General features: G+C 36.7%; 1 protein-coding gene across 1 annotated transcript; it reads left to right on the forward strand.

Moving 5' to 3' along the window:
* The first annotated feature begins 13020 nt into the window (after positions 1-13020).
* Positions 13021-162856, forward strand: LOC129260703 (guanylate cyclase soluble subunit alpha-2-like). The gene is made up of 9 exons (XM_064114581.1): positions 13021-13275; positions 86348-86421; positions 94326-94450; positions 101590-101762; positions 104736-105293; positions 129351-129836; positions 138351-138494; positions 146963-147117; positions 154559-162856. Exons 1-9 carry the CDS (start codon positions 13021-13023, stop codon positions 154737-154739), a joined length of 2151 nt encoding a protein of 716 aa, XP_063970651.1. The 3' UTR covers positions 154740-162856.
* The last annotated feature ends 52282 nt before the right edge of the window (positions 162857-215138 follow it).

Genomic DNA, 215138 nt, shown 5'->3' on the forward strand with positions numbered 1-215138 from the left:
TTAGTGGAAGTTACTTCATTTTGTGAATCAAAGGCAAACATCCCTTTTCGAGGTTAAACACGCACACCGATCTCGTATATAGGTCTAGAGGTTACGCATAAAATCTCGTTTAAGAGTGTTTACATTCACTTTTCTAGTAGAGTCCAAATATTGTTACTTAATTCGATTGGACTGTTCTGACTTGCTTTTCTTTTATTCTTATTAGTTAGACTACTAATGACATTTTCATTTCTTTGTTTAAAGGATCTAATGATTGTGTCGGGTTGTAAAATTGCCGAACTCAAACTTTTGTTAGAACCAAGTTTAACCATCCTACTTATAACGAAACGTAGGACTGGATCTTTAGTAAAAAAAAAAATCCTGATTACGAAATGCGGGACCCGTCCTTTGCTTAAAAAAGCAACCATCAGATCTAATAACGAGTATAACGGAGCTTTCGTAAAAGCCTTCCTTATTACGAAATGTTGTACCGGATCTTTCGTTCCGTTATAACGGAACGCTGTAACGGTCCTTTCATAAAAATATCCTTATAACCGAAATGCTGAACCGGATCTTTCGTTAAAAAATCAACCTCTTTATATAAAAAAGTTTGACTCGACCTTTTGTATGAATAACAACCAATTTATAAAGAAACGCTGTAACGTACCTTTCGTAAAAAAACCCTCCTTATAAATATAGGACAAGGCCTATCTTATAAAAACAAAAACAAACATCAAAACAACTTCCTTGTAACAAAATAATGTACCACACCTTTCGCAACAAATCAACTACTTTATAAAGAAAAGTTGGAACAGACCTTTCGTAAATATGGGAACAACCACCTTATAACGAAACGTTGTACCGGACCTTTCGTGAAAAAAACCCCAGCAACTTGTTATTACGAAATTAAAACTAAAAGATGGGTCTTTTCACATAATGTTGTACATAGGCAATGACACCTCTAGGCTCTACTATGCAAGTTCTAATCATGTTAATTGCCTGTACGTTAGTTGAGTTCGAAGCAGCATTATTATCAAGACATTACTGAATAATCAATGCATTTTTTCCCCTAAAGAATTAAGTGACTGGAAACAATTCCATTAGGCATTATTACTCGATGATTCAAGCTGATCCGTGATTAGTAACGTAATAAATGCTCTACGAGACGAACATTAAAGCAATGCTTTCACTCACACTGTCGATATTTCAGTTATATTTGCCGTTTAATGCACATTGCTTTTGTGCTACCGATTCGAAGATTTTTTTCACACTTTCAAATAGCCTTTACGCAATTGCGATTTTACACGTGAATATCAAGCTGATGATGAAATTATGTACTCTTAAAACAAATCAGTCAATTGACTAGACCAGTAGTCAGCTGGGTGCAACTGATATGTCTAGTCACATTTCCTACATATATTCTAGTAAAGAATAACGTAATAAAGTCAAATACGACTAGAAAATAGTCAAATATGATTAGAATAACAGTTGCACCCAGCAGACCCTACTCACTAGTCATTTTTGACTGATTTGTTTTAGAGTAGGGCCATGTACGTTCATGATCAACATTAGGGGTTATAAACTTTTTATCCACTTAAAAAATTATATAATCGTTTAGAAAGTTTAACAGTTAAATGTTGACTTTGTTTTATATGTAAAACGGGATCATGGTCCTTCAATTGAAAGCAGCTAACAATTGAATAATTTCTTGGTACTTACTCTTGATGGACAAGTTTAAAGTCAACAAAAAATTTATTTATAATGGCCATTATAGTATGAACAGTAATAATTAGTAGCTGTAATGAAAATATGATGATTATGATGTGATGTTCGAACGAGCCTTATAACCTTTCGGGTGTTGAATGTTAATGGACATGATTGTTCGAAAGATCATTTGATCAGTTGATTTGAGTGCATCATTATGTCACCTGTAATTATCTATATAGAGAAGGAGCACCGGCCTATCTGAGAGGGTGGGGGCATAGCGCTCCTTTCCCTTGACGAAATTTTCATTATTTTTTTGTATTCCTCGTCGGAGAGTTTTTGACGAAAAGCTGTTTTTTAGTATGGCCAGTGGCGTAACTACGGGGGGGGGGGGGGATGGGGGGCACGTGCCCCCCCAATCGGCTGACAAAAAAAAAAAAAAAAAAAAAAAAAAAAAACGGGGTAAAGGAGAAAAAGAGGGAGAAAGGAAGAGAAACTAAATGGGAAAAAAGACATTATTGTTCATTATAATGAAAACCTCCCGTTTTCAAGTCAATATACACCAAACTGCCAAAAATATATTTCCTCGCACTTCGAGTTATTATTGTTTTATGTACAATAGTATGCTTCTTTTTCATGACTACTTAAAGTGATTGCCCCATTTTAAGGTCTTAATATAAAACATTTCCTGTCCGTGCTTACGTTCGCAGTAGTGGATTGGTGAAATAATGTCTGCTCTTCATGAATTCCTAGAATCAGTCCTTAAAATGTCCCTTTTTCTAATCTGAATATCAAAAATTTTCAGCTCGCGCTTCGCGCTCGCATCATTTGGTTAGTTAACTACGTATTGTCTTCGTGAATTCCTACAAACAAGCCTTAAAATGCCCCTCTTCAGGTCTGAATTTCCTAAATTTTCAGCTCAGGCTTCGCGCTCGCAAGATTTGATTAGTGAGATGGGTATGTTAATCATGATTACAAGTTCTTTATGAGCATGTTTAGATGGAATTCTAACAAAATCAGCAAGCGCTTATTGGCACTCGCATTAGATGACTATGGTGAGATGTGTATACTCTTAATGGATTCCTAAAATCTTCCTGTTTTGGGGTCAATATTTACAAAAATTTCAGCTCGCGCTTCGCGCTCGCATTATGTAGCGAGACAGGTACGTATCATGATTACAAAAGATAGATTATAATGTCCCTTTTTATGTCTGAATATCAAAATTTTTAGCTCGCGCTTCGCGCTCGCATTATTTGACCAGTGAGAGACATATCCGTTTAATGGCACTGTCCTTAAAATGTCTATTAGGTCAGTATACCTGGCTCACTTAGTGACTCAATTTTTTTGCTGGTGCCCCCCCCCCCCCCAATGCCGTGACCCACGGTACGCCACTGAGTATGGCCGTTGACTATGACATACCCATAGTTTTCAGAGAATCCTGCCCCTCCTGAAGATCACAGTCGATGTTTTACAGGTACGCCACGGAGCGGGGGGGGGGGGGACTGTTTGGTTTGACAAATGAACTTGTGTTCGCTCACAATACTCAGGCCATCAGGTCAAGAAAAACATTGTCTTAGCTAGTCCTCGAGGGGACGGTAAAACTAATTTGGCTGGATAGCTCTTTGAAATCATCGTCACCTTAAGTATGCAAACATTTTGGACTGGTGGCAGAGCTTGCAGCACATGGTCATAAGACCGTCCAAACAGCTCACGCAGGATAAACGAGCGCAGGTATAGGAAGTAAACATTGATTCACGGAAACCAATCTTCGAACTAAGTTTGGACAAAAAAAAACGCCCCGCCAGAATTAAAGGGTATCGAAAGACTGGAATTGGACTATGATGCCATAACACGGCATGCAATATAAATAAGATAAGATGAGAGATTTGGCTTGTCTGTCGTTTGCCAAACGGTATTTATACCAGTGTTTGCACGCTAAGAATAAGGTTCTTACAGAGCAGACATGGGGGGGGGAGAACCTGTATTCGATGATATTTTAAGAAAACGAATTGGAAAGACAGAAGAGTATCTTGGTCGATTCGTTTCGTAGGGATGGGAAGAAAGAGATAAAAAGGGTAGCGTAGAATAACAAATTAGCAATAAAAAGAGAAAGAGAAAAGAGAATGAGGTAGAAAGAGAGAGAGAGATTAAGGAAGAGGGAGAGGGGGAGACCAGGAAAAAGAAATGACAGAAGAGAGAGTTAGAGAGGGAGAACGGGGGGAGAGAGGGAAGAGAGGGGGCGTGAAATATAGAAAGATGCAAAGTAAAATCAAACAAAGGAAGAACAAAAAGAAAACTCAATCATGAAGTAATCATGATGTTCTGGTAATGAGATATGTTCCTTTTCAAGAGAAACAAACGAGATTTTGATTGCATCGGGACTGCTGCCTGTTGTCTCAAGAACCCACTTACGGTATTGCTCAATTTGTTTGAGACCAGCCTTTTCTATCCACATCATTGTGAGACAAATCTTCATATCATGCCCAGTGAGGTTACAGTCACACCAACGAAAAAAAATCCAAACCGATTGATGGTATGCCTATCGAAATAACGTATTAGTTTTGGTTGGTCTGGTGTCACCTTGGTCGGTGTGGCTGTCATGGTTTAGAATGAAAACACGGTGAAACATACTCTCACGGTCGATGTTATCATGACAGGAGAGAGACATGACCTCAACTTCATTTAAATAAATATAATGGAATAAAGAAGAAATACAATACGTTTTAGTCCTATCGATAATCTATAACGTTATCAATATCATTTTTGGATAATGAATTTATCATATAGTTTAGTGTTTTCCGTAAATATTTACTTATTTTCTGTTGTATTATCATATTGCACACATTTTATATTATTTTGTTTTAATTTGTATGGTTAGCATATTAGTATTCTGTTTAACGGTTTCCAAGTTGTTAATTGAGCTGAGTGGATATGAAATAAACCAAACTTGGACTTGAACTTATAGTTAAATATCTCTTTAAAAGTTGTAATAATACAGGGTTTACAGTAATAAAGAAATTTGCATAGTGGAAAGAACACAGTGCCAAGGGAATTGGAGCATTTAGACAATGTGACTCACACTTTCTCCGATGACACACTGTGAAGACTTATACTATAACATTGTACACAGTGTGAAAACACGTTCGCACTGTAGAATGTAGTGTGAATCAGATGTGCACACAGTCCACTATGTGAACACACTGTGGGCAATCACACTGTAGGGTGTCCACTATGTGAAATTATCCTCCCAATGTGTGATTTTTAACATTTCTACAGTTGGAATTACATCACATTTTCAATTTGTCCATTATATAAATACACTGTGTATACACCCAATGTATAAGTTTCAACTGCTGGATAGAACACATTATATGAGTGTGTATTTAAAGTGTGGAATAGAGTGTGAAATCACATTCGCACTGTTCAATTGGAGTATTCAAACAGTGTAAATCACAATTGCACATAATTCACTGTGTGAACATACTGTGAACACGCTCACTCTACAGTCTAAAAGTGTCCACAGTTTGAAATTTTCAGTGTGAATCTCATTACCCATGCATGGATAGTACATTATCTGAATACACTGTGTTCACTCCTTCTTGAGGTGTCCTTGGTGTGAAAATTGAATGGAAGCAGTGTGATCACATACGCGTAGTTCGTGACCAATGTGAACAAGCCGTAAACACTTGCACTGTATACACTTCGTGAAATCATTCTCGCATTTTACAGGGTGAATCACATTTTCCGTTATATGCATAGACTTTGTACAATCCTGCACTCACTATAGAGGTGTTCACAGTTTTGGGTTGTCCTCACACCATTAAATTTGGAGCATTTTCACAGGCTGAATCGCATTTCCACAATATCCATTGTGTGAATACTGTACTGTAGATGTTTTAACAGCTGGGTAGAACACACTTATAGTGTGTCTACAGTGTAGAACACAGTGTCAAGTCACATTTGCACTGTTAAATTTGAGCATTTCAGCAGTGTGAATCACATTTTCACACTGTGACCATTTACACTGAAGAGTGTACAGTGTGAAAAAGCACCTTCATATTGATAAACTTGAGCATTTAACATGTTTCAGAATTGTGAACCACAGTTTCACGTAATATCCACACATTGTATAGTTGCCCACTGTGTGAAATTATTCTCTCACAGCCACGGTTACATTTTGAACATATCTACCGACTACCGGGTAAGTGAAAAAAAAACTTGACACCTCACAAATCCCCAATTTAAGAAAAGAAATATGTTGTGAAAGCATAATCATTATATATGGATGGAAAGAATATTTTCCCCTAAATTATTTGATACCATATGTTTGTGGTATGTCTTCACGCTTGGATAATCAGGAGGTATTCTTTACTGTGATGTAAATTATGATTTGGGAAAAAAGTAAGGCATAACTGCAATGAATGAACTCCAGATGCCAATGATGTGATAATCCTACACGAGTCAGTAAACATCTTTGAAAATCCCTTGTCAATGAAATTAGCTTGAAAATTAACACTAAATAATGTTTCGTAAATAATTATAAAGTAAATTACTGAAAAGGTGTTTTGAAATCCATTATATTGCAACCCTTGTAGGATTATGACATCACCGACATCTGGATTCATTCATTGCAGTCATGTCTTTATTTGGCGCAAATCAAAATTTACATCACTGCAAAGAATATCTCCTGATCATCCAAGCATTAACACATACCACATAAATATGGTATCAAATTAATTGGGAGAACATATTCTTTCAGGCCATATAGAATAATTTTGTGTTCATGACATATTTTTTCCTTGAATCGGGGATTGGTGAGGTATCCATTTTTTTTTACTTACACGGTATAATGTGAATCACACAGTCAAATATGTGAACACACTGTTAACACAATATGGGACACCGTCCCCCCCCCCCGCCGAGTTATTGAACACGAAAATATGTTAATTTAGTAATAGAGATATCGCAAGTTGTATTTTGGCCTAATATTGATTTTATTTGTGTTTTCCCCATTTTTTAAATCCCTATCGTTATCAATTTTATTACTTTATATTTCATGCATGTTAAAAAAATGAATGTTACATCAGCAACGGGCATCAGCACAAACAGACAGACAAGATGTGTTATGTATTTTACGTTATAGTTTTGTTTGTTCTTCATTTCCCCATCTTTCACTTTCCCTTTTAACAGTAGCATTGGTTTTCTTCGCCTTTTCAAAAGTTTTCATTGACATCTCTTGGGGTTTGATTTACATTGTATTGTTTATTCGATTAATCAATTTTATTTGATTTTCATACCCACCTTGTTATAATGTATAAACTCTGCTTTGTCTGGGATCACCAAATCGTCATTGTGTTAGCTTTGCTTGATGTAGATTAATTTATGTGGACACCTAGATGATTAATAAAACGAATTAGCCTTGAATCGTATATCTTAATCTTGAATGTCAGTGAAGGAATTCCAAATAACAAATTCTGACTTTTTTTACCACGTAACAAATTGGATTTATATTCAATTTCTACATCCTTAAAAAATTTATATTGCTCAACTTCATTTCTGAGATAATTTTAATCAGTATCCTTGTCAAATTACACACCGACTGGTCCAATGAATGCTTTGAAAGATAAAAATGGGCAATGACGCCCTCTTGTGGCCAAAGAGTTGGATGGCCAGTGAAGTCAAGGATATTAATCTTACATCCAATCAAATTACCGACCATTGCTGTTTGTAATTCTTGTGAATCCTTACTTTCACCCTCGATGGACTACCAATATTCGTCTTTGTATTATCCATTTTTATAATAGAGTCTGGCAAAACATGAAATTGGAACAAGATTCCCAATATAAGCAATAAAAAGCAACAAGCGCTCATAACTACTCGAGTTCTGAGCTACTATAAGTAGTTCAGTTTGATAAGTGTTAATGCAAAAGTTGTCTTCAAGTTAAAATGAATACTATCTGCCTATATAAATGCCAATATTGTAGTTTAGTAATCAGCCACTGCAACTATCAGTCAAAGATGATTACTACTCTGTTTTAGTGGACTTGTAGCTTTTGTTAGTGTAAAGTAAGGTCATCATCCTATTTGGTGGAAAATAACCTTTTTATTGGCGAATACAGGTTGATTCCACTTCACAATAGGAGCAATTATTGGGGCTGGATATTTTTCTTTATCAGGGAGGTATAAAGGAAAAATAAAATAGCCTTCAAGTGAACGTTATGATTCATTAGCGTTCGAAACGAAGTCAATTCGATTTCCATATTCAAAGCGAGAGAAGTTATTTCTGGAGTGCACACTTCGGTTCGTGTACGGATGAACACAACAGACAATAATACATAACTGCGAGGGATTAATAAACATGATGATGAGAAAAGCCGTTTGTGTTAGATACAAACTGGCTGTATTATGACAAGCGATGAAGAGAACGAATTAACAATGAAATGACGTCAAGAAGTTAAATGAAAGTTGAAGCGTAGACCCCCATCTATCATCTGATTTTGCTGAATAAAGAATGGATTCAGCTAGCAGTTATTCAATCCATTCACATTGTACGCGATGAAAATTGATAGAAATTATCTTGTTGAGAACAGCTAAAATTCATAAAATCCCACGAGGCAATGATAATTCCAAATGCCCTCGTTGTGTCACATCCCGGTACGATCATGTCGTCTTAATGACATCCGTTATCCATTCCTTTTGCATGAATTCTCCTTTTCAAACAGAAAATAACCTTTCAGCCCAAAAGATATTTTGTTGAGAGCATTTCACCTTTATAGAGAAGGAACTGTAAGAAATATGTTTTCTATCATTATCGATGAAGCTAAAAAGTCAAGATGTGTTGATGTTTTTGTAATTAAAGTGAAGACATGGCACGATGAATATCGGGGAAGAGGGGGGGGGGGGGTAGTAGTTGAAAAAATATCATTACTTTATTGCTTGTTCTGCAAAATAGCTTTATCTACTGGGAACGCTAATGAAAATGTTTGTCACTTTATTCTCCAGAGGACACCTTTTTACAAAATTGATGATCATAAATAGGTATTTGCTGTAATGACATACTGATTTAAGACATAAAGTGTTGAGTGAGAACTTGGTAAAATTGAAAAAAAAAAATTTGAACAAGAAATTTGGAAATTTGTCACACTGAGTCACTGGAACTACATCTTACAGCCCATCAGATCTATAGCAAGTGTTTCACGCTCATGAAAGTTATGTAATATTTATCTAAATTATTTACTGATGTCAATCTCAATGTCGCGCAGGTTTATATTAGAATTGAATTACAGAATCTCAGTGTCAAGTACAATTACAACGAAATATTACTTCACATATTAATTTCAATACCTTCGGCATTGAAACTAATATACTAGGAATATACTAATTTGAGTAAAGCCAACAATAAGCATCAAAGCATGTCATTATGAAAGTTAAAAGATAAACAAAATATCTGTATGTCATCATTAAACTTAATTCTACTTGTAGATAAGTTCAGTGACGAATTTCTTTTACGGATGTCTTTTGTGTGAAACCCCTAATGTCTTTTACTAATCAAATTAGTTGAACATGATGAATATCTGGTGTTTTTTTTTGTAAATAACATAATTTTGTTTCAATATGGATTACATAAAAAGTCACATCAACAAGTAAAAACCTCACGATCATAATATAGCATTACGACAAGCGTGATGAGAGATCCGCCGGGATGTTGAGTAAACTTAAAAAACGTATTTCATTAAACTGTTGAAAAGTGTCCAGACTTTGAACCACAGGGTCCGGGTTCAGATCCCATCGCATCACTCGCGTCCTTTCACGAGGCATTTATCTACATTCGCCACTCTCCATACAGGTGTATAGTAAATGGTAGCCTACCCGGTATATAGGAAGAAATTCCTTGAATGCCCGAGAAGTAGATCAATAATGGTAATGATTATTAATATCATATTTGCTTATATAGCGCTTAATACTTACTTTATCAGAAGTCTCAAAGTCTTCTTCAGTAATTCGGCATAATTATCCTGGCCTTAGCAGAGCAGCTGTTACGCGCACTGCCTTTCAAGGAATAAATTCCTACCAGGTACCCACTCACCTCACCTGGGTTGAGAGCAGAACAATGTGGGTAAATTTCTTGCAGAAGGAACACACGCCATGGCTTGAATCGAACCCACGTCCCTCAGAAATAAAGACGAGAGTCATAACGATTCCGTTCGCATAATGTCATCTTACAAGGTTTTATAGCACCAAGAACAATGTTACTTTTAGAAGTATGGATATAAGCTCTCTGTCCTCATTCACACGGCTTGTATATATAAAACTTTATACCACAGTCACATCAGCGAAATAGACTACAAGCGAATAATGTTATGTCGCTGGAGATATTGTAATGGGATCGGTCGATATAGAGTAGGTTTCGACGGTATGACTGTAACACAATATTGCGGTCACATCTTTAAATCTCTGTAGCTTCAGATCACGCGGACAAAAGTGTATAGACTTCCTTAGGTTACTATTTTCTATAACAATTTTGAAACAAGTGTTACTTCATTAATCTAAGAGCACACATTTTACTCATATCTTATGACTCCATATATTAACATGATTGCTATTTGACACGCTTTAGGTTGTGAGAAGCAACCTGGGTTTTAGAAGTTTCTCATGAATATGGAATATCATAGGGTGATACATGTAGAATACATTTGAAGTGAGAAAATATGCTCTATTGTATATTACGGTGAGTGCTTGGTTGTTCAACATAATGCGGTCACAATGGGTTGGGGCAGGCGCGCGCGGGGGTGGGGTTCCAAGAAGAATGAAACAATTATCAATGGATTTTGGAACGAGCAAGGTGTGCTGCTTTGATAGTACATATGTTGTCTTTCCTTATAATACTTGAACCCCCCCCAGGGAGAAATTTCCATAAGAAACAACACCCGGACCGAATTGGTCTATACATTTTCCATCGAAGAAAACAAAACCCGAGGTCATCTTAAGATCTCCTTGCTTTCCCTGACGAGAAAACACCATGGCGCCGCCCTTAAAATACATTGAATACCTTAATGTAAACTTGTTCAATTTAGGGGTGATCCCGCACGTTGTTATGGTTGTAAACAGTGCACCTGGGAGAATGTGAAAGGTGCCTGGTGCGAGGGGAAGATCACTCGATAAGGTTGATTGTTTCGACCAAGATGCCCCTTTTCAATTAAGCGTCCGGTTTCCATGCGGCATTGTTCTTTGCTTTAGTTCTCGTGTCAACATACCCGACTGTAACACTGCATGGTACCTGGGACAAAACGATCATGTTGTTCGCGACGAGGGGCTTTATACGGATGATAATGTTCTTAAAGAAATCCATGGAATGAATAGGAGTGGCGTGGATTAAGGTTTATGACGATGGATGATATTATCGTGAATGTTCTAGACATCCATCTTTTTCATGTGGGATTACAGGCCTATATAGATTTGCATGGTATCCTCATTCCCACTCATAAACGCGCGTAAGCGCACAAAATAATCACCCATAGGAATATTCACAAAGCGGTAAATCTATTGTTATGTATTTTTATGAAATACGATCAATATAGTGAATACGAAACTATAAAAGTAATGTCTTTCTTCGAGTACATATGTATGGCTTTCAATAATGAATGGTGCTGAAAATAGAGTTTTATAGTTGTCAACTTTTTGTGCATTTTAAAAGACGACGTCCAAAATAGTTGAAATATATCAAAAGTAAGCATTTTCGTCAAAATATGAGTGTTTGTTGAGATTACGCCCATCTGTAATCCGAAACATGACAAGCTACACCTATAGTTTATTTTGAGAAGTGCATACTACATGTATTACCGAATATTGCAGAATCATTCGATATTGATTACTTTATAAGAATTAGTATGGGCGAGGTTTTTCTTGAAAATTCACATCATGCGAGCGACATCCAAGGCCCTCTAAATGGTTTTTTTTTTATTGGGGGTGCTGATATGGAAAAAAATATTAGACAAAGCCAAACAAAAAATCGAAGGTGATTTCGGTCGGGAGAAAAGATTTTCACTAAAAAATAAGGTGATTTGGTCAAATTACTACTTTTGAGCATACCAACCTGATTTCCAGGGGGTACTGCCAATTGTGTATAAGAACACACGCAGCAGCCCCCATACAAATATTGGGGGATACTCCCCCGATTCCCAGAGCTATGGCGACACCATTCATATTTTAAATTACTATATTCACAGTTAACCACAACGGTATAATCGCAATCACGTTTACTTTCTTTCGTCAATAATAATGTTTACGAATGCCAGAAATTTGACTTCCAATAACGAAAAAAATCTGAGGAATGATTTAACATAATGTCATATTGCGGACGTCATATTGAGACGGCAAGAGGACGTGATATAAGAAGTAGTGCTGATAAAAGAAAAAGAAAACAACTTTGCAAAAGTCAATTTCTGATTGAAATCCTCGAGAAGATTTTGTGTTTAAGAATGACGTCTGCACCAGGCCCCCCCCCCCTACACCAAAAATATTAAATGGCACCATTATCCGCAGAGTATATTAAAGGGACGACCCTATTTATAGTGCACCACAGGTGGGCAATGTTTATTAATAAAACCATTGTTGGCTACTGAGCTATTTGCAGTAAAATGACGACGAAAAGATTAACAGGTCTAGATGCCACACATAATTAAAAATTCAAGCAACAATGGTATTTTTAATGAAATCATCAGTGAATGTGTATTTCCATAGCAGATCATGTGAAATGTCAACGATTAACAAGTACGTCACATAGATTGGAAAATATATAATCAGAGGCAGAACAGAGTAGGAAGGGGCAAGATGATAGAATCATGAAGACACAGAGAGGAAGATAGAGTTGTAGAAACGGAGAGAAAGTGGAAAAGAAGAAAACAGAGGGAGAGAGAAGAGAGAAAGAGAAAGGGGTAGGAGCGAGAAGCTTGCGTTACACTCGAACTGCCTTCTCGTCAATGGTATACGGGGTGAGCTGTATTCGTGATAAAATTGCACGTTGTGCGGCGGAGTCCTGTATTGACCGGCAAGTTGATGTGTGTATGTTCACCAATTGAATTACACGCATATTGGAGAAAAGCATATCAGGCCTGCCGCCGCTTGCTACGTACATACGAGTCTATGTGTGGTACTACACGCGAGCACTGCTGTTTAAACCCTCGCTTTGTCACTGCTACAACTTGTGAATAGAAACACACCACTGCTTGGATACTGGACAACAATTCTTGAGCAGTTTTATCAATTTTTTTATTGTAAGTCACCTGTTTGGGTGTTGTCGGTGATTTTTGTTTTGCCGACCCAAGGGCTTTTACAGCCATGGCCTGTCCGATGGGGTTTTCATCGCCGCCACCGCCGCCGAGCGCGGCTCGCGACCACGACTCGTCGCCCACAGGGAAATCGTCGAGTTCCAGTCATTCTCCTACATCGCCTGAGCCATCTCCTCATCGATCGGGGTCGACGACGTCCTGTTCGGCGATGGTAGAAGAAAGTGAATGTAACGGAGCAGGGGCAAGAAGAAAGCTTGATTTGAAGGGTTTGTGCCAAGGTCTGGCCTCCATAGTCTTCCCATCGGTAAGTACCTAGTCATACACACAAACATGCGTAGAGAGTCTACCTTGAAGAAAAAAATGTCAACAAATTTAACTTTTTAAATGTTCCAATATGATATTATGATATTGCCTTTTACATTTTTATATTATTTAATATTACATACCATATATTTTTCATGAAATATCACAAACTATACATATTCATAAATCATTTAAATAATTATTGTTTTAGTGACTTTATCAATTTAATCTTAGTTTCAGTGATTGGGTTAAATGTACCTTTAGAGATATATGATTATTATACCAACACTTCACCGTTCTGGTAAAATCAAGTACTTCATGATACCGTTTTCATTCGCTATTTTCATAGTTCTTTGCCAATGTACAGGAATTTGCAATTGTATATTAGTGTGTAATATGTAGTTCTGTTTTTGATCGCCTAAATAAGTGTGCAGTTCAGGGTGCGTGTGTGTAGAGAGGTATGTGCGCGTGTGGGGTTGAGGGTGTATGATGTGCTTAAATTCATTTTAGATTGAAATTTGAAGTAATATTACTTCGATGTAAATATCTATTTTATTTCGTAAGAAAGAAATTACATCTTGAATGAAAACTACACCCATTCCCCCTTTAAAAGATAAGTAAAAGAATACCATCTCACGATGGTGGATTTCGTGATATTATTCATTTGTTGTTCGGTTAGCAATTCTGCATAATAAACCACCACTACGCAGAGGCATGTTGGTCTTCGCTAGTTTGTTTATCTCCGTTAGATCTGAACTGAGCCTGCTGCCACGAGAACACCACCACTTTGATAAAATGCCTCACTCTCGAAATGAACTTTAATATAAATTGCCTCGAATCGGTAATGGCAAACGGCAACGATGGGTTCGGTTGATACAGCCTCCTAATTCACTTGAAATAGATGAATTCTAAACTCGCCGGTGTGAGCTGTATACCTCAAAAACCACTGGTAGTGTTGGCGAGTGCAGTTCATAAATATGCCTGTGTTTTTTAACACACGTTTGCTGTGGGCGATTTATTCCGCCTGTACATCGGGTTATATACAATGAATGGTGGAGTCAACCTGCATGCACTTGTCTGTAATGTCGCGCACGTATTATTTACGTGTGCTGCCTGGCTTATTAGGAAATCAACATAATAGTGGTGATTTGATGAGCACAACCAGAATTCATGTCATTTTGGAAGGTCCAGTAGTATATCAGTTTTTAATAGGCCAACAATTAATGCATTAATACCAACAAGAGAATGCATCCTAAAACTTAACTGTCACAAGGACATATTAAGGAACTTTATCTAATAATTGGATTCCTCTAATAAATTTATGCCACTAAAAATAATACGAGTTCTCTTTATATTAAGAAAAGCTGTCTGTAACCCCCCGAAACAAAAACAAAAGACGAGTGACATGTTCAAAAACCCTGAAGCATATACAATTATACATAATAAGATGGGCGTATGTGCACAGCAAGTCCAAACTTTATTAACAAAAGGGTTTTCGTTTATAATTATATTTAGGCTCATCAGACAGCAAGCATAAAACCTGCATAACATGTGTCTATTCATTACCTATTCATAACACTAAACTTTAAAAAGGGGAATGAAAGACACATTCACAAGATGAGTGTTGCCTAAAACATTCTTCGTGGGATGCATGCCTGGCTCTGTTATTCACAAAATCTTAATTTGATTCATCATTGGGAAATAGTCTTATTTAAAAAAAGAAAGTTATACTTGATCATAAGCACTGGCATTATTAAGCAACTAGTGTTTATTGTAGAAAATAATTTTGACAGGAAAGCAATATATTGTCTCCCATTACAATTTTAGAATAGGGATGTCTTTCTCTTGACAATGAACATATAGTGGCTTGAGTTTGGGGGAGAGGGTTGGGATATGATTATTTACACTAAAAATATTATATCTATTACCACCTCAACGACTTAACGATAAATTCTACTCAAAACAATTTATTCCGAAGCTTATGAATCCCCATATTCTTTTCTACATTCGTTTTGGGGTTTACATGTAAGAGAACGACCTTTTAGTATGTTAGAGAGAGAGAGAGGGGGGGGGGGGTGTCCCGGGGCTCATTGCAGGAAAAAGTTGCAGACGAATGCAACTCATAAAATCAAACACAAGTCCATAATGCACGCATTTGATTGGATGAAAATCAAATTCCGATCGATTTTTGTAGTCGCATTTTGATTCCAAGTCTTCGTGCAACCGACCCCCTGGTGATGCTAACATTTGATTCGATGCGCAGTGGTCTGATATCATCTTCATGGCGATGTCCCTAAGGTATACCTACACCTGTCCCGGTGTCTGTATCTCGCAGCCCAGATCCTGCACATTATGGCATTGCTACAACAGTGTTCATCACTAATGCATGCACAAAATGATTTAGGGTTATTAGTATGAATACAAATGCGTTTGCCCGATATTGCAACGAATTATTTATAATTGTATCTACACTGTCAAAAAATAATCAAAGTAATCGATGACTCTATTAGCATGAATATATAAAAGTATATTCATGATATATGAATTATGAATAGCATGATCTTCCGCCAGTTAATACGTTCAGGTGTCACAGCCCTTTCACCCATGCAGACTCAGTATTGATATATTCAAAAAGCATTCTCGTAAACTCTAGAATTCGTGATTAAGGAAGATATATTTTTTTTCATGTCAACCTTTCAATTCTGGGAACAACCCCTATGAGGTATCCTTAATTCGAGTATTAAGATATTTTGCCAGTTCAAATGTCTACCAGTGTCATTTTATATGGAGTCGTTTGACTGTATCCCCTTGCATACGGTACATTTCTTTCATGAAGTCTATATACCTTATACATGTATGACCTCGACAGTAAATAACCCCAACAAGATCAAATAAACGTGCACTAGAAGTGGAGAGAAAGAGAGTAAGACAGAGAGAGAGAGAGGGGGGGGGGGAATATTCGACGTTTGTCTCCAGTCCAGCTTGCAGTAAACCTACTTTCTCCATTCTTTAAATTAGGGAGATAGATAGACAGAATCGTCCTAATCTCTTCCTTCCAATTGCCAGAGTAAATAGAAGCTCGGCCCAAGACCGTGGAAAGTACTGCACGGTCCAATTACAGTAATAAGAGAAGAGAGAGAGAGTGGGGGGGGGGGGGGGGGGTGACTGCGAAAATAACATATCCCTTGTTTTTATGCCATTCCACATTTTAAGATCATATATGCTTGTACGGATGTCGTCCGTAAACAAACAAGTCTATCAAGTTATCATCTTTTGACCTCGTATTTTAAGGTGGGGCTGAGAAACGAAGCAGGTTTGGGTTGAAGAGAGTGAAAGTTGTATTATCTGGCAATGGGCTCTCCGTATCACACACTTAAGGTATTTTTTTTTTAGGATAGAGGCCTAGAGTATTTAATGTCTTTCCAATATCTGCAATGCTTCCACCATTGGAAGTTTTCTGTTTTGATGGTTGGCCTTCAAGCGATAAAAGCGCGCGCTTTGAATGGCGCGAAAAATCAGTACCATGTACGGAGGTATCGAGTAATACGGATAGGTCGTCAGGGGAGGTGTTTCTTTTTGTTGAGAGGGGTTGATGCATGTGCGCTCTAACTGGTCCCTTAAGTATTCGTATGTATTACATTACGTCCTTATTACCTTCCCGAGTCAGATTCTCACTACCATGCTTGGTATATATGGCGGATTTTCATATTTGCCTGCCTAAGATCAAACCGATCTTAAAATATAAAAGTCTAATAATGAAGCCAACTGTGGGATTCTGTCATAGCGACCACACAAGCTAGAATGATTCCCAATGATATCCCGATATCTTTTCCCGAATTCGATTACGATTGGAATGTTTTAAACCCACATGGAAATGTATCGGAAAACAGTTTGACTGAATCAGTTATTTTATAATTCCATTGTCTGTTAAAAACATAATTTTTGGCTCCAAAATATGGACCAGTAATAAACATTTTGTTTTGCATTACATCATTTGAAGGGGTCTGTCATGATATCTTAGATGTATAAATATTGGAAATTGTGAATTCTACAGTTTCTCTTATCACAGAATCTAATGATCAACGAGTCTCCCTCTTACTCAAGGGAATAAAGGAATGGTTATTCATGCCATCTTTATAAAATATCTACCGAGAGAGGATAATTTTAGAAACAGTGCACACAATAAGGAAGCATTAAGCCATTAAGTTGTGTTTTTTCTCTCTCTTGATTTATCGAGCGAATGCATGAAGGTTATTCTTAAAAGCATCATACCTTTGACAACCTTTGGCAAATGATTGTTGTTTGTTAGAATTTGTTGTTTTCGATTTCCAGTTAAACGTAGTGAACGATATGTGCGGTATGATAGACGTCACAGTTATTTTTTCTTTGGAATAAGTATTTCCTTTACTGCAGGAAAACTACCATGATCCGAGAACGGGAGATAGACATGATCTTTGGATGTATCGTGATATATTGACGAGTTAAAAGTTTTTTAATCACGGTATATGAAATAATGATTTCACATGTTAAAAGTAATTTCAAAAGAATGCAATCAGAAACTCAGTCATCACCCTCACCACCAGCTCCGCCGCCAACATCACCATCACCACAATCGTCGTCACCACTCTTCCAAAACAACTACTAACCTGACCGTGACGATCTCAATCATCGCAACCACTGCCATTATCACCACCACCGAACATCTACCACCCCCCCCCCAAAAAAAAAAAACTGGCACTATTAACACAGCTCACACCATGCATGCACCACAAGCATACGACTACCTTGGCCAATACCCATTCAACATCAGCATTTGGTTCCTATTACCGCTACATCGACCACCTCAATCATCTTTTTAAAGCACCATCTTTAGCTTCATCGCCACCACCGCCATTTCATTCACCATAGCCACCACCACTATCGCCATGCCATTGCTACCATTTCCATCACCTTAACCACCAATACTCTACCAACACAAAATACTATCAAAACTTAAACGTATATTGATGCTGCTGCTGCTACAAATACTACTTCTTTTAATACTATAACGACTAATACTTCTGCAACAACTATTACTAATACTACTACCACAACTACTGCAACGACGACTACTATTACTTCAATTACTACTACTGTTACTACTCTGTTACTACTACTACTACTTCTACTACTACTACTACTACTACTACTACTACTACTATTACTACTACTACTACAACTACTACTACTACTACTACTACTACTACTACTTCTACTACTACTACTTCTACTTCTTCTACTACTACGACTATTCCTAATACTACTCCTACGACTAATACCTCTACCACTCCTACGACTATGACTTCTACTACTACTACTACTACTGCTAGTAGAAGTAGTAGTAATACTACTACTTCTACTACTACTACTACTACTACTACTACTACTACTACTACTACTACTATTACTACTACTACTTATTTTACCACTCTTGCCTCTATTACTACAATACTACTATCAGTGTCACCTTATCTACCCTTCGATTAATAATAATTCCGCTTTTATATAGCGCTTAATACATTAGAACGATGTCTCTTTGAGCGCTTTACATATAGGCCTACCTGTATATTGATCCAACTTTAACCTGCCATATTTCTAACCATGATAAATGGCGTTACAGACTTAATTGGTTTACTCATTCTATTTAGTTCTTTAATCTCCACTTCGAACTAACATTTATATTTACCTGTCACAGACTAAATGTTCACACTTTCACACATCGGGTAGAAAGCCATCATCGACCTTCACTCCTCTCACTTAGAAGCGTGTTGATAATGATTTGTGACAGTCGAACAAATCTCCTGTCACATTGAAATTTTGTTAATTACTGGCATTCAAAATAGGATGTTATTGGTTTGTGTACTATTCATTATAAATGTAATTGATGTCGACAATGTGATTCCTCATTTCCAATTCAATTTAAGTTGATTAAATTGAGCCTGCTAGTCATCATCCGTGATACAAATAGCGTTTCCAAAAAAAAACTGTTTCCTTCCTCTGCAAATTTTTATACTAAAAATAGTTTATTTTGACCATAATTCTGTTAATATCTTTAGCAGTTGGTGAACAGAAACATTCATTAAAAAAAATTATTGCAAGATATTTGTCTTGTTAACAGAAAATTGTTCATCAGTTGTATTTCATCAACGCTATACAGCCACACTAACGAAGCTTACTACAAACTGATCGATTATATGCCATTGAAAATAATGTTATAGCTTTGATTGGTCTGGGGTCTATTTTTGTTGGTGTGACATAGAGAAACAAGGAGGGGGAACAAAATAAAAGAAATGACAAGCAAATTCGTAATCCATTTATTCTACTTCACATTCTTCTTAGAGTTTCCCTTTTATGGGGGAAAATACCTCTATTTTTGGGAGGGGTAAGGGGTATGATATATTGTTAGTATAAATGCGTAAGAGTTTGGAAGGGTTTTACGTCGATGCACCAACAATACATATTTAATCGTAAATTCCTAATTAATAATGTTGAGTTTTAATTCGAGTTATACACCGACTGTAACTTAGCGATCTCAAGATCTGCTCTTTAAATTCAATAAATCACAATATCAAGTCCATGACATTTGAGAATTTGAAATACAGGTATTTTATTCATTCCTCAAATGTCGACATGACTGTTTCTTTCGGAGAGTATTATATTTTCTATTTTTAGCCGGAGCATTCAATTATATTTTCAGATACATAGCCTGTCTTTGACTGTGGTTATTGAATCTGGGTGATTCGAGCTTTTATCAGTTATATTCCTTGGGCTGCAATTTTCATTATGAAACAAGCAAAATGGTATCATACTCAAGTAATCTTTAACTACATCATTCGTGCAAGGATTTCAATTAACCATGCCCTGTTTCCGCTCACATATATTCGCTGTAATGGTGCTGGCAAATTCTAGCTAGGGCGTATGATATAGGTTATTGTAATCATTTACGAAATCATAGAAACGTTTCGTGTAATAAGCTTACCAGGAAATTAAAAGTTCATCTAATACCAGATCGTAGTGATGACGAAAACGTAATATCAGCAATACCAGAGCTACACGAATATAGTATGGATATATTGAATTCTATATCTGTTTTGTATTTAGAGCACTTATTTCGAAAAAAGGTCATTTTTAGTCTTAATTATTACAAGACGAATCAACAAGATAAAGTGATTTAAAAAAAAGTGATGCACTCTAGCTAATATAATTATATAAGTGTCAAATCCGGCAATTAATACACTTAAGTCAAAATGAGAATCTGGAAGTTAAGAAAGAGATAGATAGAAAACATCAATGTAGATTCGACGTTTTCGAAATACTCCGTAATATTTTTTTAAAGAAGTGATTTAGTGATTAAATTTCTTGCTAGATATATCATATTCATTTAAATGTATATCCACATCATGATATAATGAGGATCACTTCAGGGCCCTGGGAACGATTATTTTACTGGGGGTGCTGATGTAAATTTGACAAGCAACAAAAATGAAAGATAAACAAGTTTCACTCCTTAATGAAGGTTTTTTTTCCGTCCCGAGAAATTTGACAAGCCCCCCCTAAAAAAAGGGCTTCTGTACAAAATGTAGGACTTTTTTTTTTTTACATTTCTCCATTTTGTCACACCTTCCTGTATTCCTGGGATGCTATGAGTGAAGCACCCAAAGGCAAATTTTAGGGATGCTTCAGCACCCCCAGCTTCCCAAGGCCATTGATCACTTTAATTCATTTTGGGGGTCTTGGTATTGTTTAGCTGGTAGATTAAAAGGAACTATACATAGTTCCTGACTGGTTGTATATCTCTGTTGATTTTGTTTCTTGATGTCGGATGTAATTGAGTTTAGTTTGATTTATTATATTCATTTAGTTCAGTTTATGTTCTTATTCATTCATTTAAAATGTTAAAGATGTTGATTAACCTGATTGAACTCCATCCTCTCATTGCAACACGCTTTATTCAAATGATAAAAGTACTATACAACCGATAAGCAATGCACATGGTTTTAAGAGCTTTTTAATATTTAAGATATATTCAAACTTATGGCCTGGGCTGTAGCCGGATACAGCTCATCGGAAATAGTAATTCACAAAAATGGGTCTTTCTTAAAAGAGGAGGGATAAATTCAAATGTATAGATATTTGTCGTAATAATCTAATATTTTGTGCAAATGCATGTATGAATAAAGGGGAAAATTTATCATTTGAAACAAATAACACATTACTTGTTTCTTCATGTGGAGGGTGTGTCCTTTGTTTTGCCTGTTGCTCCCCCCATCACCTTCCCCTCTCCATATCTGTATCTCGCTCTCTCTCTTTATATTTCTCATGACGCCGTTGACTTGTATAGAGCGCACACCGCAGCTATGGCGACAAGTGTACCCCCCATCTTCAGTTTGGGAGTGGATCGGTTAAGCTTTCAGCAAGTATCGAATTAACCTTTCCCCATTTATTTTCCCCCATTTGCTCTACACTAAAGAACCCCCCCCCCCAGTTTCTCGTGTTTATTCGTTCCATGTAGTTGTCCATGAAGCACCGTAACGTATCATTCACATAGAGACACCATGACATAATATTTGTAAGTTTTCCTCAATTTGTTGTAATAGGTGCCCTCAACTTGACAATGCCGCAAACAAAATGGTCATTTGCTCATGATTTATTGCGCGATTAATTTTTTTTCTTTGATGGCGAGATCCTGCGCCCGTTGTGGACGTAAAGTTAATTGATTCTTGGGTGAAAGTGTTCGAGCTAATAGCTTATTCTGGGCACGCCTGCTCATTGATTTACTCGTGTTCGGATGTGGACTGGAGTTATGGCGTATAGATTGTGTTCCTCGGTGCCTCTAGTCGTTCCTCCTACTCACAAACATGAACAAAATACTGCTGGGACAAAAATGTCACATTATTCTAATATAGTCTACCTAGTTCTGTCCCCTCATATTTTGCGCGGTAAATTCCGTCTGCCGTTCAGTCACATTACAGGAAAGAGCATGTTAGCTAGAGAATGCAGCTTGGTCATAGATTATTATGGTTATTGAAAACGCATTGAAACCTTCTGTCAAGCAATTGTGTGAATGGCTCATTTTACTTTGAATTTACATAAAGGTAATTAACGAATCTGATCATTTTGACTATTGGGGGAAAAACTGTATCGTAGAGGAAAAAAGTTTGAGGGGGCAGAGTTTTAATCCGGTCCACTATTTTGTTTTTATCATTCGTGAGCCAGCGTCCAAGGTGACGTAAAATTGATGGCCTTTTTAAAACAAGAGATTGATCTTTTAATTAAAAATTAATCAAATTTACCTAGCTTTTGACGTATAGTTTATGAATTATATTCAATAATTTTTAAATAGATAAGCTAAAATCATATACCTGTAGATGTAGGCAATATAACCTACCTGGGATCGTTATAGTAGAGACCTGTCTCTACACAAAAGGTTTTTTTCCCCAGGGCATTGAGAATAGGTAACAATTTTCATTCAAGAGCATATACGATTGCAAGAGAGGGAAAGAAGCGACCGAGCGGATTGTCCTTCACTTGATGTTACAGAATTCTCAATTCCCTGTATTTTTGTTGAAACACGAAAGACAACTTTACGCTTGGAACTCTATTTTTCACGTTTTAGACTTAGTAATCAGATGAGAGGCGCGAAATAGACACTATCCAAAGCAAATAAGCAGGTTAGCTGACAGGGTTAAACCTTATTTCTGAATTTTGAACGTTTTGAGTTTACCACCTCGAGTCATATCCAAGGTTGACTTATCGATTCTTAGTGCACTTTAACACACCGGTGCCACAGTAATCGCTTAACTTGCCTTTGAAATATTTGACCTATTATTCTGCCCAATGAACACGTTTTCCTATCAAGAACCTTGAAGATTTGTTACGCTTGAATGCACATTCTTAGTCGGAGGTCACGTGACACCAACCGGATTTATCACTGTGCTGGAATGAGAGGCCCTATCGCAAAACAATCAGGAAAAAAACCTTTCCTTTCGGACTTCCCTTACACGAGAGCCATATGCAAATCATTTGTTTAATTATCGAATATCAAAATCTAATATCAAGACGAGACTTCTCCTCTCCTACTGTTAATGTTAACATTCATGAAGAAAACACGACCCGGGAAACACGATTAATAAATGCTAAGATTGGCTTGATATGATCAGCGACTCGCCCCCTGTCCCTCTCCCCCCTGCCTCGAGTCATGTCGTGACTCTGTATAGCTGGAGGCTAAATATAGCAGCATTGCACGACACAACCATGGATGACATGCCTTGCCTTTGAGAATGAAAACATGCTGCTTCTGCCGCTGGAATCATAATAATGGGCAGAAATAATGAAAACCAGTCTTGGGCCGTGACCTTTAATTTCGGAGTCACAAAAGAGAAGTCAAAATGAAAGGAATGAGCTCAAAATTTGATACACGAGGGAGGGGAGGAAAGTCCTTACTGCCCGCTAATGGCTCGAGATTGACGAAACACGGGGTAACTAATCATTGTTACCGTATGATGTTTAGCCTAATTTCAAGGTGCACTGCACCTGAATGAAATTAACCTTATTGTCTTCGAATTTGAGAATATCTGAACTAATGAGTACGCAGACCGTCTAATCAAGTCCCTGAAATCCCATTCATAAAATCTGATTCCAAGGTTATGCTAAGAGAATTGTCGAAAACAAAAACGTGAATTTTTCATTGCTGTTCAGAGTTAACTCCAGATATAATCATGGCATGGTTCCGGACGATGTTTTCTTCCTATCGTTTTAGTTTCACTTGTCAACATGTTTCTCAATCATTATATTGTCTTGATACGTATCCTAATAAGGATATACAACATGTCGCCATCTGGAGGATTGCATCTGGGGCGTTGTGGCTCGGTGGATTAGTCTTCTGACTTTGAAACAGAGGGTTCGAATCCCAGCCATGGCGTTATTTCCTTCTACAAGAAATTTATCCACATTGTGCTGCACTCAACCCATGTGAGATGAATGGGTACCCGGCAGGATTACTTCCTTGAATGCATGAGCGCTGAAAGGCAGCTCGAGCTAAAGCCGGGGTATTATTAATAATAACATCGCGCCTCGGAATAGAATATTTCTAGATAGATGGCGCTATGTAAATGCCTTTGATTATTATTATTATTATTCTGAACTCTGGCTAAAAGTTGTGGATTAACTGTGAATAGCCAACTGTGATCCAAATCCTCTTAATATTACAGGTTTAAATTGTCAGCTCACATTAGCAAATGCTGTATTAGAATAAAAATTGAAGTGCTTTTCTTCATCAATAACCATGAAGATAAAGCACAATATATATAAGAAACATACTATGTAAACATTCTGTTACTTTCGGCTTCCCATATTCTGCACAGAGGTCGACAATGGCCAAAATGGATTTCGAAAAAATTTCAACTCATTTTGTATGGGTAGCCAAAAGGGGCAGATCTCTGTTCACGATGTTATCGTCAAATATGTCTTCTTGAACGTTTTTATACAATCTTATGTAGGATATGTACAGGAATAGAGCATCGAAGACAATTTATGTATCACGAACTTCAGAAATGTTGCTAGAACAATCAGTAATCATCGTCATTTTGACGGGGATAACTTTCTTAAAGAAACCTCTCAAGCGTACAATAGCAACATACTATTATCCAGCATGATCCAGCAATTGATGCTGTTGCTTTTTGCTTTTGGGAATCGTGATATGAAATACTAGAATGGACGAAAAAGAGCGGGGAAATAGAGATGATAAATTACTTAAACAGATGTGAATGGAAATAGAATGCGATTCTGTGGGAGGGAAAGGATAAAGAGCTTTCTAATGGAAGCGATAAATGTTTTTACCTCGATGATGATGTAGATGGAATTTTATTTGATGAACCCAGGTGTGTCGTTTAGGTGAGGTATTATCGTGAGTGTCATCAGGACTTTCATTCCTTTACATAAATCATCCCTGTCTTCCAAAAATAAGCGCCATTAAAAATGGCGACGGTGGGCCGTGTCGTCACACTGTCGCCTATAACTCAAGCGTGGAAATCGCATTCTATAAATACTTGGTTTTATTGCAGACCTTTAATTTGAGGCTTGACCATTTTAGGAATGCATGTTATCCACAAATACAGTGCGTCTCGAAAAATGGTTATTCTCTCTTTTTTTTCTTTTAAATCGGTCTGAATTCATATTTCTAAGTGTTAAAATAGTGTTTTTAGTTGAAAGAAGTTGAGGATGCCCTAATGCATATTTGTTTGAAAACACACACACAAAATGATTAATCATGCATGCTTGAGTGAATATGTACAAGTTTTGATGGGAGGGTCAAAAATAGATTAGCACCAAAATGAAAAAAAAATGCACTACGTTGAAATTTCCACATCCAACAATAGTTCTTTTTAGCGATTAAAAAATAATCGAAATTGAAATGTTATACTCAAATATGACCATCTATAGAATATATTTGTAGTCAATCCTCATTCTGTTTGGCACAATAAAAGCAACTGTTGGAAAAAGAAGCGTTTTTCCACTATATCTTTAGAAAAAAGCCAAATGTTGTCAAACCAATTTCCTCATGCATGGTTATCTTGGAGGACCACCTTATGTCATAAGCTTTTACATTGGATGAGTGGTCACTGGAAGATTTGGTGTGCCCTTTCGTATTTACAGAGACAAGTTATGCCTCAGTGAACACAGATGACCTGTGATAAACATTGCTCCTTCTATCGCCGGATAAGTTTAATTGGCAATACATGAGCTAACATCCCTGAAAGACCTGTTTTTAGATGGGGCAACAAGAGCTATGAACTGACACAAATTTAAACAGTTTTATTGTGAAACATCGCATAGAGGAATGTCCTTAAATATTCCGTACAATAAGAAATGAAATTTTAAACTGACATAGCGTAATAAAAGTTATGATATGTTACTTTCTTATGTGATTGGTGGCTGGTTGAAATGGACCAAATTTTCAGATGGATGTGTGAAGAGTGAATAAAAGAATACAAAAAACCTGAGACATGATATTATAAAGTTGATATTGTGTTATATTTGTGGAAATATTTGACGTGTGTGTTACTGGAGAGGGTGTCTTTTGGCGTATATGTGTGTCTGTGTGAATGTGTGTACTATTATTGAACTCAAATCTTTTATCTTTTATCTTTTATTAATTCAGAAGCTGTTCCTTAAGATGTTCTTGCCGGGCTACATTGATAATCTTTGATGCATACTGGCCTGGGTGTACAAGTAGTAGGACACCCGCACATACACCCTCACCCTCACACACACCCTCCCTCATCCACATACACAACCTCGCACACCCACACATATATATGTAGTTATATATACACACACACACATATATATATTGTGTGAAAGAAATGGATGAAGAGAACAATGGTAGGCGTAGCTTAAATCAAGGTTCCCCAGAGCTATCTACCCTTTTTTTTGGGAAAAATTGGTGATGCCGAAAAAATGTCTCCGCCGGGAATCGAACCCGGGCCCCCAGCTTTGAACGCCGGTGCCCTAACCACTATACCACAGAGACGGGTTAGTGGCTAGGGCGACCCCGATCCAATTGACCGTCAGATAGACTGATTTTCGACACCATACCAATTATAATTTCCTTTGTCGGGTGTAGGTGGGTTTTGAACAATGACAAGCCGCCATGCCTCAGCTGGATCAAAGCTATTGCTTTGATACAGTACACGTATGGGAGAAAGTATACAAATGTGTGAAGTTATACATGTACTACAGCTATGGCAACTCTTTTATATTTAAATATTGTGTGAAAGAAATGGATGAAGAGAACAATGGTAGGCGTAGCTTAAATCAAGGTTCCCCAGAGCTATCTACCCTTTTTATATATATATATGTGCGCGCGTGTGTGTGTGTGTATATAACTACATATATATATGTATATATATATACATGATCATCATTATTATTGTTGTTGTTATTTCTTCTCTTTCTTCTTCTTTTCTATTTCTTTTTTCTCCTCTTATTTTCGTCATCATAATTATAATGACTGCTATATATTTTTAACACCATGCTTATAGATAATTAAAGTTATGCAATAATTACCTTTGCATGATTTCGTATGGTATGGGAATTACAAAACAATTTGAAATTTCTGTAATGATTTGTCTCATTTTGCATTTTGCAAGTGGATCTTAAAATTCTAATATTTTAAGTGGTAAGATGGTGCTATTACTCAAGACAGTGAATCCGTGGGAACTGCTTACTAGAGAAGGTATCAGATCATCTAAAAGGCACTTAAAAGGAACCCATGTGCAGTCCTTTCTTTTTGAATTAATATGCTGCATGTATATTAATAAGGCCGGCATCCTACCTTTTGAAATATCACTTCTTAAAGTGAATTCGACAGCTCAGGGTTTTGTTTTAATGCTGAAAATTCAAATTGGCTTCCTCTCTGTTGTCATGCTGTTGGTAGATTTATTTTACCCAATCTAGACTGTAATTATATATGTTGCCTGGATACCTCTTAAGGAGTGCCTTTGCGCCAATCGTACATAAGAACCACTTACTGGCTCCTTTCCTCCGGGCACCCTTTTCTTCCGCAGTATACGTGTTTTCATTCAGGATTTATTTACATACACTTTAAGGAAATCAAACGGCCCCCAATTCATTTGTCAGGGATACCGTTTCGTCTAATGCTAGTTTGGATGCCGAGGGATGCTGTGTAGGTGCTTGAGAAGATTACCGGACGCATATAGATTTGCTGCAACCTTTCTGTTATATTCGTATAAGCATGGATTTATAGTACCACCATTCATTAAATGTTAAATATTCTTGTTTATTGTAGTAATTTGAATTAGATCGTTAAAGCAGAATTAGTATCTTGGTAGTATAATTTTCCTTAATGAAGGCTATTCGAACACTCATTTTATGGATTTAGGTATTGAATAATTTGCAATTAAGATTGCATTCTGTCCATTACATGCACGGGAAGTGGTTATAGTGTAGACATAGGCCTAGTGTAGTGATCATAAGTATTGCCCGTTTATATCAAAGTTCGATCGCATTTCCACAATTAAAATAGGAAATATCAAATTCGAAAATAAAAACGGGTTATATTCATATTCGTCCAACATGAATACAGGCTGCGTATTCAAAATTAACTCTGCATTTCGTTGACTCGCACGCACTTTTCACATGCATCTTTGTGAAGAATTATATTATGTTGAAATCGTGGAATTATATATCGTTTTGCGGAAAGACTGTAACTCTGTAAAGGATATAGGTGCTATCTTCTATTTTGGGGGATGTTCAGTATTTAAAATGAATCCAGACTTATAGAAATGTATACGTCATCGTGGTCAACTTCTTTTTCTAGGCTATTGTTTGAGACATCTTATCATGTTCCATCTTCAGAGATTATGGAATGATGGACTAGTATGTGACACTTAGCGGAATGAGAATATCATTTACGACATAATTCCATGCATTCCCAGTGGAATAAGGTCGTACATGTACGCACGCACCCAACTCTCAACGCGCACACTCACTTGTGACATGGAATCTAGAAGGGCTTTTCATGAAATTTGATTTTTACTGACTAGCTTGCTTTCAACCAATCAGATGCAAGGATTAGCAGTGGCTTATAACAACAGTCAGTGAAAATCACTGACTCTTTGTTTCATGCAACGCTCCCCCGAATAGAGAGATACTTGCACACCAAGTATAACTCCATTATTTATGTGTTCTATTTGATCGTTCTGCAATCTCCGAAAACTGGGGCAGTAGAACAAAGCTCAAGGTAATTTTACAGTCACACCAACGAAACCGATCCTAACCCAACCGATATTATGTCATTAACTTAATGCTCGGTATTCGATTAGGTTTAAAACAGTGTGACTGTGACAGAGTTCATAAAAAAAAACCTTACTGTACACTGAGTATACTTTGGCTTATGTGGCCACTTAGTAAAATGAAATCAGTAGAACCGTATGCATTTATTCATGTACAATATGTAGCTTGTTTTGATACTATAATTATTAGATGAATCGTTGACCCTGAAATTGTAGGACTCTTTAGTTTGGATGTTTATATTATTCAACATGCTATGGTTTCACGCAATTTATCTGATACTCATAGATCTTGCCTCGAATTGGGGCTGTCCATTATTCAAAGGGGTGTCTTATTTCGCAATTCCTTATGAAGAATTGATTTTAAAAATAAATGTTTTAACATTTAATGGGAAATATCTTTTTTTATATATCATTCGATTGAATTTATTTATAACCAATGCGTCGAGAAAACACCACATGGCCTCTTATTTCATAATGATGTAAGATTATGATTCTACATGTGTTTGGTTGATCCCATATTGGAGCATGTGACGTTGAATGGAAATTCCAACGTAGTGATGTATTTCAGTTATCAACATTTTGTTCGAGTTTGTGTGCCCATTTCTTCTTTGCTCTCCTTATGACATTTTATATTTCAGGAAATATGCTAGTTATTATGCCACAGCTATTTCATTCTAAATGATCTTTTCATACGACTGCAATGGAATTTCCAGATAATTATGCCCATTTCACAGAACAAAAATGTACAACTAAAACAGCTTATACCAATGACAGCTATGAACATTCAGTTCTTGATGGTTTCAACTGATTAAGTCAATGATTTTGTACTTATTGCCCTGTAACGTCAGTTTAATCAAGACTTTTATGACAACCATTTATAAAAAAATACAATCAATTTGATTTATTGTATCCCTTTGTACACTAGGTTCTTGGAGCAAAACGACGTACTTATATTTCCATATTAATTTTGAGTGTTTTTCTTTTTTATGGATTGCCAATAGCCATCAATTGATTTCTAACAAAAAAATGAGGCATTTTTATCTAATTTCCAGCATATTTGCCAAGAATCTTAAAATGATTCCAATTGAAATTAAGAAATCGGATCATTGTTATTCCAACGTACATCGAATTGCTTATTCAATATCAATCGGTTTCTTGAAACATATCTTTCTTCACGTGTGTAAGCCCAGGAATAAACAGATTTTGAACAAAAACAAATAGAGGATTAGGTGATGCGGACACTGGAAGGGAAAGCTTTCATGTGCGTTGGGGGCTAACGGCCTGGCTTATTTTTCCTCCGTATTATTTTTAGGGGATCCTGTTTCGGCAGGGGTGGCAATTGACCCAATTACAAAGTTAGTGGGCTTCGTTAGGGCAGGGTATTTCTAGGTAATGCGGCCACGGTGATCTTTAGTAATCGGTCCTTCCTCTTGTCTGCCAGGCTACCATTGATTCCTCAACGCGCACCTGCCACAAAACGTATCCACTTAATACATCTTTTTCTAACACTTAAAAGATGATATGAGCATGGAACGACGGGGCCTTTTAGGGACATTAATGATTTTATTGCATGAAAGAAAAAAGTGCAATATGACTGCAGGCACAAAAACTTTTTGTACACTTTCGATTTTCCGATAAGATGTAAAGCAAATGAGGAAGATAGCTCTTTTGAGTGGCAAAATAAATTAAACGATACGAAAATTAGGTTAATCATTTATTTTTAGAATAAAGTCTGTTTACATTCAAATATCTTTCCGTTGTTGGGTTTCTTAAAAATGATTTAAAAGAGAATCATTGCGATCAACATGCTATAAATTGAAAACATTTTTGTGGATTAGATAACTGTTATGGAAACTTTAGGTATTGTGAGGTTTACTCTCTGCCACATTTAATACGATTCATGTCTACTCGATGTTTGATTCAGAGGAACTTTTATGTTTTGAGAATGACGTAATGCCGAAATCTGTGTAAATCTTACTCAATAAAGTTGTGTAAATGTTTACTCACTAGATAGATTATCGCCCTAACGAACCCTTGATTGAACAGATATTATGTTCCGGTTTGATAACAAAATATTGGGCGAATCTTACTCAACTCAATTTCTAAATTTTATTTCAATCAAAATGGGGCACAACTTTCCCATTATTGTAACTACCATGGAAAGTTCTATTTTGATTGGCTGCTACTATAATGAAGAAAAAAAAATCTTTGTGAAACAGGTCCCAGGTCTAGGAACTAAGACTTACACATATATGGCAACTTTGTCATTTTGTAACTACCATAGAAGCCTTGACTGTGATTGGGTGTTGTGCCCTTTTACCATCGCAGTTACAAAAATTGTAATTCCTTATGAAACGTGGCCCTTGTCTTCTGATCGAATCTAAAAAATACTATTAGCAGTTTTTCTTGTGTTTATGAGTTTCTTGAAGATCTGGCGCCACCTGGCCGTTCAACTATCGTCCCTCATTGACATCGTGCAACCTTTCATCATGTTCATTATATCAACTGAATGACCAGTAAGTGCGCCCTCGCAGCGTTACATATCCCCAGAAAAGGAAACACTTCACGAGAAGTGCATTAGATTTGATTTCACCCACTTACATAATTTCTCTTATTTTCCAGCTCGTAAACGATGGCTCTAGTCTTCAGGATATATTCCGGAAACCTTGAAAAATTGAGAATGGCAGTAACAAGAGCCTGTTGATCAATGATGTTTACTTGGGGGACATTGAACTTTGCCATAAAAAATATCGGATGCAGTTTTATGTTTCGTCACCTGGGAGTTCCTTGTGAAGCTCAGGTTACTTCGAAAGATGATATTCTCCTCTTAAACAGTTTGAATAATTTGTTGAGACCCTTTGGGACATCCAGTTTTTCTTGTGTAAAAAATATATAAAAAACGTGTTTATATTATCACGTTGCCATTGTGAATACACAAGTAGAATAAAAATGTTTCTGTTTTATGTATTTAATCTATTCGACATTGTATTAGTTTATGAAATTCGTTCAACAATTCAGTTATTTCTACTTGCAGATTATACACTCGGCAAAAAAAGTTCTTGGACACTTATCAAAGTTAAAATATTCCATATAGATATTTGATTAAAGGCAAATTATTGTATGTCAACATGACCAGACAGTAGTCTGTTCACATGAAAATGTCATGTCATACTGGAAGAGGAATATTGTCTGGTCATGTCATACTGGAAGAGGAATATTGTCTGGTCATGTTGACATACAATAATTTGCCTTTTATCAAATATCTATATGGAATATTTTAACTTTTATAAGTGTCCAAGAACTTTTTTTGCCGAGTGTATATAGACCGAACAATTCTTGTGTATTCTTGTATGATGACGTAATATATTTATATCACCTTATATCACTTTATATTACCTTGGTCACTTGTTAAGAAATTGCGTTTAAAATATTGTATTTTCCAAACTAACATTCATCTTATTCATTCGATGAACTTATTTTCTTGTATAATTCGATGCTATTTTCACAACAGTGCTGAAATATGAAAGAAAACTGACTCAGTACTTACCCTTTGAAAATGAAATGTAAAGAATGAAATAAACAGTGGCCTAGCATACATAGATGTAGTAACGTATAAGTGAGGAGAATATAATTATTGACAAACGGTGGGATAATGGTAATTATTCATCTTTCCGTTCTTCAGCTTTTCTTTTTTTTCTTTTATTTAACATGAGTGATATTTTTTCCATATTTTTAAGTAGGTAATATTGAACATTGCTAAAACTTTAAACATACTAAAAACTTAGTTGGACAAAATCGGAACCCTCTTGCGTGGTGACAATTTTCCTCAGACCTTTACAGATGCAGTCAAAGCCAAATGGCAACAGATTTTGCTCTTTTTAAACAAACAAAACAACAAATAAATCGCAAAAATACGTTGACCCTACTCTGTACCCACTGAGTTTGGTTAAAGAATAAAAACAGGAAAGAAAAAAAAACATAGTCACCCTGAGAGCTCTATCGATAATGCAGTGGAGGCCCTTCCATCAATCTCGTCAAAATCCCTCAAATCCCGACGTGTATGTTGTCTTACAACCTGCTAGCCCAAATGTGATTGATTAACAGAGGTAGCCCGGCTCTGGATGTCAAAACCTCAAGGATCAACCAACTCCTCATGACCCCTCTACCTGCACTTTAATAAGATCATCAAAGACTTCTATACTCCACCACATCATCTGCAAGATGCTATCTACCTGTCAGGGAATTCTCACTCAGAAAGACACTCCTGCTTTATTTTTACCTGGCGCTTTACAAGATTCACCGCGTGTCGTCACTTAGTTGTTACATTAAGCAGATTGGTAGCAGCGTTCTCGAAAAAGATTGTTCCACTTCCCAAAGTTCATTTACTCCTTTACTTCTTGTGAAGATCTGGGTTGGTCGCTTAATATGTCCAATTGCTTTTGCGTAATATGCTCTTTTCTTAAGTGTTGAAGTGCAACGGACAATTTTAAATATCCTTCAGCCTCTGGTATTTAATATTTCTGAGCTGTCGAAAGAATACACTTGCATCTGACAGAATGAGAAATATGTTGGGGCTAGACACAATATTAGCATTTCTTGCACGATTGTGGACCTCGTCCAAAGTACTGTGTCCAAACTGGACTAGATCAAACATGGCTGTACCAATTATATTGCATAATCGACAATATACAATGTCAGAAAAATTTAAACTTAGTATACCATAAGGAATTGCCAAAATTGGAGCGATTTTGCGTTTTCGGATGACGTCACAGGAGAGGGAAACAATCGGAAACCTATGCATTTTTACATAAAACAATGGGTTTATCATGCATTGGTGCATAGGTTTCCCCCCCCCCCGACATGTCTTCCTTCGGGGAACACTCTGTACCTCCAGTAAGACTTTGTGGTATGGTGGAATGTATATGAGTTATTGTTGTTAATATCCATCTACAGGTATGTATGTATTGTATGTGAATGACAACATAGTCTGACCAAAATATTTGTAACCTTAATAACCTTTACCGGATAGGTGATCATTATTTTGAATCTTGGGCAAAGTTACTAATTGCCTGTATTGCTACTTCTACTACCTACTGCTGTAAAAAAAAAAAACAGTAGGTATAGCAAAATTGTTGTTATGATACTGCTAATACCTTTTATATTAATTCCACTGATGCTGCCAATACTTGTACATGTATATTATTTTACGATAACTTTTGTTTAAAATACCACGTTCTGCTGCTGCTACCGCCACCACCACCACCACTACTACTAATAATAATGATAATAATAACATTACTACTACTACTACTCCAACTACCAGCACTAGTGCTAATATCTCGATTATGTACTATGTCATCTTTACATGTCTCATGTTTTAATCTATTTTGCAACCAAATGGAGTTGAAATAGGCTCCTTTGTCCTAAGCCTCTGAGAGAGCACAGCGTGAAAGCTGTTTCATATTATGAGATTTGTTCGGGTATTTAATTCCGATTATTGCCCTGATGTAAACTGAAAACGCAGGTAATACTGCCGGAGTGTCATAAATCAAAAATTAGCATTCACAGGTCAAGGCTAATTTTCATCCGTAATTACTACGCCAATTTATGCACGCAGTATTTTGCATTTGTGAATCGCTTTCCGTTTGCACTCGCAATGGTATCAGAGACCTTGCCATAATAAAGAAGCTTTGTTGGATTCAATATTTACTCAATTCCAACTAGGTCTGAAATTAGCCCGATTATCATTCATTTCCCTGCCGCAGTATGTTAAAGAACGATGTCAATTGTTCTTGAATTATACACTAATCGGATCTCGTGATTCAGATTAGGCTTGGGCTTTAGTTTTTGCCTTTTTAAGCAAGTGGAGTAGCGATTCAGAAAGATTTTAATGGAGGAAACATGCCTATTAGTACAAGATGGAGATATCATCAAGCCAGGGCGATGAGAGGCGATTGAACATGACTTAAAAGGAAACTAGGTTGATTGTCAGAAATGGACTGATTCGCAGTAAAGACATGATGAACAAATAAACCTATATCAAAGCAAGGTTTCCTTTTTTCAGATAATTTTACACTATTATTCCATCTTTGCAGAGGCTTTTTCTGCATTGTCGCAGGATTAAAAGCACCAAACTTTATTTCTAGATTCGCCGCAGTAAAACTTGAACCAAGGTCATAATACTACTTGAGAGTTAAATTACTTTATGAAAGTAAAACATTAATGCCATACGTGCACTACTAATGTGTATACAGAGGAAATATGATATCAAAGTGGACAAGGGATAAATTTAAATTACTAATATAGGACTACTTGATGAGTTGTGTTTCATGTTCACTGAAATGTGTTAATTTTGTGCTTTTTAGATTATACTCATTCAGATTTTTCAAGTTTTTTTTCACAGGATGTTGTGGACGAACTAGGATTAGCCCATATGGGGTGAGATCAAATGGAAAGTGGACGAGGTTGGAGTTGGCCAATTCGGCGAATGAGGGTGGTATAAATTCTTATGCCATTATTAGAGGAATGTGAACTTTATTTAAACAAATTAAACAAATTTAAACAAACACTTAATTATTGACTGCTACGTTCTATTTTCAGAAAGGTCACACTTTATTCATTCAATAGGTTTCAATACCTTTTCGTTCGGAATGTACTTATAGGTGTGCATGCATAAACATGTATACACTTTTCTGTCTTTGGTGAACATGTCAATATTATCATATAATCTTATCTTCCAGATCACTTAAAGATGGCTGTCACGCGCTTTTAGAATGCTCACTATCCCTGCATACCACTAAAGCTTTATAATTATGCTCGCTGCATAGAAAATAGGATTAATTCGAATAACTAAAAGAGTACGTACATGTTTATACTGTGTGATTTTGCATTCCGACGCCCTCGTATGACCGCCACACGCTGTGAAGTGTTTTAACGAACTATTTCACAAATACGATTGTGATGGTAATCAAGAGGTTTAAGCGGCAAGAACAAAGGATCGCAGAAATTCACCCCATTCCCAGGCAGAAGGGAAAACTGCACATACACGCTAGCATACACACTCACACACTACTATAGTCACGCTCGCGCACACATTTCTTTTGAATCGGAGGCGACAAACGTAGATACACATAAGCCGATGCACTGAAGTAGAAGGAAGAAATAAGAGCATGGCAATCGGATTGCGACACTCCCTGGAGTGCTGAGTGATTTCAAGAGAGATTTTTATTAAACTGCCTTCTTCACAGCTATGCTTGCCTGTCATGTGATGCAGCGGAGTAGATTGCTGAATTATCAAGAATATGATAGATCTCTACAAGCCGCCACAAAAAAACACAAGTGTAGCTTGATCTGACATTAGAAAAGAAGACTATTTATAACAGGCATTTATGATCAACTGACTCCCACTTAGTTTCATAGCACTTAAATTACGGTATAAACAGACCATTATGTTCTGGAATAATTACCTCGCTTTCTGTAATTTAGGTTAATTATTGCATGATCATAACATGATATGAGACGAGGATGTCGTTACGGAGGTTAAGAATTAATAAAGACGGGGATGAATGGCACGGGAATAATGTTTCTCTAATGAATGGGAATGTTCATTGAAGTGCTACAAGATTGGCAATTAGATTCAATGATGATAGTGCCACGAAACATTATCCAAGGTTCATCGGGGAAGTCATCTTACTGTGTCATCTGACTATGTATGTCATCTGAAGTAGATATGAAACGAGTTTGGGGGGTAATCACCGAACGACTTCTGTAAGGAATCTAGAGCGAGACATGATAAGATCCGGTGAAGCTTTGAGGTTGTATAGGTGTTACTTATTAATTGGTAGATCTTTCACCGGGGCCGATGCAAACTTGCAATATTAGAAGCCGCAGTAGCACATAGGTGTATTGGGAGATCTGGTAAAGACATCGGGCGGTGATGATCGTACCGCCAGTTTTTTTGCTGTCTCTATCATCCAAACCCATAATCAGATACCGATCATACCATGGCTGTTTTACAATTAGACACCAACGTTGGGCGCCCAAGTGTGAGAGTAAGGCATGTGCTTGCCCAAAATATCTGCTTCGTAGGGTTCTATGACTCTTCGCCTGGTGAATTAAGGGGAAAACAGGAAAAAAAAAATGTTCTCATATGCCCATAGTTATAGCTTGGGTTATATTTTTTCTCATATTTTCTATCATCGTTTGGCAAGTGCTGTAGTTTCTGCACATAAATGATGTCAAATATACATATATTGTGAAATACAAATATCTAATTCAAACGAAATTGTGAAAATAATTAATAGGTTTTTCAGAAAGGAACGTTTGAAAAAATGTGTGATTAATGAGATAAGGAGCTGAAGAGAGAGATGGGTCTGATGTGGGGGATAAACAGGGAAAGAGAGATATAAGGTAAGGGAAAGACAGAGATAGAGGGGGTCCGGTGGTACGACAGAAAGACTAGAAGGAAGAGGGGGGGGGTGAAGGGGGAGGAGGTAGGGGACGAAATGCAAGGGGAGCTTCCACGCTGGACAAAATATTCTGTCTTCAAGGTGGATAAAATATCCTTCATTTCACTTCGTAAAAGTACGACACAGATCATGCGTGCTGTCACCCATGCACTAACTTTCCTTCCCAGTCTTTAGAAATGTAATCTGGTAAGAATCCGACACTTGAGCGGAAAAGAGACTTGTAAAGATAAAAATCAGAGCTGATAAGAATCTAGGAGTCGGAGGGAAAGGGGTGATGATGAGGGGGTGATAGAGGGGAGAGGAGCGTCACTCAGATAGGGGTCAGATGGCAGCGATGCGGTGGATAGTTCCAGACGAAAATAGAACTTTATCCCGATCGACAACAGCATGTAAGGAATTGGAATATTCAGAGGGAGCGTTTCATGAAAAGGTTTAACCATTGATATTCACTTGTTATGATTTGCTTTCAGCCTATCAGATGCAAGGATTTGTACTAGCTTAGAACAATAATCAATTAAAATCTTTGGCTTTTTATTTCATTAAATGCTTCCCAGAAGTAAATGTACAGTTGATGAACTTCGAATTTATATTGTGAATATAATGATGGAAATGACGTGTTTTTTTATTTTATAGAAGTATGTTATATTGATGTACCCTGTTGAAATATAAATTAATAAATGAATAAAAAAATGAATGAAAATAAATGAAGGAATAAATTTATTAATGACTAAATAAATACATAAAATATATCAACCTATGAAGCAGCTTTAACTTTTTTTGCTCCCCATGCTTTATAAAGCAAATAAGTTCCATCGGTGCAAGTAATGACACAGACTATCATTTCAAAGGCGACTTTCAATGTACAGTAGCTATCGTCACGAAGCTGAGCTAGGGAATGGAAGCGTCGACTTTCATATCGTCTATTGAATTATGTTTTGTATATTCCGCTAAGACAAAAGGATGATCATTTGCTTTAAATTCTACATCATAACCGATCTAACTGTAGAAAGACAGGGAAAAGCGAATTTCTCAAAGATAGTGACACCTAAATTGACACGACCTAACTCTAGAAATAACGTGACGAATTCATCCAAAATAATTACACCTAACTGACAAAATACGTATAAATTCAATGCATCTTAATGATCAGCTTTAGATTCCGAAATTGATTTAAAAAAAATTATTATCCAGTCATAAGGGTGACATAAACTAATTATTCTCGATGATCTTATTACCAAAATTCGTTTCTTTAAATGCATCGCTGTTCTCAATCTGCCGATTCTAATAGCATTATATCAGAACTACCAGATTTTTTCTCTCCTGTGATATTGTTTATCCCGCGCATCTGAAATGAGGAAATGCGTTCCCTTCCACCTGATAAAGTGCTTCCATCTTGTTTCAAAGTACTATATCCTAGGTATAAACAGCGCATTCTATATTCAGTCAAGTATGTTATATCCATTTCTGATTCACTCTCTGACGTCGTCACGTTTCATTTTCACCTGGATTTTAGACTCGTGCCCTATTTCAAATATTCGATGAGCTATGCTGCCTTTCAAAAAAATGATGATTTTAATAATACCGAGTCTCTTTGCCTGGTCTGGGATCTAAATTAAAATGAGTTACTAATCGATGTTAATTGTTATTACATGAAAGATTAAATCTCATGCACATTGCATTTTTATAATGAAGGAATTCTAACTTTGCTTTATTTTCTAACTTTGCTTTATTCAAGTCTCTCTATACATTTTTGTCTCACCTGCATAGCAGAGTGAGACTATAGGCGCCGCTTTTCCGACGGCGGCGGCGTCAACATCAAATCTTAACCGAAAGTTAAGTTTTTTAAATGACAGCATAACTTAAAAAGTATATAGACCTAGTTCATGAAACGTGAACATAGGGTTAATCAAGTATCATTGAATATCCTGTGCGAGTTTCAGGTCACATGATTAAGGTCAAAGTTCATTTAAGGTCAATGAACTTTGGTCAAGTTGGGGGTATTTGTTGAATTACCATCATTACTCTGAAATTGTATTGGTCTAGTTCATAAAACTTGGAAATAAGAGGAACCAAGTATCGCTGAACATCCTGTGCGAGTTTCAGGTCACATGACCAAGGTCAAAGGTCATTAAGGTCAATGAACTTTGGCCATGTTGGAGGTAATTATTACATTTCTGTCATAACTTTCAAAGTGTATGGATATAGTTTTTTTAATTCAGTGTGGACATAGGGATAATCAAGTATCACTGACAAGTCTTAGGTCACATGATCAAGGTCAAATATCATTTAGGGTCAATGAACGTACTATTGTATCATTATATAAATGGTGTTTTTTGTGAATAATTATTTTATAGTAGTTTTCAAAGTCAGCACTGCTGCTATATTGAATCGCGTAATGCAGGTGACACTGCCAAAGGCGCTCCACTTGTTGTGAATGTCTAGAGAAATTCTGCTGAAATGTTTTAACTATAGGCCTATCTTGCGTAGTTCTATATATATTATTTTTCACATTTTCTTTGTTTATGTTCAGATTATTCAAAGGAAGTATTACTTTCATTTTGTCGAAGACAAAAATGATGAAGAAAACATAAGGTTTTAAAGAACGGAACATGTTTCAAGTTTCAATATTCTATATTGTTGACGCACGTTAACAATTCGATATGATACAAACTCCTAGAGCCCAAACCTTTCTCACAGGCTATCCTGGCAATGTTATTATTACATTCCACCCCGAATTGTTTTTATAATAAATGTTACTTTACGAGAAAATCAATAGACCTGCTAGCAAATTTAATATGCATTGATGTCCTTTGACTTATCTGAGAACTGGTTTTCCAGACTTTCTGACCCAACCAGTGATAATTGTATAAACTGAAAAAAAATATTCGAAGTAGACTGAATGTCGAAAGGGTCGTGTGGTCTAGTGGTTAGAGCATTTGACTAATGATCGTAAGTTTGTGAGTTTGAATCCCGGCTCTGCCATAATTATACAAACGGAGAAAATATTCGAAGTCGACTGAATATTTAAAGGGTCACGTGGTTCTAGTGATTAGAACATAGGTCGTAAGGGTTTGAGTTCGAATCCCGGCTTTGTCATTGTCTCCACTTTGATAAAATACACCGAGAGTAATTTTTGTTGTCTATAAGATTAGCCACTATGTCTGACTAATTCATGCACAAATGTTTTCCTATGTAATTGGTTATATCCCAGCTTGGTGTTATACCTGCAAAATGCTGTCCTGTCGAGTTCCTTCGGGAGTTACCATAACAGACACAGAAATGTCTATAAATATCATTTAAACAGTTTAGTCTCCTCGACACCTTATGCTTTAGGTAGGTTAAGATATGGTATATGGTAAAGCAATAGAGGCAGGTCGTGGCACGAAGATTCTGCGTCTTAATTTGTGATGTGCATGTCATTGCTAGCCTGGATATACCTTCTTGCCATAACTTGCTAAGATATAAATGTCATTCTGATTTATACATGCCTTGGTTTTCAATCACGGAATCGCAATATACTGACGCATTTGATTCGTAAATCAACATCAAATGCGTGCAAAGAAACACGGATAGGATGCTAGATGGAGTCGTTAATATACAGATAGCTGTATGGTATAGGGCCTTCAATGTGTTTTCAAGCTTCGCGCGAGTATCATCTTTGGAAATTAGTTCTGACATTGACTCGAAAACTTCTCTTTTGAAACTCGGTGATTTCTCAAGTATTTCCATCTGAGAAGTCGGCGCCTGCGTTCTTACACTTCTACAGATATTGCTAATTGATCGTATTTTCAGCTGAGATATTGTGGGTTTCGGATGTCATCGTATATGATATTATATATCGTGTAATTAGTGACATGCTTTGTAGATTCGATGAAATCAAAGTCAAGGAGAATAACAGATGCGCGTTTCTTGTGTCATGTACAAATGTATACTACAATAACAAGGCTTGCTAGCAAAATGGCAATTAAAGTGTGATATGATAATGTTATAATTATTGTTGACATCTCTGTGATTGTATTAAGGGTATACCAATAATTTACCAGGTAACACTATTCCTTGCTGACTTTGCCTGATTTCAAAGGCACCATTATTTGAATATTATATATGTAACATTCTTAATTGAGTTTCGGGTATTGTACACTGCTGTGGAGAATGGAGACAAGACTGATCAGAACATATGAAGAAGTGTGATAGGCCCATAACTACAATTCAATAAAAGATATGCATCTTTGCATAGAGTTAGTTCATCTTTGAGCTTGCGAATCTGCATTATACATAACTTAACATTTTGATAATGCATTTTATTATCAATAATGATTCATTGTTATAATTCACGATTAATATCCCCATTATGATACCATAGTTTTGTCTAGTAAGGTTCATAAAACTTTTTTGTTACTCAAACCCCCGCCCCGACCACCCCCCCCCCCCCTCTCCATAAAAATAAACCAAGAAACATGTCGACATAAACGTCCTGCAATGATCCTTTTAGATTTCAACTCCTGAAACAATTTAGGTTTTATGATATGAATCATGTTACAGGAAAGAGGATTTTTGTGACAATCCATCCGTATGATTCTATTCGATTTAGAGTTATAAATAATTTTTGCCTTTGGGTACATGGAAAATCAATGAAGGCTTAGCTCATACATAACAAGGTGAAGAGGGGAGAAAAATAGAGAGGGAGAAAGAAAGAGAAAAAAATATGTGAAGAGGGGGAGAGAGAGAAAGGTGTGTGTGTTTTGCGCATGCGTTGTGACCGAGATCCATCCCAGGGTACACCGCTTTGCAGGGAAGAAGATTCAATGAGCAATCCTGGATGAAGCGTTTCGATAAGATTTAATTCCGAGATTGTTTGCAATATCCAATAAAAATTCCAATTATTACCGAAGATGCTTGAGATACCGCGATCTTTCTTTATTTTGATAGATCTCATGAAGGAATATAATACGACTGGTGATGACGTCACGCCGTTACATATTGGCGGGCTTTATAAGCCGGGCTAATTTACGGCTCGGGAAAAAAGGTCTTACCGTCTGTCAGTAAATAATTTGACACGGCATTGATAACAGAGATAGACTAGATTCCCAAATCGCTGTCAAAAGGCCGTTTATTGAAACATGTTTGTTTACAACAGTGGGTGAAGAAAACAAGAAACTCGAGAAAGACAAAAAATTTAATTAACCATGTAACGAGGTTGGATATTTCTTCGAGAAAAAACCTGGTATTTGCGTGATTGAATCTCGCCCTTATTGTGATTATAGACGGTATACATAACTACAAGCAAATTTGCACATATTATGACTGGTAAATATAATATTCACTATAAGAGGCAGAAGTATCATTTGTCGGTTTGCCACGCAATCTTTAAATCCCGATAAAAAGATTGTATACCAAATGCTTTATTTTGAATGATAGAAAGTAATCCTGGCGCACTATCCCATAATAACCTTTTCAGAATATCAAAGAAATTGAAAAAAATCCCTTTAAAAGAATGTAGAGGGAAATTCTGTATTCCTAAAATGGTACGCAAACGTCAGAAAACTTTCATTTACTACAGTCTAAAGGGAGTACAGACGATTATTGCCTGTCGATTAGATATAAATTCAAATTGAAGTATAATCATTTCTTGAATATTTTCATGGACAAGAAAATACTTGCACTTTTGTTTTATATAATGAACCAGTAGCGCCAAACAAACAAACAAAAATAAAACCACACTACTGTTTGAACGGTCAGAGAGAGGCTACTTTTTTGAAAGGATAGAGGAATGCCTTGGTTTTCTTTGTATGTAACATTATATGCGAAATGCAATCTTTATGAATGGCTATTATGATATGCATTATAAGAGACCATCGCAATCTAACTCATCACGTATTTAAATGAAGTCTGTCAAGTTTTCGAATTTTAAATGTACGTGATAAAGATAATAGACACTTTTTGATTTGACCTGTATTGAATATCATACAGATTTTTTTAGTCTAATGGGAATTAATTGATGATCATCCCGTCGAGGAAGACAAATCCATTTGCCACGTGCATCTCTAAATCAAAATGCATCTACGCATACGTGACGTCACGGTATGATGCGTAATTAGCGAATGATTGCTAATAAATTGTAATTATATTAGTTTATTTATGAGCGCTTAAGAGGGATGATATTTATGTACGAATGCTTGGCGACTTGTTCGTCTTGGATACTTATACACGTCTCGTGCATAAACAAATTCTACAATAGAGTATAGGTTCATATGTGCCTTTAAATACAGCCTCTTGGGTAAAGATGAAAGAGAGAGAGAGAGAGAGAGAGAGAGGGAGTAATAGAGAGATATAAATGGTAGTAGAAGTTAACAGTTTCATATCGACGGTGTTAAGCAGTGGCCATTTTCATAAAGACAAGACGAGTGGGAAGGACTAGCACGCACGACCTATATACTTCTGTCTAATCAACCTATATAAAATTGAATGTTAAAACCGAGTGGTGCTATTATACCACTCGCTATCTTGGTAGGATGTCGCTTTTTACCGAACCATTATTTCATACTCTACCTGTAAGTGAAAGGGGAAATGGAATGTATAGTAGGTTCCGTCTTCGAATGAATACAGTATTTTTTTATATCTGATGGATGGAAGTCAACGAATTCATTCAATGCTTTCGAGAAGTTAAATGAAATGGAAGAAAAGATAAAAATTATATGTGCCGAGCACCAATGTCGTATCGAGTTAGGTTAATGGTTCCTTTGTTATACATTTTATCATGGATGTGATTTGTGCCAGTGCGTAATGCTGCACTCTAAAAACACTGAGTAAAATGTTACCCAATATTCGGTAGAAAGGGAACATGCATGTTTGCTGGGTATTTTTTTCAACGCAACATTGCGTAAAATTTACAAAATATCTTTTTATCTAACCAACATGTATGTACCCATTTTACCCAATATTGGGTAAACCTTTTCTTAGAGTGTATATCGATCACACCGACCAAACATACCAATGATATGCCATTGGCAATAACGTAATAGCTTTGATCGTTCGGGGGAGCGTTCCATCAACATTTTAGTCTAAACAATTTGTCAGATCTGACAACTTTCCTAGATTTTGATTGGCTGAGAAGCACTGTTACTATGACAACTGTCGGATAAAATGGGACTTGTAGGATAAACGTCTGATAAAGTCCTTTCATGAAACGCTCCCCCGGAGGCGGTTTCGTTGGTTTGACTGTACCATTATTGAGTGGTAACACACACACACATATCCACTCACCCACACACACACTCACACACATACAAATGTTTTAGTGTAGGCCTATACAGGCGAAAGACAAAATGAGAATCATGTTTATTACAGTTGCCATGTTAAACTTGATTTAATACTGGTAATTGCGAATGTCGAAAGTAAGCCAAAAGCTCAGCTCATTAAATTTTCCAATTTACGTCGTGCACTTTAGACGTTGCTGTTTCAAATTTATGTATTCCTCCCTCTGTTTGCATGTGCACATGTCAATGAAAGCTAAACATCTTTGATACATGACTTTCTACCCGTCCACCCTGAACGGTCCTCGGTTGGTCGGTTATTAGGCATGTAATTCACTCCCCTTTCACTTTCGAATTCTGCGGTCCGTTTCGTAAAACTAAAACTTGTTATAATAAGAAATTTACACTTTTACAATTGCAACTCTTTTAGCAACTTGCCCCAGGTGCATTCAGTTAGCAAAGGTGGAAGGACTGTAGGGTCACTAACTCTATCCTTTTCCATTCGGGGACCAAAGACACAAAGGTTAACGATTCATCGCTTGTTTGAAAGAACAGTTTTGATTGGTTCCTGTTCAATGTACTGAGCAAAATGCGCATGCAACGATGATCTTGATAGGCCACTTCATTTAGCGATTAATCCCTAAACTTTGTGTTACGCTGCCCAGGTCAGGCGTTTTTGACACATTGATTGCTAATTACGTGATGGTCAAGATTGAATTCATTCACCACCCTTCTGATTTATGCGACCATTTGGTATGGTCAGTTGAGAGCTGGTTGTCGTAACCCCTAATTATTGGAAGTGGGTGTTGAAATTGAAGACGCCAGGCCACACGTAACCCCCATCAGGAGTGAACGCCTCGCGGGCCGGTCTCTGATTAATTAAACCAAAATTCCACACGATATTTCCATCGTCACTTTTGGCGGGAAGACACTCGAGAGATTCGGGCGTGTAAAAAGTGAGAGCTGATTATCCACTCTTAAGATTCAGCTTTACACCCGCCCGTTATCACCGTGGGAAATCAGGATGATAACACTTATGAATGGACGAGCATTAATTGCTACTCAATTCTCAATCAATGCCAAGTCCGAGTAGTTCATTTCTTTGGTCTTCACCCGATCATGATCATTGCAAAGAGAGCATGTGGATGTCTCTAATATATAAAAGTAAAATAAAATTTATACATAGTCATCCGGTAAACAGCTCGAGCGTTTTCCGAAGAACCGAAGAATCACAGAATTATGTCTTGTTTCACATTTTGCTCAAAAGCTCAACTGAAAAGTCAACAGATTATAAAAAGTGTCGCAGATTATTCTTTTTTGCAGCAAAATGTTTTAGAAGTGCTATTTTTCTTGCAAATGCATTCCTTATCAATGCGTCGATAACTTAAGTGCAAGTTTGACGAACTTTCGACGGCAATGTATAATGATGTATTTCGCCATTATTCTCTAAAAGTATAAGGGCATTGGTATAACATGCACACATTTTTTTATTGATAGATTTTATTTCTCATGATAAAAACAATACAAAATATGTACATCCAAACAATAAAAACATAATAATTGAATCAATAATATAGTGAATAGGTATATGAATTTGAAATGATAAAACTTATGTTGTAAGAGAAATATGGGAAAAACCAAAGAGCTGCAAGGAGCTTGAAAGGGGTTGTCCAAGTTACACAATACGATTGAGGAATACATATACATAAAATAAATACATTGACCCGGCTACTATTCAAACTCCTGTGATATTCGGTGTTATATTTATTTTGTCTGAGTACATGAAGTAAGCATAAGGGTTTGGGTTAAGAGTTTATTAATTTTTATAGTGTTGGGGTAATAATCATACGCCAAAGCAAAAGTCACAACATGCATGTAGACATTTTCTTCAACACAAATGGGGTCGTAACTTTCATCGTTTATTATACGCACACTAGAGGTATATTTACGTTAGGAGTCTTCATATACACTAGTGCACATGCGCTCACCTACCCTGCAAGACAAACATTATTTTGTACTGTTTATTTCTTCGGATCAATCAAACGAAGACTGCGGGTTGAAATAAAATAGAATGGTTTACCGCAAGCGACAGATGCAGTGAACTCTATTTTACTTGTACTAACAACAGTTGCCATTTTTATGGGAAAGTGTCGTAATGACCGGGGGGGGGGGGGGTGTGAGATATACGCCAGTCGGTTGAGTTTTCGTTAACATGTTTTAATGTTTGAAATATTTAGCATGGAAGTCGACCGACGTTTAATAGTCCAGAAGAATATCAACTCATAAGGGTTCAATAATCAAACTCAGAGTCATTTGATGCAGTTATGAAAATGGCGTTTTTGTATCATATCGGTTGTGGCTGGACAAGTTTTTGCATGACCATGTTTAATGAGTCGAGTATTGAGTTATGAAAAATTATCTGAATGATAATGTAAACTTGTGGAGGGAATACATGTATGATTATGTCACCACGGTCACGTGACACGATAGAGGAAGAAAGAGGGAGAGAGAGAGAGAGAGAGGAAGAGAGAGGAGGGGAGAGGAGGGGATAGTTATAAACATCGAATCAATTCATAAAGAACGAATGGCGACATCGAGGAGTGGGGGAATGTGTTGTTCAAGCCTGATTGAATACATCCATGATTCGATTTTCCGTCCATGGGTTAACATGATGTCCTTGAAGAGAAAATAAAAGGCTTGTTAAGATAATTTCAGTTTGAGTATGACGATGCACGGGCATGTAGTACACGGAGAACTTACGCGAATAACGTTAAAAAAAATTGCTAAGTCATGTTCATACATTATTCCATGTAGTTTTGGGGATTGAAAAAACAACATTCATCGGGTTTTGTTTAACATATGAATGAATGCATGATACGTCGAACTGTAAGAAATTTAGATCACTTCAAACAAATATTTTTATTTTTTCATGTCTGTGAAGCATGGGGGATCCTCAGATTTCATCAGCGGTAAAGATCTTCTACCACTTCCATGTAACTTTGCTTTAGATAGTTTCTCTTCAGGTGATTTTGATACCTAACAACATACAAATATTGAGAGATTTCGCGCGTTATTATCTATCAATACAAGATGAAGGTACCATTACCTCCTATTTTAGTATTTAAATGAGTGTTTAAAGTGACTCTTCACGTCCGACATTGCAACTTTGACTGATCTTCCCTCATCGAAATATGTCCGTACGTCAAACAGATGATGCGCCAAAGCACTGACCTTTCAAGTAGGTGGCGAACGTTTATTTGGACGAGTCGCTTCCGCGACGACTTACCTGCATAACCTGGGATAGATGAATTGTCTTTCACCTTCATTTATCAAATACAGAGCTCTTCCTAGATATTGTGATGTCGGTCCTATTAAAGTAGAGGAGGACTTTTGGTGTCGCCAGAGGAGGGGTGAGGTGGGCGTGCAGCCCCCTTTAAAAATCAAGTGTACATTTTGTGTAGATAATAAGTTTTGTAGGAACATGTTTCGTCATATGTTTAGAATTCAATGTTATTCTTTACAATGCTTTACCGCTGAGATTCCTAGGACCAAAATGTTGCATTTAGACCTTATGATAGGAAAGTTTTATTTGCTTGCTTCTAATAATAATCAAGTTGTGTATGATTTTATTTTTTCATTACGTTTGGTAACAACTATGTTTACAATGGGCCCTGATTAGCTTCGTCAGATATTCACTTCTTTGAATTAGCGTTGTAAGTCAACGTTCTCAGTGATAACCATTGGAATGGAAATGATGTGCGATACGAATTAATTCAAGAACATTATATCGAACGATATTTTACCTATAACCTCCATACAGAATGAAGTGAAAATTGAAAGTACAGTAGGCCTACATCAGTCTTTAATATAGAACATTCCATACGTTTATTCTTTCCTTTCAACTGACCCGCTCCGTCATTTTATTTCATTGTCAGCCATTGTCATTTGGGATGTGCAACGCAACTTTCTTGGCAAATTTAAATAACAAAATACTAAAATACGTATGCGCAAGGCAATGAGAAGCTAGCGCGTGACAATTTTTTGGGGGGCAAAATAACCGCGTAATAGAAACTATTCAGTATTATTCAATAACATTTCCAAAAAGAAAAAAAAAACATTATTCACATAAAGACAACAGTTATAATATAATGGAGGTGACATCGCTGAAAGTACAGCTTGTAACGAGTGTGCCGTAGAACTTATACATGATTATAGACAACAAAGACATGACACTAAAATGGACTGGGAGGAACAAAAATTCTTAACAAAGTAGAGTGCATACACTCCAAAACAAAATGAAGTGCTAATTTAGCACTTAACGTCCTTGTATAGTGACTGCACTTTAAGTGCTGATTTTCTAGTTCAAATTTGAATGACTAAATAAGCACCCAAAGTGCAGTTACTAGGAAGGGGACCAACACCAAAACACCGGGGCAAGTTATATTCAATAAGCCGAGTGAAACAGTAATACCTCAGTCACATTTCCCCTATAGCGGCCGTATGGCGAGTGGAAAACAGCCGTATTATTAGTTTTTATTAAAAACACCAATATGAAGCTGGTACCAAAAAAAATGTTAAAACGGCCGTTTTCGTCTCACCGTATGGCCGCCGTAGGTGAAATAATGACTACCTCGGTCACATTTGCTCTACGGCGGCCGTACGGCGAGTCGAAAACAGCCGTTTTACTCATTCTTATCAAACCACCTATATGTAGCTGGTACAAAAAAAATGTTAAAACGGCTGTTTTCGACTCGCCGTACGGCCACCGTAGAGCAAATGTGACCGAGATATTATACCTCGGTCACATTTGCTCTACGGCGGCCCTATTAGTTAATCGTCAACCGATCAACCCACTCTGAAACTAGGCAAATCCCTCAATCTAGGGGCCGGACGAATGAAGTTTAATGTTAAGCCTTGTCTTAAAACAATTTGAAAATAGTGCGTTTCTGATGCTATAAGATAACTGCGTCACAAACCTAATTATATCTGAATGCCAAATTTCCATTGTTGGTGTATATGTATTAGAGCAACAACAGTAAAAAAAAAATGCGATCGACGGAAAGCAACATCTCGAGCTGAGGGAGGCTCCATCCAATTTAAAGCCAAAGAAAATAATAATTCTACAGATAGTAAATAAATGATGAGCCAATCATACAGTAGAATGGCCACTGGAACTAACAAGTCTATCAAATTTTAATGAAGAATTCAAAGAATTCAACACGATAGTTGTTGACAAAGGACACACTTGACCAGACATAACGGTCATCGAGGGAAAACGGTGAATTCTACAAGTCCAATTGATCATGTTGATGGTATACAAAGACACATTTCGTTAAGTGAAGTCATCTATATTGTCGCTGCGTGCTAATGGATGTCCGATCGAATCTATGTTGAGTTCGCGATCCAACGAAGGCCATGTCTTACGGATTTTCGAAAGTGTTCAGGATAAAAATCGGCATACTCAATAAAACGAAGCGCCATATTATGCATACTGAATTGTCCACACTTTACAAGCTTTGCTTTTAGTGGACCGCCCTCATTTCCATTTATGTTCAATATTATACTGTTTTTTTGGTTTACGAAGTAAGGATGCTCGTCTGTAAAATTATACTTGATTCGTATTACTTTGTATTACTTTGTATTATGTTTTGAATGGAAATGGAATAAAGAATAGAATTAAATTGAATATTCAACCGAATCTCACCTTAAGAAAACTATTTATACATGTTAGTTTAGATACCTTCCTTCCCAAGGCCTATTCTATCCTGTGCAAACGTATTATATTACGATAGCTTCCCATTGATTGATATATTTTTATTTATGTTTGATGATAAATTATCAAGGATCACACTATTTACAAGAGATTGGCAGGATAAAAAAAAATCAAGACATAAAGAATAGATATCAAAAATAAAAACAGAAAAACGGGCAGAATATAATGTAAACATACTTATTAAGAGATAACGTCGAGACTGACAAAATATGATTTATTGAAAAAAGCAGCAAATCGAAATTGCCACTTTCTATTAATTGATGGTACAGCCCAATGCTGAATGAATATATTTGAGTTGTTGTTGTTGTCTCATCAAAAAATAATGTATGCGCCAATCAAAATTATGTTATATAAAAAAATGTTTCTACCTTATCATTTTTAGTGGATAATGCCCTATATATTAAGATTTGAGAAATAAAAAGCCGTTAATTGGATAGAAGAGATTTCGCAAGCGCATGTAAGCTTTGTTACGCTCAAAACACCCTAAAAGATAATGCCTCTTCGTTTTATACAGTGCGTATAAAAAAAACGGGACAGATTTTAAAAGTATATAATATTTTTGTTTCGAATTATGATCTCTATATTTTGGTGTCAATAGGTGCATTGAAGTCTTATCCTTCAAATGCCATTAAAAATAATTTAGTCTCGTTCATGCTTGAGCGAACACGGAATGTTTTTGTCTGGGGTTAAAAAGTATGCTTGCGCCAAAATGGCATAAAATGATAAATATAGGGTCGGACTTCGGCAGACTTCCTCTTAACTTTTCATTATCTTTGCCATAATTTTCGAATTATGCAGTTAAAATTCATTTCCAAATCTACTTATTTGCTTGAATTGTTCTTTTGTTGTTCCTTTTTAATATGTTCTCTTTTAGCTTTGAATATTCCTTTAGGCAAGAACAATTTTTAAAAACTGAAGTATGGGAGAGCATGTTCTTTTCTTCAAATCCTTTCATTGTGTGCTACAAAGGTTATGGTGCCTTTGAACAGTGGCATACTGATGGATGGGGGCTCGGGGTGCCCCCCCCCCAAAAAAAAAAATCATGACCAAGAAAAAAAGAGTGGAAAGGAAAATAACAGAAAACATAGACAGTGAAATATAATATCATTTTCTGAATTAAATAAATTGATATTTTAATTTAAAAAAGTAGAAATTTTTGCTTGCTCGCTTCACAACTTTTTAATACATTACCAGATCTGCCATATCATGCTCCTTCAAAATTGACTCAATACACCATTGTCATTGAAAGACATGAATCCTTTCCTGTTTGTCCTGTCAAGCACATAATTAAACTTGGTGAAGGATTCAATAACACCTTAAAATAGGATTCATGTCTTTTAAAGGTACCATAGCATAATTTGTTACACTTAATAAAAGGGATTTGCATAATCACAAATTCTCCCAATTAATAATGCAAATCTTCGTACTTGCGTTGACAAGAAGTCTTCTTTTCGTACTTATGAAGGAAATTCCAAGGTAAAAGAAGTTAAAATGAAAAACAAAATAATTCAGGTAAATAAATTTGTAACTGAAATTTGACAGAATAATTCGAACATTATGGCAAAGATAATATAAAGATGAAGAGGAAGTCTGCTGATTAGCCAAAAGTCTAATCATCAAATTTCTCATTTCTGCCATTTTGGCGCAAGCCTCTTTTTGAACCCCCGACAAAAACGTCCCGTGTTCGCTCAAGCAAGAACAAACTTAATTTCTTAAAATGGCATTTCAAATTTCAGAGCATCTATTAACATCAAAATATAGAAATAATGATATGGAACAAATTTTTTATAGACTTTTAAAAACTGTCCCGTTTTTTTTATACGCACTGTAAAGGAAAACTTTACTCTTAAATGTTAACTATGCGACTTTGCTCTTACTGGCGGTTTCTTTTCTATTAAACAGTGGTTAATTTATATTCGTATTGTTCATTCTTTGATATTTGAATTGTTTCTACTTTTATGTAATTTTCATTTTGCAAAAATAAATGATAATAATGATAATATGGAAATAGTGTTTTACAGGGGCATCCAAACGGATTCACTCACGCACTATCACGTTCGATGTCGGTGCTTTCAATTGTTCTCCAAACGAGTAAACTGCGAACGAATAAAAACCAGATAGTCTCTCTTGAAAGCTATGGATTGAGAAAAAAATACAAGGGAATCGAATTATTTCTGCTGTGAAACAAGATTGGGGCCCCTTTTCAATAGATATTGGGTAATTTCTGAATGCTACTAAAACGAGGAGTCTTATTATCTTAAAAGCATAATTTTGTCACAAAACATCGATCTGTCATCAATGGTGTTTTCGTGTTCATTCACTTGTGATATTAAAGTTTACTTCCTCAGTTAATTTGCGCACACTTGCTGAATAATATATATCAGGATACTACTCAGGAAATGAACAATAATGCAAATAGCACGAAATATTTCAGCTTGTTAGAGAAGTATAAAATGAATGTAAAGATACGTGCCATTCAACAATAAACATAAAATAATCGATAAAGTTTTTCCATGATAAACTCTAAAGGCTTTAGTGCCTTCATGGATCTTCCCCTGTATGTTTCCACTTGACTTGCCGATATTGGAGACGGTTATTAAAGGTAAATTAAATAACGGGAGGATCTACGCCATATTCTTCATACTTTTCTTCTCTCCATCCCATGAATGTATCACTCCCGTGATATTTCATAAACAAGGGTTTTGTGATGTATAGAAAAGGCAATAAGTTGGGCTTAGGCCAAGCCGTGCCAGTACGTGACTCTTCTTGCATATACGCGTGTGATGGTATGAGGGCTCTACGGCGGCATGGCAAGGTGCACTGGTCAACTTCGTACTCCTTTTTAATCTCATCTCAAAGTCACTGTACTATTTTGCAATGGATATCTTCACACGGGCACGGCATCTAATCATGCAAGTTCTGGTCCTGGCGAGGAGATACACCGATATGAAATAGTTCGACTACGTATAATAAAAAAGGTCAATCATTGCCGGTGCAATATGGCAGATTTTTGGTAGGGTTACAAGATGAAATTGGCAACGGCATGGGGGTGTTAGTTACTTTTCATAACGGCAATTTAACCGGACTTTTCATCACCTTGTAAATTCACTTTCCGCTAAACTCCTTTGGACCTTGTAAATGAAAGTTCCTGAGTAATTGTCAAAATATAAGTGAACAATAAATGTATATATCATTCAAAAATAGAAATTTTGTGATTCGTTTATTCATCGAATATATTGCATTGTCGAATTCATAGGCCGTACCTTTTAACAATGCTGAATTGACCTAGCTACTACATGATCTCCTAAATGTTGAAGAGCATATAGTTCATTCCATGAACCTTGAACTGCGCTATTTTTCGCAGCGCGTAATGGAATGCGCGTTCGCGTATACGACCCAAATTGATACCGTGTTTACACTTAATCGGCATTTGGTTCTGAACCAAATGCCGATGCAGAATCGGCATTTGGATTGCGTTTACACGTTGTTACAGCTCGCGGTTCAGAACCGCGAGCCGATGCAAAAACCTGAAATGATACGCATACCAACAATATACGTCATAATAAAGACAACGCTGGATCAGTGCGCTTACAGTAACGTCACAATGGTAAAGTAATTGAAATGCGCAAAATTGCCGATGCAGAATCGGCTTTCTGTTTACACGTAGTAAAAAAGCCGATTCTGCATCGGCTCGCGGTTCAGAACCTACTACTTTGGTGGTGCAAATTGCCGGTTCTGAACCGCGAGCCGATTCAAGTTGCTCGCGTTTACACGCTATGAAAAAGCCGATGCTGAATCGGCTCGCGGTTCAGAACCGCGAGCCGATTCAAATGCCGATTATTAAAGTGTAAACACGGTATAAGTTATCAGCCCTTTGGATGAAGTAAGGAACACCATTCCACATCATCTTATCTAACTTCGTTTAAAAAGCCAGTTTGTCTCGTAAAACCATTCTGTTTTAATTGTCATTTAACCAATTCACCATCTTGCTTCACTTTATAAATAATAAAATACACACTTATCCAATCATGCCAATACACACAAGGCATATCATGAATAAGTCAATAGTCAGCAATAACCAAAACCAAAACAACAACAAATAATACGACCTCTATTTCTCCTAATGGCTGCTACTACTACTGCTGCTGCATCTACAACTGATACTACTACTTTAACTACTATCGCCGCAACCACCATCAGATCCAGTATTACTAGGAATAAGTTACATTGTCACTTCTAATACTACTACAGCTATATTCGTTTTCCACTTCTAATCATATTACACTCCTCATCGTCATAATTATACTACTTAGACAAAAACAAGAACAACTACCACTACTAATAAAGCTGATTGTGCTTTACAAATACCTTCACTTCCGAAACTTTTCTTGAATTTCAAATATAATTGTTATACGTGGATAAGTCTCTTGCCTAATGATATCAGATGATTTGCAATCTTTGAGGGTAAACATTTACCATCCACTTTAAAAGATCATAGCGAATCACACTTCGTTTGGCAAAGAAAGAAAATCTAAAAATAAATCACGAAGTTTATATAGTCTCTTCGTCATTACCACTCGAAACCAATTAAATAAATTAATACTAGTCTGCATAGGCGATGTACAATACGTAATTCTGTCGTTTTTTCCTTGTACTTCTTCATCTTCTCCTGCATAATCATCTTCTTTTTCTTCTTTATCTTCATTTCTACCTTTTTTTTTTCATTCCTGTTTACCTCCATTTTCATCGTCGTCATTTGCATCTAATAATGAAGGATATACGGGTGAACTGGAAATTTTCATATCATGATCATCATAATCATAAATGTAATCATCACATCATCATCATTGTCATCGTCATCATTGTCATCATCATCAACATCACAACCATTATCATGATGATCATCGTCTCCTTATTTCTTCAAGTTTCCTTTTTTTTTTCTTTTCCTTCTGTTTTTTTATCACTGTTATCGCCTTTATTCTCATCCTTACATTATCACAATCTTAAACTATACATATCATGCATATTTATTGTGCTTTCCTTCTTCTTCCACCCCCTTCTTTTAGTTTCCCCAAAATACTTGAAAACCAATTAATTAAGATTTAGTTACAATATTTACAGAGAACAGAAATTAGTGTAATGAACAAGCCCAATTAAATCTATTTTAACCGACAGTTGGTCGGTTCATATGCAAACATGCCCATTTTCTCTGAGTAGTGAACTTTTTTTTCTTGTCTGTAGGTACTGGGTACTATAATACTTTTTAGAGTAAACCTAGTGTGAATGTCAGTTGCAAGGTAACCAGTCCCACAGTCAACACAGCTGTTTGTTAAGCATTTTTATGCATTCCTCTAAAGTCCATCAAAGTTCGAATAACATCCGAGTCTAACGAGTTGCTTATTATGTCTATTTCGTTCTGGCCTTTGTTCATTCCAACACAAGTTGAACTGCAGAACTTGTGCTTTTCGATCTGCAAAAACTATTCCCAGGCATGTGACGTCAAATGGTCTTTGAGGCTATCAAAGAAAAGAAAATCTAAAAGGGGACATTTCCGAGACTTATCCGCATTGCACAAGTCTTTATTCATAACCTTTTACAATGCCTGCGTAAAAATGGTCTCGGGATCTGCCCCACCTCGATCATTGGCCAAATGCGGATGAACAGAAACACAACGGAAATAACATGAATGAATACAAGAAGAAGAGAGAAGCAATTTATTTTTGGGATATCTTTTTATTGAACTATTTCTACCACAATATCTATGCTTCATCCTTCCTAAAAATCCTTGCACCTTACATCACTGACATGACTGAGGTCAACTTTGATGCCCAAAACCACACACCGAAAAAAAAACCTTTCCGAAAAAAAAAATATCTAGTGGGCATGGTTGGGGCCTAGATATAGTTGCATTTTTGCAGAGGAGCCATTCGCGAATAACATCGATGATCGATTTTTGAAGAATATTCAATTTACTTATTTAATTGCTATATTGAAAAGAACTCGTCATGAGAACTTTACAATTGCAATAGTCATTTTATATTATGTTTAAAATTTTACTAATTATCTTTTTGAACGGAAAAAGGGGTACCGTCATTTTATTAGGCTTAAGTTATGGACCCACACTCTACCCCTTTCGAGTTTGTAAAACGTTCTCACAAACTACTCAGCGTCTGGTTGCCTTACCCTCTCACGGGCTAAGTATTATCCCTTAACGGCTAGTATCCCTTCCTCTTTGCACTGCACGTGATACTTGTGTTTCCAAATAATATTCTCCATGTTCTCTTAGGAGTTCTGACCCGAATTGACTTCCTCTTTCCTTCTTTCAGCTATGTAAAGGCCGATTTTCTCATTTGCATTGTTTTAATTAAACTCGGTTATTGAGAAGAAAGTAGGAAAGGAGGTTCTATTTTGGAGCTTACGCATTCATTCTGTCCTAGCTGACTTTTTTTATTCCTCTTTTACGGTTCAGCTTTTTTCCCCGAACGTAAAACGATCCCTGACTAGGCTAATGTGTCGCGTATTGACGCTGTTACACAATACGTTGACTTTATTAAGTCGACTTGAAAATCAATTGAACGGGGGAAGAGGAGGAGAAACGGCACCCCTTACATTGGTCCGCTCCTATCGATTTGCCTACATCGATTGCCGCCCGATTTCAGATGCGGCTCGGATCAAGTTCGCATCACTTTGGGACAAGCTCATACGGATTCGATGCAGAATGGTAGCGATCTAACCATTCATAGGCAATTTGCACAATTTCATGTGCCACAATTTCACCCCAAAACACCTTGGCTCGTATTCTGATAGCAGGTTTAACTTAAACGCAGGTTCAAAGTTGTGGTTTAAGTATGGATAGCCAATTGTTACATAAATCACTAACAGTAGAGATATCATACTTCAGCTCACTTGGCTCTCAAATCATTCATGATTGTTTAGGAAGTATAAATAGATGATTGTCTTCACCATCGATGAATCAGGAAAGAGCACAGTAAACACAAGAAACATACAACTTAATAAAATTTTTGATACTTTTGGCTTCCCATACTTAAACTACAACTTTAAACCTGAGTTTAAGTTAAACCTGACTTCAGAATACGGACCATTGTTTTCATGTTCATTGAAGGTGCCTTACGAAACACCACACTAAGTTTATAGTCTCGCACTGTCTCTTCTGCATGAGGGGAACCGATTTTCGGCCCTGACGCATTTTTTTTTTCTTGAAAGGCAATACTGTCCATCCACTGACTGCTTTTATAGCTGCCTTTCCCTCTTGCCAAATGTCTCGGGTCTTGTCTCAGGTTGCCTCTCGTTTTGGCTTAATTCCGGGCCAGACTTGAGTATATTATCGCAGGTCAGTTAATTACGCGTAGCCGTTCCTTGGGCCTTATGAATGACGTCATTTGGGAATTGCTGCTCTTCAGTTGCTGACGGTATACTAGGCAAAGAGCTCGGAGGCTAGAGACAGTTCTTCTTTGAACCGAGCCAAACCCGTTACCTACTATGCCTTTGACTGATATAAAATCTATGTCTATAGAATAGATTCAGTGTCCACTACATGGTGTTAGTTTCACTAAAGAGAACAACTTCAGATACGCGGATGATTAGTTTTTTGTGACGAATATAAGAATTCCTAACCGCGGGCTTCTACATGTAAAGCCCCCCCCCCCTTGTCAGCAAATACCCCAGAGGTGACCAAATTGACTGGAAAATGTCGAATTCCTTCACGTAAAGAATAAAAGAACATACAAATCGACCTGACGGACCTCTTTACTGAAATATCAATCTCTCCCATACTCTGTCCCTCTCTCTCCTCTCTCCACCCTGCTGAGTCGAAAATGGCATTTTCTTTGACGTCAAAAACATCTCATTCAAAATCCAATTTGGCGGGGTGAGTCGCAGATATGGGTTACTTGCGATATGGCCTGGCTGAAAAAAAATTGCGTAATCCTGTTTTAGTAGACAGCACTCCTTTGCCTAATCGGACTGGAAAGAGGAAAGTAAAACGGGAGAGGGCAAGGAGAAAGTAGAATACGAGAGTACGAGCGATTCCTACATGAACATAATAATAGCATGCGTATAAATGAATAAGAAAACAAACAGTTTTATAGTAATGTAAAGTATAACTATTATAATTATGTGTATGTGAAAGAGGGAAAAGAGAGAGTGAAACAGAGAGGGAGAGGATGGGAGATTTATCAAATCGTAATCTGAAAGGAAATGTATTGTTGGAAAGTGCAATTACGGTAAAACAACTAAAAAAAATCCTAGTACTTTTTATGTTCAAGACTGATAGTGAAACCAAACGTAGATTTAATATTTTACCACAACTATTTTCTTGGTAAAACTAAACAATTCGTAAAAATATGGCGAAATTCATGATTTCATGGAAGAAACGAAAGAGAGAAAACGAGAGAGAGGGAGAGAAGAGAGAAAGATACTGAGATGCAGATGTCGGTGTTCTTTAAAGCTGTCGTATTAACCCGCAGATATAAGCGCATTTTCAGATTTCCATATCATTTAGGCGCAAAGTGAAGTGGTAATAGACCCATGAGGCGATAAAACCAAGTAATACCCGAACTTTTAGCATTTAAAATCCTCGGGACTTATCTTTAAATGATATTTATATGGGAGAGCAGTGTGCGTACTTCAACCATTATATTATATTGTCTATTGTCTTTAAAGTGGTAGTAGGATATTAAAGTATATTTTTGTGTAACCTTAACATTGAAGAGATGTTAATCTGTATGTGGCAGCAAGCCATGGTAGCCACCGATGATTCTACTGGTTATCATAAGCTCCTAGTCAAACAACGGTTTAAAAAAAAAATCATAATTTCTCAAAAACTCTTGTTTTAAAATCGTTTTTAAAGGATAGTGTCTTGAATGAATGATTTTTTTGTTAGATATATTGTCTCAATTTAGAAAGCTTTTTAAAAAAGCTTTGAAAATTCGAACGACAAAAACGTATTATATTTTGTACTATCCTCATTTTATGTGGCAAATTTATTAAACCAGCCGAACAGCGGTCTTAACATATCGACAAAGCTTTTACCTTTGCACGTTTAAAGTCGGGAAAACATTCCAAAAAGATTAATAACATTATTTTACAAGTCTTCATTCACTACGAGTAGTCATATACTCTCTCTAGAATAAGCAAAATGTCACTCGGTTTTCACTCCCTTTGGTAATGACGCCAATGATAACCCAATTCGGAGTGAATTAAGAGTGATATACTAATCTTCACCCCGAAATGACTTTATAGTTAATTACTTTCTTTATTCGCACAACAAGTGAAAGTGTCTCTTTATCTATTAAATATTTCATTCGTTCCTAAGAAGAGTGATTCATTCACCATTTGAGGGAGTAGAAACGGAGATCAGTGATCTTTCGCCAGTCAAGACAAAGTATTATTATTCACTTTCTTGTCATAAATGACATTCTTTATGAAGCCATATCAACGCGTACGCAATTACTTTGTGAATTGGTGACCTTTATTAGATATTCTGAGCTTCGTGTTTCCATATCCACATTGGCAAACTTTGTAATTGTAAAAGTTATTTCTCATTATAAAGCAATAAAGCGAAATTTAAATATCAATTGCTCTAGGGGTTTATTTAACACCTTGATACCTTTTGGTCTTCTGAAGATTAATAGAGGCGACAGGTTGTTTAAGCTTCGTGTTTCCATGTTCACAGTGGCAAACTTTGTAATTGTAAAAGTTATTTCTCATTATAAAGCAATAAAGTGAAATTTAAATATTATCAATTGCTCTAGGAACTTATTTAATACTTTTTTTGAAACATTTTGGTCTTCTAAAGATTAATAGAGGGTACAGGTTGTTTAAGTTACTTCCTGTCTTGATTTTTCCAAAACGTCAAGTTTTTGATGAATTGGAATTGTTTTAAAAACATTTACATAGTCCCTTGTTAATGCGCGGTGACAACGGGAAATGAAATTACGCGAGGAACAATAAGAAAAATAAACTTCCGAAAAAATTTCGAATGAGCATTTAAATTGTTAGTATTAAAACAAGATTATTTATCATCTCTCGAAGGTGTAAGATGTGAAATGTGTCGAAAAAGCTATTATCGCTGGAAATGAATTTGAATCCTATGAGGCTTTGTGGGTTTAATATAACTTGTTTTCCAAGGGATGAGACTGCTATTAAATCTTGCATTGTTAGATATCGAATTCCCCCTTCAATAATCAAATCAAATATCACATAAGCATAACCTCCGCAAAAACTTGTAATGATATACAGGTGTCTGAAGCTAAAGTGATCTTTTCTTGAAAAATAAAGTTTGGTTGCACACGGTGTGCGAATACTTTCAGAACAAAAATAATGAATTGAATAGTTTCCTGAAATATGTTTTGCAAAGCCAGCAAGTTCCAAATTCATGAAATAAATTCTAAACTATGCATTTAGAAGTTCCGTCATTTTCTCCATATATTAGTTTTCCCGGTTACTTTTAGATTGACTTAGTACTCAGTAAAATAATTGGCTCGATGTCAGTTCTGTTTCGGTTAATTGGATACTAATTAAAACTATTGATAATTAAGCGTTGTTGGCAGATTTATTTTGATACTAGTTCACCACGATGTAAATATGCTTCAATATTGAAGTGGTGCTACTCCCATTACCCTCCTTACAGCGTGATGGAGAAGCAGGCTTGTGTATTTAGCATTCAGCTAAATTTGGTCGAGGCCTATGAGAGAAGCAGGGCAATGAACCAAGATTGTTTGGTCTGTCTTCAGCTTTGTACACAATCTATCTACCGTTACAGTTTCACTCTTGTTGTTTGGCACTTGTACGTGGAAGAAGAGGATCGGGGAATTCTGACGGAAAAGAAAGAACTAGAAATGTTTTGTTGTTCTTCTTGTAACATGCTACGGATGGGAGATTGTTGATAGACCTATCACTTGCGCGGGGGTGCTTGAGAAAGAGAATTGCCAGGGCGAGTAATTGAAGAGGCAGTTTGAAGAGCGGCGTCTGACATGAATATTTATTAACAAACTCAAGCCAAGAGCATTTCGAGTGCATCAAGAGTTTCCCCTCTCCAGAAAGAGTTGTCAATTCCATCTCGTTAGTCACAGAACGCCTCCCTCACCACTCGTTTCGAACGATGATGACCAAGCGAAGGGGCGACCACTGCCACACCTTTAACCTGTTTGTGTTCTCTTAGTTCTATTGCGTGTTAAACGTGTTTCTTTTATTGCTTTGTAACACTTACCAGGGAGACGTGGGGTGGCTGAAGCCATTAAAGCGGTCGTGCTCTGGCATGTCTTTTCTCATTTCTTCTTCAAACAGGTAACAGGAAACGGACGTGTTGTTCTCGATTGAAATCGGAAGCTTGAACCCTTCGTGGTTGGAGGCAGATCTTTATTGAGTGGACCTTTATGCCTTACCATGTCATAGAGCCACTCACCAACCTGCCACAATGTGTCAGAACTCAGACATCACGTTAAGAACTATTAAAAAAAAACCACTTACTTATACAAATCACCCTACTCACCATCTTAGCAAAATGTTGATTATGTAATACCGACAACGTGGAACACACCAAATTCATAGAATTATGATTGTTTTGTGGCACAAAGAAAAAACAGCATCCTCAAAACATTATTGTACAAATTCAGATCATACTAGTCCCTACAAAATGATGATAGTCATGTCTGCAGAAAACTGTATTCTTTGAGGAGTCTAGCATCAGAAACTAGCGAGACATTAAAGCTAAATAGAATAAAAGGTATTTCTATATATTTTGGGGGGAATGACACGTAAGGATAAGGTATACATACACGTCTAATTGCATGAATGCTGATAAATAGTGACGTACTATGTTACTTCAGCACTCTGGTAGTTTGAAATAAATTTAGACTCGTAGATTTGCAGGAAAAAATAAAAGGTGCTCTTAGAAAAAAACATTTTGATATTACTAAACAGAGACATTACTTCAATTTACATACATACATAAGACAAAAACCAAGAGCTGACAGGAGACAAAAAATGCTTTTACAAAGTTAGAAAGGAGGGGGCGGGGGTAGATAGATAGAGAGATGGGATAGATGTTGTATTGGGTTAGGTTGAAGAATAAGATGATGTTTGTTAGGAGCGAAGTTTGAAGAGCCCCACAAGGGGTCTTTAAATATTTATCAAGGGGGAGGGGTGGGGATGGTGTAGGTGGCATAAATAATAAATGATAAATAGTGGTGACAAAAAATAATAAACAATAACGATAATAATATGCGTCGTTTAAATGGCGCTTAGTAATATGTTTCCAAGCGATGCATACCTTTGATGATGATGATGATTATGATGATGATGGTGACGATGATGATGATGATAACGACGATAACTACCAAATTGTGATGATGTACTGTATACAATACACTGAAAGACAGATAGAGAGAGAGAAAAAAGGGCCAATAATGACATAATAGAGACATTGATTTTCCTTGTTTTCCTCTACACACGTCTGTGATTTGGCGGAGTTTTAATACCTATAGACATCACATGAGAGTGTGAAATGAATAAGACTTACGGTTGCTTTTGACTTAACTAGAAAAGCGTTTGGAAGATATTGATACAAAATGAGTTTTCTCTGCCCGTGGCGTTGGCATGGCGACTTAAACCCAAGGCAAGTGGTTTAATACCCGAATCATGGTCAACGTCACTAGACTTGAGGTACACTACTCCCAATCCATGCCTAACACCAAGACCCTCACATCCTTTGCATTCCTCGAAGGATTCCTTCTGTTCTTTCCAGTCGGCTTGTTTCCAATTAGACGGCAAGAATCCCTTTGATTTATTAACGCTTTCATCGGTTCATTTATTTGTTCAACGCATCGAGGACGACGGGTCCATAATAATGGCAGGGGAAATGAAGCGAATTGTTTAATTGATCGGCCTGGATATCATTACAAATAGTATCATATGCCTTTGACTCTTTCAGGACGTGTAAATTATTGATATGATTTAGAGGTGTTGACATTTTATAGAAAGCTTAGTGCATATGCTACCTCTAGATTCGGGGTTCGAAATCCCTTTAGTGACCCAACCACTCAACCATTATACATAACATTAGTAGCTTTCAGATTGGAAGTTTCCTGCAGGGAACTCTTTACTCAGATGGTCCTAGACCCGTAACACTTCCAAAGAGAAAGTCAAAGTCTAAGTTTCTATAGAGGTAATAATTTCTTGGGAAATTATCCACAATAGTACGGTTTATCAAATGTGGCAATGGATGCGGCTGGTGGTATTACTTATTACTACGAATGGGAGGTTTAGAATCAATGGTAACTTCATGAAATCTTTGATCCTGTTTGGACAATGAACCTATTACTTTTGTGGAAATGGTGGCGGGTCTATGCAGGTCTATGCTACGTTACACGTTATATACAACAGGGCCCATTTACCGCACAGCGCGATCAATATCTTGCATTCGTCTCCATTGATATCCAATGATATATATTGTATTTTCTTGACAATTCCTTCTATACATTTTTTTGTCCTAATCAGTTTACTCCATGTATTTCACAATAACCCCATCAATGTCAGTATCCCTTCCTAGGGGGACCTCTATTTGCAATTCTCGCATAAGGTCATGCCACGAGGCCACTTCGTGTCCTGCCCGAACGAAGGGCATGACGACACACGATCGAACGGCCTCTGATTGAAATACCCGGCAGGGGTTCCTCGCGAGCACCCTGTGACCGCCCCGCTCACAGAATGCTCCAGTGACGCAGGCTAATGCAACGGATAGCAATGCGTCTTGCTGGGACGAAGAGTGAAACAGCATGGTAGGTCGCTGTCCCCCTTTCTTCATCTTCACATTACTGGGATTCTCTACATTCGAATGTCCCTTGGAAGTGTTTACAGGAGATGTTCGCTCCCACTTTGTCCCCTCTACTACCACCGCCACCGCTATCCATACCTTCCAGACACACCAAGTTTCTTCTATCATCGTCTGTTCTAGATCAAGGGTGTAGAGTTCGCCCATCAGATATCTGAGAAGTGAGAAGTTTATCGAAAGACATACTCGTTATACGTTGGTCTAGGTTCCCAACAGGAGTCGTCGATAATGAAGACGGTGCTCACAAATTCGGGTCACTACTCTGATCAGCTCGAATATGAAGACCTTTCAAAATGCAATATGAAGTTACAGTATTATACCATCATGTCAGCATAATCAAATATATACATAAACAAATAGAAGACAGTATTAGAGGCCATTTTTATATAAAGTTAGAACAATGGTTACTTGCCATTTTTGCGGCTACCAAGGTAGCAGGGCTTAGCAGCCAATCCCAATCATTTTTACCATCCCCGTTCAAAGAACACAGTGTCACACAGCGTGATCACACAGTGGACTATGTGAAAATATTATTCACACTGTTAAAATGGTCAAATTTAACAGTGTGAAAAGCATTTCACACTGTGGCTACCTCTATGATGTGGATGTTCACAGGTGAGTTGTCATAGTACACTCTGTGAATATGTGATTCACAGTCTGTTGAAACGTTTAAATTCAACAGTGTGACGGTTATTTCACATTGTGTTCCACATTGCGAACACACTGTGAACACTGTGTTCTTTCTAGTTGGGATAATGGTTAGGGTATCTGTTAACTCTGTATGAAAAGTACCTCCGGGTAAATAAGTATAAGAAAAGCCAGATGCATTACAAATTGAAGTTTGATATAAAGAAATGATGAACATAGTGAATATGCAGTTGTATTATTAAACATTCAACACAATAATCAGTCAATCAATACTAGTGTATAGTACTCTACACATGTAGGTCAAGTTTTTTTGCTAGAGCAAGTTGTTGCACTATGCCGAATGTCAACGACAATGACATTTTTTCATTCGTATCTTGAATCATTCGATGCGCGCCCTGGGACATATCAAAACACAGTAATCATAACACGACAACTCGAGCTAAATCTTCTGGACTAGCTCGAAGGCATTCGTAAACATTCTCCGCATTACGACCAACAAGGAAACGTGAATACCTTACTCGGGTATGCTCAGCTAAGTTTAAATGTAAACGTTGAACTCTCAGGCTCGAATAAGCCCGATGTCAAACTTTAGTATAGGTTGTCAAACCGTAAAACAATACAGATTGATGTTTATGCAAATTGTTTTAGGGCCGTTATCCGGTTCAGGATTTTCTTTTTGTTCCGTTTCATGACGATTTATTCGTTATGGTCCTTACCGTAAGAATGTATCCAGTGGAAACCGCGATTGGCTGCCGTGTCCTGTTTCCTCGGTGGTTGCATTTACCCGAAATGGAAAAGTTCTTCTTTTTTTTCAATACTTTTGTTGTAAATTGACCCTAGAATGAAATAATGACAAAATATGATATCTCGTCTTTCATTAAGAGTCACAACGATGGTAACTTGCCGTGGTAACGTGGCTCATTAATAGCCAGTCACAATCAAGATTTCTTTCCATGGTAGTTACTGAAACGATAAAATCATAATAATTGTGAGTCTTTAATGGAACGAACGCCAGACATTAAAGAAGGGGGAAGGGGACGCTGCCCCAGGCCATCTCTCTTTTATATTTTTTATATGCCATGGTTAGACAAGGGGTAGACATGAATATATAACAGCTGAAACAAAGTATCCTTGTGCTCTTTGGATCCTATAATCCTATAGAAGCCAGCTTTATGTGGATTATGTGCAAGCATTCGTGAAGGAACGCCACAGTACAGGAATATTTCGTCACCACTATCAGTCTTTGACCAGACAAAATGCGACCTGATTTTGATGCGCAACCCCTTCTCATTCACTGCCTAAACGTTACCCGTTACCATATATTGATAAAGCTCATTTTATTCTTGAAAGGTCTGGCATTTATAACTTAAAGTTTTGATAAAACCTACCAAAATGTGAAAAACGTTTCTTGTGCTGGTTTTGTGTTACGGATGTTTAAAATTCCTTGATAGATGTTATCATTAAATTAATTCGAAGAGGAAACTAAAACATTATATAGACATTTAAGTTAGTGTACTAATGAGACGATTTCTTAGATTGCAATATCATATGGAAAATAATTGTTTTTTAATGAAACTCCAAGAAGGCAGAATTGCATTAAACATTTACAATAAATCACAAAATAACAATCCAGATCAAACGCCAAGCTTAATGTTACGAGACCCAGCACTGGCCGTTCGGACTAATGGGAGATGTTCTGAATTATCTTTCTGAAATATATGACACAGTTACAAAGGCCAAACCGACACAAGACGATCAAAGCTATTGTGTTATCGCCATCGGCGTACCATCGATCGGTTTGGAGTCGGTTCCGTTGTGTGACTGTACCATAACTACGTGCGCATCCATATGTTGTAATTCAGAGCGCAGTGTGGACGTTTGACGACATGTGTATTAACCTTCGAGTGTCATCCTCGATAAAAGGAGTCCTCAAAATGGCATGATATCTTCTTCATATTAAAACAGAAAAATGGAAAATTCCATTCTAGAATTGCTGGGAGAATGCAACAGCAATTACTTACCCTCATTTGATTACGGAAATTTTGTGAGGAAAAGTTACAAAACATGCAACTAAATATAGACTTCGAAACACGTGACATTGAAAGTGTGATGATATTCTCTCAGTCTGAAATATGCAGAATGTGCTCATGAGAAAGACTGATCTTATATAAACGTTCTGTGAAATAAGGAGGAGAAGAAATTTTGTTATCGGTTCAGACAAAATTCCACCTTTCATGTGCACGATATGATATGACTGAGAGGCGTCTTGCCAATTTTTTTCCTTCTGATGATCATCATTTTCTAATTGACCTGTATATGGTAGTGATATCTAAGTTGCATTAATGTGTGGTTTATTCCCATTGTCTTAATGAAACATTAGGTCATATTATTAGGCATTTGATAAAAAAATTAATTTGCTATTATATGAGCATTATTGATTTACGCTGCATATACGAATCATTCATCGGATCTTCAAATAAAATATTGGGCAACTAAGAACAAATACCAGTCTTTTTCAAAGTGCTGAAGACAGAATCAACCATTCAAATTCAAAATAAATCTGTTCTATTCAACTATTCCAAATGATATTGTTACACAATTTGTATCAAAATGTTCCTGAACATGTTTTTTTTTCATGATCTTTTTTTCATATCAAAGTGAGAGCTCACAGTCGAAGATAACATAAAGGGTTGGTATAAAGCAAACTTTCGTAAGACATATTTTCTTCGCTTTGCGTCAAGTAACGTAGTCATGAGTCCTTAATTAAAGTCGGTCAGAATAATAATAGTTGTTTTTATTTGTCCGTCACGAAAATAAATGAATGTGCTTGTAAATAAAAAACAATATCGGTTTTAAATCTCTTTCGTGGAAACGGGATTAATTGCTTACTAAAGGACATTGAAGTACTGCCTTGTTCGAACTTCACCTCCCAGGTATCGTGGATATATGAAGTCATGTTTCTACATTTAAAACGCTTTTATCCTATAACTATATATAATTTCATTTATTGATAATTATGGATCTTATTTATAACATGGAAATGTTTAATAAATCACCAGTCAATAATAATATCATCCAAATTTAATTCGTTTGTTTCCATGGTTATGTGGCCCAAGGTCCCGTCCCGCAAAGGTTAGCGGTCAATTGTTGGTGTTCACGATTGATTTTACATTGTAGTCAATGCAATCAATCGTTAAGAAAAAAATGTTCTACGATCATTTCTAAGCTTCATGTTCGGCTCCAGATCACGCTTCGACATTAAGGTGTAATTTACACGATAGACTGTTAGGTGGCCTTTTAATTTAGTTTATCTTACCAAGACTCCTTATCGACGGGAGACTGTTTCGCATTCCATCATTAGCAACGTGATAACCCTTAAACACCGACCGAATGATATCAATTATTCGTCACCAAGTAAAGTTATTTCCAAGCACCAAACTCCGCGATTGTTGTGAACTGGAAAGAGACAAGTAGGTCATACACGAGGATGTCATATCAAGAGTGTTTGTTATCACTCTTCGAAAGACAAGACATTAACGATAGGTAATGAGTGTTTAGGTATGGGTTATAACTTGTGAGGTTAAAGAAGAATTGAACCCTTGGAAATCAAAGTAACAAATAATGGATGTTTGGGAAAAATTGAACAAATGATAAGAAAGTTGAGATCACTAATGATGTGCACACCCTCTATTTGGCAATGCGACCAATACACGTGATTTCACACTTATACAACTCCTTTTGTATTTTTCTACATATTTCAATTGAAATGTAACTTTTATGAAGTCTGTCCTCAGATTGGTGGTGTCTTTTTTAATTTGTATTAGAGAATTAATATATCATAGACAAAGAGTTTGTATTATCATTAAAATGAGCAAAGAAAAATGATGTTTTGTGATATATTTTCATTATACAATTAAACAAGTTTTTCAGTGCATGACTTCATATATCCTCGTTGCATTTCATAGGAGGATCTCCAAAGTATTAGTGATTTCGGCATTCGAATGATCATATGGTTTGTTCAATTCTTCCCTTACTTTCATTTTATGTACTTCGATTCTCCTGTTTTCATAAAAGCTGCCTTGTTCCAGAAATTTCATTCTACTTTTAAGATAAATTCCATTCGTGGTAATGATCTCAAAATGAGTTCGAACAGAATCCAATGCAATTACCACCAAAGTATTTGTATGCATAAATAAAAAAATTATGTGCCACATTTCATTTTCCTTTTAAGATAAATTCCATTTGTGGTAATGATCTCAAAATGAGTTCGAACAGAATCCAATGAAATTACCACCAAAGTATTTGTATTCATAAATAAAAAATTGTGTGCCAAATAGCTCTGGAAGAAAATGCGTGATTGTTATGAAATGAGCAAAATAAGCTCGGAATTCCATCAAATGTCGGGTATTTTTCGAAGCAATACTAATACACTGCCCCACATATGCTTTTCTGTGTTAATGATAATCAGAATTTTCGATTTTGAGCTAAGATTTCATGATTTTATGACGATATGTTTACATTAATGTACCAGATCTAGATGTATGGTAATATTTTGACAATGTAAAAGCCTTTCTCATTATTGCTAGCTGCAACTACAGTCTTTTAACTTTAAGTAGTGCCTTTGACATGCCATAAAATTACACTTCCAGTGTCTTGACATATTTTCTTCAGTTTATCATTCAATAGATTTTAAGTCTCACCTTTCTATTTATTTCCTCACCTTTTTGTCAAATTTGTTTTTCATCCCACTTTCTATTTTGGCAAGCCCTATTCCCACACGTCGTTCTTGTTCAGCAAATTCTCAAGTATTATATAAATCGGAAAAAGAGACAAACAAAATCTATATTCCATCACGGACAAACCTTATTGCTGTCGGTAATTTAGGTCTTTTACTTATCAGGATTAACTCAGCAACAGACTGAAGGATTGTAAGAACGTTGTATAAGAACGAGAAAAACTTAGCAACAGACTAAAGGGTAGTATGAACATTGCCTAAGAAGGGGTAAAAGATGAAGAAGCGCCTGCAACATTTGTCGTTTTTATGTCATACTGCGTCGCCATAAGGAGGACTGACATGGCACGGAATAGTGATAAAAATAAGGCGACGGGAGAGCTTTTTTGTCACATGTTAAACTGTTCAAAGAATGTCATACAATAACGACTACCCAAGTCTTCAACCATATAAGGGTATCATTCGCATGTGGCCCTTTTGTTTTAGACCCTCCTTTTTTATTCTTTTTTTGTCGCAATATGGTTTACATAGAATGGCCCTACTCCACCTATTATGTTTGCATGACATCTTTCGTCATGGGGTGTTGGAAGTTCATCTGCAGCTGGAGTTTACAAATGTAAATGATTCATTATTCAAATAACTTCATTTTTTTTAAATGTTTATTTCTAAGAAAGTTTGATATTTTGTTTTGGTCTAGTATGTGTACATGATGTCAAAGGATATAGGTGTGAAAACTAACATGGACAACAGCTTTTGCAACTCTGTAATTTAGAAATGTTCTGATTATGGGAATAGACAACGATACGCACACACACACACACACGCACACATGTATTCGGTATATTGTTAGTTGAGGTTTCCTAATTCGATATATATATATATATATATGTGTGTGTGTGTGTGTGTGTGTGTGTGTGGGGGGGGTGATCTAAATAATTATGTTTCGATCGATTCGCACTATGGAAGGGATGATGAGGGATCGCTCACTGAGGCATTATCACTAAAGCATGTTCACACTTTAAGGAGTATATGACGTTTATTAAATGTGTTCCTATTCAGAGAGGTCATCATGGTCATGGAATCTCACGGCGTGTTATTTCAAAAGATTTATGAATATCTCGATAAAGTTTCTGGAGCCTGCACAGTCCATTAAAGATATGAGCATATACCTTCCCCCGTTAGCAAGCCGGTTATTTATTATTCAAACTTTACGGTAACGAGGAGTGTCGAATTCCGTTCTCAAACCAGGAAAGGCAGATATAGCTTGCCTTGCCGCCTAACCTATGAGTTTATCCCCCTCCATATTCTATCCTTTTTGCATTCCATTGCTTGTATAGCCAGAGTTGGTAGTATAATGATGCTCTTCCCAGTGAGGATTATAAATCATAGCGAAGGTATTCCAGGGATTTTCTTCCGCCAATTGTACTCGCGATACTCGGATTATTGCCAGCACTTAACAACCTAATGCCCAGCGTAGACTCCTAGTCCAAGGTATTCGTTTTATCCGGGGTGTAAACTATCATTCATCCTTGGTCTCTAATGATGCAGTCACACCAGCGAAATTGTCTCTGCACCTATCAAAGCTGTTCGAATGGCATGCCTTTGGTCGATAAGGAGTCTGTTTCGTGTGTGTGTCTGTAGCACAAAGGGATTGTTCTTTGACTACTATGCAGTGAGGTACATCCAATGTGACGAAGGATACAGGACTGAGGTCATGAGTGGCATCTTTCGAGTTTGTCCACTTCAAAAAAGGAGCTAAATTCGAAAAAAGGCACTTTCACCTACAGACGAATGGGTGGGCTCGTTTCCATTTGGCAAACGAATACGGTTTATATAGGGATGTGTAGATATAATGAACATATATCTACAATCCGTACATTAGCTGAAGTCGTTTTAAGGCTAAAGACATCACCAAATGCTTCTTTGGCATATTTGCAGTGCGTATACGTGTGTTCTAGTGCGGATGTGTATGTATGGTGGATGCGTGTGTCTGTATAACGTATTCTGAAGGAAAAGTATTTTTTCGCTGATTGAAGCCTAAGTAGCTTTTCTCTATTTCTTTCTTTCTTTTCTTTCTTTCTTTCTTTCTTTCTTTCTTTTTTTTTGTTTTTTTCTTTCGGTCTGATTTCGAATTCATTGCAATATTGCAGAATTTAAATTCGACCTTTATTTGAAGAGAAAAATGTGAAAAAACAACATTCGTCCTGAAATAATTGGGCATTCAGTGCGGAGTTCAAAGTACTGTATTTTTTGTTGGAACCACAACAATGCCATTTGCGATAGCTCATACCTTTTTGTGCTGACTCGTCAAAATTATGTTATGACCCGACAATGACCCTTGATAGTCGGCATCTACTATAGATATATCTAGTATACTTTGCTGCTCCGTGATTTCGTTTGACAACATTGCTCTCAGCCAATGAAATAACGCATTCCACAACCTTATCACCGTATATAGCTTAAAACCCATTATACAACTCCCAAAAATGTTCTGTAATCTAATTGGTCCAGATCGGATCACATGATATTCAGCGAATCGCACTATTGCATCCAAAATGCACTATCCTGAACTCTTACATGTACGTCATACTTAAAGTACTATCCTGCACTCTGAAATCAGAGTGCAGGATAGTGCGAGGTCTGGAATTATATAGATATATCTAGAATTTATATCAAATATAGCATTCGGGGCAACTCAGTAACATGGGGAAGGGGGGGGGGGTTGTATAAAACAAACAATGCACGCACTCTTGTGCATAGAGGACCTAAATAATGAACTCTGTGCTCGACTCGCCAAATGGATATACATGTACCGCACTCAGTCCTGCAGACCTCGATGCGGTATATCCATTGGCTCTTCTCGCACATCGTTCATTATTTGGCCCTGCATGCACGCGCTTACGTGCATTATTTGTATATTATTAAACTTATATGTATAAATAGGCTCCTGATACGGTTACGTCTAGATGTGTGAACGCATGAGATGATGACTTATGTTGTTCTTGATTTAGAATATAAAAATATGAAGACCGCCATTATCCAATGGGATGCAGCCAATCAGTAGCTTACTACATTACCTTTTAACGTGTTATCGATTTTTTTAAAGGTAAAATGACCCCAATACGTTCACATCTCCTGTAGATATAATATATGCATGTGATGATGGCCCGGTGTTGTCTCTTGAATCATAATATGAATATTATGAAAATCGCCATTAGGCAATCGGATGCAGCCTATTAGTAGCTTATTACAGTACATTGTAACGTGTTATCGATCTAATATTTAGGAAAATGACCCCGATACGTTCACATCTGCTGTAGATATATATATGCATGAGATGATGGCCCGGTGTTGTCTCTTGATCATAATATGAATAGTATGAAAATCGCCATTGGCCAATGGGATCCAGCCTATTAGTAGCTTATTACAGTTATCGAACTGATATTTAGGGAAAGTGACCCTGATACGTTCACATCTTCTGTAGATGTATATATACGTGTGACGATTTCCTGGTGTTGTCTCTTTGGTCATAATATGTATATATAACAAAAGTTACCATTAGCCAATCGGATGCTGCCTATCAGTAGCTTATTGCAGTAGCTTCTAACGTGTTATTTACCTAATATTCATTGAATTGGATCCTGATATGTTTACATCTACCGTAGATGTATGTACGCATGTAATGATATCTCTTGAATCATTACCAATATTGCTAATAAAAAATTGGATGCAGTCTATCTGTACCTTATAACAGCGATTGGCTTTTAAAACTTTTATGCCAATGAAAGGGGTTTTGGTAGCCTGCTCAGAAGCTTTCGGTCTGTGTGTGTGAACAAAGTATTGCATATATGGATTTAGTGCGTTCACATCTACTTGAGATGTGTGGAAACGAACTTTTAAATTGTACGGCAGGTCTTATGACCAATCAAATATTGTTATTTCAGTAGCTTGCAACAGTAGCCCTTCATTTAGTTTTGAAACTCTTGTTTGTACGGACCTGATACGTTCACATCTACCGGAGATACGCTAGTGATAATATAATGTTGTTTATTTGCATTAAGCAGGGAAATATTGTTTATATCCGATCAACTGCCACATTTCAGTAACTATTTACAGAGGCTTTTAATTGGTATTGAAATTATTGTTTGTACGGACCTGACAGGTTCAGAACTACTGGAGATGTATGCAACATTGGAGATATCAAACAAAAATTCAGTATTCACTAGCTTATAAAAGTACATTTCAAATTGTAATTTAAATGAATACTGATAAGGGGCTCGCTCTATTCATATTTTCTTAAGACACTCTTACAAATACGACAAGCGTGGTTCTTCAGCCATTAATGCAACTTTCAACATGATCAGTCACTTGTTATCCATAGGAAAATTCAAATTCCTCTACGGTGCCACAATTTTAAGTGTAGCCTGAACAGAAGACCTTGATGCGTTGACATCTGCAGGAGATATATGCATGTGCAATGATAGCAAGTGCTGTATCCTGAGCCATTAATACCGCTTTTGACTGATCAGGCAATTTAGTAGAACTCCCCAAACTGATTAACTGAATCTGCTGGGAGTCCCAGGCATCTCTAATCTTAAGAACTCGCAATCATTTATGGCCGAGGATCAGTCGTGTCTTGAGGCTAAATTTGATAGCATCTTACTGTCTCTTTTTGAATATATAATGACCCCTATTCATTGACCGCGCGGTAAGATGCGTCTCGGAGCGAATCCTTGACTTGATTCTTATCCTGATCTTCAAGGTGACGCTGAACAAGGATAAATCTTAGAGACAGATTGGGGGGATAGAAGAAAACGAAAAATTAGCACTTAATTTAACTAAGGTTTGAGGAAGAAATTGAACATATTCATGTTTAGAAGAATATGATTATGACGATATCCGGCTTGTTGCTTCACGCTTCAATGACAGTCATTACAATCGTTATAGCTTAATTGACGTATTCATGGTATCGCTTTATGAAATTTAATTTGAAATTCGTGTTCACTTTGAAACCGCTATTAGAACAACACTTAGTCTACCGGATATCAGATGAAAGAGGTAAGGTCGGGATAGGTCAAGAAAGAGGGGAAAAAATTGTTAAAGGGCTCACAGGAGTCCCAGGAAGTTGTTCGTCTAAAATGCATCCGACTTGTCTTGTTTCGTAATCATGTTGAGTATGTCAGCTCATCTTTCTTAATAACATTGTTACTAAACATTACATTGAAATCGGGTTCAGTTGTGAGATTATTCTTGCCCAATGCCAATGCTGGTTAGACTAAAGCGACTCTTAACCACGAACTGATTATTTCCTTGTTTTAAGTGTATTTGAAAAGAGCACGTTATTAGCTTGAAGGTGATGCATATGTAAACAAAGCAGTAGTTTTATGGAGAAAACCCTTTTAAATAAAACTTTGATTTTTATTAAGTCCATTCCTTTTGTATCTATTTAAATTTAAGAATTAAATAGTAATTTTATTTTCTCTCCTGTAAAGTAAATGCGGTTTGATTCATCCTTGGATATTTGAAATTTGCATGATTGTGACTCACGTTGAATCAATCAACAGATCTATACAATTAGAAAAAAAAAATCAAGTGTGTTACATTAACTCTCGCAACTCTACAGTATATATGGATTTATGACTTAAAGCGAAACCCATAACTTTCTGATTTAGATATGCAATGATTGTGGAATTTCGATATTTTCTTTATTTAAATAAGTAATTGTTTGGGCAAACCTCGCCGTCAAGCAAGCTATGAAATTCAGATGTGCTCAGAACAGGAGATTTAAAAAAATCTACTAAGGTTTTGCAAGCAACTTGCCATCAATTGCAAGCTCATTCTGGTTCCCAAAATCGATCACAACGTCATATGATTAATTGCATTTGATTGCTGACCTGCATCTTGCAAGAAAGAAAATGAAAACTAATTTGGTAATGTTAAGATTGATCTACCAACGCAAAATTGAAAATAAAACAGACATTTACAATTGATTGCAAACTTTATTTTACAACATTCACTAATGAGGCGTTGTAAGAAACTTGCAGAAATTGCAAGTCAATTTTGGTTCTCAAAATAAATCATTTATTGCATATTCGCACGTGGTTGGTGATCGACTTCTTTGCAACAAGCGGTAAAAATCAATTAGCTATAGTTACAATTGATATATCACTAGTAATCTAGAAGCAACTAGTTGTAATCGATTGCAAATATTATCTTACAACGCCCACTAAGAGAGAGAGGACGAGGTAACCTTGAGAAAACCTATATGTACCTGCAGCCCATGACAGGTTACATATCGAATTGATTTGGAAAACTGATGGACAGATGTTAGAAAGTAAGTCGCTCGTTATTGCACCGATCACTCCTGGACCCTAAGACAGATTCCGTCCGGGGAAACCCGCGTAAAGCATTCATCCATCAAATCTATACAGGGCTCTAGGAAAAAAAAGACTCGGTTGAGAGAGGAGGTACGGTATGAAGGGAGGATTAGGTGATGAGAGAAGAGATGAGATTGTATGGCATTTGCTCCGTCAAAAGACCCTAACCTTGAGATTATTCTCAACCTTGAGATGACTTCAGACCACTTTGAACCATATTTTTAAAGAAAACGTTATTCTAACACTAAGGCCTGTATTCTGAACTCGGGTTTAATGTAAACTCTGTTGTAAAGTTGTGATTTTAACTAAGGAGAACCATATATTACACAAATCTTAAATATTGCACGTTATCAGGTGGAATATTATCAGGTCATTATACACTCAAATAATTCATAACTGTATGGTAAAAATAATGTTCTTTATCATGAAAGCATGGAAAACATATGAGCATATAATGTAAACAACATTTTGACATCTAGTACATAGTCAGACCATGGCCTAAGTTATACTTAACTTCAAAATTCAGGCCAATATCTGCCAAGTGTAGTGTCACCACCATGAATACTGATTTAATTTCTAAAAGAAGCAGTCCGAAACGGATCATCCTGATGAATATTCCAGGTTCATTTGAATAGGTGATTTTAAGAAATGAAATCAAATCGTACCCTCATTTTTAGGACATAACCATCATAACAAGGCTTTGAAGAACCCCATATTGCAATTATTGCATTACATTTGGGTCATTGAACATTTTATTTACAAGTGATCTACATATTTAGGTGCATATCTTCCTCTGTAATATTTGAGCTAGGTGCCATTCTTACAGTTGCATTGTTGCGGATCTACCCAAAGGGGCATTTGCTTCACCCAACATACCCTTTAAGCGAAGGCTCAATTTATACTGATTCGAATCTTGAATCATTATGATCCACTCTCAAGTGCCATAGCCACTAGACCTCGATTATTCTACGTCATTAATTTTCTTACTTTTCTTCTCAAAAGTTTTTATCTCGCATTCAAATTCTTGGTTTATTCCTTGTTTGAGCTTTGAAACATTGTTCCTCGGGATAGTTTAAATGTCAAGTACATTCTTCTAGAATACCTTATCTCCTTAACTGAAGAACCAATCCTGGACAAACATCGAAATGATGCAGTATGCAAACTGATATTTTGTTTTGGTAATGTATCATACATTTACGGACTCGACAGATAATATAATCGACTTGATCACAACAGGTTTGGGAGATGTTTAAAAACACTTGCGAATAATATGGCCAGGGGGCGGGGCGGGGAAAGGTAGGTGAGAGAGAATTGCCGACTGAAACGATGCATGAAGATGTCACGTGGCTTGCTTTTAAGTGTTCCAACAAACATTGTAGATGGGATGGAAGCCAGACTCCATTTCGAATTTCACACGTATTCCAGTTTCAGCCAAGGTCAGGGTAAGGTAAGGGGGAAACGGGAAGGTTTCAAAACAGAAAAGGGCAATGCTGGAAAAAGCAGAAATAAAAAACGGAGAAGGAAATCAAGATACATGTAGAAATATTGAGTACGGAAAAGGGCTATGATCATTTTCTTTTTCTTTTTATCTTTTGTCTGTCTTTCTCGCTTCCACTTCTTATTTTCTAGTTCTGTCTCCCCACATTCCTCGTATATTATGACCCGATTACTAGGTCTAAGAAGCCGGTCAACAGTCGCGGCACATAAGATCTAGTACTGTTGACTCGGGTTCTTCCCTCGGGCGGTCCCTCCCGAAAAGCAACATTAGTTTCGGCAAGTGCCGGTTTTCCTAACACGGCTGCAAGACATGCTCTCCTCGACAAACTTGGGAGGCTGTTTGCCATTACATTAACAGAGCAGCGAAGAGGCCGCTCTGTGTAAATACAACTCTTTGCCGTGTTCTAGAACTCCGGAGTTTCCCATTCAACGATATAACAGCAGAAGTGGAGAAAACTAGATTGATGTGCTGTTACGAAGGACCTCTTCTCATATCGTGAATAAAAGAAAAAACTTCTCGATATCTGAGAAAAAGTAAAGAAGTAAAAAAAAACAGTAAAGAAAAGTCTACGTGGCAAAACTTACTGCTGATCTTCGACTCTCATCTTACATTAAAGCTAGACTTAGTTTGGGTGTAAAATTGACTATGACGTAGTAGGTAAGATAATCATCTAGATGCACACATATGTCATTTCCCATTCTATTCTCTCAACATATCCAAAACACAAAAGAACGTGCGAGCGTGATTCTACAAAACCGAAGAAAAAGAGACATGATTTCAAACCACTTTTTTTTTCTTAGAATCTAAAAGCTTTATGTTGTTTACGTCTGGGATTTGTCAGAAATGGGCCAAGAGGAATAACGTACTCGGCCTCATGGCAAGAGGAGCAACTTTCAGCATCATCAGCAATGGTTTACACGAAAAGGAATCGAGTAACCGATCGAGTAATCGGGTCTTATGCAGCCTTCACACCGACGAGAGGCTGACTCCAACCGACCGGAAGTATGTCATTGGGCATCACTTAATATATTTTGATCGGACAGGAGTCAGTTTCGTTTGTGTGTGACTTAGCATGAAGGTGTCGTGTTGAGGCGATCATCGAACGGGTGGGATTGATCCGACATGGCACCACAATCCTCGAGCAGTTAGGGCACATATCTTTTCATTCTTCATTCCCGTATTAGAAATTGGTACTTGGTAGGAATATTAAAAGCGTTTTTGTTAGCAATAATTGACCAACGCTTTTGGTTACCGTATGAAGAATATAGTCGGTATTGGAGCTATAGTGCTTGGGTATCACATGAAAATCGAGTACGCGAATTGGTACTCTAGGAATAGACAAGAAATCTGTTATTTTTTATCTAAAAACAAAATATTTTTCACACATTGCATTGCAGTGTACTCAGTTTCACTTTTCATTTTTTTAAATCAGCGTCTGTTTTGGCAGATTCATAAGTTGCATTATTGCACTGCATACTTGATACTTGACCTATTTTTGGAGAAGGCCATGAGTGTACGACGCATATTATTTCCCCGAGCAAACATGACATTGAATCATGTTTGGAGAATTAAGGAGGCTTTATCCAATTTGTATTTTCAGGTGATTGCAAATTGAACCTGAATCGAAATAAACAAACAGCTTGTGAATGAGAAGCCAAGACATGATACCACATGCAAGCAACATTATTAATATTCTTCACTGGGCGAGACATAAACAGCGGGGCTATGACTTCTTTCTTGGGCAGTTCATGTACTTCTTTCCTTGCCTGTCTCTTATAGGCAAAATAATAGATATGATGCCGGTCTTTGGCATGCACACGTTATTGCTTCGTAAGCAAGCTATATTGGAAGATTTTGACCTTTTCGTTAGAACGAAGCCAGGAAAGTAATAACAGAAAGGGCGAGCAGGCGTGACGTTGAGGAATACTAAGTTTCGGTGTGTGTTTTTTTTTTTTTTTGGCTGCTTCTTTTTTGACACCGCGCGTTGTGAACTCATTTTCGACACTGTTGTACTATAGGAGTTGATGGTATTATTGCACGGTGTCGCCGCTTTGCAAGACTGCTGTTCGTGAACACGCGGCTTTCTAGGTCGTCATGTTGGGATCATCATTACACAAATTGACTTTGTCATTTCCAGACGGTACGATGGGACCAGGGGATGAACACCGCTATTCAGTTATTGTTGTTTTCGTTTCACACTGTCGTTTCTTAAAGGGAAAGTTACCTTTTAGTGTTATTCGAATAAGCCATGTTTTGCAGGACTGAATGAGTGAACAATACAGATACGTTAATATCTGCGAATGATGGTGAAGCAATGTTATGACATTTTATTCATAAATAATACAAGATGAAAACATGTATTATTTAACCTCATTAAGTTCCTGAGGTTATTGGTATAAAGTAATACCTTAGTCACATTTGCTCTACGGCGGCCGTACGGCGAGTAAAAAACAGCCGTTTTATTAATTCTAATTCAAACCCCCTATATGTAGTTGGTATAGAAAATGTTAAAACGGCTGTTTTCAACTCGCCGTAGAGCAAATGTGACCAAGGTATAAGAACAGAGGTGGCTGGTGATATTTGTATGTATTGGACAAATATGGGAGCGTTTTGACTTCAACTGTTTTTCAAGTCATTCAGTACCTTCATTATCTAGTAACCCCAATCCACCCACGAATACAAAACTTGACATAAATCACATTAGATACTTTCAAATGCATCGGATACTAATAAGTTAGTCGTAGCAATCGAGAATACAATCAATTTAGGAATCAATATGGACTTTCTGTATTCCCCTTAATCCGTTTTTAATGGAAACCCGTCGATCATCTTCAAATCCTAGTTTATGATCCATATTTGACAGCAAAATAAACTATTTCCGAAACCGTGTAAGAATGTGAGTTAACAAAATTAGTATCGAGAAAACAAAAATGAAATTTGTTTATTCTTTGAGGAAAGATTGTTGTTTTTTCTAGCTGCCAAAGAGCAAAACTCCTTACATGTGGTACAGTAATATATTGGTGGATAATCTTCTTTTAGTGAGGTGATTGTGTGAGACCCCTTAGTTATTGGGGACTTAATTTTCAGATAAAAATGCCATAAATCCCCAAATAAATTAAAGAGTTTCAACTTGTTTTCAGTTTACTGTAAAAAATAACGATGGAATTTCTTGCAGCAAGTAACCGAAATTTTACTTTATTCATTGTTGTCATTTTTTTTTCTGGCAACATGCTGCATGTCCTTTCCACTATAAAATCTTTAAATAGCTTTGCAGTATCTTCATTCCTGTTGGAAAAACATTGTAGGTTTTCAGTTTACTGTACAAATTAACAATGGAAGGTTTTGCAGCAAGTAACCAAAAATTTACTTCAATCGTTTTAGTCATTTTTTTTCCTGGCAACCTGCTGCATGTCCTTTCCACCGTAAGATGTTTAAATAGCTTTGAAGCATCTTCATTCCTGTTGAAAACACATTGTACGTTGTAGTGATACTAATGAAATGTAGTGATACTAGAAATACTAATGCTAAGCATTAGCTACAATAATTACTCCAAAAAATACAATTACAAAAATAGTAACGATTTTTTTTTCAGTATTACAACAAAGACACCCATGATCTGTCATTTCGTCCATAGAAAAAGAATATGAATAAAGATCCATCGATATGTTGACAAAATTCTGTTACACATCAAAATGAAAACGCAACGATAAATTCTTCAAATAGACATACACCGTGTGCCTTATAATCACTCAGTATCCACAACGCATCCATTTGTTTCCGAAATGCCGACGTAACCCAGCCCATTGTATTTGCATGATTTCGAAATGCAAATACACTCCCGCAAATTGCTGCAAATGAATTCCATTGATCATATTACAACAGTGGCTTTTCTCGAAATGACACAGGATTTTGTCAGAACGATTTGTTAACAGATACAAAGACCGTTGGGGATATTGATGCGTGTTTCTGAGCTAGCAGAATAAATTGCGTGTTTTGCGTAAGTTTGGCAGAGCCTTGGTAATGGTACAATTTTCATTCATGGAAGCCGTACGATGCCGTTGGTTCATGAAATATTCAGTGACTTATCACAAGCTTATTACCTAGGGAACTCTGGCCACCTTGCACTCTTCCTCTGTATTCCGCTTTATATCCCAAACGAACAGAAGGGGGGGGGGTGGTATTCTTTGACAATCACATATATCTTGCATTAAATTCATCATATGTTTACTCGATTGTGTGTATATGGAACATTCATCCAGAAATTGCATTTGTTTTCATAAAAATTTGTTTGTTCTATCCGTACTTGTCTTGAATTCCTTTAATGCTGCTAAATTTATATGCAGAGATATCTTGTTTCTAAAGGGAACACCGTAAACGCATGTCTATTGCTTAAAATGATATAAATACTGGGTAAATGTTGCTATAAAATTTACTCATAAAACATGCGTCCAATTTAACATTGCAAAGAAACAGAAATGTTCATTTTTTAACACTATATTGAGTCAACGTTTTGGTTTGAATTTTGCCTGTTTCTATATAGAGTCCACTATTCACTTTCATACAACAGAGTACCTGAAAATAACATTATATTTCCAAGCTGACCTATTTGTTTAAAATGTGGTTTCTGAACATGTTTTTGTTCAAAGTTTCATGAAGATTGATTTCAAAATATTGAATTTCATTGCATTGCCATATTTTCAATTTTATCACTGTCTACTTAAGATATGAACCTGTTCTCTTATCTTATGGCTGTAATTAATAATAACACGGTCACGGTAACTGTCAATTTCTTGGCATAATACCACAACCATATTGATTTCAGTCTCAAATGCATTGATTACCACACACCAAATTGTTCACCTTAAAAAAGTGTCCCCAAATAATCTGATCCGCTATTATACAATATCATCTGCATTTTGTCAGATTGATTATACAAACATTTCCAATTACCATATATTACTCAACGTTCAGATGAAATTCTTTGGATAAATCATAACAACATAGTACATAGTACAGAACCCTGTGGAACATCCACCACGTCGATCATCTCTTAACATGTGGTGACGCAAATTACAATCCTTCCATTTGGCTTGTGAGCACATGTGGCAAGATATCATTTTTATCGTTATTGCTCTATGATTCACATTTGACGTAGAATTCTAAATGAGTTTAGACTTCAAGCTATTCCTTCACTGAGAATAGTAAAAAGGCAAAATGTTGTTGAAAATGTGTCAATCGCTGACCCTCGTTAGTTTCACGAAGACGTAAGTCTGACTTAAAGAAAGACTCAAAGTGCTAACGGTTCTTGTCAGACTCCAGTCTTCGTGAAACAGCCCCTGGTCTCCCATAGAGATGCGGTATGCGATATATTAAATGACACAACCAGCTGTGACCTGCCTCTACACCCCTATCCTGCTTCATCTCGTTAACTGTGTGAATACTCTGTCTCTCCCTAGTTATGGGAATATTTGCTTCTTTTAATGTGGGTTAACAGCATTCATACTCATTGGGTTTACAAGCAGTCGGTCAATTATACTCCTCTGATAGTCTTCTCATATAGTCTACTGTCTAATCTGTAACTAAAATATATTATCAGTGGTAATTTATGCATGTTTCGAATGTTGAACCGTCGATTTTTTAAACTTAACCTTAAGCTTTAAGAATGTTTTTTTTTATTATAGCTTCCTGAAATTGTCCAGTGTACCATGACTTGGTTTATTATGTACAATATGCATGTTATGTCTGTGTCGTTTCAAGATAACAGAGCTCGTATTGTTAGAGCAAGGAGATATCTCCTTGGTTAGAGACAAAATTCCACTCACCATGGCACCATGTTTTTGGTTATTCTATGATTGCGGTGCGTGTAATATCTATATATTGCATTATTTAACTAGATTCAGAAGCCAACACCGTAGGGAGTGTCGTTTTGGAATGAGAGTTCGTTTTCCTGATAAACATTGGGTATTCCTATAATCTGAGGCACGGCGAACACAAGAGTGATGTCAAAAACTAGGTGTTATTTAATAATAGAGACATTTATTCAGCCACCATGCCGATCTCGCTTTTTGTGATGCAATTCAAACCTCCCAACTCTTACCTCAGGATATCGAATCACCCCGCTGTCATGCTTCATCTCTTTCAATACCAGTAAACTGGGGATATCCCGGAGCGTTCTTGTAACATTATACACCTCTCCATTAAATCTGTGAAAAAAAGAATGAGTAGCGGCATTAATGTACAGAAAATCTCTCAAGAGTAAAACCGCATTACCTAATCGTCAAGATAATCTCCAGGGGAGTATTTCATGAAGGAGATGGTCAGTGATTCTCGCTGACCAATTTGTTATGAGCCAATCAGATCCAAGGATTTCAGTAGCTTATAAGAGTTGTCGATGGTTTGTTCCACGAAATACTCCCCTGGGCTGATGTGAGAATGTCATGAATACTGTAGCGGTCACTCGAATGCAATCCTTCGAGAGATGTAGGTGTGTTTTTAATGATTGGTGGTTGAAAAACCACTAATACCAATTGATATAAAACGTGTGGTTTGGCTTTGATGCGGTAACACTATTCGACTATTAACACCATTGTCTGGGCCGATGATGTAATAGTTATCAAGTATCCGTATCGCGTAGGTTCTGGAAGACCATGGACCTACTTTGGGTAGACCATAGTTTGATCCAAGTAATTAACGTAGATCCTCCGGTCTGCTAGTTGAGACTGGCGGTTGACACTGGTTGATGTGCATTACCGATTTCAAGTGTGTAACACGATATTCAAATGATCGTAAAAAAAAAGAAAAGAAGAAATACGACAAATAAAAGAAAATTAAATAAACAGAAAAAAATGTTGAAAATGGTCCTGCTGTTATAATCATACACAAATTTTCATTTTGAAAATAAAATGATCACACTTTGAAATCACCTTGCTTTCTCTATGAAATTACTCTGGCAAAGTGAAAGTCCCTGTCTATTCTAATCCAGTTCCCCTCCCTAAGTATCGCTATAGTAATGAATTATTTGAAATGAAAGCAGTTTTGACACCTGCAGCATTTTAGACTTTAATAAACTAGAAAGAAAGCGAACTGAAATGAATACTGATACTCATGTGCTTTATATCAGTATACTAGAATGCTTTGAAATTGGAAGTATAAAGATGGCAAAACATATAATACCGCCCTAGTCATAATGTAATTGAGTGCAATAGGTAATGATCGAACAGATTGATTTTGATTTTATTCACCTGATACCTTAATTCCGTAAGCTTTCTTTTATTTGAATTTAATTGAATTCGGTAAATCAAATTGAAGAGTATTTGATCCGTAATACCGAACCCATCTACGTGATCTTAGAAGAATTACATCGAGTGAATCTTGGGAGGAATTGCCGATGACGTTACAAATAAACGCCGAACACATCAGAGTTCGAGATGTACACACTGTCATATTGGGGATGATCTTGTTGATGTGTGTGTCTATATACATTCCTGAGTACACCCTAAGCAGGTGTGTTGGGGAAGCTCATGAAATTCATATCCAGCCTTGCGCGCGTAAAATGTGAATTTCACTCCAAAAATTTAATGTGCAAACCTCGCGCCAGCTGTCTGCTCAAATTATGCATTTTCAACAGAATTTTTCAAGGCCGCGAGGGTTATTTTTAGTCCTTTTGCGGCTCGCCGTCTTAATCGTTTCTCATCTAAGCTTTCCTTTGAGATGGCTGGGAAGCCCTCTAGCATGCAGATCGAGAAGATAACTATCTTACCATTATTGAATTCAGGCATGGAAGCTAGAATGACTAGCAAGTCATTACATGTACATTGTATTCCAATACAGCAAATGGTTGAACTTGAGAAAATCTGTACCTCTTTTATTTTTCTTCTCAGACTAATGGAATTTGTTTTAAATGCGTGTTGTTAGTTTCAGAGATGTGGTGTTGATTAACTCATGCTTTCCAAATAACATTGCTGAAAAGTCAACCGATCTTGACACAATTTTAACTCAGATTTATTGTTGTCTACAATGGTATAGTCTTGCTACGATTTGGTTCCCCCTGCTATTGGTGCCCTTTGGCAAGATGTTATTTTACAGTCGTAGAGGTCTAAGATATTAATAATGGCGAGGGTGGTGAGAATGATGATGGCGATGGCAGTGGTGTTGGTGATGATGATGATGAAGAGGATAATGACGATGATGAAGATGAGGGTAATGACGAGGATGGTGGTGATGATGATGATGAAAAGTAACAAGAGAAATATTTTACCTTACATTTTTCAATACAATGGTGTTCAGTGATGCATCGCCGAAGAATCATAAAAAAAACTATTTGAATGCTTATTAGATGTTCTTTCAGTAGATAGTTACGTTTGAATTGTCACTAATTTGATATTCTTCGCAGGAAAAGGGGTGAAAGTGGCTTCCCATTTTTTTTACACCCAGTATATATTTGATTATTAAATATCGCTTTGCGAAACAGTGTCGAGTGTTTTCATGATATATGAAAATAACCCAAGCATGGGAAGCTGTGTGTTATTGTATATGTCTTTATTTGTCCCTGGCAGCACAATAACCCACCGGAAGCTGTGTGTTAATGATTGGTACATTTTTTTTAATTTTCCTGACAGGTTGGTATCGTATCTCTCACCTTCCGTCGTGTCTTCTCAACTTTTGGTCAAGATGACATCATCGATGATTTCCTGTAAGTTTTAAACCTTTTCAAATTCTCATCACTTCTGTGTTCGAGTTTTGGTATACAAATCTGATTTCAATGATTTGAAGCAATCCTTGAGTGTTTATCATATGCCAGGATGCCTATTTACAACAACAAAGTTTAATCAAACAATTTAGGTATTCTAAAATATTAAATTGTCTTCATTGCATTAATGTCCTGGCGTCGCTTCCACAGGAAACAATAGGAGGGACCACACTATAAACTGAAGGGCAATTTAGATTTTTTTTTCTTGACCTTCATTTACTCTTTACTCTGTAGTTCTGAATAATTTTTGGTAACTTCTGTGAAAATTTTAAGTTTTGTTAACAACACCAGAGTTTAGGCTACCTTTAGGGATCATGTGGACAAATTCTTCTTTTTTTTACATTATGATTACCTTATTTAGTTGCATAAGGTTGGCAGTTCTAATTTAAACTGATTTTTAAAATTATTTTTCTGTTTGAAATTGAATTCAAAATTGTTTGAATTTAAAATTGTATCACTATACTATCAAGCACTCTTAGGCGCCAGGTGCAAATGTTAAAATTAAAACCCTTTCGTCCGAGAGTTTTTAAGTCTTTCATGTTATGCTTCTCAGAGGCTGTATCGCTGTACGATTAGGAATATTTTCTGCCTGGGTGTAACTATAGGCTCCTGAGGGGATTTCCGTTGAGGATTTGTACTTGCCTGAACTGTAGTCTAATCTGAGTTTTATTCAAATATAATACAGTGATCATGATGCTTGAACAAAGATGCAATTCAAGAAGTAGCTCCTGTGTTCTACCGCCATTTTATTGATTTAATGTTAGGGAGGAGGGAGAGGAAAGATCGCAAGATTTGCCCCGCACACCCCGAACGATTACCCTGCAGTTCCCTTAACCCTTCCGACATCATATCGCCACTCCACTGGTATTACCGAGTTTTTGCAATTGCAAAGGGGACGACTTCTAGAACCTAGCAAATCCATTGAAAATGCCATTCAAAATCATAATGAACAGCTAAGAGGTCTGTGTAGAAAATTGGTCGATTGGAGGATTGGTGAAATTTGATCCAGAGCTGTCGAAAATTGCAAATCTGTCGTTACTCCAGAGTCACAAACGAAACTGCTGTTTTGTTTCTCAAATTTTCGACAAAGACTACTTCGCTATGAAGGGCTTTTGACAATAGATTCTCTACGTTCCAGAGCGTCTTTGTACTGTTGCGAAAACTCCCTATCAGCGTCCTGAACGAGGGTGATTCAATGAAGACCGAACAGCATTTTGCAGACAATGCCTAATATTGATAATACCGGTGTTAAGTTAACCCTTTACAACTCCACATAGATGGTATGGATAGCCATAGCGAGCTGTGAGGGAGTTTGCCGGGGTCTGGAGGGTTAAAGGAAAGGTTGGGCATTGTGATTAGTTGAGCGTGAATCCTGTAGAGGGTTTACACGTCACCTATGAGGCGCCACTTCACACCTAGTTTACCACGTCTTAACAGGTGTACTTGATATCATCAGTCCCACGGCGCCTCGTTCACACTCAAAATCTAATCCTCATTTTTAAATATACATGGATCAATTTGAATCCTAAATTAGCTGTTTATGACTTGTATGAAGCAGGTTATTTGAAAATCACTTATTTCTACACATTGAACCTTACTCTGAAACGAAATCCGAAAGCGATTGGAGTTTATCACAAACCCTTAAATAACAGAAGAGTTAATTAACTCATGTCCCAAAACATTTTCTTTTTGGTGAAACTGCCTACAATGGATCCTCTCTTATCCTCACTTGGGTGAAATTGCATAATACATATTATATAGATCTCCTACTAATGCTTCGTAAATGTTTCATGTGATATTGGTTGTAAATAATGGTAGGCAGTTATATAAATGTACACTCTTTTACCTTACAAATATGTTATTCCGAGACACACTTTAATCAATTCCCCCATATCTCCAAATTTCTCCGGAATAAGATATCTTAATTCCCTCAGCAATTTTAGGAATTTCTTTCATTTCCTAATATAAAAAAGAATAAGGAAGTTGCAATTTTCTTTTAACATTTTGGTAAATAAATATCAAAGAAAATAATGTTTACTGTCCCCATATAAACGCAGACACACCGAATTTTCATTGCGCAATAAAAGTGCAAATGTCTTTCCAATTATCTTTAATAGTGAATCAATATGCCATTTCGTCAGTTAATAATTCGCTTTATTCCTAATATCGTTTGGAACGATTTGCAAAAGCATTCATCCATAATTCCATCGTGAAAAGACATTAAAGGGGAATGGAACCTTTGGAATAAGTAGGCTTGTGTCGAAACAGAAAAATCAAAGAATAAGAACAAAGAAAGTTTGAGAAAAATCGGACAATAATGAGAAAGTTAAGAGCACTTGATTATTGCAATCACTAATGCTATGGAGATCCTCCCATTGGCAATGCGACAAGGATGTGTGATGTCACATGTGAACAACTTTCCCTTTGATGGACTCTAAAATAACCTTCAAAATGTCTCTTTCTGCTTTTTCTTGTGGTGATACAAACTCTTTATCCATGATGTATTCTTTAAAAATCTGTATTACATGCCCTCCTATAGAAAGAACACATGATCTACTGATAGATGTGATAAAAGAGGCAATTTAAGTGATATATATAGTAAAGTAATAGGGAGAGTTGTTCACAAGTGACATCACACATTTTTGTCGCATTGCCAATTTGAGGATCTCCATAGCATTGGTGATCGCAATATTCAAATGCTCATAACTTTCTCATTATTTGTCCGATTTTTCTCAAACTTTCGTTGATCTGTTTCTTAGATTTTTCTGTTTTCACACAAGCTATCTTGTTCCAAAGGTTTCATTCTCCTTTAATGTCTAGTTTGTTTTCGCATTGAATATTGTTAGTCTCTGCCATTTTATCTTAAATGTCATTGTTCTCGAGAAAACCCAGCAAACTGGAGCATCATGATACATTTCTTTTGATTATTTAAGTCGTAAAAACTTCATGAAAATAATGATGATGACTATGAGAACAATTATGATATATATAATGATGATAATAATAACAATATTGATTTTAATATTATTGTTATTATTACTGCTAATACTACTACTACTACTTTTACTTCTACAACTACTACAATGTCAATAATAACGAATATGAAATGAATGATAAGTATAATAATAATAGGAAAATATTAAAGAGAAACAATATTAAAATAGATTTAAAATTAAAGAAAAATAAAATGAAAGTAGAAGAAGAAGTAGTTGTAGAAGAAGAAGAAAGAGAAAAAAATGAAGCAGAAATAGGAATGTTAAGGAGATGATGATGATGATTATGATGAGAAGAATATTGATAATTCTGATTATAAACAATGATCGTGGTGAATGTTACTATCGAATGTATAAGTCTAAGGAATGTATAAGTATAAGGAATGTAAATGACATGAATGTCAGGCGAAACATATATTGACGAGAATTCATTTGATATTTTGACCCAAATGGATACTTTTGTAACAGACAACAACAGCAACAATATTTTTAATCGAATGTGGAATAGTTAAATCTGTTTTGAGTACGTATAAAAAGTATCAAAGTATTTTTTCATGTAATCGATTGAATGATACCAGTCCTTTTTTTTTGGGGGGGGGGCTACAGATTTAATCTCATTCCCAACACTAACCTGTCTGAATGTTCGTTCGTTTGTTGCCATGGTAGCATAGTTCAAGATGCTTTTCTTTGCACCAGAGCATGGTAATAGCCCTTATCGTTGGCAATGAAACATGGCATAAAGATCGATGAAGATGGATGAGATTTCCCTTGGACTAGGCAGACGCATTGATCCTATGCTTGTTCACTGCTAAATCCTCTCTAAATCAATAATAGATTTATGTCTGTCACTGGGTGGCAATTGCCGTTTGAGATGGATTTATAGGAAATCTGTCATTGACGTTTTTTCCCGCCAACATCACACCGTTCTTGAAATACGTTTCCAGCATAAAATTTTGTACTCTAATATTATGGGCTGCTTCCAAGATGAATTTAAGTAGTGCCTATAGAAGTGATGAATATATAACGTGAAAAATACTGGTCCTTATCTCGTTCTGCTATTATCATTTCAATCTGAAAGATTTATTTTCAAATCTCAAAGGATTTTAATCGAAATTATTTGAGATTTTTTCTTAGGTTTCAAATTAAATCCATAATTTGATTTGTCCGCACTGACAGTCTAATTGAATTGATTTTAAACCCATTCAATTAAGAGAGTATTTGGATGGTTCTGAAATATTCAAGCTATCAGTGATTTGTTTTTATTGTTTTTAAGAATAAATAATTGCAACAAGTAATAAATGTTGAAATCTTTACAGTATCATTTGATTTTGAAGTTGGGTAAATATTGGAAATAGGTTTTGCACAGGAAAAATATCGTTCACAAAAGTATAGAACTTTCCCTGAATCAACTTCTAAAAATACCAATATTAGCATTTAATTCAGTTTGTGAAATATAAATTTGCTTTTGCGTTGATAAAGGCAAACGCAAGAGTCAATAAATGAAATGTTAATCGTTTCGTTTTCATAATGTTCGTATCCACGAAATTTTATGTTCAAATATGGTTTTAAAAAAAACCTGGACATCGAGTACTACAATTACCTTTACACTCTGTTTTGTTATTAAAGGAGAATGAAACTCTTGGAGCAAGTTAGCTATTGTGAAAGCAGAAAACTCAAAGAATAAGATCAACAAAAGTTTGAGTAAAATAGGACTAGCAGTAGAAGAGTTATGAGCATTTGAATGTCGAGATCACTAATGCTATGGAGATCCTCCCATTGGCAATGCGACCAAGATCTATGATGTCACATATGAACAACTCTCCCCTTTTGGACACTGAAAATATACCCCAAAACATCTCTTTTTGCTCATTCTAATCATATGACAAACGATTCATCAATGATATAATGTTGTGAAACCTCTGTACTTGTCCTCTCATAAAGAGAACACCTCACCTTGTGATAGACTCTATTAAAGTGAGAATATAAGTGAAATAAGTACTAAAGTAATGAGGGAGTTGTGCGTGTGTGACATCACAGATCTTGGTCGCATTGCCAATTGGAGGATCTACATGGCATTAGTGATCTCAATATTCAAATGCTCATAACTTTCTTATTATTCATTCAATCTTCCTCAAACTTTCAACAATATGTTTCTTTGATTTTTCTCTTTGATATGGATTCAGCTGGTTTCAAGGGTTTCATTCTCCTTTAAGCAGTTATATCTGCTGCACAACTTTTCTGTTCAATGCGAAATATTATTCTTTGTTGATACGACCTTCTTTACTAAAACAAAATAGCCATGCAGCGCTCTAGTGTGGAACTTGTTTTGGGTGGATATCGCATTTGAAAAGAAAAACACAGTGCCTGGGTATATAGCTTTCAATGTTATTGGAGCAAAGGGGAAGAAAAACAACATTTGCCTCTTGAATAATTGTGACTTTCAACAAAATACAGGAATAGTTTTTACTCCGAAGATTGGAACCGGTGACTGGGTATAACGCGCTAAAGCGAGTAATCAATAAGAGAATACTAGTATCGTAAACGCACGCTGTGAGAAAAAAAAACCCGCTGCCAGCGACAGGGGCTCCAAAATTGTGATTGAATTTCAAGAAAAGGATTGTATGAATTGTGTTGGTGGCTGTTATTGCAACTTGCTTTGATTTTAGGTGCTCTCCAAATATGAGTGACCGCTTGGAGATGTCTAGAATCACTTAGCCTTTTAACCACGATAACAAGGCATGCAATTAGCATTAAGTATCAGGTGTCGAGCCAGAGTCCAGGGTATAGTGTGGCACAGTTTCCCATTAATGTGATTACACGTTATTTGACGCCAATGTGTGTCTAAGCACGGTCCAAAATCGCGGTATTCAAAATAAATGGCGTGGTCTATCGAAATATAAAAAAGCGAACTTCTTGTCAGTCCCTCCCCTCCTTCTCGTGTCGCCCTTGTCATATTGACAAAACTGATTAAATTCTACCGCTTGTGTAGTTTGTCCGGTATGATATTTGTTTCATTAAATTTCTACGATTTCTTTATTCGTTTGGAAAGAGGGTTGCGGCCCTTGATAGCCGCATGCTCGAAAGCGCACCCTTCATCATATGCATCCATAAAGGTCATGCATGGGATTTGATGATGGAAATAATACGTATTATTGCTCTTCAGTGACCGCTACCCAAATGTCTTTCACTTGACTTTTTTCCCCCTTAAACAGCATTTCATTCTTCATACTGAACCCAAGTCGTAATCTTCAAACCCTAAAGTCTTTGGTTGGTTGATTATGATTAAAACCTTGATTTATCATGTTTATGGGATTAGTACGCGATTGCGAGTTTGAGTATAATACTCGTGACACTTTACAAGATTGAAAAGCCTTACATGATAAAAAAAATATCAAGCTATACGTGCGTGAAATCATATATCAAAATAGATATCTGCAGGGCAAAAAAGATAATTATATTCTTTATCTGTTCTCAAATGATAAAAATACAAATAAGATGTAATGATCACATACCATAACACTTGCTCTCTACAACAGGTGCAGTCACGAAACATTTAATCCCTATAAATCTTACACTCTCATAGACTTGGTGTTACTGAAAATGCTCACTATACTAGTTTATCTGCAACGTTAAACAGTATACAAACGGTTTTCTTAAAGCACCAGCTCCTCGGGTGTTAACAATTCTCCTTGGAGTTTGAACGGAACACCAGATATTGTGTAAAACAAACAAGCACAATGTGTTATAACAAGACCAGTGGGTGTCGCCCTATTACACCGTAACTTTTTAAGTCCAACATTTGACATGTGAAATGCCTGATGTGGTCTTCTCAGAACACAGCCAGGTGTACATTTAGCAACGCTTAGTAAGTTATGGAAGTGCAGATAACTACAACTGATGCACTGAATACGAGATATGTAAATCGATCGAGTCTATCATAATTATATATATATATTCATGTAAATGTAAAAAAAAATGGTATTTATTGCGTGCCAATATTATGAGTCATATTACATCTCCTCAAAACATGCATTTCATCACTTTTTTCCAAAAACAAAATTGATTGATTGAAGTGATATTAGTAATAGTATGAACATGATAAAGTAATGATGTGAATTTATTTATTTATTTATTTCTGATATTTTGACAGGGTAGCCCATTCACCAATAAGTAGTGGTCTTCCATGAGGCCCTGAATAACAATAAACATATTTACAAAATGCATAACGTATGTACAGAATGTTACGGCATTAGGATTCACATTATGATTTGAATGTAAAACGAAACATTAACAAACTTAGCAGCAAACAAAACGCAGACGAGCACTCGTTTGACGTATAATCAAATATCAATAAATCAAATTAACTAAGAACGACATCTTGAAAATACTGATAATAAACACCAAATTATCAAGGTCATGCTAATATGGTGTGGGGGCGTCGTGGTCTAGAGGTTACGAATCTCGTCTTTCAATGAGAGGGACGTGGGTTCGAATCTCAGTTACGGCGTGTTTTCCTTCAGCAAGAAATTTACCACATTGTGCTGCACTCAACCCAGGTGAGATGAATGGGTACCCGGCATGATTAATTCCTTGAATGCATTAAGCGCCTTTAGCAGCTGAGCTACAGCCGGGGTAATTATATAGTGCGTCATTTAATAGGAAAACTAGATAAATTGGCGCCTCATAAATGCTATATATTATTATTATTAATATGCAGTAATGCCATATGATACATAATCATCCTTAGATACCATCATGCCAAGTGATAAAACGTTTTTATTTACGCTATGTTTATAGGTAACATAAGATGTGATGAATTGATATTCTAATTTATATCTTTTTTGTATTCTCCAGGGATAATGAGGGACTGGATAGTAAGTTTTCAACCGAATCATTAGCAAACTACTACGACTCCAGACCGAACTCATGTCTAGAAGATCTCTTAATTCATGTCACTACCAAAGGTGCCAAGATTTTAGGTAAGTTACACTCTTAAAACAAATCAGTCAAATTGACGAGACAAGTAGTCAGCTGGGTGCAACTTATATGCTAGTCACATTTCTGACATTATATTCTAGTAAGAAATAACTATGTTCTAGTAAAATACGACTAGAAAATAGTCAAATATGACTATGGGTGCAACTGATATGCAAGATTTCTGACATTATATTCTAGTTAGAAATAACTCTGTTTTAGTAAAATACGACTAGAAAATAGTCAAATATGACTAGAATAACAGTTGCACCCAGCTGACCCTATTAACTAATTATTTTTGACTGATTAGAGTGTTCGCTCACGTCACGTGATTCATATACATGTAGATCAGTCATGTGCCTTTAGTTATCGGGTGACCCATCCTCCATGTTGCTTGTTTATTTGATCATTGAAAGGAAGGTGTCCTAATGTAGAATTGATAGATGTTTAAACTCTAAATACAAATCAGTCAAAAATGACTAGTTAATCGAGTCAGCTGGATGCAACTGCTATTGTAGTCATATTTGACTATTATCTTAAACGGAGTCATCTTTTACTATAGTGACTAGACTTATCAGTTGCACCGAGCTGACTACTGATCTACTCAATATGACTGATTCGTTTTAAGCGTTTTGTTTTGGGTGTGGGTGTTTGTGTGTAAACGCTTTAACGACATTATCGATCAGATATGATACATCTGGGACCGACATTTTACGTCACCATCCGAAATACGTGACCGGGGCTCGAACCTCCGCATCAATTTGTATTCAAATAGTACAGGCTCACGCCACAATGTCTTCAGAAGTGTTCGTTGTATTTGGCGGAGAGGATTCTTTCAAATGTACGTGTATATTGAATATATTAAATTAAAGAGCAAATATGATTATGTAGATTAAACTTATATTGCTTAGTATTCTGGTGTTTTAAATCAGGGCAATAATAAGATCATTAGAATATAAAGTGGAAATAAAAAAGAGGGGATGGAAATAAAGATCACAATAACATTTAGGTTATCAAACACCATTGGGACAAGGCTTCGGATCATGTAATTACTTGAAGCATAACTGCCTAGAAGAATAAGATGAATTTTGTTTGACATCAAATACTTTGATTATCATATTAAAATAGTTATCTTGGAATATGTCCAGCACAGCGAGTTGGAAAAAATGTAAAATTTCAGATTTGACGTGTTAAAAAAAAACGGGAGAAAAAAATAAATATAATAATTTACGAATTCGTGTCTGTAGTGGTTTCACATTTATTAACTGACAACCATACAGTAATAACCATTTGAAAGGAAAGTCATTCTGTCTTTATTAAAGGTCAAGTCCACCCCAGGAAAATGCTGACTTGAATAAATAGAGAAAAATCAAACTAGCATAGTGCTGAAAATTTCATCAAAATCAGATGTAAAATAAGAAAGTTATGACATTTAAAGTTTCGCTTATTTTTCACAAAACAGTGATATGCACAAGTAGGTGAGTCAGTCGATGATGACCATCACTCACTATTTCTTTTGTTTTTTATTGTTTAAATTATACAATTTTTCATTTTTTATAGATTTGACAATAAGGACCAACTTGACTGAACCATTTAGTATTAAACAATGCTAATTCCACATGTTCATGGAGGAATTAATCGTTGAATCACTTGACAATGAGGAGAGAATTTGAATATTTCCTATTTCATATAATAAAATACAAAAGAAATAGTTAATGGATGACGTCATAGTCTCCTCATTTGCATACCAGCCAGGATGTGCATACAACTGTTTTGTGAAATTAAGCGAAACTTAAAAATGTCATAACTTTCTTATTTTACATCCGATTTTGATGAAGTTTTCATTGTTATGCTTGTCGGGTATTTCTCTTTTTATTCGAATCAACTTTTTGTTTGGGTGGACTTGTCCTTTAACTCACCTAATATGGAACATAACTAAAGCCAAAAAAAATCACATACTAGTATGAGACTGTAGACAACTTACACAAAGTTGAAGAATAGAGTAAGTTTCTTAAAGCCAGGGTTATTTTTATGATATCTTGCTGCAGTTCCAGTCGCTTTTAGCCCTGACACAGGATACGCGCACTCGTATTGCCGCTTTAATATTTTGAAGGCTTATTAAACACCTCCTCCAGTAGCCTTTTACCACGAGCTTTTTATAATTGATATCAAAATCATGTTGTGATGATATGATATGATATAAAGCGATATACACGCCACCATGTCTCCAGTAGTGTTCGTTGTATTTGGCGGAGAGGATTCTTTCAAATGTACGTGTATTTGGAGTATATTTTTTCTAGAGAAAATATGATTATGTAGATTAAATTTCTTTTGCTTAGTGTTCTGGTGATATAAATCGGGAAAATAATAAGACCATTAGAAAATAAAATGGAAAGAAAAATGGGTAGGGACATTAAGGTCACAATAACGGGTTATCAAGCACCATTGGGACAGACTGGAGATCATGTAATTACTTGAAGCATAACTGTCTAAAAAGAAATATAAGGTGTCTTTTGTTTGATATCAAATATTTTGATTTTCAAAGTAAAATAATTATCTTGGAATATCTCCAGCACAGCGAGCTGGAGAAATGTGACATTTCAGATCTGACGTGATAAAAAACGGGAGAAAAAAATGTTCAAATAATAATTTACCACTTCATGTCTGGAGTGGTTTCACATTCATTATCAAGTAAATGTTCAATCTTGATGTGCTGACAACCATACAATAATTCCCAATTGAAAGGAAAGTCATTCGCTCGTTATTAATTCACCTAATATAGAACATAACTAAAGTCAAAATCACATATTAGACTGTTGACGACTTATACAAGGGTGAAGAACAGGGTAAGTTTCTTAATGTCAGGGTTATTTTTATGATGTCTTGCTGCAGTTCGAGTCGCTTCTAGCCCTGGGGAGCGTTTCATCAACATCTTTGTCCGACAAACTGTCAGATATGACATCTTTCCTTGATTCTGAATGGCTGAGAAGAACTGTAACTATGGTAACTGTCGGATAGATGGGACTTGTCGGATAAAACGTCTGACACGTCCTTTGATGAACGCTCCCCTGACAAATGGTACGCATAATCGTATTGCCGCTTTATTTGTCATTTTGAGGGCTCATTCAACCCTTTAAGCAGCCTCTTACCATGCTTACGGTGAGCTCCTCCTTTTTATTATTGACATCAAAATCATGTTATGATGATATGATATGATGTAAAAAAAAAAGGGATGGCATGCTCTTCTTTCTTTGTGATAAAACTTGACATAGTGGCCTATATTCTCAATTCTGAAGTAATTAGGCTTTGGTCTGAATCTAGGCTTGGTTTATGGCAAGCCGAAAATGTCAAGATTTAGTCGTCCTTGTATGCATTTGATGTCTTGTCCCATGGTTTGATAGTGAAGAAGAACATCGTTATTATTGATGAGAATTATAAGTGATTTCATTTGTATATCATATTTGTATGTGAGCTGATGAACTGAACCTCTATACTGACAGAGATTTGTGACTATCCATAGTTAACAATGTTTAACCACAACTTTAGGTCGTCGTTTAATCCAAACTCGAATTTAGAATTAGGGCCAGTAAGTTTATTATATTTGAGAATCTATCGAATTTATCATTGTATTGCCCACTTACCTCTGCGACGTTCATTGAACTCTATCAATTATCAAATTATCCGTTTTTAATTATCAGTAGTTACCGGTTACGGATGTCTTCCAAATTTCTTGTCTGTAGCTGTTCAAAAGTATTTTTGATATCATTTTGCTGTTTTTGTCTTATAAAAAAATGACACAGTTCGTATTGATCATCGCATTACTCGCTAACTTTGTTTTATAACGCTCATTAAACCTCCACCAGTCGTCAAATTAGCCCTTTAAATTATCTGTTATGGCACGCTTCCCCCTTCCTGATGACGTTTAGTCGCCAGAAATCCTAGAGGCATTTGACAAACAATTGTCACATGTCGATCATACCCCACCATCAAGAAACAAAATTGTTGAAAAAGCTGGTGCAAGAAATTTCACGCGGGCAGGCGGGGAGCAATAATTGTCCAGCTGCTCCTTCACTGTCATAACCGTAACAGTTTGAGGAGGAAATGCCTTTTGCTTGTTTGCATGTCACTTCTGTTCGCAACAGTAACAATTTTCATGCTGTCATCGGTTATTTTTTGCGACGCACCGTGAGTTCATCGATTTTTATCCGCCGATGAATCTAGTTTAAGACAGAGGGAGATGTTCTAATACCTGCTCATCAATCGTCTCATCCGTTTGCCCCAAGCTCCATTTCTTTCATTAAAGGCAATTGTCCATAGACGGATTTACATATCATCAAGACAAGTACTGGACCACTAAAACTGTCACTAAATCCTACCAAAGAATTCATTTTCTATAGTCTTGCAATATGTACCCGTGCAGTTGATATGAAATTCATTGAAATTATTTAAAGCATTCACAGCAGAAAATATTATGGCAAAGAAAGTTTGCTTTCAAACATCCCTAGTTTTGTTGAATTGATTAAGTGGGTATTTTGATTTGCAAGAATATTTCTTTCACAAAATGAAATGCTTAAAAGAAATATATGGATATGTCAATGCATTTTAGCTCTTCTTAATGACCAGAGCAAGATACATTTAAATGAGACCAATAGTCGAAGTAGTACAAAATTACCTTTACCAAAATGTTTCCGTGGGATTAACAAAATTGCAAATTGTAGACGAATCTCAAGTTAGGTGAACGAATTTCAACCAATAAAGTGTATTTCTAATTTTATAGTAACAAGTGATTTCATTTGGAAGTTTGCTTGCCTTTTATCAAAGCAATTCAAACTATTTAAGAGTAGTTTGCGAATAAAAAGAAAGATTTGAACTAGAAAATTGAAAACGAGGAAGGGGGTGACTGATGTTCTGCAAATTGAAAAGGAGTAGGGGCATCGTGGCAGAACCTTTCAATGTTTAGTGTTAATAATGAGATCCCCTTGGAGTGGCTCTATGACTGGGAAACACTTCAACCCTACTCCAAAGGGTGCCATAAGCGGGTTGGCCCTCCCTCTTGAAACGCGATCTAGTGGTGTTCATTGATGAAAACAAGCACACGACAAATTATGATAGGCACTTGAAGTGTTTTGCTAAACACCGCGGGATTTTGCCGTCAATCGAATGCAAGCCCCCATTCACTGTTCAATGTCAGAATCTATTTACTGATCAATTCACCGCTACACCCAATTGCCTCCCGAAATAATGCTTTTCATTACTCAAGTTCAAGTCGAGGAATTTCGGCCCCGTGTGAGAGGTAAAACGAGCTAGACCCTTGAAACGGTGAATTTCACGGGAAACGATCAATTGCGTTTCATTTGGGTTTTGATTGGCTAGATATAATTGACATAATGGTGATGGATTTTCCCCCTTCTACTCTCACATCATGCACGATAAGCTATTTTAAAGTAAATCAGCTAGACAGAGGAGAATTAATCTACTCAAACAATAAATTTCCTGAGGTTTTGCACTCCTTTATTCCTCCTATTGTTTTAAGTAAGTGGGGGCATGGACGATATTTCGTGGAAGACTTTTTTTACTTTTAAAAGGAACGTTCATATAATTTGGAACAAGAAGCATTTCTTGTAACACTGAACTTCTCAAAGTAAAAAAAGGAAGGAAATTGTGCGATTTCTTTGTATTTACATTATGATTGTCAAACCATTTCTTAGACTCAACGACATGCACGACAAGTACAGAATTGTTAACACTCATGTGCTTTACATTTTTTACCTCTTTTTCAAATAATTCCATGACCGAGGATGAATCATATTTTCTCTCCAGATTAAATTGATTAAATATACGTAGCAAACATGAATTATTGAATAAAAAAAGTAGACGTAAACATTGCAGTTCACACGTTATATGAAAGCGTTATAAAAACAGAACTACCCTTAACCAGGGTCGGCGCGAGTGTTTTTCAATAAGGGTCGCGACAATGTAACCTGGGGAAGACCTCCTTTTTCCTCATTGACAATAAAATCTTCACAAGACGGAACTCTCTCTTCATTTATTACATTTTCCTTTCTTATTCATTCTTCCTTTTCTCTCTGTTTGTGTACATAACTTAATTTTTTTTCAAACGGTTGGATTCAATTGGCCTCCCCACCCCAGTTAGCCCTTCCCAGTTATCGAACATGTGAATACACATTAATCAATTGACGCTTTCTTTAATCTAATACTTCCTCGGAATTGAAGAGATGATATAACCTGATGTAGGTCTCGATATTTTTGAATCTCCAAGGGCCTGTTTAATGAAAAAAAAAATTGCATATACGTACTTAAAATATCGATGAAAAAAAAAATTATATTTGATTCCAATGCTGAATACCGAATTAATTCTTTGGAAGTTACTGAATGCAAATTGATAATTTTGCCCTTTTTAACGCTTCCATTTAACGCGCGGAGGTACATTCTTTAAAAAAAGAAAGATAAATGGTTTATTAATAAAAATCAATACATCATCGCGGCTAAGGCCGAATTGCGATATATTCACAAGGTAATAAGTACACAAAAAATATTCAAACAATAACACAGATAATTACAAAATAAATAATACGGATAAAGTATGGTATTGAAAATTACTTGTGTTGTGAGAGAGAAATGGGAAGGAGGAGAGGCAGATAGAGAGAGAGAGGGGGGTGGATAGGGATAGAGAGAGAGAGGGGGGAGTGAAGGGTAGGAGTGGAGCAGAGAGTCAGAAGAATGGAAGGTACAAACATTATGAAGGAGGTGAAAACATGAAGTTGTAAGGCTGCGTTAGTAAAAAAAAAAACAAAAGGTTGGGTAAAAAAATTCCCGATTTTTAACCATCACTGGGCGACATACTGTCCACACAACTATCGGTTGTGTCCAAATTGGGTAATAAAAATTAATAATTGGGTAATAAATTTGCTCAATTTGATAATAATTGCCGTGAATATATATACATGTATATATTTTTTTTACTAACACACATTACCCAACACAGTGGACAGCATGTTGCCCAACAATTTAAGCGTGTATATTTCATATAAACAAACGGCACGTTTATTTTACTACAATGTATGCAATAGAACCAGCAGTTTTAATGTGTGACTCGACTCCATTTTAATCGTTTCATTCACAGGTTTAGAGTACACGGTATTTATGGAGCGGTTCGGAGAGGAGTTTTTCTGTCTGTGTTTCGAGCAATATGGCACATTTCTACAAGCTTTAGGCGGGTCCCTAGTCGAATTCTATAGCAACATTGATGGCCTTCAGCAGCATATCACTTCGTTGAAACTCACCAATAATCACAGGGTAAGACAAGTATATATTTTCTTGAAATCCATTAATTCATTCTATTTCATTCATATTTTACCAGCCACCCCAAAATCAACAGTAAGTCGCCCAAAATGAATTTCGAGATTTTCATTGAGCTTGAAAAGACACATCCCAAGTTTGAAAATGATATATAACTTATCAGAATTGATCAACCTTAAACCTTACTTGTTTGAATGCATAAGCAATTAAGTGAGAGCTTCAACAAATATGGAGAAAAGAAGGTTTTGAAGATAGGGGTCCACTCAAGCATGAGATGTGCATACTGTGCAATCCCAATGAAACTTCCAAGCAGTCCACAAACATGGTGTCAAAGAAACTCTTATATCTTGTCCTTTATTCACCTTTACAACTTCAAAGTTTGACAGCATGAAGATGAAAAATTACTCCTTCAGATTTCCCATTACTACCTCTTCCCTTTCGATGTATTGTTTGGTTTTGGGGTGGCTGGTTACATTTATTTATTAATTCGGACTACGATTGTTTCCTTCTTGATAAGAACATACATTAACTGGTAATAGAGGAGTATTGGAAGGTGATCGTCGTACCTTTGAAATGAAGTTTAAATCACAGCTTGATAAGGAATTCGACATCATAAATACCATGCAAACTGGCACGTTTTAAAAATATTAAGTGCAGCACGGTTGAAAATGTTAAAGTCCTATTTTTGAAGACATTGGAATATTCATGATGATGATATCATTGCCAAGATGGGAATATATCGTCTGTAATAAAATGTGAGGTCAATAGTATATCCTATTACCCTAGTTTCTGCCCAGCCTTTGTTACAAGGCGCTGAAAGCAATCAAGATGTGTATCGTTAGCAGCCCGCAATTTTCTATAACTGCATGTAATAGGAATAAATGTAGGTTAATGTCTATCAAAAGGTGTTGGTTTCAGACATATTCGAATCAATTTATTCGATGTTTTAATGTACGTCTTACATTTGACCGCGAAGCAGTAAGTATATTTTTAAAGGGTCAGCTTTCACTGGGCTGCTTTAATATGCCCTGATTATGCTGATGCAATAACAGTTATATGTCATTACATTATGTTATTCATTGAATTCGTACAAATGGTTTCTCCCGATTTCCTACTAATTCATTGCATCTTATGTCATTATTTGAAATGCCAGACTATTACATCTATTATTGTTGATAAGCCTTCAGATAGTATATAAACGCTTTATTTGATGCATATGGTCATTTCAAAATTTGATACGAGGCATTTGTTTTGTTTTATTGCATTCTAGAAATGTTATCGAAACTCGTGCATATTTTTTTGTTGAATACAATTTCTCTCATTGCGTTGTTTACTTTATATAAAAGTAAACTGTTCATTTTTATCACTGTTTACCTTCGTGAAAACTAGGTCCTTGCACTGTTCATCGTTCATGCATGCCCAATTTAAACCCATTAGGGGTAGGTACCTTTATCAAGTACTCAATCAAAACAATTGGAATGGAAATAAATCTTTCCTTCTGAGGATCAGGACTTGGTTTTGATTTGTCGGAAATCTTAAGACAAAATAATGCCAATTTGAGGATTCTTCTATACAAGATACCATCTTTTCATCCAAATCTGTCCTCTATATTCTAGTTCAATGCTGGAAAAATAAATCAAACTGAACGGCTATGAAAGAAAAAATGTCTCTGAGATGGCAAGCGTCTGGGAATGATACGATAATCCCCAGACCAGTACCATTTGCTCCTTTTCGATAAGCTGATTTGATAACCGTGTTCTTGAAGCTCTGGAGCCGACTTCCCTGCAATGTTTTTATACGGGGGAGCTGGGAGAAAGCGATTTTTCTGTCAAAATATTTTTGCTGCAGTGGGTAGAATGAGCCCCAGTGAAGCATGAAATTTGATTAGGAATTGATTAGGTTGAAAAAAGGGTCCCTTTTGAGTGGATAAAAAGCTTTTGGCGTGTCGTTCTTGGCTGTCCACGAAGCGATGTTAAAAACTGTGGTCGATGTCTCTCAATTGCAGTTTTTGTTTCATTCATTCCTCGTTATACATGTTACAAAAGCATCTCTTCAACCAGTATTATGCATTTTATTTGGCCATTCATATACTGTTTGTATACAAGTTAATGTTTTTTCGGATTAAAAAAAAACATTTAGTTGATATTAGTATACGCAATACATTATGTTTGCGCTTATCCACGTTATGATAATTCCAAATTTATTATATTATCACCATGGACCATGATTATCACACACAATCACCAAACCACACACACAAATGCACCTAACGTTCCGCGAAGGGCCCACATACATTTTCATTACGTATGATTTATTTATACGATTTTAGACAACTGGTATTTATGAAGCTATAGCGTAAAATTTATGTCTCCTTTTATCATTTTAAAACCTCGTTCAAGTTCAAAAAGTGACAGATTTCCGGTTGTGTTTTTACGTACTATGTCCTATACATGTTCATGTTCTCAATGATTTTAATTTGTCAGTGGAAACAACATTTCTCTCTAGATGTTAGCAGAAATAAACCATCTTATACAGGAAGATAGTATAGTAGGGCCAAAACGAAACGTCTGAAGGACCTTTTCCATGTTTCCCTGGCCTTTGATTATGTTGATCAAACTCGGTCATATTCGGGTTTTTTTCAATTTTGAATCCACTATGTAAGGGAAAATCCTTGATTTCTACTTTCATTCATGATGAATTAACAATAGATGCTGTTCTTTCAAATTTGCTTTGTCTTTATATCTTAGAATTATGGTGCGTACATTGATTTACAAATGTTGATTTGAATTAATCAAAAATTGTATTACAGATTTATGTTCACATTTTGTCACATGTGCTGTATTCAGAGAGTTAAATTTGTTAAATGTCATGGTTTTCTGTTTTATTGACGTATACATGCAGGTTTTATTTATTATTTACTAATTGTCATAAATTCATTTTATGTGTCAAATTTATTTTCTGTTGCCATAGCCACCATCATTTCGCTGCTCCACGAGGGACGACGAACGACACATTCTACTTCACATGTACACGGAGAGCACGTGCATCTCGCAAAGCATGGCGGGACAGATCAAAATGGCGTCCATTCTTTTGTTCAATTCTTTTGTCGATGTCCAAATGGGTGAACGTGTGGGGAACCATTCAGTGTACATAATCCAACCTCTCCTAGACGAAGTGCATCCAAAATGTGACAAGAACAAACTTGGACACCCTATCCAGTCGATTTCTACCTTTTCGACCAGGAGAAAAGATGCCAAACTTTCGGTGAACACATTTAGCTCAGCCTTTCCTTTCCATGTCATGTTCAATAGGCAGTTGCTGATCAAGCAGCTGGGTGATACGATTGTAAGGATGATGGCCCAAGCATTGGCCGCGGATGGACTCAATTTTAACTCTTACTTCAAGGTGCTGTCTCCGCCACTGGAACGGGTCACATTTGAGAATATTCTGGCAAACATTAATTTGTGTTATGTAATCGCTACCACCTGTGTTCTGTCCGGACTATCAAGCACAGAAAGCAAGTATTCGGTAAGTAGCATGTCTCCTTCTTAACCCCACCTTCAACTGAGGGATATCGCTTTATTTTAGTGTTTTTAGTGATGGAATGTTTCCGCCACCTCCTCCATAATGCATGTGGCCTTTCAAGGGCTGCATTGTCCGAGATACTTTAACCTGTTAAGTGTGTGTGTTGTGTATGTGATGCCTTATGGTGGTGCCTTTTGGGGCTTCCACCTGTAATGCGTACAATGCTTCAACGTTCTATGGTGCGTGTGGTGCTTTCATTTGTTGGTACCGTCCGTGTGATGCCTTTTGCTATGATGGTGCAAAAAAGTTTTTTATACAAGATCAATAAATTATCAAGTGCATTATGGTCAATAAAAATAACTTTATTTTTTTATACTATGAAACTTGATACATACAGTGAGGCCAGAACGTCCTGGGCAGACAGTTGTTTGGAGGTTTAAATCTTTCTATCGAACCCTTAATAATGGTTCGACCTTCAAATTCCTTAAGTGACCAGACCCCGTGACATAAAGCTTAGTGATTGATCTTGGGCCGATTTCTACGATTGATTACATCATTCTAGGTATGATCTTTCGTAAAAAATCAACCCCATATGCAGGAATGATCGCTCAGCTACATTATGTGTTACAGGACCCAAAACGTTCCAGCGCCGCTGAATACCGACACATTCTACAATTCTCGTGTTTTTAAGAGACCCTGCAGGTTAATTATTATTGAATACATTTTTCTGATGCTGCAAAAGTTACCTTTAAGTATACCACGTATTCATAAACTGGCATACATATATGAATATTATTCTATGGCTGTATCCAGAGTGATCATTCGGACATTCCCAAACAACGAATGTGGGCGTTGACGAGGAGAGGCCCTCGGTGATGCTGTTTGTAGGTTGGAGACCAACCCTCGATATTATCTTGCTTTCACGTCATTGCAAATAACTTTCTGGTTGCATGACTGTCTCTGTAGTACTTCATGCACTTACTCTTTAGAAATCAATATGTCTGGATTTAAGAGAAAAGGAGAGGAAAGGGATTGAAGAGCGAAAACGGAGATAAAAATCGAACGTAAATGAGGCTCAAAAAATCTAGAAAAGCTAATACAGCTTCTGAAGCCTTGAGGATACTGTCTTCTAAAGGTTGAAGAATGTACATGTCAAGTTAGGGGTTGCAACGGTCATGCGTAGTGTATCGTTTATCCCTTTACAGGTCTCTAATTTGTTTTCCAAATATTTGGTCAGACCACTGTATTTAAGCTCAATTTGTTTATCTTTATTCATTGGAATTAGGCAGAGATTTCATGTGGGGAAAATATTTCTAAGGGTATTCTTTTTTAGTTTAGCAGCTGGCATTTATAACATGCCGGAATGTCGTGTCACAGTCAAATTTTCATGTATTCAAGACGGTGTCCTCTCCCGCCTGTTTTCGAATTAAATTAATGGAATGAAATCAAATTACCTTCCTTTTTTTATTAAAATCAGAACTAATTGCAGTTATGAGGGCATTTTAATGACGTCTTGTTAGTCCAGGCCTTCGGAATGATCACGAAAGTCGCATCTAATCAATCGAAATGAGAGAAGTGACGAGGATCTCCGTGAGGTCCTTTGACCTGCTAAGTATGTTGTTGATCGTAATCAATCAATTAATTAAGACACACATGACTTAATCATGCCTTGATTTTATTTCCGATCGTTTTAACCTTGATGCGGTTCGACCATGCGCGAAGGTTTATACCACAAGATGAAGTCACCATGTTATCTGCAGACCATCTGTGATAGAAAATGTATAACCATGATGTGCACGCATTCTTGAGGCTGCGTTCCTCTGAATATATTCAGTATGAGAGAGAGGTTTAGTGCAACCAGGATTTAGTGAAGGTTCAGTGTATTAATTTAGTTGTTTAGACTATCTTACTTTATTCTTTAATTGGATAGGATAGACATGCATGACTTAAGTTATTTGACAATATTTCATTGTACCACCAGCTCATTTTAACAGTGATTTACATTCGGCGTGTTTCTAGAGAGAATCGTTAAAAACGATTTATCTTTTCCGGAATCGAAAACACCGTATCGCCATTAACCCAACCTGTTTCTACAGAGCGAATTATCCGATTAACTCACATTCTACTGAAAAGTTAAACGGATTAATACGACAATAACCGCCTACTAGGGGTGGTTATGAAAAACCGTATTTTGCGCGATGCGGTTTACCTATAAACCGCATCGCGTCTGTTTGTACAAGAAGGTTTTCCGGAATTCTGGATACTTATACGCGGGTAATACCTTTTAACGATTCTCTGTAGAAACTCGCCGATTGATTAGGATTGAAATAGTTATTATTACTGATAGTTGAAACTGCAATTCTTTATCAGTTACAGTTATTGCATTCAGAAGACATTAACGTTTAAAGCACCATCACATAATATAGAAAATAATCATTTCATAATGTTTTATGATGATATCACTTTCATTTGTAAGTGCAAGATTGTATTGTTATTTCGTTTATCTTTTTGTGACAATGCAACAGTATTAGACAAACATCAACAAGAAATTCGAAAAAACATTTCGTTATTGGATAATTTTTAGATTGGGCTAAGGTATATATATTTGGAATTACTCCCAAGCTTAATGGCATCCAATATCAGATTTGATTTGTCTGTTTTCTCTACAAAATATTGATATTAACCACGAGTGATGACATTTTTAACTTCGAAATTGTGAGTAGTAAAGAGACACTGATAAGACTTCCAGCTTTCACCTTGATAAAGCTTCGATATTTTGGGGAGAAGATTACCTGATTGATCAGGCAGTCAATATATATATATATATATATATATCTGCCTTGACAATACCATGTTTCAAAAAATTGTACCACAGTTTCAAAGATACAATAAATTAGACAAAATATACGAGGAGAGTACAGAAATAATACAATGCTCTCATTAATAGAATCTGGAGCACTGTAATATCATGTAAAGATATTGGTTTAAATAATGACTATAGTCATATCTAGCCTGATATGATTTTCATGATATATTTCCAAACCGGAACGTTGCTATTGAACGTTGCTACTGACGCGGCTCTTTTTCTACCAAAAATCAAGGAGCTAAATTATATGCAATGAGATTGAATTCTCTTTGCAAGCCCCTCTGCACTGTAAAAAAAATATTGGATACAATTTTAACCAGCACAATGGTAATTATGTGTGCAACCAATTTTGGGCAGTATTTATACCCAATGCGGAAAGCATCTTGTCCTGTAAGGTTAAAAAATAAGCAGCAATTACTTTAGAATGGGCAAAATTTTCATCACTCTGGATAAATAAAAATGCCCAAAAGAAATGTCCAATGTTGGTTGGCACATAATTACCCTCATGGAGCATTTATACCCAATATTTTTAGAGCGTGTTAGGGCTTTAGACCGCTTTGCCTCTGCTTGTTTCCTAAAAAATGCATATTTTCTCATTTATGGAGTGAATACGATTGAAAAATATAAACGTGATTTCAAAGGACAAGTCCATCCCAACAAAAAGTTGATTTGAATAAAAAGTAAAACAAATCCAACAAGCATAATGCTGAAAATTTCATCAAAATGATGTAAAATAAGAAAGTTATGACATTTTTTTTTAATTTTGCTTAATTTCACAAAACAATTACATGCACATCCTGGTCTGTATACAAATGAGGTTACTGATGATGTCACCCACTCACTATTTATTTTGTATTCTATTACACGTAATATGAAATATTCTTATTTTCCCCTCATTGTCAAACATGCGAAGGAAAGTTTTATTCCTCCCTGAGCATCTGAAATTACCTATGTTTTAACATTTTAAGGTTCAGTCAAGTTGGTCATTCTCGTATTTGTAAAGATTGAAATATTGTATAATTCTAACAATAAAAAACAAAAGAAATAGTGAGTGAGGGACAACATCGACTCTCCCATTTGCATGTCTCTGATTTGTGCATACAATTATTTTGTGAAAAATAAGCAAAACTTTAAAATGTCACAACTTTCTTTTTCTACATCAAATTTTGATGAAATTTTCAGTGTTATGATTGTTGGATTATCTCTATTGATTCAAATCATCCCTTTTCTGGGGTGGACTTGACCTTTAAAGATTTCATTGATAATTACTTCTCATAGCATTCTCAATTTCGTCATTTCATATTCGTTTGATTTCTGTTGACTCACTGAGCTATTTGAAATCTGTTGATCATACGAAAACAGTGGTCACCGTTTTGTAAATACCCGAATCGCTCGCTTGAATTACTATCAGCTGTAGATATGAAGTTATTCTATGAATGTCGAAGTCGACTGGCTGACCTGTTCTTGTCTTCACTGATTTGTGCGACGGGAAGACAGATCGAAAGTAAACCTGGGAAGTCGGATAGGTCCGATCGATAAATATTCTCTCATTTTCAACGAGGGAATGTTCGAAATTTGTTTGGTGGCCCGCCTTGTGGAGGAACATATTAGCGTAATCATCTGGAAACATCCCGGGCAAGCAGGGCATGAGGGGGGTAAACGGGGAAGGAGGGCAACTAGGACATCCATCCAAGAGATTGTATTAAGCCTTAATTCACTCGATTTATGCGATGGTAAGTTATGTCAGAAGGAATGCGGGAATCCGCTCTCTCATTGCCATCGCAGGTGTTGCGAGGCGAGGGCTAATTCAATCAATAATTTCTGACTGGGAGAAGATTTAAAGAAGTGAGCAGAGACATACCACTAGCTATGGCCGTATCAAACGTCACGTCTTCATGACAGTATCTGCCCCTCTTCCTGTGTTGGGGTGAGGATGTGATAATCTTGGCTGTTTCTCTCTATGTCGTTCTCTGTTTCTTTCTTTCTTTCCCTCTCTCCATCTACCTCTCTCTTTCACTTTCAATCTTCATATTTTCACTCCATTGTCTGTTAATATTCCTCTTCAGCACGGCTTTTCATTCTTTCCTTCCCCTCTTTTGTTATTTTCAATTTCTTCCTCTTTTTATATATTTTTAAAATGTTTTGCCCAGTTTGCCCTCAATCTTGACATGTAATAAGTGAAAGAAAGCATATCTAATGTATATATATATATATATATATATAATTTTGGAATCTAACTACTTTCTTGAAAAAAAACTTCTCAATTTCCCCTGATGTAAACTATTGATAGCTTGGTTTCGTTAGAAGCTAGAAGAAAGTTAGAAGCTTTGACCAATCAATATTTTGTTTCTTTATATATAAAACAATTCCAGTTAATGTTTTGTCAATCAAATGTTTATCAAAAGCCTCAAGATTTCGACGATCCTTCGTTTTCTTCAGGAGAAATGATCAGATCAATCATTGTCATTTACCCCTGATTATTATTATCATCATTATTTTTTTTTTTTTGGGGGGGGAGAATTAACAGTATTTGTTTTGTTTTGTTCTGTTTTGTTATCACTCAAGCCAATACGGAAAACTATAGTTAAATTATTATGGTTAGATGAAACCTACACAATTTCCCCTCCAGTGTTAAAGGAAACGTTGTCTTCTCTTCTAATACCATCTTCATCTCCCCATGACTTGGCTGTACGACTCAGAAATGTGTCTCCGTGGAGATTGATAAAGCAGTACCATCAATCTAAGTGGCTAAATATACTTTTGCCATGTGACACGTGTTTGTGTGTTTAGGGACAATCTTGGAAAATCATAGCGGTACCGTTTTTAGGCCAGCATTCAATATCAGTCCATCAAATTGCCCATTGCCAATCCATGTTCATACATCAAGTGTCGAATCTGAGCTTTATTATTGAATAACAAATCTACCCGTTGGGAAAATGTTGTCTTTAATAGCTAGAGCACGGATCCTAAGTCCTTTAAGTGGTATGGATCTCTCGCTGGGCATTAGAACAAGGGCAGACTCACGTGGGACTAATAGACCTTAATCTCGCTCATATTTGCGCTAATGAAGCAGAAGTGATACATTAATTGTCACTCGGACTCGCATGGATTACATTGCTCTACAATTTAGGGATCGTCTCAACAGTTTAATGCTGGTGTCAACCAGACAACCATTAATTTTCGATCTTGCTGATGTTGATATTTTAGGCTCAGTTTAAAGTATCGTATAGGCTTACTGTTGTTAGAAACTCAGAATTGATACTTGGTTTTATAACATGTTCGATTGATAATTTTTTTTCTTTATATCAATAAGTTATACTCTTGAAATGATTGGTCAAAGTAACCACTCTGTTCGTGAACAGGTGTCCGATTGATAAAAATGTCAATATCATAAATACTGGTAGATTTTAACCAATATATGACCGTACAGGCTCCCCAGAACAGTATTTATCTTGACTAATCCTCTGCTAGCGTGTTTCTTTGACTATTTAATACTTTAAGGAAGAAAATCAATTGATCAGATACTATTGGTATATATATATATATACATATATATACATACATATATCAATGTATTTGTATACTGCAGAGCGAAGTTCAATGAACAATGTTTGTATGTAGAGACTCTCAATTCGAACGAAGCATGAATTAAACGTGGATATGAATCGATCAACAGTTTTTTTCCGGTTGAATTTTTGACTCATTAAGCTGAAAAATTTCCCACAATTTTTTTTTTCATTTTTAAAAAACTGCACAAAGTTAAAATTTGTATTATATATACAACGATGTTTACTATATGAATCTCACAAAAGTTGATTAAACAATTTGAACTAGTGTTTTAAAATCTTAAAAAACAAATAAATTTTTTTTTTTGCTTCAAGCATGGCTGTTGAAGTTGTTATCAATTACTGTAAGTTTTATAAATTAAACATCGTATTGACTTATACATACGCTGTACATTCACATTTCAATCATCAAAATCTGTTCAAAAACTGCACAAAATACGATGAATTTTTTTAATAAAAAAAATGTATAAAGCAATGTATCCATCGACGTAAAATCAATGTTGAAAACGACTTCATCGAACAGCATGGCTTTTAATCGATTTCATGTGGAAAAAAATCCTATAAGGCTTTTCATATCGTTTTTCATTTCAAATTTACTCTGATGTATTTAATTGTCTCCCATAATATGAATTCTATTGATTTTAGAGCAATAATTTTCATGCGAGAATAAGCTTCGTCATTTTTCTTATACATTAAAAAAATGCACTTTTTAAATGATGCAATCAAATTCAAGTACTCCACAAGAAATCTTTTATATAATGAGAGGGGAAATGATGAAAATCGTTTGAGTGGGAATTTGAGACTTGCTATTTTGAAAGAGTCGTTGGGATTTGTATTTGAGTGTGTTATCAAGCGTACATGAGTTATACATGAACGCTTGTTTTACTAATTGAAGGTAAAATCAGGATGAATGCATTCAAATTCTCTCATTCATTACTTTCGTTTAAATTTCAAAGTGAAGCCGAAAAGTTTCCAGATAATGGAACAAACGAGCACGCATGTGAAGGGGGTATTCACACCAAACGTCTTATTAATTCCAACCGGTTTATATTAAAACATGAAATCGGGTCTACATGTATATGGGAAAAACTGTATATCCATTTTGCTTCTAAGACGGCCCTGGTTCATTCCTTAAATCTCTGATTATGTTATATATATATATTATATTTTGTCTTGTAGTATTTTCGACCTTGTTATGTTATGTTTATCATATTATGTACAATTGTGAAACGGAAATATATAAATCAAATCAAATCAAATCAAATTCATAAACTGTTTCCATTGCTTTCATGTACCTCTCATGGTTCATATCAAGTTCAAATCGGGTTAAATTTACGATTCCAAGAAATTAAAGCATCTCCTTAGTCACTTTGAAACCATTCTCACTACGCTAGACATTCTTCTCATTCCATCAAAATTTAGGACGGTAATAACGTCTGGCCGTCCCAGGTTATACACACTTTGTTTGGTTCAATGTCGTAGACACACCAGTGAAACCGACTCAAAATTGATCAGGGATATGCCATTCAAAATGTCGCATTCGCTTTCATCGGTCTGGAGGCGGTTTCATTAGTACGAATGTGGCATATAACCACTCGTAATCAAGTTCATTACTTTTCTTTTAATCCACATGTAATAACCGGACATAGTGGCTCAGTGGTAGAGCACCCGCCTCATGAACGGGAGATCGCGGGATCGATTCCTGGCTGAGTAATACCAGAGACTTATAAATATGGGACCTTCTGACTTCTTGCTAGGTGCTCGGCATTATGATTGGGAAAGGGTATTGATAACATATTATATTATGCAAGGCCCAATGGTAGAGCAGTTTTCCAAACTGAAGTGGGTAAATAGTGGGTAGATGAAGCGTTATAATTATATTACAAAGGTGTAATTGTGTTTGTTTAATCGCCCTATTCATTTGTGAAGTTTGATTTGCAAACCTTAGAAAACCCTTACGTATCGTTTTTTCTAATCAATGCGACACGAAACCAACTCCAAACAGAGCGTTGATATGTCATTAGAAATAACGTAATATATTCGGTCGGTTTTGGGTTGGGTTTAGCGGGCGTGATTATGTTGTGACGTTGGAAAAGAGTTCACCTTATACTAACTGCGAAGTAGTATTCCATTATGTAGTTCATACATATTGCATTGCTATTTTTTAATCGCACTGCCCATCTGGCCTCATCTATTATGTCCGTCATCGGGAGATGTGACCACTGACCTGGTCAATATCCATCTAATTTCAATCATCAGAAACTAGTCTTATCATGTTTCTCACTGGAAGACAACATACTTACTTTTTTGCATTATTCATTGGCATGCCGCACTTTTCCCTCCTGACTTTTTATAACATTCCACATAACTAACCTATGTTGCATTCGGTTGTGTTTTTTGTTAGTACAGTGCGTCCCCCCCCCCAAAAAAAAAACGAAACCGAGATTTATCGATGATTTATCATAACTTAATCACAAATACAATAGACAAATGACCTACCAATGTAAAGCTTAGAATCTCCTCTTTCATCTGAAATTACTTAGATTATTTCTCATTTACGCTTGAGTGAGCAAAACAATTTGAAGAGGGGATACCAAAAAGTCATTTGGCGGGCTGTATCTGGGTTTCAAAAAGAAAAGCACATTTCTAAAAAATTCAATATCTGCTCTTTAATTTGATACCTCAATTACAGAAAATGGTCAAGAAATAAGAAAGTTCTGGCTATTTGAAATAAGGCTTGAATTTCAATAATTTCATAAAATGAATAGGTTTTACAGGCTAGCGTTCAAACTCACTCGACACTCCGTTTTGTTGACGATCAGCCATGCATGAAGTCTTTTGTTAACCATGTGATAGCTTCTGTGGGAAACCGGTGAAAACACGTTTATTTAATTAAATTATGGAAATACAAGCATTGTTTCGAGAGAACGTAACTTTTTTACTTCTTGACCATTTTTTGTGATTAAGGTATCAAATTAAAGAGCAGATATTGAACTTTTGAGGCATGTGATTTTCTTTTAAAAATTCAGATACCCCCCGCCAAATGAGTTTTTGGTATCGTTTCTTCAAATTGTTTTTGCTCACTCATGCATGAATGAGGAATAAACTAAGTAATATCAGATGAAAGAGGAGATTCTAAGCTTTACATTGGTAGGTCATTTGTCTATTGTATTTGTGATTAAGTTATTATAAATCATCGCTAAATCTCGGTTTCGTTTTTTTTTCTGGGACGCACTGTATAAAGGCAGCAAGGAGTACAAGCTTTGGATGCTCTCGTTGTAGGTTTCCAGATAGTCATCGAATTATGACTCGAAAGAAAGCCACATTGATGTAATATAATTAGTATAGTACCCTTGACCTTAACACATGTTAACCCACTTCTCGATAGATCCTATAGTCCATAATGCAAGGCCTCTTCTGGTGTACTGTGCGTACCTGTTGTCTTAGGGGTCAGAAGATGCATTCAAGAACATAACTTAAAGGCATTGGTATTACTTAACATAAGCCGATGTGCAAGGTCCCGGTTGTATCCTGTGTCTGTTGTTATGTTGTAGGAAATGAAACCCTGAAAAGTGAACAATTTATTATAATTATGTACATGTGTTCGAAAGTGTGTCACTGTCAATACACTCATATTTTTCTGCTGCTCTCTCCTTTTACATTCATTATATACATGTATGTCATGATACACTGTTAGGTAGCCAAAATTATTTTCATCATGTTACTCAACAGCACTAGCATCATCGTTAAACCCCGAATCTGCATGATCAACGCGACTACTATTATGTTTGGCACTGTATTGCGATCTTGAATTCGTTTAAGGCACGGTTAATTATCTGCTAATAGGGAGATTTCGCAACCGAGACGTAGACCGCTTTTGGGACATAGAGAATCTATTGTCAAGTGCCCTCCATGACAATGAAGTCTTTGTCGGGGGTCGGTGAATCGAAACAGCAGTTTCGTCCTGGACTCTGGATAGACGACATACTTGCAATTTTTCGTCAGCTCTGTAACGTAGGACGAAACGGATGTTCCGATTTACCATTTTTCGACAAAGACCTCCCGCTTTTCATCGTGATTTGACTTGCATTTTCAATGATTTGCCGTGTTCTAAGATTCGTTCTGCGGCGAGGTGCAAAACCCCCCTCATATCGGAATTTACTGAAACAAGAGATAGGCAAGTGGTTAAAGAACGATTTGTTTTCTTTCGTCCGGTCTCGGAGCATCAGAGGCGTAGCAGAAACGTTAAAAGGCGCCTTTACATGTATGTACCTAATAAAAATACGATCAATGACGACAGAGACTGTCAAACAATCTTCCAGACAAAGGTCTCTTGAAGACCAGCAATGCCTCCTCACCCTTAAAACAAATTATGATTTCTTCCGTCGTATGTGTACGATTGAAATTGTGACAAGGTTATACTTTGTGTGGAAACTGTTTGTATGATGCTTGCTAAACAGCCATGGAAGTTTATAGCAGCCAGACAGAGACTGGAGCATTTGTCTGGTCCACAAATCAACGTCGTATGGGATATCAGCTCTAGGCTTAGCCAAATCAATTAGCTGAAGTTCTCATCTTGAGAGCAAAATAAGAAAACTGAATGAACAGGCTAAGGCTCTTCGGCATTGTCGCATTTTTTTATTTATTAATCACCGGGGGCAGTTGGAACCCGAAATAGAACGAGGGATAAAAATGCGCACAGTGGGACATTAAATTCTGGCGAGCGGTAAACCGGTTTTCTAGTCGGGAGCAAAATGTTATTAGGGCCCAGGGCTGTGGCGCGGTCACCGGTGCCTCCATGCGTAAAATTGGCTTGTGTCGCTGACATATTGGCTACTGCCGAGAAGAATTGAAAAGCATTCCCGCGAACTCAGGAAGCTTCTTATTTCCTCGGCTCTCAGGTTTTGCATTCATTCAAACCCTTGGTATGGCGTCACCCGTTCTTTCCAACCACCCTGGACGCCATTATATACATGGGCAACAAATAAATGTAATTGGAAACCATTCCCGCTAAACAGTGAAGTGACATTAGGCGATATTGGATGTTTGGTGCAATCAGATATCTTTGATAATAATTATGAAGAAGCTCATGCTCTAGTGGACAGAGTCAAAACAAATATTTACATCAAGGTGTGTACTGAATATCTGTTTTGTACATCCTCATGGTCATTGCTTTTGATTATGCTAATATTTATAATGAAACACATTTTTCTTGTTCTTGAAAAAGAAAGTACACACCATTATTTGAATTATGTACAGCATAGGCCGTCAGTTGTTAAAGTGAACAGCATTTTACGATTCTTTACAGTTGATTTAGATATTGCAGATTCCAAAGATGTCTGGTGTCCACAAGCATGACAAGTCATTGTTAATACCATCTTAAAGTGAAAATTCAAGAGTATTGAGAGTGAAAATTGCGAGAAAATTACAGATATCTAGCAATTGTTGACTTATTCTTATACAATGACATGCGTTGGCAGTTGGCGGTAACAGAAACATAATCAACAATTTACCTGTGAGGAGAATAACATTTGTTACAGTATTCTCAAACATCACGTATGACGCACAGATGTGTCTTACACATGGGATTTCCAGGAATTGTTCAAATTAGTGATATATACTTTAGACATTGTACGCATCTGACGTCTGTCCATGTTTTTTTTATTATGTTCGAACACGAGAATGTAAAGGAGATTCCTTTTAAGACTTGTTAGAGTAATTACTGTACTATCAGTGACATACTAAAGGTGGTGGTTGCACAGGTACTGGTGTCCCTCCGACGTAAACAATTTTTTTTTCTTTTTTTCAATTCTGACAACATAGATAGTAAAGGTTAATCGTGTAAATATCGTGGCCATATTCTTTTTCATCGTATAATCAGTTATTTAAGAAATATAGCTCCTGTATAGTTCAAGCAACAACCGACGATCAAGTACTTTTCTCGTATCAGTGTAAATTCGCCCCAATTGATAATGTTGATGGTTGTATGCTCCCTCCTCCTTTCCCTTTTTTCCAGTAAACATCCTCCCGGGGCTTAATATTTTTACTTTAGAGTTATATCCACCGCCTGTATTACTAACAGTTTGAAAACAGTATCAAAATACATTCAAAGAATTCTTGACATTAGCAGTCATCTCAAAATTTATTCAGCAAACAAAGATTGGCACCGAGTGCCCTCCCATTCCAAGTTGGTCAGTTATTTGGATTCAAATCAAATACAGACTCACCGGCTGTTGCACTCTTTTAATGAGAAATAACGACTATAAAGCGTGCCTAAATAGTGACGTTTTTTACCTTTCACAGTCGCATTGTTGATTTCGAAAAAAAGAAAAGCCTTCACGCGAAAACATGAACAAGTTCAAGGACGAATCTCACTGTTGAAATAAGTTGAAAAGGGAAATTTAAATATATATTTCAGGTTAGCGAAAGCTGTGTTTAGTCAAAGTTGTTGACTCTAGAGGTCACGTGCCAACGTCGTCGTGACATGGAGGCGAACACGGTAATATGCCTCTGATAACGGGGAGATGAGTAGCGTAAAATCCTGCCACATTACCTTCACAAATTATTAACGGTTGTCTTCTGGCACTGCGAATCTTCAAGTGTACGGACGGGGGTAGTACCGCTAGAAGCAGGCACCGGCCATGTCTAATGCCTTTCCAATATGTTGTTATTTGATGGAATAATTCCTGAGACGAAAGACGAGTCCGAGTCGTTTTAGAACAAGATGTCATCGGAGATTAGGAACGTGTAAACACTTAAAGTCAGTTGGCCTAACTAGTTCCGTGATATTTCTGATAAGATAATAAGCCAGAAGTGGTTAATTGGCCGACCGATTTCGAATCAGGGGCCTGATGAAGACACAGTTGCCTTTAATTGCAAACCCACAAAATCTAGCGCAAGTGCTGAATGAGTGTTTATGATTGGTTGAAAAGCAAATTGAGTTTAGTTTTCGGAGTTGCGTTTGATTTTAATTCTTTCTGTAACGGACCCCAGTTCAGTTGACCAGCAAAACGGCAATTAATTTGCGTATTGGCACTTCAATTTATCAGAGTGTTGTTCGACAAGTAAAATATTTTTTTATACAAGAAAAGGAACAATAACAATATTCTGTTACGAAATAAGTAAAACTAACATACAAAACAAAAATATTTCTCGATAATATCGGAAATATTGCCTTTTTAATTGCCAAACGACGAGTGAGATTAAGTTCTTAGTTATTATAATATAGGATATTCCCCTACCTTTTTTTAGACATGTGTTCAACCTATAAAGGATGAAGTTGTCTCTACAAAGCTGCAGTTCAAGCAATAATTGTGTGGCTTTGATGTAAACATATTTGCAACGTCTACATGCTTGCATGCGTTTGTAGGACATCATAGTTGAGTGAACTGATTCGAAGTTGTCATGAGTAGTTTTACTGGTTGGCTTCGTGCATTATTACCTTTCGCCGTTAAGGCCATCCAACCAATCACCCTTTCTCTCCTTGACTTATCCGACTCTAGTCTATCTCCACCCAGACCCCAACGTGGTTCAACCACCTATTGCTTATTGCAGGATAGACAACACAAAATAATAAAGTTTGTTAATCCCTTCAAATATTGCCGTTCTATTACGAGATAGGCATCCCTGTTGATCTTTCGGTATATATTTTTGTTTGCCCCGGCTACTAACCGTTCTGGTTTATACAAGTACTTTTTGGTAAAGAAGAAATATCCTGTGGCCACAAGCTCTGAATTCTAAAGAGGGTTGAACAACATAGTAGTAGCAGTAGAATAGATTTTGCATTAATCAATGGTATTTTTTTTTTTGCATTTAATCCGATACGTGTTCATGTGACATATAGATAAGAACACTTTTTGTTCACAGAAAAAGTAGACACATTTTCATCATAAAACTTGAAAGGCTACGATAAAAGGAGTAATTTTGCATTACTAGTATTTTTTCATTTGTACATCATAAAATTGATATGAAAATATCGGGGTTTAAACGAAACGACTAGCATTAGATTTTGAGGATGCCGCCAAGTAGAAGGGGGAAGCTGTGTAGGCTGGAAAAAAATCTGGTGGTAATGAGGTCTTATCCAGCGTTCAAGGACACGGCAAGTCAGGTGGAAAGAGATCTCGCAGATATAGACGAAAGGCGTACGCCATATACCCATGTCTGGTTACACAGTCCGGCGTACAAGGGCGGTCGCAAATCCTCTGAATTTGGAATGTGATAGAACTTTCGGTCAATTCATGCGCTTAAGTCAGTGATTATCCCTGTAGTCATTTATTTTCATTCACTGCCTGGGGTGAATGCCTCTCGCCGCGATGGCATTGTCCTTTTAATGACAGTTTCATCATCGAGGCGCCAGTTAAGATGAGGTGATCACCGTGAATGGACACGGCAGCATTGCTCACGACCTTCGCGTAAACAGAAAGACATGGGATTTTGAAAAACATTACTTGACATTCCGATATTAATATCAAAGTATTTGGACAAAATTGTGGATATATATCAGCGTATGATGTACAATTCCCTTTCTTTTTGGAAATTATTTTTCAATACGGAAATTTTTGTCTCACCTGCATAGCAGAGTGAGACTATAGGCGCCGCTTTTCCGACGGCGGCGGCGGTGGCGGCGGTGTCAACACCAAATCTTAACCGAAGGTTAAGTTTTTGAAATGACAGCATAACTTGGAAAGTATATGGACCTAGTTCATGAAACTTGGACATAAGGTTAATCAAGTATTACTAAACATTTTGTCTGAGTTTCAGGTCACATGACCAAGGTCAAGGGTCATTTAGGGTCAATGAACTTAGACCATGTTGGGGGAATCAACATCAAAAGCTTAACCTAAGGTTAATTTTTTGAAACGTCATCATAACTTAGAAAATATATGGACCTAGTTCATGAAACTTGGACATAAGGTAATCAAATATTACTGAAAATCCTGCCTCAGTTTCGAGTCACATGACCAAGGTAAAAGGTTATTTAGGGTCAATGAACTTTGGCCAAATTGGGGGTATTTGTTGGATTACCATCATTACTTTAAAAGTTTATTGGTCTAGTTCATAAAGCTTGGACATAAGAGTAATCAAGTATCACTGAACATCCTGTGCGCATTTCAGGTCACATGACCAACGTCAAAGGTCAATGAACTTTGGCCATATTGGGAGTATCTGTTGAATTACCATCATAACTTCGAAAGTTTATGGATCTGATTCATGAAACTTAGACATAAAAGTAATCAAGTATTTTTTAACATCCCATCTGAGTTTCAGGTCACATGACCAAGGTCAAAGGTAATTCAAGGTCAATGAACTTTGGCCATGTTGGGGGTATTTGTTGAATTACCATCATATCCCTGTAAGTGTATTGGTCTAGTTCATATACCGTGGAAATTTAAGAGTCATCAAGTATCACTGAACATCTCATGCGAGTTTCAGGTCACATGACAAAAATCAAAGGTCATTTAAGGTCATTGAACTTTGGCCATTTTAGAGGTAATTATTAGATTGCTATCATAACTTTCAAAATTTATAGATATAGTGTATAAAATGTGGATATAGGGGTAATCAAGTATCACTGACAAGTTTTAGGCCACATGATCAAAGTCAAATATCAATGAACGTAGTATCCTATCATTATATAAATGGTGTTTTTTGTGAATAATTATTTAATAGTAGTTTTCAAAGTCAGCACTGCTGCTATATTGAATCGTGTGATGAAGGTGAGACCGCCAGAGGCATTCCACTTGTTTTTAGTAGCTTTGTGAGTTTTTACTCGATTTTGCTTATCAAGGATCATGGGTCCTTTTGATCCTTATAAGGAGTTATATTCTTTATTGCAGATGTAATCTAAGGGTGAATGTTAATAATCATGGTTTCTTGACTTTTTTAAAGAGTCTTGATAGGTTATATTCATTTACGACCCTTTTCTCCCGATTAGTCCATATCTACTCTAGATAGCAAGATATCTGACTAGGCATGTTAGTCAAACTTGACAACTTGGACCAATCCCAGGCACTATTCTAGTCATGTTATAAGACCCTATTTTAGTCTAAATGTCAAAATTTCTAGAAAGGTGATATTTTCCTATTGTTAAAATTGCGTTTCAAGTGGAGTAAATATCGCGACTTGTAAAAGTATTAAGAATATCATAATCAAAGAAAATACAAATGACAAATAAAATAAAGTGGCGAATATTAAATACTTCCACTACTACTACTACTACTACTGCTACTACTACTGTACTACTACTACTACCACCACCAACACCACAACCACCACTACTATTACCACTACTAATTATACTACTACTGCTACTACTACTACTACTACTACTACTACTACTACTACTACTTTTACTACTCTTATTATTTCTAATACTACTTTACTGCTAATACCAGCACCACCACCACGACTACCACCACTGCTACTACTCCTTAGGCCTATGCGTAGTGTGGCAATGATATCCAATCGATAAATTAATATCAATAGAGGAATCTTCACTGAAAACTTGTAATTTCATCTGAAATATATGTCTTGTGTTGGGAATAGAATATTTTAGTGTTTAGGTTTCAGGTTGAATCTTGGTTTTCTATATAAAGGCAGTTGTTATCACAGAGCGAATGTCAAAGACCTCGAAAGATGGAAAGGGGGTATAAGATTGATGCTTTATGTTCTCAGCTTTGCTCTCTGGAGACATAGCCATGTTTCGAGGGTAGATCAGACTCATCCGTATTCCACGCCATCAAGACGAGACCAGTGATTTATCTTCCGTGCGGGTTACGGGTGTCAACAGGGCCATTCATGGAGATTGTACTTTCCCCTCGTATCACCCGCCTCCACCGGGATTACATGTATGCTATGCATATCATACATATTTTGGATTTTTAGTTTCTTTGTATATTCTCTAGCCTTTTCTGGCAATGTTTATGCCAGGCATCCCCCGACTTTGACAGGAACGAATCCAAAGGATTCGCTTTACTTCAAAACAGATGACTTATCGACAAGGATATTTTTCCCAATGCTTTTCTTGAAGTTTCGTCGTGATAGAGCCATGCTTTTTCCCCAGTGTCCATTAAAACAGCGCGTTTGTTCCTATATCAGGTAAAAGAAAAGTATTTAAAGGAAGAAGACGTAGCTACACATCAGTGTTTGCCTATGTAAACTTTGTAAGTGCACGGGGCTCGAATCACTTCATTAATGTTCTTACAGTATGAGACGAGACAATTTCTTTGATGGTATCGATTAGTCTTCTTCAGCTCAATAATACTGATTACGTTTGTAGTAAGTTATCGTTGAAATTAATATCCCAATTTTCTCTGTATTTCGAAGTACCAAATATTGTAATCAAATTTATGAAGGCGTTTTGAAAGCGATACGCCGCGTCCATCCAAAATTGGATATTCAATGACAAGCAAATTATCGTGCTCTCATCATCTAAGTAAATATGTGTGAGGCTGAGCGCTTAATGGAACCATGGGCAAGGGATCCCTAGTGGTTAGAGATTGGTTATAAGGTGAATAACCAAGTGGCCCCTTGAGGAAGATCAGACTCCCAACTCTCGGCATTTCATCTTGCCAATTTTGATTTGGTTTAACACCCCGTCCTCTCCTCCGACCTGCAGCTAGGTTGCTCTTTTTCGTTTCAAGCACATGAGGTGTGTAGGGCTTGATTCAAATTGATGCGACAGAGTTTTCTTTTCCTTCTCCCCTTTTCTTCATAAGAACCAGAATCCAACTGCAATTACGATTGACCATCATGTTAAGCTGAGTGACAAGCGAGATACCCACTTGTGTCATCGTCGAGATTTTATGACGACATACCCCCTCGAAATCCGCCCTTAATTGGATTAATCGCAGCCTCTCAAAGTGTTAACCTCCATTCTCGTCCTCAAGTTCGGCACAATTTGCTTAAATATCAGTCATTAGGCCAGATGTTTGCCAGAAGATGCAAGCTGAAGTCACACCAGATCACCCTCCCGTCTTTCTTCCTTGTTAATCATTGACAGCACAAGCCCCCTCCACGATTTGAGATTTATGCTCTAGAACTTTGTGATGAATTGTGGTAAAAGCTCGCGGTCTCCCCCTTTGTACACGTGCTGAGCTGCCATTTCCTTTGACCAAATCTACTCTGCGTGTATACGTAAACATTGTGATCGAACTTGGCGCTCTTAAATAACCCCTATGTTTGACATTTACCGGTCGGTAATCTAAACTGTTTCGTCTACTTTTCAACCCATCCGCAGTCGACACTAATAGAGCAGATGCTTTCAAATTTCTGTCGCTTCCTTGTTTTAGTGTTTGTCCTATTATGCTGTCCAAGCGAGCTTGAAATAAAAATGACTATACACGGGCGCAGCTGGATAATATCTGGATTTTTTTATTATCAGTCGAGATATGGCGTCAAATTGGTTCTTTTAAGTTCTTAATAGTAAAGCAGAAGGTCTTATTTCCTTGTATGCAAAGTCGATGCGTCCAATTGAAATGAAATCAATTAGATCGATGAAGATTTTGACAGAATTAATGAATTCATTCGTAACGGCGAGCGAAAAATTATGCAAGATTAATTTATCGAGTGAAAGATTTGCTACACGTTGATAACGTAGATAATATCTGACAACGTATCTGACAGTTCCTGATAAGATTAAGATAAAAAAAAGCTGTTAAACATGCAAAAGGACTTGGAGGCGTATGAATACATAAATCATTATATCACCGCCTTTGCACTCTTGAGAGAATAGTTACAAAGAGGGACGATAATTCAGAAAATTTATACGTGAAAATTTGACAGAAAATCCTTGTCAATTTTATTAAATCAATAAAAAAAAAATCAGTATTGTAAGCCAGCAAATTCAAGCCTGGTTATTCGCCCCTTCATATTTACGATAAATCGATTCAATAAATAGTCCTACAAAACTCGCGCTGTCACTCTCTTCGGTTTGATTGAATTTGTCTTATTGTATTTAAGAAGGACCAAAATCCTTTACCAAATTCATGAATATGTAATTTATGTTGTTCAAAGACTAGTTCTACATTGCATTGAAACTCCCAGTAGAGCCATTTTGAATTCAGTACAAATGTTCGATCATTAATTGGGGCCATCTTCTGGATCTAAATTGATTATCGAAAATTTCATCTGCATTCAACATGACTCTGCTCGGAACTTGTATTCATTTCGTTCTACTTTATGATACCTGGTGATAATGGATACTGCACTGACCCTCAAAATTCCTTTGAAAATGTCCGTGAATTATCAAGCAGCTTGTGCAGGTTGATAGTATTGCCAAGGTTGATCCATGGTCTGTGTTATCTTTGGGCTGACCTGACTAATTACTCTGATGACATCAAACGACTGACGTCCAATTACTGCGGCTAACCTTATACCATGACGTACACCTCTTCAGCGTGGACAAGGCCTAAGGTGTAAATGACCTGAACATTTTGGCGGGAATTCTTGTTGATGTGTCGTCTGTCACGAGGACACGTGATCTAAAGAGAGCAATAATCCCAAGTGACATTGATCAGTCGCTGGCGTTCAATCGAAACCAATTTGCATCTAAAGAGGTTTCCAAGTGTCAATTTGCCAATTACGATTTTTTTTCTTTCACCCTCAAATTTTCCGCGATGCGCGAGGAAAAGACACACGAGGAGAGTTGAGACCAAAACTGACCGACTCTAAGGTCTTTATCTAAATTTATTTATATTTGTTCGACATCTAGATAGGAGTATATTTGTGGATTGAGATTGAGATTTATGTTTCTCTTTCCCAAGCACCCTCGATCCCTGATCCTCACCATTTATTTTTTATGATGTTCTTTAGATATTGAATAGATGCTTTTCTTGGTTATTTAAAAGGCTCTCGATTTTTTAACAAAAGAATATCCTTTTCCATATTGAATACATGATTATTATGGGAAATATTTGTGCTTTAGATAGTGATGATTTTCAAATCTGAGTTGCTTTTAAATATCACCATATTTTTTATATGAAAATCTTGTATTTCCTGTTAGTTGATTTATCAAACGACAAGACCAATATGTGAGAGTGAAATAGTACATCATTGAATGCATCATCATAGAATAGCACGATCTGATGCATCTCAAAATCTTCTTAAGCACTCTGCTGATGCTACATTTTCACTGTTTATATGGTATTGGTACGAGTAAAGCGAATATTGCAGGTATATGGTCCTCAGGAACAGACTAACATAATGAAATTCATGGGCTAGTTCCCAAAGCAAAACGAAGTCCTCCTGGGAGCATTTGAGTTTAGAGACCTTAGTCGATGTCAGATCGATTTTCCTACCCCCTTCGACCCCCATTTAGCAAGGGAAACACCTTTCTGAATGTCTCTTTATCCATTCCAATTCATTTCCGTGTTAAATAAACGCGGGAAAGCGGGAACCCATTTTGTCGGGTATGTTTACACGTAACGGGTTTCTACAACGGTCATCGTGGAGACTATTTTGTTTCCTAAGGTTGACCATCACTTTCGGATGTAGATTTCACAGTTTTCTTGCTATGTGGTGTGTATGGTGTCACAATGAAAGCGAGTGATTTTGTTTACTGTTTTAGCACTCTTCCAGAAGCGTCCTGACTTTAGCAATGGTGTTTTGATAATAAATTTTAGTTAAACCTTTTTGAAGTTCTGAAATTCTACAGCATTATTGAAGTTGGTAAAAGAACTCTCGCTCTTTATCATCATGTACTTCTACTGGATGTCAATAAGTAATGTTTTGACGATTAAAGTTAAGATGTTTTCAAGAGTTGAGTAAGGAGTAAGAACGCGCTATGATATTCTTTTCAGATTTGGTTCTCAAGGATATTTGAAAAGCATTCCTTTAGGATTAATCCATAAGGGCCATAGACTTGTATGTGCTTGCTTGCAGTTATGCATAGAGGGCATAAAACAGTTGTATTTATGCCATCAATACTAGATTTCAGTTATAGAAAATTTGAAATATTGAAAACATTATCGTAATTCTATGATGTGAATGTTGGAGTTGAATCTAAATATTCTTATCGGTGTTTATTATTTCTCCATAACTAGATTCAACGACTCCTTGAATTCCTTGAAAAAAAACTTTCATTTAGTGTCAATGTTATGTGACAGAAGTTAACCATAGACCGCTGGGTTTTTTTTCTCTAGAAAATAAAGAAATTTGCCCCTGGAAAGAACGTTGCATGTCATGACGCAATATATTCATGGGTGATGTGTCACCACGTTTTACTTAAAATTTCAATAAAAGATGATAGAAAACCGATATAAGAAAAGCCAACCCGGATCATCAGGTTTCCGTGTTTTATTCCTTTTCATTAAAAGAGACGTCCATGCTCTGTTGCAAAAGAAGTGTGCGTATGTGTGCGGAGTGAGGGTGTGCGTGTGTCTGTTGGCTTCAATTTCCTAAAAAACCCTCTCTCACAGAGGCGTCGATCCTGGGGGGCAGGGGGGCGATCGCCCCACCAATGAAAATATTGGGGGGGGGGGCAAACATATCGTTTTGCCCCCCCCCAATAATTCCAGATGTGCAAAAATAAAATAAGATTGTAATGTTCAGCAAGCGAGATTGAGATACACAACTCGTTCTCTATTGCAAATCGTGCTCAAAATGTCCGCTTTTCAGATTGGAATACAACAATTTTCAGCTCGCGCTTCGCGCTCGCATCATTTCTGTAGCAAAAACCCATACTTTTCATGATTAAATAGGTGAATAGAATGTCCCGTTTTCAGTTCTAACCCTAAAAATAACTCCTGCTTCGATTTGCAATAATATTTTGTTGGATATATATCTTGTTCTTTATAAAAAAAAAAAGTCCATTAATCTGTCATTTTTTTCAGAAATATGCAAGCTTTTAGAGAAAGATTTGTTCTTTTAGATACCAATCTTAATAATTGGTACCAAAAATGCTTAGAATATCAAGCTTTCAGGTCAGAATATAAAGAAATTTCAGCTCGCTCTCGGCACTCGCATTATCTGTGTAGTGAGATATGTATCCTCCTCATGAGTTACTATACAAACAGTCCTAAACAGGTACGCTTTTCCTGTTTTAAGGTCAGTATACTAAAAAATTTCAGCTCGCGCTTCGCGCTCGCATTAATTTGTTGGTGAGATACATGTCTGTATCTCATGAGTCATATATACATATGTATATATATATATATATGTATATATATATATATATATATATATATATATATATATATATACATATATATAATATGCCTATGTGTGAGTGTGTGGGGGGGGGTGTTTTGTACGATCTAGCTTTTGGAACGTTGATTCATGATTTTGCCCCCCCCCCCCATCCGAAAAATGGATCGACGCCCCTGCTCTCTCATAAAAGAGAGAACTAGCCAATAAAGAAACATTTCATCAGTTGGGGATGATAAATAAAATATATTTTAAGCTTCAACCAACCTTAATGATTAATTGGGACGAGCTTTCGTCCACTCCTGTGGACTTTCTCAAGCCAATTGATCAGTCACAAAGTTTGCTGCCTGTGGTGGTCTGTACCTCCACTTGCTGTTATCATGCCTTTTTCTTTCTGCTGGATATAATTTGTGTTTTATATTCCAACTTTTTTGTGTTACCCTTTAGAGGGTGCGTATTTGTAATCTATTCAAACTACGGGTACTTTTCGTGATATCTTATACAAATCCATTAGTCCCTTACTTTGAAGACGGCCTGGATTTTTTTTATACCAAGGTAGATATGAGGTGCAAATGTAATATCCTAAATGGATAAATAGGAAGTATCGGATGCGTTTGCAATTTTCGGATGTGTATCTTAAAGTGTGCTTTGATGTTATTGTACTGTACAATGGCATTAGATAATTCTATTTGGGATATTACATTTTTGTACTCATCATAAAAATGCACTTAAATCTACCTTGGTTCAAAATAATTATACAGACCCTTCTTCAAAGTAATGGACTTCTGGATATTACGAAAAGAACTCCTGGTGTTGAATAGCTTACAATTACGCACCATCTAAATAAAGGGTAACACGAATAGTTTAAAAATAAAAAAAAATGATAAAGGGTGGTCAGGGTGCATTTTGTATGCGGAAAAGATCACGATTTACTCCCGTTAATATCCTAAGTATTCGTTATACCCTCTGGGTATGTCTGAGTTCATTTGGACTTTCTTGGGTAATTTAATGCATATTCTGAATACTCCTAATGGAAGAGGGGTCAATGTCTCTGTGTAATATTCTAGATTGGAATATTCTTGTTTCTATTATGCTTTGATACATATTTAAAAAGAAAACCTTGGATCAGTTATGGGGGCATTTCAAGTTCACTGTGGATTTTGAGTTCAGTTGCTTAACATCCTGAAAGAGGACACCAATTGCAAATCGGAAATGCTTTTTAAAGTTGTAGGTCATAAAAAATACACCTTTTGAATACTTCATTAAAGTTTGGTAATATTTAGCTAATTCTATTTCTTCTCATTTTTTCCATTTCAAGTTCACTGTGGATTTTGAGTTCAGTTGCTTAACATCCTGAAAGAGGACACCAATTGCAAATCGGAAATTCATTTTAAAGTTGTAGGTCATAAAAAACAGCTTTCGAAAACTTAATTAAATTTTGGTAATATTTACCTAATTCTATTTCTTCTCATTTTTTCCTTGCAGTCGATAGAGGTTACCGGTCAGATGATCTATGTCCCAGAAAGCGACTGCATCCTGTTCCTCGGTTCTCCCAGGGTTGGTAAGCTGGAGGAGCTGACAGGGCGAGGTCTTTACCTAGCTGATATCCCTATCCACGATGCCACCAGAGATCTCATCCTGGTAGGCGAGGAAAGCAGGGCTCAGGATGGTCTCAAGAAACGGATGGACAAGCTGAAGTCGCAGGTGGAGGAGGCAAGCGGCAACCTGGACTCGGAGAGGCAGAAGAACGTCGATCTCCTGAACCTGATCTTCCCTGAGGCTGTTGCCAAGAAGCTTTGGAGGGGTGAACCCATCCCTGCTCAGACCATCGAGGGGGTGTCCATGTTGTTCTCTGATATTGTTGGCTTCACTGCTATCTGCTCAACCGCGACACCCTTCATGGTTGTCCATATGCTTAACTCTCTTTACACCGAGTTCGATTCTTTCTGTGGGATCTTAGATGTCTATAAGGTAAGCTTCTAATTTGCCCCTGTTAGATTATGAAATGATTTCTTTCAAACCCCTTAAATACTACACAGCCTGCCTCGATGTCTAATCCTTCCCCATTCCTTTTCTTCCCCAATCACTTCTTTCTGTATCATCCTCCCACATCCCGTATTGCTGTTGTTCTTTTATTCTTCTTTATCTTCTTTTCGTCATGACTATTCTGACTTGGTCTCTCTTATATTTAAAGTTATTTCCCCCTTCTGCTCCCCCCTGCATGTTATCTTATCTTAGCTATCTATCTTTAAAAAAACTATTCCTTTTCTCTTCTTTTTCTTTCTTTCTTTCTTTCTTTGTTCTTTCTGTTTTTTCTTTCTTTGTATTTTTTTTCTTCTGCTCGTCCTTTTTCCTTTTTTGGGGGTAATATTTTGTCCAGAATTAATTGGCATCCAAACAGAACATACATTTCTCATTAACATCTGCTTTACTATTCTGCAAAGTTCTTTACCACAATTTTTTAATGTTATAACATGAAAGTGGGATTTAGAAATTATTCCACATTATAATTTTTTTCAAAATGGACCTACTTCATGTACTTTATACCCGTTTCTTATACATGTTATAGTACTATGGTGATCCGTTTTCACTTCTACGAAAAGGTTCCTCGTGATCATTTTTCACAAAAGTACTTCGACTTCCAATCCGTTAACAAACACAAAATATTTATCCTCTTTTGCTCTTTCGCGCATCCACGTTTTCGTTCCCCCCTTTCAGGTAACAATGTTTTGGGACGTGGCATCCAGGTAATGATGCCTGAAATGTTTGTCAGTGCATTTTATTGATTATACGTGGATGACTAATTGAGAGTTTGAGGTGCTAATAATGGGTTACACCAACTCATTCCTGACACGTATTACGTCAAATATTTCCCTGCAAATCAATACATGTCTCGCGAATCAACCTACTTTAGGCATGTAACATAACGCCTTCCTATTTTGATTCCATTTCTGAGCATGGACAATTCTGCAATTATGCCATAGGTCGGAGAGCCTGACAGCTATATACCAATCGAAACATTAATCTCACATATTATCATGTTCTGCTGAGTGGTTTCGGTAACACTGCATCTATCATGATGGCAAACCTGGAAGAAGCAAATGTCATTACCTGTTCCCGTTCATATTTGAGCTGATGCTGGCTGGGCGTAACATTTTTTTTTAAATCTCTTATTTACTATGTATGTCCAAGTTACTTTACGGTTGCAGTTTCGGGATACTACTCCTTTTTTTAGATAAAAAACTTTGAAGAAAAAATGTAATGTATTTTCCCCAAGATTATTGAATAAATATTCAAAGATGGATTCATGAATCAGAAATATCGAGCAGGTGCAATTCACTTCAAACAGAAAAGGAAAACAGCCTCATGAAAATATAATGAAGATAAATGATTTCCGAGTGTATGTATGACTTGGTAAATTACATTTTGAACAGGCCCTTTTTATGTGAAATATGTCAGTATCATAAATTTTGTAAGTTGATTGCCCTTGGAATAAATGTTAACAATATCGGAGATAGACTCTCCAGAATCTTGCATACATGCGTGGCATAGTAGTGATACCTGTCTGTACTTTACTCCTATCGCCTCAAGTGGGTTGAAGGCCGTTTATAGAATTTATTCAATATGAGCTGACAGGGGATCGAACCCACGACCTTCTTACTGGTGGTTTGGTGTCGCCGGACTTGTCCCATTTCATAGTTTTAGATAACCTAAATCTAAGGTTGCTCTTCATGAAGGTTCATCCTCTGGGTATTAAAGTTGATATGATCTTAAAAACTTTATGAAATACTCCTCAACTTTAATTGAACAATCAAGAAAATACAGATTTATTTAGCCTAAAGCCACCTTTTACTACAATTGTTGGGTTAGTAGTCAGCTGTTCTGCCTACCCATAATCTACTGGGTAACTAAAAAGACTGGAAACTGAGGCGGCAGTCCATATCCCTTTCAGGCATGCCATGTCCTCTTTGTAATGCATATTGACAAGTAATGTGTTAAATACTTACAAACACAATGCAACGTAATCATGTTACGATATTGGCGCAGATACACGACAAACAGTGACAGTAATGCGATCAGAATAACTGTAATATGGTAAGAAACAACCAGAACAACTAAAGGCCACTTTGCTTATAAGAAACTAATGTTAACTAATCATCAGACAAGAATTGAAAAAGGAAATTCTGTTTCAAGATTTATTATCGTAATGCTGGGTGTCACCACATTTTTTTGTTTCTTTTGGTTTTTCAAATGTATGAGTTAAAGCAGCTCATATCAGTTAGATGTTGTCTTCCAAGTGGCTTTTGAATAAAAAAAGAACGCCAGGCATTGTAGTCTGATTAGATTTCCAACTGATTTGTCATTTTATATCTTAAAAATGTGCTAGAGGTGTGGGCTTTCTGTTACGTTTCAAGTCTGCCGGAATATCGTGTGTCAAGGCACGAGTATGAAGAAGGCCACAATTTTAATTATAACCAAGGCAATGTATCAAAATCTTGCAATCTTGCACATTCCCCCTTTACTTGTTTTCCCCCTACTCCCTCCCTCTCTCTGTCTCTCTCTCACACATACACACACACTCTATTTCTCTCTCATTCAAGTACATTACAAAATATGCCGTGGTGTTTCGATTCCTTGTTAATTGATTAAATGACACAATCTAGGTGCCAAATATCTACAGAGGCTTTCAAAAGCAGATAAAGTGAGAAATCCAATGCCTACATTGTCACGTCCAACCCTACCATCCCTATAACTAAATCCGATTATTGATTTATTCATATTCAACCCCAAGCCACATTCTAGTGCATATATGCATGAGCAAATGTATCCATCTAAGTGTAACCCTTCAAAGTTATTAAAGGTACAATTCCAACTATGGGCTTCATTCGGTTATTGATGTTGTGGGTAAAGTAGTGTTTTGGGGACTTTATGCTCTGATAGAAGTAGGTCATCTTGGGGATTCAATTTTGTGCTTTCTATTTTCTCGTTTCGAATTGCCGTCCTTCTGCCTTTCTCCGCCCCAATCTAATCTGACATGGATTTCTTATCTGAACCGATTGATATGGGTCATGTCTTTAGATCTTCCCAGTCATCTGACTGTGCTCTGTATACAGTCTCTCGCCCTTTTGGGCCATTTGATGAAAACAAGGTCACGTGATAGAATGCAGAATGTGCGCGCGAACTTGGCGCCATGCTATAATATTATATCGGTCGTTTGTACCAGAAAGCCTGAAGACCCACCCCCTTATGATCTCCCGGTTCAAGTAGTACTACAAGATACGTTGAAATGAGATGAAGAGTGGGCGGAAGTGACAGGTTGCAAGAGAAGTTTTGCAGAGCTCGGAAGACAATCCGAGCAAGGGTCGCGAAATTCGACGGCCGAAAACCCTCAAGGACACACGAACAATAATTTTGTGGATTGCATTTGGTAGTTATTGGCGGGTCATACGGGAGACGATGATGTCATTCAACACTCCTCATCATCCTTGACTCATTGTCACCTTACAATCTCATCCCAACTCCATGTGGGAATTCTTTGCAAGCATCACTTGAATTCCTCCACTAATTTTGTTAGCATTGTCTGAGTCTGGTGATTATTTTGATGTCAAATGACATGAATCGTGAAGCATTGCCCGAAGGTGTCTAGACCAATACTTCTAAGTTGCGCCAAGACGGTTTGTGAAGGCATATTTAGTTACAGCGTTCTAAAGACGATTCTTCCACCGGGAAAAAAGTATGATGAAAGACAAGACACTGGATTAAAATCCAAAAATACTGAAAACGTGTTGAGGATCACAAAGTTTGTAATAAGAATCAATAGTATCAAAGCAAATATTTTTAAGTAAACTACAGGCTAAAATACATTGATCTTAAAAATAAATTTGAATTGTCAGGCTGCCCAGTCTCTTTGATCTGTCAGATTAAATAACTTCATTTTATTTTCTCTTTCAATTCCACGATTAAAATTCATCATAAAGGTTAACCTTGAAATGTTGACAAAGACTGATTTTTAAGAAACGTGTCAAGTGTTGATGTTCAATAATAATAATATAGGGTATTTATATTGCGCATATATCCACCTTGTTAGGTGCTCAAGGCGCTCCTATATTACCCGGCTAAGCTAGGCGTTCATAGCGCACACAGCTTTTTAAGGAAAGTTTATAACACAGCCTGGTAACATATGAAGTGCTGGCATCCTACGCGTCGTTGTAATGCTAATTCTTTTTTCAGCCGCTTGACCTTAGCACTCCTTAGCCCATTGATTGACAGACCAAACCCTCAGGTATGTCCTTTCTCTGTCCAGGTATCATGTTAATCCATGGGAAATGTTTCATGAATCGACTTGTCATTGATTTTTAGTGATAATCGTTATAAACTACAGAAATCCTTCGTTCGGATTGGCTAAGAGCAAACTCTGTAATTGGAAATCACTGGCTTGGCACATCGTGAAACGAACCTTCTCGGGCTCGTTAGGGCAGTAACCAAAGGGGTTGTTGAATTCAAATGCGAAGCCACTGTCAATGACATTGGGCAAAATGTAGACAAGACTTCTAGTCAGGAAAGCGCCAACCGTTGGTTCCCATTCACAGTCTTTCTTCAAGGCTTTTTAGATGCGATTAATGTATTTATTCAGCCTGAGATTGATTGGCAGCTTGACAGCGCTACCTGAGGGGAGGAAGGGTTACAAACAAAAGATCGCTTCCTTTCCTAAAAAGGGCGCCAAAGCGGATAGAGGAAGTAAAGAATGTCAGTTTTCGCCCAAATATAGGCTTAAGACTTTAACGCGTAGAGTTTGTTTGTTGTTCTAGGAAAATAAGAGAACTGGAAGTTTACCCAGATGCTCACACACAAACCAGTAAGTCCAGTCTGAATAGTTTTTTCTTTCGCTATCTACAAACAACTTGTATTAGATCAATGACGGGATACGGGAGATAAATGGCGCTACCAATTGAAGGGCTTCGCACCCTAGATGGGTACTATAGAAGGATAATTACAGCTATTCGCTTAAGTAGTAGTAATCTCAGTCTACATAGAGCCATGGTCATAATGACTATGCGATAGTTGTAGGGATTCATTTAATATCGCCCCAAATCCCCGTTGTTCCATATCTACCCAAGATAACTGTCTCACACGCACACCCGATCATAGGCATACCGGTTTGAGCGATCAACAACCTCCGATAAACGATAAACTACCTGAGCTGTGAGGCCTATACGCAATGCATCTTATCTATATCGAATGTTTGATAAGTATAGGTGAGTGTCCTTTTCAATTCCGGAAACCCAGGAACGGTACAATACATGTTCTAGAAAAGACTTTACCAGACATGCTTTCCCCTTTTGAAATCACCACGCTGATCGTAATATGGTGCGAAGCATGCAAAGTTCTCACTTTCAGACCCCACCCCCCCCCCTCTCTCTCTTTCTCTTTCTGACTCCCAGAGGAAGCTGGCGTTTAAGAGCATTACAAATGTCAAAACGTTGATTATCTTCAGTCAATATCTCATTACCTCCCTCTCTCCCTTCCTATAAACTGAGCTTTATGTGAGACTCTACAGCACAATGCATGTACACTAGCTCTCCCACTAACATTGACGCACCCGTTCGGACGCACACGCACGAACCAGATCGACGAACCTCCCCAGTCCCCACATACTATAAGCTTCTCGTGTAGCCCCCTCCCCCACCCCCCCCCCTCTTCCCACCTCCATCTTTCCACATTCCTCCTTCCTTCTCTGAGAATGGCAAATGTTCCAATAGAACAAAAGAAATTATAGTGGTGTCTTTGAAAATCAGGCTTAAAGGAGACATGAATTTGCATTGTGTCTCTTGAAACAAGAAATATCAATTTCTTTGCCCAGTAAAGAAGAAAAAGAAGAACGCGAAGGAACCGCTGCGCTGTACCGAACTCGTTGAGCTTGCAGTATCTTCTTTCGCCGCCATTGAGGTTTCACCACATATCTACTCCATTTTAAAAGAGGAATCAAATATGTGATCCGTAAAATGTAATGATTGATATCTGCAATTAGTGACAGCCATTGAATTGTCACTACGACACTGTCCACTGCCCAGTGAAGTCCAGCTTAAACCCGTCTGGCGCCATTATGTTCGCATTCGTAACGTGCTTCAGGTCAGCTGAAAATTACAATTTCAAGAAGTTTTGACAGAGCGCATTGATTGAAGGGTTCAACATTAGCGAAAATTCTGTTTGGTATTTAAGGGAGCATGTCTAGTTAGACTTACTCTACATTATTAAACGTTCCCATGTATACTTGACGAGTAGCTTGTTAATTTTGCAAAATGTCTCGTCTAGTCAGTCTGGTTGTAGTATAAGAGATGCAGAGATGTTGGTCGGTTTGACGCCGTTTAAATCCCTGTCCCAGCTGTATTGCAGTTAATGCCTCGTTCATATACCATTTGCCTTTTTGAAACTTCAAAATTAAAGATTCATTAGGTTAATGGAACAAAGACTTAACAGCATCGAGAAGATTCTTACTGAAGTAAAACAGTGAAATTATTTTTTTATGATAAAGTGATCACTTTGGCAATAAAAAAGTATACAGGTAGCAGTCGAACCGGTGCACCGGTTCGTTTGCTACCTGTATACTGTTTTATAATTATTACCACGCCCCGTGTGATAGCGACCTGCATTCAGTGCATAAGCTGAGGAAAATTATATATTATAGATTATTATTACACGACATTGAACTTTCACTGATCACTCTCTACTCCAAGTCCGGGCTTTTTTTTATTAATTTAATCTATAAATTCGTGTATATCCTTTACATATATTTTCTGTGAAATGCATCCGATTTTGCACATACTCTGCAATTAAACATTTCTTCTTATCAGTAATGTTAGACAATACTATAGATTTTTTTGGAAGTGTTCTCTGAGTCGATAAGAATTCGGCAAATTTCATTATCAATACTATGTAGTGTGTATGGAATTGTCTTTTTTTATGGGAGGAAAAAAGACATGTTTTTGTTCTGGATATTCATATTCAAAGAACTAAAGAGACCGAGGATCTACAAGCTTGAAACTGGAGATTTCCCTCCCAACAATTCCATTGCATGCAATTCCATTCCCTCTGCTACGCGTGTGATTTACAATCGCGATCGGGCTCATCAATTATCGTCCTGCTATCGATATACCGATCACGATCTTTTCCTTCATTAACCCCTCCCCGATCCCCTGCCCCACTTTTCTCTTCGCCTGCATTCGATTATTCTTGAGATACATGTCTGGTCTCTCCTGACAATGTTAGCTGGGTTACACGGCTAAAGTCCCTTGCTCTAATTCTGCTACTGTCTTCAGAAGACCCGAGACACCGCAATGGAGGATGAACCTCATCACCATGCCCATTGATGAATCCTGTCATATCTTTCGATATGCCAATATATCATGTCCCAATCTCTAGGCACTTCGTGTCATTTTCGGGGCTAGTATTCATATCAGAAGTATTGGGTTAAGACCATGCGCCCCGTGTGCGCTGTTCGTCTGTATACAGGAGAATAATATGTGTGGTAATTATTTGAGCGTAATAAGAGGGAAAGGTGAAATTCCTGGGGGAAAAATCAGATTATCCAGCAGTAAATCAGAATATCATTGCATCGGAACACACACCAGTTATTCAATCACGGTCTTCTTCATAGCCACATATAGGGGGTGCTGCAAGAAAATATTTGCGATCAATTGCAAATATTATGTTGCAATTGTACAGCTGATAGTTCAATGTTATCTATAGCAAATCAGATTTAAAATCTTGTTTCAAGGAGCAGATTAGCAATCAGTCACTAGTTTGCAATTAACTACATGACATATGATTGATTTAGGGACCAAAAATAGACTTGCAATTGATCGCAAGTTTCTTGCAACACTCCATTAGTGTGGGTGTAAGGCCCTGGGAACGATTTTCAAAGCAGGGATGCAAAAAATGAATGAGATTTGGGTCAGAAAAATGTGGACAGGCTAAAGAAATGGGGTCGCTGTTAATTGAAAGTTTGGGTCGAGTCTCTGCATTGCTTCGGCACCCGCAGCCCCCAGCCCTCTTTTGAGGGCCATGTGAGGGTGAGTCGAAGCTTAGTGGTTCTGACCTAATATCTCAAACGAAGGGTCATGGGTTCAAATCCAAGCGATGGTGGATGTTCGTTTAGCAAGAAATTCTCGACCCATGCAGGTAATGTGAATGGGTATCAGGTATAGGATTGATTCATTAAATGTACTGGGCGCTGTTGATAAAATGGTAGCTCGAACTGTCATCGGGATACAAATGGTTGCATCCTCCTTTGTATCCTCTGGCAAAAAACAAACGCTAATCATAAATCGAGCTATCATTATTAAAATAAAAGTTTAGGAGGTAAGGGGTTGCTTTGGAACCAGTCGGAATGGATGGTTTAAGAATGTTATCGTTGTCATTTTCCAAAGGTAATATGAATAAACTTGCCTACATTAATGCATCATCTTTCCCTTTTCTCTTCCTTAGGTGGAAACGATTGGTGACGCGTACTGCGTAGCTTCGGGTCTTCACAAATCTTCCAACACGCATGCGCAATTAGCAGCTAAGATGGCGATCAAAATGATGGAGGCTGCCGCCGCCGTCAAGTCACATCAAGGCCACGCACTGAGGGTAAGTAAATTTCGTTAAGAATGAAACCTTTTTATGATCTTTTCAGATTTTACTGAGGAATCGGCCTTCCGATCTAGTCAAGACGATTTGTCTTGAGTTTTGTTTTTAAATAATCTGTTGATGTGGCGCCTCTGCATGGATCGACTGAGTGTCCCAAAAATGTTATAAAATTCTTCTAAAAGAATATGTTGGTCTGCTTTTCTTAAATAGTTTTGTTTTCTGGACCCACAAGCTTTCACCTATTTTTTTTTCAGAGTTACTCTGGCTCGAATTAAGTCGACTCTCGGCCAATATTACTCAAGTTAGTTGGATATAGAGCCAAAGGTGTCTCTGGAAATGTGTGAGTGCGTACTACATAGTTCCCACTTTCACGATTCAAGTTCAAGTTCAAGCGATTTGCGCCAAGATTGAAACGGCTTACTTAACCGTGGAGTAATCGTAGTGATCTTATCAGATCGTATCAGATCATATCAGATCAGTCGTGGCAATCTTATTGATCGTAAAAAAATTAAATGGTTCAAAGAAGTTCCAGATTAGTTATGAAAGGCCAATCGTGGCTTTCGTAAAGGATCGCACGACAGAGGGAACGAGGTATTAGTGACTTCACCATCCATGATAAATCTACTAATCGAACAACTTCACCTTCACTTTGAGTTCCTAAGTGATGATGTCATCTGCACAAAGACTGCATTACCGTTATAATACAAATTCAAAACTGACATCGGGATACGTTGATACAAAACTGAGGCGCTACATTTCGTAGAGAAATGCTGAGACGTACAGTGTGTATCTTTGCTCAATATTAATATTGCTCTCATTTAGCTTTCTTATACTTTGCTAGGTTTGATAAGGTATTTAACTCTTTAAGAGCCATTGGCAGCTATAGTTGCCCATAGCCCTCTAGTGCCACTGGCAGCTATAGTTGCCCAAGTAACTTTTTTTTGTTTAACCAGTTTTACAGCCAGAAAATCAACACCATATTTTGTGTTTTTTATGTTGTTATATTGGCAAGGAATTCACAATTAATTTTGTTATATAAAAAATAGTGGTTTACATAGACATTTTTTGAGTAAAATGGCATTTTTGCATCATTATTTTGAAGAGTTGATTTCGGATATTGCCGCGATCTGAATCAATATTTCTCCTATAGACACGTGTGATATAAAGGTTGTGTGTAGCAATACACGTACTTCTATGGGCAGAGCAAAGGCGAGTGTGCGAAGGAATTCAGCTCAGAATTGACCAATGACAGAGCGGTACGATGTCTCTCACCCAACGCTACTCACCCATTCGCTATTGTTTTATGAATATTCATGAGCTATCGATCGGTTCTTTTGCAGGCCGTTATGGTAGTATTCTTGTGTCAAGGCTTTTTTCTGCCTGCAAATGTGCACGGTTTGGGGGAGATTTTTTTGGGGGGAGGGGGGGGGGTGGGGGGAAAGGTCTTATACTTTGTTTTTTTAGCATTCTCACAAAATTGTTCTCGTTATAAATATATGAGTAAAGAAGGCTGTCATTTCCAACTCTCATCGCACTGCAATCTTCACACTCATTATTTATTTATTAATTTATTATTGTTATTATTATCATTATTAGTATTACTATTATCGTAATCATTATTATCATTATTGTTATTGTTAATATTACTATCATTATTATTTTCCTTCACCTTCTTATTATTAATGTTATTGCCATCATAATCATCATCCTCATCATTAAGATTATTATTCAAAAATAATTGTTGTAATCATATTAATTGCATTTGTTCTGCAGCCAAACTCTCTCTTCATAAACTTAAGATCAGGTAAATAGCGGTTCATTTTCGTTTGTGTTTTTATAGCCCAAACCATTAAAAAAAAGAATGATTGACATTATTATGCTTATCAATATCATATTCAAACTTCTCACAAAAATATGAATCGTTCAATATTCTCCTCGAATAAAATAGGAAGAAGCAAAACAAATAAATGTGATAATTAAAACGGCCGATAATACCGCTTTATTCGTCTCAAGATTGATTTTTTTTTCAAGGTGGATGTTTTTCCTCTGCTAAATCAAACCATTGGTCAGAGAAAAAGTAAACGGAGTATATGCAGTAATATCAGATGTTTTGAGGAAAAGAAAGAAAGGGATACATTAACAAAACCGATCAGACCGACCTGTTAGTTGCTGCATCATTGACGTCACTATCAAGGGGATTTTAAAACGACTTTAGAGAGTAGAAATGAAAATGATAACGATGATAACGGGTTGAATATTACATTTCTTTATACCACGCATATTATTGTACACTATGTTATCTGAACAAATTATTTCTTTTACCACGGATAGTGCTACGAGCTGGGGAGGCCCTGGACGGATGCAGGATTTTTATGTAGGGGGGCAAATTGTTTTCTCTTTACCTGGGTCACCCATAAGAAATCAATACCGGAACCTTTGAAAGTATTCAAAAGTCAAATCAAAAGACGCGCGTGAGCCCCAATTTCTATGAACATCCTGTGCTAAATTACTCTCCTAGATAATAGGTCAGGAGGGAGCGCGGATTAGAGATTCCTCATGAAAGAGAGTCTGGGCATCTATTGTTCATGACTTGGTGGCATGAACAAAATAATGTAGTCACGTAGAATGTTAACAGGTGGCTACTTTGGTCAGACCAGTAATACAGAACAAATAGGCCTATTTTCTTTTTGAAAATTTGTATTGATTTTTTGTTTGTAACTGATTTGCATTCCCTCTTCTTTGATTCACGACAAATAAACTTTCTTTTTCTTACTTCTGTGCACTTTGCCAAGAACGCCCATATTATTTTGTGGGATTTTATACTCTAAACTTGTAAGTATTGAATCTGTCCGACCCCTCTTTATCTATATTTCAATATATCATCTTTAGTTCTTTTATATTTTGTCTCCTTCTGACTGGCAATAACTTTGTTTGTTACACTACGAATAAAAAAAATTACAGAGTCTTATTTTGAAGACTACACGAATGAAAGGGTACGGTTGGCCGCACTTTGAAGATACATGGCTCTAATGTATTATTGTGTGTGTTTGCTTGGGGATCGCAGCTGTGCTGCGATTGGTCACTTGATCGGCGACAATGCCCTTTTTTGGAACAGGTCGCTTTCTCGTACTTCAGAGGAAATAACTTGAATAGCAAAATAGTATTTCATTCAAAAGAGCATTATTTTTCGTTATTTCTGTTTGCTCAATTTCATCAATAGATACGTCATTTGAAAGGGTAAACATTGAACTTTCATTTTATCTTCTTAATTTCTTGGTATCTCTACAATTCCTCAGGTTATTTACTCTTTGAAAAGTTTATGAAATCATAATTATCTAGGTTTTACTTATTGAAAAAAAAATTATGTAAGATATTAAATCTTTTCTCCATTTTTCCAAACGCGAATATGAAAGATGATAACATGACCATAAAGCCCATGAACCATGCATCATTTCATGTGTAGAAGGTTTTATTATACAACGTACGGGTAAAGAATTATGACCGTTTTAAAATCAGTCGCTGATCACATTTCGGTCAATTTAGGATTCCCTCGAATATCCCTGGCAGTAGAGGGGTATTGGGACTGGCAGAGTAAGAGTTAATAATGCATTAGCTCCTTACACTGTAAAAACGCTGTTTAAAACTTTAAGCACGTTGTTTAAGCCCGTCACTCTAACAAATACTGTTTAAACTTTTTAAACAACTGTTTAACTTTTTAAACAACTGTTTAAACTTTTAGACAAGTCGTTAAAAGTTTAAACAATTAAAAAAGTTTAAACAACTTGTTGTTAGAGTGACAGGCTTAACCAACGTACTATATTTGTACTGTGTATGCCAGGTTCACAAGCTTGAAATATCATCATAAACACCAACCAATTATATTTGATAAGATTTGAAGAAATAAACCAAAAAATTGCTGTGATCAAACATGGATATTAGTCCATCCATGAAAGTAGGCCACTGTGTATAAGCATTCCCTGCTATTAAACGTTACCTTCTGAATATCCAGGGCACATAACATCCTTGCTGATATCACTTAGTATGTTGATATCCGTCTTAGAGAGTGATTACACCGTTTTGAAAGGTAATGGGACATAAGGTCTCCGACCTATCTCAATCGAAATCAGAAGCGATTAGGATTTCATGCTCGCTGTGTTGCATTTTTCTTCCTTTTGGATCATACTCGGCCAAGTCAGCGGTTTATGGTTTCTCGGTAGAGTGAGTCCTCTTTTCCATACATATTACATCTTGGTTTGGTAATCTTAGAAAGACCACGGTCTGTGCGAAGTATCCAACTTAAATGAGGCGTGAGTCCAAGCGATGCGTATGTTCGTGACAAGGAATGTCTTCTCGCATCAAGATGGACACCTTGACGAATGCCAGGTCACGTGTGCACTCCATTTCATTTGTTTTACATCATTATTTCCCTTCCTTTCGCCCGCAAACAATCATCAAACCTTAAATTGCGAATCGTGCTCTTCCGAATCTAAACGGGATGGGATTGTTCCTCATGTTCCATGACGAAAATTCTTTGCATGTTCTTCGCATGTCCATGAACTTCGAAACTCAGCCCCCCCCCCCCTGGACAGTTTGAATATAAGGGCATTGGTATTTTATGTTTTCGTAACCCCACTGCTAATAAAGGCATGTGCATGTTTAAATACATACAGGCATATAGGATTGATTGTATTTTGCCTCGTCTCATTGAAAGAAAAAACGACACTCCAAACAGGAATGTGGGCATATTTTCTAAAAGGTTTGACTAACTTTAAGGTAAATTGTTGGGTAACTGGTCAAGAATTCGTTCAAGTGTACGTAGGCTTCCATTTTATATGATCTAAACGCAGATAAAAGAAAATGGGAAATACCACAAACAGGTGAATGGCTTTATGCTGATAAAAACAACAATATCGTAACCAAAATAAATTTATTCATGAGTGAAAAAAAGTAAATGCACTTTGTAACATATAGCTCTGCGATTCTGCGCTTCTAAACCAGCTTCTTGTAAAAACCTGTCCCCCAACAGATCCAGAAATATTGAATAATTCATCATCAAGCTTTTACCGCCCATTCCCAATGCGCTTTGGGCAACCTTTCCATCTCGGCTTGAGCAAAAAAAAATCCATCTTTTAATTATGGATCCCACCTTGCGTGAAGAGATAAGAGAGTGTATTAAATTGGCAACGTGTGAAGATGCGTTATACGGTAGATTTAATATCGGCTTACTTTAATCCTGTTCACAGGCTCTGCAGCTTCGGCGCGACCCTAGCTATATGTACCCGGGAATGGGAGTTAAGGTGATGCATTATTGCTTCCTCTATGCTCCCAAGACCGGCGACGCCAATCCTATAACCACGATAACATCCCTGGATTATATAGCTGACAATGATAACTCGTCAATAAATTATGAAAATTGCACTTGTGAGAACAGATATGAGCTTCATAACAGCTACTTTAAATTGGCTATAAATTATTCATAGTACTTTGTTATTAGTTTTGTCAGATATTCTAAAGAAATGGCAAGGACGGTGGCATGTCAATGATATATTGCAGGAATGTCACTTTGCTTAGAAGTATTGAAAAATCGTTATTATTAAAAAAAAAGAGTACAAATTGATATACTCCTCCTTCGTAGAATTTGGGAATTCATGTTTTATTTATGAAATTTTCTCTACCTTTGATGCTTTATTTGGAACACGTATTTTAAAACGAGTTTATTTGATTAAAAGTGAAAATTCAAATTAGCCTAACACTGGAATTTGCAACACAATCTGATCTGAAATAATAATAATTATGTTATTACGCTTTCAAATTTGGCTTTATAAAAGTTTTACTAACAAAGTGGGTAATATGCAAAAGATATAGTCGATAATGTCGCTCTCACTTCCTTTTTGTGTTTGTGTATTTTGAAAGAAGGAAAAACTTTATTTGATTAAAACATTTGACTGCTCCATACACAATAGTAATTATCAGTACTACAGTACTGGAAATGTCATGATTCAATTAAGACCATTAGTATTACCAAATCTACACAAATATGATATAATATCATAAAGTATAAGGAATAAAGTGCATCAGCAACTCTCACCAACATGCCACCTTCGAGGATTGCGATAAATTCAACACCCTTTATGTTGTATATATTGATATACCTGTGACAAAGCTTTAGGGGCCATCCTATAACACCTCATTGATTTTTTATTAATATATTGGAACATGTTAGAAACAATCAAATATAATTCCTTTTGATTGATTGAAAGGTCGTCTTTGTGATGCAATAAAATGGAAGTGGGAGCCCTTTTTTTAAGGGATTCCTCCTTAAATGCTTTCAGAGTTATTTTGATTAAGATATTGCAAATTTATTTTCATAGTAAATACATAATAATCCCTATGTATTGATTGAAAAGCTTCTTTTTGTGTTGTTGGGTAAAGCAATTAAATGAGAGTGCAGCCTATCGAGAAAAAAAAGACGTTAGTATGTTTGATTAAAAAAAATTGCGAATTCATATAAGTAATGTATACATAATCCCTTTTAATTGATTGTAAAATGTTCCTTTGTATTACTGTGTAATTTAATAAAATGGAAGTGGGAGATTACACTACTAAACTGTCGAAAGAAAGATCACGATGTTCATATGTGGTGAATTTGGATTGGTATGATATACCGAGACAGAATCATTATTAATCCATGTATTTCAACTCATGATGGCACAAAATCCTTAATACAATACCAACGAATCCGTCTTTGTTATCGAGTGTGATGAATTGAAATTGACAAAAAGCTTTTATTGTGGTTTTATTTTATCCCAAGCAAGTGCATCGTGTTGTAAACCTAAGTAGCATCTGCCAAGGTTTATTACGGATAAAACAGCTCAGTGTATTCGTAATGACTCGCAATCTTTACCTAAATTTATTCGCGTGTTGAGCTACCCCTTGATGTGTACAGTTACACCCATCAAACCGTTTCCATACCGATCAAATTTATTGTGTTATTATCATTGACAAACTATCGATCAGTTTGGAATCGCTGTCGTTCTATCGACTGTTGCATCAGTCTGTGTTATTGTCGAATGATTTACCTGGTAAAGGTATTGCAATACATTTTCAACATACATGTACCTTTTCGTTTGAATTTTCATCTGGGGAACATTTTATGATACAGATCGTCAGTGGTTATTGTTATAAGCTACTGAAATCCTTGCATCTGATTGGCTGAGAGCAAAATAAGTCATCGAAAATCACTCACAAAACTTTTCGTGAAACGCTCCCCAGATCACTTCCACCCGACCATGTCTGACCTTCCTCTGTAGAGGTGTGAAGATTTTCAGCAATCTCTTTTGATTTTACAATGGATAGGGGGGGGGTCACGTTTTAAAATTGACGAATTCAATGCTTACAGTTATACCAACGCAGTTTTATATTGTTTGGCCCGTATTCTGAAGTCGGGTTTGATTTAACTCAGGTTAAAAGTTGTGGTTTAAGTATGGATCGCCAATTGTTACATAAATCACTAACAGTAGATATATCATATTTCAGCTCATTTTGGCTCGCAAATCATTCATAATTATCTACGAAGTATAAATAGATGATTTTCTTCACCATCGATGAATCAGGAAAGAGCAGTAAACATAAGAAACATACAACTTAATAAAAGTTATGACACTTTTGGCTTCCAATAATTTTAGCACAGAGTTAGACCATGGTCTAAGTTAAACCTGACTTCAGAATACGGACCTTTATGTTTACATTCTCTTACATTTAACAACTTTTGTTGAGATTGGTGATACAATTTGCTACTGTTACGATACTAATTCATATAATTACGAGCATGAAACGAATACTTGCAATTAAATACCTTCTTTCAATGATCAATTCTGTCAACACAAAATTAATCATCAGTTTGATTCGTGGTGTGTCTGGCCCTCTAAAAGATAAGAAAAAATGCTAAAAAGTAGATACATGTACAAAGTCCAACATAGCTTGATAAGCTATCTTCTAAATTTGATTTTTTGAAGAAAAAAATAAATTCCAGAGAATAGATCAACGTATCAATGGAATGCAATACGAGGCGGCAGATTTAGATAATTGATTGCGGAAGTAGTTCATCAACAATAACGGATAAATAGAATTCTCCGTTACAATAGACCAATTCTGTTTGGGCGCTACTTGTTTGCATATTTCAATTATGCGTATCTGGCATAGCAACACGCCTGGCTCATTGCGTAAAACAATGAACGTTTCCTTGTTTGGAAGCCTGCAGTAATGGCCGCCAAGAGAAATCAGATTTATCTATACCGTTATAGAGTTGTGATCGAGTTGAGATGTTTCTCACTCAATCTCAACTCTCTGCAATATCTCTATAGCACCGTCGTATTATTATCATATTAGGCTAGCTTATAAAAAGTTTGATTTTCAAGTAATTCCATGACTTACGGTTTTTGTCATATATCATTCTTCTTTCTATACAGATGCGTATAGGCCTGCACACGGGGGAAATTGTGGCGGGAATCGTCGGTCAGAAAATGCCCAGGTATTGCCTGTTTGGTAACAACGTCACCCTAGCTAACAAAATGGAGTCACACAGCGAAGCACTCAAAATCAACGTTAGCCCTACCACCCACGTGTAAGTACTAAACATCCTCGCACATATCTTGTGATTAAGTTATAATTTACTATTAGTTTAACGTTACGGTCACACAAACGGTAATGACCCATTACCGATCAGAGCTATTAAGTTATTTCCCATGGCGCACCATCGATTGGTCTGGTATTGATTTCGTTGGTGGGACTGTACATAAGGATTGTAAACTCTGTGAGCCGTAATGTTGAAGTCTGGGTAAACTCAGACTGTGATATACCTCTTCGGTTAAAACATGGGTTGCTAACACTGTACAACTTGTTGTCATACGTAGGAGTTCATTTTATCAGCATACATATACCTCAGTCACGTTTCCCCTACAGCGAGTCGAAAACAGCCGTTTTATGCATTTTTATTCAAACTTCAAACCACCTATACGTAGCTATTGCAATATCACAACAAGTGATTACATATGCTAAAAAATAGATACATGTACATAGTCCAACATAGCTTGATAAGCTAACTTCTAAATTAGATTTTTTGAAGAAAAAAATAAATTCCAGAGAATAGATCAACTCAAACCATACACGTCCAGTTATATATATATATATATATATATATATATATATATATATATATATATATATATATATGCATTTATACATATATATAACTGGACGTGTATGGTTTGAGTCGGACCAGAATTCAAAATATAGGTACGACAAGAATTGCTTTATTTACATTATGTATTTCATACACACATGATGAAAAAAAATATTTCTTTACCTCTGTGAGAAGTAATATTTAATTTGGAAGAAAAGAGAATTTGAGCAGTAAGGTGTGTGCAAAGAATAAGGTTCGCAGCATACGCGAGCGCGTGTGTGTATGTGTGTGTGTCTTAAAAATGTTTAATTTGCATCTCTGCGGTGTTTATGTGTGTATCTGTATTGAACGTATCCAAGCCTGACCACTTAGTATAATGTATATTGTATTTTTAAAGGATGTTATTTACATAGGTTTGTGGTAGTTTGTGTGTTTTACCAAAATGGGCAAATTGCGAAAATGTGCTGAAACAAGAACTGTCTCCCTCCCATACACTCCCAGAAGAACAATGCGTGTGCGAGGATGTTTCAACATCGCGACGCAGTTGTTTACAACTCGACGGAAATACTGCATTCATATCACTTATATTACAAACCGACGTATGTTAATAACATACGCATGCTGAACATTAAATAGAACGCGGTGATTGGTCAGTTAAACGTGCGCATGGTTGATTTCAGCACGCGCATGCTAACTGTAACAAACTTTGGTATTTGCCGTTAATTACAGGGATGGCCTTCCATAGCTTACATCGGAAATGGTGCAGTCACGCCAACAAACCCGACTCCTATACGACCGATTGTATATCATTGGTAATAACATACTATCAATTATCTGCCAAGGCTTGGTTTCACTGCGGTGTGACAGTTGCATAAGGGGTGGTGTATGCGGGAGAGGGGGGGGGGGTGTTATCCATCTACCATCAAACACTCAGTGGTATTTGTTGGTAAACATATATCACTTCATCCATGCACACACGCGTAATGTAGAAGACGAAAATAATTCCCGTGGTGGTCCTCCTGCGCTGAAAACCATTTATTCTGATGAAATTCGTATACCTATCAGTAGAATTGCACAGAGCGGGGGGAAAGAATGCGACAAAACGTAGGAATTATTATCAAATAAAGATTGGAAGCGGATCCTGTAAGTGAAATCTACTTACTTTAATCCTTGTTTAGATTTGTTAGGGTGTTTGAGTTTTGCCTTCACAGCGCTGAACGCACTGTGAAGCAAACCCTGAAAAGTCGTGCTTTTACGACCAGGGGAAATGGAATTTCAATTTTGTGAATTATATTTGATGTTGGGGTAAGGCGTGTGATTGAACTCTACGCCAAAGGGGAGAATGTCTTTTCCTGATTGCTTAGATCGTCTGCGTTGACTCAATACATATCCATGATTTCAATATTTAACTTGTCTCGATATAATCAGTTTCGTGTAGGCCTACATCCTTATAATGTACGTGCATAACCACATGTTTTCCTTGCCGCTCTTAAGCCTATATATAAATATAGCTCTTCATTTGCATCAACTATTTGTACGCAGAATTAATCCTGGGGGATAGGTTCACATATTACATCATTGATACCACTAGCGTACCTACGGGGGGTGCAGAGGGGGCAGTCTGCCCCCCCCCCCTGACGAGCCACAACCCATGCAAAGGACGTATCCCTGCCCCCCTGACGAGCTTGAAGACCTTTATTGCCCTCCCTGACGTGCTTGAAGACCCTTTTTTTTCTTCTTTTTTTTTTGCTTGTCAAATTTTTTGGCGGACGGTTTTGCCCCCCCCCTGTGAAAAATCCCAGGTACGCCACTGATTGATACTGATCATTTATTGTTTAAACATTACCCAAGACGTATAGCCATTTATTAGCTTCTTCAGTATAGAATACATGAAACGATTGTCGAATTTGATTCTACAAAATAATGTGCAAAATTGCAACGTTATACCCCCATCTCACTAGGAAGGCGATCGTGGCGACCATGGCGATCTGTGTAAATCCCGCAAATCGTAGCAGAATCTTCCTCGAATTCTATTTTTAGCCTGCGAGACGATTGCACTGCAACTTCTATGCGACCGACCTGCGCTGAAGGCGATGGTAATACGCTGAAAGTACGACGATGCCACTTTCTTGCGACGATTCGAGGCAGATGTGATGCGCTGCTTCTGCGATCAAATCGATCGTACAACGAGGCTCATACGCTAATTAGGACCTCGGTACGGTGGTGCTACGAATGAAGCGATTATGTTACGTTCATGATGGGCTCTTGAAACGATTTCAAGCAATCGGCATACTAATCGCGGCACATGACACATTTTTCAGTCGATTGCCAACCTCCGACCAACATGGATGTCCAGAATTTGGTTGGACTTATACATCTTGGCATTAAAAAAGAACATCAGTTAAAAGTTGAATGCGAGGACAGGAGAAGGAGGAGGCCAAAAAGATACAGGGTCCGATCCTGGCTGTCACCTAAGTCATAATATACAATATTTTTAAAATTTCATTCAAAAGATGTCGATGAGCCTAATAGTTAATATGAGGGATGCATCCAGAATTTCATAAAAGAGCATAAAAATCTTTGATTTTCTGTTTATTTTTTTCCACAAAAGTTTGTCACTCAAAAATATTTGGTAATTCCTTTCAAATTTGCTGACAAGAAGTAGTCTACTGATGTGAAAGCACTCATAAAAAGGGAGGGGGAGGGGGGCACAATGCCAGAATCTCCCTAAAGATTGCCTTTCCCAATCAATACATTAGTGATCGAATCATTAACAAAATTTGATGTTGTCTACTGTCACTGTGGTTAGAATTCAATTTATTTTCAAAACATAATCAATTTATTTATTTCTGCAGAGGTAACCCATTTCGCCATCAAGACATGTGAGCGTCTTTTTTCTCTTTCCAGCTGGCTCAGCAGTAAGATTTTCATCCTCCTCCTGTACCCCTCCTCTTCCTCCTCTACCTCCTCCTCCTCTACCCCCACCATAACCCCTTGATCTTCCTCTTCGACCGCCGGCCTAAGAGGGGTAGCTTGGGCAGCTTTCCCTTTTCTGGTCCTTTTTCTGGGAGGTATGTTTGAAAACGCCGTGGTATCGCCTCGTAATCTGTTGCAAATATGATAATCCGCCACCATCGGCACGGTGTTTTATAGCAGCGCGGACGGTTGTTGCGCAATCGCTGCCCAGTCATCAGCGGCGCAGCAAAAGCGCAACGCGAACGCCTGTAGCGGGCTGAGAACGTGTGCCACATGGGCCACATGTCACCCAAAGAAGGAAGCATCGTGGTGGAAGCTGTGTGAAGCGTGTCGAGCGCAAGGCAGTCGCCTTGTAAACGGAAGCAGCGTAGCAGAATTGTCTTGGGAACGGGCCTGAAAACCACGGGCGATCGGTGCCGCTTTTAATGCGCTTATACTACGCTTTATGCGTTGGGGCTCCGTTACAGCTACGAATTTGTCGTTTGTAATACGCTCATGACTCGATTGATGCGCTTTAGCACCTCCACGATCTCGCTACGTAAGTTTTGAACATGTTCAAAATTTTGTGGCGACCAGGAAGATGGTGGCGATCCTTGCCGCATCAGAAAAGATCAAGGTACGACGGAGAAGATTGAAAAGATCAAGGCACGATCAAGCTACGTTATACCACGCTTTGTCGATTTTTGACGATCGCAGTGGAATTGCCATCTAGTGAGATGGGGGTATTAGCGTGGCGAGGTTTAAGATCACGTCTAATGAGATTCGTGCGTATACATGTATATCGTCATATCTCATTGGTATCTATCTATCGTCCCTATATTAAACCACGGACCCTACTCATGTTGTCTATGATTAAACATTGTATGATATTACATATAAAAGTATCAATTTGGGAATGAATTGAAGGTCCCTCATTTGAGTAAAAGGAAAAATCAGATTCAAATACACACACGGACGGCGCCATTGTACTTTAAAAGGTTGGGACAAGAAGAGCCAAATGTGACTGTTTTTCCTTATTTTTTAAATTTATTATACAGATACACGACACCTGTTGTTAAGTGTTCTTCCTTTTTTCGTCTTTCCTTCCCCTCTCTCCACTTTTTTTTACTAATTGAAAAGTGATAGTAGCGGTCGCCCTCTTCCCGTTTATCACTGCGCTTTAATAGTCTTCAAAACAGTGCATAAGATTGAAACCAGTAGCGTAACCTGGAAAGCTAATACCTGGGGGATGATACCCCCCCCCGTAAAAAATTAAATCAAAGCATTTCCGAGAGAATCCCCTCCCTCAAAAAAAGAGAAAGGTAATCAAAATTCGGTGGGGCACTCTGCTTGACCCTACCCTCCCCCTTCCCCGGGATGGTGTAAGCTAGCGATTAAAAGTTTTCCATTTGTAGCCTTGCATATTATTTGAATTTGTACTAAGCCGTACCTTCTGCCAAAAACCGAAGACAAAAATAAATTTAAAAAATGACGGGGAGAGTTTCATGAAAGGACTTTATCCGGCAGTTACCATAGAAACAGTACCTTATAGCAATCAAATCTATGAAAAATGTCAGATCTCACAACTTGTCGGAAAAAATGTTGATGGAACGTTTCCCAGATGGGGGGGGGGGGTCGCAAAGATTTAAAGACGCAATTTTCGACGATCAATACTTTTTATCAGTATCCAAATACGATGGTACGTTTATAATCATGTTTTTTTTATTAGTGGAACATGTTTCTACATACATGTATCTTGATTAGAATTATCATCATTACATATTGCTGAGGTCGACGGCGACCAAGTAATTTCTGACGCCATTTTGACCAATAAACACAATATCAGTCACGCGACACGATACATGTATATCCTACCGACCAACCTAACGTGTAAAATGTGTTTTTTTGTGGTTGTATTAGAAAATTGGTCTATTATAAAATTGCATATTAGTATGAGGCGACGAAGCAAACCACATCGTTTTCATAACGTAACCACAGGGAATAAACCTGTGTTGTATGATGAAGTATTAAAATGCAATTCACATTGCCACATCGTAACTGGTATAAAGGAAAGTATTGCAAATGTGTCATGTCGTATTTTCATGTTTGCAGTATAATGGACCATCATTTAAAAGGAGATGTTTCCCTTTGCATACAGCCTTCACTAAAAAAATATAAATTCAGTCATCCATGAATACATCATTAAAGTAATGCGATTTGTTGAGTTTATATTAGATGTTCAATGGGGGAGCTACTCGCATTGTTACGTCACAACATGACAACTTGGAGAAATCATTACTCTGCAGTTTTGATGGCTCTTAAACCAACCTTAAAGTGTTACTTTTTCATTCGCTGTTTTTATGAATTGAAATAAAGTAACTTTACACCTGGGTGGACGTTGCCTTTAAAAGGAACGTGCCACACACCTTGATTCTTGTTTAATGCTTCAGTCACATTTCCCCTATGTCGGCCATTACGCGAGTCGAAAACAGCCGTTTCATTTTTATTGGAACCACCTATATGTAGCTGGTATTAAAAAATGTTAAAACGGCTGTTTTCGACTCGCCGTACGGCAGCCGTAGGGGAAATGTGACTGCGCCATAAAACGACCTTTTTTTAAGAAATAATTATGATTGCCATGGTCAGAATGCTTTGTAATAACTGTCATGCAACTGGACTCGAGTGTGTTGTATGATGTGACCTGTCCGTAAATGCACTTAAATCACACAATATTTCTTGGTTCAGTGAGTTGACATGTGAAAAACAAGTATTAACCGTACAGCTGTTTCAGGTGATTCAGTATTGGTCTTAAGTTAAACATTTTGTAACTGTCTTATTTCTGTTTCTTAACGCACAACTGTGAACACGTTACTGAAATTAAGTAATGCATATATTTGACGAATGATGAATTTTCTCCTGGCATTATATTTACAATTATTTTCGAGGGCGTAAAAGTTAGGTTTGTCAATTATTGGCAGGTTATCTCATTGTAATGTTGTCGTGAAAGCGCCAATTTAACAAACTTTGTGTCAATTCGGAAATGCACGCCTCGTGAACCTACGTGCAAACACGATATAATTGACGTTTTAGTGATTTTTGTGCGTGACTTCACAAAGGAATGATACTTGAATAGTATAACGCTCCGTTGTGTCACTGCGTGTTTGGGGTAGATTTTGCAACTCAATCGTGTTTTGAAGAAATGTCACGTTTCTCAGAGATTGGTTTATATAGGCAATTATGTGAATTTTGACTATCAATTGGATGTTGTTATCTACAGGAATAATGTGATGTGAACATCGTTATTTTCCTTGGTTGGCTCTTATATCACCGAGGAGATTTGGTGACACGAGTACATGTAGTAGAAAACAAATTGAACCATGAATATTTTATACAATTTGCCACGGCTTTCCTTCATTTGTATTATACTGTATAACAACTAAAAGTTATATTGCTATTATTATTATTACTATAATAACTATTATTATTGTTCTGATTATTTTATTGTCATTATTATCACTATTAGTATTATTACTATTATTAATATTGTTAATGTTATGATTATTTTCATTGTTATTAATACTGTCATCATTATTATTATTATTATTAATAGTAGTAGTCGTACAATATAAAAACGCTGTTTAAAAATTTAAGCACGTTGTTTAAGCCCGTCACTCTTACATATAATTTTTTTTAAAGTTGTTAAAATTCTTGTTTACATTGTTTGAAAAAAGTTCAAACAATTTCAACAGTTTTTTTTTTGTTAGAATGACGGGCTTAAGCAACGTGCTTAAGATTGTAAACAAAGTTTTTACAGGGTAGTAGTAGTAGTAGTAGTCACAGTCACAACATGGTGCTACAGTAAATATATCATCACTATATTATAGCATTCTTCTAATGGCTATTCTCATTTACGATCCCATTTTCACAGCCTTCTCGCTGAAACCGGAGTTTATCATTTCGAGGAGCGAGCACGAGACACACTTCCCGACACCTTCCCTGCTAACATCCCCGGCAACCCTTACTTTCTCTATGGCTACGATACCAACCCCGATGACCCCGTGGACGCAGAACTCTTCGGAGACAAGAAGCACGTCGAGATACCGACGTAATCACGAAGAAATCTGCGCAATCTCTTCTCCTTTTCGCGATTTGATATCATCAGAACAAGGTAGACCCTGGGTTCCGTAACACCAAGGTTAGCCATCAATCGCCACATGACAATCGCCAATCAGGATTGGCCATGCATGCGTATTTTATTCAAAACACTGACTAGGAACCAATCAGAAGTGTTCTTTCATACATGCTATCAATTACATACATTTTTTGTTACGGGGCCCTAATCATCTGCGAGGTTTTAATCTGACAGTTCATTAATTGCATGCGTTCAAATTAGACGACTGCAGGTGCGTTCGAGAGCTTTCTCAATTTGTGTCCTATTGTTTTTAGATTCAGGCCTATGTAGCACACACACAATGGCTGATTTGTTTTGATTTTATTTAGTTTTGGACGCTATATTTTATGTTGGCTTAACGTGCAGATTTTCCATCGGAGCAATCGTCGCCGGAGTAAATGTCATGGAACAGGGAAATATCCCCTACCCTCCAACCTCACACTTGACCCATTGGTCTCCACCAACCGTACCATGTGGTATGTCGTGTCCCTTTCGTGTGCCCCTTTTTTTTTGGGGGGGGGGGAAGGGGGTCGTTCTGAGATCTTGGACCCGCCGCCTGAACATAATTTTTATTTGACAAAATTAATGTACAGTAGTTGTAACCTTGACGACAAACCTCATTGAAACATAGTATTATCTAAATTCCATATACTGCTCCTAATACTTCAAAAGATCATTTTGAATTTGACTTGATGATTAAGATTTACATTGTCTTTTAAAAAGTGAAAAACAAACTAGCATCGAATGCGAAGGCTTCTCCATTGACATGGCGTTAAAAAATGTGAACATTCGACATCGTTGTCTTGCTGATGGTTGATATTAAGTAAATGAATTGTCAGATTATAATTTGGTCATAGTGATTAGTGTAAAATAGACTAGAAAGTGTTCTTATTAATGAAATCTTAATGATGATGAAGGGAACGTAGTGTTTTGTCTCCCACCAATTATTTGAACCTGATTAAAAACATGATGGAGTTTATACACGAGAAATTCTTTTTCAGATGAGTGTGTTTATGGCGTGATCTTCATGACGCAATGGAAATAATATTTTGATTTTAGAATTGCAAAAGACGGAATGTATTTCTCTATAGAAATTATGTGAGTTATACGATGAGAGGGCTTGTAATTCAAAATGTAAAACATAGATAAGACCGTCCAGTCACATTCGCTCATTCAATGCATACATGTCTATTGGCAACGCGACCTCATTATGCCGATAAGTGGCAGGTGATATGGGCGGAGCCAGGCCTAGCCAATCTAGGATTCTTATCTCATGCGCATGCTCCGTAATTCAAACTCATATTGCGTCATTGGCAGAAGTCTGAGAGACTGTGTTATCAGTCTTAAGAACTCATTAATTTTTGGATGATGTATTTGTCTGTAGGGGTCTTCATGTGTTGAGTATTATAAATGCAATAAAGGTGTTTTAGGACTTGTGTGTATGCATTTCATAAAGAGATCTGAGTACCATTTACCATGTGTTCAATCTGTAATGTGATCACCTTTGTATGCTGAATGATCTTCTTTTTATTTGTTCATGATGAAAACAAATTGTTTAAACGGATCAATAACAATGAGAAAAACTGTTTTACAGGAAAGAATGTTTCTGTTTATACGTGAATAACTCTCATAACATATTGGCATATCATTAGTAACAGCAAGAGGGCATACTAACGGGTATTTTGGAACCTGGTGAGTGTTTTATAAAGCTGTTTTATAAGTTACGAAGGACTGTGCTCACGACTGGTGACCCTTTCTCGTGCTAAATGATATATCCCTCTGTAGCTGAAATAGCACCCAAGAACATGTTCCAATCGTGCGCAAAGTCGTGCGTAACTTTTACGAACAGCTTTATAAAACTCCAACTCGATGCGATTCTTAATTATCGATTATTGACACTTTCATTGCATTCTGTAGATGTAACGTGTTAATTTATCTTGTACAGATTATTAATCTTTGTAATTGTTTATTTTGGAGATAAAATATGTCAATATTATTTTTTTCTAATACGCTGTGTAATCAAAGAATATTTAAACTGAAAGTAACCAAGTTTTAGGAGTTCACAGGAGAAAACTATCGTTCAGGCGATCGTGTTCTAATGTAGCAGTTGTAATTCTGCTTCATTATACATTATATCTGTTATGTAATGTGTTTTTTTTTCTGTGTCGTTTCCCTTACAATCAAACAGGCTTCATTTATGAACTATCCATTATCTTTACTTAACACATAGAGGTAGATTTCATATTAAATATCTTCACTTACAGAAAATGTAGAAATAAAACTGTATAGCTCTTGTATATTGTGTGATCTCTGTTTTTATATCATTTTTTTCATAAAACTATTTTTTGTTTCCATGTTCTTTCTTTTCGGTGATTGATACAAAGCTTTGGAAAAGCTACGGCATGCTGAAATGGATCAAAATGTGTATTTTTTCTTATTTTCTTATCTTTGTATGGTATGTGAAACACATTAGACATGAAATAGACACTGTATATAGAAACCAATGTGAGACTAATCATGCTAATCATCTAAAGTGTATGGTTTTATCTTTCGGTTCCAACGTTCCCACATCATGATTTCTGAAGATATCTATAACCGATTAATGAGAAAAGAAGTATTTTGGGGACAAAACGGTTTATAATTATCATCGGGTTATTTTCTTATCTTTGTATGGTATCTGAAAAGAAAATCAGTCATAAAATAACCTCTGTATATACAAACCAATGTGAGACGTCAAGATAAATTTTATCATGTATGATATAGCCTATTGTGAGGAGACAATTTCCAGTTTGGTGGATTTTTTTATTATTTTTTAACAAAATATCTAACCAGATCAAGCGCATCCTGACAATTATTTTTCTCTTGTTTATTGCATGCGTTACAAAAGAACTAAGATTGTTTTTTTTTTTCTTTCTAGAATCACGAACCACCACCAGCGCTTCTATCATACTGTGGGTACACTAAGCCGTATAAATTTCATTTTGACTGCATTATCTTGCCATAATTACCAAGTAATATTATGTTTGGTCCAGGTCTACCAATTTTCGACATAAATCTCTCAGCTGTTCATCATGATTCGAAGTGCATTTCCAATAGATTAACTATGTTTTAGAATACGTCCCCGTTGCAATTGCAAAAATTCATAATACCAGTACACATATTCATGAAAAAAAAAGTTTCACGAATGCACATGCAAGTCATCCCATTACAATTTATCTGCTTAAAAAAACTAACTGTTAATAGATTCTTATGTTGCTAATATTGCCGTTTAATCCACATAATAATAATTCTAACATTTCTTTAGTTTGGATCTTAGAAAGGTACAAAGCGCATTACATATAAGGTATTTACAGTGAAGCGAAACATAAACATATAAAGAAAGAAAGAAAGACCAGTGCTGGCAAGCAGGAAGTAAGTTGTGAAGGTGACGGTCCTTGTGTAATCACCATGACTGTGGCAAAAAGAAAGTTATGAACGGAAACGACTCTTCGAGAAATTGATGATCTGATTTTGTAATATTTTTAAATATTTGATTATGTGGCAATGAACTTCCCGAAGGGGGATTTTCTTTTTTTAGCTTTATTACACATAAGATACTATGAACAAGAAAATTATCTTTATGCCTGATAAGGTAGATAAACTATGTACATAAATACAATTCAAGGAATAAGGCTTTAAAAAGAATGTCCTGCCCGAAGGAGGATAGTATTTCCTGCACAATTCATTTTTTCGAAAGGATGTATGGGAGGTAATGTAATTTTGGAGGTAATACCTAAAGGAGAACAATTTAGTGTTTTCAAGTATTTTTTTAAGCGTAGAGGCCGAGTTACACAACTGCTGAATATAGATTTGTCATTCGGTCGACAAAATCGGTGTATTTCCTATAGAAATGTATGGTAATCGTCGCGTCATTGTTACGTAGATGGTTGAGAGATTAACGGGTCACTAGTGTGCTGTGTGCGCGGTATTCATGTCTATGTTGTGTTGATCCTATATGCGTCAATTATGATGATCGTGTTGCTTAAGGGATTTTCCGTTGGGATATCCTAAAAAGACGCCTATCAAATGAAATCTATATATATATAGAACAAGACATCGGAAACTGAAATGAATTGAAGTACATCTTTCATTTCATTGCCTAACTCATTCCTAGAAATACTAACGAAATCTCCGGTGCAAAGCTTTGGTATCGATTCATGATGGCGGACTTATTAATAAGGACAAAGCTAATCATCTTAAGTGTATGGTTTAACTCGGGGGAAAACACGTTTGTACCACTTTTCCTCCGTCACATCATGATTTCTGAAGAAATATTCTCAAAGGGTTTAACGGGCTTGCAAAATTATAAACCAAGGTATGCCAAATCAACTGGTGTACCTTTTCGTCTTACATGATATCACTTTTAGTCAAAATACTGCATAGGCTTTGACGTCACGGACGAGGGCATCTAAAATGATGTCAAGCCATGGTGAAAACTTACCTTCATCGTAATAATGGCATCCCCCCCCGTCTCCCTCTCACCCTCTCTTTCTCTACAGAACTTTAGCGCCCTTTTACAATGAAAGACGTTTCCTTTTCATTTCATAGTGTTTGAGTAACGATCACCATATCTTGCTTTGGCTAACTTGAGAAATGTGACTTTTTCTGATTTAGGAAGTAGGCTGTAGTGGTCAAAGAAAGTTTTAACACAAAAATGAGGAAAAGGGTGTTATAAAAGACCTTAAAATACAGTCTGCAAGTTAATTTCCTATATTGCCTCACAACTACAATGGATTTACCGTGATAACAAATAGAAATCTGAATTAAAAACTTAATCAAATGGTATCATGTAGTATGATATTTCTTCAAACGCCAACTTCATACCTGTTTGTTCTTGTTTAAAATGAATGTCAAAGGTGTGAGTGGTAGGCCTACGTTTTCCCCCTACAAGATTACCGGATATTAAATAATATTAATAGATCAATACATTAGTACATTTTGATATGTTCATCAAATTGTATGAACGGTCATTTTAGTCGATGTAAGATCTAAGTGAACTTCAATCGTGACATCCATAGTCAATGTGGTCTTTCCATTCCTAAGGAAACTCGGCACCCTGATAAGTACCCTGATAATTAACTTGGTTGATATTTTCCTGCAAAATAAAAATTCTTAACCTAAATATGTAAGAAGTTTCAAATGAGGCTCGCGAGGTGTTCTGTAACATTTTTTTTATATTAAAATCGAATAGGGTAAAGAGAAGGGTGTATAGTAGCACGTTGCTTGACACCAATCCACGGAGGAGTTGGGAGTTGAAAGTCAAGTAACTATGTCCTTTGGGCTTGTCTCTTCATTTATTTTCCCGCCCGAAACTCGACCAAGGATTTGGTACGCAAAGAAAGCTGCGGTAGCGTCGTGTGTCACGTCACATTGCGTTACTGAAGTCGGCGAACCCCTATTTTCTAAGCCCCGTCCAGCTTATCGACTCACCAACAAGGAAAATATTAATTCGAGACTACGATGGATAAGTAATGTCATGGCAGATTTGCGCGCGTCTTTGCGAAAAGTCGGGATAGTATGCGAGCGGTACTTTCCGATACGCATGTTACTATCTTCTCAAGATATATGAAAAAGTGGCGATGAGCGCGGGCCGTTCTTAATTTAACGTGTTTGCAATGTATATAATGTTTATTACAATTGACCTTAATTCTCTTCTGTTAGACTTTGTGCGATTGCAGATGTATTTTTTTATTAAACTTTTTAAACAACAAAACCAAGGAAGTGCAAGATCAGCAGAGGTTGCAAGTGTATCTTAGCACATAATCAACAAAGGATTTATTTAATCTTGGTTTAATTTTTATTTAACCGCTGTCGCGAAATTCCCCAAACGTGATTAGCCTGTGTTTTATTCTTAGTCTAATAATAAATCTACCCGTATTTGGAATATCTGGAATAGATACAATAGTATGTAAAGTTTTAGTCTGAACTCCAGACTAGCCCTACCCAATGGTCAATTTGAGAAATGACCGAAGGACGTGACCAGCTGCGCCTTCACACACGCTGGCATTTCTTTCTTGTACCATTTGAACATGGGGACATGACACCCTACGCTGCTCAAGGGGTTCCCCGAGATGAATCCAATAGCTGCGTGGTCTTGGCCAGATCGCATTCCTGCGCCAAGAACAAACGAGCAAACAGAAGATAGAGGATAGTGCCTCCAAAACAGGAAGGCAAGGCAAGAGCTTGAAATCCGAAGAACAGTACGCGAGTAAATGAGGGCAATCGCGGTAACATGATCACCGACCCATGCTCCTTTTTTCCTACACGCCCAGTACCAAAAGGTGGAAGATCTCTACCGCAATTGTAAGAGTATTATCATCTGAGCGTGGCTAGGTTCCCTTTCTCCCTCGCTGACGTTGTCCAACTTTTTTTTCTGGAGAAGGGATAACCTTCACCTACTGTCCATAGAATAATCCATACAAGTAATCACCAAATTGACAAATTTTATTTTTCTTTCGGAATAAGCGGCTGTCGAAAGTTTTTCAGGTGGTGAGCAAAGTAATATGTATTTTCCTCTTTTCATTCATTTGGTTCGTTTTTAGTAAAGATTATAATGCATATTCGCATTTCCTGACCACTCTCATTTGGCCTTAATGCTTCCATTATATCATAATCATAAGAATATCTGTGTCTTGTTTCTCCTCCGTTACATAGTAATAGTGAGTTATAAAAGAAACTTGAGTCTTCTTGGATTTCCAGTGTAACTTACTTCAAGTTCATATTTGCACAATAAAAATCTTGTCGTTTACGCTGCAAACAATGTCCTCAAAGGCCCATTGATTTAAAATGAAAGTCTATCAATTCTACCCCCACCCCCTCCCCCATGCATGATGTAATATTATGAACCCCTCAGTTATCTGTCTTGGGGCCTCTACTTTTCCATCGGTAGTAACACAAAGGCAAACAAAACTGCTATTAAAACTTATAGATATGTTCAGGTTGTTTAAAAGCTCTTGTGAGTCGATGTACCCCACCTGTCGTGAAAAACGTATATTTTTTGTTTAAAGGATTGTACATATTTCTTATAAGCCTGAGGAATCCCTAGTTATAGTAATTCTATTATCATTACTTTATTATCCTTCAGTATCATGTAACTGGTGTTATTTCGTACCTACTTATTGTGTTACAATGATGTTGTCTTGCCTATTCGATTAACAAATTTAGAAAACGGTAGTATTATATTTCTGATACCAGAAAGGGGTTGATACAAATTTGTGACATTAAGCAATATTTTCAGAACACGATAGGCCTTGCGCAGTATACACCGATTCCATTATTATGTATTTATGCTTCGCCCTACAAATACATTTTGTGTTTCAAAAGATGCATAGTATGTGAGTTCTAGGAGTTCTAGGAACTCTGACTTCTTAGGGCATGGCAAATAGTTGAAATGGTTATTTTATTCGTGTTCTTATTATCAGTGGAAACTGATGAATCAATCAATTTAAATATTGATGGGGCATTTGAAGATATATGGCATTATGTTTGAGACAAGTTGAAGAGATAGAATGTCATTGTGTGTATTTTTTGTATTTTCGTAGATTCATCGCGCTAGAATATTTTAGAAAAAGAGAACTTTAGATGCAATAGTATTGATAAAAAGAGTGTTATAATAAATACCTCATATCGTGCTACGAGACTATTCGTATTATGTAACTGTTTTGCGACGATAAGTGTATAGTGTTTTCAGCTGAAGAAACATACCATCGAAGATCTCAATATGTCGTGTTTGTACATATATATATATTTTCTTTTTCTGACTGTCATCAATATTCGAGAGTGTGCCCTGAATAGTCTAAAATTGTGAAAAATCTATTCCGTTAATTGGATAAGGTCGAAAGGATCTTGCAGTAGTCTATTTCATCTATTATTTCAATTCTAGGACTATACCAATTTATGGCATGTAAGACATCTTGTATATTAATGTATATTGAATAATGCAATGTACCATAACATATTTATCTAACACTCATGTCTGAACCCGTTTGGATCTTAAATAAATTATATAACTGTTTGCATCAACTGAGTGAACACGTGTGTTTAATTTCATGTTACGTTCCTCATTCGAGAAAATTGAATTAAAGGAATACATAGAGTTGGATGGCAGAGATAATGAATTCAGTGAGATTTAGTTTGTATTATAAATGTAATCACATACAAATTTTACCCCTTAGGACGTTGTAGGTTTTACGGAATAGATTATCGTGGCTGGGCTGTTAAAACCTCCTATCACAAAATATAAAAACTTTAGGGGCAGCTTAGATAAACCTGTATTTTAGAAATATGGCAATGGTGACAATTTTATATTGTATGAAAACATTCTCCTGATACCTGTCAATAATTCTTTCTAGGCAAAAGAAGGTTGTTACCCATGTTATCACTCTAAAATCAAACTTGTTCTGAGCTGTTTTCAAAACATCTTAATTTTGAGATACAAGGTTTTAACAGCCCAGAGACATTATGTATGCTTTAGAGAAAATTATATGTAAATCCTTATACTTCATTTGATTTATCCCCGGTTCCTAGCAAGAACACCTGCGCACACTCATCAACGCCAAGTACTACGTTCGACTGAAATGATTCAAATTTAAAAATAATGTTTGATTTGTAGGTATAAAATGATATTGACAATAACATGTTAGGTTGGTTTTTTGTACTTAATCCATCAAACAAACCCGCAAACCATCACACACACACACACGCACCTCACGGTAAATCACATGAAATACATTTTTTTTTACTTTATGTATGACAAACCAATGTATGTAGAATTTACTCAATAAAGTTATTGAGTATTATGTATTAATTCACACCTTATTCTAACATGTCCTATGGGAGATGAATATAATTATGTTCTGCTAAGTTTCCACTGAATGGCTCGGGTGACTGTTATCATATGTGCAATAAGGAAGGAGAGAGAAATATACTCCGAGAGAAAGATAGAGAGAGAGAGAGAGTGGGGAGGGAGAGACAGGTGAACAGAGATAGGGAGAGTCAGTGAGAGAGGGGGAGAGAGAGGATAAAACACAAGAAGTCGGAGAGAGAGAGGGGGGCAGATAGAAATAGATACATGGAGGGAGAGGGGGTTGGACCGATAAGGGAAAGGGGAAGAAAGTTACTGACCCCAACCTTTTTTGTGATGATCAATTTTTGACATATTATGTTGTTGATTTTTATCTCTTGATGAACGCTTTCCATATTTGTACCATTTGAACGTGCTACATTTCCATTAAGACACAGGAAACGACGCCATTGAAATGTAAATTATCCGTTCCCTAACTGCATCATGGTTTTGGAAATTAAACAGAATAGTTTCCTGTGTCATCAATGAAGGCAGTTGAAATAAATTGTTATGACCTCTGGCGTATCCTTTTTGCATGGATTAAGTTTTTAAAAATGAAAAATGTGATCAATATAAATTGCGATAAATATGTGCATATTGCATGTCATGGGCATTTAAAACCCGGCGAACCCTGATTCGGGTTGAAAATGGTTAGATTTCTTAAAATAGATTAAAATTCAACGAGCAAAACATTAAAATGTCATCAAATTACTAGTCAAACCATTTTGTTTTCATTTTTCGAGGGCAAAATTTGAAAAAATATTACCTCATATAATAAAATACAAAAGAATAAGTTGGGATATGACATCATCAGCTTGCTCATTGCATATTCATGAAGACATGCACAGAACAGTTTCACTAAAATAAAGAAATTACACATGTACAACAGCTTTGGCAACTGTTAGAAGAAAAAAAACTGTTGCTAAAGCTGTTGTATATGCATAATTTCTCACATTTTTATAATTTGTTCCATTCATACATGTATTGCATCTAAGCACTTGCTTTGATCCAGCTGAAACATGGCGGCTTGTCATTGTTCAAAACTCATCTACACCCGACAAAGGAAATTTAATTTAATTGGTGGGGTCAAATATATGTTTACCTGACGGTCAATCGGATCGGGGTGGCCATAGACAATAACAAATCTCTGTGGCCAAGTGGTTAAGGCACCGGCGCTATAAGCTGGGGCCCGAGTTCAATTCTCGGCAGATATATTTTTGCGGCCTCACCAATGATTCCAAAGGCTAGATAGCTCTGGCTGGGGAACCTTGATTTAATCGACGCCTACCATTGTTCTCTTCATTATATTAATACCTTTCACAATATTAATAATGTTTATGTGAAAATGTATGTCGGGGCGCAGGTGTATGTATATGTATATACTGTATAATTTAAGGTCGAAACATCTCGCTCTTGCCCCCCCCCCCCCCCCACTCATTCTACTGCAATTTCCACTATTCATAAAAAAAAAACAAGTGTAGTTTGGGCAAGAAAGTGTCTGAAATTGATTATCCCACTGTGCTTCCCTCTGCAGCTTGCGAGCTCGAGCAAGCCTGGGGCGCAACACTGACGGTAAGTCTCACCGGTATGCCCAAGCGTTGGTTGCGTTTGTAGCGAGTTTAACGGCCGAATGTTACCTACAGTCTCTTTTCACACCCTGCGGGATCCGGCGATAGCCGGAGCTCTCACCCAGTTAGAATTAGGCTCCTTAATTACATTCTTCGAGATCTACTTTGAATTCAGAAGTACGACACAGGGTGCTCCAAAAAAAAAGGGAATGGAATCAGATTTCTTGATAGAATATAACAGATGGTTTGATTTGGTTTTGGTTTTATTCACGTTTAAAATACATGAAAATATAAACAAAATATAAATTGTATGATAAAATTAATATATAAAAAAAAATGTAACAAAATCACAAAAAAGGGGGGAAATCAATTAACCATTTAATACCGAACAATCTAGAACTTATATCGTATAGGGATAACCCGTTTCAATCTGTTTTTCCCCCAGGGTCCCTGGATATAAATAAATTGAATTAATTTCAAAATATCTATGACAAATACAGATTAATATAAAAAGAAATATGAAGATGTAATATGAAGGATGTATGAACTTGCGGTGCAAGATCAGACCCCCCTCCCCCCATCTAGACAGACGATCCCAGAGCATTTTGGGATAAAAAGTTTGGAGAATAGGAAGGGGATAGATATTTGCGTATCCTGCCACTTTTTGTCTTTGCTGAATCCCCCGCCCCGCCCCCCCCCCAAAAAAAAAAAAAAATTATGATAAATCACTGCGCAACACCGATTAATATCAACACATAACCAGGCCTCTGAACCTATACTAGTTTAAGGCAGGTTGAAATGTACATAAAAAGTGATATTGCATAAACACTAAACACTGGTTTAAAAAGAGACCAATCACAACATATCTGCATTAATATTATGAGAGGTGAGTTTAAGGCGGACTTGTTACATGAGCAAAAACAAAATTTAAAAAAGCTAACAAAAAATATATAGAACTTTGACGTATATTTGGTATTTATTATCATTCTCAATGAATAAAATGAAAAAATAGGATCAAATTCGTGCAGACACTGTCATGATATCTGTCACTGAGAAAAATGTTTTCCTTTATTTCATCTTCGTCGTTTTATACAGCATAATCATCGCAAACATTGGTAAAACATTCAAAAGTTTACGCAATGTTAACCTATTAAAAATATATTCAAGTGTTTAAATATAGCCATCGGAATACCGATTCGATACTTTATGAATAAAGAAACAATCTCGAGGGATATAATCAGAGTCATCACAACCAGTTATTTTCAAATGAATAGGCCCATGTCAATTTGCTTTTGAAGTCGTGTATCATTTTTAGTCACCCTGTCAAGACGCTTATTTTGTTAGGCAAAAACTAACAGTGTACGCAAGAAGGCAAATAGCCGCGGAGCCTTATACGATCTTGCGCTTTTCAATATAATTGAAGTTTATTATGTGACATAATACACGCCTATGCCAGTCGGCTAATCGAACCGTCTTTTACATAAATTAAGGGGCGCGCGCCCCGAAATAAGCAGTTAATCTTTACTTAATTTTGAATGTCAAACATGGTATGCATCATAAGCCATCCGATGATGTGATAAGTGCGGTTTGGGAAAGAAAACAAGACTTCAGACGGGATAAGGCAGAGAGTAGGAATATTCTAGAAAAGACGTAAATAGGTGAATTTTAAGGAGCTTATTGTCATGGTAAACACATAAGAATGTACTAAGTACATGACATATTGAACTTCCAAAAGATAAGTACATGGAGTATGATTAAAATCGTTTAAAAAATTTGAAGGAATTGATTTGTATAATTTCGGTGTTTCCTTTTTTTCAAAGTGTTGAAATAATTATATCACATAACGGTGATGTTACCTTATAAATGAACCGCAATGCACGCCTACATTATTAAGCTGGTCATGATGAAGATGGCGACGGGAATAATGATCATGTAAATTGAAGTCATGATAACAATAACATTTTCAGTTTAAATAAAACAAACTCTTTTAAAAATCCGTAAGGCTATTCGTACCTTACAAGGTCATTCAACTTTGCCCAAGGCAGTAGAAAAAGGAACTGTCTCTTGAGAAACTCCAAACCATTCGTAACATTCATGACATTTGTGATTTCTTCATGACAAGAGGTGAAAGAAGTAAAATGGTAAATGTATTCATATTTTATGAACAGACGGTTGACGTCTGCAGTCGAAAAAAAAAACGGGTGGCTCAGTTGGTGAATGTCCGCCTCATGAACGGGAAGTCGTGGGTTCGATCCACGGCCAAGTCATACCAGGCGCTCGACGTATGAGAATGGAGAAGGATAATAATAACTTGCTTTGTTATGCTGGGCCGACTGGAAGAACAGCTTACAGCCGAGAATTGCTGCCCCTGGGTAAATAAGAGTTATTATTATTATTCTTATTATTAATATTATTATTATTATTATTATCATTATTATTATTATTATTAAGGTTGGAAATATTATTTTGACGTCAATCGAACCCGGTCGTTTGCCTTAAGCACTTCTTAAATGCATATATGTTTATACATATTCGTATATTTTTCAATTTCTTTTATGAGCGTACAGGCATATGCTCTTTTGATGCTCAACTTCTCTATCAAAACCTATATTCTTTAAATACATATAAAACGATATTGAAATATATTCAAGTTTGGTTTCGGGGTTAGAGGCTGAAAACCACTCAAACCTACATTTGTTTTTCTAGGGAGTTGTTTTCTCTATTCGAGAAAGTTGCTTCCTGCCCGTTTGCATAGGAAATGCTGTTTATTCTGAAACTGTAATTTGAGCTATTTTCTGAGACCGAGTCTGCAACCTTAACCGTGTACAAATTACCTAACAACCGCACACACACATATGTGGTTTACATACTCGCGTTACGAGATTATTATGCACACAAGGTTTTGCTTCTCTCTTTCCCTCTTTCTCCGTCTAGGTCTCTTTTTCTTTCTTTTGGTAGAATGTGGCAAAGACTTCTCTATAATAATTCAATTATCTTAATCAATAGACCGTGGAGATATGTAATATTCATAACGAAAGCGAGAATCTATAACGAGGAAAAAGCTACCGACGGAAGCGCTCTTTCCAGGCGAGTGCGTTTTAGCACACTTGACGTTATACACACCGACATATGAACAGGCGGAGCTCGTCGAATGACGCATTTTGCGCGGGAAACATTCAAGACGATAAAAAGTAGGTATGCTGTCCATTTGATCGGAATTTGCTTCCAATAAACACGAAATTGAATTAGAATGGTAAGGAGGAGCTCCAGCACTATAGAATTGGTGAATGGCGCTGTAAAGGTTGGGGAAACTGGGGTTTCACGTCTAATTTCTTTTATGTAATAGTTACGAAACCTTTCCTGTGTAATGGCTAAAACCAGGCTCAAACCCATACTGAAGCGAATGTACATAAATGAAAGGTTTCACTTTTCCATGTGTATGCGTTTTGCAGTCTATGTAGTTCCAATGTCAACAGCGGTTAATGTTCAAAAGCAATACAGATCCCCGAAGCATTGTAACACTAAATTTGGATTGTGTTTATATTCTCTTCCTCTTTAGATAAATATGCAATGTATATCACAGCAACATTTATAGATTAATATTATCGTAATATTTGTTTAATTTTTAGATTGTTTTAAAATAAAACTATGAGTATATTATTTTCATTGCTATTCTGGTAGCCTAAGATTAAACATTTTATGACTTTATTTTCACCTGACCTAATCGAAGTCCACTATATTGGTTTGTGTGTGCACCATCCCTTAAAATATTAAGCAATAAATAAAAAAAAGGAAAATAATAAATTACGATACTACTACTACTTCTTCTAGTACTACTACTACTAATATTACTACTTCTACTACTACTACTTCTACTACTACTACTATTTCTACTCCTCCTCCTCCTACTTTACTACTACTACTACTACTGCTGCTGCTATTACTACTACTACCCCTATACTACTACTACTACTACTACTAATAATAATAATAATAGTACTATACACCTACTACCACCACTACTACTATTAGTATTATCATTACAACAACTACTACTACTACTACTACTACTACTACTACTACTACAACTACTTTTACTTCTACTACTACTACTACTGCTTCTACTGCTGTCACTATATCAAGCAGTTCGAGTTTAATAGGACAAGTCTATGCTAGCTTGTGAGTCATGTACGAAATGTCTCCAAGAAGGTTTCCAAGGAATGAATAATGAATAAGTAAACATTTTCAAAATAATAAGATGGGGCTTATATTTCAGATGTAAAATGCTGTCTGAGATTCTTAGGTTTGGAATAGTACAATGACACATGGCGGACGTGTCGGGTAGTCCACCTCTTCAATCCATGCTCGGGGTTTGTACGGGTCATCCTGTCGAGTGTTTGCTGTAGAATATCAGTTATCCCCTCGTTAAATGCCCTGCTTTGCGCCAGGAATCTTGATATCATCCCCCTTTTCTATTGTATCTGTTTGTCGACAAGGGGAATCCGGTATAGCCATGGTGTCCATCTTCCAGGCCTGTACGTGGGTAGACCCAGTTCTTAACACGATCATCCCCGAACTTAATATCTTCCTCCTGAAGTGTTTTTGCTCTCTCTTCAACTGAAAGAAAGAAAATTGAAATTGGGGTATAACCACGTACGGAAGCCTGACAGTCCTTGGGGACACTTGTATTGTATTTCATTTGGAACAAGAAGGACGCTAGCTTGAGAGAAAGTGAAAGGACTTGCGACATTCTGTCGCCAAGTACACGACAGTCCATTTTATCTTTGAACTTGAAAGCCAGGTTTCTTTCCTGACCAGAATAATGTTTCAGAAGTAAGGGAGAAAGGGCGAGGAAAAGAATTGATAGTTTTAAAATTCGGGGGAAAAAAAAGGAGAATTGTATAGAATAAAAATTTTGTGATTAGCCAAGAGAACAATAAAAAGGTGAAATATGAATCAATGTGAAGAAATGAAAATACAGATTTGGGGAGGCGGGTGTTAAAGCATGATGCAGGGCATTGGGGAAAGAAAAAAATATATAGTGGAAATAAAAAGATAGAAATGGGGGATGGATGTTCAAATGGGGATACAAGGGGTAAATAAAGGCGAAACGACAGGGGGGGAGAAAGACATGCATGTAAGTGTGTGAGAGGGTGTGGGTGTGTGTGGATGTGGGGTGTGTAAGTGTTTATTTTGGTATGCGTGTGTTCATGAGTGGGGGTTTGTTTGTGTGAGGGCATGACGTGCGCGCGTCCTTGTGTGTGTGTGTGTTCATGTGTGAGAGAGAAAAAAAATATGTGTGATACCGTACCCAGAGACACTCCCAAAGGAAGGATGCGTGAAAAAAAAAATTACGGGATACCAATATTAAGATACGAAGTTATTCACCTAAGCCTATGTATTTAAAAGTAAATGAAACTTCTTAAATAAATCTAATCCACTCGGAGAAGAAAGTTAAAAAAGAAAACTGGCCGCGTCCAAACTTCAGAATCCCCATCAATTCCTAATCAAATGGCTAGTTTGACATCTAACCTAGATGAGGATCCGTGTCATCTAAAGATGGATAATCGGGCCATAATCATCCAGACAGGTTTCGTTTCTTAACGATTTCTGTAAAGTTGCTGACAGATAAGAGGAGAGCTGAAAAATCGAAAGTGATGATCGACGACCTGAAATCAAGAACCTGATATGCCCTGGCTACTACAGTGTATGTAAAAAAAGACACATAATAATAAAATGTGCTCATATGATAACACTCTTCGGTGAAGTATATATCGTCACCCAAGAATATGCTAGTGATTACTGGCATTTGGGTGGGGACTTGAGGATGATGCTACCCCATACCAAGAAAGGTTAAAGGGAAATTAAATTAAAGCTTTCTGGATATAACATGTAAAAAAAAATGTCCTAGAAATAAATTTCATTTACAAAAAAAAATCTTCTTTGGCCTACCTCGCTCCATCCTTAGTTTTAAGTAATTATTTCTGTACGGTTTTTCTCCCCCTGTTTTTTTTTTACTCACTACGCCACCGATACTGATTTCGCGTGATTTCTGAATACAAGAGCAAGGACAGTGCTTGCTATTCAAATTCCATTGAGGCGCGTAGGGGATTATCTAGGCCATCTACTCAATCCAAACATAAGATAATATTTACTATCCACTATTACAGAATGTTATTTGTTATATAGCTTGTATCACCAAGATACGACATTTTATCATTACTTTCACATTTTGAAAAATATCCCATTGTCCCCAATTATTTTTTTTAGACACATTGTACATTCAGACTTGTCTACAAAACAGATGCGAGGTATTGAAGAGACGATGATATATCATTCTCGTGCCAAATCCATAGCTTAGATTCCTATTCTGTCATTCCGTGGGATATTCCTTACCATCCCCTCCCTGCCCTTCAGCTCATCCATTTTGTATCGCCTCAATCCAGTTTGCCTGCCATATGAATCTCCATCAGAAAGAGAACCTTTCACTCCCTATCACAATGATCACTTTTGCCCACGTAAAATAATGATCTTGATTGTTTCCATCTGATTTTGCAATCACTTCTTCTCGCTCATAATTTCTTCCATATTATGATCATCATTCCATCCCTTTGTCATTCACTTTCGTTATCTTTTATTTGTTTCAATCTTATATTCGTTAATCTTTATTCATTATGCAATTTTGTTCAATGTTTTAATAATTTCATATTATTCCCAATCGTTGTCTGGGTCCCCCTCTCTCCCTGCTCCCCCCTCTCTCTCTCTCTTTCTCCCTCTGTCTCTCACTCTGTCTGTCTGTCTCCCTATCTCTGTCTCTCTCCTTGTCTATGTCTGTCTGTCTGTATCTCTCTCTATATATTTTTTTATTTCCCTCCTTATCTTGGATTGTTTCAATCGAAAGTGAAACTCGTCTAGTTTAGCTTACCATGGTCAAGGGTGCCCCTCCCCCATTCGTCATTCATATTTATAATTCACATATTCTGCCCTTCAACCCAATGGAATGGTTAAGATGAGTTACCATCCAAAAAACTTAATGTCTACCATTTATCAGCCCTACACTCTACCTGTCAAAGTCTTTAGAGTATGTGCCTATGATCTATACCCTCAACTTTTCCTTCAGTGTCATTTCTATGTTGGCCGAGATAGATAATGTAGATATATAATCATAGATACATAGATGGATAGAAAATAGAAAGATGGATAGTTTCATTGCGTTTACCATTTTATTATTTCTCCTTACCGTCTCTTATTCTCTTTCTCTCCCAGTCTATCTCTCTCTCCCTATCTGCCTGCCTGTACATCTCCCTCTCTTTTTCACTCTCCTACATCCCTCCATTCTGTCACCTCTTGCCTCATCTCATAAGATCATACCACACCTGTCCCCCGCTTGTCTGTCTCACTCTGGCATATCAATAGGATTTACTACCATTACACGTAGTCTTTCCCCAACCCCTCCCTCTCTCACACCCCCCCCCCCCTTCTCTCCCCCCCCCCTATCTATCTCTTTCCTCACCTCCAACTTGCTTTTGCTGCTTTCAGTTTGTATTCATTGATGTATACCAAAGTTGTTTTTTTTTCTTTCATTCGAATTCCAACATGCATGGCTTAATTTCCTTCAGCAAGAAATTGAATCACAAATGTGCTGCTCTCAACCCAGGCGAGCTAAATGGATACGGGCAGGAAAAGATTGCTCAAAACGGTGTAAGTACTACTAGGTCCTTATGTATTTATCTCTCACTCTTTCTCTATCCCTACCTCCCTACTCGTTACCTCATTGTATTAAACGTGTCAGCTATGTCTGAGTATCTGCACGACCTGAATTCGATGTTTCATTGCACTTCCAAATAGTTCAGCGATCGTTGTTATATCAAAGACGTCGGAGACCGTGTAAAGGCGTCGCAGAATTGTTGATGACTATACATGTATATATTTGAATAAATGAATAAATAAGTAAGTTGGTTAGTAAAACCTCGGTCACATTTGCTCTACGGTGGCCGTACGGCGAGTCGAAAACAGTCGTTTTATTCATTTTTATTCAAACAACCTATATGTAGCTGATACAAAAAAATAAAAAACGGCTGTTTTCGACTAGCCGTACGACCGCCGTAGAGCAAATGTGACGTGAGGTATTAGTAAGTAAATAAATAAGATGCAAAATGTTGATGAAATTATTGGAGTGTGAGAGAAGCAACTCTTAATGTTTCAGCCAAACGAGATCAAATCCCACAATTTTGATCAGGCGATTCTTCCTCCATCTGGTCATCGCGCGGGAAAATCCGTCAGTCAATTCTCCGACGTGTGATCGATCACAGTGTGTAGCCCTGATGAGAGGCGCTCGGTATGACGTCATCGTCATGCATGGGCGCGTATGCTAGCCGAGGGTGGTGAAAACAGCGTCATCTGATATGTGGATTCACGTTCGTATTTGTCGCGCTCTGCCGGTGATAGTCTGGTAGACTGGTAAAGGAGATCGCGGCGGTAGGTCCTAGGTGGGAGAGGGGTAAAGGAATGGGGGAGGGGGATTAAGCGGGTTCAGACAAGCCAATCAATCCGCTGATCTCAAGGGTATATAGATAGGATAAGGGGGTGGGTTGATCCGGATTAACCAGACAACTACTGGTGTTGTTTATGTGTGTGTAGATATGGGATGGGGCAGGGGAATAGGGGAGGGGTTGTGCTGATTCTTTATTTTTAACTTGCCAACTGGATGCCAAGAAGTGGATGGGAATTAGTAAATGGGGCTGGGCTTTCAAGGAGGATAAAATCTTCTCGATAAACTGAACTAAGGAGTGTCTCTGTAGAAGCAGTGATTTCCCACTGTCAACTCTGTGCTCAGCTAATCAGATACTAGGATTTCAGTACCTTTTAACATTCGTTAAGAAGATTCACTGACTATTCGTGACGTTCAAATGCCCCCCCCCCCCGACTGCAGTTTATGCTTACCAGTGGATACGAAAGGGGTGGTGGATCAGGGGGTGAGTGTAATAGGATTAACCCGATAGTTCTTTTTAAAGACCGTGATTGGGTGTCCGAGAAGTAAGAGAGGGGGAGAAAAAGGGGGAGGCATGGAAATAGAGGGTGGAGGGAGAGAGAGAGAAGGATACAAGACATCAAGATAAAACCAGACAGGGCATTGAAAGATGTTGATGATGTGTCAGAGGATATGACATGACAACCATGAGAGAAACGAGATGGAGAGACAGATACAAGAGAGAGAGATAGAGAGTGGGAGAGAGAGAGAGAGACAGACAGACAGAGAGAGGGATTATAAACAAAACGATACTACGATTAAACCTAAGAGACGAAAATATAATATTCGGATACAGAGAAGATTACCGATTGAAGTGGGGACACAACCAGGGTCCCGCATCACAAAAGCTAGCGATCCATCCTACGCTCCGCTCGATTTTTACGATCAATTGTACATTGTAGTCAATACAATCAATGGTTTTAAAAAAATTATCAACAATGATTGCTAGGAATTATGCTACGGGCCAAACCCCCGGTGTATAAGACAGCTATCTACTGAAGATATGAAACAACTCGTTACAGACTCCCAAATATAATTTTTGCTGACTAGTTCTAAAACATCAAAAGTTTAAATTTATGTGCTATAATGATAAATTGGTGTGAATTACTTGTAAAAAGGTGTCCTCAATGAACCAGACACCGATTTAATCTAGAAGGAAATGATCACGATGCAATATTATATTTTCTTGGTATGCATTGATAATTCATCTGACATGCATCAATCATGGACCTAATTAGATTGACTCGTAGCTTACGCTTCAAAACTTGAGGTGAGCTATTCATGACTTCATACTGCTTTCATTATTCGAGAACTTTTTTTCTCTCAAACTGCCTGATGTAACTACTACTAATAATAATTATACTTTCCTTTAAAGCGCTCAATACTTACTTTATAAGAAATCTTTACATGTGCTCTACAATAGTGCAGTGTAACTAGAAGAGCAATTGTTACGCGCACTGTGCCTGCTTCGTTTCAAGGGGAATCAAGTTCCTGCTTGGTCCCTATTTACCTCACCTGGGTTGCGTGCAGAATAATATGAATGAATTCTTCAATACTCATAAGAACCCTGCTTGCACTTGACGTCAGTTGCCAGAAGTAGACCGATTGCTTCAGACTCAGTGGAAAATAAAGCGCAACACATTCGGGGCACTATGTGCTGGTAGCGAGGGAAGGGCAGCATTACGTATCAGTAGCTATTACTTTGGATTCACGTTGGTTCTAATCTAAACAAACAACTTCTATTCAGCGGGGAGCAATCAGTCCCGGTATAGATCAGTCTTAAATCCCTTTACTAACGATAAAAATAGACTACAGAAAGAAACTATGTTGTTAACCTCCATTCTGTTTACCTTCTTTCTCGCCTATATCATCAATGTTTCTCCACTCTCTCTCCCCTCTCTCTCTCTCCTTCTCTCTTTCCATATCCTTCATCACTTTTTAAATCCATCGCTCTCTCCCTCTCCTCCGATTATCATTATTCATAATATTTCTAACAACACCCTCAAGTCAAACTTTCTTGAACAGACATTGCAATTTTTAGTCCACAGGATTTCTGGATATATCCAGATATAGATTTTGGATTTTATTTTAAAGAATTCAGATCTTAATTACTTTTCAAAACAGACAAACAAAATCGAGAACGAGAACCAAGTTGTCCAGCACGTAGACTATAACACTTTATCGTGAGGTGTATAAAGGTGTATATGAAGGGGGTAATATTGCACCCCTTCCCTTTCCCCTCTTACCCCCTGACTCCTCACCCATCATTCGCACCATGCTCTTAGCCTCAGCAAACACACACTAGACACAGGTTTGGAGGTGTGAGGGTATTGGACTCTCATCCTTCCCCAAGCCCGATACGCTTAAATGAGGAATCGGTGACAGAAGAATAAAGTCTGCCCTCCTCGGTCTATTTACAGTCTATCTCAGACCCCTCATTCTCCCCTGTTATCTCATTCTCTCTCTCTCCCTCTCTGTATGTCTGTCTCACTCTTCCTCGACTTCTGTCACTGTCTCTGTCTTTCTTTCTCTCCTCCTCTCATTCTGTTCCCCTCTCTCTCTTTCTTTATATTAATCTCTCCTGACTTATGTAAATCGCTTTGTATGTGCGTGTAAGAGGGTGCATGTGTGTCTGGTAGTGTGTGTCCCTATTTCTGTTCTCTCTCTCTCTCTCCCTCTTTTTTTCTTTTTTTTACATTATATTTACAGTCTATCTCAGACCCCTCATTCTCCCCTGTTATCTCATTCTCTCTCTCTCCCTCTCTGTATGTCTGTCTCACTCTTCCTCGACTTCTGTCACTGTCTCCGTCTTTCTTTCTCTCCTCCTCTCATTCTGTTCCACTCTCTCTCTTTCTTTATATTAATCTCTCCTGACTTATGTAAATCGCTTTGTATGTGCGTGTAAGAGGGTGCATGTGTGTCTGGTAGTGTGTGTCCCTATTTCTGTTCTCTCTCTCTCCCTCTTTTTTTCTTTACTTATCTCACTTTTTTTTTTCTAAACTCTTAATCACTACTCGAGGCCCGGTTTGATATTGCCCTTTTTCTTTTTCTAAGATCCTGCTTATGTCATGCTTTGATTAGTAAATGCCAACTCGTCCACTCATAATTATGGTCTACCTTCATTTAGTCTAATGCCATTCCGTCCATCAACATTTCGTCTAACAACCATCATCACTTCGTCCAATCACCATTTCGTCTATGACCATTTCGTCTCATAATCAGTTGATGTAATATCCAATTTATTTGCATTCATTTTCATCCATTTTGCACAATTAACACTGTCTTAGTCCAATTATACCAAATGGCTTTTGGACTAAATGACTATTGGACCAATTGGTTATTAGACGAAATGGTGATTAGAACATGTGGATAGTGGACGAACTGATGGTAGACCAAATGGTAGTAGATGAGCTGATAATTGGACGAATTAGCATTAGACAAATCGGAAATAAACCCTATGAGTCACTAACCACTCGATTTCGCTACAAAATGAATAAATTACAAGCAGGTATAAGATTTTATGATAGAAGTAGGCAATCATTTATCTCTTTCTATCTAACTTTTCTATTCTACACTCTGATTTCATCTCGTTTTATTCTAAGATCCTATTTATGTCGTACCACGATTCTCATGTGATTTGATTTGCAAATAAACGCAAACAGATGTAAGATACAAAGATAAAAACAGGCATTATTTTCTCTCGTTAGATTCTAAATAAATTACTTTTTTCAATCACAAAATTTTGAAACACTCAACATTCTTCTACGCTCTTCATCGAACTCTCATTGAATAGCAATACGGGGATTTCGAGGAATCCTGCCTGCAGAAAGAATTCATCGGTGAAACCTTTATAGGAGCTTTTGAATTGTTTAAAGAACGTTTGTTCAAAAGGAATTCCTGGAATGTTATTTACTTGAGTTTGTCTTTGTAATATTTAGATGGACAGCAGAATTCTGCCACACCCCATTTCTATAAGTGTGATATAGACTGACTCTGCTAGCACCAGGACCACAGCACGGGGAATACAAATTGTTACACAGTGTTGAATAACCACTACAAACAGTCGGAAGCGAAAGAATCGAATTTTATGGTAATTTTATTCAGACAGGAACTGTAAGTATAAATATTGGACATTTGCCTTGCAACAAATTGCCCTTGTATGTATAATTGAATAGATAAGCGCATATAATCACGATTGACTTCTTTTCTCTGTTCTTCCTTACATTAAAGATGATTATTATAGTTTCCGTGACTGTGTGAATCTGCTAGTTTTCCCCAAGCTTTCAAATATGTTTTTCTTTCATATGCCGCGTTCCTCCTGCTCCTGTTGCACCCTTTCCCACACCCAACTCACCCCTCCCCACGTTACATCCCCTCCCTACGTTACACCCCTCCCTGCTTCAAACGCGTGATGCATTGCATGCATACATCTGCAAAGTATAAGGAAATTATACCAACACATATACGTTTAGAATATTGTCGCGTGTGCTTACATTTTTCCTTCATCATTTTATGTTAGCGATGAATTGAAGTCTGTCTTGTTTTCTTCTTTTTAAAAACGCGAAAGCATCAGTAACAGTCACACTGGCGTAACTGACTCCAGTCCTATCAAATATATTACGTTATCTCCATTGGCATACCATCGGTCGGTTTGGAGTCGGTTTCGTTGGTGTGACTGGGCATCAGTTTAATAAAGCTAATGTTTTGTAGAGTGGGAACTAACCGTAATACTTGAATTGAAATAAAGGGTATTGAGGCAAACAATTTCCAGTATGCTGTAGGATATATAGAGTTTTCTCATAGTTAAACTCTACAATAGCTATAATAACAGGCTTTAAAATAGATGAGGAAATCAATATGAATTGAGTGTCAATTTTCCGTGCAGAATGTGCTCAGAAAAGGATGGTACTGTCACAAAAAGATGTTTCAATAGAACATTATTTATGTTCTAAAATATCATAGAGATTTGATTCATAGTGCCAATGGAAACCACTTTACACCATGTTTATTGGTATTTGCAATTAGTACTACGATAATGTTAAAAGGAAATTTTGCTGAGGAAAACTTTCTAATTAGACATTAAAAGCTATAAGCATTTCACCAATTCCGTTACTCATATCAAATGAAAGCTATAACTTATCAGTCATCACAACATGTTATACGGTCTGATATTTTTGTGATGACTTTGATTCCCAAGTGCTTATCAAATTAGTGAACATGAGCTCATATCACCGGATATTGCTTGCATTTAGATATCCGTAAATCAGTCTCGATGAAAGCCTCGCCAATAACCTGCAACATGATCTGGTGGTGAAATGAATGGTGTAACCTTGGCTCCACCCCCAGGCGGACAGTCGGTGTCCAACCATGTCAGATTATAAACCGAACTCCCTTTTTGACAAGGATGGGGGATGGGGAGGGGTGGGGCGATTTGGGGACCCCTCCTCCTCCATCCCCAACGTCGGTGAAACTTGACGACGTTCTTTGATAGTAACCACCCCACCTGTAGCGATGACTTTATTTCCCTCAAACCATTTTGTCTTTCTATATGCACCACAGTAGTATAGATAGGGGGTTTAGGCACCCCCATCCCCGCTTGCAAAAAAGCTCCATTACCTAACATGCGGGGGGGGGGGAAGCGAGAAAAGGTAAGGAAATGAAAGACAGAGAGTAAACTGTTACATTATTTTATGATTACTGATGTCAAAATCTATCAAAAAATAAATGTTAAGTTTTTTAGAAAAATTTGGATTTTTGCTGGCTCGCGACTTTAAAAAAAAATTCATTCTATAAACCATGTTTTGCTGACCTCCACAACTACTTTTTATATCATAACTCAGCTGATTTGCGTATCATTTCCCTATCTACTTTTTTAGTAATATTCCTGTTATTTTGTGCAATGAAAGATAAGTCTCTTTTATTGCACTGTTTGTCTGGTTTTCTTTCCCCTTTCCTTTCGAGGCCTTTATCAATTTCATGCTCTAAGCTTAAGATGGAGGTCTCCAACATTTCAAAATGTATTGTATCGATATATATATATATATATATATGTATGTATATATATATGTATGTATATATATATATATATATATTGTCTGATATTTGTTTTAATAATTAGACAAAAAAGAAATTTATAATCTATAATTATATTTCTTGTATATTTAGAATGTATGTATGTATATATGTCATTTGCTTATTGTAATGTTATGCTGAGAAAAAAATGATTTTCACTTGTATATATTTTTTTTGTTGGAATGTAGAAATAAATAAATAAAATCAGAGAAATAACTTAAGACCTCGGGACATGCTTCCACCCCCTCCCCTTTTTAGGGAAGTCCTGGATTCTTCCCGACACTTATTACGATACAGTCTACCCAACATGCCCAAAGAGCACTCGTGGTAAAACCACAATAAATCTTAAATTCAAATCACGTTTGGTCAGCACGCGAAAAAACAGTTGTCTCAATTAAAATACTCTCTACTTTGTTGTCGCACAAAGAAGGAAATTGCCTTTCATTAATTTATAATACTATTTTATATAAAGAGTATCATAAATTAATGAAAGACAATGTGGAAAACATGTAAAAAGAATGAATGTATGTAAAAGAGTTATGTAAAATAATTTGATTCGTTATTGTTTTGTTTATATAATGAAATAAAGGTTCTTTTTTACCTCCGAAATAAAAAGGAAATAAAGAAAAAAATTATGATACTATGATTATTGATTACAATAAAGAAAACGATAATAAAAGTAGTAAAAATAATCGTATTATGTATTCTATCTTATTATTATCATCATCATCATCATTGTCATCATCATCATCAATGTGATTATTATTATTATCATGATTATCACTACCACCATCGCAATTTTCCTCCTTGTCATCATCATTATTGTTATTATCTGTATCATCATTATTGTTCTTATTAAAGTTGTTGGTATATTACTCCAGCTACTTCTATACGTTTAACATTTTACCATTAATCCCACCAATGCGATATTTCCGGACAATTCTGATTCGTGTGCTTATTTCTACGATTTCATTGTGCAATTTTTTGGCATGGATTTATGTAATTGTCCTTCATCTATTTCGTTCTTGCATTTATCTTTCTCTGATCATTAAAAACCTAATTAATGCAACTCTCCTACTAATAAGAATGGACATAGTTAATTATTTATGATTTGTTTTGAATCAAGCATCATGACAATGAGAAATGAAGGTCGGAGACATTTCTGATCAGTTAATGATAATACTAGGTATATTGAAAATACAAGTTAACCTTCAATAACTCGTACAGCTAATTACTTTTAGTGTATGCTCCCATTCTTGATTCATTCTAGATATGAAATGCATCATTATAAAAGCTGAATAAGACGGGGAACGCATTTTCACCACGTCCTCTCTCAAAATGATTACAAAGAGATTAAGTAGAACGTGTTTTTATTAATTGTTCCTGAATTATGATAAGGAGAAACCAAGAAATTACCTTCGCGTAATTTAAAAAAATAAAAACGTTTATTTTTATTGTATACACTGCAAGAGGGGCCATTTTCATTGAAATATTGAATATTTGATTCCTTCAAAATATTGAATATTGAAAATGCAGTTGATGATAAATCAACATCTAATATCGACACACGTTATCATAATTATTCTCGAATATATACTGTTTGGGTTTGCCAGCGAATGCTCTTTTAAGATTTTATATTTTTTCGTTCATAGATATTTGTCGTTGTAAGCATGAATTCGATCTTTAATGACCAGAAAACCAAATATTTTTTTTTGTAATTCAGGACTTTTCATGGAAAGCATAGGCCTTTATATATATTTATTGAAACGAATGGACTGGGTATCGAACTTGTTTCACCTGGTCCAATGTGATAGCTACTCAGACAGCTGAAATCCGTCTATTTGAAGGATTTTTCCAACATTTGATTTTGTATTTCTTTCTGTATAGGCGTAGACCAGCGAAATATACCGAAGAGACTGAAACTTTCGGTCTAAATCACAGCCTGACCCAATGAGCTGTATAGGCTAACTTACGTTGGCTTTTCTCAGAATGATTAAGGACCGTGTGGGTAAGTTATCTAACATGTTTTTAGTTGAAATGTTACTGAAATCTATGGCAGTCACTGCAGTCATGAATGCAGTATTTAACATGGATCGTCGCATGTCATCTACCAATGCACAAACGTGGCCGCGCTATATACATTGCATGCCTTCTGTCACCATATACCCGGGGAGCAATTTCATGAAACAAACAAATGATTTTCACTGTCAACTGTTATAAGCTACTGAAATCCTCGCATTTGATTGGCTTAGAGCAAGAGACAGGAGGCTTCGTGAAACCCTCCCCCGATTAATAGCACATTGTATATTCATGTTCCCTCGAAAAGGAATCTTGATACTGCGAAGATTCGCATTAGACAGGCAGCCCAGGTTTCATGAGGCTTCTAAACCTTGTGTTTAAGATATACTGGAAGACAAAAACCATGACACTCAGATGAAATTACATCCACAGTGAAATCTGTTGGAACTGGAGTCAGGCCACAATTACACCAGTGAAACCGACACCTAACCGATCAAAGCTATTACGTTATTTCGAATGGCATATCATCTGTCGGTTTGGAGTCGGTTTCGTTGGTGTGACTTAGCGTATATAATAATACAGTTACATCATCGAAACGGCTCCAATCCGATCAAAGCTACTACGTTATTTTTAATGCCATATCATCGGTCGGTTTGGAGTCGTTTTCGTCGATGTGACGGTTTCGTGAGGCGTGGTATGAAAATACTTTAAAAAGGCGATCGATTTGCAATTTATTCATATCACTAAACTGAGAGAGGAAGAGCGATGCTTTTGAATAGCTAGATGGGGGGAAAAGAAGGGGATGTGTGGACGGGTGGAGATGGGTGTAACGCGAGAATAGAGGGGAGATAGAGACAGACAGACAGACAGACAGAGAGGGAGAGAAAGAGAGAGAGAGAGAGAGATGGAAGAAAGAGATAATAAGACGGGAAAAGAAATGGAGAGATATGAAGATATTGATAGAGATGAAAGGAAATAGTTATAGGTAAAATGAGGGAGAAAGAAAGAGAAAATGAGAGAGATACTGATTGAGATATTTGGAAATAAATAGAAATATATAGGGTGGGGTAGGGAAAGGGGAAAGAGAAAAATATTGATACAGGTAGATGGAAATATGCGGAGAAAGATAGAGAGAAAGGGAAAGAGACAGATAAAGAAATAAAACAGAGTAAGATGGTTAAGGTAAAGGGGTAATGGGAAGAGAATATGAATGTATTGATAGTAATACATATCTATTTAACAGATGGAGAAAAACAAGCGAGAAAGAGACAGAAGAGAAGGGAAAGAGAGACTCAGAGAATCGGTAGGAGAATAAATGTGCAGATTGTGAAAAGAGGAATAGAAAATAACGAATATGAAAAAGGCTCAACGTCATAAGCTGCAGACACTGACATAAAAGATAGACGGAGAGAAGAAGACGAAGAAAGAATAGGAAGCAGATAATACAATAATGTATATAAAGAAGAGACACTTTATTTCTAGATCAGCTATGATGAAAAATTCATATCGTAATGAGTGTAAAAGAAAGAAAATTAATTGAGTTTCCACAACGTCATGTAGCTAAATATATCGGGAAAACGTGTAAGTTAGGAATTGAGAAGATGCGAATTTAACCGGATAGTGAGGGGGAAATAAGAGAGGGGTGCTAAAAGGAAAGAAAATTACGGGGAGCATCTTCAAATCTGCAGAGATAGTCCGATGAAGTCAATCTACGATGAAACAACTATCTCGTGTTGACTATCCACTAAAATAGGTTTGCTCCATTCCTATTTATAGCCCATCCCCGGTGCAACAATAACAGCCGTATCAGAAAGCGAGCTTTTACCTACATGATTACATTTTCCTCCGAGTGTTGGCGCCATGATTGCTGGGCTAGCCAGCTTTCACGACGGGCATCCAGGGAGAGCGAGAAAGCAAGCGCTGCGCCGTGCTCCCCCGCACCGAAGTTCCACTCTCCGCAAGCAACCTCACCACAAAGATCACATAAAAACCGTGAATTTTCGCTCAACTTAACGGTCTCTTAGAGTGAGCCCCCATCGTTCGCATTTCGCCAGGTGATGTCTGTTTTTTCTGACTTTTGCTCGCAGAATATTTTGTCTCACGACGCCTGTTATCCTGCTCCGTGCATATAGCACACACTCGAGTCAGCGACACTCCACTAGATGCAAAGAGGTGCGCGATCGGCTTTGCTCAAAGAAAGCTTGTTTTTGCCTGCTTTCTGCGGAAGAAAAAGGGACAAGGAAGCTCCAATTCATTAGTATTAGCAAATAATAAGGAGACCACTCAGAGCGACATTTACGGAAGTTGTGGCGCCAATAATATTGTGTTGAAGAGAGATAAGAAAAGTGATTGAAAATGGTAAGTACTACAGTAGCGTAAGGATTGTTTGGTATGTTTATGAATGTTCTGAACATGAGAGAATGTTTGTATTGTAAAAGTGATAAGTATAATCTTAGCGCAGACTTGTTGGTTAAAGCGAAGCCGCATAAGTTAGGATCTGTAATAATATATTTGGATTTAAATCCTAGTAAGTGAGATGCTATTCAATGTGAACCTAGGATTGTGCAGTTTCGACGTGTTATCATCCGGATTGCAGATGAAAAAGGAACCGTTGTCTCTGAGAAACAGTTGTATACCATTCCCATGATATTCTCAGATAGAAAACCAATAAGCGTTAAGACATGGCAATTCATTCTTCTTTTTATTCAAATCTACATTTTTTTGGCAATTCTTCCACCGGGGAAATTATTGAAGATGCGTTCATTAAACGAGCAGTTCGGAGGGAGAAATATAATGGTATAGGCATGAATCGTTAGGAATAAAAATCAGAACTTGAAAATGGCGCGAAAAGGTGTATTGTTATCAGTAGGAATTTGAGGCGCTCATCTGTTTGTGACGAGTGCAAGAGATTTGTGATCTCGCATCTAGGGACTTATCCAACCAACCGAGCCTACATAGAGAGCGAGACAGAAGGGCGGGGAGATACGGGCAAACTGTGCGATAGAGAGCGCGCATAACCGACCCTTCCAATGATGTTTCCCGGCAAAGATAGGCTCTATTATCTCCGTGTCAGGTGAGCGAAATTCAATTAAAATGGCGGGTAAAGATATGCCTATAATTCGGACCATGGGATGTAAATTATGCCAATCGATCAAAGTCAATGAAAGCAAGTTAGCCTTTTAAATTGCATCAACGTTTCCCCCACCCCCATTCTTGAGCATGCAGTCGGCATTCGCTTCACGAATGCAGCTCATATGATATGCGTGCAAGTGTCAGGCTTTGTGTAAAAGACGAGTTATGCCCCCGAGGAGTTTCATGAATACTCTTATTATGACAAACATGAATTCATGATTCGGGTACGAAATGAATTGGTTATTTATTGAGAATTTCTCCCGATCTCACTGCATTATTCGATCGAACTCATTATTCGCACCTAACAAAATTAGGTACTCATGAGCTTTTACAAGACAACTTTTGCGGTTTTTCTCAATGTGGTCATGATCAGAGTATTGCTGCTGACAAGGATGTGCTATTTATTCTTGTTATTTTTAATATCATGAAAATACAGCTGTAGTAATCATGAGCTAGAAATAAAAGGGATTATAAGAAGAAAAAAAAAACAGACTGGAATAATGCTCGTGAATATGAATAATTTTTATCACATCTAAAGAAGATGTAAACATACCACCGGCTCTCTCTCTCTCTTTCTTTCTTACACACACATACACACCTACCCACGCGTACACAAATACGCACGCGCACAGCACACACAAAAACACACCCAACGCTCCCCACACTCACAAACTCACGCTCCCGCACATGCACTCGTGTGCCTATACCTCCAACAGACAGACACTTTCACACAACTACACTCACACACGCACATTATATTCATACACGCAATATAAAGGTTAACACGTGCTTGAGACAGAGCCTGAATTGTTATGTCTTAAAATAAAAAGGAAAATGGTGGATGCTATTTCCACCAAATATAATAAACTGTCTAACCATTGAATAACATAATACAGCCGTATGCTAAGAGGGGATCAATTTCTTAGTCATGATTCATACAAACGTTTGCTGTTCAATGAATGTAGAAAATGTCATGAAGAATGAAGTTTTTGTTAATAATAGTGTCCACTTTCAAAGACATAAACAAATATTTCAAGCTAATTAGAAAGAAAAATAAAGTTAAATAAAAGATGGTTTTAAAATATTATTCCTTTCTTTGGAATATAATTATAATTGACCGAAAGTTTGATCCATGATAATACATTATTTGAAAAATACTGCTTTAAAACAGAACAAGACGATAGAGTGTCGATATAAAATGGCGATCTCAGAGGACTGGGGACTCCCCCCCCCCTTGAATTTCAATTTTTTTTTACAACACATGTGGACGATCATCTCGTCAGACTCCCAACCCTTTGGACTAAAAAAATGGACCGTTTGGACCAAATACAATTTTTTTACTCAATCGCCGCGCAGTAATTTAATGACAGCCTGCTAACAATATATATGATCTATGAAGAAAAATACGTATACTGTAAATCTGTAGGCTTACTCCATTTTAGACTTTGTCTTGCCCTTTTTTTGAAAAGGGAAGAAAACGACACTTCCTTTCATCTAATGTACCGTCTAATTATGATAATATATGCACCGACTTTTATATCTCCTTATACGATTTCATTCAACTTGCCGATTTTGTTAAGTTAGGACAAGGTACACGAATCTCTCAAAGCATAAGTAGACCTATTTTGTTCTTTTACCTGGAAAACACTTAAATTTTGCGTTGCATTTTAAGCATTGTGAGGGCGCTCGTTCAACTTTTGGGCAAGGGGCTCCGGCGGTGCACAATAATGTTTCGCATTCAGTCCAAATATAATCTGAATACTCAAAAGGCGCTGAAAGAGTATTGTGGATTGTATTAGGAGCAATACAGAGCTCGCAACGCCTTGGACACGAAACCATACTCCTTGTTTTACTTGTAGGTGTTTTCGTTGAAGATTGGAATAAAGTAGCGGTATGCGCCTCGGAAAGTTTGCCTCTGACTCGACTTGGAGTGCCTTGAATGATTCTAATTACACACGGGGACTTGGGAAGATAATTAATATGGCGGATTAGATGACTGGCTCTGCCGCACGCTCTATAGAAAGGTAAAGGTATAGTGGGGAATGGAGGCGGCCACAAGACTTAACATCAATGTTGACTGTTAATTGGGTCACGCTGGTTAGGGATGGGCCATGGGAGAAGGTGAGGGAACCCTCCCAGCTTTCTTTTTCCTTGGAGCTAGCATGCTAATAAGGTCTGGGTTTCACTCCAAACACACCTAAGGGAATTGGCCTGCCTGTAACTTTGATGTCTTATCGATCGGTGGTGTGCGAGCTCGCATCCTGCTTCCATGCCCTTCCAAGGATAGAGAGGCAGCACCTGCACGAATGGGAGTAGGTATCACAGAGGGGTGAGAGAGGGGGAGAGACGGGAGAGAAGGAGGAGAGAAAGAAGAAAAATTGAAATGAGTGATATGTTAGAAAGAGAACTCCTTGCGTGTCTATTATTATTATCATTGATTTTATTGTTATTATTATTATTATTATTATTTTTATTATTATTATCATTATCATGATGAATATTGTTATCGTAAATATCATAATTATTATTATAAGTAGTAGTAGTAGTAGTATCATTGTAATTATCTATTACCTAATATTATTATTGTTACTTTATTATATGTCATTCAAAATAAGGAAACTTCATGGAGACATGAAGCGATGATACCCATACATAGGGCAGCGCCTGCACAAATACGAGTTGGCATCAGAGAAGGGTCGAGAGAGGGGGAAGAAGGTGAGAGAAAATTAAAGAAAAATTAATATGAGTGATAAAATTATGTTGAAAAGAGAAAATATGTAAGAGGATGCCATGCGTATTCTTTTGACTGGTACAATGTACCTCACTATCCGCAACCCTCTCACTAACTCATACACATACACACGCACACCCTCAGCCACCTCACAAACACTACCTCCAATACACACACGCATACACTTTTTTTTTTTTCAATATGTTTTTATTAAGGATTTCATTCAAATGAATTACATAAACGGCAGATAAATACAAAACAAAATACAAATCTTCATTTCATATCATATCAACAAGGATATGCAAAAAAGTACATATATATTTACCAAGAACTGAAGCAAATAAGGACGGAATGAAACTCCTTAAAATTATTCTTTTATATCTGAAAAAAAAATAACTCAACTGAGTCCCCAACCCTCTATGTATTTCAATAATAATTCATGTTAAATGGCTATATAAATGATTTGCAGAGAACAGAAATCAACCTAAATGTATTATCATTGCATCCCATTTTAAATCAAGCTTCAACATAACTTTACATAATTATACACACATACACACACCCACCTTAACACCCATACACACATGCACATACCACGCATACGTAAACAAACATAATATATACAAATCTGCATAATGAACGTTTAACATTTTGGCGCAATAGGATACAGAAAGAAAAAAAACCTGCAAATCATATTGATACAAGAGAAGGGGAAATTGAAAAGAACTAGTAAAAAAAAAAAAAAAAAAACATCAACATACACACCAGGATTCACACTCGCACCACACTAGACACATCCCACCTGTTCACATTCAAATCCCTTTTCACCTTCAGTTCATCCCATTTCTGCAAATGTAAACTTAACTTGCCTGACTTCGTTGCCAGGCGTCTTTCTTCTTCTATACAACCCGTTATATATTTGTGTATTTTAATAAATGACGGTACCCGGCCTTCAGCTCTGGAATTAAAAATTGCATATTTAATAAAAAGAATAACAGAATTGACACATTTAATTCTACAAGAATTTCCAGGTAACCCTAAAAATATTTCCCTCCAATTCAAAGTTCTTAATTCAGCTAAACAAAAATGATCAATACAAAATTGCCAAAGAGGTTTAACTTTTATGCAATCCATGAGTATATGAAAGTACGATTCAGTTTTTGTACAACCAAACGAACAATAATTATCTCCCACGAAACCAAATCTCATCAAATGCTCTTTTGTATATATTGCTCCATGTAAAAGCATAAACTGAAATTCCCTTTGTTTTCTTATAAGAGTTGTACTCCTGATATATTCAAATAATTTACAAATTTCTACATCAGTAAAATCAAAATCACTGTGACCATCCTTAAGTGTTAACTTGTATAGCTCTTGTAGCTTAGTAATAAACAAGTTATAAATTGTTTTTGATTTAATTACTTCAAAAGCTGTTTCCTGTTTTCCAATATTCATACTTATCCCAAAGTCTACCAAATCAATTTTTTTAAACTTTATTAAACTATTAAAATTTTTCCAGCTTGCTGGTATAACGTGCACAATATCTATTATTTGGAGAAGTTGATTTGCGGTAATACCGAGATTTTGAAAAAAAGTCACAGGCTTCAAGTGGCCATTATCAAAGATTTGATCAACGCTAAATATTCCTTTATTAAAAAGATCATTGTCAAAAATTGTTTTACCTTTTATACAAATATGTTGATTATTGAATATAATAGGGTTAACCGCCTCTTCAGAATAACGAAATCTCCTTAAGTCTTGCCAAGCCTTCATCATTTCCGAATAAAATGGGGGCATTTTTATATTTAATTTTGAAGTGTCAAAGTCACATAGAAACAGAAATCTCCCCCCAACTGATCGAAAACAAAAATCAAAATACAACTTCCATCCTGCATCTCGTTCTCCGTAAAGTAATCGCTTAAGCCACATTAAACGTTGAGACTTTACAAACAACTTAAAATTCATCATTTTTAAACCCCCTTGTGAGTAATCCTGGTACATTATAATTCTCTTTATCCGATCTTTTCCGGACCATAAAAATTCAAATGTGATCTTTTCAACCTCAGCATACAACCACTGAGGAACCACTATTAGTGACGAAACAAAGTTTAGCCTTGACAATGCATATGTTTTTAACAAGTGAATTTTCCCCATAAGTGTGAGATCCCTTTGTTTCCACCATCCCAACAGTCTTTTTATTTTACTAACACCTAATATTTTAATATGCTGAACAAAATTCCCAAACAACTGTGTCTGAGGTCTGTCATTATCCCGACCCATCCACAAAATATTAGTTTTTCCTTTGTTTATTTTTAGACCACTAATTTTCTCGAATTCTTCAAAAAGGTATTGAAGACGATCTAAAGAGTGTGTATTTTTAACAAACAATGATATATCATCAGCATACAAAATTTGCTTTATTTCACGGTTCTGAAATTGAATTCCTTCAACCTGTCTGTCTTTCCTTATTGCCAGAGCAAGTATTTCAATACAGAGCAGAAACAAATATGGGGAGAGGGGATCCCCCTGTCTTACCCCTCGCTTTATATTAAAATAACACACCCGCACACGCGCGCACGCACACCCGACACAACCCATACACACAAACCCACTCCATAGCCCACCATATACCAGGGGCTGCCGAATGGTTTTGACAGGGGGTGACAACATAAAAAAATCCCAATCACCAGCTAAATAAAGGACATACGTATACTCACCCCACATACGCATACACACCCCACAAACGCATACACACCCCCACACGCGCGCACGCACATACCACACAACCACCCATACACACAAACCCACTTCATAGCCCACCATATTGGGGCTGCGGAATTGTTGTGACAGAGGGGGTGACAACATAAAAAAATCCCAATCACCAGCCCCGTGTGGTAAATCAACTTTGGATAAGGGAAGATAAGAAGAGCAGCACAAACACAAAAAAAAGAATGTGCGTAATAATGTTTAAAAAAAGAGGATGTGCGTAATAAAGTATATTAGTAGAAGGATCTTGTAGGAAATGCAATATGTATTTCTTTCTTTATTTATTTATTTAAAAATCTTTATACAGGATAAGCATGTTTAGATTATATATACACTGTTTTTCAACATGGTCCTGTTGACATAGTAAATATCTAACAATGTACAGAACAAAATGTATTAAACAATTTAAATTCAGACATAGTAAATAGTAAAAAGAAATTGAGTGACATAGGTATTAACAAACATAGATATATCAACAAACAAAAGATACATGTGCACATACCAAATTGAAAGTTATATAGCATTGGTTTTGTGGGGTTTTTACCGTTTGAAAGTCGAAGCAAAGTACTCACTCAAAAATGTTAAAGATACGGATTATTCAAAGCCGTTGATATAGGGACATGGTTCGTCATAGAGGTCAAATACTTTTTTTTTTTCCGATCTGCAATAAAACAGCTTTGAGGACAAACAATTTTTATTATGTGTATCAGTGGCGTTTAGATGGGGACTGGGGTGCTTGCCCCCCCCCCCCCCGCCTCTCACATTGTTTGCACGACCAAGAAGAAAAAAAGAAGAAAGGAAAGAAAGAAGGGTAAAATATCATGTTATTTCCTGAATATTATGTCAAAATCTATCTCAATTTTTTTTTTTAATAAAAATGTCCAAATTTGTGCTCACTCGCTTCGCTCGTTTGCAACTTTTAAAAAGTTTGCCCGATACGCCATGTCTATATAGCCCCATCATTTTTCTTTGCTCATTTCGCCACTGCTGGGTATTATTATCATTCGTCATCCTCTTTCAACATGTTTAGTGCATTCATAAGGCAGCAAATCATTAAGCGGAGTTTACAGATAGTAAAAATAAAACATTAGTCACCCCCCCAAACAAAAAAATTCCAGGTGACTGGATTCAAGGGAGTTCTGGGGCCCCTAACACAAAGCTTAGCAATAATCGTCGGACATTTTCTACGATTGATTCCATTGACTACAATGTACAATCAATCGTAAAAATCAAGCGTACGATTAATCGCTAACCTGTGTGTTACGGGACCCATGTGACTGAATTGTACCATTAGCGTGTATAGACATTAAGTGAATGAACTATTAGGCATACCAATTCTGCTGAGAGTAACAGTTCATGAATATCAAACAGATTGGATTTAAGTCATTGCTTAATTTGAAATCGTTCCCCTAATGTGTTAATGAAATAGATTATTTATTATAATGAATAAATCATTCAATAGATCATTTTTTTCATCAGACATTTAACTTTAATTTGATCCTTAACCGATTAGTATTAGACAACACATAGGTCCTATGTAAGTGACAATATTAAAATCAAAACGGGTCGTGTGGTCCAGTGGTTAGAGCATGGGACTCATAATCGCAAGGTTGTTAATTCGAATCCCCACTCTGTCGTTGTCTCCATTGTGATAAAAAGGCCCGAGAGTAATATCTGTTGTCTATAAGGTCAGCCATTATGACTGATTAACCTACACGTAAAATGTTTTCTAGGTAATTGGTTATACACCAGCTTGGCGTTTACCAGCAAAATGCTGTCCTGCCGAGTTCCTCCGGGAGTTACCGTAAACAGAAACAGAAATGCAGCAATAAATATATAATGGTCATAGGCCTGCATAGTCTCTACGAATATGACATAATCTGAAAAGAATAGTAATAATTCCGCTGTGTCGTAACACTATCCATTATGGGCATAAGTTTACGAGTGTCAACTTCCACTATCTAATGCTAGCTAGCATCGCACGATAAGTGTGGACAATAACACCTATCCATATTTATTTATAGATTGATGCTTAACAGACACGAATTGACATTTCGCGAACGTTACCGCAAGAACATAATCACGTTTTCTTTTCGCCTTCATTATCATGTCTAGTTGGACTAGCTCCATGATGCGTATAGAACCTATTAGCGCATACCGATATGATTATTATTTTGTTGACGTAATATTTTAGGTTGTAAGTTTCACAATTTTATAAGTTTACGCGCCAATGCGGTTACAAGCTGATATAAATGGTGGTCAAAGTCATTTCGATTTAAATTACTTACGTCATATACCTTGATTTGGTGGTTAGATCGTCTGTGACCAAAACAAAATTGGGAATTAATATACGAAAATGTTTCTAAGTTTTACCGTAACTAAATTATTGGGATACCATGACCAGATTTGGTGAACCGCAGTTTATTTTAAGCCTTTCATTTGTTCTACGCCTCAAATGCGAGCAGCTAAATGAAGTGAAATTTCTTATGACTTTTTTCAGACAATATATAAATGAAGAAATTCAATGAAATTATTCGTGTTATAATCATATTTTTTTATCATCAATGAAACCATTGTCTATTTTAGATCCAATTAGTTTTAATGTCAGAATACAAAAAAAATGAACATTTGTGATAAACCCTAATTGTCACAGTTGAATTAAGACTGCATCGGTTAGCTTTCGGCAAGTCGAATAATTACAGAACTCGAATCAATTTTTCAGACAGGTTTGTTTGTAATTTATCTGTTCTAAGTCAAACAGAATCATGTCGTCACAAAAGATTCCCTTTTCCACATTCTTATTTGCATTGGTCAGCCTTTCATAAGTCGAATAGTCGCCGAAATTGAAGCAATATTTATCAGACTTGTTATTTACCTGTCTTTAGTCAAACGGATTTCTGTGGTCCAAAATGATTGACTTACCACGTTCATCTGAGGTTCGAAATACTTTACCCGTCCCGTGTGCGAAATTGTTTTTCCCACAGTAGTTCCGGACCCCAATAGGAATATTCATGACTTGCGTCCCGGAATAAGAGTATGCATGCATGCGTCAACTTGACGATACCCTCTTCTAGGCCAGGCCCTATATTAGGCTTAGATCTATATCTAGATCCAATTCTTAAATACTTATCAAATTGCCATTAATGACAAGAATATACGCCAGTGCATTAACTTCATCTCATTGGTTTAAAGGAAGTCAACGAAAATGAATACATAATTATAACCCCACTGACGTCAATGTATTATTGGCCTGGTTCTAAACTTCAGGAACCAGGTAATAATACATTGACTTCAGTGGGGCTAATGATGTATTCATGAGGTAATATCTAAGGCCCCCGTGGACCGATTCCCACCAAAAGTGGGTTGTCGAGGTATTTCACCATGTTTTACCAAAGTATGGTATCAAAAACGTCATCACTTCACACACAAAACTGAGGTGCTAAATGTTCGGTGCTGAGTGAGATTCTACACTTGAAGTGCCAAAATCAGCACTTGAAGGGTTAACTTTTACAAGGAAACCGAAACGTGCTGAATATTTGAGTGCTGAAAACGAGTGCTAGACGAGAAAAAATAAAAATGTAGCACTTCACATTGAGTGCTGACTGCAAAACGTGATCTGATTGGTTGCTTCACAAAGCTGGGATCCGGATTTGCATACTCATGTCCTGACTTGTTCGCTCGCCGCTCGCTAGTGAGTTTGCTACACACGTTTCTTCGGGACCACCGTATACCCCTGGGGCAGGTCCGGCCTCGCGATCAGGCCGCGCCTGGCCTGGGCCTGATGAGGCATGGAATGCGCGCACCGTCTACGATCTATAGTGTGCACAAGACGTTGGTTCCGTCACGGTGTAGTCAGAGGCAAAGCAAGGTAAGCATGCACTAAATATTTAAGTTCAGGTTTAAGTTAGAAGTATAATACAGACTACTTTCATAGTTTAGACTCTAGTCTAGAGTCTTGTCAAACTTAGAAGATGGGGTATCTTTGCTATAAATGTCATTTGATTATTCCAGGGCCTGTTGCAAAGTTGATCAGCCATCTACACATGGCTCACCTAAAGGGGTGTAAATTTAGCACTTAAAGATCAAATTTTTTAGCACTTTTAGGAGCTTGGATAGTGACTGCACTCGATGTGCTGGTTTAGCACTTGCATAAGGGTTGATCTGATAGCACCCAAAAGGGAGCTGAAGTTAGCACTTTAAGTGCTCAACAATCAGCACCTTTCGGTGCTAGCAAAGTAGCCCGGGTGCAAGTGCTAAATCAGCACTTCGAGTACATCACTATACAAGCTCCTAAAAAGTGCTAAAATTGAATCTTTAAGTGCTAATTTTAGCACTTTATTTTTTTGAGTGTTCGGTACTTCGTCTGAAATGAGCTCTTGATCAAACACAGATTAAAGGTCAAAGGTCAAACTATCTACACTGTAAAAAAATGATGTGCTAATTTAGCACTTACAGTGCTGTATAGTGACTGCACTACGAGTGCCGATTTTCTAGTTCAAATTTAAAATAGAAAATTAGCACTCGTAGTGCAGTCACTATACAAGCACTGTAAGTGCTAAATTAGCACTTCATTTTTTACAGTGTACATGTACAAACCGAACAGCACTGAAATCGTGGTAATCACTGTAATTTGCTACGGACTCGAGACAGAATCGGCTTTATGATTGACGTACGTGCATAATCTACATGCCACTGATCAAGTTAAAAAATAATAGGATTTTTATTTCTGACTCGGGCATATTTCTTTCTCTTTTTTTTTATTTCCAAACTCCTTTCTTCAGTCCGTCTGCACATTAATTTATTGCTATGGTTGCCTGTATGGTTTGGGTATCCATCGCTATGTCTATTTTCTTCTCACTTTCATTCCATTAATTTTTACCCGGGATTTTTACCTCCTTTTCCTGTTCACAAGCTATTCTTTCTCTTGTTCCCTGATATGTATATTTTTAACCTTTCCCTTTTTATTTTTTTTTCATGTAGGCCTTTCATTCTCTATTACGCCATACAGTCTCCTTTGTGAGAGACATCAAGCGATGAGTATAGGAGTAAGCGCGCATGATTTCCCAAATGAGAAACTCGGCTTGTTACCTCAGAGAGAATCAGTGCCTAGCCAAGCTTTTAGATTGGATGCCATCGATCAGTTGTGACCACTACCTTGCCATACTTCATCATCTACGCTCACCTTCCCGCCAAAACAATGAATGCAGTTGTCAGTTTTGGCATCCGTCATCTCACGTGTAGAAATCTGTTGGGGGATTCTCCCCACCTTCCCGTGCACGTTCAAATCACAGTTGTTACTTACTTGTATTACCGAAATATACAGACCACGGTGAGACGGAGAGTGAAGTAATGGAAGAAAAGGGGCATGGGCGGCGATCCGGGGGTTCATCTTCTTTGTTAAAAAAAAGGGGGCGTCTCGACCCCTTCTACAGGGATAAAAACAAATCTCACGTACTGTTTATATGATGACAAAAAAGAATAAATAGGGGAAGAGAGTAAGAAAATCACCTTTATGGTCGTCGACGGGGTTGCTTTGATAGGGCCACAAAGTTAAAATTGAATCTATTAGGTGAGGGAGGGAAGCGACCGAGTTTCTTATAAAGTCTGCGAGATTGTTAAAGTTAGAGTATAAAGTTTGTTTAAGGCCTTCCTTTCCGAGAAACGCATGTATATTCACTACATTAGAGATCAAATATTCAGGTTTGAACGATATCACTTAGAATGAGTAGGATATAACACATGTATGCCCAGACGAATTAATTGGTTTTGTTCTGAAATAAAATTAATTGCAATAAACAACTATGTGTTTAAGCAATTAATCATATTCTTTTTTTCATAACTAATAACAAAGTAATTATTCTACACGTTCTAGATAATTAAATTCACAGAATTCGATACCAGGTATAAAACCATTTACGCTATAGAGACATATTTTTATTACAAAATCGTATTATTAACATCTGTTTCATATTAATTTCGTTTGGATTTTGCTGTTTGAGGTAGACTAACGTCACAAATCATATTTTGATTGAATTTCCCGAGGGATCATTAGCCCAGAAAAGCCCCACGCGCATCCATTGTAATGATCTACTGCACTGTAGACGGAGCATGGGGGCTTATGATATCAATAACTCCACGCATTTACCATCCCCCCGTTCTTACGTCCACACGAAACCAGCATCGCTTGTTTTCCACCAGAAAATGTTGCTCGAAAATGAGATAATACCCATTCCATATTTTTTTCCTCCCATGCAAACCGATTTAGCGTTATGAATCTAGGGCTGGTAGCTAATATGTGACCTGTGCCTGACATTTCGCAGGCGAGTGCTTTATTGGAAAGCCTGTCTGCAATTGGTATAGCTGGCCATTGGGTATGGTGGGGAATCAAAAAGCATGCAAGGCCAAGGAGAATCATATTTGGGGATGATTAAAGCGAACTCTATTTGATTGGGCAGGTGAAATTTAATATAGGTCCTTGCTCTGTTTTATTACATTCCTCCAAAATTCCCACATGTATAGTGAGATATGGTATTGAGGTATACATACGCGTACGCATTGTGAAAGAAAGACGGAAAATGCTTCAGTAAGATACTGTATTCTTCTTCACGTCGCATTCTTGTTGGCGTTTGCAATTCAAATTCATTTTCGAAAGTGGAATCGGAATTAGATACTTGATATTTTAGCAATAATACGTGAGATGTTAAGGGACTGACATAAGTTTCCATGCTGAATTTGTTCACAATCTTAACTTATATTCAATATGGCAGTTTCTCTCCGTTGACTTCTGATTATTTTATCTCTGATTATTCATGAAACATTATATTATGAATTTCAATGGTTATGCCTATTATCGTGACCATGTTTGTATATACATGTATTAAAAAAAAAGTAAATTGTGTACAATTCAGCCACTGGCTGCGAGATAGAATTTGAAATAAACCATGAATGATAATAATAAGGAGGATGATGATGATGTTGATGATGATGATGATGATAATAATGATAATAATAATAATAATAATAATGATAATAATAATAATAATGATAATAATAATGATAATAATAATAAAAATGATAATAATAATTATCTCTGCGTTGAGTAATGGAGATGACAAATGAACTTAATTTTGTTATGTTACAATGATGGCCGTGTTGTGATGCTCGAATTCGTTGATGAAAATATTGGATTTGACGGTGACTTTCGTAGAATCTAAGAATTTATTCTACTAACTTAATCATGATAATGTTTTGTTCAGAATCCATGCTTTACTTGTAGACTGAACACGTCCCGAAACACAAAGTTAAATCATCCGATATTTATTCATTGTCTTAACAAGAATTGGTCAAAATAACCAATGTGTTGATGAATAGAAATCTGACGGAAAAAAAAGTCAAAATAATTAAATGATTTGTTATAATGTACAGTACATCATTAGTTGGCGTTGACAAGTATTCTTAATCGGATGCAATTCACACATAGATTGTTAATTTCACTACTCCTTTTAAGAACATAACCATTCTACGCGATTATTAGATGATTATTCACGAGGTACAAAGCCAATAACTTCAAATTGCTTAACATGTAATCCCTCCGACATTATTTTATGCGAAACAGTTTTAACTGTTTAAACGATTTATCTTAATCTGAACAATTTTACCATTGATTCTATTAATGTCAATGATTTATTTTGCAGACTGATCCATCATTTAGTATTCAAGAACATTAAGGACCACTTAATGCATTCCCTATGACTGGGCATGTACATAATGATCGACATGATGGGGTAGTTAAGATCGCAATCACCATGGCAGAACAATTTAGAAGGCAAAAAAAGTGATTCATACGGTGTAATATGTAATCAATCGTTATGAATTGGACCCATAACGCCGACAATATATCATAATGGTCGCTGTTCGATCGTGATAGGATGATGCCCTGTTTTCCATTATGATTTATGGTACGGAGGGCAGTACATGGTGGAGTCGCATAAGCCCCTCTCAGGTTTTTAAACACACGTTTTCTTATTTCCCCCCTCCCTCAATGAGCCCCATTCGGCCCTTCAAAATCTAAACGAAAAGAAGAAAGGTAGTCAGCTCATGTTAAGACTATATGGGTATAAAGGCTCATCCAAAGTAAACAGTAGCACATGAAAACTCTAAATGAATTCAAGCTTCTTTTATAGACTGCTAGCATAACACCCCCCCCCCCCCTCCCTCCGAGCCGAAAATTGCCTGCAGCAGTCTTGAGAACTGTTTTAGGTTAACTGAAATCTCCTTGCTATGTTTATTCTAAACAGAAGAAAAAAAATCCTTTAATTTATAAAAAATATCAGAAAGCGTGACATTTCAATTACTCTTTGTGAAGGAACCACTTTGTCTTCATTTGCAATGTTCATTACAAAAAGAGGAACAGATCTGATTATGTCAGATATTTAGTAAAACACTTTAAATTGACTGGGCATTCTGTAAAATTACAGAAAATTTGCACATGGGTCTCAGAGCAATCTAATTTCCTGTAAAATACTAACTACACATTTCTCTTTTCTATATGAGATATGATCTGTTCCCGTTTTTATGACATAATCGTATGAAATTATGTTCTGGTCTCTGGCAGGAAAATCTCAGTGACAACGATCTACATTCCGAATTTTAGTATTAAGTATCTGTTGGATGTTTCAGCAGTGGATATGTTGGCGGTAACCAGTGCAAGTGATTCTATATATATAGATCATTCGTTCTCAGGGGCATATTACTTTAATGGATCAATCGGATTTATAAAAAGGACAAAAAACACACTTTGTATGGAGATGGACGCGACTCGTGCCGTCAGTGTCGTCATCATAGAGCTAATTGCTATTTCTCATGGAAAACGATTTCTAGGGATGCGGAGAGTAAACCATAAAAGGAACATGAATTCATGAACGCTACACTCTTAAAATGGATTGATAAAAATAACCAATGCGTTGGTGACTTTGTTTCCGACCGAAAATAGTTAAAATAAAAAATCTACCAGAATGGTCGTACACATATTCACCAACGCATTGGTTATTTTTACCAATCCTTTTAAGAGTGTAGAAATAAGATTTCTAGATATGGTTGAAGTCATGAATTGTTGTTCATGTTTCATCTGAGATACAGAATTTTGTTTTATAGCTAGCATCCTTAGAGATATATGTTATGTTTTAGCAGTCTTTTTTTCAAGGTGTTTATTTTTTTGCAAATTGTTTTCCCTTCAGCAAATTGGGCTCTAGCATTGCCATACCTCCCAATTAATGAAAGTTTTATTTGAAAGATTTAAAGTATCATTTAAAGTGTTCTGTGTCCGTATAACTCTCTCGCTCTTTTTCTTTTTCTTTCTTTCTTTTTCTCTCTACACTACATTTGGGTACGTAACTTAGGCAATATCACACCAAGTATATAGTCACAATATAGCTTAAAATACAGTCATAGAATAAATATACAGCAAAATAATGTTTGTCCATACCAAGCAAGTTAATTCAAAAGCACGGATTGAGTGTTCATATCACACTCTCCTCCATACACACATACCCATAACCATGGGAAATTGTATATTCTGAACAAAATTGCAATGTCGTGTAAATAGAGGTAATTTTGACAGCATCCACGCAGATGGGATATGTGGGGCTTATTATAATCACTCGGGTCGCGTTCGCGTTCGAAATCACTCGGGTCGCGTTCGAAATCACTCGGGTTTTGTTTTTTTTGCGATTTTTTTTTTATTTCGATGCGATTTTTTTTCTAACGGTGTCTTCAATGGGACAAACATGCTGGGCAAATAAAATGAAATTGAAATTCTAGTTTCGTTTTAAGCCAGCAAATGCCTTAAATAAAATGCATCATCTTAAAGGCGCAAGTGCAATTAAAATGTAATAGAAGTCGCAAGCACGCGCGATGATTCGGAACATGTTATTAAAATGCTGTGGGGAGGTAACGTTTTCAAATCAATTTATTACTATCTTCAGAAATTAACTTTTGATAACCAAGAACAAATATAAAAGAAGCGGGGTCCGCTATCACCACGAGGTTGAAGAGAAGTGTCTATCATCATAAAGGAGGTAAGAGAGTAGTGCAGTGATGTCCGTCGGTAATACGACCTTTACAAGTTCAAGGCGGGATCCGCTATCACCACGAGGTTGAAGAGAAGATATCTATCCTCGTAAACATCGTCAGAGATAATACTGCGTCTTTCTCCCTGATTAATGCGACCTCTAAATAGCTAGCACCTCAAAAAAATCTTGAAATATGTTCTGAACGATCACGCACTGTAACTAGATCTACGCCGATATTTTATATCCGATTTTTCCTTCAAGGGGCATGATCGAAGATTGGCAGGTGATCGCGCCGATTGTGGTAAAATCGGGTAAAATCGGGAGCCGATTTTAAAATCGGTTAATTAGAACAGGTACAATTACGATTTTAAAATTAATTTAAAATCGATTTCCAAAATCAATTTTAAAATCGATCTAAGATCAATTTTAGATCAGTTTTAGTATTAGTTTTTAAAAGCCCATTTACATTTTTACTGATGCTGACGAAAAGTTAGTTTGGTTGTCAGAGCATTATTTGTCCTGCGTCTAAATAACTATGTCCGATCGAAGGACCGTTTTAATTTCGGAAAGGTAGGAGAGACAGAGAGAGAGACTGATCCCCGTTCAGCTCAACGTATACGTTTGGCACGCGAGCACAAAGAAGATCAATTAAGCACATCACCTAATGCAATGTTTCGAGAATTTAGGTAGGGAATTTTTTAGGTCTCCAGTTACTTAAAACATGATATGGCCATTTTATCTATAAAATAAGACAAATTTTATGAGAAATGGACAATAGTTAAGAGCAGAATTTTAAAACGCCTATCGGAAAGATCGTCCTCAAAGCTCATTACGTATTAGACAGCTGGCAGCCGTCTGTTTCGAGTTTTTTAACATTTTTATTTCTCCTCGTACACAGACGGCTCGCTATGGTGCAACCATCATTACGGGGTTAACAATGCAAAATCCCCCAGACGGCGCTCATCGATTTTTGTCTTTATTTCATAAAAATATATGGAAAGAACTGTATCAAATAAATATTATTATTCCGTTTTGTCCTAAAATGCACACAAAAAAGAGAAAATAAACTTAAAAGGGGAAAAACAGTAACTAATTGCTTCGGCTGTCGCGCAACTTCACTTCCCCGTTTTATTGGAACTTAATGCATAAACATATGGCCATTGAGTCCCTGTACAGATCGAGCTAGAACTTCGGTCTCTGTATTGGTGAGTGGAGCTAATGGAGTTCCGCGGAACAACGAACATTACAGACTGGAGACCGAAGCTTTTGGTCTAATTACGTATATATGCATTAAACCACGGATGGCTGGCTATGCATACCGCTGAATAAAATACTTTCGGACGAGCTGCAGACTGACTGGCACTGTAACGTGGGATCTAACTCGGCTGGACTCACGTTACCTTGCTCCATGCTACCGATGCACGCCGTGTCCGACCGTGGCCGGGTCCCGCCTTGGGGCCATTGCATGCAGGCATACATGTCCGTACATGGGAATGACGATGTAATATCGATGTGGCAGATATGGCAAGTTCCGACTCGGAGTCCTCGTATAAAAACAGTAGAAGTCTGGATGTATTCTAGGATAGTTGAGCCACATGGTTGATTTGCTTGTTTGTTATGTTAAGCAGTAGGCGAGTGCCTTTTATTTAAGGCACTTGCCGGCTTAAAACGAAACTAGAATTTGAATTTCATTTTATTTTCCCAGCGTGTTTGTCCCATTAACGACACCGTTAGAAAAAAAATCGCATCGAAATAAAAAAAATCGCCAAAAATCCAAAACCCGAGTGATTTCGAACGCGACCCGAGTGATTTCGAACGCGAACGCGACCCGAGTGATTATAATAAGCCATATGGAGGTACAATGAGCAAGTTAGGCACTCAATTTGGAGGAGAAGGCATAGACAAATTGGAAGCATCCAGGCATTACGTCCGAAAGATCAAGTTGCGATGTGAAATATATACTTAGGGACTCCCAAGCTAATTTGGCTCGCAAATCCCATAGCTCCGTCTAAGTACACGTGGGCTACATAGTAAAAGGAGTTTGGAGGGTTTTGGGGGAAAGGAACGGTTAATTATGGTCATATCAAAATATGAATGCATAATGTTGAAATCGCAGGTTAGCTAGCAGTTGGATGGAGAGCGTTTCCAGTGTTTTATGAAGATAAAATTAGATGCAAGAGCGTTTTCAATGAATTATTCACTGTTGTAATGTAATTTGTTGAGATAATCATATTATAGGCTCCCCATATGTTTTTTCCATTATGACTTTATTTTACAAGTTTTGGTCATCTTGTTAACTATCATGTTTCCTGTATACTTGTTTTGTATTGTTATGTAATTTGTTGACATAATAGACTCCCTGTATGTAATCATGATTTTACTACACAGGTTGTGCTTACTTCTCATGCTTGTTATGTATTGTAATGCGCAGTTGAATATAAATTGTGCAATATTATCATTATTGGTTATTATTATCATATTAAGAAGAAAGAATACGCTTTCAATGGAGTCAGAGATTGCTCTGATTTGGGAGATTACAGTTGATATGACAATGGCGGATAAAGAAGCCTTATGAGGCCTTGGAATATGATTATATTTTGTGTGGAGTGATTTTGATGAAGCATTTTTTATTTTCATCAATTAAATTTCATCATTAATATGCGTATTAATGAAAAGGAAGAAACGGAATTTCATATAAAAATAGATAGAGAGAGACAGAGGAAAAGAAGAAGGATGAGCAACAAAAGTATAAGAGAAAGAGGACAGAAAGCAAAAACTGTGTATTAAGGACAGGAAGAGTAAAACGAGAAAGACAGAGATATAGAGATAATTATTACGAATATGGGGAAAGAAAGATGTAGAAATAGAGGAATAGGAGAGATATAAACAAGAAAAAACAGAGGGAGATGGAATAGATTGAGTAAAGAGAAGGGAGAAAGACAGATGTAGATAGAGAGGGAGAGAGGGGGATATAGAGGGACATTAAGAGAAAGTGAGGGGAGGGAGAGACGTTGAGAGGAAAACAGAGGGTTAAATGGAGAAGTAAGAGATGAGAAAGAGGACCAAAACAGATAGACAGAGAGAGAAATGTAAAGGGGGTAAGAAAAAAAGCACTTAGAGACGGTCACGTATGACGATTCTACAAAGCATATTATGTTCAGTCTTTGATCTAAACAAGATGTGAACTGATAATCGTCTCTTTAGCTTCATATATCAGATTTCTTTGATGACATCGGCTTTCTTACTCTTGGGAAAGGATGAAACAGGGACTGGGGAGAGAGAGTGAGGCAGAGTGAGTGACAAAAGGTGAAGGGGGGGATTGAAAGTGGGTGCATGGGCGGAAATCTGTCCCAAAAGGTAGGGGAACCAATCTCTGGAAACTTTGACAAGCAAAAAAAAAAATTTTATGGTAATTTTAACCCAAAACAATTTGACGTTTTCACCAAAAATGTAAGGTCATTTAGGTCCAAAATACATGTATTATTTCGATTGTGAATGATTTATTTTTCTCCATCATAACAGACCAAAAATAGTAGGGGGACATTTGATATTGTGTCCCCCCTACTATTTTGGGTAGGGGGACGCTTCCCCCCTGGGATTTCCGCCCATGGGTGGGTGTAAAAAAATCATTAAGTTGCTGTTTCGTATATGCCAAACGATTCGAAAACGCATGAAATTATGTCCTATCTTCGATTTGGGCATGATATGTGAACTGAAATCACATTTTAGCTTCTGCCATCAGATAGATTGGAGGTAATTTGTACTTGCTTACTTTGGAAGGAAGGGACAAAATAAGGGTATTAGGGTAAGAGACGGAAAGAGGAAGGTGAGAGCGGAAGCAGGATATTGAAAGAAGGAGATATGGCGAAGCGGTGAATGAGGAGAGGAGAGAAACAGTCAAATTTAAACATATCTGAATATTATTACTTTTGTCTTGTAATATAAGATAAATTTGATGTCATTTAGAAAGAGGAGAGTGAAAGTGAAATATTGAAAGAACGATAGAGAAATAGAAAACCGGTAAATGAGGAGAAAGAGAGACCAAAAATATACACATATCTAAAGGATATCAGTTTGTGAATGTTGAGAAGAGTCAAGAGAATGAAAATTAATACATGTGTTAGCTAGATGTAGAGGAATGTGTGTGGCGACCCAATTCGTGCTGCCTTCAAGCCCATCATACATGTATGGTTTGTGGGTGTGTGAGGGTGTGTGTGAGTGCGTGTTTTTGTATATAACATATAGCGAGGGAGAAAGAGAGAGTATAAGGTTAATCTAATTGCTAGAGAAACGCTCATGACGGTGGTCGATATCATGAGTGACCATGAACGAATTATTTTTTCTCATGATTATTTCATAAATGTTCTAATTGTTTGTTTGAGAGAATCCAAAAAATGCTACAATAATTCTTATTAGTGATTTTCCCCACTTTGTTATCGTTATCATAAATACATATATAATCAAAGACGATTTTTCTATCAAGAGTGTATTCCACTTTATTAAAGGCAAAGTCATAGTGAAAAAAAAACTTTATCTTCATTTTACAAGACAAAAAGCAAGATTTTTATATAGTTAACACGCACTGTCTGTTGGACAAAAAACACGCGGTGGATCTTGTGATCTTATACACTCATAATACGTTTGATTTTCCTCAGAGATTTTGAAAAATTCCGTTCCGAAATTTTTCGGCCATTGATATGTAAACCTGAATTTAACTTCCATGACACAGTTAAATTCGTCATTCTTATTTTTTGTGATACAATTCAAATTTCATATAATTATCTACATATGAATAATGAATTTTCGATAACAAAGTGAAAAACAATTGAATTTTATCAGCTCATTATATTGTGCACATACGTATGTATCTACATCCTATGTGATACATTGCACCTTTCCCTGACATATTGAGAAATTAAAATGTCTGTACTTTCTTCTTTGTGGGATTTAGGAATTTCGGGGTTTTGACTTTCAATTTTGAATATTTCGTTCGCTCAATTCTGTCGTTTGTATTAAAACCAGCTTTTATTGAGTTAGACTTGGCTTAAAGGTCATATTTGATTAAAGATATATATAAAGTCTCAAACGTAATTGGTATATAGACATGCATAATCATAACTATAAATACATCGAGTAAACGACGTCAACTAAATTGATGGATTAGATCAACAAGTTTATTTATGATAAGTCGAACAAGACGCTTATATAAATACGTGAAGTGCCCCTTTAACATTATAGGCGAATTTCAAACGGATGTCTGAAAATGAAATCGAATCTGTACGAGAAGGTTCGTGTCATATTCCCAAAAGACAAGCATGTGTGTGCAAATGCACTTTAGGCTAAAAAATATGACATACGGGTTTTCTATCATTATTTCGAGGTTCTCTCAAATTGTGTGTATTGCCGACTGAAATATTCAAAGAATGACAAAATTATCTTGCTTTTTTTTCCTTCTACACGAGTCTTGATTCACATATTTTTTTTAAATTTCCTTGAAATATTCCGAAATGCATGAAATATACGCCGCTTAAGCAATTAGATATGTATTTGGGAAAATGGTAGAAGGAATTTTATTTATATATATTCGAGTTAATACTCGGTCAATTTCAAAATAAGGTTTTTTCACAGACCCAGACCTACCCACGCGTTTCGCAAGCAATCATCCCTCCCGCGCAGGTGCACACACTCACACTCAAACCCACTCGTACCCGCTCCCTCACATCCCTATAAATACACGTATATACGTTAACAATTTTTGTATTACGTTTTAAAATAAAAGTTTAAAAAAGTCAGCGACAGACGCTGATTTCTGACGACGTGCATCATACACTTTCTAAAAATAAAATAAAAATCATAGATCGCTTTCCAATGCACCCAATATATATTTCGTTCCTCGCAATTCTAATTGCTTTCATTTCTTACTGCATCTCGGCAAAAGAAACGAAATGAGAATGGTGTCTTGCTACTTTGATCTATAGACTGTGCAGACGGTTGAAAGAGTCACATCGTGGTCGTTCGATGTTTCTTAACGGAGTGAAGCAATGAAATATCCAGGGGTTACATCCGACCCATGCCCCATCCCCTTTTAGATCCATACAAAATATTTGTAATGTAAAATGACGCAAGTGGAGACCTTTCTTTCCTTTTTCTTTGACTCGTCAGATTTTTCTGAACAAAAACACCCCCCTTATAAAAAAAATTCCTGGATCCACCCCTTGGGTGGAGCGATGGCTTAAGCAGTGCTAGATATAATTGGCCTTGATGAGGTACACATATGGTCATACCTTGTTATTGAGACTATAGAAGTGTAGCATTATGACTTAGATAAATCAGGTCGAGCAGCGAGTCGTTCGATGTTAGGAAAGAAAGATCGACTGCCTTTCAATACTGTTGCATTTTAGTAATGATACCCAATGAATACATTCTGATATTGATCGTAAAAGAAAAATACTCTGACATTAAACATTAAAAACTAAACCCATGAGCATTTATTTGAAAACTGTTAATTCATGTATGCCAGGAAGTGCTTTAGTATAGTTTTAATGAACGTTAACGTACTGGTAGGGGAAGAGGTACTGCATCCCCTCCTCTAATAAAAAAAAACAATATTTTTATTTTTATCAAATCATTGCATCATAATTTTCAGCATCATAGTTGTTACTTGATCTTCTCAAATTTCTGGCCGATATAGTCCAGGATAGGCCCCATAGAAAATTGAACGAACCTTGTTTTTTCATATATACAATATTTTTTTATGGTTTCTTGTCAATTCGAAGGTGCTGATTACGAATCTGAATGATGCCACTCGTGTAACCTTGAGCATTTTCCGCAAATTGGCAAAATCCAATATGGCCGCCAAAATATGCAAATTACGCATAAAAATCATAAAATTGCCCGCACATTGGTTATAAGATTTGTGTTGCAGGAGTGAAATACTCTCTGAGCACTAAATTCAAGTAATTGTGATTTTTTTGTGAAAACATGATTGCTAACGAAATGTATCATTTGTTATGTCATGCATGTAATAAATGAAGCATTTTAATACTCAAAAGCCACCAAATGCCCTGACAGTATATTATGTACAATGTTAATGGGGACAAAAGAAAATCATAACAGTGAGTACTAAAATGCATATTACTAGTATTAAGATAAGCGAGTGAATACTGGCTAAAAACATAGTTTTTAACGAAATATAAATGCAATTTATGTGATAAATGCTGTATTTTGACATTCAAAATGGCCGCAATATATAGGCCCATTCATAGAGATGTATACTAACTACGCTAGAGTGCGGAGTCGCCATAGGCGCGCGTACTTAACGTCTGTGATTGTGTGGAGCGTGGCGGCCATTGCTCGATAGGTATAGATTCGCAAAAGTACCCGGATGTACCCATAGCTCGTGCGTTGTAACGCTGTGAAAAGGGGTGCCGTCTCCGGCCTTTATCTTGAAGAAAAGAACACAACCTCATAAAAATCGAAAATATGAATGACAAATTGCATCTCAATACACTATTAGAGTGATTACATGGGGATTATGCTATTAATTTGGCATTTTAAAAACCTGATTTCTCGGGATGAAATTCTAAATAATTTGCATTTACCTGTCCGTTTATAGGCCTGTAATAGATAACAATGTTGATATACTATCATATAAACAATCATATAAAAATAAAAACATACAGCGGACATTAATAGAAAGATTGACAATTAATTCAAAAGACTGCAGTGAATTAGCGCTTCTCTGGATTTCCCTGCATCGTCCTCCTTCCATCCTTCCCACATATACGTCCTTTGATTCTATGTTTATGTTGGATATAATTTTGTAATTTCTATATAGGCCTACATGATATGTAACTTGCTTTAATTTGTATGAAATATAGGCCTATCATTTTTATATATTAAGTTGTACAATAATTCTGTATAAGTTAGTGTTTTGATCTACATGCGCTATTAAAGGGCATCTCATTATTGTTCTTGGTGAGCCTCCCGTTACACCATCAATGTTGAAATTTGTGTTATTTGGTGAACGTGCTGATTTTGTTCTTATAGGAACATAATAAATTCCCCAAAATCTGCAGGCCTATATGGCCCGAAAATAAAATATTGATTTAAAATGTCGAGAATATAGCCTAATTTGTTCAAACTTTTCAAAAATGACAATTTTAATTCCCTTCACTTTAAGTTAGATTTGTTTTAATTCGCTTTTTAGGGGCCGTGTGTGCAATTAAAATAACAAACACACCTAAGCAAATTCGCTTTAACATACTGATCAAAATAAAATACAGGGGGCGCGACCGGACCCCTCCCTGAAATGAAAATGAACATTACACATAATAAATGATTGTGATTTTATACACCCCATCACTTTCAAAATCATTCCGCGACGCCGTAACATAATATAATAATTTTGTTCATCCATGGAAATCTTATTTAAAAAAAACTGATCGAATAACCAAACTCAGGTCCATAGGCCAGCAAATGACATTAAAGGAAGAAAACTAGAAAATCAAATTCAGTTATACTTTTAAAATGAAAAACAAAACTGGATATTCAAAACGCGTGTTTATCTGTTTATATGTTAGGCCGGTGCCAGTGCTTACAAATATTTGCCATAAAGTTCATTTATTCAAGCGACACAGACACAGTTAATTAACACAATTTCAAGGCAGGTATCAAATTTGAGATTAAATTAGGATTTTTAATATCTTATTCCAAGTATTGTCACTTTTGCAATATTATTGTTTCATAATTATGTTTGGTTTTAGTACTCACAATTTTGCAACCGTTTTCATAATTATGATAAGTTTGCATTGATGTCTTTCATGATATTAGTTTTATACACTCTTGCAGTAGTAATAATATTCTTTATAGTATAATACAAATTATATATCATAATCCCGCCCCTTTTCTTCTCTCCTTCTCCCCCTTCTTCCTCTCCTTATTATTCTATCCTTGATTTGTTCACATGATATTGGTCCAATCATTGATCAGAAACAACGGCGATAAACAAAATATTTCAGCCAGTTTGCCGATCAGCATATTTTCAGCCGGGGAGAATCAAGTCTATACTTTCCAGAAAATCAAAGTAAAATTGTTTTGCGCATTGTGATTTGTTTACTCTCCGAAGTTTTAAAATGTTTGCAAGGCAATAACACTGTACATAAACATCCAACCCCCCATTAGGCCTCCTGTACATTGCAAAATTGTACGACTGCATGCGCGCATTTGATATGCAAATTTTGCTGTCAACAAACTTTTCTATACATTGATCGCAAGTAAGAAAGTATACTTTTATATACATATTTATAAATATGATGGGATGGTTGCCAGCAAAGGAAATCTAAATCATCAATTTTTAACTGAATCAATGCGTAAATCATTTCCAAATATCAATAAAAAGTCATTTTATGATTCGCGAGTTTTTGTGATGTTGGTTTACATCAGCGTGTAAGACATGGGGAAAAGGGATCGAGTTATTATAGGCCCTATTGTGTAGATATATATGGAAAATGAATTATAACAATTATCTAAAGTGAAGAAATAAATTATCAGCAATCAGCATAATAGTAATTAGGAAACTATGAACTATAAAAATACAATCGTGGTTTTTTTTTCGATACAGCGTCTCAGATGCATCAGACACTGTGATATGGCCTATGAATTTTCTTAGGTTAATGTACATCAAATCATATTAAAACACATTAAATTTATTTATCAGGACCTAGGCCTACATGTTATTTTTTATATTCATCTCTTCCAAATCATTAGAAAATAGAAGTCATATTAATGTATCGAAATTTTACCTAAGCAAAAACAATTGGGACTTTAAATCGTTTGCCTGTATTATAGCTGTATCGGCCTATATTATGCGCTATAGATAGGCCTATATAGGCCTTTTGACCTCAGTTTTGCTAGATTTTTGTTGTATTTTAACTTTAATCCAGTGCAATATTTACAATTTTGCTTTTCCATATGCTTTCGTGCTCATATGTCATCAATTTGTCATGTTCTGTGCTCATCCGTGTACATGCCCCATAGGTACTGTACGCGCATGGCAGGCTGCGAATACCTATCGAGCAATGGCGGACGGTCTCCACGTAATCACAGCGATTTGACGAAGTACGCCCTCTAGCGTTACTAGTATACATCTCTATGGGCCCATTATACATCATGTACAATGCGATTGCAGAAATTAATTTTCACAAGAGTAAGAACTATAAAATGTATGTAATTGTGATCACCGCATGAGATAAATGCTGTATTGTGAAATTCAAAATAGCCCCTATAGGCCCTAACAGTATTATCTACAATGTAAATTGGGACATGTTATTTTGTAAGAATTTGGATTTACTTGACTATGAAATCCATAAAATCCTGTTGTATGATAAAACATTATTTGAAAACATGATTTTTATGAAATATATAGCATTTTTCTGCCACGTAAGTGATAAATACGGTATTTTGACATTCAAAATAGCTGATACAAGCCCTAACTAAATTATGTTACATGCGTATAGGGAATCTACTTTTTACAAGAGTGAGAATCATAAAATGCATGTATGATGTATGAGTAAATATATTGTCTTGGAGGTAATAAATGCTGTACTTTGAAATTCAAAATGGCTGCCATAGGTCCTAAAAGTATTATGTACTTGTAATTTGGGGCATATAATTTTGACAGAATTTGGCTTTGCTTGACTATAAGTATTGCATATATAATTGTGATGTAAGAGTGAAATATTGTCTAAAACCATGGTTCCTAACGAGATATATCATATCTGGTGCATTTAAGGTGATAAATGCTGCATTATGAAATGGAAAATGGCTGCCATGTGCCCTTATTGTATTATGTACAATTTGAATGAGGACAGATAATTTTCACAAAAAAAGCATATGGCGGCCATTTTCAATTTTGAAATATAACACTTATCACCTAAATTTTATATGATATGATATATTTCGTTAGTAATCATGTTTTCAGACAATATTTCACTCATACAACACCATTTAGTCAAGCAAAGCCAAAATCTGTTAAAATCATTTGTCCCCATTCACATTGTACATAATAGTGGGGCCTGAAGCGGCCATTTTGACTTTCAAAATACAGTATTTATCACCTACCAGGCAGAAGAAGTGCTGTATCTTGTTAGAAATCATGCTTGCGGACAATATTTTACTCATATATCAAAATTACGTGCAATTATGGTGCTCAATCGTGTGAAAAAATTATTTCCTAGTTCGCATTGTACATAATACAATCGATGTCTATGGCGGCCATTTTGAAAGTCAAAATGCAGTATTAAACACAAACTTTAAATCTGAATGATATATTTCGTTAAAAATTATGTATTTAGACAGTATCCCATTTATTCATCACAAATAAGTGCATTTCAGTGCTCACTCTTGTGATTTCTTTGGTCCTCTTTCTCAATGTACATAATAATGTAAGGGCCTTTGACGGCCATTTTGAATATCAAAATACAACATCTATCATATACATGGCATATTAAATAATATATTTCGTTAGTAATTGTGTTTTAGTCAGTATTCAACTTGTTTTTCTTAATAATATGCATTTTAGTGCTCGCTCTTGCGATTTTTGTTGGCCCCTTTGCCATAGAAAATAATACTATTTGGGCCAGTGGGACCTACATGTATTTTGAATATAAAATACAACAATTTTCCCATACATGACATAATAAATGATATATAATGTTAGCATTGATGATTTTCATACATTAATTCGTCCATAGATCACTAATACTTGCAGTTTAGTGATCATTTTTGTGAAAAATTAATTTTCCCTATTTATGTTGTACATATAGGGAATATAGAGGTCTGTGGCGGCCATTTTGAATATCAAGAAATAAATATTTTGTCAAAAAATGTTTTTTCAGAGAGTATTTCACTCCTGCAACACAATTACATACATCTTATAGCCAATTTGCTGGCAATTTTATGATTTTCATGGGTAATAGGAATATTTTGTTGGCCATATTGGATTTTGCCAATTTGCGGAAAATGCTCAAGGTTACACGAGTGGCATCATTCAGATTCGCAATCAGCACCCTCGAATTGACAAGAAACCATCAAAAAATATTTTATATATGAAAAAGGTTTTGCCTCTTCTATCCTGGACTAATACGACTTTTTCTTACACCCCGAATTCAATAAAATATTTGTTTCAGTTTCAGAATCGTCAATTTTTATGCTGGAGAGTTTAGGCAAGAGTACATAATAACGTCTGTTCCTATTAAAATGTAAAGCGCTTAGAAACGTTAATAATTAAGCGCTGAACAATTGCACCTACAGTATTAATGTTGTTATTACTATTGGAAAGAATTAGAATTCTTATTCAATCAGTAGAAACATGATCCAATTGGCTTGACTGTGATTTTGAACAGTGTTGTTTACGAACACTTCCTGTATTATTACCACTATCGGTAGATATTTCTTCGGGTGAATTAGGTAGAAGATAAACTGAGTGGGGTGTATCTATCTATGTCCGTAAACTGAACACGCCATCAGCCTGATCGGAACTCATACTGTCAGTTAAAGGGGAATCCAGCCTTGGCCATAAAATATTGTGTTGGGAAGGAGAAAAATAAATTCAACAGAATGGCGAAAGTTTAAATGAAATCGGACAAGCAATAAGAAAGTTATAGCTGCTTTAAAATTGAGATCACTAATAGTATGTAGATTTCAAATTGGCAACTGGGTAAGTAAATTATGACAAGGGGCAAGTACAACTTTCTCATAGGCCATGTACTTTATTATCAGGGATTTGTGGTTTTCTTCTAAGTACCCATTCCCCTGGGGCAGTAATCTAAATATAATCCAGGTAGTTTATTGTTTTATGTCCTCATGAAAGAAAAATATAATTTGAAATAAAACTTTTGGGAAATATGACATTTTAGCCATAATATGTATTGGAGTACATGGAGGAGTAGTCCTTGCCTTACATCACTATGGCATCCCATATGTATGCAGCCAATTTGAAGTCTTCATGGGTATAGTGATTACCAATATTTACAACTTTAAAAAAATTATTACTTTCTTGTTGTTTGTCGAATATTGTTCAAACTTTCACCTATCAACTTGTCTGATTTTTCTTTTTCTCATAAAAACAAGTTTTTATTTGGGTTGGATTCCCCTTTAAAACACCCATTGTCGATATCGGTATTTCCCTTCCAAGGTGAAGGGTGAAACTGCGTTATGGTTGGAGGGAAATTCTGGCTTGTGGATCAACAATCCAATACAGTTTAAGTAGTGCAGGTGTGTAATTTTGTTATTTTGTTTTCCATTCATATTAATGATGATGACGATGATATGATGATGATGATGGTAATACTGATGATGACGATGTTGATATGATGATGACGATGATGATGATGGTGATGGTGATGACGATGATAAAAATTATTATAATTATAATAAAGATAAGAATGATTATAATAATAGTAATTCATTCACTTCCGATTGGCTGGTTGAGCCACTTTGAACAAAATAATCGTAGACAATGGTTATCAGAATGTATTATTTCTTCATTAAAAATTTGAAAATACCCAAAATTCCCCTGCATCGCTCAATGTTGTTTACGACGAGATGAGAGGAAAGAATAGCCCACCGTTTTCGTACACAGTCGATAAACTGCTCATCAAACACTACAGACATTAAAACGACAAATTTCTGTTGGCGTTTTCACTTGGCTGCAATTCGATCGAACTAAATGCCAAATTTGCGCTCTTGTTTGCATTTGAATTAGCAATGCAGTTCGATTTTAACCTTACCGACATCCCATTTCCTTCCCTTTTCTGAATGCTTTATCATCCCCGTTCCTTCTCTTTCTACCCCTCTCCTCCTTCTCACTCTCTCTCCTTCCCTCTCTCTATCTCCCCCTCTTTTCCTCCCTCTCATACATATATATATAAATCATGCGTTCACCCTTGCAATTCCTTATACACATAAAGGGGCGGCGCCACAGGGGCCGGTGAGACGGAGGGGGAGGGGCAAATGGGACGATTGCTCCTCTATAACTTTTCAAATATTGAAGAAAGGGGGAGATGCGAAAATAAGGGAGAAAGGGAAGGAGAGATTGAAGAAGAGGATACAATAAGTAGAGGTCTGGGTCGCGTAACCCCATAATATTATAATGCCCCTATGATAAAAAAGACGTGACGTCACATTGAAAGTGTTTCGGTAGACGAGCTTTTTGGGGGTTTCTTTCTTAAAAAACACACACAAACCAGTTTAAAGCAAAGTGTGCATTTGCACCAGCTCAAGACGAAATCTGATACCCGATGAAAACCCAAAACGGATTCAGAAATGTTAAATACCAGCCACGTTTCAAGCTCACCCTGTGAAAATGGTCTAATGTTTGACCAATTTCTGTATTATCTGTGAAAAGAGACACTTATCCTTAGTTTTGGTCTAATCTTTACTTATTTCTCGATCATCTGTGTAACATCTTTGAAATTCAGAACAAGCCAAGCCGCTCAAAAATATAAAAAAAAGACTTTTAAAAGGAACGGGGGTTTATAATACAGAGCTCCACGGAATCATGGTATA

The sequence above is a fragment of the Lytechinus pictus genome, unplaced genomic scaffold, assembly GCF_037042905.1.
Source record: "Lytechinus pictus isolate F3 Inbred unplaced genomic scaffold, Lp3.0 scaffold_19, whole genome shotgun sequence".
Classification (NCBI taxonomy): Eukaryota; Metazoa; Echinodermata; class Echinoidea; order Temnopleuroida; family Toxopneustidae; genus Lytechinus; species Lytechinus pictus.

Coding starts and splice junctions, on each gene's coding strand:
- LOC129260703 (XM_064114581.1), top strand. CDS start 13,021: ATGGCCTGTCCGATGGGGTTTTCATCGCCGCCACCGCCGCCGAGCGCG. Junction 86,422..94,325: donor GACATCATCGATGATTTCCT/GTAAGTTTTAAA, acceptor TGTATTCTCCAG/GGATAATGAGGGACTGGATA. Junction 129,837..138,350: donor GGATCTTAGATGTCTATAAG/GTAAGCTTCTAA, acceptor TCTCTTCCTTAG/GTGGAAACGATTGGTGACGC.